The sequence below is a fragment of the Strix uralensis genome, chromosome 15, assembly GCF_047716275.1.
Source record: "Strix uralensis isolate ZFMK-TIS-50842 chromosome 15, bStrUra1, whole genome shotgun sequence".
Classification (NCBI taxonomy): domain Eukaryota; kingdom Metazoa; phylum Chordata; class Aves; order Strigiformes; family Strigidae; genus Strix; species Strix uralensis.
In genome coordinates, this window is record NC_133986.1 from 18,491,559 (window position 1) to 18,739,738 (window position 248,180).

A 248,180-nucleotide genomic window follows, 5' to 3' on the forward strand; every position below is an offset into this window, starting at 1 on the left:
CTCCAAAAGCCTTACCATGGCAGTCAAGGTTCAAGGAGTAGCAGGATGAAGCCACTCCTTCCAAAACAGGTATTCCCCACATCTGTGTTCAGAAACGTCCTTCTCCACAAGAGACTGGACAGCTGCTCTCTGGTGATACCCAGTCTCCCAGGACCTTCAGCAAACACATCCAGGAACCTGGATATGGGCTAGGATAATATTTCCTGCCAGACTTGTCAGGATATGACGGGTTTTTTTCCAAGTTACCAGTGCGTGCATGCAACCTGAAGTCCAAAGCACAACTCCGTAGCCCTTGAGCTGGTTGTTGAGCCTGCAACCCACCATATTTATCTGGCTGCAGGACTGATGCTTCAGTACTGGACCTGTGAAAGCCTTTACAGATCTTGTGGAAATCCTGAATGTGAACAGCTGCTTCTCCTCATCCTGGCAGTAGGAAAATTCAAAGGGCCAGTGTGCATTATGGCTTTCTCCAGCAACTTCTACCTGCAGTGTTTTTCTTTGTCCCTCTCTCCCTCTACTTCATCATTTATAAAATGGGAACAGGAACATCTCCCTCCCTCTAAGGAGACCAGATTAATTAGGGCTCTCTTCCCATGTCTTAAGTCTTAGTCACCCCCCTGTGAAAGGATTCCTACAGGTGTCACTACAGCTTGAGCCTCAAGGAAGGGCCATGTGCGGCTTTAGAGGTGTGTCTGTATCATTATTTACCCTAGGGAGGTCTGAAAGTGGTCCTTGCCTGAGGTCTGACTGCAATAAACAGTGTGGGTATGTGTGCTCTGCATAACAGGCACCACAAAGGGCTGCCAAGGCCCAACTTATTCAGAGTGTATTATCTTAGCACAGCACTGCACCACTGTACCTCTATCCTCTGGGCCCTAGTACGTTCACGAGGGACCGGAGATCTTCTGCACTGCACTGGGCTCAGTTGTCCTCTTGGTGCTCAGCACCAGCTGAGCACATATCTATGCATTGCTTTGCTCTCTTCTCCCTGTGTTTATTCCTAAGCCAACCAAAACTCTCTTTGTGCTGGAGAGCGAGTCACCTATGACATGGGACCCTTATTTTTGAACCAGAGGTGAAATGAAGATATGAGTCTGCCAGATCATCTGTAGAACATGCTGGTGGCAGATGGTATATAAACATTTGTTTTCTTATTACTCAAGAAGGGAAAACAGTTGGGAAAGCAAAAGTTTCTTCATTTTTTGCAAAAATTCAAGTTAATGAATGGAAAAAATCAACAAACTTCTGAAATTCTTTTTGATAAACAGGATTTTGTCTTTAAAAAAAAAAAAAGAGTGACTTGGCAGAGTTGAAGGCTGCTATTTTTCATTAGGACAAGATGATGGTATGGCAGGAATGCAGGACAGAGGGGTGCAGATGTGTGAAAGCATTTAGGAAAAGACACCCAGGGATTAGAGAAGTGCCTGTTCCCAAAAAGGGTTGATCTAAGGTAAAGGAAACCTTTGGGACAGGAAGATAGTAAACCCTCCCCCGCCCCTTTTATAGTGGATATAAACAGTTTTACGGTATTTCCACCAAAGAGAAGAAGAAGAAAAAAAAAAAAATAAAAAGGTTTCTGCAACACACACATGTTCCCCATTAATTAGGAGGACTGCTGTTAACAACACGTTGCGCCAGAGCTGCCAAGAACTGTCAGACGAAGGACAGGGAAGCCCACAGCGGAGGCTCTGCTGCCTCTCGGGGGGGCTGGCTGCCCAGCCAGCAGCCCAGTCCCAGCTCTCGGGCTGGGTCAGCCCCCCATCGTGTTGGGGTGGCAGCAGGTACAGCGGGCAGCTGGGCTGAGGGCAAGGCAAAATGCCTGGGCAGCCCCTGTCTGATTTCCCCCCCCCACACCCCCCTCCAGCTACAGACATTTTCCACAGAAATCCTGGCTATGTTCACTTTTGGTTGAGACTTTGGGACTATTTTTGGCTTTTTTAAAACATGCTTAGGGGAGGTGCCTTCTACTTTTATTCACATAAAGGATCTTTATTTTTATGTATTAAGGGACATGAAAAGATGGAGGGTAGGCAGGGCGAGGGGAGAGCTGCCTTATGCTTTGATTGAACTATACAACAACAACACAAATCTACGTTCAAGCTGCCTTTCCTCCTTAGCAGGCTCCAAATACACATTTTGCTGCTGCAGAGACCACCCCTAGTGTCCTGGTTTTCTCCAGCCATCACTGGGACAGAGCGCTCAGGGCTGGCTCTTAAGCATCTCTCACCTTCACATCTCCTTGCAGCCACTTCAAGGGCTGGAAGCAGCTTTGTCCTTCTCCTACCAGATCCCCTCTTCTCGCCTCCCTCCTGAACTACACCCCGAGTGCCGGTTTGGATTCACCGCTGGATGTGACCAAGGTTGCACACTGTTATGTGAACACAGGACTGACTCACATTGGGATGAAAGCGGGATCCTGAATTATTTTTTCCTCTTTAAACGAATGTAGGAAATAATGTTGCAACAATGCAGCAAAGTTCATTGCAGGACTTTAGAGGAGGAAATGATCTTATTTTACAATAAAAATTATTTCCCTCACACTTGCGTAGTCACAGGCAGGGAGACATGACCAAGCGGCCAGTCCATCAGCAGGCACCAAGACACTAATCTCCAAGTGGCCAGCCCAGGATCCCTTGTGAGGGCACCAAGGATGAGAGACACTAGCTATAGTGATGTACTCATGTCTCCTGGACTCTTCAGAGCTTGGTGACAATTTTGGATCTGCCTTTTTGTACTCTTTAGGAGTGACAGGGATTAGCCTCTCCATCCTGTCCCACCTCAGTGAGTCATTCGAATTTAATCACCGTCTTTTGTCTCCGGATCTGGGCATCCTGAGAGGTTGCATGTAGATGTGCTGAAATCTTGATCACCTGCTAATTGAGGGGCTTTCTTGCAGTCCTTTTGCTGCTGCCTCCATGTCAGACACCATCTTCCTCCTCGCCTCAGACCAGGGAGCACCTAGCACCTACAAGTCTCCATAGCAGAAGCAGTCAGAGAGAGGAATGCAAAAGACTTTCCTTTCCAATAACTGCCCTGCAGATGCCCATGAGCTAGTGGCATTTCTGTACAAACTCCAGTCCTCTCAGTGCTGGGATGCAGGACTCCATGGTTGCTTGCCTACATTTCACAAACTGGACCAAGAAAAACATCTAAAGCACAACACTCGTCTGGGGTGAAGAGTTTGGGATACTGGGACGCTTTGCTGTTCTCACCCTTCCTTTCAAATCCCTAAAATGCTGCTGTTGAGAACTGCAACCCTGAGGTTTTGTGAGGCTTTCTATCTACAGTGGTGCACATGGTTCTATGCCAAAAAAGCACTGCTCTGTTAACTACATGCATTCAACATCATCTCTACAAATATCATGTGAGGAAATGTTTGTAGCTGTTGTCCAAAGCATCGCTGACTTGTTCTTGGAAGGAAAGTCCTTTCAGACATGCAGCAAAACACCCTGTTCCGGATTTTTAAGAACAGGTAGTGATATGAGCGGGTTCCCTCTTACACATCCAAGCTGAGGACATCTGAAGAGCTTTATTTTCAGGTTATGCTAAGAGTAACTTTCTGCTAACAGCTTTCCTCCTAGGCATCTTGAATTAAGAATGGAAAAAGCCACCAGAAACATATGAATATGAAGGACTAGAGCAGAGTGGACATTTTTTCCAGAGTGTAAGTCAACAGGAGCCATTTGACAGTGTGAATATAGGAGCGATGGATCTCCGTGCATATTGGGAGAGCTCCTCAGATCACCTGCTCTGATCCGTGTGAGATAAGGGGAACATTCAGACTGAACTGCAAAAGGGCACCACAGTGCTGTTTTGCAGAAAATGTACTAAGGTTTTTGGTTAAAATACTTCAGTTTGGGATAGTTTATCTTTTGGAAAATAGAAATAATTTCTGTAGAAAGCTGACAATTTTCCCTTATATACACCTAATCCTTTTATTAAAAAACAATATTTTTTTTTTTTCAGGGAGAAAAAAGCAGCCTATGTGAAAACTTTCAAATATGTCTTTAAATACCCCTTCTAATGACATTTGAAAATCTAATTTACCATTTGGGACACGTTGCAAGAATCGACAATAGTAACAGTTTGACGTCTGTCTTGTTTCAATCCCGTGGGGGGAGGGAGGTTTGGCAGAAAGTACTATTGTCATGTGGGAGTCTCAGAAATGAGTTGTCTCCTGGCTAATATTCTTCCACTGCAATGGTAAGTCAAATAGGCTAGTAGCCACGGCAACAGCCCAGAATCCTATCGCTATGGTTATTTCACATCACTTCGGGGCTACCCCAGTTCATACCGCTATCGCTCAAGACATTATTTCATAGTGATTTCATTAAACGAGTGCAATTTGATATATGAATAACACCCACATTCGTTTTAACAGAGATCATGTTAACTGCACTTCTGCCTGAAAATGTAGAGAAGTCAAGCTAAAACAATGTCACAGTTTTAAAATAAATACACAGAGATGGGCTATAGTCCATAGGTGCTGAACAGCCATGTGACTGCTCTCCTTTATCTCACAAAGTATGTATCCTCCTAAGGAAGGTATTGGGAAGAAGGCGAGGGCTACGGAATCTTTAACCCCACACCTCTCATGTACCTGGCAAGGAGGGCTGCTCTGGGTGAGGGGCATGACGTGTGAACAGTCAGTGAGAATATTGCCTGACAAAATGAGGAGTAGCAGGAGGGATCTGTGGCTCTTCCACCACCAGCTTTTAACAGGGTCCTAATGATGTACATAATTTGAAGAAGTTACAAAATGCTACCAACCCTGAACAAACCCTTAGCTTAGGAACCCTTCCTGGTGAGACAATGCAAATAAAGGACAGAGGTAACCATGGCCGTAGCTGATGGAGTAACCTGACCATGCACAGAAAAGAGACCAGGAGCGAAAGGATAAAAAGAGGCCAAGTTTCCAAGACACCATATTGCAATGGCTCTGCATTGATTTGCTGGAGGCCTAGCACAGACTCCTGTATTGAAGCAAGACAGCAAATCCAAAAGGCTTCCACATGGCACTTCTTGGTGATGTTTCCAACCAGAGTTTGCTTTCCTGCCTGACGGCACTGATGCCCAAGAAAGTCACAACACTCCTGAGCTGGCCAGAGCTGCACAGCTGATTAAACAACAGGTGATTCCTGGTTTGTCTCCTGTGTCCATGTGTATTGCCATTCGTTGCTCTTTAAAATGTAGACCAGGTTTCCCAAAGCAAACTTTTGGAGAACCAGGTGTCCCCCTCCAGAGTCAAATTACATAATTTAACTGTAACATCTGAGCCTTCTCTGACCAAGAAAGCAAAAAAACCAACCAACCAACCAACCAAACAGCCCAACAACAAACAACAGCAAGTTCAAAACAGGAGGAACCAGACCCATTTTTCAGAGAATTGAATAATGATGTATTCTGCAAATTCAAACCCTTTAAAGTGTTTTTGGTTTCAGAAATATTACAAAAATCCCAGTGTTCCTGGTGCTTTCCAGAGTTATCTGAATTCCTTCAAAAGCCCACTCAAGGTTAAAGAAGAAAAACAATATTATTCTAATTGAACAAAGCATTGCTTTTTTTTTTTTTTTTATTTTTACAAGATTGGAAATACAGTTGTAAAAGAACAGCTAGAAAACCAGAAAGACTCAAGTTTAGAGTCTATTTTGTATTAATTTCTTGCTCTTTTGTCACCTGGGATTTTTTCTGAGGTGTTCTTCCTCCAGAGAGGTACTTCAAAGCAGCTCTCAAAAAACCCCGTTGTTTCTTTACTACTGTAGGGAACCCCACTTTATTCTGCAGCCTTACTTTAACAGCTTGAGAATATGCAGGGTGGTGATTTTTCTACCTAAGCTCATAATTTCTTTTAGGAAGTCACAGAAATTGCAGCTAGAAGCTCACATTATAAATATACTAATTGTATGCCTTAAGATCATTTCTGTGTACAAACAATTTCAGTTCAGTTTCAGCTACTGCAATTTCCCCGATAACAACTTCCCATGTTTACATCCATCTGAAACGTTAAAGCTCACTGGGGAACAGTGTCAGTTCCTGATTATTTAACTCTTTGATCGACCTGAACAACCTACTCATGATATTTTCAAAAGGCTGACTTCTCAGCAGCTAGAATGCTGGGGTTTCCAGTACTACTTGTCCTTCTTTCCACAGCTTCCTAATCTCCCTGTCTGCCTCTTAGTGAAGATGTTAATTCAGAGCAGAGCTGGCAGTGGTCCCCCTGCCACCCCAGGGGGTTCCTCCTAGCAGTATGCAGGCAGTCATTAGTCTCTGACTATAGTCTGTCAGGCAGTCTAAGTCACTGGTCCCTCGTTCAAGCTAAACAGGGATGTCACATCATGCCAAGTCATGCCATAAAACAACAGTGGAAATAACTTACGTTTTAAATCCCTGAGGGCAGCTACCGCATCAGGCTGGCTGATTAGAACACACACTGGGGTCTCTTGCCTGCACAGGAGTGAAACGGTTTAACACCAAACCGAAGAACAAAAGAGGTGCTTGAACTAGGTTCAGCCTAAGCCATTTTAGGCACATAACTGATCTGCCTAACTGAGGACCTCATTTAAGTAGGAGAATAATATACCACCTCAGCTGCCAGGAGGTGAGACAGCTACAGCTAAGGATCATCTGGATCCTGGGGTGGGGATGAACAACTTTCTAAGAGCACTTGTCTCTTTTCAGTGACTACAGGGATCCTTGGGCATTTTGTGGCATGCAGGGCAAATTCGGGCTGAATATGTACTAGAGTACTCTAAACATTTTAATAGAGTGGAAAAATAACTTGCCCTTAGCACAAGGACATGCCCATAACCTTCAACATGCTACTGACATGAGCAGCGTCCCATGGAAATACATACCCACTGTAAAAGGAATACATGACAGTAAGAGGCAAAATGGAAAAGAAATGAAACTTGGAACAAAAAAATTCCAATAAAATAGTATTTTTCCCCTCAAATTGAATTTTCCAAAAGTCTATAGGGTTTCAAAAGCAAACCGGGTACTCTTGAAAAGAGATTTTCTGGTAGCAAACCGTTTCTGTAAATATGTGTACATAGCTCTCCCAGGGATCAGGATGATTCAGTACTGTTGGAAATATTTAGTAGTTATCTGTAGTGAGATGGCAATATTTGGGTTATTTAGACTTCTTACGAGCATGGATCATTACAAATAGCTCATTATGGAGCATATAAAATGAGGTGGTAACTGGGTAACTTGACAACAAATTATTTTCACTATACACAAGTGCAAGACAGTCTATATTGGAAAATGATAAATTAAACCATTCATGTGCCCTGAATTGACTGTAATCTCTCAAGGGGGGGAAAAATAGGTTAAATAACGGGCAACTAAACAAAGACATATGTTCAATGTGCATCACAGATCACAAAGGCAACAAGACGTTGGAAATCCTGCAACAATATCTTTTCTCAAGCTAGAGCTGTCAGCTGAAACTGAGAAACACAGACACTTCTTTTTCCCTGATAAATCCTCTGAAAGATCCACCTCTCCTTCCACTCCACTTAGGCACCAAGTTGGGAGCACTACGGGACTCTGGAGGAAGCGTTGCTTTGATTTCCATGCTGCCACACGTGGCACTGGCAGCTCAGCCCCGTTCCTGCATGCCCCATGCCATGGCTCCAGCCACCCATCCGAGGCTGCTCGGGTACTCACAGGTGAGAAAGCAAGTGTCTGATCACCTCTGCTGAAACCACCCAGATCACTTGTGCCTGCTACAGGCCTTTGTAAGGAAAGGGCGCAGAGCTGACCCTTGGGGAAGGTGGTTTTTTGCCACTGATGGAGGCAGTACGGTACGGTGACGCTAGAGGCAGATGCCGTCCAGATTGCTGGGGGAGCAACGGGAGAGATGGCTCCTCCAAAACCAGCCCAAGCTAACGGAAAACCTCAAAATTTTCTATCTCCACACCTTCTTGCTGGGTGTACCTCCAGGTTGCCCATCCAGGTGGAGGGCAAGCTCCGGAGGGGAGCGGCGTGGGCAGAGGCGGCTGCCCAAGGGGCAGGCAGGGCAGCGGGGAGACGGGGTGAGCCGGCCCCGAGATGCATGCGTGGCTCTGGCCCGGCACTTCGTCTGTGCAGGAGGGGGGCCGGCGGCGGCGGGCGAGCCAAGTCAGAGCATAGCCAAGCGAGAATGTTCTGGCAGCCCTTCCTGGCGGCCCGAGCAAAGTTATTTATCACTTTGTGCATTTTCCTTCTCATCTGTGTACACCCGGCTCCAATGGCTCAGCTTGCGTTTTGCCTTACAGAGCCAAGCCAGTCCCTTGGCTGTGCTCGATCTTGGCTGTCCATTCACGCCTTCTGTCTCCTCCAGCTCTGCCTGGAGCAGCGCAGGATCCCAAATTAGGGGTAGGTGTCTATAGCCAAGGAAGAGATCGAAGCATCAGCAATTTACACCAATGGCAAAGAGCACATCTCCCCCCCGGACGGGTGAACGCCGTGCTGCTGTTTACTGTGGCCGAGGATTCATGCGCGGTTGTTTCTGCTGCTCCCAGGCAGCCTCTGCTGGGGAGCTCCAGTGCCTGCCGGTGGCTACGAGACTTTTTCTTTCATTTATTTTAGGGATTGCGCCTTCGCACTGATTTTTTCCAAATCGGTGGATGTAACAACAGTGAATTTACAGCAAATGTTTCCAGTTCTATGGACTCTTTTCCATACTGCTGGTGTATTTTGCCAAAATGTCTAACACGGGTGTCTAAACTGGGCTTGAAAATAATACCAGCTGGATTCAGATATTTATAAGGCTCATATTTGCTCTTGGTTAGGGCACACCACACTCTTCCAAACACTGAACATTGCAAAAGCTGATTAGTGTTAACTCTACTAAGTCTTGCATCATCAAGGGTCCAGGCCCTATTCTGTCCTAGGTTTCAGGACTTTGCCTAAAGAGAGCATCCCTGAATTCAGCTGTCATTCCTCTCCTCCTCCCCGACTTGCCCATGCGGTTTTGTCTGGGGCTGATAGGTTCATCAGCAAAGCCCTCTGAGTAAACAGCAAGACTGTGTTTGACCTTGCCAAGCTTTGAGCAATGTGCTTAAAGATTTATGTTTTTCTGCTGGATGTCACACTCTAGAAGTTGGTAGATAATTCCCAGCTATGCAAGGCCAGATCTTGACTACTTTCTAGCCAGCTTGGTCCCAACAGGGTAAAACCTCCCATTGTTTTGATCAGACATTTTTTCTGATGGAAAGCAGAAAAGCAAGGGGAGCTGAAGGGGGCACCTGGTCTGCAGCAGATTCCCAGAAGCACGCATGACAAAAAAGTGCCTTGAACAGCAGCTTTCCATCACGAGCCCCTAAATTGCACATCCTGAGAACTTTCCAAAATTGGGCTGCAATTTCTCAGACTTGGTCTCTGCCTGAAGGTAAAAGAGGAAGTTGAGTAAAATCCCTTCAGACCTTCTGAAATGAGGAGAGAATGAAAAACTGCATTTTCTTATTGTAATAAAAATTCTAACCATTTTTTTCTCTGTAAAAGGCCACATCAAACTGCTTGAAATTTGAAGCTTCATGTGGGTATAGCTCTTGTTACAGTCCAGATCCAAAGCAAGCTGAGGTCAACAACTGTGTCTCCTTTGATTTTGCCTAGCTCTGAAGAAGACCCTACAGGTAGGCAAACAAATCGTAGAGAAAAATCGTTCAGAACAGTTGTGCCTATTTTCTACTTGGGAGTTGCCTGGGAACAGGCTCAGATTGTTTGCAATGTGTCTAGGGTTTGGATGTATTCACCAAAGACCAGCTTTGCTCCATCCTCCTCAATTTTTATTTTAGAACCTTGCTCCATGAATAATCTCCTCGAAGAAAATATCCACCAGCAGACGAAAGGACATCTTTAGGTAAAGAATTTGTAACTAAATCATTTCTACACCTTTTTTTTTTATAGCTGGGTCACAAGCGGATGATTTGTCAGTATTATGCATCCTTCATGCATACCCCGGTGTATCTGCGGTCCCGAAAGCTGCTAACATTTCAGTGCCCTGCAAGGTACAGTGCTCCTACATGGGGAGTTGAGGTGCAGCACTGCTGACTTCCCGTCCAGCAAAGCCTTTGGTGGACAGAGGACTGACCTCCACATCTCCTTGCAGCTTCAACTTTTGAGCCATCCTTTCTTTGGCATTGGACCTCCAAGGTCTGTCTTTGTTAAATTCTACTTCAAGTGGTTTAATTCTGTTTTGTTGCTGGAGGAGGATTTAGAAAAACAAACAAAACATCTTACCAATGTGAATATTCACAATTAATGACAAAACTCTAAAACAGGAAGGTCATTTCTTGGGGAGGGAGACTGGTATTATTTTGAATGAAGGAAAGAGTGCAAAGATCTTGCAATATTTGCTGTAAATTGGTTGTTATGGTGAACATTCCTGTCAACAAGTTCATTAGCTCAGAGATCCACGAGTGAACAGAGACCAAAAAATATGTTTAAAAATTCAAGAACAGATTAATGGACAATATTTTGCAATCTTTGTCTAGCTCTGCTTCTCACTGAGAATTAGTAACTTTACTCCAGGCCAGATTCAAATAGTCTTACTCATGCAGAGCAGCACCATGTTTTATGAGTAACCCCAGTGATATTTAGGGCTGGTTTTTGGAATGAGATTGGAATCAGAGAAAGACAGTGGGAGGCATCGGCTGAATCACCTTGATTAATAAGTGTAAGATTGTTGGTTTTATATGTGTCTATATAAATAAACATAACAGGAATAAGGAAGCATGTCTGGATTGACAGGCATGTGAGGGAATTTATAAACATCTTTTTGCAACATACAGCAGACTCCTCTTTTAACAGAAGAGGACAACACCCAAAAGTTACTTAACATCAGGAAAAGGGGAATTCGCACCTTCAGAAACAATAGAAGATCAGGCCATTTTGTGGGTTTTACTCTCAACAGTTCTGGCTGCCGCCTGTGATATTACATAAGGCCTACGCTGCTCTTGATAGAAGTGATGGATGAAGTTTTCAGAGCTGCCCAAACGCCTTGAAAGCATATGGTCCATTTTCCAAAATAATAGGGTCCTTGTGATTCTAAATCCCATTGAATTTCAGCACTTCTGGGAACAGTCTCATTAGCTTCTAAATCAGTATGCATTTTCCAGTTTGTTATGTTCCCCATTTCATTTTATCTCAGGACTCCAGCCATCACCATACATCAATAACAAGATCATCAAAATGCGGTATTAAAAATCAAAAGCACAGTTGTGCCAAACTGCTCTGTCAAAATGCCTCCAAGACCCATCGTGGACTCTTGACGTTACCAGTGAGTGAGGAAGGAACCAGTGCAAAGCTCGCTGATGTAAAGAAAAGTCCAGTCATTTCTATGGACTTCAGTGGGGCTTGGATCAGGCCCTGGAAGAATAAGGATGACATAAAAATAACATGACGTCTGCCAGATTCACCAATATGCTCTGATGTTTTGCCCAGCCCAATGATGCAAAGCAGATGGAGCATACTGACAATCCTGGCCCACTTCAATCACTTATTCCATCTCTCAGATTAGTTTTCATCAGGCGTTTTATTCATGGCATAAATACATTTATCTCATTAGTGCTTCTGCTGCAGTACTTCAGAAGAAAGATCACCACTTTTTAGCTTTATCAGAGAAAAAGTTTCTATATTTTATCACTTGGTGACTACCAATTTTCAACGAGGTTTCTGAGATGATTATTAGCAAGTCTCTGAGTTTTGTTGTACTTATGCGGGGCTCCTAATTAGTTGGGCTTAGCTCTCTTTGTCTGCTGTACTAATTTGGCCCAAGCGGGTTGCACAATTGAGCAGTTTCACAGTTGCACCCTCAAATAAGACATCTGGGACAATTATTCTCCTAAATACAAAGCTTATCTTTAAGTTTAAGTACATGCTATCACAGATAAATACCTATACACTTTGCTGAATCAGTGCCAGAAGATGCATTTAAAGGAAACTAGCCTACCGTGAAAGTTACTCCACTCCATCTCTACCCTCTCCTGCCTATTACTACACAAAAAGCGGCTAAAATCCATGGGGATTTTACACATGAGGAATCTGTGCACTCAGTGTACCAGAAAACAGAAAAGGCATTGCTCTGACTAACATTATATGCCAGTAACAAGCAAGAAAGACCTAATACAGGCTGGTCTTTCCATATGCATGGTTATAATAAATATAGGCATTAATACACATTAAAAGTTGCTGAATGACTGAGAAGTTAAGTAGATTGGATGATGTCCCTCAAAATGAAATAATCTATATTTGGCTGGTAATTCATTTCTTCCGAGATGTTTTTTGCTTGACTCTGCACATATTCCTCATTGCAGAAATAACTTGCATGATTGCAGCCTGGCTCAAACCTCAAGCCAGCTAACCCGGGAGTGAGCATTAGTGCTGAAAGGCAAGATTCGGAGTTTCCATATCCACAGCAGACACGTCTCTATGAAAATGTCCCAAACTCCCTGGATAACAGCTGCACTGCTCAGAGCTTGCTCCCCGGCACAAGGACTTGACGGCATTCACACCCCACAAGGGTTGAATTGGCCCTGATGTGGGAACCATCCTGCACACGTTTGCACTCACACTTCACAGGTGTTTCCGGAGCACGTTTTGCTCATCAGAGCTCAGCACGTCTTGGGGTGTCTTCTCCCTGGAGGGACAGTCCGCTGCCAGCTATAACACAGACCATCCACAGGTTCTGGCCTGCAGCGGCATGTGTATGGCTCTGCTTGAGCTCACAAAGGGACAAGGGACAACATACAAATGCACAAGACCAGGCACAACACTCACGCCCAAGCCTGGGTTACCTTTAAAATGAGTATTTACTTTACAACGATCATTCACGTTTTAGACGTGAAAACTGGACTGCATGCAGAAGGATGGGTAAGGCACTGAGACAGACACACCACACACACTTTGGCCAAGTGGCTTACAGTGATACTCTACTCCTGGCTGCAGCAAAGGTCCTGCTGACTTGCAAAGGCAAAAATTTAACCCTTTGTACCCAAATTCTCCCTCTGAAGAAAAAGGATTACAATTCTTGTCATCTCTCACTTGTTGTCTCTCTGGACTGTACACAGATTCAAGGCAGGAACTGTTTTAGCCATGGCTGAAGAGTTACGCATCGTAACTCTTCTTCCTTCAGACTGAACTGCAATTTTGCCATGTCTGATTTTGTCCTATTTCTCCTAACATTATAGCACTTGGCCATACTTCCTCTCCCCTCCATTCTGTTTATTTGTAGAAAGGAAGAAATGCCACAGGATAATGGTTTCGTGCTGCTACATAAAGGCTAAGGCGAGTCAAGTTATTGCTGGAAAACAAATAGTGAGAAAAAGCTGAGATGTTTATTTTCTTGTCAGGGCACAGTGATGCTGAGATCATGTCCCATCACAGTGCATTTTAACTCTGCTGCACCAGTAACACACCTAGACCAAATCAACCACTGGCAGTCCAGTTCCACAGTCTTTTGGGCAGATTTGAAAGTCCTCGTCTTGGGTACTTCATACAAGACGCAACGTAGGTGAATAAATGGTTGAAATACAACGGACCTGCCCTAAATAGACCAACAGAAAACAGATGATTGGCAAGGGACCAGGACGCAGTACCTCTGTGTAAGCTAACAGTGTGGTTGTTACCTCTAGGAACTCACCAATTCTGAGGGCATTCAGCCAGGAGAGTGATTTACCATCTGATCTCTTACAGAAATCTCTCATTTGGCTTCCACCGTGCCTGGTCCCACTCCTGGGCACTGTGGAGAAACAGGAAAAGCTTCAGGAAAATACCTCTATGACACCGCTATGCTGTGGTCTCTGATCAATTTGAAAGCAAGTTCTCAGCCCCAGATGCCTCACTGACTCCTGCTTCACACCCTGACCCAGCCATATTTATCTACCTTGTTTGTTTTTGGAGTCAGAATGTATTTTACATGTTTTGAGCGACCTTGGGTGAAGCAGCCTACTCCAAGGTTCCCCCATCCAGACAGGACTATAAAACAACTGTCCTCATTTTCCATGAAGACTCTGCCCAGCAGCAAGAAAAGCGCAATCAAGAGATTATTCAAAAGCTCTCAGAAACAGCCACTGGAGTAGATTTAACAGGCAACAACGTCAAGACTGTAAAACATGTTTGATGGAGCATTTTACACTGCTTTAAATTTGGAATTCTTTGGAGAGTGTCTGAGGGTTTTTCAAGAAACAAACACAACTCTCATCTCCCATGCACATACACGTACACACAAAAAGCTCCTTCATGGCATGGGGAGCTGGCATCCTGAGGCTCTGACCTCAGCTCACTCCTCAACTTTATCAATCACGTTATATAATCAGTGCAGACTGAACAGCATTTGGAAAGTGGGCTGGGCTCGGTTGTTTCTTTCTTTTTTCTTTTTTTCCCTCTCCCCCCCCATCTAGGGTATTCAAGGAAGAAAGTCTGTAGCTGGGATATGGCTTGGAAAGGATCTAATGAGAGCTCTTAGCTCTCTAAGATGAGGTGCTGTGGCTGTATCTTAATAGGAGGTTTGGAGATTTCCTTCCCCTGGGGTAGATTCTCAGAATATTTTGAGGTTGTGTCTTTAGAAATGTATAATGAAAAGGTAGTTTTGCTGTTTCACAGATTCTTTGCATCCTTGCCTCCCAGTAATCAAGTCAGAGCTAAAACCACCGGGCAGGATAAAACCCCAAAAGGACAGTCCAAGTTACAATAGCATGAACTGGCAAGATGCTCAGCGTCAGCACATCAGGGTAGTGCCCTGGCAGGCACAGCCACCCAAATCCTGCACCTGGGAGGAGCGAGCCCCACCACCGCCTTCACTTTCCAGCTCTGCAGCGTTACCAAACCCAAACCTCCACGCCGCTTGCTGGAAAAGACAGCAGACAAATGTCCGTTCTCTATCCCCGTGATATTTTCACAGGAAAACTGAAATAAATTGACTGAAGACAAGAGACGTTTTGACTAATTTTCACAGCTCACCCTCACTTCAGCCTTCCCCTGCACATCCATTCACAGCCACTCCGAAGCTTTCCCAAGCCTCATCACTCAACTTTCTCGGCGCTCTACACTCAAGGCTTGGTACAACATTTCCCACACACTCTCCCTGCACTCCAAAAACACACTTTGCTTGAAGTCCACGCTCGAGCCTTGTCAATGGCAAGGAGACTAATCGCATCTCAGCATTCAATGCTTTCTTTAGTAGCAGCTTTCCCGAATCAGGGATCCCCTTCACAAAGTGCTCACAGTTCTAATCTGGTGGCAGCTGCCTCAAATTATGTACTACTGTATTTAAACAGACTGCAGGTTGATTTCTCTGCTTAGCTCAATTCACCACACATTAACATGTAAATTAACAACCAATACTTAAAACATGCCCTCTCTGTAAAGGCACCACTATTACTGCCAGTGTGGGCAGCAGGAGTGATGCTTGCTGTGGAGCAATGCAGACCTCTAGCAATCCTGCTCAGATCTTGTAGTTTATTATACAGTTAGAGATATGTAACTACTGCAGACAAAACAAAATCAGAGCCAAAACTTCACAAAAACCCAAGTCTTTATTATGAGTCAAAGAAGTTCGACTAATTCCATTGATTTTAAACACATTCTTTGTTACTTCCTCTCAGCTGGAAGCAGATACGTAGAGGGAAAAACCCTTCTGATATACTCACAGCCTGACCTAAGTTGTTCTTACAAGATTTCCAATTTCTGTTCTGCATCAAAGACATGTATTATCCATGAGCCATCAGCAGGGACAGAACCCAAAACTTTGAACAATAAAAACCACAGGGTTTTTTTTTTTTGCTATTGGAGTTAAAGGGCTAAAAAATGGGGTAAATCCTTACAGCTTCCTCTAGGTGCTAGAAATTAAAACCTTAACCACTATAGATACTGATGACTGAAGGGGAATGTGATGTATTTAACTAATAGATTAGGTCACTATATTACAACAGTCATCCTTATTAACAAATGGGTTTTTCAGTCAGGTCACTGGGAGTGGTCCAAGATCATGTACCTGTATAAAATCGGACCCTTAAACCACACATGGTCCCTGTAAGGTCACACTTCTGTCTCCATTTTACAGGTGAAGAAAGGCAAGTACACATCTGTAATTACCATTTCAGATACTTGTCTGGACCGAAGTGAAATTTTTACCCTTTCAGAGGAGTTTATTGTCACAAAAATCCAACAATGTGGCCTTTTTGTTTGGTGTTTCTGATTTCTTTCCATCTTTGCACACTCTGTTGCTTCCCAGAAGCACCACCTTCACCCCCAGCACAACACCCATCTTGACAGCAGCTCTGTCTGCACTGGGCCACTGACTTCCCCGCTGCCAGCAGGGAGGTGATGAGCGATTACCCAGCTGAGAACCTGCTCAGAGCGGGAGAGTCCTGAGCCAATTTCTCAGGTTTGTCGTTTCCCTCTCCTGGGTGGCCACTGGTGGGATCTCTTTGCTTCAGCCATATGGACCAGATAGTCCTTCATTCCTCCTGATTTTTACAGTGTCAATCAAGATGACAAACGTTTATCTTCCCTGCTTTTGTACAGCAGCAGATTAAATGAAACTTTAATGTCAGCTGGAGCCCCTTGGCGCTATTAATAAAAACAACGTTAATAACAAGGGAGGTTTGCAAATTAGCAACCCTTGCTACAAACAGAGATACACCCAATTTAGCACAAATCATCGCAGGCTCTTGCCTGCTTAGTGGCTATTTTAATCACTGGTGACTAATGCCTGTGAGGGCTATTCCAGGGTTTGACGTGCCTCAAACACAAGAAAAAAGGGAAATTTTGTGGGGAGAGAGGGGAGAGGAAAAGGGTGAGAGAAGGAATTGGCTGAAGTCAAAGGTTCATCACCAAAAAGCGTTCAGCTCGTACCACCCATTTCGCTGCCATTGCTACTGCATTTGCTGGGGTCACTGGCTAATTCATCCTCTGAATAACAGCATCGTTTCTCTTCTTTTGGTGCAAATCTAAGAAAAACAGTCATGCTCTGGAACACAAACAAAGGCTACCTGTCCTTTCCTTGGTTATGGAAATGGGGGTCAGCCTTTTTATTTTCAAAGGGGGCAGAGCTGGAATGCTGCTTGGCACACTACCAGAAAGGAAATCTCTGCTTAAATATTTGACGGGAAGAGAAAAAGAGAGAGGAGAGAAAACAATGCAAATGGGGGCGGGAAGAGGGAACTTTTGTTTCACATGGAGGAAAAGGGCTGCATGGCAAATGAAGTTGTGGCTCACCTCTGCGATGGGCAGTGCTGCACTTCGCCTTCACGGAGTGAGCACCTTTGGGTCAGACCAGTCCACTTCTGAACAAAGGGCCACTGAGCACTGCATACCTCAGATAACGCATGTGCATTTACCTAAGCCACACTGATGATCTTTCCTGCAGTATGTTAAGGCTTACAAGCACTTGCACCCACCTGACAACACCCAGATCACATCAAGCAGCACTTTGAAAAAAACTTTCTGAAAAAGTTTTGGAAAAAAATTTGAATTTTAAACAAAAAATTGCAGGGGATGAAAAAGCATTCTTTTGGAGCTAAAGGGCAAGACAATGCTTGATAACACAAGCGACTGAAGTAGGATTTGGCCTACAGCATCCAAACATCATCATTATTTATCCAAAGGCCATCAGAGTCATAGAATCATAGAACAGTTTAGGTGAGAAGGGACCTTAAAGATCACCCAGTTCCACCCCCCCTGCCATGGGCAGGGACACCTTCCACTAGCCCAGGTTGCCCAAAGCCCCATCCAACCTGGCCTTGAACCCTTCCAGGGAGGGGGCAGCCACAGCTTCTCTGGGCAACCTGTGCCAGGGCCTCACCACCCTCACAGTAAATAATTTCTTCCTAATATTGAATCTAAATCTACCCTCTTTCAAGTTTAAACCTGTTACCCCTCATAACACTCCCTGATAAAGAATCCCTCCCCATGTTTCCCATAGGCCCACTATAAGGTCTCCCCAGAGCCTTCTCTGCTCCAGATGAACACCCCAACTCTCTCAGCCTGTCCTCACAGGGGAGGTACTCCACCCCACTGATCATCTTTGTGGCCTCCTCTGGACCTGCTCAAGCAGGTCTGTGTCCTTCTGATGTTGTGGGCCCCAGAGCTGGACACACCACTGAAGTGGGGGGTCTTATGAGAGTGGAGCAGAGGGGCAGAATCCCCTCCCTCGACCTGCTGGCCACACTTCTCTTGATGCAGCCCAGGACACGGCTGTCTTTCTGGGCTGCGAGTGCACATTGCTGGCTCACAGTCAGTTTTCCATCCACCAATACCCCCGAGTCCTTCTCCTCAGGGCTACTCTCAATCCACTCATCCCCCAGCCTGTATTTGTGTTTGGGATTGCCCTGACACATGTGCAGGACCTTGCACTTGGCCTTGTTGAACTCCATGAGGTTTGCATGGGCCCACGTCTCAAGCCTGTCAAGGTCCCCCTGGATGGCACATCCCCTCCAGCGTGTTGACCGCACCACACAGCTTAGCATCATCAAGAACACCAAGAATGGGAGACCAGGACTTTTGCTTTCTCTGGTATACTTCATCTGGCCAAACAGCAGCATAAAAGCCCTTTACTCAGGTCATGCCTGGGTCAAAAGCCACCCCTGAGTACCCAACACCATTTCCTTCAGCACCTAATTTCATGACAGCTGAGGAACCCCACAAACTCTCCAGGGCTAAGGTGGTAGACATGCAGTAAAGTAAAAAGCCTAGCAGTCAAATATTACAAATGGTAGGACAAGAGTTCAAATAATGCAGCATACCATTCCTGTCCTTTGAGGGCTAATGTGCAGCATAGCTTTTAAAGGGAAGATGTGGGGAGACTGGTTCAAGTCCTCCAGTTGGCTTCTCCTCTCTATTACAGCATTGCAAACACGCATATACCTTGTGGCCCTGTAAAATCTTTACAATCACTCAAGTCACTGTAGGTTTAGTTTTACAATGTTGGAGGCTCCAAACAGGACTGATCATAAACAGCTGCTTCTGGTTTTTACTAAGAAGGAAATCTTTTTGGTTTATTGCTCTTGTGGCTACTGAGTACTAGCACTGGAAAGCTAGTCATCTAAGTTGCCTTGGATCTATTTCTCAAAGTTCTTTTTTTTTTTTTTTTTTCCAGTACATGTTTGTTTACCAATGTGGCTCCAGATTGTTGGCTAAGATTTGTAGACCCCTGGTGTAGCTACAGGAAATATTTCTAAAGTGTTCCTTTTCTGAGAAGTCTGCAGCTTAAATAACCATCTCTTTCCATGAAGCTTCTGCATCAGCTAGTTGCACTAGAAGTGCTTTCTCTCTCCTTTCCCTCCTCTCCACCTCTCTGTCCTCCTAAGACATATTTTGGAGACAGTGAAGGTATCGCTTCTGTAGATGCTGGTAGCTAGGAAGCCATCGTGTGTCAGACCCAAAGCATAAGTCCAATTTTCACTCATGCAATTCTTGAGCTGTTTCACTTGGCTCTTCCAGTTGTTACTCGCTGTACATTTGTCTTCAAACAGCAGAGATGACAGGCTGTCTGCATGTACTTGTACTTCACAGATCAGACAAGAACCTCCTAAGTGACAAGAGGAGGAACTGGAAGTTCTGTGGGTGGCCACGGTTGGGAAAGTTCACACTTTCACTGGTAACCTCTCCAGGGAAATGTACCCTACAGCTTGTTCTGGCCTGCAATTGCCAGGTACTCCTGAGTACAGGGTCTTCTGTGGTCACTCCATCCTTGGCCAGATTTTTCAAGAGAACTCAGTGCAGAGATGAAGCATTTGTGGCTTCATAAAAGGACCCTTTGGAAACCTGGCCTGTATTTGGGTGCAAACAGGGACTTTCTTGGAAATCTGGTCCTAACAATCATGAAGAACGCTGGAAAAATTACTTTTGCTTCTTTTGACATGAAGCATGACTTTTGCAGGTGCTGCGAGCTCTGATTTAGCTGTTTCATCGATGCCTGTGCTCTGCAAGGTGATGACAAAAACAAATTTCCCATTTTTTGTCATCCAGAGATGACAGGGGTCCCACGTACAGAACTGTATCAAAACCAGGAGGTTCCAGCCCTAACTCAGCTGAACTTTCAGAGCTGCTTGGAAACCTAATTCACATTAAACTTTATGGGAACTGGACATCCAAATTCCCTAGGTGGCTTTGCAAAACACAGCTGTAACTAATTGCTATGCAGAAAGGTTTGGGGAAAAGATTTTGATCTAGAAAAGGAGAGAGAGATTCCAATGCCAAAAAATCTTTTGCAATAGATCTTCACATGGTATCCACAGAGCTGATTCTGGGCTATCTCTTCAAAGAAGTAAATGGAGCCATTTTACAATAGCTAATCCTGTCTCTGTAACTCTTCATGCACCTGCAGAGCTTATAAACTAAGTGGGAGAAAAAATTTCTTTTACAGAGTTTCTAGTAATCCCTGCCACTGCAAACTATGGGGCTGAAAGGTTAAATAAATCAAAACGACTGATGAACAATTGACGGCCAACTCATTCCCATTGAAGAAATTGTCACATTCCATCAGTGAGGCTGGTAAAATCTGTGACCATCTCAACCCTTATCAAGCCTTAATTTCTTCTTCCTGTTTTGGCAATACTTTAACGTTAAAGGTCACAGAGTGAAACGCTCAGAGTCAGGAAGCGGAGGAGTTCTGATTTGATAACAACATTATTTAGCCCCACGAAGCCCCACTTGGTATTTTCTCCTCCTTTGTTCCTTTTCAAGACCAGGATCCATCTTCCACTGAAGACAATGGGAGTGTTTCCACTGAATTTAATGAGACTTGGATCAGGCCCTAAACGTCAGTATTACTCTATTAATATTTATGCTGTTGGAAGTATGTCAGAAAATATACAGGATGTGCGGAGTGGCTGAGCGAGCTATGAGAATCATAAATTTTCCTGACTTAGTCATTTCTTCACAAATCCTTAACATTTCTAATCTAACCATGGCAATAATAAAATAGCAGGATTCTAACCTTCTCCTCTTACTGTACAAACCCTTCTCCACTGTAATCTGTCTGAGTTGGCTCCAGAGCTGAAAAATCATCTGCATTGTAACTCCCTATCTAGCTCATGCCTAGTCTCTCCTTTTCTCTCTCACGCATGTATATAAGAAAATAAAACTGTTATTTTAGAAGTTGCACATTAAGTGGTCAAAATTAAAAGGCTCTCAAAACCAACAAGCTGCATGATTTACAGTGTTTAAAGATCGTTAGCTTAGCAGCCTTCACAACCTTCAAAGGTGGGGAGCTGAGGAACTAAACCTGTTACTGCAAGGCTCCCACAAACATGACAAGTGGCAACTGCTCTGAGAAGGTTTCTCCAGGCTGTTTTCCTTGGGGTTTCCTCTTGACATGAGGAAAGGGCCAAATACTGTGGCAACAAGGGGAGCCTGCTGGCTTGCCATGGGAATGTCTGTCACTGAAGGGTGTGTGGCAACCGCAGCGGTCAGACCTCTTCGCACAGCTGCTCCAACCTCCCCGTCGCTGGAGAAGTGATGGGCAAAACAGTCCCAAAGGCCTGGAATTTCTGTTTCCCTTGAATAAGTCCCCAGACGGTCAGATTCCTCTCTGCCTCACCGCCCCTTCCCAGCGGGCAGTGCTTGCCTGAGTGGGTGGAGGAATGCGGGCAAGCTCACAGCATAATAGTCAACTGACCACCAGAGCTGTAGAGTAAGGTCACTGGGGAAAAACAGTCATTGAAGAATGCGGCTGAGCTATGCCCAAGCTATGCGGGAGGAGGCTTTGTCTCCTTTGGCATGCTGAGCCTGGCCAGGGCCACAGACAGGGTGGCAAGGGGCTGGGAGGCACTGAGAAAAGGACAGGAGCCACTCTAAAGAGATGACCTGGAAGGGGTGGCTGGCAGATATGTTTGCAGGACATCATGTCCTAAACCGGCTTAGCTACCTGCAGGTTGGTCTAGACTGAACTGTAGTGTGAGAGAACATGGAAATAACATACAAATGAGCTAGGTAGAACATCAGAAAATTAATACAAGGTAATTCTGAGGTACTGTTGCAGATACGTTGCTTCCAGTATCCAGATTAACCCACTGCAGACTTGGAAATATACTCCGAGTTAAGGGGCTGAATCACATCATGGTTGAGGTGGAAAGGGACTTCTTGAGATCCTCTACTCCATTCTCATGAGACCCTACCTGCAGTACTGTGTTCAGGTCTGAGGCCCCCAGCATAATAAGGACATGGACCTGCTCGAGCAGGTCTAGAGGAGGACTCAAGGATGATCAGTGGGCTGGAGCACCTCCCTGATGAGGACAGGCTGAGAGAGTTGGGGTTGCTCAGCCTAGAGAAGAGAAGGCTCCAGGGAGACCTTATAGCAGCCTTCCAGTAATTAAAGGGGGCCTATAGGAGGGATGGGGAGGGATTCTTTATCAGGGAGTGTAGGGATAGAATGAGGGGTAATGGTTTTAAACTGAAAGAGGGTAGATTTAGTTTAGATATAAGGAAGAAATTCTTCACTGTGAAGGTGGCGAGACACTGGAACAGGTTGCCCAGAGAAGCTGTGGCTGAGCCCTCCCTGGAAAGGTCCAAGGCCAGGTTGGACGGGGCTTTGAGCAACCTGGTCTAGTGGAAGGTGTCCCTGCCCATGGCAGGGGGGGTGGAACTAGATGATCTTTAAGGTCCCTTCCAATCCAAACCATTCTATGAGGTCATCTTGTCCATCCTGCCCTGCTCATACAGAGTCACCTAGAACATGTTGCCCAGGACAATATAATGAACTTCAAGAAAAAGCTGTTCAATGTGCCCAACTGTCTCAAAAAAAATTCCAGGAGATTTTCAATGTCCATGAGACACTTGTGCAGTATCTAGCAGTCACCTCAGGGAAACAGGGATGCTGGCACATGTTTGGAGAGCATGGAAGAAGTTAAGATTAAAAAAAGCTCTCCATAACCTCCTCTCAAGGGTACCAGAAATAGAACATGATATAGAACATTTCTATACCCCAGCTTAACATTTCAAACACCTTTATCGTCTCTTGAGATCCCCCATTTTTTTCCTCTCTAAATCTTTATCTCTCCAAAGTCCAAAACACAATCTTAAGAACACACCAGGAGAAGAACATGAGCTAGGCTGGGAAGGGTGGCAACGTGCGGAAAGCAACCAGCAAACGTGCCTTTTCACATTACTCAATTCATACTTTAGTGATTAAAACTCCCCCTTCAAATCAGCACCCTTACTCTCAAACTATCAGACCTCATGATCAGGATAGCCAGTTTCCTTCCCTCCCCAGCATTCAGCAGCTCAAAGGGTAGATTTCTCCTTATGTGAGCTGAAACATATACACCAAGCTGTTTTTCCCCAGACTCAGTGTTATTTTTTGTTTAACTTGCCCTAGGAGTACCTTAGCTTATTAAGTGAGGCAAGGTTTGAAGTAGTATCTTTTATTGGACCAACTGATAATGCTGACCTTGCTACAAACCTCTCCTTGCTTACAATCATAGACAATCCCAGCTACAGAGACACTTCTAGGACAACTTGTCTAATTGAAGCAGTCCCACACTTTGCTGTGAAGTATCACACAGACCAACTTTTCCTACTGGAACCACAAAAGAGCTCTATCTATGGAGCCCTGGATTTAGGGAAACAGAAAAACAACCAAATGGAGAAAACCACTCTCTCTCTCTCTGATCCAGTATCCTACCTCTAGCAGTGATCTAGATCAAATGCTTCAAAAATGCCATAAAATCCACATCTGGGTGGATTTTTTTTTTTGTAACTGCGCAGTGATCTGTTCCTAGGGGCAGTTTCCTCTGCTCCCGCAGTCCAGCTTCTCAGCTTGAGCCTATCAATCCAAAACCCCAAATCTGAAGGATCCATTCCTTGAGGGACATTTTTATTGGTGCAGACATGACAGGCTAAACCATTTCTCATATTGCTAAACAGCAGTCTATGCAAAAACAAAATGTAAGCATTGAGGCTGGGATTTTCATCAGAGCATAAAAGGTTTCAGCGACCGAAACTCTTGAGACGCTGGGCACTTCAAATCAATACAGTCTCTTTGAAATTCCCCCCAAACCAGCTTTTGCAACATTACTTTTTAATTTCTGAAAGTATAGTAGAGCAATCGGTTCCACAACGCCTTTGGACGGGTGTTTTATCACTCTGGTGATGGGTGAAAGGGCAGGAAGCAGAGGGACAGGATGGAATTTGGAGCCTGACCCAAGTCTCGCCAGGACACAGGGGAGGGACGCTTTCCGAAAAAAGAGAAGCTATGCCATGGGGGGAAGTGGGCTTCCTTGCCTCCATATCCTGTGGATCCAAACTTCCCCCTAAGCGTGACATTTCTTATGAAAATATGCATGCAGACTTCTTCACACTGCTTCCCGCTCCACTCCAGCAGAAAGGACAGCTCTTGACAGCCTGAGTTTTTAGCAAAAATAGGTCTACCCCTGCCACTCAGAGGGTGTTAGTGCAGTGGAAACAAGGGAAGATCACGCCTAATATTATGGTTTGACTGGAAATTTCCTGTGGAAATCTTCAACAGGAAGAAAATAAAGTGTTTGATGAGACAAGATGTGTCACAGAAAGCATCACCTCTCCTGACTGCTTGAAGCCAAACATTAAAATAATGTCAAAAAATCCCACAACAGTTCATATCATCTGGGCATGAAGTTTTTCCTGCTTTCTTCTACAGAGTCATCATTTCCTTTAAGAGAAAGATCCCAGACCAGTCCTCCTCACTGCGTATCTCTTAAAAGATAATGATGCTTCACAAAAGCAGTCTTTGGTCTTTTTTCTCTCTTTTTTTCATGGAAAACTGTAGTTTTATGAATCTCACTTTGGAGCATCTTACAAGAGCTTGACTCAGAAAGCTCTAAAAGCTCTTCAGAAATCTTGGCTAAAACTAAATCAAATTTTGAGAAGTGCTTATGTGACTGGGGTTAGTATTTCAGCTTCTACAACAAGTTACTACTTATGAAAAATACCATTCTCCTTGAAGTGTTCAATTTAACCAAAACTGTTGTTTTCAGCACGAACAGTTTGGAATTGTCCACTGTAGCACTGAAGACCAGACTATTAAAGGTTATTTATTTCTTAGTTGTTTTGGAGCCCTCCCTCTCTAACCATTCACTAAATATTCAATGAATATCCCTGAAGTCCTTATCAGGCCTGAAATGGTAACAGAACTTTAAATTTGAGGAATTTTTGCTGAGTTTTAAAACTTGTGTTGAGACTAACTCAACGTTTACAGTCACTCTGGGCCACCAGTAGGTCTTCCAGGCACTTTTTTTTTTTTAGAAAACATAACATGCTAGGAATTTAAACAAAGGTGATGTATCAGCAAATGACCCTCAGACAGTGTGATCTCATCACCCAGCCACTCAACATTTGGGAACAGGGATGAAGTTTGTTGCCCTTTAGCAACAGACCAACAAAGCAGACAATAGTTAAAATACCCATACCATTTGAAACACAAACATATCTCCTCAAACCTGGCACCTCCCTTCCTTTCCCACCCCACAGAAGATAGAAATGGACAATTTGGCATCTAATAAAAGTTCTGTGAAGCAAGAGGAGGGATGTAGGCAATCATTTTTGGTTTAGACATGGATGCAAATACTCAGCACCTAATTTTTCAAACACTAACTGCAGGACAGTAACACCAGCATCATAATAATAGCTCAGTAACAATCTGGGCAAGCCTTTGGGGAGTTCTTACAAGGGCAGCTGGAACCACATGTCCCCTGGGGCTCCTGCTCAGGAGAAAGTAAGTTCAAAGCCCTCAAGCCTGTATGCAAACCTGGCATGTGAGCTGGTGACCCAGTTTCACTCCTCAGCCTGCATTTGAAGTTTTAAGCACTTCAGACCACAGATTGTCTATTATTGTGTGTGAGATGGAAAGCACCCAAGACAAAGGGATCCTGATCTCTGTTTGGGCATCTAAGATCTATTGTAATACAAGTAAAAAAAAAAAGTTTTCCTGCTATTTCTGAGACTCTGTTTCCATTTGGAGCTTGGACCTGGATAAGCAGGGGTCCAGGGAAATAACACAAATAAGAAAAAAACCTGTAGAACTAATGAAACTTGGTATCCAACATACTTGCTGGGCCCAGGAAACTCTTCCCATGGCTGAGGTTTTTCCTAAGATCTTCTCCCTGTGTGATTTTTCATGTCTGAGTAAGTGTTGAGTTTCACACCCATTAGTGGGACATGTCTCCTCACCAGCTCTAAATTGCATTGCACTTGTAGAAACTGGATTATCCTTGAGATCTCTACCCCATTCCCAAACTAGGTTGACACCAGCTAAAGAGTCCTAAGGAAGGAGACTGAGGGACAAGCAGGAGCACAAGTTCATACAGAGAATACATTCACATAAAGCTTACTTCCTTAGGAAATTAGCTAGAAAAACTTGCAGAATACTTTCTCAGCTCTTGGATGCTGGAATTACATCTGGCCTGGTTTGCCTACATCCATCAGCCAAAGCAGCAGGGTTATGAACATACCCACTAATGCACACTGCAAGAAGTTGTGCCTGGTTATCTCCTTCCGAGAGGGGATCAGGCCACAGAAATCTGAGGGAGATGGAGAAAACAAAGACTGGCCTTACTAAGCGAGACTGAAAGTTCATCTAACTCAATATCTTGTCTCTAGCAGTGGCCACAATAGACACCTAAGGAGGAATAAAGTTCAGCAGACATAGTTGATACTTTCCTCCAGCGTCCTCTTCCCTTTCAACAATTTCTGCTCAGCAACTTTTGAGGAGAACGCAATGACTATGCACTTAGCAATCTCTACAGATTTCTCTTCAACAAAATTCTTCCCTTGAACATATGTAAACTTGTAATTCAGAAAAGTTTGCTTGGATACAAAGTTTTGCTGTGTTTGCTGAAGACACTGGCCAGTTCCAAAATGTAGCTTTTCAGCTTGATCACTTCTGAAGCCTTGGCAAGGAGGCAACAGCTACAATGTCACATCCCAGATAGCTCCTGCTCTCCTGCAGCACACCAGAGGAGAAAAACTCACAGGCAGCACAGTGCAGACCCTCAAGCTGGACTGGGCTAGGAAGAATTAAACCTACAAAGTCTTTCAGACAGTAGAGAATTTATGAAGATAAGAAAAGGTCTTGTTCTTTTGCATTTAAACTCTCTCCCTGCATTAGATAAACAAAACCAGGTAAAGGATTCTTATCCCAGTGTAGGCTGCACCTACAAAGGGTTTTCCTGGCACAGTCAAGCTGGTCAAGACTGCAACTCCCTGCTGTACTTGAATTCATGTAACCAAGTGAGTAAACCTTTGGAGTGGAGACCTGGCTGTGATTCAGCCAAAAAGCAGACATGAGCTCTGAGCAGGCAACTGAGCACCTACATTTGCTTTCTGCTTGTTTTCCACAAGCCGCTCCCCAGACAGGACTCTGACCCAATTCCCACTGAAGTCCACAAAGGCAGCCGACCAGCTTTAGGAGCTGGATGGCACCCAGTGCCTGGCCAAGTGAAATGCTATCCGCTGTCCCACAGCTCCAGGTCTCCTGCCCCTGCAGCTCAAAGCCACCAGGACTTCTGCATTCCCTCCCAGCTTAGCAGGATGACCAGCACCAGCCCTGGTGCAAACACAGCTGCTCAAATCCGATGTCACCATTCACACAGAGCATGATTGCCACTGTCCCCTGGCTCCTTGACCTCTCCCTCCCAGCCAGTCGCAAGAGCACGTCGTCGCACCCTGTGCCCACAACTTCTTTCCTAAGAAAGCCCTGAGGGGCTGCTTTGGCACAGCTCACACTGCTGGTGAACAGCTCCCTTTGGCTTCCATGTTTACATCCTTGTGGTTGTTAATTTGAGAGAAGCCTTTTATTTTGGACACCACCACCCCAACTCCCTCTGCAGGGAGGGGGGAAATGTGACCTTTAAGATTGTTTATACCAATCAACAAGAAGCTCTCACGCTGCCGGATTCCAAGAAACATGAGACTGTCTTGGAGCTTGGAAGAGGGAGGGGAGCATGGGTGAGAAGCAGGAGCAATCAAGGTCAGGAGTTCACAGACAGGATAAAGCAGAAGGCAAGGCGAGCAGGCAGGGTGGCAGGGCATGCCCTCTCCATTCAGAGAGGCAAGGCAAGCGCTGGCAGCTCCGTCAACGATGTGCAGCAGACCAGCGTCACGGGGCATGGAGCCGACATCCCAAGGCAACAGGAGGAACGAGCTGGTTGTGGTGACCTTGCAGAATGAGGGTGGCCGTTTCTTCCTCGCAGATCCCTTGTGGGTCTTCTCCCAGCCTTGCAGCATTTCACCAAGGACCAAGGGAGACCCAGGACAAGGAGAAATTATTATAGTCCAGTTTCGCACTCTGGTGCCCGCTGTGATGAATAAAGTGGTTTGACAGGACAAGGAGGAAGATAAAAATATTTTCCCACTGTTGAACACAAAAGTAAATAAATAAGTAAACAGACAAGCATTCAAATCCAGGAATTTCCTTTCATTGCCAGCATCAGCCTTCAAGGGAGTAGCACCACAAATTTTTTCCTACCATTGTACTGAGCCAAATGAGCAAAGGTTGTGGCTTCAGGGATCCAAACTTCAAGTGTCCTAATAGGCAGAGAAAACACCGGCAGCTCAGGACTGGCATGAAACCTACGCGTGCCCTGTGCACAAAATGCCAGTGCTGACAGCTGGGAGGACTCGATTCAACTTCAAAGGCAGCAACACCGCCATCTCAGTAGGTTCAAGACTGAGGCATTAAGGGGAGGAAGAAAAAGGGTGAAGGATCAATAAAAACCACGGGAGGACAAATGTGGTGGGATAGACAGAGATGCTGTGATACAGCACACCACTTTTGGGCAGCCAGCCCAGTTCAAGGCAGGGGTTTTCAGGACAGAGGTATGTTTCTTCCTTTGAGTCCTCTCCCTAAACAACACATCACAGTGGATGTCAAATTCAGCCCCGAGGTATCTGGCACGGAGTCATGAGTTTGACAATTTCAGTCACTTTTTTGTGGTCAAAGCTCTCTATGAATCTATATAGTTACAATTATAAGACTGTGTCTTGTTCTCATTTACACTTATCTTCTCCATTTGGTTACACAATATAACCAGAGGTGGTATTTGGCCTATGCGTCGCTTTTATTTTTTATGTTGTCTGACCAGATATATTATTTATGACCCATTAGATACATTTGTTTCTTAACTAATAAACCTCAGAAAATATTTTTAATGAAAGACTGTATTTTTTAAACAATCATGTCACCGCTCCTCTATTAGCACTCGAGGATTAAATAAGACTGTGAGTAGTTGTTAACTAACAATCGGTTACTGAAACACATGGACTGAGGTTTTTGTCTTCCCATTATTGAGGCTAAAGAAACAAGGTTTCTACAACCACATTGATATTGCCCAGCTGAGTTCTCATTTCAAGGCACATTTAAAACCACCACATGGATTTCTCACCCATACCTTCAGCAGCATTGGACATGCTGTGAAGGAGAAAAGCAGATGGATGTCACAGCTGGCTGTGCAGACATCAAAAGTAATTCTCTTTTTAAAGACAATTAGTTAGTTGTTCTTGTTTTTTTCTTTTTTTTTTTTTTTCTTTATGGTGTTTTGTGTTTTTTTTTTTAAGCAGTGCTACCACTCCAGTTTTTCTGCTGGGTAATGCAGGGCTTTGACAGCATCTGGGATGTGCATGCTAGGACAATTACCCTGTGCTAGCCCTGCACAGCTGCACTGCTACTGGAGTGACAATTGTACTCACTTTCCTTGCTTGACCAAACAGAAGTCTGCTTATGAATATGAGCCTGGAGTAACATTTGTAGGCTAAGGTCAGTCATGTAATCTCTGATATTTATGTTCATTCATCTGCCAACATGCTGTCTACAATCTGAAACATGCCTCTGTTTTATTCCTACATTGTCTCATCGATGAAAGAAATTTCCAGGAGAGAGAGCACTGGCCTACAGAGCCAGCAGCTACTTGTTCTTCCCTGGGTCCTGTTTTCAATATAAGTGCTTGGTTTAGGTTATTGTTTGTCCTTTTTCCTCTTCATTCATTCTAGCATTCCATCTTGCCATGCAATTGGAGCTATTCAACTGAAAGATAAAAAGGATTCATGAAAATGCTTGAAGACCAAGCTGGGTTGCTCATCGAGGCAGACTCTGTGTCCTGTTTTATATGACTTAGGGAATAGTAGTTCCTCTGAGAAATTATTCTCCATTCAGATCCTCAGGAAATGTGTCCTGATTGGATACAAATGAGAAAAATGAAATGCAGATGATTCTTTTTTGGCTACATCTCCAAGGAGGCCCATGCAGCATGGATATCTTTGGTCAGCTACCTTCTGGTTTCTTCCAACTCAGGCATTGTTCCTACCTGCTCACATATGCAAGCATCACCCACGTTTCCTCTGAGTACTGCACCGCCAAGATGGACAGTGAAGGAAACCAGGCATCTCTGTCTTTCTGGTTTTCGAGGTCTAATTCTGTCAAAACCTTTGAGAGTCACAGTAACCCAGTTCCAGGAGTCAGCTCATCCTTACAAATGGAAATGCAGATTCAGCCTGCCTACATATTGCCAAACTCCATGTACACAGAGTTTCCCATTTGCTGGCACCAGCTCTTCGGAAGTGCCTGTGAAGCAAGAAATACCAGGCACAGAGATTTAGCTGGAAATCAGTGGCAATCTTATGAACTGCAACTTCTGCTTCCCTTGCTATTTTGACTTCTCTCATAGTGTTGGAAAGTCAAAAGGAAACAACATAAAAGGAAAGAACACTCAGAAAACCACAGACATCGACACAGCAAAAATCAGGTTCCTCCTTGTTCCCCAAGATACTAAGATATCAAACCCAAAAGCATACTTTCGGTATTTCAAGACAAACATTTAATGGAAAAGTTTTACTCCATTCTATAATGCTTGTCCATCACATCATAAGACACCATGTACCCCCATCAGAGGAAAGATTGTGACAGAAATGTCAAAACACTATCTTCTCTTTCACTTGTTACCCCATCCCAGTGGCCCCTCCAATTTGGTAATCGGGAGGAAACACCAGAAAAACTTTGTCGTTGAATGAACCTTTCTGTTGTAAGAACAAGGATGCCCTACTCATGCTCCCCCTCTATCCAAAAAATGCCAGACAATCTTAAATAGACCTCCTGAAATAAACCAACCTAGACAGAATATAAGTAAATCTTAAAAAAAAAAAAAAAAATTTAAGAATCAGTATAATAATAAAACTATCTACAATACAGAGCTTGAAATCCCCAAAAGCAGGACCAGACAAGGGACTCCACGGACTCCAACGTGGAGTCCACCCCACTGTTGAGATTGAAAGCATTTCACACCGCGTAAAGATAGATTATAGCATAAAACTAACGTAAAGGTAGATAGATCAGCAGTCTGGTCCATGGCCAAAATCTGATTCCACCCCTGGAAACCCAAAACTGCAAAGGACTAAAGTAAGAAATCTAATGATATATCAAAGCTACCTGATACCTCCCAAGCTTTCTAGCTGAACAATCTTTACAGCCAGGGAACAGTCTCAGAGCTGTACTTTCTTTGTGACCATACTCTCAAATGTCCAGTTTAGGTAAAAGAGTTTACAATTCACAGGCTATGATAGATATGCTAGCCGCAACCACAGCTGTAAAGACACAGTCAGGATTATTTTGAGCATCCATCACCCACCCGACTTCAGCCTTGTGTCTCGTGTCACCTAAGCAGGGGGTGCAAATCTCATTATAACCACCAGAGTGAGTCATGTGTTACAACTTCTGTGCATGTCCATTACATTCAAGAATAACCTCCCAGCTCCTCCAGAGAGGATGGCAGAGATGGATGGACAACTCTCTTTGATCTGTGGAATTCTTCCTCTACCTCCAGTTTGTCTCCAATTGCCTCCAAGGTCATGCTGTCAGGACACGGGCAGCATCCCCCCCTTGCATATGAATCTCATCTCCTCTCCTCGAAAACCACAGTCTACACGTGTTTGCTGTTACTTCCAGATGTGTCCACAACTTGAAAGCAGTTATTTCAGAGGAAAAAAACCTTTAGAGCTAGCGGAGCTGAGTCCCCCTTCCCCTCCCTTTCCTTCAGCATCTGTCCAGGTCATCTATGCAGGCAGCACCAAACATTTCTAGGGGACTCAATAACATTATCACGGGAGTGTCTGCACGTGGACAGATTAGAGAGACAATGCAACTCCTCTTCTCCCCATTATACTTAAAATCTCTCTTCCAGCACACTACCTCATAATTCACTCCTAGAGGTCTCTGGCTAAAGCCCTGCTAACAGATATCTAACAAGAAACCATTTTGGTGTCCTTCTCCATGCTGGAATGAAACAGATGCCTGCAGAACAATGGAAGTGATGGCACTGGCTAGAACTTGATTGCCTTGATAGAGGCAACAGCACGTACGACACTAATATATCTTAATGCTACTGTCCTCACTCATGCAACCCTGGCAAAAAGCTCTGTCCTGCAGACATCTCCAGCCCTGGGTCTTTAGTAGCCAGACTGGGGGTCTCTTTTGGTGGCCGGTCATGGGGATTGTGGTGGGCAGGCACACAATGTCACTTCTGTGTGGTACAGCAGGCTTTTAATTTCCCTTGAAGAGGACAGGAGGAGGGAGAAGGGAGACAGCCTGACTCACACCAACACCTGGAACATTTGCTCCATAGCCAGAGTGCCACTGACACAAGAAGGGTTCACCCCTGCTTTTGGGAGTTCTCAGAGCAGCTCTCTTCCCCATCAGCTGGTGACAGACCACCCCCTCCACGCCCTGTGCTGTGGGAAGTTAATTTAGAAGCCAGCTTTGCCATCTGTGGACTACCCCATGCTGGGAAAACCCTCAGCTGGGAAGATCTGTTGTCTTTCCAGAGCAGCGCAAAGAAATTGGAGCGTGGGAGAGAACATGGACCTAAGAATCCTTCTCAGTCCTTCACAAATTCCTCCATGCATCCTCCAAACTACACCTCTTCCACCCAAAGTGCCTAAATATCTCCCTATAGTGATGTCTGCTGTTGACATCAGAGCAGACTCACAGCAGCACTCCTGCTGCTGCCCTCAGCCGAGTCATGACTCATGGACAAAGGGGATTTTGACCATTGTTATTTTATTATTTTCATTATTTCATTCATCATCTTAATTTCCCTCTCTCACTCCTGACCAAAAGAGAAAGACATGCACACACATACACACATACAAAAGAAAAGAAAAAAAAAAAAAAGAAGAAAAAAACCACCAACATGGTCCACATCTGGAAACTGATTTCCCAACCCCAGAACAAAGAGCTCTGAAATTGTGGCTCCAAGTCTCCTGTTTGTGTTCTCCCATTATGTAAAAAGTGCTATAATAAAATCTAATGGAGAAGCCCAAGAGTCAGCAAGAATTATTTGGAATTTAGTAGTGAACGAGATCCATTCAGAGGTTCTTGTAGAACTGTGCATTGGACTTACAAAGCTATTAAGCTTGAAAAAGCTGCAGGAGCATGACAGCTTTTGGTTCCAGAAAACTTCTCCCTATAGATCAGGCTTGGCTTAAATCACTTCTTTAATTCCAGCTAAACTACTGTGCCATTTCTATTACTTTCCATGTTCAGAAATATCACTCTTACCAAAGTTTAGCGCTGTACAGGGATGAAGAAAAATTACAGAGACACAAAGAGAATGCTAAGAGGAGAAAAGGGAAGAAAAACAATTCTAGAAATCATCATTTTTCAGCAAGAGAAACAGGGACAAACCATTCCTGAGAGAGTTTAGGACATCAGTCATTTTTAACAGAAGGAAGTTTCTTAGAGTGGGTTAAAAAAAAAATAAAATCTATTACTGACACTTAACAGAAAAGGATTTTGCAAGTCAACAGAAATGTTCGTGTGGAAAAAAAATTTCAAAAACATTCCGTTTTTAATTTGAAAAACTGTAACCCCATAGCATTTCAATGGAAAGAAAATACATGCATTGTTGAGAAATGGCACAGTGCACCCCACTGGGACAGAAAGAAAAGCATTATTAGTTGAGAATTGTTGAGGAGAGGATAATTGAGGGCTTCAATAGAAGATGCTTCTCTGACCTGCTTGATCACATACAGATATACCCAAGAGCCATGAGTACCTCAGCTTCCATTTCCACCTCAGGTCTCCTGAATGGCAGCCCAACACACTGGCACTACATCAAAAGCCAGGACTCACATACAACATGGATTTATCCTTTAGCTCCAAGCCAAAGTGATGGAGGAAGAGACACCACAACTGGATGCACATGAAGGCGGCCACATTGTTCAACAGTCTCCTGGTCATAAACCCTTTCCTCCCTTCTCTCTTTTCTTTGATGTTACTTCGTTGTGCTTATGTTCAGCGTTGAATCATTGGACTTAATCTTTCATCTGGACCCTCGGGATGCATTACAAGGATGGAAAGAGAAAGGCACTACTTAATAACACTTTCCAAGTACAAGGGAGAGGAGATTCCTGGAAAATCAGGTTAAGACTGTCCAAAAAACTTCTTCGAAGAAACGTGGCAAACTGTATATAGCTAATAACTATTTATGGTGGAGATGGAAGTTAGACTACCCTTGAAGGCAAGCAGCTGCTGTCCAGACAGAGGTCTTAATCATCATTCCAGTTAGTCATTGAAAACTAAACACATCATAAGTAGGTGGGGAAAAAAAACTATTCCAAATAAATAGCCTCATTATTCTGCAGGAACTGTTCTAGATCATATGTTTACCTACATTCATTAAAAAGAACCATGGATCCAGAACTTAAATTCTGAAACCAGTCTTCTTTCTCCATAAGTGGAATTGCTCAAACAAGAACAGAATTAGTCAAAACATTTCTTTATTTTTTTTAAATGAACAGTGGTTTTTCTTCAAAAGAAAATTAATTTATGAGCATTTTCTTCTCCCCTCCCTCAAATTTTTCTAATTTTTCAAGTAAAAAACAGAAAACAAACTGTTTTCAGCTTTGTTTTTCTTCATTCTTCCTGTTGCCTCCCTTTTCATGGCAAAAGCTGATGAGAAGGTGAGGGAGAAAATAATACTTAAACAAAATATTTGCATTTACGTCTTTTAAAACTGGAAGTTCTAAGAGCCATTTTCTGCTGCTTTTCTGAGATGGTTTCCAAATTCTGCCTTGCTTGCATTTTACTGTCAAATCAGAAAACTGAACTTTTTTTTTTTTTGAGTGGTGCTCAAAAGCACTTGCAGGAAACACTATTAGGAGACTCACTGTATTGCTCCTGCCTCCCTTAACACACACTATCCATGCAAGAAACATTCTTGCTATCTGCAGATATGCCCAGCTCTCAAACACAGCCCAGATGTGGTCCAGCAGCTCAGGTCACTGGATACCACATGCTATCTGTTTTTCTCTGAAGCATTTTAATGCCGGATCTCAGAGGAGCCATCAGTCTCTAACACATGACCGCAACCTCCTGTTACCAGACCTATCTCTGCTGTAGTTACCCTGCCCAGAGCAACGCAACTTCAGCAGAGCGTACGCTCAGCCTCAGGCCTCCACAGTCTGCAGCCTCCTTCTCTCTAAAGTCATAATTTCTCTCATTTATGAGCAACAGAAACACACACTCAGCCATCTGGTTTCCTGCCCAACGACCTGAGTTACCGAGCTGAAGACAAGGTCTTGCACCCCTCCATCACTTCCCTGCACTACTTGTGTCCCTCCCAGGCTGCCAGCTCATCTCAGCATATGGCAGTGCTCTCAATTTTACCCTAATTGTTGCAGCAGTCAATCCATTTCTCAAGCTCCAGGTCTTGCAATCAGGTAAAATGTACGATTTAATTAATAATGTACAATTTAATTAATAAAAACATTTTCTAGCCTTCGTGCTCGTGCAGGAAAACTCGGAGATGACATCTGAATGTAGTTACAGGCTCACAAACCAGGCTGCAGCAGCAAAGAAGTAGGTACATATTTCAACCTCGTCATTTTTCATCCAGCATCACAGTTTGTCAAGACTTGACTCATGGTTTTTGAATGCTGCGGAGGCTGGCAATACTGATCGTGATCTTTGAGAGTTTTCAACAATTTACTGAAAGGCAAGTGGGGACTCGAGCTTGTGACGCTGATGCCTTTCAGCGCTGTGAGCAAGTCAAGTCTGTTGTGCATCTCAGCAGAGTACTGTCCCGTGCAGACAGCACGCACAAGTCCCATCTCACCCACTCTTGCCCAAGCCAGCCCTCTCCCTCAAGGACATGTGCAGGGTAGAGCAATCCTCCACGGGTGCAAAGGCAAGACCCAGTCCTGCTGCTCACAGGAGTCCATGAGTATTTTTGCCTTTGGCACATTCATGGAGACAGGGTCTTGCCCAAAGCACATACCAAGGGAATGAATCTTCTAGAAATATGAATTCTCTTTGCCTCATACCAAAACATTCATAGTAAGACCAGGCAGCACTCCACAGCAAAACATTGGCAAGAGGAAACGCTAATAAAAAAAACACCAAGAAAAACCTCCCAGAAGAAACAAACATAAGAAGAATATGCTGCCCATTCAGTCAAAAAATGCTAACAAACTAATGCTGCCTCATGATGAAATTGAAATATTTACAGGAAGAGAGCACAGAATTTTGGCTGGCAAATACAAAAAGTATCTATCACAACTGTTTTCTGTGCAGAACAAAAGGGAGAGGAAACCAAGGAGGAAAAGTGGGGGAGTGAGGGGAGGGTGAAAGAAAGAGGACAGAAAAGAAGGGAGAGGAATACAGATTAAGAAATTGATGCCAAACAAAAAAAAAAAAGGAAGAAATGAGGAAAGGCAGAGAGCAGAGTTCACACTAGGAAGTCCTGCTGCTCCCTATTTACCTGCCTGTAGCCAGATTCATTGGCAACTCCCTGACATGATAGAGACTCATTCACTTCCCCCACAAAAGCAGCAGATTACTAGTGGAGCTTGCCAACAGCATGCACAAAATGTTAGGCTGCCCAATGGGACAACTGGGGCCAAGCGAATGGAAAGAATATGTCAGTTATTAATTAATTTGTTCTATATTCATGTAATTATAGATAATTACATGAGTTGATTCCACAGCCTGAGCCTTCCTCAGCCAGTAATCCCTGTGATTCATGACCGACAGTTGCACAACGCGGCTGTCAATGACTTCATCATGTTGCATGGAAAATCCTCTCTAGATACGTGCGTGCGCAGTGACTCACTTTGACACCTTGGGTTGACATTTGCAACCTGGGCCAAGTCCGCCAGTAAGACAAAGGCACTTCTAAGGAGGTTTCCAAGCCATAAGGTTGGGTATTGAACAGTGGAGCACACAGGAGAAGGTAGCCCTCAAATATTCAATTCACATATGCAACAGCCAAATGCATTGACACAAGAAAATATTCAAGGGCAACAGCTCTTCTCTGGCAACAGCCAATGACAGTACTAAACAGCACAAGGCATGTAGTTCATTTTGATGCCATGAGCAAGGAAAACAAAAGAAATACTCTGAACAGCACTTGAAGTCCTCCAGTAGGAATCCCAGGAAGCTCTCAAAAACCAAGACAGGCCTTTCCATTTAGAGAGAAGAAAATATTTCCAAATTGAGAGTCAGCAGAGACAGCAAAGTGCTGCAGAACAGCCTAAATCAGAAGAGGAAACATTACATAAAATAGCGCTCAGACATCACTTGGGAAGAATAAGCAAAATACACTGTAAATCCAGGCACATGGGATATGAGAACCTCCAACCAGGGCCAGACACCAGAGCAGCTCTTTGAAGCCATCTCCGCTCTGGAGACACAGGAAAAACGGGAGCTGTAAACAGAAAATTAAACAGATGCTTTCTCCTCTCCCTTGGAGGAACTGGGACTGAGAAGGTCTTGATCAGTTTTCCCAGTTCATTCTGCACAATCCTTTGTTAACTCTTCAAGAAAAATCAAAAAGAGGATCTTGGAAGCAGGGTGTAGCGTAAGGCCAGCCATGCATCCTGCACGAAGACAGCATGATGTACAAGGACACCCAGAGGGAGCACTAACAGAAATGTTTCAGGGAGACGTTTTCACTGAATAATGGTTTTAAGGAGTGGATGAAGACTATCATCACACTCCTGCTGATTTTGGTGACTTGGTTCTTTCTGGAAGAAGATAAGTGAGAGTGGGTAAAAATCAAGTCTTTTTATTTTGCTGAAGAAAACCTGATTTTTCTATTTGAAATGAGATTCTATCTTGATATACACTTCTTTGTGTATGTTAAGTCTTTACTCCAGCGCTTGAATGCTTCATTCAACATGGAAAAAAAAAAAATCCTTGCAGCTTTTAGTTCAGCAATGAAGCCAAAAAAAAAAAAAAAGGTTTCTGGATTCCTCTCATCTTCCCTGCCATTTCAGTCATCCACCCAACCCAACTCCCAGTCATTTCTAAAGAGGATGCACCTGCTTCCCAGGCATCCTGGAACTGAGGCACCCACAGGAGTCTCAACCACAAGACAAAAAAACTTCTGGCAACTGTGTAAGGGGCTGCAGGTAGCACCAAGACCTCTAAGAAACCCAGAGTTAACGCTAAGAAGATAGGCACAAGCCAGGTCTGTTGCAGCTGCAAGGGTTTCCAGCTGTTCTGGTTGGATCGCCACAGATGCTCTCCAGCAACACAGGGAGGACAACCTGATGGAGGACACACATCTCCTAAGTGAGGATATCCAAGGACTCTGCTGCTCCTTCATAGGCCTGCTACTCATATCAGCTGGATTTGCAGTTGTCCTCATCTCCTCATGGTATAGCTGTGGGGAAATGTCTTTTTCCATCCAACTTTGAACCCTTCCAAGCTGGCCTTGACTCCATGGGGAGAGAAATCATAGCTGCTGATCACAGCACCTATTTGTTCACATTTTGCCAAGCCAATGGTGAGCCAAGGGTAATAGTAGTCACTTCAAGGAGCCTTAAATGGCATTTTAAGGCTCTCACCTTCATAAGGGCACAAGAGAAGGCATGACAGAGCCAGATCTCCCCACTGTCCCCCAGGGAACACTCTACTCACCACAGCAATGCCCATTTCTTCCTGCATCCCTCTGGCCCTGCTGCAATAAGTGACAGCCATTCACATGCCAGGCAAGCCATGCTGCTGCTCCCCTGACTGAAACTACTTGTTACCCTAGATCAATACAAAAAAAAAAAGCTCTCCTTTGGGTATCATGCAGTGCATTCCAGTTCCTCCCCAGTCAGTGTTTGTGCAGTGTTTTAAATATGTGAAGCGTTATATAAATGCTAACTATTATTATAATGTTCCCCTCCTTCCAGTCAACTCCCCCCGCAGACCCACAGACACATTCCCCACCTCCCGTTTTAGCACGTTCATGGCATCAGAAATTACCCTGTTTTCATTTACCCTGCCCTTTGCCATATGATCCCGGCCCTCAGAAGCTTTAAATAGTCTGCATTATTACGAAGGCTTGTTAGAACTTGTCCCTAATCACTCCAGGAATAATCCTTGATGGCTTGTTTCAGACTGAGTGTGAATGTCTGTGCAACAACAGGGCTCTGGCTTGCTTAGGTCCCTCCTAGAATGGGAGTTAAAACGTCATGCCCAGTACAAACGAATGGCACATCCCATACAGGGCCCTGTACGGCACTGAACCCATTGTTGTGACTGCATATGCTAAAGTCCTTTTTAGGGAAGACCTGAAATGAAAACGTACCTTTCAAAAAAGAACAAGCTGACCATATTATGTGTTTATAGATGCTGAGCAGCAGAAATCAACCTGCCCTTTAAATGCAGGGACACTAAAAATGGTGCAGCCAATGCTTCCCAGAACGGGGCTTGTTACAGCTGGTCCCAGAGTTTTGTCTGGTGCACAAGAATTCCAGCGTTAGATACTGAAATATAAGCTCTCTCTCTGCCATGGTTACAACCCCTGTTGTCTACCTTATGATGGTCATACAAATTGAGAAGAGATGGAAATCTGGTGCTCGATAAATCTGTTTCTCAAAGGCTGGCAATTGCGATTTCAATGTCATCCACAGGAGAAAATCCAAGGCAGAGATAAATCTGCTTTTCTGGTTTGGGTTCCAGCTGCAAACTTAGAGGAAAACAAATCCTACAGTAGCATGACAATGCTGAGACTCATGCCATGTAGGCTGCAACAGTCTCTATCTCGACTATGGAGTATTGGGCAGGGCAAATGGATTACCAGACCTTTGTTTACCTGGGGTCACATTAGTCCACCAAGATAAAGCTGCTGGTGCTTGGAGATTTTGCATTCATATTATGCATTGACAATATTATCTCACCCATTACGTTCTCATGACACCATATATACCAAAATGATAAGCGAGAGGCAGCTGAGAAACACCTGCTAAAATAATATCATGACAAAATGTCTTTGCACCATAGCTCAGCATCCAGTCTGCCTAACAACATGACCTTCATGTTTTTGGATGATCTTGGAACATTTTGCTTGGCATCTCACCATCTCTAGAGCACTAGAAGAGGTATCTGAAGGAACTAAGAACAAGAGTGGAGGCTTTGGTGCTTGTCTTTCATCTCCCAAACTCTTCACAGGTATCAAATAAAAGAAAGGCTATATAGGTTTTTTTTTAATCAGGACATGCTGACCATCACATCAGCAGGATGGTTTGGAGATTTTAGCTGAGATTAAGACCCTGTAGCTTAGTGCTTGGTCAAAAAAAAAACCCCAAAGGCAGGTCATTTGCAGCACTTCTATTTATTATGTGGGCTACCAAGGTGAAATCAGTGCTTGACAAAAAGGGAACAAGGGAAGCTGCCTAAATGCCTGGGTGAAAAAAGGGCAGGAAATGGAAAGAGGTGCTACGTGAAACCACATGAAATGGAACTAAGATACATGTTAAGCCTTGAGACACTGCACCAGGGGTACCCATGAAGTCGGACTACTGAGGGGACCACAAGCTGCTAAAGACATTTGGAAAAGCTTCCAACCATGCTGGAGAAGGTCCATATTCTTGATGTGGAATTAGCTCACTCACAGGAGTGCCCACCTTCTAATACAGACACAGCAGGCAAAACTATGAAATAATATTAATAAAACTCTTTAAAGGCAAAATCCTTACATTGTTGAAGTCCATGGAGGATTTTGCAAAGGAAGTTTCATTGTTCTGCAGTGCAAACAGTCACACAGAGACAGGCAAAGGTGAATTCATCTTGCCTAAGAACACCCAGAAAATCAGTGACAGAGCTGAGTATGGAGGAGCGTTGATATTCTGATCATGAAGCAAAATGTGGCTGTTCAGTCCCCTGGCATCCTAGGCCACAAATCTGAGGTCACAGGAGTAGGAATACTCAGACTTCTTAGCAAGCCAGGAATTTGTGCTGTATCACAAACTCAGGCTCAAACCAAGTTACTGCAGGAGATGGACTTGGCTTCCTGATGGGCAGAACCACCTGAAGGGCAGCACTGTCTGCCCTCCTTAAGTAAAGGTGTTGGCAAGCAGGGAAGGAACTCAAGCACACTCAGTGCTAAAGCATAAGACAGGTTTCTCTGAGGTGCAAAGTCAAATTTTGCACAAGGATAAACCTAGAGCAGACACCCATGGAGACATAAGCTCCTCGCAATGCTGCAACAAGCGGGCAGTTACAGAAACTATAGCAGTGACACAGTCAAGAAAACGATGTTCTTCAACGTATGCAAGGAGAACCCAGCCTGAAGAGGACACAAAAAAGAGCTACCCCTAAAATAAATACATACATACATAAATCTGTGAAAGCAGGTTCTACTTTGAAGTTGGACCTTGAGATGAAAAATACAGTAACAAGCAGTCATTCCTAGAGAAGCTCCCCTCAGAGAGGAGCCTGAGGACACTGTGAGCACAGCCTTATTCTAATGGATGTTCGAGTAAACACACAGGGGGGTCCTCACACTATTTCACCATGTGGACCTTGCTGAGATGTCCAAATTAGAAACTGAGACTCCCTGCAAACTCCACAGAGAGGCAGACATTTTTTGAACATGATTCAGAGCCCAGAGGGTAGGAACCTAGCTCCTGTTCTACTTATGTGGTCCAAACCACCCCCAGAAGTGCCTTCCCCTCTTCTTAGTCCACACTCAGGGTTTAGGCAGCCTGACTTAGGCTCCTACGCTAAATGGTGAATATTACACAATGACAGCAAATTCCTGAAATCTCCTCTATGTGGCAAGCACGGTATGAGCCCAGAGGGAAATGGGGAACCTGATGCTGCCTTGTAGGCTGGAATGGCAGGACTGTAGCAAATGCTACTTTTCTTTATTATTTTTATTTATTTTAGAACTTTGATGAAGTCTGGCACATGTAAAGGTGGAAGGAGGAGAATAGACTTTGTCCAACACTAGACATGCATATAAACCAGAGTCCTATTCTCAATGGGAGAGAGAGTAAAAGCTCAGCTAGACCAGATGATAAAATCAGATCTTCTATAGAGGTGCTACAGAGAGAGCATACAATAACTGTAAACAAGAAACAGAAGATTGTACTGAACTCAGAAAGACTAAAAGGTGTTGACTAAAGCCATACAAACAGTTGGGGCGGTCATGACTGAATTTAAAAAAAGAGCAGTTTCAGCTCTGGATGTATTGAGCATCAGTTGCCACTGCCACAGAGCACATCAATTATTTAGCCATATTTAACCATTGTTCTCTTGACCGGTTATCAGCCAGGAAAGCCACATTCTCTTCAAGCATGAAAAAAAAAAAAATATATATACAGGAACAGAGGAGGTAAAACTGCCGAACAGGATTTTGTACGTTGGACATTGTAACACCTTATCAGGCCCCAGACGCATGAGATCAGAAATGCCAGCTGGAACCCATGGGGCTTATCTGGGCACTCAGAAGTGTAGGAAGAACGAGGGCCAGAGGAGTTTTATTCTATATGAATCCCTGAATGCTGCCACTGTAGATAAGGAGCAAAGTCCCAGCTTCCACTAAGTCAATGACAAATCTCAGTTTGACTTCATTTGGGCTGGGATTTCCTGCCCAGCATCCAAGGGTAAAACCCACACTAAGCACAGGAAAAGGGCAGCAGAAACTACTGAAGCCGTGCACAGATCCTGGCTGCACTTGTTTTGAGGTCAGCGTGAACCTACCTGCGTTAGATGGGAAAGGTGGTTAATTTTATTTTTTTTGCTCAGCTAGTACCCAGCCTGGTTTTCTAACGTTTAGGGTTGGGCTTTTTTGGGGATTAGGAATCAGTTTTGGTATATGAGGACATTTCCCTATGCACAGAGTGACGAAGTTTTACAACTTGCCTGCTGTTGGAGGAGGCTCTCAGATGACCCAGGGCTCTCCAGCTCCCAGGGCAGGAACCCCATGTGATGCAAGTGGGGGCAGTGTCAAATCCCAGAGATGTGCCAAGAAGAAAGAGCTGTTGGACTGCAAACAAATAAGAAAATAAAAAAAGCATGCAGCAATCTGCCAAAGCAATAGCCTGGCATCTTACACAAGGCACCGGTTTGCTGGAAAGAAGACCGAGGCTCACAGCGAACTGTGCCAGACTCAGTCTCCTTCAGGTGGGGGCTTGCAGCATCACCGATGGGCTGGGGCAGCATCCACACACAAGAACCACCTCCCTGTTGTTTGAGGGCATCCAAAAGGCTGCAGGCTACACTTTCCAGTGGTAAGAGGTAGATCTCAAAAAACAACAGGAGAAACAAAATAGTATTTTCTAACAGGTATTAGCAGAGTGAAAAACCCACCTCTCATTCAGTGCTAATACACTATCTGCTTGGGGGGCCCTACCTACTGCCACATGAGACAACATATAACAAACTTCAACCTGCTGTTGGCTTTGGGGCTGCTTTTGAAAATGATCCAAATTTCAAGGAGAGGCAAACACTCTTCCAGTTTCTTCTGCCTGCTTCTCATGGATTAGCAGACCTTGACTTTCCTGTAGTGGCTGTGACAGCAGAAGGAGCAGAGGAAGGAGGGACCCCACAAGGGTGCTGCCTGCATTGCCCATGAGCTGTGCCAGCAGAAGCCACACCAAGGCCAGCAGGGACCTGGGGAACCTTTCCCACCTCTTCCCAGCCACCACAGTGACCTTCCAGCCCACTCCAGTCACCTCAACCCAACCCCTCCCAGGAGGGGACATGGCAGCTGCCTAGAGGGATGCGAGGCACCCTGGTGCCACAGGAGGGATGGGCAAGGGCTGGTTTTCACCCTTCGTTGGTGCTCCCTCTCCCTCGCACTGGGTGTGTGGGCTTTTTACGATGCCAATTAAGTGCATGCTGGGGCCAGGGCGGAGGTGCAGCGCGCCGAGCCCCCGTCTCGCTGCCTCCACACTGTCACCTTCCATTAAGCAGCTGGCGGCTGGGAGAAGGGGAGGGAAAAGCCAGCGGCGTGTTTGGTTTGCTGTTTTTGTGGGCACTTTACAACTTCAAAGGCTTCCCTCTGGTTCACAGGGGGCAAGGGGCAGAGGTCAGTAGGCACGGTTTGACCTCCCTTTCACCTCCTCCCCGAAAGGGAGAGACACACACACACAGAGGAAGAAGAAAAGGAAGATGAGATCCTGGCAAACACTTTTATTCTCTAATCTTTCTTTGCCTTAGTGCTGCAGAGGCTTTGTCCAGCAGACAAAGTGCCCTTCGGAGTCTGACACTTCCATGCTGGACTCTTCCTCCTCCTCCTCCTCCTCCTCCTGTCTGAGGAGGAAATAAAGCAAAGCAGCAGCACCACAAAACAGAAAAACAAACAAACAAACAAAAAAATGCTGCTCCTGGGGGCTAGGTTTTCTCATTTTTGATTTTGGGTTGGGTTTGGTTTTTTTTTTTCCCCCCAGCTAGATATCTATCCATCTATATATAAGCCCCATGATTGCACATGAGGGAGGGTGAAAACAGGCATGATTGTTCAAGATCCAGCCCGGGATGTGAAAAATGCATTTTCTTGTCTTTAAAGACAGCATTGTTGTATTTATTTATTTATTTTTAATGGCGAGGTTGCTAGCCCTGGGGCACTGAGGAATAAGTTCGAGTTTCAGAAAGCTCTCCACAGCTGGTGATTATATCCCTTGCAGTGCATAAAAAGACATTGAGAAAGCAGCAGAGAAAGTAAACAGTATCACTTCTGGGGATGGAGGGGGAGAGGAGGAGGGGGGCAGAGGAGGAGGAGGAGAAGAGAGGCAGATGAAATTTAAACTGGCGATCAGCCCAGCCACCAACTTAAAACAATACAGTGAGAGGAAGCCAAAAAGGAAAGAAAAACAGAGAGGGGTGTGTATGGAGACACACTGTGTGTGTGTGCGCGTGTGTGTGCGTGAGAGCGCGCGAAGCGAAGCAAGAGCAAGGAAAGAAAGGGATGGGGTTGTAAGCCGAGGTTTTGGAAGTCATCCCTGGGGGTCCATCATGGAGCAGAACAGCTTGCAGGGGGAGGTTTAGGGGGCACAGTCATCACCCCTGGTGTAAATACATCTAATGAGCATTTTTAATCAAGCTGGCAAAGCATAGCTGTTCACCTCTCAAGAATGAAAGAAGGAAAACCACAGGGTCTAGAAACAGCAGTCCTAGCTTTGTCACCTCCTGGCATCCTGAAAGCCAGAAGGGACAAGAAAGTGGCAGATAGATTCGGACCAAGATCTAGTGACTGATGCTCTCCTGGTTGGCACAACGCAGACTCAGGCTGTGCTTGTCTTTCAGCTGGCTCTGGGAATCATGCTCCTACTCCGCTTGCAACAGTTTCTTGTTAAGCTACTGCCTTTCTCAAGCATTTTGGTTTGACAGTATGGGAGAAAACACAGAGACACAACTGGGTGGTGCTCTGGAGCTCCAAATGTTTTGTGTGTTTACAGCACAGGACACAAACTAGATGCAGTTTGGTCCAAGCCTGTACAAGCCCTCCTCACACAGACTGGTCCTGGATGCTGGCTGAGGCTCAATCCTCACCTTCCAGAATAGGTCTGGCTGTGTTAGATCTTCTCTGGTCACGTTGACCATGATCTCACTGGAATGAAGTTAGTCATCTTAGCGCGGGGGAAGGGAGAGGCAAACTTTTTTGGAACATCCATCCGCCTGGGAAAGGCTAACAAGCCCTCCTTTATAGATGTCTATATGTGGACCTCAGCAGAAAGACAGTTGGAAAGTCTCTGAAAAGACAGTGTACCTTAAAAGCACCAGGCCAGCCTGTTCTTCGGGCTGCCTGTCCAGCTTTCTGCTACCTTTCACACCAAGAAGAATCAGGCATCCTGCAGGTTGATGTGTCCTCTAAAGCGCTCCAGCAATTGCCTTCTCCAAGAAACAACACAAATCTTACAGTTGCAAGCCCCCGTGGAACCATGGCCCTCACCTCACATGGGAGCGCAGCAATGCAGCTACACGTCTGGCTGAGCTTCAGCACCCTTGGTGGTACTTGATGGGACAAGTTGGTCAAGTGCCATGAACTCCTGAGTGCTTGCTACTTACTGTGTTGCTCCTTTGAATTAAAGGTCTCCCCAGACAAGCTCTTCTGCTAACCTCACTGGCCTCTTCTGCATCAAGACTAGCTGGCACAGCCCTTCTCTGACTGACAGTTAACCCTTCGCTGTCTGTCACCAGTTTGGGGAGAGAAGGTGCATCATAACAGGGGCTCATTTGTGTTATACTTTGCAATTTCTACATATGGCCCAGACCTGAACCAGACATCACTGATAAATACAGCAAACAGCACTGTACTCTACAAAGGATTCCTCAGTTCCCCCCACCTCAAATCTTTGTGAAGATCTGGTATGGAATCAATTGATGTGGCAGCTTCTCCAAGGGCTTTTTGCCCCCTGTCTCCTTGACACAAGGTGCATTTAAAGTCTGCTACCAGAAGAAGTTTCAACTGCTACAAATGATGCTTCAAGGTACAGGGTGATGATAAATTAGATCCTCAGCATCCCATTGGGAATGGCCAACAGTTTAACGTTTCTTATAGACCAAAGTGACTGATGGTAGTGAAATGAGATATCATCTGGTTTCCACCACAGACATTCTATAAGTTATGCACTGGTTACTCAGAAGTGGTTTTGTGCCTGAATGATGCAAGTTGCAACAGGAGAAAAACTAGTTAGATACTAGGAAAAAAGATTCACATTTAAGGTTAGTCAAGCACTGGAACAGGTTGTTCAGAGAGACTGTGGAATCTCCACCTCAGAGAGGATCAAAATTGGACTGGGCAAAGCCCTGAGCAACGTGAACTCATTTGGTCCTGCTTTGTAAGGGCTTGAACCAGATGATCTCTCAAGGTCCTTTCCAACCCATATTAGCCTGTGATCAGGAAGGCCACGTCAGAACCTGCCCAAGATGCATACAGTACCTCACGTCCAAGTACAAACACCAGCATGGAGGCACCCCTGTTGTGGGGTTTCCAATACAAATATTGCCGTGGTTACCTTTTGACTAAAACAAACTCGGTGCTACTTGTCTACTTCCCAAGGGTAACTACACAGTCGAGCTGAAATAAGAGATCCGAGTGCATTACACCTCCAGGTGTTGAGTATGTGAGCCCACAACCACTGTATGTACCTGACTGCATCCAGATCCTACAAAGGGGGAGTCCAGATGGCTGAAACCAGCAGACCAACACCTGCACACTTCAGGTGACCCTGCCACCCAAAATGGGCAGAGCCTGGTTTGCAGATGAGGGACAGGAACAGTTCACTGGCCTCATCCCCATTCAAACCTTGACCAAAAGCAATCTCACTCTCCATTCCTACAGTAAGAGCAAATTGTTTTGGCTTCAACCAAGTGGGCCCATGTTCACCTTCCTTGCTGGAAGTGCACTGAGGTCTCTTGGGGGAGGGGGGGTGGGGGGGGGGGAAAGAAAAGGTTTTATAGGAAAAGTAGTGTCTTCACCTACCTGGGCACGTGGCTAACAAATATAAAGATCACCATCTAGTGGCTTACAGGGAAGATACCATCTGTCTTATGTCTGCAAGCTTGATGACCAATAAAGTTGTTGTTACAACATATTACAAGTGTTTCTTGCATTCAGCTCTGAAGCGAGTTAGGCACCTACACAACCACAGACATGGACAAGTTTCTGACCCCCAGAAAACTGATGTTCATCCCTCCCCACAGACAAACGCTGATGCCTTCCCCATCACCCCTGCATAGGACTTGGGAACATGGTAGGGGATCTGTGACTTACTTTAAGGCCCAGAATTTAGGTGTCTAGTGTAAACTAGGCAAACACCTAAGGTAGTTAATATAAGGAGTCAGATACAACCAGAGGTTGATGCATCCCATCCTTTTGTATTAGGGGGGAAGGCAGATCGGATGAATCCTGTTTATGAGATCCCACAGCCTGGAAAACAAATGACTCAGCAAGCATGAAAACCTCTGGAGAGCTTGATCTGTGAGCAGCCCAAGGGATAGTCTATGGCAACACTTTTCCATTTGCCTCACTAGAAATCAGTCAGGTTGAAATATTTCTGAGATACTCCCCAATGGAGAGACAGATCTGCAATTTCTGACAAAATCTTTGTTTCACTGGAATAGGCCTGATAAGCTCTACTTCTTGTTCTTTGAGAAAAGATGGGGAGAGCCATCATTATGGGTACTTCTCTAAAGCCCTACTTGACCCAGGGAATGTATTACACTAACATGGCTATGATGCTCTCCTAGTACACGAGCTAGCCCAAATGTTTCTTCAGGTCTTTGTGCTGGAACACATAGGCCATCCATAAAATATCACATGCAACCATTTACTTCAGAGACATGTAAAGAGATGAAGTAATACCAATGAATGGGTCAGCCATTCTAGTGGCACTGAATGCCACCAGGAAAGGCCAGATTTACAGGTAACAGAGGACACAGTTTAGTTCTAGACTGCATACCCCCAGGTACTCCACAAAAGCAGCCCTCCATGTTTTTACAATGGCTTAGTACCAGCACCAAATCATATATCTAAAGTGCCATTTTGGTACACCTTCATGTCATGTTCCCAATTTTTCAGGCTGTCAAAACACATGCTGCTTTGCTCAGGGGAGAAGAGAAAGTCTCTACATAATCTCAAACACAAACTACACACTCGTACACACTGCTGTACACAACCTCTTTTATACATCACGTTTCTAACAGCCTCCTTTAAAGCTTTAAGCATACTGGAAGCCTTAATGCAAGTAGATAGCATCCATCCGCTGGTTGAGTTGGCATCAGTCAAGCTGGCAGCATGCCCAGGTGGCCAAGAAGGTCATTCTGACTTACATCAGAAATAGTGTGGCCAGGAGGGACAGGGAAGCAATCGTCCCCCTGTACTCGGCACTGGTGAGGCCACACCTCAAATACTGGGTTCAGTTCTGGGACCCTCACTACAAGAAAGACATTGAGGTGCTGGAGCGTGACCAAAGAAGGGCAACAAAACTGGTGAAGGGTCTAGAGAACAAGTCTTAGAAGGAGCAGCTGAGGGAACTGGGGTCATTTAGTCTGGAGAAAAGGAGGCTGAGGGGACACCTTATTGCTCCCTACAACTATGTGAAAGTAGTAAGGTGGGTGTCAGTCTCTTCTCCTAAGTAATAGGTGATAGGACAAGAGGAAATGGCCTCTAGTTGCTCCAGGGGAGGTTTAGATTAGATATTAGGAGAAACCTGTTCACCTAAAGGGTTGTCAAGCTCTAGACCAGGCTGCCCAGGGAAGTCGTTGAGTCACCATCCCTGGACGTATTTAAAAGATGTGTAGATGTGGCAGTTAGAGACACAGTTTAGTGGTGGACTTGGCAGTGTTAGGTTTACGGTTGGACTCTATGATCTTAAGGGTCTTTTCCAATCTACGTGATTCTATGATTCTATTCTATGACTTCTTTGCATCACCCAAGATGAAAATTCAGCCACCCATTACACAAATCTGTGGTTAGCTGGAGATAAAGAAACCAGAGTTTCAAAATCTGTGTTCCTCTGAATATACAAGATAAGGAGACCTGAGATCACTAAGACACAAGAGAAACCACTTACAGAAGCCACCAAATTTGTATGGCATTCATCATACCTATCTCTATCTGACAAAAATATATCTATCTATGCTAGTCAACTACCCTCCTGTTACAAGCTCCAGAGAAATTAAGTCTTACAGAAGGAAGTTATCTTGGACAGTTCATGTAAGTTGGGACAAACTAACCTCTGGGGGTGCTCATCCCCTTCTCCTTAGAGGATAGGGAGCCTAGATAAGCAACTTCAAAGTTGAGGTTAGAGAGAAACTCCATGCTTTGAGAGGGATATGGTATCTCTTTGTGATCCTGGGATCTGAACAGCAATCAGCATGAACAAGAAGTTCATCAGCACTCCTAGTGGCTACAGTGGCCTCCAGGGGACTTTGCATCCTGCCCAGACGATGGACAATTTTCCATAGTCTCAGCAATAGCTTTTGTGGGGCTTAAAGGCAGGTCCCCTGCAGACCAGAAGTAAGATTCAACTCAGTAGGCCAAGAAACCACTGCATGCCTTTAGCTAAATTTGGCTGCTGAAGGGCAGCTCTAGTGGGGTGAGGCAAAGAAGTGCTATTTTCCCTCAGGAAAGCTAGCTTTATTTTCTAAAGGTTAATGAGAAATAGAAGAAAATTAGGCTAGCCAAAAGAATGAAAATAAATGTTTTTTTTCTTCTTCTTTCCCCCTCGTTTTTCAGAAAAATGCATGGCTTTGGTTTTTCTGCAGGCAGTTGCTTCATATCAGTGTACCATGTGGTGACTCAGACATTTTGTTATAATAATCCAAGCCAAAGGGGAGATATATTTTATGAGATCCATGTCTCCCCCTTGTCTCTCCATACTGTATGTTTTCCTGAGTGAGGAGAAATACAGTCAAAACTTTGAAGACAGTTCATAGTGTCTGTTGGCAGGTTGTAGACTGCCTTTGCTTTCAGCTAGCAAAGCTAAGAGCAACGCAGGTTTGCAGTGAGCTCACATGTAGCATCAAGGGCAGAATTTGTTTCTAAGTCCCTTAAAGCAGTGGGGGCAGATATACCAGAAAACATTTAGAACTCTTAACACAAACCTAAAGAGGACTATGAAGAAAGGGGTTTTGGTGAGAGCTGAGCTAATGCATAGAGCCTCACAACTGGGATTCAGTTGCCTTTGCTCAGCTGACAAGCAATAAAGCAGCTGCAGTAACTCCAATGCACTCAAAATGGATGTCCAGAAGAGCCAAGCCCACCTGTAAATCAGATTGCTCCTCCTATATTTCCCCCCTCTTAAGAAAACCTGAACTGTGTCTCAGTTGCACACCCAGATATGAACACCAAAAAACCAGTTATATATCCTGAAAACACTCCATGAATGGCTGCAAAAACTGTCAGCGATTTGAGTGGAATGGCCAAGAGTTTGCCCCAGATCCAACCCTCTGGTGTAAATCCGCAGTGAGTAACTACTGTGCAAAACTAATCTAAGGCAGGGGAAAAAAAATCTGACCTCCGGCTGACAAGTTTGTTTCCTAGACACAGGTCTGCCTTTTGAACTCTGAGACCTTTGACCATTGTGAAGCCACCAGACCCCAGGGGTACATGAAATAAAAATAAATAGAAGACTTGAGGTGCCTTTGGTGGAGCCAGTGGTTTCAGAGAGAGGTTACAGAGGAAGCGTTTTGACAGTGCTTAAGTGCTGCACAAAGCAAAAAGGGTTAAACTCCCATCCCTCACACACAGGTAGAACGCAAAAGCTTTTAAAGTTTAAAACAATCATTGGATCAGAGATGTTGGATGACTCCGAGTAACAAAGACATATTCTTTTGAGTCAAGTTATGAGAAGTATTTCCCAAGGGAATGCTATACAAACTGTCTGATCTACTGGATGTTTGTGGCACTCACCACATGCTTTATGTTCCTTCCCAGAGATGATGTTTCTCTGGCACCAGGAACATCGTCATTCTCTGCTGCTCAGCCTACTCTGACAGGCCAGATGTATGCAAATAAAATGAAAGTTCAATAAAAATCTATCTCCCAGACTTAGATGCCCGAGTTCTTTGAGGGGAGAGAGAAGAATGAATTCCCATTGCATTTCAGGAGGGCTGGGCATCCCAGCACATATTCGCACGGGCCAAAGATTTTGGATAAAGAGTAAAGAAAAAGTTTTGAATTATTCCAGAACTCCTTCCACTACCTCACTTCCAGACAGATATGAAGTGACAACACCCTGAAACAAAGCAACACAACCAAGGAGAACATTATCAGATTATTCAGAACAATTCCCATTGTTAGTGGCCCAGAATTCGTGACTTAGAACAACCTAGAATTGGGATCTTGGCAAGTCCTCAAAGACACTTAACTCTTTGAGTGGTGTCCTCTGCACCACCACAACAGAAGGGCTTTATTAAGCAGGAACATAAAAAGAAAGCATCTCTTATCACAACTGGAGACAGGCTAAAAAGAGTGAGTAGATGACTTTTACTAGACATAGCACATTCTCCAAACAACATCACTATAACCCGAGAGAGGAAAAGCCAGTGATTCCAGGCCTGCCAAATTATTTGGGATTGAATAGGATCCCATATCGTGACAATGAGTGATAGTATAAAGCTCAAAGACAGAAAGAAATACTGTATGTTTTAAGTAACTGGCAAGAGCAGATTCCACATTTCAGTGTTTTGGCAGGAGAATACAGGCTTGTTCTGGGACTACGTATTCAAACCCCTCATTGATTTAAAGATACAAAGTATTGCTAATGCAACCTAAATATGAGGAGGATTGTTAGGAAATCTATCAATAATGCTATTTTTTGCTGTCTTTTGCATAAGTACACATACACACTTTTTTTTTTTTCCCCAGCTGCTGACTTTCCGTTAAAGCTCAATTAATAGGAAAAAAAACCACTAAAGGACTTTATTTTTTTTTATTTTAAAAGGGCCAAACATTAACATGACCTGCTGTGAAGCACTAAGGTGAAAGGTAGCAGAATTGCAGACTTGGCGTTACTCAAAGCCAAAGGTGAAGAGCAAGGAAGAGAACTCAGCAAAAGCAGCCTGTGGTGACCCAGGAGAATGCCCAAAATAATCTAGTTTTGGCAACACCCTTTCTGTGCACAAGATGGGGATCAGAAGCGTGCTTCTGTGACTTGCGTGCTACTGACCTGTTGAGGAGCAACAGGTTTTGAATTCCAGCCAGGACACCTGGACTTCAGCACGATGATACACTTTACAAACAAACACTGACACAAATAGGATACGTTACCTCACCTCTTTGAAGACTAGTGGCATAAAAATCTAAGTTCCCTGGAGACTTCAGGTCAGTGGACGTATTCATGACCTACTTGTGAAACAACAGTCACAGTTGCTAGCTGAACAAACTTGTAGAGTGGCATTTTCTGTAGCACCTATTCAGTTCTGTGGTCGAGGGGCACTTCATATGTGTGCTTAAAGCCAGTAGGTCCTACCAATTTGGGGCTCAATGCACATGCTTGAACACCCTCCTCCCTTGAGGCTAAACCAGAAATCCATAAGAGCTTTAGGTACAGTAGGAAAGTTTCACACCAGACATCCTCCCCATCAGCGATCAACTCATACAGTTGGGTACTTGGTGCACACTCCCTCTTCACCTTCAAAATGGCTTCCAGCAGAAGAGAAGCTGGACTGTGAAACACCAAGCACTCACACCAACATCTATCCTGATGAATCAATGCAGCTGTATAATAATGCAACAAGACAATCACAAAGATGCAATACTATGATCTGAGCTCAGGAAAACCCCAAAAAGATGGATTGTCCCAAGAAATGCCTCCCTCTTCTCAGAATTCTTTACAACATGTTAATGAGCGGTTTGACTACCACTCAAGTATGCAGAAGACACGTACACAATAGACATGGGTGCACAAGTCAGAGGAACAAGTACTTGATCCAAGCCATGGCAGCCACAAGCAACCAGTCCACTGTGACAGATGTCTTTGTCACACTCCCCTGCTAACAGTTCATGAGAAATTAAGATCTTAATGGAGAGCAGCCAGAGTCACTCTATCTAGGACTGACTCTGGGTCATGTATTTTATTAAAGCAGTTCTTCGAGGAATCAGTAAACAGCACAGAAAAGAATAGAAACCTCTTAAGTAAGATTAGTGCAAGAAATCAAAATGCAAACACAGCACAAATGCACAGCAGACTTCTGCTCCTCCATTGACGCATGCTGCACTCACATGAGTTAGATCTTTCTTCACCCAAAATTAGTTGATACGTGAATACACAACAACAACAACAGGGACCACAAGACCAAACAGTGACTGGCTAATGGCTCCTCACCTTATGCGTCATGTTGCAGTAAAGACCTTCCTCAATAAAACCCAGAAGATGACACAACTGCCACTTTGCAGTGATACATGGGAGACACCTCACCCCCCGTTTCTCACAGGAGGCCAGTGTGGACTTCTAATCCTAGACCCCCTCCCAGAGGGAAAGCCCCATTGTGGCGAGCAGAGCAGGAACAAACTGCTCTCTGTAAGAAGTGCCTTCACCTTCGCACAACCTGATGAGAGACTGTCTGACTTCAAACAGCTGTGGCCTGTCTGGGGCACCGACAGCCATTTCAGATGTGGGATACTGAGCCACACAGCAAACACATACAAACAGGGGATTGAGCACAACTTTTCTGTGCAGCTACAGTAGAGCTGAGGCCCCCACATATTTATAAAATGGCTGCTAGCAAGAGGGACTTCTGAGCCTGCCTTGCTGCCCAAGGCTAGGGAATGATTGCAGCATGCAGTGTTCAGCTGGGCCCCCCAACAGATTTTATTTACGCATTTCTGCTTTCATCTCCCCCGGTACACAGTAGCTTGAACATTGTCTCCATACAACTTGCATATTTATAAACATCCCTTCATCTTAAGACCACAGACAGATTGCTCTTAGCTCATATAATAAGACAGAATTTAATGACCCAACTACCATATAACCCTGCCCCTGCCTTTTTTTAAGGAACAACAAAAAAACTGATTTTTGATGTCAACAAACAATCCCAGAACCTGATTTCTTGACTGCTTAGGAAGACCTTGCATATCCTTTTGTCTTGGGCAAACATTCCTCATAGCTAACCAGCACATGCTTTTTCCTTGTGTGTTAATGTAAGCCCAGAAACCCTTCCCCAGTCCTCTGCCCTCACCTGACACACCAATTCCCAACAGCTGCAGTGCCCCGTACTTGGAGAAATCCTCCACATCTAAGTGGCTGGGCCCCTTAATCCAGCTGAGCATGCTAACCTCTCTGAGAAGTTCACCCTTTTAAAATTGATAAACTGAGCTGCAAGGATAGTTTTATTTAGTCTTCCATTTAATTTAAAAACTAATCAACTCACGGTCGCTAGCCCTTCTATAGCTTTCCAGTTTCTGTACCAAAAAGAAGCAATACCAAAACTGACTGAAGGAGAAAGATCTGTTTGAAAAAATAATTCATCAGCCATTCTTGCTAAAAATTTCTTGAGGCTTTTCAATCTATATCTGAGAAATCAAAGCCACAACAACATATCAAATGAGTCTGGGCCCTATGGAAGAGCATCAGTGCTAGAAACTCATAGCCAGAATTGTTCTGACCAACACACATCCAGTTCTCATCCATGCTACCCTTACCAGTTTCTTCACAGAAATATAGCGATATTTCTACATACATGGACAAGGTTATATTCCATCTCTGCCTTTCCTGAGCAACCGATTACATTCAACAATATTTATGTTTCACTGTCCTTTCATTTACCCCAAGATGTTCACTTTCACACCTAGTATGATTAATATAAATTATATTTTGTTACCGAGACTCACAACATTTTACATAGATATAATTTGGCTGTCTCTTATTGATCCAACTCCATACCCCAAACAGATTAGGCACTATCTTACCACTAACATATGACCCATGCAAACAAGCATCAGTGCTTTCTTTCTCTCATCTACCCATCCATTTACCCACTGATATTTATCCATTACCACATGCTTATGTACCTGATTTTTCTTTCCTGAAGCTACAGATATTCTCCTCCATCTTCAACATCCTAGTTTCTCTGTGTCCTTGCTCCTTCTTCAGCTCCATTCCTCAGCTACCACTGTGGGTCACACCTTTCTTCTTGTGGGGCTGGTTGCTCTTCCCCTTTGCTTTACCGACATGTCTTTTGTTCCTATTTCTTTCACCTCCTCAGCAAAACCAACCTTTATTTTTAGGTCTCATCCACTAGCAATCCCCTTCCTCCATTTTACCCTCATAGTCACACAAGTACATGTCCTTTGCCCTAGGTGAGCACCTGCCCTTTGTAGTCTTCTGCTTGTTAGAACTCCATCACACCTGTAGCCTCCTCACCTCTCCAGCTTATCAGCTGAAGACAAGTGGCCTTAGCTGCAGCTTCAGCCTTCAAACCTTCTCTCCCATGCACTCTAGCTGTTCCAGGCCTACATGGCCTCTGCCAGAAACTCTAAGTAGGATAATATCCATCCACAGCCATACCTTTCCCCAGTCTCACTTCTGTGCTCCACCAGCCTTTGAACCTCTCCAATAACCATAACTATAATCGTTATTTTCCTCTTTTGAAAAGAAAGGCACAGCCACACCATCCTCTTCCCTACCTAGTCCCTTAGCCACAAGCCTTCAGTGAGCCCTAGCTAGTTGGTGGTAAAAGTCTTTTGCCTGGGTCAGTTTAATTAAGTTCATCTAGAAGCAGAGGTAGTCCCTCAGCAGTAAGGCTGCTGTGACTCTCCAAAGACCCATCAGACACACCTGTGACAAGCCTGTCTATGCCCCTAAACTAGGATTGTCTCCTTTGTCTCAGGAGCAAGTCCCACACAGCCCCCTTCTCAAACACTACACCACTTGCTCACCTGCTTGTTGGCCCTCACGGGTTGGAGCTTTTCCTACCTCCTAGTGCCACAGAAGGGACAAGTAAAGCTGAGGTTTACTGGAAAGATATATAGGAAATTTCAGTCCTTTCTCACAAGGAAGTATCTCTGTTTCATGGGGCAGTCCACAGGCCCTTCTGACTGGGGGAACCAGAGGTGGCAGTACCCTCTATGATAGGAACGCCTTCTCTCTGAGCAAACGGGCATAAGTCTGGTGCACACCATGTCTCTACATGGGCTTCAGAGATGACCCTGTGAATGAATGAGGACAAGTGACAGCAGCTCTACCTCCACTAACAGCTGCTGTGTGTGGACCAGAGAATACAGCACAATCATCCAGCACAACTACCCCTTCAGACCCCATCCATCATCCAGCAGTTCAGATTTAGATGGATCCTCTTTGCAGGGATGAAGGAAAGTGACTGTTTCCAGCTCCATGGTCTTCTTGACTCATATTCAGAATTCAATACTATCATCACAGTCAGTTCTTCTTCCTAGTATCTCCAGTCGGAAAAGGAGAAAGCAGATATCCCAGATCCAGATTCCTGGCATGGCCCACCACTGTCAGCAGTCCCCTTCCAAGCAGAGACTTCATTGAGGGAGGACAGGTGCTTAGACAGCACCAGTGAAGAGGTAACCACTGTGTCCATTGCTGCACAAAGACCCGGGAAAGAATCAGAGAGCAAGAATGATATGATGAAGTACAAAGGTACATGTGTCAATCCACAGTTAGTTCAGTTAATCCCAGAACCAGAAATGCTGAAAATGTCAGAGATCAGCCTCTCAGTGCATCACAAAAAATAAATAATTTTTTTAAAGGATGGCAGATCAGAATGAATGTAAGAGTTAACAAAAGCAATGCAGTTTTTAGGAGGAAGTTCACTACAATGTTACCATCAGTTGGGTGCACACAAAAGGTCAGATTCTCCACTGATACTGCTCCATTGACTCCAATAAAACCACTGATTTGCACTACTGATGAGATTATACCTGACCCTAAATCTACCTACCTCTTTTTATGATCTCAGATTTACTGGCAAAGTTCTGCTGAAGACAATAGGGCTGTGCAGCTATGCATTTACACAAGGATCCAGTCCAAGTCTTTCCCTCTTTATCTGGAAAGTGTAGAAAATCTGCCACTGCTGATGGTGAAGGAGCAGAGGAAATTTCCTCTTTTCTGGTATGGCTGGGCTGTGCCTGTACTCTTCTCTTCTCTACATCTGGGTAATTGCATTTCAAGTGAAGGCTTTCTAGTCAGCAAAGGGAGGCCCTGCAAAATGAGTTAGAGGAAACCACAAGTTTGGCATCAGAGCCAGCATCCTCCTCTGAATCCTCACACCAAGTCTGGCTGTCTGAAAATCTCTGCTTCAAAAGGAGCACAAGATTTCTTCGCGTGCATGTGACAGCAGCTGCAAATATTTCCCTTTGGTCCATCACGTGCACACAAATCCATGCTCCATTGACCCCCAGACATGTGAAAATATAACCCATGTTAATAGATACAACAAACACCTAGACACTGAGGAAAGTGTGCAAGTCCATCATACCTCCTTGTGAAGACATGCCCATTTACACACGGAGCTTTCACCTCAGATACAACCGAACGATGAGCACACACACAGCATCTGTGGACACCAGGCTGGACCCAGCCCCTGTGACCTCTGTCGCAGCATAACTCGTGATGCCCAAGTGGAGCTTTCATCCTCCTGAGTGGCAGAGGGGTCCACAAATGAGGCTGCTGCTACTGTCATAGGAAAGGTTTTCAGCTTCTAGCTCTAACAATAGAGGCTTGTCCTTTCGGATCCAGAGGCTCCAGGTCCAGTTCCCACAGATGATCCACCCAGAGTGGTTGTCAGAGCAACCCTGGCCTTAGAGGTAGGGACTTACTGGAAATGACTTTGTAATTACTTGAGCTCACTCAGGGGAATGGTCCGAAGTTGTGCATATGCAACCCTCTCCAGAGTGGTGTCGAATGATCCAAAATCCCACTCAGCCACCTATCTGCACGGGCTTTTACGCAGACCAGAGCCACAACCAAATGCTGTGTGATGAAGCAAGAAATCTTTCCTTGGCACCTTCTGCATCCTTCCCCTTCCCTGCATTTACTTCTAAGTGAATGCCATGGTGGTGGAACCTGCCAGCCCCATGACACTGATGTTTTGTGTTTATCCACACCAAGGGGAGCTGCTGCATGTGATCCTCTTCTACCAACATCCAACCTGTCCAAGTGGTAACCTCTCAGTCTAGCCAGCCACTCAACTACCATAAAAATAGCGGAAGAAGTTTTGTGAGACAAACCGAGCCAACTTAGGAAACCAATGGGTAATCTCTCAAGGGAAAAGAAACAAGCAACAACAAAACCAAAAAGACTGAGGTTAAAAATCACTTCAAAAACATGAAACTGCTAGTGCTAAGCATGCTGTGAATCTGTTTACCATGTATTTTAATCATGTAACTGATCAGTCCACTGTAACATACACCACATGTTAAGATAGATGCGGCAGATATAAAACCAGTCTGATTTCACACAGTAAAAATGTGTACATGCAAACAGAAATATATTAAATGCATTTCATACAAAGAGTTTCTTCTTATCATTTTAAATATGTATCTCAATTATTTTGCCCACTTGAATATTCTGGGACTGTCCCAAATCCCATACGGGTCAAGAGCTCACTGACTCCAGTGGGTGTTGGATCAGATCCTACGAGATCAAAATTCCTGTAAGGACTAGTGTTTCAGTGTGGTTGGGTTTGCATTCCGTACAGAATACACTGTAGTTACACCATCCTTACAGTGTAGCTACAGCATAACGTTAGAACTGAACTGCTACAAACATGGACTGAGAACAAATTTAGCAGTCTGGATGATGAGCAAGTCCAAAATATGATATATCTGTTGTCCACCTCTGCCGAGGCTCTTGTGAAGCATCACCAGCAAATATTCAGCTAGCGTGTTTTGGCCCCTTCTTACCCATACGAGTCATTAATCATTCATCTTAATTATCTCGGTGGTATTTTGTGCTCCTCCCCCACCCACGCCGCCTGTCTGTTTGTGGTATCCATCTGTTGTTCCTAATCATATACTTGGACTGCAAGATCTCGGGAGAAAGGGCCATTTACTCATGACGTGTGCACAACACTTCATGCACTCCAACCTCAGCCACCAGTTGAGACCTCACATTATGTCTCACCACAAATCATAGTAACTAATGATAATCGTCAGATACGCTGCTCATGCACAGGCACATATACACACACATATCACGTCTACCTGCGTGATAGTAGGAATGCACATAGGAGTCTACTGGAGACAGGTATGCCTGCAACGAAGGCAGGTGCCACCGAGATCAGGGGACGGAGGAAAGAGAGCGGCAAGATGAAAAGTTTCAAATGTGAAATTTTAGCTGAAACTATCTTCTGCCTGCTCACCCCCTCTAGCTGCAGTCCCCAGCCTTGCAGCACCAAACAGAGCAGAAGCCACTCGGCACACTTTGGTTACAACACAGTTGCCCAGTGCACGAAAATACCTTTCTGAATTGCACTATTGCATCGTGCGCAATGTAGGGGAACATCTAAGGTGTTCTGGGGTCTGGTGACAAACACACTAACACTTTCATGGACTTCCATGGGAGCAGGGTTAAGGAAATGAGCGCTTTTGCAAAGCTCACCACGTGCACTGTGGCATAGGAGGGAACAACAATGTCAGTGAGACTGAACAAGTCTTGCCTGGCTTTAACCTACTTGTCATTTCAAAACTTCCTTTTGGTTTGTTGGATATAGTAAGAAATGGCTTGAAATGTTACTGAAATGTATTTTTATGGGATCTGTACCTGAAATGGAACATTTAACTGGAGTGAATGATTAGACAAAAATGTCCAGAACTAGTTGTACTCCACTGATACTATTTTCTTTCATTTTTTGCTCACTGAGATGCACTTCTCCTGCTTTCCCATATTCACAGACAGATAGGTATCAAGGCAGGCAAAGACAAAGTGATCTTCTTTCTTACTCATACTGCAGATCAAACTAAAGCCCATCCATATATCCTCTGCCAAGTCCCAAGACTTAAGTCCAGTCCAATATTTCATGCAAAGACAGGAAAAGTCTAGGAGGCACAGAGTGTCAACAAAACTTAAGCCCTTGTGTAAGCCTGTGTGTGCTGAAGAGGAAACATCCCCACAGCTAGGGCCAGGTGTGCCAGCTCCCTTCAATATCCTGTGCTCCACACCAGTCTTATCTGGGATATGCATGCTCAGAGCTGGGGGGAGAGGCTGTGATTCTGCATTTCAGCCAGGGCTGAGTACCCAGCAAGCGCCCGCAGCCCGGTCTGATGGGTCTTCTCCCAGAAAAGGATGTTGAGGCACTCTCCATCACTTGCGGCACCATCTCGCATGATGGAAAAGATGACTGAAGGATCTGTTGGCAGGGACAAGGAATTGATTCTGTTCCATGAAGAGACTCCCTGATTGTTTTCTGAACAAACAGAGGACTTAACTCTGAAGAGCTGTCATTCTCCCTCCAACACTGAAGTCACTTCAACAGAGATGGACCCAGGGATTAAAAAAAAAAAAGCTCCAGGACAAGGCATATACAATGAGTCTGTCTGGTACATTGCTAATGACTATCATCTGGGTGCAACAACGGTAGGATGAGAAACTATTTCTTAATGTACACAGAGCAAAGGAAACCCCTTAAGCAAACATACCAGCAGAACAATTAGATGGTTAATCACAACGTTGGCCATGAGAGGTTTTCTCCATTTTTCCACTTCAAAGGAGCATTGATTAATAAACAGTGTTGCCTCTTCTGAAGGGATGAGTCAGCCCCCTGCCCACGCTGGGGTTATCCTCACACCGCTGCTGCTGCTGTTCAGAGCATGTGAGTGTTCCCCGGGGAGGAGAAATGCTTCATTTCGCTTGCGGTGCTCCACACCAGATCACACAGCATTGCTCTCCATGGCCTCCCTCCTAGCACTCCCAGGAAGGTGACGTGCATGTGGATGGGGAGGGATCTCCAGGGCGGGTTCTCCTACACAGCAAGTATTTTCCAACTCCAGGTGAGGACAATGGAATAAAAGCCACTGGATGGATCAGAGGAGCTATGGTACAGTTCCAAGATTTTGCTACCTGTATCCGGCTTTGATCTAGGACAGTAGTAGGTTGAAAGGTATCAGCATTCACTATAATGTCCATGAGATAAACTGATCACCTCCTGCTTTTTATTCAGGTCAGTTAAAGGTGTTGTACGGGTGCTGGGTAACAGAGTGGACTAGCAAATAGAGTCACTTCCTTGGTTGCGATTAGCCTTGAAGGAGGTTACCTAGACCCATCAGGAAGTGAGCTCAAGCAGGTGCACATGAAGGGCACTTTACACAAGTCTCACCTAACACTTCAGAGGGAAAGGTCCAATCATAGACATGCTGTGATCACGGGAGACAGACGGGTCCCACTCTTCTTTCCAGCATGAGGAACAAGTGCAGTCCACGGTCTGTATCAATCTCTGCCTTCCTCTCAAGGAAAAGTGGATCCATCCAGGGGGAGGATGACACCAGAAGCCCAGGCAGCAGCAGCAGACAAACACATGGTGTTGCTGTTGCCTGTCTCGGGAGACACCAAGGAGCTGAGAAATGGAAGGGGAAGCCTGCCTGTCCTGAGAGGACCAAGTCTGTGAGTGTGTCTGAGAATTTAGCAGCAGGCAGGCATCCCACAAAGTAATCCCCCTTTTCCCCTCACACTCCCTTTCCTTCATGGTCTTACACCAGCAGTAGTTACAGAATCTCCTGCCTGGGTCTGGTGATGACACCAACATGAGCTACGCCACTGGTGCATGCCTATTCCCTGCCTTTGTAAAACTACTTCTACATGGCACTCACCATCCACTGTGCCAAAGGCACGGCCACCGAGACGGCACACCCTTCTCAGCCCTGCTCCTGCAGTGTCTGTGCTCAGGGGGTCCCACCTGGTCTGAGGTGCTCTACAGGGTGCTGCCAACAAACCAGGTCCTCACCCAGTCTCTCCACCATGGAACTATCACAATCAGTGGAGAAACACCAAGCCATGCCAGCTGCAAAATTAGCCTGATATTTTAACATACTATGGTCCTGTTACTACCCACAATAACTGAGATAGACATTAGATTCTCCCTGCCTCTGCTACGAGGGCATCGCTACCTGAAGTGCCCTTCCCTAGCAGCTCCCTGGCTCTCCAGAGGACACTGCACTGCAATGACACTTGTTCCCTTCAGCTGCTCTCATTCTCTTAGCAGGGCTTTTCTTTCTCTGCTGGAGCTCTGGGTGGGAAGGAGCAGTCACAGAAGAGCTGGCTTTGCTCAGCAGGGCCTCCGCTTATTTCCTGAGCACTTTTTGACGTGTTCCGTTTGTGACCAAGATTGGGCTGGGATCCCAGCTGATATTTTAACTTCAGCCTCAATAGATTTCAAACTTCAGCCACTGTAAATAATTCCCTGACATGCACTCCGCCTGCATTTTGGCAGTTTTGCTTGTGTACAGTATATTTCATTTTTATTTTTTTAAAATGTTTCTTAGCTTTCTCTGTGTCAGCTGTCAAGAAGATGGCATCTTGGTGAAACTGCCTGATCCTTGGTGAAGTCTGGAGACACCAGATTGGTTTGACAACTCTGTGCTTAGTAATAATAATCACATTCTCTACTTAACAAGAGACAGATGAAGCGGTGTGCCATGTTCTAGGAGATGTTTACAGGACAGAGAACATTGGAACAACCCCATGGCTTCAAACCAGGGAGCAATCTACATGAGGAACCTGATTTCAGCAGTCACCAGGATCAGAAACTAAGCAGTCTGTAAACAAAAAGGATGCTAAAATTCTCTGTTGTGGTAGTCAATAAGAAATTTTACCCACTCAGACTGTTTATTCCTAAGTCTTCTCAGAGTTGTCTTATGCCTTAAGACATCAGAATTCCTCACTCGGTGTAGCAAAGCACTTACTAAGCATTTATTAAGCTTATGCTTTATTTTACATATGCAGCCAGCTCTAATGGGATCATTAGTGTGTTAAAAGTTTATCAATTCTTTGCTTAGAAATCATCCAGACTAGATTTTGCTTAACAGAAGTGAGAGAGCTCTTGCAATTTCTCTGTGTGTCTTGTGCTTCTGTCGTGTCTGCTAGACAAGAAGGAATCCTCTCATACGATGTACACGTAGGTACAGACCACTTGGTCTCAGATTTTAGCCTCTCCTGTGATGCAGGTGACAACCATCATTGGGGAAGCACAGCACTGAAGAGGTTAACAGAGATTGGCCTTCCCCTTTTGACCGCCTTTCCTAGCCATCGCAAGGAGGGTTAAATTCTCTGGAAACAAGGACTCTACAGCAAAAAGCCATCAAAACTGCTGCACACGCCTCTTGTTGGGTGTCATCCATCCCTCTGCCTTAACCTTTCATCAGGGTTCCTTTCACAGCGTTTAAGAGTTGCACAGACATCTGAGGCCTCCTTCCAGGCTCCCCCTTCTCCTGGAGCTTGATCTGAGGGCAAAGAGTGGAAATTCAAAACAAACAGTAAACAAAAACAAGCTCTTCTAAGTGTAAGCCACACATTTATTTTGAAGCTCCTTGGCTAATTTTACTCCCTGTCTCCTGCTCACTCTGGAATTTCTTTTTTCTTCTTTTTTTTCTTCCCTGCCTCGGTAACAAGAAAAACAAAGGATCAGGGGGGAAAAAAAAGAAAAAAAGAAAAAGAAAAAAATTAATTACTCCACCAACGATCCTTTGTCCTGTGTCAGGGACATGCCCAGCTCTGCAACTGTAGAGTCAATGGACGAGGCAGGGTGGTCTTGTCTCCTCCTACTAGATGCCCATAGGTGTCTGATGGGAAACCACTTCAAACACTGCTTCTTGCTCCAGATCCAGTAGGTAGGTCTGTTACTGGATGGCCCAAAACGAAGCCCCAAACATCTGTAGAGTTTGGCTTCAAGTCAAGGTCTGATCTGAGCTATCCTAGAAATTCCAGTTTTGTCTGGCCCAGAAGTTGTTGGCCATCTGCAGAATGGAAATGGGAGTGGAAACCTGTCATCACAAGATGGGAGGAGTTGGGAGTGAATTCTAGACGGGCTGCTTTAAGCTCTTCAGGATGGCTTTCCAGCTGGCAGAAATCTGGCTTAGCTGCAAGACAGTCAGTGGAACCACATGGATTCACACCACCAAGAATCTAGCCTTCTTCAAAAAAATCCATGGCACTCCAGGGTTTAATGGACATCTGACAGAAAACTTGGCATTTATTAAAATGCAATAGCTCTGTGCCTTCAGCTTATGGTGGGAGGACATTCCCAGTACCCATGAGAGAACTCCAAGAAGTCCTCCAGCAAGCTCAGATTCCTGACACCTGTAGTGCTCAGTTTCCCAGCACATAATCTGGAAACTCAACCCCTATTCTGGCTCAAGGAGACAGGAAAAAGATGATCTCCTTCAGAGAATTTGAAAAACCCAATTTTTGGGACATTTCTTTGTACATCATAAGGACCCAAAGAAATACACAACCTCCAGTCTTCTACCAGTTGCATTACTTGATAGTCTACCAGACAGTCTTTCCCCATGGTATTAAACCATTCCCTTAAGGGGAATGTGGAGAGGAAAGGAAGGCTTGGGAGGGAGCTATTTTTAAGCCAGGACAGTGCTCCATCACACCATGTTGCTTCCAGTTTCAATCAGAGGTCAAAATGTTTTTTCACACCTCCTGAAGCTTGTGCTGTCCCATATGAGGCTGTCACAACCTTCATGCCTCCTAGACCACATTTGTCCATAATGGACATGATTATTTGAATGAAGATTCTCAGACACTGAAGAAAATCTCTGAGGTTTGATTTAAAAAAAAAAAAAGAAAAAAAGAAAAAAAGAAGCAACCAACTATACAAGGTGACTCTCCATATATGTTATAGTTGTTTGCATAGGTTAAGACATCATTAATGTACAGAGTCAGGAAGAAAAGATGCCTGGCATTGAGTTGTCATTGAAGTGAAAAAGCACAGACAGAGCCAGCAGTGCTGAAAATGAAGGGGAATGGAGTGTGCAACGATTTTTTCTGGGGGTAAAGGGTGAACCAGCAACATATCCTTGCCACTGTCATAGGTCCAGCATGTCCTTTACTACATATTTCTGTGTCAATAGCTTCTTTCAAAGTTTGGTCACCAACAAAGGGGTCCACCTATTCGGTCTGCCTTAGCATTATATGGCTCATGGATTCTGGAGGAAAGTCCTAACCAAGATCGTTAAAGTAATTAAGCCTTGCAGAAGTTATCATGAGCAGTTTTTCATTAACACTGATTTGCCAGCAGGGAAACTGAGGCAGCAGGAGGTAATACACAACACAGTGGTAGATGAGAAGAGAATGCCTTGCCCCAGACTTCCAGCCGTTTGGCTCTGCCTACCAGACAGTGTTGGCTCCTAGGTAAATAATGGAGCTGTCACACCCAAATGTTATTTTTAAACTCGGGTACTGGGTTTGGCACAAACTCCAGCAAAGCACAGCACGACCAAGGGAGTCCTGAGGAACAAGTGCCCTGCACAGATGGAGCTGCTTTGGGGAAACCTTGTTGTTCTGCTACATTTATGCAATCGGTTGAATGGGAGCCCAGACTCCAACCTATCAGCTGCTCAAGAGCACAGGGAGAGTCTGAACGAGGAGGATGAGGCAGGGCCAGGCCGGCGGAGCTGGCCCCATCGGCCACCACCAGCCACCCCATCGGTGCCCTGGACCCAGCCGCGCCGGGCAAAGCCATAGGAGGGCAGCAAACCCCGCGCAGTCATGGGACTCATTCCCAAAATAATCCTCTTCCACACGCTGTCCTGGGCAGCTGGAGAGCCCCACACGTACACAGCACCCTTGGGAAGGGCAGCAGGGACTCTGCATGCTCAGCGGAGGGAAGATGGCCCTGCAAAGTCTCTTTGAACTGGACGTGGGTGGCCAGTTCAGCTCAGAGACTCAGCCGGGGGGGGGGACATGGTGTGTGTGAGCCCATCGGTAGGGCTAGCAGGGCTCTGGGGAAAGCAGGTGAGTTGTGCAATACACAGCTGGGTTCAGGTTTGGACAGAAAAGCCCACACTTCCATGTAGGACTGCCAGAGCACTTTTATGGTTCAATGGATCTGGGGATCCCTTTGAGGGATTTGAAGCATACAGGGACCGAGGTGCTCGAGGCTTTCGTAACTACATCGATACAGTAACAACGCTAGGACAGCCACACCAGCTCAGAGCAAAGGTCCATCTACCTCCATATCCAGCTTCTGTCATGACCAACAACAGAAATGGAGGAAAGAGCACACATGGACTTACTCCACCCCAGGATGCTCTCCTGCCTCCAGAGGTACACGGCTCCAACCAGCTTTGTGGTACCCCATGTCCATACGCTTCCCTCCCACAGCTCCAGCTTTGGCACAAAGCAAGCCTGTGTTTAAGAAAGGGGCCAGAACTTGCATTTAATCTGTTCATGTCGACAGAGCTCAGTTGCAGAAGCAGGTGAAACTACTAGAATGAACACGAACCCATTGTCAATTATAACTAACCAGCCCCCGAGTAACCATGAATCTCAGGGCTCAAACTGTGTTTCAAGATCCATGCTAACTGTATCCTCTCTCTCCTCTCAGAGGTCTCCGGCCAAGCATCTCTAGAAACTTGCATTCATGTGATGGAGGGCAGGAAGATATCTGTGTTGTAGTGGTGACAAAAGCACCAGTGCAGGCAAGCATTTAGAGACCCAGTGCTAAAGGACCACTGCGCAGAGAAGCCCAAACAAAACACTTTCCTACACCAAGTCACCCAGCAAAACTGAGAGCTGGATTTGCTCTCTGGACAGGCAAGGGAGAACAGACTAGGAAGGCACACAGGTGACTTACCCAGTATCCCACAGGCATCCAGTGGTGGAGCTGGGATTAGCTCACAGCTTTCCCGACTTCTCCCTGCCCAAGCTCCAGCCACACTGTCCCTTTCCTGCTCGATTTTGCTTCTCTCCACACAGCTGTCTTTACTGAACAGGCTTCCTACAGTGCCTTTTAGGCAGCTGTCAGTTTTGGATGAGTGTCTTCACTCCATCAAATGGGCTGTCCCCCTCTGCGCTGTCCCTGTGTGTGCTGTTAACCCTGATTTCCACTGAAGCAAACGAGGAAAAAGCAAGACAGACAGTTAGCTCCATGGCAGCTGGACGGGAGCTTGCCTCTCCTTCTTTACAGGATACAGTTTTCCCTCCCTTTTACCCTGTCCACTAACAACTTTCTTCAGAGATCCTTTTGTCTTCAGCTCCCTCCCAGGAAAAAAAAATATTAAAAAAAGATACTTTAAAAAAATATTTTTAAAATATTAAAAAATTAAAATAAAAAATAAAATAAAATAAATCCTCCTTTTCCCTCTACCCTCCTAAAAAGAGCTATAGTTCCTTTCCTCCCAGCTCCTAATCCCTATGACATGATTCAGACAGAAGATTAACCCTAGGGAGTGGTAGACAGGTGACAAATGGGCCCACCCTTGTGTCTACTTTTCTTCTTAGTGTGTGTGTGTGGAAATTGGTCCCACCTATTCCCTCAAGCTGCTCGATCTTAAAACACACGTTTCCCCTCCCTCAGCCCCTGAGCATGCTCTCCAGTTGCTGCTTGCCTCCACTAATAGCATCCCAGACTAAACAACTCTATCCCCCTTTCTGTGGCTCACCTGCCTGCTCTGGCTCCTGCCAGCCTCAGGTCAGGGAAGAGACACAGTTGCTACAGCAGTTCCTAAGCTGTACTGGGCTCCCAGGGAGGGGAGGAGAAAAAAATCCTGGAAAAAGGAGAGGTTTTGGGAGCGAGTTAAGAAATGAGCCTGCAGGTGCAGGCAGATGCAGACCTAGCAGAAGCCAGCCTTGTCAAAAGATCTCTCCATGCTGACGCTTAGCAGAGGGGTGCCTGCCATCCCCAGATTTATCTCAACCCCTCTGCAACTGTGACCTACCCAACCACATCTCCCATCTCCCTTTACCTTACAAGAGCACAGCATCCTTCCCCCAGGATCCCAAACAGTGATGTTTAAAAAGCCTCCTGTCTGGCACAGCTGCGCAGATGCTCAGGACGAATGTAGGAACAGAGGGGAGACTGCCTGACCCCGACGTGAATGTGCCTCACTCCACAGTCGGTGCTGCACTACGCCAGACTAAAGGACTTTCATGGTTGCTTCTGGCCATAAGGATCTAAGCACCGAGGGTAGTGATGGCAGTCCATGCAAAACGCTTGCAAAGCATTTGCCTGAAGATACCCGACTTGCAATTGTCCGAAACTTCACAAGCAGAAAACTGCCCTGAAAAATACTAAAATAACAATCCCTGAGCTCTGAGGTTCAAATAGCAAAAGGCAGGGCCAGATAAAATTTTCCTCAGCGTTGCTCCCTGTAGTGGACACCGAGGCTAGCTACCTGGCGGATGGGGGGAAAACAGCCTCCAAAACTCGACTGTGACAAAACCTGGGGTTGGATCCAAGAGGAGGACTCTACAGAGTCCTCTGCAGGGAAGAAAGGTTTATCAAGGTCTTTTCTGTCTATCCCAAAGCTGGGTTTGATTAAAGAAGGAATTACCACCAGTTCCCTTCCCTTGCCCCAGTAACACATAACACACCATCCCCATTTCCTTCACTGCCAGTTTGCTCTAATAAAAAGCAGAATTATGCCTGAAAAGCATGTTGCACGAAGATGGACCCGCCAAGCAGCCAAAGAGATGCATTCGCCAGCAGTCAGTCAGACACATGCATACACAAATCCCGCGCTTGCCTGTAAACAAGACAGATTGCTTTCTCAGCTGCTGTATATGAATTTCAAGCTGCTGTGGAAGAAGGCTCTCTCCTCCTGGGTTTTAGTGCTGCACACAAGGTGATCTGGAAGGGCAGACATGCAGAGCTACCTGTCTTTGCAAATCCAAAGTCCTGTTCTGTGAAAGCTCTCCAGATGCCAGTGGTTTTCATTTCAGAATCTATCATTTGAGTTATCTTTGCCTGAACGACCACACAGGTCAGCACCAAGCGGAGGTAACCTCACTGGCATCCATGTGACATCTGACAGAGTCACTCCGGTATTAGACCAACACCCCAAAGGGTGCAGCAAGATCTTGCCATCATTCAAAGGAGGCTTAGTTAAATTAAGCACTTAAAATGTCATGCTTCTCAGACACCAGCTATTTAACATATTTATTATACAAAAAATAACAAAGGGTCTGAAAGGAAAGTGAGGCATGGTTTCCTCCAGGGTTCTCCTGAGTAATTACCATCAGAAAAGCTTTGACAGAGTCAGAGAGATAGAGTAAAAGTCTTGACAATAGCCATTTCCACCATCCTACAAGTTTACAGCCCAGGGTATAACCTCTGAAAACCATTCAGCAGTGTCTGCCAGGGAGGAGAAGAGAGGAATGAATCCCACTGAATCCAGACCCAGTGACACTGTAGTGCGTGGCGGTGAATCGGTGAGGCAGAGAACAGCCTCTAAATAATTCGTAGCACTATGGGACATGAACACAGAGCAAGACAGCCAAGTGGCACAAGCCCTCCCTGGTGAGAAACACCCGTGCAGGCAGTAGCAAGCAGCAGGAGAGCTTGGCAGGACAACGGGTGCTCCCGCCCCAGCCAGGCAGAGGGAGAGGTGAGGGCTACGAGCTGTGCATGCTCCCAAGGGCCACTGTCAGTCCAGAGCAGTTTGCTCTCTCCAGTTGCTGATGGGGCTAGGGATTCTTCAGCGATGCAGGAAAGATGCTCCAGGAGCAAATGCCAGCTGCACGGCACAGGGACAGACTCACAGGAGCCACGTCCTCTCGCTCAGGGCAGCCTGCAGCTCCTTGTCCCTCGAGTGCCATCAGCAGAGAAGTAGCTGCCCATCACATGGAGGCAGGGCAGCACTAGACACCACCAAAACCAGCATAAAGCAAAGATGCATCAGGCAGTTAGCTCTGATCCACCCTCCTGTCCTGGACCTCAGCCCCATGGTGGGTACAGCCCAGTCATGGCCAGCTGGACGCTAAGGGAGGAAGGTTAGGGCAGCCCAACTGCAGAGACTGTGGGGAGCCCGGGCAGCCTGAGAAACCCAGCACAGCTCTCCCTTCCCTCCCATGCTTTCCGGCTTCTCTTCCCCCACTCCGCCCCCCTCCGCACCAGCAAGCATATCTCAGCGGTCAGGAACTGATCAAAGCCCTCTTCCAGCAAGCTGTCTCTTCTCCTGTGGGACAAGCCCCGAGGCATGCTGCAAAGGGCGTTTTTCCCCTCCAGCCCCCCTTTTCTGCAATCAGGCGGAAACGCGAGGTCTTCCCTCTCTTTCATCTCCCAGTTTGATTTTCCCTTGCTCTGGTTCTTAGAGCTTGAAGTCTGTGAATGGTTCATTAAAAGAGAGGGAAAACAAACCATACCAACGCTTGAATAGCTCCATGGCGAGATTCCCTTGTGGAAAGCATGACTGAACATAACAGGAAGGGGTCTCTTCTGAGAGGTTTTTTTAACCCAGCTATGAAACATAGGTGAGGGTTATACCCCAGGTTTTATTATATTGCCCATAACAAGGGGTGTTCTAAGGAGTGATCTCAGCATTTTATAGGTGCCTGGTCGGCGTCACCAGCTCTATGGATCCAAATATCATAAGACGCGTTCAGAACATTGAGAGACCAGCTTTAAATAATCACAAGCCCTTTATTATTTAAAACCCCCAAAGACAGACCTTCCTTTCTTTGCCATGTGTTTTTCTGAGGTTTTAAGATTTATGCCGTCAAACTCTGCATGTATAAGGGTGGGGTTTGGTTGGGTTTTTTCCAAGCTCAAACTTACAGATCTCATATAAATCCCGTGACTCCAGGAGCTTAGTCTTTGGAGAAGACAAAACACCAAATACAGGAAGATTGTCCCAGAATTGACAACCCTGGTTGCTAACTTCCTTCCTGATAAATTATTTTGCATCTTTCTGATGGCAGATCACAGGTTGCTCTAATCATATGGCCACAGCTATCTAGAAGGGACAAGCATCTGGGACAAGGTTTTGAAGAGGAACACTCATGTACATATAACAGAATAACAAAGTCGACATGTTCACCCAAAACTGTATCTCTCTTTTCACTATTTCAAGGCACATCATGCATGATAACATTGTGTACACCACATCCATCCTTTTAGTAGTTGGGTGTACCAGATTTCCTCCCAACATTGCAATTACACCACCGATAACAGGAGAAATCAGGCTGGACTCTGCTCTCACTCCTGGTTCTGTCCTACCAGACAGCTCCACAAATTGTCCAGCCTTACACTGGTGCAACGAGCAGAAAATCCTTTCTGCCCTGGGAAGCACTGCTAAACTCTCCAGGCCACAGACAGAATGCCAGAGTGTCTTAAACAGGATTAAGCATTGCTTGAACTTTGCAGTCCATCTTCAGAAGTTTAGTGGCAGCATTGTAACAGGACCTGTAGAGCACAAAGCAGTGGGCAATGCTCTTCCTCCATAGGTCAAGGATCCTCCCCAAAAAAAGAAACCATCAGGGCACAAAGCCACTGCAGTGATGCCTAAACTTAGCATCAGCCGCAGAAACGGAAAGAAGCTGTGGCTGGGCTGTTTTTTACTCCCTTTTGATCCTTGCCTGACTCCCCAGGAGTCACCAGCAACCAGGAGTAATTTATAATAAGCTTTAGGCTGCTCTGATTTATTCTGGGAGCTGAAGCCAGGTGCAAGGAAGTTAAATAGCCAACATTTCTTGGCTTTCATTGGGGGAGCAACACACTAAACGTTACAAATCCCCAGTGTGGCATACTTTGGACTTTACCTACAATGGGCAAAGAGAGCACATTAAGACAGCATGTAAAAAGGGATCAGGCTTTTTGCAAGTAGGATGCACCAATCAATTCTGGCAAGTCCTTTTTCTAGCTGCAAATACTGACCCTGGAACAGCACTCAAATCATGCTGGGGCACTAGCAACAGAAAAAATAAAAAGCACTGAAAAAAATAAGGCTAAAAAAGAGTAACTTTGATGACTTTCAAAAAGAAGAGAATGAGGGTTTTTTCCCCTGTGTATTTTCAATTTCCTGAAATGACATGCAAAGAAATGGACAACCCAGAGTTTGTTTCAGAAAGCAGAACTGCAGAAGTTATTCATTATCAGTAGGACTGATTGGAAATTCAGCCGCCAGCTTGGCTTTTTCTTCCACTTACAAATTGTTCATAAACTGATCCTAATTTTTCCCAAGTGAATCTACAACTTTCAGAAGTATACCCCTACGGGTTAGGAAGTCCACAAACGTAATGGGTCAGCAGTACCTAACTCCCTTTGACTTCTCTGAATAACTCAGCCTTCACCAGCCCATTGAACAAAACCAGCTGCTCTTTTGGAGTCACTCACATGCTTTCCACTTGGATTTTCACTTTTTGCTATTCAGGGCATGTGACTGCTCATCTGTGCTACATGGTTTGATTCTACAGCTCGACTGGATGACCAAAGTCTTTTAAAATAAGAGAACAAGCAAGGCTGAATGATGAAGAAGTCACTTACAGTTCACATTTTTTTGGACAAAACAAGCTTTTGTGCTAAAGTTTGCGAAGCCTTTTAGATTCATAAACATTTTCCCCACTGCCCAAAGGTCATCCGCATACTCATAAATAACCAATAATATAACTCTTTGGAGACCAGTGAAGCCAAGTCAAACTGAGAGTTTGCCAACATGTCCACAATACTGTTTATTCCATTAGTGCACCAGACCCTGCACCGAAGCACTTGACTCTGCCCCTTCAAAATGAAATGAAAGAAATTAAATCAAACAGAAATCAAAATCCATCTGAATGAGTCAGAACACCACGTGATGGCTGTCCCCTTGCAGACCACTCTGCAGCGTGTATTTCCACCAGTCTGTATATGAGATGTCAAACCATTCAGTCTATAAACCCACTTTATTATAAATACTAGCATCCTGTCCCAGTGGATTTGAGGATTTTTTTTATAAAAAAAAAGTTTTAATTCAAGCCTAGCTCCATCAAAACAGCAATGTTACAATATTTCAGGAGCAAGTGGTTTTGATTCCAAGCATGCCAAAAGGCAGAGGGAGGGAGATAGTAAAGGGGAACAGCTAAATCTTTTTGCTTTCTCTCCTCAGCACCATTGCGAAATCTTTCTCCAAAACATAAGATTCAAGTCAAGTTGCCATGTTTTAAACAAACCACAGTGTGTTATTGTACTACACTTCTGAAATGCGGAATGTAGGTCAAGAACTTTTGGACCTCTCAGATTTTAAGGTATACAAACTCTGGCAGCATTGCTATCTGCACTTTTTATTTTCTTTTCCTTTTCTTTTCCCCTCTTTTCCTCCCTTTGTTCTCTCCTCTCCTCCTCCCTCTCCTGCTCTTTTCTCTCACTCTGGTCCTTTTCCCCTTCCCTTTCCTCTTCCCTTTCCTTCCCTTCCCCTTTGCCTATCATTTTCCCTTTTCCCTTCCCTTCCTTCTTCCCTTTTTCTCTCCCTATCCTATTCTCACTGGAAAGCAGCTGCAAGCTGCAGCTTCAAATAAAATGCTCTGAAAAGCTCCATTATGTTTACTGACACATTTTCCATTCTCAGGTTTTCATCCAGTAGGACACAAAACAAGTATTCAAAAAATGCATATGTGTGTGCAGAGAAGCATGCATAAATATATGCATGCACATATAGTATGTGAAAACACATGAAAAGCGTGTTTGTGCACATGTGCTTATGCTTGCATATATATTTTTTTTTCTTTTGCAGCCTTAGGGCAATTTGTAGGCTGGATGCTGCAGGCTGGCTCTGTGCATTACTAACCGTGTCAGTATGAATAATGGGGGCAAGCGATTCTGCCAGAGGGTCATGGAACAGCAAGTGCGTAAAAAGGCAAGATTGTCCAAGTACACACAATATCGGCCGGGGTTTGAAATGTGCTGCCAGAGACCAAGATCAAGTCGTAGACTTTAAGGCCAGGAGAAGCACGATGCCCATTTCTGCTGACCCCTTTCAAGGGCGTGAATTACAGATTGCCACCCAGGAATCCCAGCAACTTTTTGCCAGCAACTGAAAGTACAAAAGCACTTAAGCAGGTGTTTAAAGTCAAACTGTACCTCGGACCTTGTAACATACTGCTCTTGGTCTCATTGAGCTGGAAGATCAGGGCCAGATCTGCTGATGAAGCCCCTTTGATTTTAACTGTTTGCTGGATTATCATTTAGATGAAGATCCAGGCATAATGCGGATACCCAACACAGGGCTGACTGCTGGAATGGAATGACTGCGTCCAAGTAAACAGATGATAGGCTCTTCCTCAGACTTTTAAGGTTATTTTTCCTGGAAACCATTTTCTTATGTATCTTTAATCCAGCTAGTGAAAGATGAACACACTTCACTCAATATTTCAAACCACTTGAACAGCATATGTTTGAGAGTTCAGCATAAACCTTCTTGGGCCCAAAGTCTGCACATGAAAGGCTGGAAAAAGCAGTAGAGAAAAACACTAAGGAAAGGTTAGCACAAGAAATAGAGCAGAGAGAAAAATCCAGATGAAAAAATACATTAACTCTATACAGTATTATACCCACAGAGGATGTTATATGCCAGGAGCTAGAAGCCCTGTAAGTGCCAAAATCCAGGTTATTCACACAGCAGTAGCTGGTTCCCCTGAACATGGTCGTTGTGACACAGCCAGTTTTTTCCACAGGACATCCCAGATCATTCTTCCCTGGTTCCCATCCAAGCCTGAATTTTTCTGCCTGTCTCCCACAGCCCGTCCTTGTTCTGCCTCTTTCTGTGCTGCTGCCTCCACAACTGAGTTTCTTGTCCTCTTGGACTTGGTCTTTCTTGAATTTTGAACCTCTGCTTACCACCCTGACATTCCTTGCCCCATCAACAGCCTCAGTTGCTTTCCCTTCTCATGTGTGCTCTCTCAGTTTCACTTTGTCTTCCCATCCTTCCAGTTCTCCTGGTATCGGCCTCCTCTTCCCTGCTGGCTCTCGGTAGCATTTCAAGTCCCAGACCTCCTGCCAGACCTCACTTCCCCCTTTGTCTTCCTGTGTCAGGCTTCTTGTGTCTAGCTGCTCCCTTTGTTGCCTTCTCCACCACGTTCAGCTCCCAGAACTCCCTCTGCATTTGAAGTCTGGTTGCATACCTCCTCCATGTCTCCTAGGCACCAGCAGAACTGAAGCCACCAAGACTGCAGGAGAGACAGAAGCTTTTTGACCTCCTCCCTAGCATCATGATACCATGAGAGTCGTTAGGAAGGTTCATGCATGAAATACACCCTCTTGTTTTTGGGATAAGTGCCACAACAATGCACTATTCCAGTGGACTCATCAAAGCATTTACCAGACTCTCACCACCATGAGCAAACTGATACATCTTCTTGTTTTTCTTTTCTCCAAAACATATAACACAGCTGAAAACAATCAGCTTTTCACAGAAACAACAGCAGGCTCTTCCTCAACCTCAGAGGGTTGAACTCATCTGTCTAAAAATGAGGAGTCTAGTTTAAACATTTTTTCTAAACTATCTCTGTCATTAACCTCCAGGGTGCAATTCATTTCACTTCTATTAGGTACCTACTTTCAGATGGGCTGACTGAACATCTCCATCTTTCTCCAGAGAGGATGGAAGAAGCTCAGCTCAGACAAATTACCTGGAATGAACGTCTAACAAACAGCCAGCATTAAAAATGAGGTGAGCTTCAGCAACCTGTGGTTCCTCAGCAACATCTCAGCCTCTCATTCAGAAGGAGAAAATCAGGAGAGTATCTCAGTGAAATGACAAAAAAAAATAAAAATCTTGCTTTCTGAGTTTTTTCAAACATGGAAGAAAAAAAAATTATTTTTTCTCCTCATCTCATTCTTGGAAATGGTTGAACCATTTCAGATGACACCATGCCAGGAAAAATCCAGCGTAAGTCACATGCGTGGCACTAAAAATGCCAGTAAGAACAGTTAGAGATTGGACTAGTGATAAGCAACTGAATAGAGGTCTTATGATAGGAAGTGTTGAACAACTTCCTAAGAGGTACTAGTCCCATCTACACCTCAAGTAGGATATAAGAAGGCAACTGTCCCTTGCCTTGATTTGCAATTGTTCTTCAATGCACAGTATGTCACCTCCATTCCTCTTTAGAGAGGGGAGTGTGGCGTGAAGACGGTTGTATCTTTCTTTAAACGAGTGTCCCTCTTGAAGGGGGGGAAAGAAAAGGGGGAGGGAGAGCCGCTAACAAACTTGGAATTCAGTTACAAGGAAAAATGTGCCTGAAAAGCGACTCCAAAGCCAAGAGCTTCACAGGATTCAACAGTTCTTCCAACGTTATAGGATATACAGATACGTATCACTCACAGTAACATTCTGCAGGCTCCAGACTCCGCTGCATTATCGGGCAGGCTTTCCAACAATTAATGACGGAGCTGTCAAGTGTTTAAAACAGATCACAGTGACTCCTTCAACGCAGTCTGCAGAGGTGCACAGCTGTGTACTTCAGCATGGCGAAAAGAGCGAGCTTTGTTTCTTGTGTGAAACTAAAAGACAGTAAGATCAAGGAAACAACATTCCCCCTACTCTCTTCTGAGCTAAGTCAGTACAATAAGTAATGAAACGCAGCACTGCAGGCTCACCCCTGCCTTCAGCTTCACTGGGAGAGGAGTTCCAGCCTTCAGCTCAGGTGCTTTGGTGGTGACGGGTTTACCAGATATTCCACATTCCTTTGCAGCACTTCGGCCCATCAGCCACACAGGCACTAGTCAGGTGAAGCCATGGGAAACCTACTACAAGAGTAAATGCAAAAAAACAGAAAGAGCAAGAAACACCCCGCTTTGGTGCTATTCTGCACATGGAGGTGGCACCAGGGATACCCCAGCAAAACACCCAGCCATGGTGGTCCCATCCATGTCTTCAGTGGGTATCCCTCTCTTGTTACCAGTAGGAAATGGAAGAGAATAACTTACATACAACCTGGGAAGCCTGCAACATGCTGCACACTTCTGGATGCCACCAGACAGCTTTATGCATGCCTCGCCAAGCCAAGACCGCCCTCATCTTCAAGAGCAGTTGCCTACGAGCTGCTCTGGCAGCTAAGACTCAGCTTCCAGCCTTCTGACCCCAACAGCATCAACCATAATTGGTGTCATTTGGTAGGAAGCCCTCCTCTACAGAAGGGACAGCCAACACCATTACAGAGGCCAGGAAATCCTTAGGTGCTGGTTGATGGCAGGTGTGAGACACTTCTGCTTTGCAATAGCAGAGCAAGGGCAACAGGTGTGTGGCTGAGGGTCCTGAGAGCTGTCGGGTGAAAGCAGTAGGTGCCAGGAAGGGGGGGGGACCCACCAACAAGACAAGCTCGCAACTAGTGAAAAAGCGTTGGCTATAGCCAAAGAAATCCCTTTTCACGGAATAAACCTGTTCTGTTAGCAGCCTTCACCTAGCAATCTCAGCACTACCCTCTGTGGCCACTCTAAAGCGTTCACCTTGGAAGATGTGGCCTTTGACAATCAAAATACCAGACACTTCAGGTTTTATTGCAAGCCCTCCTGCCTTGGAAAGAGCTGATGAAGGTCCCACTGTTCTTCTGGGCCTGTGAGCTCCAAGACCTCATGCCTGTGGCTTGGTGGTACATAGGTCTGCCTATAGCAGCCACGTTTCTCTGCCTTGCCCCCCCTCCCTCCAATCCCACAGCCCCTGGAGGAGCCCTCTGACTCACGGCAGACACTTTTTTTTTTTCCTCCTCTCTCTCTCTCTTTTCCTGTGCATAGTTTGCTTGCTGACATCCAGAAAGGGATTTTTACCTCTCAGAAAAGAGACAAGGCAGCTCGCAAGGGCTGTCAGCTGCAAGCACAGGATGACTTGCCATCCCCATCTTGTCAACCAGTGACACAGCCTGCGATGTTTTTTTGGGCGTGTGGAGATAGAGTGGAAATCAGGCACCGGGATGCCACAGCAATTCTTCAGACAGTGGGGTGAGCTCTCATAAGCTGTACCTGTAAAGCACGTACAAGCGCACCTGGTGGGATTTGGGAGCTGACCAACATCACACAGGCACAGAAGGAGGGTGCCTCCAGATCACAGCCTCACGGCACCTTCCAGGGCAGCGCTATCCCATCCCCTTTCTGGCTTTAGGAGAGATGTGAAAGGGCTAGATCGCCACTACCTTGCTCAAACATACTGTTTGCTGACCTAAAGGTAAGCCCAGATCTCCCTTCGCCATGCTGTAGGAGTTGCCTGGAAGGCGCAAGAGCCACATGCTATGTCTATGTCCATGTCCTACTATTTGACATCTTCAAGCCTTCCAGTCCCAGCTCTGCTCTGGTTTTCACCTCCTCCTACATTTCTCTGCAAGGAATTGCCATTACCCAAGAACAGGGCACTGTGGGAAAAGCCAACACACTAATTTTAAAAGGGAAGACCAATCTCTTTAAGTCACTTTGGGTTTTTTTTTTTGGTAATCACTCCAAACTCCACTCTGCGTCAGGGCCTCCCTACTTCACATTGCTGAAGTCAGGGGACCCTCTTCACCTCCCAGAAGCTGTGCAGCAGACTCCTCACACCCACGTTGGGAAAACTTGCCCAGCTGAGTGGACAAAAACTCAGCAAGGGCAGAACTGTCACAGAGGGTGGGCACTCACTGAGTTTTGCTGTCAAGCTCCATCATGAGTGTCACAGGGGCAAGTCACTGCTCTGAAGATCACTCCTTGGTTCTGTTCCATCAAAAGCATATGATGAGCTGGAGGCAGAAGGAGGTCCCCCCTCCTCACAGTCCCTGACATACCCTACTAGAGGAGCACAGACTGCAAATGAGAGGCTGTCGGGAGAGGAGTGACTCCCCAGCCCCACAGTGTGGACATCTGTACTGCAGGGAGGCTATCCCTCCTCAACAACAACCACCCAAAAAAAAAAAAAAAATGGTCACTTTTCTTCTTCCCCCCTCTCCCCCCTCCTTCCAGAAAGTCTTGGTTTCATCCCACTGTGGAACGAAAACAAATGCTTTAAACCACAACATTTTTCACAAACCGGAATTTCTTGCAGTCTGGCCAGCTTTGGTGGATCAATACCAGGCATTTCTTTCCTCCTCTGCTCTGGCCTTTCCCTTCCAGCCTCCTCCCCCCCACCCCACTCACCGAGGGGAGTAAGGGAGCCGGAGGTGTCGAACGGAGGAGTCGGGAACACTCCAGCTTGGTTTTAAAAGGGACAGAAAAAACACTGGCGTCAGCCGGAGCACCAGGGCAGGCGCTGAGACCTTGTTTTGGATTTCGCAGAGACCATCCCTGGGGAGAGCTGTCTTTTTTTTTTTTCCCTCTTTTTTTTTTTAATGCATGGTTTTGTTTGTAAGTTAAAAGTCTCAGGATTTGCAGTCTTTGAAGCATGGTCAGCCTGCCAGATGGAATTAGTCAGTGCCTTTCAGTCGGAAATCCCAGGCAGATGAAGCGGGATGGAAGGACAGTGTTTTTCTCATTTACCAGGAAACCCTTTGCGTCGACCCCCACAAATTCAGCCAGAGAGCTCCCCAGGACCCCAAAAGCAGGCAGGACTGAAACCAGGAAAGCAAGCAAAGGGCCAAAGCTTTCACGTGCATAAATCGGTGTGGCACCACTGAAGTCAGTGACCCCCAAGCAGATTTATACTGCTTAAGATCCAGCCCAGATGTTTTTGCTGGTACTTGCCTGAAGCTATAAGATGTCAGCGGAGTTTCCTCTGCTTAAAAGCAGTGCTGAATTTGGCTCTCCTCACCTCTGACTCATACCATCTTTCCGTCTCTTTCCACCATGGCCTGTCTCAAATCTTCCTTTTCGTGGACTCCTCAAGGTGAGCACTCCCTCTCCCAGGTGAACAGACTCCTTCTTCCATATTCCTGAGTGAGTCTTTGCCTTCCTTCACACATGTCCTCATCTCACGTCCAAGCCCAGGAACCCAAGTGCCATCTTTGAAGTTTTACCAATCTATTTTCTCCTCTCTTCTTTGTCTTTCTCTCTTTCCTGAGCCCACCCTTTACTGTTCCCCATGTCTCTGCTAAAAGCTTCAAGTTGTTCCTCAGGCAGTCCCCTGACAAAATTACACTTGGAGAACATCCACTTATTTCCACATCATCCAAACCACCACCCAAGGGGAGAGTTAGTACCGCTTGTTCCAAACATGCAATGTATGGATGACAGCCCATCATAAAATCACAGAGTGACATCAGTAGATGTGGGAAGAGCTCACAAGTGTTAGATTGGAGCTGACAGTCTCCTTGCAAGAGACCAGTTCTAATCACTCAACAGCTGAGACTTCATTTCTCACGAGGGATGGAAGGAGCAGAGAGGCTTGCTGTGAAGTTGGTGCACAGTAGTGCTATCAAAGCAACCATGCAGACCCATGCTCAGAAACTGTCCGTTTTACCTTCAGATTCTCCAAACCTCTCAGCAGAAAAATGGTTACAGCAACACGGAGGTCCAGGCAGCACACCACTGAAGTGACCACAGTGCTCAAATACTTGAGGAAGGGACTAAACAAGGAGTGATGGAACTCCGAGCAAGGTCTTTTTTAACAAGGCAACAGGTGATACCTCAAGAACAGCAAGCATGAGGCAACAAGCATCTGCAATTTAGTACTGGCGTTATATTAGTAACTGAACAATCAAAATCAAGGCCAGTTTTTGAAGCCATCTTCAAAAGCCTTGTGGTCTACAAAGGCAAAGGTAGATGGAGATGCAGAGAGGGGACATAATCATACTGCAGGTGGGTCCTAGCACCAGGAACCCAGGCTCCACTCTATTGCCCTGGAGAAGCAGCATACCCAAGGGGCTAATGGCACCAGTTTGGTAGAGCATTCAAGCAATGGGTGGGAGCCTCAAGACCTGGCCTGACAAACCTGTGGAAATTACTGCTTCGGGATTTTGGCTGAATCCATATAGCATAAAATGAGTCCAAAAGGATTAGCACTCCGGATTAATAGAAGCACAAGGAGAGATACATGAAGCCCAGTCATCACCTGTGAAAACTGCAGGCAGACCAGTTTGCAACCAGATTGAGAAGTGCATATGCTCAAGAAAGACTTAGCAGGGTGTACAAGTTGCATTAGACTGCAGAGTGCTTTGACGGCCAGGCGAAGCTAAAGAGGGATCTTCCTTTCTAACATGATATACTGACTGGTCAGCTGGGTGTCTCCTTCCTAGAGACCAACACTACTCTTCACAGAGGAGGCACACCACTGACCTGTCCTGCTACAAACACTTCCACTCCTGAGCAGATGGGCTCAGTGGGGACATAGACACATAACAGCCCAGAAATCCTGAGGCAGATGTTCTCTTTCCTCACCTCCTGATGGCGGTCCCTGTAGAAAAGACTCCTCTTGCTACTATGTGAACCAGGATACTGCTCATCTCAAATAAGAAGAGCTCAAAACGGTCACAGGGACCTTCTCTACAAAGAATAAGTTTTGCCTACCTTGTGTGAACTTCAGTATCAGCCAATGACAAACAAACATCTCCACCATCATGCTAGCAGAAGCCAGACTGTGAGATAAATGCTGGCTATCTGCAGGGATGAACATCTTCCTTCCTGATCCTATCACCCCCCACACCAGCTCCCCAGAACCCCCCGGCACATCCAGAGAGTAACAGTGTCCTGTGGTGACTAAATGCAGAACCAACCAGATGAACACCCATACCACAAAGTCACCTGCACCCCTGGGAAGGTAAAAACCAATGACAAAGAGCTAGAACCAGCTCACAGCCATTGCCAGCACCGTTCTTGCTACTGGTGAACACCACAAAAACCACTAGCAATCAAGACCAGTCAAAGCAATTCAAACTTATTTCCACTGCTCAGAATACATGACAACTCAAAGCTCTGTCTACCTTATACCACCAGATCTATCCATAAGCCCAAGATGCAGTTTCTTCACTTCCTTGCTCCTCACAGTGCCTTCTCTAGCCTCCTGCTGTGCCATTGCTTGGGCCTGACTAGTTCTGGATCTCCAAAAACTGAGTCCAAGCACAGGAAATTTCAATCTTTAAAGAAGCAAAAGCCTCTAGAAGAGGCATTAGTGTGCAGCTGACAGCTGGGTTATTATTTGCTAGTACAGGAGGAATCTCTGAGGCTTGCTCAACTGAGCAAGCAATGCATGCTTAGGTCAGATAGAGCAGAAGCTGGACTCCTGCCTTTTGACTACATCCTTACTGCTCAGAAAGATATGCCACCGTAGAGCACAGCATTTGGCTTTCGCCCACCTCACACCTTCCCTCCACCCTGCAGCCTCCCAAACAGCCTGGCCCGACCCACACAAGGAGTCCACGTGCACATATGGAGGAGATCCATGGCAGGGCAGGGGCTGCCCTCACCAGACAGCGGAGGGGCCCACACAGGTTTCATTGCCTCAAACAGAAGGGGAATGAGGAGAGCAGCGGTGATTTAATTTACTGGAGATCTGGCCCCATTATGTACTACTCTGTGCATATTTAAGGGATGCTATGAAGCTGCCAACATGGCCCAGGGCTGGGCAGAATATGAGTAACCCTGGTTTAGAGGAAGAGGCAACAAAAGAACCTAAGAGAGGTCTGAAACCAGGAAAACAGGCTTGTTTATGAAGCCAAAAAGAGAGTGCAGCATATTCCAAGGCCAAGGGAATTTTTCTCGCAACGTTACTTTGCCTTAGCTACCTGGCCACTCTCACATAAACAATGGAGACACACCAAGAAAGCAAGGAGACTTCACAGAGGTTACAAAAATATCACTTGTGTAATTAGACTGAATCAAAACTCATGACTTTCTGGTTGGAAGGAATGCATGTGTTTCCCCTCTCGTTTCTTTTTCTCCTCTTTTTTTTTTTTTTTTTTCCTCATAAAAATCTAGATAAACAAAAGCCCTAGGATATTGGATGGTTCCTTGCATATTGTTTTAAAAGCAGAAACAACAACAACAGCAACCACCGTGGTGAGGAGGAGTGTCTGCAACTGGCGCTGTGCAGCCCCTGTTTTTCTCCGTTTGCAGGAGCTGTTCTCGCCCTTGCTCTGCCCCGCACAATATTCGTCTGCGCCTCTCGTCCCAGGACACGATGAGGCACCGTCCTGTTGTTAAGCACCTCCCCGCTCTTCCCACAACCGCGGCACTGCTTTGTCGGTGGGTCACATAACTAACTGCGGCAAATTGGATTTACATTCCTACCTCTCTCCTCGGCTTCATGGGCGATTCACTTACTGCCTCCTTGTAGATGGATAACTGGAAACAGGAGAGGGGAAAACAGCGCTCGAGACTCCCTTGCCTACCATGATTAGTTCATGAACTCTGCAAGGCAAGGACTGCGTGCTGCCGTGCACAAGGAATCCACAGGCCTGTGAGACACTGCTTGCAATATCACCCCCACACACCCACATTCACGATAGCCACTAACATTCACACACTTTGTAAAATCCTTTGGATAAAAAGCATGAGTGCTGCCAGCTTTCAGCTTTCAAAAATGTTGTGTGTGGCCCTAGAACAGAATGATATAGGCTTCAAAATAATAAGACTTAACCAACCCAAAAGTATTTGGAGTATTTTTCATCTGTTTTCTCATTTGGACCCTCGAGGCTTCATATTTTCAAGTGAAGTTGTTTTCTTCCAGGATCAAGAGAGCTGGAAATGCTAGTTTAAAAAAATAAAAATAAATAGAAAGCTGAGAATCTCATTCAGCCTCTTGATTCCAGGAGCTCAAATAAAGACCACAAGTCTCAAATAAAATCCACAAACATCACAAGCTTCATGATGATATTCACCAAGAGATGCCAATGTTCAGAAGCATGAAACGATAATTCCCACCTCACTGGATCTGGTTTTATTTTCTTTTCCTCACCTCAGATTCTGTGGCTATTTTTCTCTTTCTATAGGGACTCTATTTCTGGGCAAACAAAACGATTTCTTACAATACAGCAGAGGGTGTCATCCTATCTATCTGTCAATTGCTTTTAAAATTCTTCAGTCCTGGAGATTTCATGAAAACCAGTAGTTCAAGAGAAGAAAAAACCCCAAATAATGGTCTTCATGAGAAAAGCTGCATCAGGAGTCCTACATTTATCCCTTCTGTTAGTTTACTACTGCTCAGTCAGCTCTTGTGTGCCTCTAGGTTGCTCTCTCCTAAGCCAGCGGATGATGGATATCAGGACAGGGGACTGTAGGGCAGACTCCTAGGAAATCAAGAGACCCTGAGAGGGAGGAACCACAGGCTTAGTACCACCTTTGGGGACTCAAAACAAGACAGTGGGTTTATCGGGAAGTGTCAGGACTCTCAGCCCTGCACAGGAGATCTTTTTACTTTTTGCGCTTTTTTTTTTTTTTTTGCCAAACCATCATAGATAAGGAGAAAAAAACCCAAACCGACCCACATTTAGAACAAAGACCTTCCTTTGTTTCTGTCATCAGAGCAATAAAAATTCTTCTCTCTTAGAAGAGAAAAGGGCTTAGAAAAACAGTGATTCCTACCTCCTTTATACATTTGCCCTAAACACACTCTAAAATCATGCTATGTTACTTCAGGGCACATTTGGCTGTGTATGGAGGCTCACAGGTAAAGGACCCCCACTGAGAGGGACATAGAGACACACATTTCAGTTGGGTGACTGTATATAGACATATCATCGCTGCCTTCTAGAGGTGAAACCAAGAAAAGATAGCAGGGTGACACACTGTCTCCAACTATTCAAATACAAGCAGCTTTAACTGCTCTTAAAAGGTGTTGATCCAATGAAAACATGAAATAGAAGTCAATGGATCTGAGTGGAAAATATTATAGCAGTCAAATAGGCTGCTCCAATAACACTACATCTACCCACAGGTATGTTTGAAGGGGATGGGGAGAGAAGGGAAAAAGAGAGAAGGTTCTGTGCTGAATATCTGAGAAGTTTGGGCTTGTTTGGGGATGAGGGTTTTTTCTGTAGAAATCCCACCCACTACTGATGGGTGATGGAAATATCCATCATGAACTGCTACAAGCAGCCACAGGGCCTTTCCATAAATCACTGCAAACACAAATTAGGGTCATTAACATATAACAGGGTCATGGCCCAACCATTTCTGAATGTCAGTGGCAGAGCTGTGATGAGTAAAGTCAGGCAGCACCACACCTCGCTGCAGGTTATCTATGCCCACCAACGTCCAGCCTCCCGCCAAGGGGCAACACTCTGGGTAAATCAGTCATGTGCAAAAGCTTGTGTTGCTCCACAAACAAATCAGAACAAGTTTTAGGTCCAAAAAACTTGGTTTACAGGCTCTCTCACTCTAAGGAGCAACAAAGTCAGTTTTGCAACGTGTAGAAGTACCCCTCTTCCTAATACCCTCTCACACGCACTTGCACAGAGACATCCACATCGAGCTAGACAACCCCCAACATATGGCATATGTTCGTGTGAAAATGGCCAGAGAACAGCCCTGCAACAACCTCGTGGTTCCACTGGCCAGCAGAGATGGCTGAGACACTTCACAAGAAGAAAAGCTCTGCTTGTGCAGCAAGAAAGCATAGCTGCTGTGGCAATGGCATTTTAGCAGGTCAGATCCCAGTCTGAAAAACAAGGCTCCATCTTGCCTTGACCCACCCTTGCCTGGAGGGTTAGCAGTTCAGGAGAGACCTTGTACTACAAGGCTGCAATATACATGCAGCACATCTGCTCTGTTATCTCAACATGTGGACAGCTCCCACTAGTACAATCCATCCCTTATTTTTTCATGCACCAAAATACACCGAATTCCTTCCTTTCCCCTTAGAAATCCAGCGCTGGCCTAGCTCGCCACCTCCCTGTTGGACAGCTCAGTCACACCGAGTTCATCCCGCCCATGATGGTGAGAGACGAAACCAGATCCTGGGGCTCCACGGCTGAAAGCTGGTCCTCTTCCAGGTCCCTGAGAAATCCTTTGCGGTCTCAGGGACGTCACTGCTGAGGTGGGCTCTACCTCAGATTGAGGAGGGCTGCCTCTGGTTGTTATTAGCTGTACTGAGGATTCGAAGGACAAGGAGGCATCAAGCCAGCATCTACTCCAAAATGCAGTGATCCTACATTTGCAGAACATGCATCTGGCCTTCATTAATTCTTAAATGGTCCAACGTGGGTAGAGGAATCAGAGTTGGGGGGGGAAAGGGAGCTAATGTGCTATGCACTGAACAGGGCAGTCACAGGGGACGTTCAAGCAACAGGCTGTTTTGTTTTGAAGATGTTTCTGATCAGGGAGCATCTTTATCCACGTCATAGCATCAGTGGGACCGTGCATGGTCCTAGCCACATGTGTGGGACAGATAGCCTCCAGCGAGGACTTGGCCTCGAAATTTCTCATGGTGGTCATCACAAACCTTAGATTGATAGCCTGGGGGACAGGCCAAGGAAGGACACTGGAAATTCAGCCATGAAATGTAGATGAGATGGTCTTTCACCCCGCCAAAAGGAGGCAGAAGAGTTAAGTATGCTGGTACCCTTCAAGAGCAGATCTTGGAGCATGGGTAGGCTGGAGAAATAAGGTGTCAACATTCACCCTTTCTCTCCACGTGGCTGGAGGCATCATCATCTTTTCCCCATGGCCCTGAGAGTAAAGGGGTGGTTGAGCAAACACTACAAAGGTCTGTGTTTCCTCCAGGAGGGAAGAGCATCCCCTGTCTTTAGAACACAGAGGTGGCAGATTGACAGAGAACTTCAGTCTGGCTCACGAGGATCAGAGTCCATCTGTGAGCATGGCTATGAGTGTACATTGAAGGGTGATTCAGCATGTATGAGTATCTAGATAGGTGGGTCGCTGTGCACGCAGCTGAGCGTGCTTGTGTGGGCAGCAAAGCACATGGCAGAACAACAGGGCACAGGCAGCCCGTGGATAAGCAAGTGTGTCAGAAGTGGAAGGACACAGCATGACAGAGGACTTGTTCAGAGGAACAAGTCAAGAACTGTGCCAACTTCTGTCTTCCATTAAACCTGGGACATCCCATCGCATTGCTGTGGCACAACAGCATACAGTTAATGGAGGGGGAAGGGGCCAAGAGCCCGTATCTCCAGGGTGGCATCAGATGGAGACACTTGCATGGATCTGGTGCTCAGAAATGGGGCAGACCTTGGGCTGACCTGACCTCTAAATGAGCAGAATGAGAGCTGCGGGAAATGACGCTGTAAACAGAAAGGCATGTGATAAATAAGAGATGGGGATGAAAAAGATCTATTTAAAGTGGCAGTTGCATTTCAGCTCCATTTCCCCTCTTCTGCTCAGCTGGAAATGAAGGCCCCCACCCTTCTCTTCTTGCCTGCTAAGACAGCATACACTTACCACTTAAAATGGTTTCCTAGCCCAGGCAAAGCTTGCTGTACACCCCTGTTAACAACACTGCTGAGGATGTCCAGGAAACTAGGGAGAACATGTCTATATGCTCCAACAATCTGAAGGAGAAGACTGGGTATGAGACTTCCAGCTAGCTCCTGTCTTAGGTGAGCCAAAGCTGTTATATGCAGGATGACAATGCCCAGTGATCTCCTCTCCACCTCCTCAAGTGGAGGTTGGGCTAGATGCTGCACAATCATGCAATGTAAGATGGTGCCTCTTCCTAAGCATTTGGGGTGGTTAGAGGCAACAAAACACATCAGGGAGAAGTGACCAACTCCAAGTGATGTTGCAGTGGAATTAAGGGGACAAGAGGGAACAAGTCCTCTTCTAGTTCCATCCCGGGTTTGGTGTCTAGGAACTGAACCTTGCTCAGCATCAGTCCAACCTCAACTTCTGCAAATTCCAATCTGTGCCCTTTAGGGGCCTTACTCTGCCCTGGTCGTCTCAGAACAGAGATCAGACTTCAGCTTCTGCAGCCTAATGAAACTCTAATTTTAAACCATTTTAACCAGAGCAAATCTACATTTAGATATTAGACACCCACAGTTCTGTGTTCCCACTCCCAGGTCACAAACACACACTTTTCCCATTCTGATGCACTAACAACCAGTAAAAAATTCTGGGGGAATCTTTTGGTCAGCATAAACATTTTTGTTGCATTCTCAGAACTGGATGTTCCTTGCCTAGAATGAGATTTTAGCCCTGCAATTTCTGATCACTCCTGTTGGCAACTGCCTTTCCCTTTACTCAGCTCTCCCCTGATCTCTTCCATTAGGGAAGCAGCAGAAGGCTGTGCCCCACATTTCCCAGGGCAAAATACAGAACTGTCCCAGGACAGTTCCTGTATGGAAGGGATCAGCCCCATTTATCTGAAGGAAAAAAAAAAAAAAAAAAAAAGGAAAAACCAAACCCAACCAACTCAGTCCTGTTACAGAAACCCAGTTAAGTAGACAAGCTAAACAAAATACAATTAGGTTTCCTTTGGCCAGCTTGGAACATATGGTATTCGTCAGCCAGTCGTGTTCCTCTCTCGATTCTGGCAGGAGATAGCTAACTTGTTCCAAGCACTAAGAAAGCTCCTGGAAAGTCAGCATGCTGAGCAAACTTTTGGAGGGGGGCTAGCTGGGGATATAATAGCTCACACAGACACAGATTTGACAGCATTTCTTCCACATTGTTCAGCGCGGCTCTAGGTTACAATGCCTCTGGCTTTAGTACATTCCTGGTTCACATCGTTCCCTGTGGTATTGCATCTGTAAGTCCTCATTTGCTAAGCACACACACACAGTTCTGGGATTGAGGGCTCCTACCAAGTAGGCAAAGGTGTGGAAGGAAGAGAGGTTGCTGTGGATTTGGGCTCATAAAGAAATCCTAAAAAGGCAAATTGCGTCAACGAGCAGCGCACCAAGCCCTTTATTATGTTACTTTTCTGAGGCAAGCTTAAAATGGCTGCTGCCATCCCAGAACAGACCAGCGGGCAGTTCCCCAGCAAGAAAATGGCAATAAGTACTGCGGTGTCATGGAGATCGGTTGCTGCAGAAAGGAATAGCCTCTGAATTTGGTCATCAACCAGAAAACTGTGTGAGGAGTCTGGCTCTGTGCTAGGAATATTCTGCTCTGTTGCAGTTTACAAAGAAGTTAGCAAAGAGCTGATTCACAAAGAAATAAGCCCATGTTTTAATAGAGGGAACTGGAAACCGTGCTGCGGTAGAGTAATATCTGTGAAACAACTGTCCCAGCAAAACCAGTTATGTCTATGGGAAAAGGAAGCTGATAGAGGACTACTGATTTATTCCGGTAACAACAGATACTTCAGACTGGAGTGAGCAGAGTGCTTCCCACTGCACACTCTAGGCCTGCGTGAGAGTTTCAGCTGCTTTTTGAGTCCACATAGTTCAGCCTCATCATTGCCAGGCTGGTCTGACATCTCTTGCATTGGTTTGCTTGGTCTGCTATAGGCCTTTTTTCAGCAACGAAGCCAAATTATTCCCTCCAGTCGAGTTACAAGACAGCACTGCCCCCAAGTTTCTGCACTGTCTTTTATCTTCCCAAATCCACTTGGCCTTACTGCCTATCTCTTCCTCCCCTATCCCTGTTAATGGACAGCCTGACTGGCTCAGGCCAATGCAGCCTCAGCCTAGTTTTCCTTGGACAGTGAAAAAGTGAGAAATGTGATTGTAAAGAAGAGCAAGAGGATTTCTTCTCACCATTCCTGTGCTCTTTGGTCCACCTGTTTGCTGCCAGAGTCAGGCTTCCTCCCTCTTTTACCTGCTAGGCATAGTCACTCTTGTTCCTTCATTGCAGAAGACCAGGGTATTTCAACCTCTGTAACACATGGCTCTTCAATTGACATTCTTGCTACATCAATAACACTTCAGAAACCTTGACCTCTTTTACCCCTCCTTGTAATCCTATACCCTTTGTAACAGAAGGTATTCCCTCGCTGCCATTCCCAGCTTTTTGGCATCCAAGACCTGGCTCCATAGGCTCTTGTACGTCCTCACTGCATCCACCATAGACCCGCTTGTCAGGTTTACCAGCATTGGGAAAGCATTTCCCACTCTTCCAGGTTGCTATTATGAATCAGCAAAACTTGCCATGATCACCAGCAATGTGCTGGAGCACATCAAGGACTGAAGTGCTCGCAAAAAGCCTTTGCATCTGTTTCTGCTCCCAGGCTGCTTAGCCCCATCATATTCAAAAGCTCAGCTGCAACGCACAGCTCTGATATGGCATTTCTTTGGGATTACACATATGCAGTCAGCTCATCTCTTCCGCACGCTGGCCTATCAGATGTGTTGCTCTTGCTCTACTTTAAGATTAATGGGAGTGATTCTCCACCGAGGTTAATGGGTGTAGCACAATGCTCACAACCATTTTTGGCACGAGCTGCACTGATGCAGCCAGACAAGTCGCCTGTCCTGTCCTTCACAGGGAGGGACCAGCTGAGTTTTACTTTCAGGAACTGAAGAATCAACTGCGGCTTCGTCCTTCGAGAACACCATCCATCACCCACCCAGGAGCTCTGCGGAGGGAGGCAACGGCGCATCATCATCCCCTCCCTGTGACATGAGCCGAGTGTGGCTGGCTTTTGTTCTTACCCACATCACACAGACTTTAGCAGAGCCTGGTCACCGAAGGCCATTCATCTCTTTTGCTCTCAGGTCCTGCTCAGCAGTACCCTACTGGGCTTTCCTCATCCATCATTCCTGGCAATTTCATCTCCGTCTCTTGCTGGGCACTTCCTCCCCATGCCTTTGAATTGTAGGGGTTTTTTTCCTCCCTCAAAGGAGCTTATAACATTTACTACATGATATTGGAATCTCTGGACTGAACTGAGTCATAGTTCAGCAAAATTAGACTGGTTTCATCTTCCTCACAGTAGGAAATTGTCCATACTGCAGCTGTCTTTCTGTTCTCCTGTTTAAACCGTCTCATCTTCCTGCGACTCTGTCCTCAGTGGCAGAGTATCTGAGGCACATGGCTTCCAAAACAGGAGATAAAATGGCTTTTGCCAAAGGTTGTTTGCAAAGCCGCTCAAAGCAAGAGGGGACTTCACAAAGTTTCCAATCATTAAGCAGAGTTACAGCATTTGGCTCCTTCCTGAAGTCTCCCAGTATCTCTCATTAACACCGGTTTACTACTGCTCTTCTGGGAGTCAAGACTGAAATTTCACTGGCTTCCAGGATGGAGGATGGCGCTTTCTAATGCAAACCCAGTGCAATGTCCCTGCATGCCCTACTCCAGCCTACGTGACTTCACCAGAGACCACAGAACCCCCTCTGTGTCCTGCTTTTAGCACCATAGGACGCCGTGCATTATTTAGGTTATTTCACATGTCAGAAAGCATCATGCAATATTTTAAGGGTCTTCAAAACCATGCAGCAGATAAATAATGAATCCACACATACACTGAGATCTCAAAGGGCACTGTTATGTTGCCTAAGCCTGTGCCAACAGTTTTCAACCTGCCCTGCATCCAGGATTCCTCCCCTTCCCTGTTAGTTCATTGAAGTCACACAATTTTACACAAAAGAGCGCAGTGCCAAATATTCAGGGCTGCCCAGCACGGGTTGCTCATTGCCATGATCCAGAAGGGCACACTATACAAGCTGCTCTTTCATGCAGGGATCCACATTTCTGTGCAGCAAGTGAGGTGAGCTTTCAAAGATGGGCATGTGCAAACATATGCCACGTTTGTTTGTTTTCCTGTACTGGCATTACTCAGTAGTATCTGCCTCGGGAAAAGCGCTTATATTTTGTGAAAACACCTAAGCACAAACATTACTTTTATGTACGTGAACAGAAGAATTTGAGAGCCTGAATTAGCCACTTGTAAATGAGTGTGCCCACCTCGCTTTAAAAACTGGCGCAGCATGCAAGTAAACGTAAGCATAATAAAAAATAATAGGAAACAGACAGGCAATAGAATTAAGAGCAGCAGCCAGCTGGGATCTTCTAACCAGTGACATCAAGGGATTGCTGAGGTAATACACTGATGGGTTTTAAATTAACTGTAACCACTCAGGAAAAAGATCTAGGCGTCACTGCGGACAGCTCAATGAAAACATCTGCTCCACGCATAGAGGCCATCAAAAAAAAAAAAAACCAAAAAAACAAAAAAATGTTAGGTTGAATAGGATCAAGAACAATACCAAAAATGTTATAAATGCCACCACATAAATCAATGACACGTTCACACTTTGAGAAGTGAGCTGAAGTCTGTTCACCCCATTTCAGAGCAGGGATAGCAGGAACAGAGGCCAGAGAAGGATGCCAAAAAAATCGTTAGAGGCACAGAAAGGTTTCCAAGGTTGTCAGGAGGAGATATTAAGGTCCAAATGGTTCAAAATAGCTTGTTCTAGAAGTGTATAAAATGATGAGTGAGACAGTGAAGGTTTTCCCATTTGCCCTTTCTTATGCTAAAGAAATAGTGGCCACCTAAACCACTCCAAAAATATTATTACAACAGGAAAAAGAAAGCTCACCAATGTTTTACAGATTGCTCAGTTAACACATGGAACTTGCTGCCACAAGGTGCCAGGCTGAGAGTTAAGCTGGTATCCAGAGAGGGATCTGCCATCTCTCACCACGCTGCCATCACACGAGAATGAATACAGATGATACATAGGTGCCTGCTGGCTCAGGTGCCTGGGCAGGCACGGAACTCCTGGGGCTAGGAAGAGACAGAGAGTAACCAAAGGCAATGAAGAAAGCCAGGGAGGAACCTGATACTGGCAGGACTGCTGGGAGAGGCTGAAGGAGAAGCTGAAGGAGAAAAAGGCACCTGGAAGAGGAAAATGAGGATAAAAAACTTCTAACACTCTGGAAAAAGGTAAGGGAGGTGTTTTGTGGGGTTTCCTCCTTCACTCTCCATGTGAGAGAGGGGACATTAAGATGCTGCTAGGCTGTGTCAGAGCATATACCCCAGTCCTCTGGATGAAAGGAGAGGTGGCAAATGTCAGCCACAGGTGAGTTTACAACTGCAGCAGGCTGGGCTGTGGACAGACCAGCCAAGCCATGACAGAGGTGCCCCATGTGGGACTGCTGTGCCACACTCCAAATGCCAGCATCCAAACAGTCCATCCCCTGACACCGTAACCCCTTCACGTCCTGGTTCACCGTTCAGACCTCCAAAATAAATAGGCAACATCTGAATATCCTGCAGATGGGGCAATTTCAGGCAGTGTTGCATATTTTCAGTCTATGGTTTGATTTAGGCTGACATAGAGAGACCAGCTTCAGCACCTGGCCAGCAAGAAGGGCTAGTCAGCAGCAGCGGTACACATTTTGAGAAGCATGTGGAAAAAACATTTTTTTTCGTTACCCACACTGCCTCTAGCTCCACCATCCAAGATCCTCAGTCTTTGAGTGTATCTGATAGGTACAGAGCAGGGTTTCCCTCCACCACGCAGGGACCCTTGACAGCACAGAGCATCTTCGGGTGCCTGCAACTAAGCAGATACCTCTGTTAGGGCAAAGCTTGCACATCACTGTGCACAATCCCAGCAGTGACCTAACTACAAGGGCCAACCAGCCTCTTCAGAGAATGGGTTCTGTATTTGCTGTAAGGGTCAGCCCGAGCTGCACATGTCTCTGACTTCCTTTTCAAGAATGAGTGTATGGGCAAGGACGGCACCCTTACAGCCACTGAAATAGAGCAATTTTTCCTTTGTGTTCAGGGATTTCTCCCAAGTTCTCCCCAGCTGGAGTAACAAGAGCGGTTGGGGCAATACTGTGAACACATGGGAAGCATTAAAACATGACACCACACCACACTTAGCCCCAACCACCCTGCCCACATGTACTACGGAGCACAGGGCCGCCTGCTCCTCTGTCCATCGCTGTGCCCATGAGATGTCCACAGCAGGGCTTTCCTCCGCTTATGCAGGCCTGGCAGTGGGCTTTTTTGTTCGGCTGTGCATGCCTGGTGGTGTGGATATCCACCCAGGCACACCACCACGGGCCTGAACTGGAAACGTGTCAGCAGGAAAGCCATCACACAGATGGATGGCAGTGGATTTACAAGCACATGCACATCGAGCAGCAGACCTGGTCCCTGAATGAGACCATCGTCCCCAAAAGCCTGGCTCTTGTCAATCTTTCCCCTTGGAAACAGCAGGTGGGTAAGAGCTTGCCCTATGGTCCCAGGACAGTGGGACCTTTTTTTCCTCCTTCCCCTCCCATGCATTCACCTCTACCTACCCTTCTCCCAGGAAGGGCACAGCATCACGACCAGAAGAAAAACAACAATGCAAAATCCCCAAACAACCCAACAGCTACTCATACAACCTTTGACATCAAGCTGCCCACTCCCGGCTTCCCCTCCCAACCTGGGAAGCGGGAGCCTCAGCACAGCGACCCACAGCACGTATCACCCATTGCCCAAGTTGCTCTTCTCCACACCTCCTACTCCTAATCCCACCTGCCCTCCCTCTCCACCAGCGGTCTGCCAGTGGGGATTCCCACCAAAACTACCGTGCGCACAACATAATAAAGCAACAGAGTCCAGTGTTAAGCAAGGCTTTTATGTGCAGCCAGCATTTCAAAAGGCACAGTACATGCTGTATGCTCAGTGCCGTCAGACTCCAAGGCTGAATTCTCCAGTGTTTTAGGAAAAAGGTAGGGCGGGAGGAGAGTGTGAGAGGGGGGAACAGACCAAGCTTTGTGGAATTCTTTTTAAGAGTGTATGCATGACTGTATAAAAGGACATTTTTTTTTCCTGACCTCAAAAAGACAATATTATTTCACACAGACCTATTTCCAAGAGCAGCCGAGCTATTTCTACATGAACCAGTGCCTGGTTGAGGCAGAGACTGTGAAGGGGAAACCCTCTCTCCAAGTACGACATGGAAATTCCTTGACCTCAGCTGCAAAGCTGATCAACACGCGTGCAACGGGCCAATGAAAAAGAAATTAAAATACCAGAGTGGCCAACGCAGATGAGGGCAGGTGTGTAAGGGAGAAGGCACAGCCTGCTTTTTCCAGGCAAAGGGCCTGACAAAAAAAAAAAAAAAGGAGACGTGCCGGGCTGGGAAGAAGAGGAAAGCAGGGCAAAAGCAAAGGTATTGAGACATTGGTTAGAAAAGCAAAGACTTAAAATGCCAGGCAAACAGGTTCTGATTCATACCCTATGGCCTGAAGGTAGAAAGGCAGGGTGAACAGGCACAGAAGGCAGAAATAAATATTTATTTTAGGCCATGCTATCATTTGGTGTGCTTCATGGAAAAGGTTGGGTGTTCACTATGAGCCCAGACAGAGGCAAATAGGTTCATCATCAGTCTAGACCTGGTAACACCAAGTAGTGACTACACCACAGACCTGTACCCTACTCTAAAGCTGTGTTTGCTTCCTCAGGAGGCCACTGGAGAAAACAGCTCCAGAGTCAAACTACTTCTCCTGACCGGCATTGAGGACATGCCAATGTACTGTCTCCAGCAAGAATCCCACAAACAAGCCACCACTGGATAAAAAGCTGCACAGCAACAACTGACCGGTGTTAACTTTCCAAGCCAAGGGAGACAGCGCCCCGTAGTTTCCTTCTTGGAGGACTGGATATCTAGAATTAAAGCATCTGAACCCTAAAAAACTTGTAATCGGGGATGAACCCTTCAGGTTAGGTGAAGCACATAATTTCTCCCCGTGGCAGAAAACTGGTGCATACCACAGCCCCTCTGTGGCTCTATAACGGGATTAAATATGCTACACAGTCAGGTCACTCGGTGTGGACGTGAACTCATGGCACTTCTGCAACATGCCAGATGCATAGTCTGCTCTCTCCCTGGGATAGATGTCAGTCAGAAGGGATCTCCCACTGCCAGAATCATTTGTCTTTTTCATGGCCCACTCCCAAGTTAACAGCAGGAAAGAGGACTGCAAGGTCTCGGCCACAGACCTTCCCAAACTCCAAGCAGTCTGCATGAAGCAGAACAGCAAATATAAAAAGATCTAGTGGCATCCAGTTTTGGTGTACACACAGGGACAGGGATGCCAACCTTCGTCAGGGATGTGAGCCTCTTCTAAGATCAGCCATGGCTGCAAGCCACAGCTACAAGCCTTATTACAACTGTGCCCATGTTTAGGAAGAGAAGTAACAGCAGTCCATCCTTTTCAGAGTCCCAAGAAACTCCACTTAACAAAAAATATTCAGTCCTGACAGGAAGAGTGATGTGGACTGCAAGGAACAAGTCTTCTGGTGTTGAGATACTCTGCATTAAGAATAAAAGCAACCAGGTCCAATGCAAACTAGACCTGTGCTCTGAGACCTAAAATTGTGTAAAAACCTGGCCCATCTTCAATGAGTGCTCAAAAAACCCACCAGGCTGCTCTGCTCCTCATTAGCTGTAGCTTCAGTACCTTCTGGGTTTCTCCAGTGAAAGACAAGCCCTTGAAAAACAAGAGTGACATCCAAGGAACTTGGTTTTTACTGAATCTCCAACATGGGTTTCTTCAAATGCAACACCTGTTCAGGATATATGGCCTTTCCGATTAGGCATCTAGATGCATTGTGGATACTGATCCAGTCTCTCCTCTTCTCCCCTGGTCACCTGCCCCTCTTCTGCTATCGTCAAACTTTCCAAGGTCCCCCAGTGCTCCTAGTCTAGGACAGAAATGTATTTATTAGGGCAAAATGAACAGAGTGTGTATGAATTAGAAAATGAGTCCAGTCTGTTCAACTAGGGTTGGGCAAGCTTGTTTTGCCTAATTTAGAGGCCATTCAAACATTGTGGGTTTGAACATTACTGCATTAGTGTTTCACTTAGGAAAAACTGGGAAAAAAAAAAAAAAAGAGGTGAAGAGAAGGGGAAAAAAAATCCAATGGAAACATAAATAGCATATAACGTATATGGGGCACCCACTTGTGCCAGCATAGACCTTCTAAGTCCTAACACATTGCACAGGCTTCCCTTCAGCTAGAAGTTCTTTTAAAATACTTTTTGAAAAATAAAATTAAAAAAATCCTGAATCACCATACAGAGGTAGAACAGGTCAAAAGAGATGGATACACATGCCAAGGACAGCTGGTCCTAACACCTGACCTGTCTTCACTCAGACTTTGAAATCAAGCTCATGTAGATCAAGAACAGAGAGCTGATTTGCAAAGCTCCAAGCCCCTCAGACCACCTTGGGTGAATCGCAGCAGCCCTCTGCATCAACAGAACGTGCTGCAAACTCCCCACGGATCCTGCAGTTGGTTCATTAACTTTCTCCATCCCTCAGCTGCACTTGGCTGCGTGTAGCACTCCCAACAGCCCAGCTTCCTGGAGATAATTAGCATCATTCATTTCACATCCCTCTTTTTCTTCTGTTGTGTCTTGGTTGCATAATTTGTGTTTGGGTGACAAGTAGCAATCTGGGGGCTCCTTCCTCAAGTTAAGTGACAATGTATCAGTGTCCATCAGCTAAAGAATAAGGCCTTCAGGTTCAAAAGCTAACCCTATCTGAGGAGGCAGCTGGTCTCTTCCCAAAACGCACCTCCAAAACAGCAGTGGGGAAAGATGTGAGGACGGCTGAGGGGAGACCTCATGACTCTCTACAGCTCCCTGAAAGGACATTGTAAAGAGGTTGGTGCTGGTCTCTTCTCACAGGGAATTAGTGACAAAACAAGAGGGAATGGCTTTAAACTGCAACAGGGGAGTTTCAGACTGGACATTAGGAAAAAATTTTTCACAGAAAGAGTGGTCAGAGAGTGGAATAGGCTGCCCAGGGAGGGGGTGGAGTCACCATCCCTGGATGTGTTTAAGGGTCGTTTAGATGAGACATTGGGGGATGTGGGGTAGGGGAGAACTTTGTAGAGTAGGGCTATGACATCCTTAAAACAAGGAGTAAAAACAAGAAGAGGACACACGGTGAAAGAGAAAAGTGGATGCCAGGGGAGAAACTTAAGGCACTGCAGGAACAAGGCCCTTCTCACCAATCTGATCACATTAAACCACCTCCTCTGTCACACATCTAAAAGCCAAGAAACCACAAGAAACCAGGTGGAACTCAAACTGAGAATAGCCTACCTCCAGAGGCATTTTCTTTCTCCTCATCCTAAAGGTTGCTTTATGTAAAAACAAAGACAAGAAACAAAGCGATGGGGGCTGGTAATAGACACTGCTTACCTGCCTGTGAGCAAGATCCAAGGGCAGAGAGCATGGCCTGCCCAAGCAGCTCTTGCACCAACAGCAACCTGCAGCCCTCACCAAGCCAGCCCAAGAGAGACCTCACTCCGGGGACTAACTCCACCTAAAATACCACTCCTTTTGTCTCCCCCTTCTCCCCCAAGCCCTTTAAAGCCCCACGACCTAGATGGGTTCATCCTCTGCTCCCATTTACACCTGGGCTACACCCCTTCTCACCAGCAGCTCCCATATACTGCACCCATAAGAAGAGACAGGTTGTTTTCACCAAGGAACTGCAGATGAGATACCACCATCATGTAACACCATCCTTTCACGCTGGCTCTGGGTCCTTTGTGCCCAGGGGATGCCTTCAAGGCTGAAGCGTGGTCACACAGCGCAGCCCTGCCCTCGCCTACAGCACAGAGGAAGGTGCTGCGAGCCCTGTATGGCAATGACCCCATGCAGGAGGAATCCCTTTTCTTCTCCATACCATCTCTGACTTCCCCCCCCACCTAATGTATAGGTTTTTTTCCGGCCCCATGTATACTTTCCAGCTCGTTTCCTCTTGCGGTTCTCATTTCCCGCTCCTAGGAGGTGAGCTCATGTGTTTCTCAATTACCAGCCAAAGAAAGGGAGAGGGAGAAAGCAATCTTATGGAAACAGATGAAGTCATTCCTGTATAAGGCCATATTACGGCTCGTGCTCACGGAGCCATGATGCAGACATCGCTGCCCCCCAACCCTAGCAGGGCAGCCTGGCTTCCCAGTCCCCGGCTCAAGTCGTTCTCCTCCTTGTGCCGGCAGAAGATGCTACGCCGACACACAGGGAGAGCAGAGCGTGTTTGTCTGGCTGGCTTCTCCCTCTCGTCCCCCCTCCGCCCCTGCTTTTGATCCTCCCGCCCTTTCGTCCACCCCCAGCGATCCCCACGGATCTTTGACTCATTCACAGCATGCCACTGAGTCAATAGCGAGCCCACAGACCATGTGCAAGGCTCCCAGCGCTGCGCGCTCTGCCTACGGCTATGCGGACGCCAGAGAAGTTACACAAGGGAAATCTAAAGGCAATTAAAAGCATAATACAAGTGGTTGTTTAGAAAAGGTGGTGGGGAGGAGAGAATAAAATTAAAATAAATAAAGGAATGTTTTAATGAGTGCAGCAGTGAAAGCGGGATTAGAGGTGCCTGAATGGCATCTCTATATTTCCCGTATGGAAGGGAGGGCCGCCCAGCGCAACCAGAGCTGACAAAAAAAAATTAGCTGGGCCTCAGGCTCGGAGAAACATTTGGCTAGAAAGGAAAGAAGGTAATTGCTGCAAATGGAGACTAATTCAGGAAGCAGCCAGCCCTACACGGGGCCGGTTCGTGTGCCGTTAGAGCGCTATGGACGCTTCATGAGTGCTGGGTTGAGGGGCGGAAAAAAGCACAGGGAAATCTTAGGGAGAAAAAAAACAAAACACAATAGACAACAAATCTCTCCTTCCCATGGTTTACACATGCTTAGCATTTCTCTTCCGTCATTCCTCATTCCCTAAGGACACTTAGGACCTGTCCTACTCAGCCTTGTCTTCACCAGTCTATCTGATGGCCATGGAGGGAGCTAACTCAGTGGCTCCCAAAACACGGACCATACCCCTCCCTTCCCCCTGCCCCAGGAGAGGAGCAGGCTGGAAGGTGAGGCGCAGGGCACGGAGGATGTGTTTACTCTCATAACACCCCTGTGAGGTGGGGAAGTCATAGCCTCATCTGACAGATGAGGAACAGAGGCAAAGCGAGATTAAAGGATTAGCCCAAGGTCACGCAGAAAAAGTTTGTAGAAGAAGTGGAAATTAAACCCAGGTCTCTCGGTCCAAAATCAGTGCCTTAAGCGCAAGACCAGACTTTCCTAGAGCTGGACAACCTTTTATATTTGATAGTTTGTTTTATTTTCAAACAGAAAAACAGTTTATTTTCTAAATACACATTTTCATAGAAGGGGAGATGGAGGAGCTAATTTCCTGGAGGGAGGAGCTGCTTAAGATCTTATTTATTTCTTTTTAACTTAATTTCTTTTAGGTTTTAGCATTTCTGATGGGGAAAAAAAATGCTGCAGAAATTTCAAAGCACAGGAACACGTTTCTTTTCATTTATAATTCATCATGGGAAATACTTTCCACTTTCCAACCAGTTCTGCCCTGCCTCTCTTTGCCTCACAAGGTTTTTAATACCTTTTCATTATTATTTTTTCATAGCCTCTACTAGCTTAGAAAGCCCGCATCTTCTAAACAGAGGCCTTTGCTGGACAACACTACAGTCACTAAAACCCTGTTGATCAAAAAGGTACTCTACAGACAAATACAAGCAACAGGTCCATGCCTTGACATACGTAAGCTGCAGGGCCAAATCCAAGTTAGACCTCAGCTGCTGCTGACTCTGCCTATCCAGTCCCTGTCTGGACCGTGCCTCCCTCTGTTGCTGTCTCTGAAACTCCTTATTTTCTTCCTTTTATTGTGCCACCAAGCCCAGTCCTTCCCAAAACACATCTCCCCCTTGGCTCTGAAAGCCCCTTGGCAAAGGAAGGCAGTCCCACTGCCCTTCACACATGGGCCAGCTGAGGTCCACAGAGGAACAACTACTTGTCCACAATCAACTAGGAGACCAGCAGCAGAGCCGGGGAAAGAAGATGGGTTTCATTAATACAGAGCCTCTTTCCATTTAGACATGTGAAATTCAGCCTCACAGAGGCCCCTAGGAATTTACCATCACTATCCAAAATGGGAGGTTTTTCACCCCAAGACAGTAAGCAGCAAGAAAGCCATATGAAGTGAATGTGATCTGAAGCTGGCATATTTAAAGGTGACTTAAGGATCCAGACACTCAATTCCCATGAAAACAAATGGGAATCAGTAGGCAGAAAAGGGCTGGGTTATATTCATGCCAACCAAACGGTTAAAATTAGCTACAATTGGTAAAGCATTTTGAAGAAAATGTGGAACACTTATATAAAAGCTGAGTGTTGCTCAGAAACAAAGATCTCTTTTCCTGTAATTGTGTTTAATGATCTTTGAAGAACAAGAGGACAATCCACAAGGATGACTACCACCATCACACATGTTCCTGTGACAATGAGGGAATTAGGCTGAAACAAAGACTAATATGCTATCCTTACAAGGCAGTTTTCACTCAGTTTGCTCCCCCCTTTACTTAAAGACTTATTTGAACAAGCAGGCAAACTTCATCTATTAATGAAGTTGAAGTATTTCACCAGCAGAAAAGAAAGCACACTATAAACTTATGGACGGTACCAGTCCAGCTTATTACATGTCCTGGAGATATCTAAACACTCACCTACTGCACACAAAAGGGTTTCGGTCCCCTCTCCAGCTCCCAGCACAGCTGGGCTGTGTCTAGACCACAGTACATACCCACTAATCTCTGGGCTGGGGAAGGCTAAGCTAAGAGCAGAGCTTTGGCAGCATTGCAAGGGCAGGTCTTGGATCTCTCGGCTGATCTTCATACACTGAAGACTGTGCTATGAGCTCCAACAAAACCCTTTTCAGACTCAGTCCCAAGGGAGGGCAGTTTGTCCCCTCTGGGACAAGCTTCTTGAGGTTGGCTGACTTCTACAACAGCCCAGAGCATCCTGCACTGCCAAGTGAAGAGCTTCCTTACAAATTCTGACTCACCTGAGCCAGTGCAGATAGCAAGAGCAGCGTAGGCCAGCACGTGCTAGCCAGGACACGTCCAAGGCCACCTGAAGACTTTCCCATCTGGGCTGGGACTGCACCCTCTCTCTCTTATCACTGTTTCCCTCATTATCAGCTTAATTAACAGCAGGTGAGAAACTAAATTTACCAGAAGCCCATGTGCTCACACACAGGTAGCATAAAGGGCAGGGTCCTTCCTCAGCTCAGCTGATTTGTTGTGGTCTGTCTCCCATGTTGCTTCTTGAGGCTATGCCCACAGGGAAGAGGTGCAGAGAGACCTGAACACACTCACAGGGCTGCCTGGGGGAGGTCTGGGAGCAGCTGGTCCAGGGAGACAGGCTAATGCACTAGCCTTCGTCTTATTTTGCAGGTCAGGTCTGGATCTAGGACAGAAATACCTGGAGGAAAACTTCTCTAGCCTGGAACTAGCACTATAAAGGCTGAATGTGGTTTTCACTTCTTTGTCCCAAGTTCTGGGTAAGATGAAGTGAATTCCTGGAAACTGAAGGGTTTGGACACTAGAGTTGTAGACTTGGAAAAATACTACTTCTGGCTACGATGATTTATTTATAGTTGCAATTAAGAACAAAAAGGCTCTTCAGAGAGGGAGCATGAAGTGGAAACAAGGCCAGGCCTAGAAACCTAAGACTATGGGGATTCCCAGAGCAAAATTAATCAGGGGACTGAGTTGGTTTTTATTTATTTTTTTTCCTAAAGGTTTATCTCTTTATTTGGCTTATCTGGCCCAGAGCTTTGCAACAACTACATTTCTGGCCTCTCCCTATGGGCTAAAAACTGGAATTGAGATTGGGGATGGGTCTCAAACTCACAAGAAGGGCTTTGAGACCTCAGTCAGAAAGGCCACTCTACACTTTACCACTTCTCCACTTGGCCACAGCAAAGGTAGTGATGGCTTTGGAATGTGGCAGTGGAGGGAAAAAGCAGAACTGGAAATTACCAACTGCATGGAAGAGTAAGAAAGTACAAGAAGGCAAGAAAGAAGCCAAAAGTCCTTGCAACTACAAAAAGAAATAGTGCATGGTAGGATTCTCCCTGTGCAAGACTTTGATCTACAGCCTGCCTGGGTATATATTATTCCAGCTCCTAAAAGAGTAGGTGTGGCGAAAACCCCAGACAACCTGTTGCTCTGGAGCTTTGTAGATGTCTCTTCATCTCCTTTAGATCATTTTTGGCTGTGCCAATATCCCCTGTTGAATAAAAGATCTGGCTCCAGCTACCATGACCTGGATAACAAAGAAGGTGGGGAACTGCAGACCAGTTCAGATAGCAAGACAAGTCAAAGGAGGTGATTTTTGCTACTGCAGTGGTTAACAACCCCTTCTGACCAAGGGCTCAGGCCAAGACCTCCAGGCTAGATAGGACCTCCGATCACTTCAGAAATCAGAAAAGTGCCCAGGCAGACCAAAACTAGGGACAATCTTTTCCCTGGGGAAAGTTTCAGAAAAGCCAGGACTGCTTTACTCCAAGAGACACTGAGGTCACCTCTGTTTGTCCATCCCCCAGTTTGGACTCTCAGACCTCAACTTTCCTCTCTGGACTGGAGTAAGAGCCCTAAACAGCCTCCCAGGTCATCATCATGTGTAAGTGCCTTCAGCTGAAAGGCTGCTACATGTTCTCCCTTCAACCTGCATTTCCCTTGTTTAGTTACTGTGTTCCAGCCTGGAAAAAGAGGCTGCTACTCCCCATCTATATACACTTTGCTCCAAGAGAGGTTTTTCAGTCTGTTATTGTTGCCCAGCTTCCACACTGTGACAAGGAGCTGCACTGCACCACCTCTATGCTACTTTTCATGCATCTTTTTTCCCATGCTGCATCCATGAGACACTGAAACATGAATGGATTTCTAGCAGCAGTTATTGCTAAACAGATACAAGCAGCACAGCTAAAACCAACGGCAGAGATGTAGTACCTCAACCTAAAATGGGGAAGGAGCACCACCTGATGAACTTTAACTCACAGGATTTGGAGAACTTGCTGAAACAGTTAGCAATCACCTATGCATCTCTTGTCAAGCATGGCCGAGGTACACAACAGAGAGAACAAAGCAGACTTCATGCCCTAAATAAAGTAAGCTTGTGGATTGCAGAAGGAGAAAAAGTCGCAGAAAAAAGAGTCTGAAATATAAATAATTAATAAATACCACGAACTATTCATAAGCACAGAAGATAACAAAGCAAAGTCTTAGGCTAATATGGATTTAATCAGAAATAAATTGCATCAAACGAAGCTAATTTCCCTCTATGACAGGCCGCGTGGATAGCAGAGAGGCTGTTGACATTACATGCCTTGACTTGTAAAGCTTCAGATGCATACAGCATTCTCCTAAGACATCAAATAAGTGGTCTCAAATAAACTTTTCACATAGCAGGTGCAGAAGTGACTGGAAATATGATACTTGGACGCTAACTATCAGTGGGTCACTGTCAAAACAGAGGGATTAACCCAGCAGAGTTGTACTGTGTTTTTCTTCAAAGTCTTCTCTAACAACCTGGGCCATGAAACAGATCACACACTTTTAAAATACGCAGCTACTATGTGACTGGGAAGGACTTCCTGAAGACAGGTTTGAATTCTGTTCTTGGCAGTGGGGAAAAAATCTGAAAAAGATTTTGATCCTGTTCAGTAGAGATAAGGATGGGGAAAAACTGTCTACAATTCCTTGGAGGGAGTTAAGGTGGACCGCAAGCTGAACATGAGTCAGCTACATCTCACTGTTACAAACAAAGGACAAACATTGTTCCTGGGTTGTACAAACATGAGTCCAGCCTGTAAACCATGTGGAGTAACCCTCCTGCTCTGGTCAGCATGGCAAGGCCTTAGCCAGAGCAACCCATCTAGTCTTGGGACAGCGAACTTCAGAAAAGATGTGCACCAACTGGAAACAGTCTGGAGGAAAGCAACAGGAATAACCAAAGGTTTGAGAAAACCTCATGTGCAAGGAGAGCTTGGAAAAAACTGGGGTTGTCCATCATAAAAGAAACTCATCAGGAGACAGGACACAACAAGAGTCTTCAGACTACTGAAAGTCTCACCTGCCTTTCTAAGCCTGGGCACTGGACAACCTCCACCTTAGAAACATGCAGCAGGTAATTAATACACGCTTTAGGACAGTACGTCACGTGATTGAGGGTGGTCCAGTGGAGACCATAGTGTAAGTAAGAACTTGTGGCCACTGCTCACAAAGAGCAGGAGCTACTGATACCCTTTGCATCCAACAGCCCACCAAAAGACATTGCAATGAAAGCAGTCTCTGCATCCTGTGAGAGCAGCCGGGCCAGAGTGCGTGTGAGACCTTGATTGGAAACAGGCTGCTCTTCACATTTCAGCTCTGCTTCTGGCGATGTTTGAGAACTTCCTCATTCCTAGATGGTCTCCTCATCCCAGATGAGGGAACTGGTGTCTGGGGAAGACCTTTAGTATTCACTACAAAAATGTTTCCACCCTCTCATTGGTTTCTCTTCACTTCACCAAAGCATGTGGACAATCTTATTTTTCAGAAGCACCCACCAGCTCTCCCTTCACTGGCTCTGGCACTGCTACTTGAATGCCTGGCTCAACTCCTATCGCTGTCAATGGAAAAGGCTTCCATCGATGGAAAGCACTCCACTGGTTTCAGTGGGATCTGAACAGAACCCCAAAGAAACGATAACAAAATGTGAGGAAGCCACAGCTTCCACAGGTGACTCATCAGATTTCAGAGTAGGAGGAAAACTCTGAAATACAAGCAGAAGAGCGTTACGCTGGACCTGAATCATGCAGAAGGCACAGCAAGACCGAGCTGCATTGCTCTGTGGGTTTGGGAGTGGTCTCCCCTCCCCAGACACACCAAAATGCAAAGGCAGCATGGCTGCTCTCCTAGGGGATGGATGAAATGCCGGTCCCAGTGGAGCGGCAGGTTCCTGTCCCCAGTCACAGCGGATGGAGCAGGCCACACTCCCAGTTGGAGGGAGAGAAGCGTCTCCAAACACCAAGGGAGGGGTGTCTCTGGTGCTTACAAAGCCTGGAGGAAGGTCCAGACGATGAGAACAACAAGCAGCAACCAAAACCCCATGGAATATGAAAGGGAGAAATAAGCAAAAGCAGATGGAGTTGTGCCACAGAGGGCTCTTCCCTCACATTCCCAGCATACTAAGAATGGTCAGCTCCCCTGCCTAGATCGTCTCTGTCCTCACTGAACTGGGTAACTCTGCTCTCAGTTGTCTGGCAGCCCTCGTCCATGGGGAACACTAAACCTCACAGCCCCAACACACACATTGCACACACACTGCAGACAAACTTTTAACCACCTCCCTTGCTCCAAAGCAAAGCCAACCACACTGGAGTCCCAGGACAACGAAAGCACAACACAGGTACAGAATCACAGAATTGTCTAGGTTGGAAAAGCCCTTGAAGATCATCCAGTCCAACCACAAACCTAACACTGACAGTTCCCAACTACACCATATCCCTAAGCGCTGGGTCAACCCGACTCTTCAGCCGCTCCAGGGATGGGGACTCCATCAAAACAGTGGAGGTACAAAATGGGTCAAAAGACGTCCAAAATTTCATATAGTACTTTGTTATCATCTCCATTGTTTTTCCAGGCAGATTCAAACCTGGTCACACATATTCTGGTCTAGTCATCAATTTAAATATCACTTAATGCAGAATTTTACATTGATTCCATTACATCAGGGCAAAGACCTATCTGAACAGGGTCAGCTTGACCTGACCCACTTCCCAATTCACTCACAAAGTATTATGCAGGGGTTTAACTAAGTTCTTTAACAATAACTTCCACTTAACAAATGCAAGTCTTCTGTAGGTCAATCCTAACCAGTCCTTGGTCTGGACTGGAAAGATCTCTGTATGTTGGGTACCCTGGTGTAGATGTTTGACAGCATCCCGAGCATGCACAGACCACATCTATACTCTCAGTGAGATACTGGTGTTACTTCATCACGTCAAGAAGTTACATTGCTTTAAAAGCAGCAGCCCAAACAGAGTGGTATAACTTTTTTCAACAAACTCCCAGACCTTTCCCTGAAAGCAGAGGCCAGTGGTTACTTCTGAACCAAGTCAACCATGCAACAGTGGCACAGGATGATTTAATTTGTTTTCTGGAAAATGCTGCATTCAAGCCAGGCTGATAAAAGTGATCCAGTAGCCAAGGCGCTTTTGCTGTTTGTTAAAAATGCCAAATTGTCTTTCCAGTTAATTTACTAGCATAAAATCCAGTACATTTTAATTGTTGACTAATTAGCAGAGATCTTACTGAGTCTGTGCCTTAGGCCTGCTCTGAAGCAGGAAACTAACAGAAGTGTCTGGGAAAGACCAATGAAGCCTTTGCAGGTTCAGAGTTGCCGCCCTCAAGGAAAGACCTCACCAGCATGAGAAGCTTGGCTGTATCTCACTGGCAGGCTATAGGAGTCCATGAAGAAGCATGGGTGATAAATGAGTGATAAATGTAACTCCACACAAGTCCTTGGCTAGCTGAAAGTGAGGCAGCTCTGCTGTACACTGCACAACCAAGGGTCTACTTCAAAGAGATCATTCCCAGTTGAACATTTGGTATGTACCCACAGCATTTGCAAAGTCCCACTGTTGCAATTCAGTATCAGTAAAAAGAATGGCTTCTGAGGGCTAAAGATGCAGGCTCAACACAAAACACTAAACACTCCTGCTTGTCTATTAATCGTCTTACAGGCATATCATGGAAATAGAGGCAAAATCATTTTTAGCAGATTTTAGGCAAGAGTAGCTATGCTTCTTCCAATGATGACTTAACACATGCATTTTGCCAAACGTCTGGCTAGGACCACTTGGTGGTGTTCCACCATATTTGGTGCTGATCTCCACTAACCATCAATACAGGTCAATGTTTTTATGTAGCTGTTTGTATCCTATGCAAGTAGCTGCACTAGATTTGACCAAAATTTTCAAGGTAGGCACACAGAGAATGTTTAAGTACAATTTATGGTTATCATGAGGGTAAAGGGAATTGACACTCCCTTCTGATATTACTCTCTGCTATGCAACGTGGCAAAGACAAGCCCAGCTGCATCAAGTCTAGCACATGCACGTGTCTGGGAGACTGAGCTGAGAAATGGGCAGCCCAGGAGAATCACCTACCAACTTCTGGCCACCGGGGATTCACATGCTCAGCTCACAGGAGCAATTATTCTTCACAGAGATTCCCCGAGCTGACTCCAAACAAGCTGGGACACCCAGCCAGCGTGATGGAGGCCCGTACAGAGAGTCTAGAGTATTCTGAAGAGCAGGAGAGCCACATCAGCGTGGCCTATGGCCAAGCCCAGCCTGCCTCCCGAGCTGCTTGGCTCAGCTGTGGTATCCCACTGACACAACTACATCCCTCCAAGCGCTGGGGCTACCTTGGGCATCTCCGCAGGGTGCTGCATCACACAGGGTAGAGGCGCTCAGAGGGATCACAGTCTAAACAGAGGGCAGGAAAGGGAAGAGAGACGTGGAGTCACTTGCCTGAGGTTACACAGCTGGTCAGCCACAGAGCCGGGTACTGCGCCCAACTTGAGCCTGCTGTACACTTGACCACACTGTCAGTCTGCCAGCAGAGAGTTCAATATACAGTTTAAGCTGCCTGCACACATGGTTGCTGGCACATTGCTCAGGATGAGGAAGACAATAACACACCATCTAAGGATAACATAATACCGTATATCAGATAATGCCGAGAGGGGCCCAAGCCAAGTATGCTTTTTTTTCCCCTCTTCAATGGAATTTTCTTGTGTATGCATGTTTTATTCTGAAGAAGACATTTATTTGCCTAGGAGAGGAGATTATTCTGCAGACTATTTTCTTTAAAGAAATAAAAAAAAAAAAGAACAATCTTCCAGATCACTAGAAACATTTACAGGATTGTTTTAAAAGGAGAGACCAAATACAAGAAAGGCACACAATGAGAAGTGAAATAACAGAAATCATGGGAAGAAATTAATCCTTCAGGCTGGCAGATTAACCCTGTATTTTCTCAGCCATGCTCAATTCATGTATATTTTAATAACCTGGTTCTCTTCTGCATCCAGGGCCACCTGGCCCTGCCAGGGAAGTTACTTTCACACTTCCCCACTGATAAGGTGAAACGTGAACAGAAACATGGATGAGTGTCACCAATAAGATAAATAATAAGAAACACGGAAGAGCCTCACCTGTAAGATAAACAGCCCTGAACAGTTTTATGTTTCCAGTCAAGATCATACCTTGTATTCTTTCAGCTCCACTGCCTGTCCCCATAGTCAAACCACAGACTGACCAGGGAGAGACATGTTCATGCAAAAAAAAGACCTTCTCTCTTCTGTGTATAAGAACAGCAACTCCCACATCACTTTACCAGGGTCATTTGGGCAGCCATGCTCACCGTTTCCCAGCCTGAAGAGTTCTACTGTATGTTTCAGCCCTTTTTGACTGCTAAAGGTTCTTCCAGTAGACACACCTTCTGCAGAGTAAGTGGAAACCTGCAGACAATATCTTTATTTTTCTTAACAACTCCTACCCCTAGACTGTAGGTTTTTCAAACATAGGTCAAAACCTGCTTATCTAGTTCCTCTCCCTCACATACTTCCAGCACTCAAGCAGTTTAATCCTGTTCATCGTGCTTGTCAACTATCTCTGAACCTTGTGTAACTTTGCAGTTAACTACTATTTTCAGTCTCATCACATTCTCCCCCTATATCTCAAAAATTGGTACACCTTATTATCAGGGGCTATCTCAAGTCACAAAGGACCTCTGGAAATCATCTAGTCCCACCTCCTGCTTCAAGCAGGGCCAACTCAGAGAAGGTTGCTCTGGACCTTGTCTGTTCAAGTTCTGAATATCCCCAAGGGTATCGATCCTACAACACCCATGGGCCCCTATTCATGTGTTCCACGATCCTCAAAGTGATAATATCTAACAGGAACTGCCCTTTTTAGAACTTGTGTCCATTGCCAGCCCTATCACTGTCCATCTCTGAATCAAACAGCCTGGTCCTCCATCCTCCCATTGGGTACTTCTAAGACAAAAGTTGGACTTTGCCTTGGAAATGAGAGCAGTTCCTTCCACATCAATATTTTTCATTACTTTCAGCAAAGGTAAGATAAACACTAGAAGCATGATGCAAAAGAATTCCTAACCAAAATTTAGTGAAGTAACTGGGAGTCTTCCTATCATGCTCAATAAGCTTTGAAATAAATCCAGGAAGTGGACAGATACCACAGTGAGAGGAGGTTTAGAGATGCATTTTCTTAGTGGCTTAAGGCAAACTGTTTTTAAAATTTGTCCCTGCATGCATGGATTGTGTAGCAGATCTCTTTTTAATTCCTACTTGCAAAAGCAACAACAAAAAATATCTCAGAGGAATATCATCTTAGTACTCAAAAGAATGCTTGGTGTAAATTGGGGAGGATATGGTATAATTTTTCACAAGTAATAAATGTTTTAAGTCATGCTTGAAGTGCAAAATTCAATTCAACTTTAATTAGAGAGGCGTCACTAAAGATGTTATTATGATTTTATAGGCCACAGAGGAGATCAGATCAAATTCTCAAGTTACGCTGAACGGGGCAGAAAAGGCAAAGAACAGATCCCATGCAGGACGATTCAGTTCATCAACAATGCTAATTTTGTGTGTTAACATTCTAATCTACTTGACCCAGAGAGGACCACTCTTTAAGGATCCCTGGTACAGGCTGCAATACTACTGCCCAGGAATGCTCCAAGAGCACTCTTGCCTGGCTTACACTATGCTATGGAGTAGATCTTTGGGAGGAGCTGGGGCATGTTGTGCAAACTCCACTAGGCTATTAGAACAAGTATGATCAGATACCTTTCCAGCTGCAGCAGCAGCAGCTTTGCAATAGCCTGAGGCTGTTGGTACATGTGCCTTTTTTTTTTTTCTCTCCCCAAAATAAAAAAGACACACCTGCATTAGCATCAGTACGCAAATACGCATACATCATCTTCCACAGGCATCACGACAAGGCGGCTCTCTGTGATGACGCAGCAGATCAGCCGGCAGAATATAACGAAGCAAGTGTAAAACGATCAAGATGGTCCTCCAATGCGCAGAGCCAGAGCTCCAGCAACTGCAGCCAAGGAAAGATACAGTAATTATACCACAATGCACTGTCTGGATTGTTTTACTGAGATTAGGAAATAATATTTCTGCTTAAAAATAAAAAGCTGGGACCGCAGGGACACAGCCGTAGGTATGACATCACTAGTGACCCCTAGAACATGTGCGTTAGATGGAGACAAGGTTCCACCATTATTCATTTCTTCTGCCACTTAAGGCAATAATTCATCTCTTAACTTTGGCTGAAGACACGCAATTTTATGGGAACCACAAATCAAGGCACCGCATGTTTTAAAGTCTGACGGGGGCTACTTTTTTTAATCAGATTTCTTCTTTGATTAAATAGTTTTGTTTTGAAAAGGCAAGTGAAGAGAACGATCATATTTGCAGCAAACATGATAGGTAGTCACAGCGAGTCCTACGACAATGTTTGACAGTTGTGCACTTTTCTGCATGTGTTGCAAGAATAACTGGAGAACAGAAAAAAAAAAAGAAATCAGAGAAACGTACAGTAAGCCATAGAAATCAGAAGAAAAATGATGTTACAGGTCAGAGGAAATATTTGGACAGCCAGAGAAATGTCATCACACAGTAATGGCATCAGTCTACAAGTGTCTGCAGCACTGTTATAGCAGTAGGTGTAACAGTGACCCAGTTAGGCCAGATGACAATAGGAAACCATACCTTGGACAGGCCCCATTAAAAATAGAGAGGTTCACCTTGCACAGGCCTGGAGTTCTTGAGAAGTCAAGCAGTGAAGTAGCCTCTTCCCAGCTCCTGGGCTGCAAGAGACACTGAACAACAAGCAATAGTGTGGCTGAAAGAAAACTAAGATATATGGAAGGGAAAGCTGGAGCAAATTAAAAAAAATCCCTTCTGGAAAAACAGAATTTTAGACAAGGCTTTCCTGAGGATCGGCCCATTCATGCAAATCAAGAGGAAGTCAGGGCTTTAAACCACTCAGCTTTCAATAGCGAGGCTTAAGCCTCTGAGGTTCAGACTATGACTGGCACCTGGAGCAGAGAAAAGCACCCTGGCAAAGCAGTTAGCAGTCAGCCAGCCCAGCACAAACTGTGTGGCAGATGGACAATGCTCAGACACTGCTGACATGATAGAAATCCAAAATATGCCACAAAGGCTAAGCTCAGAGACCACTGAAACAACATCTGGAGCAGGCAGGAGGTGGGAAAGATCAGACACCTGCAGAAGAGCATGTGGTTTTGGAAAGTGCCTTGCCTGCATGGAGTTTGGACAAGGAGGACAAGAGGTCCACCGAAAGCTAAGCTGCAGCAGGAGCCGAATGCCTGCCAGCCTGAACCACAAGCCAGGATATCAGCCCCTGTTCTCTGTTGTTGCTGTGCAAAGATACCCAAGCCAAGGAGGTACCAAGAACCATGGTGGTATTCGGATACAGCAGCCAACAGGCAAAAGAAGGAGATGAAAAGCTCTGTTGAAGCTCCCCAAAGGAAGACATGAACTGTATAGGGGAAAGGGTGAGCTTGAGTGGGTTGGAAAGAAGCTCTTTGCTATTAATGCCTCACAAGACACTACCTTAAGAGGTGGAATTGTCCACAGGTAAAATCAGGGAATGACAGATCAAAATCCCTCCCTTCATGAAAAGTAAGAGCAGGCTCCTGGTAGCAGCAGTAGTACTAGCCTATCTGTAGGCTGGTTTATAGAGTCTAGACAGAAAGGCATGGGAGGGGATACGAGTAATTTACATTGCCTGTAGGTCCAACCTGCAGAATTATGTCCACTATCTTTGGCTTTGAAGAAACCATCTGCAAGAAGGCAGCACTGCAGAGCATTACTATAGCAGGAAGGACAAAAGCCATTGGATGCTTTCTTTTAGTTATTCTTCCTTTCTCATCACATGTCTTTGCAGTTACTGTTTGCTCAGAGGCAGAATTCCTAGCAAGTGCTGGCAGCGACGTAGATCAAGAGGGTTATTCCCACAAAGACTTACTTTGAAAGAAGTTAGTCCCTACACTGGAGTTGACTTGTCCCATTCCACACACAGAAGTAGTCATGCATATTCAGCACATTTCCTTGGCAAACTAGTCTGCAAATTTTGCCACCAAAACAGGTACTAAGGCACCAGATGTTATTATGCACCAGAGTCAAGAGGAGAACTCGGTGCTTTGATCCATCTCACCCATCTAGATCCCATTGCAACATACCACGCTTCTTGATCCCTTCCTCCCTCCACCACACAACCCGCTTTCCACTCGGTTGCACGCTGTGCCCCTACATCCCCTCTCTGCTTGCTTAGACGAGGAACCAATTAGTTAAAGCAATGCACTGAAACAATTAGGCAACTTGTTCACCTAACCCAAGAGACCTGACTAGTAGAAGAGAACTAACTGAAAACTTTGGAGACAGACAGACATGTAAGAAAGATCACAGTGTTTCTTACCCAACCTTTCTCCTGGGATCAGAGAGTACAGTTGTGAAACATATCAGAATTCTGTTTTCTTCTTCCCTTTCCTAAGTTTGTGTCTGAGGGCTTAATTTTTACTGGGATGGTGTTGCAAACAAGCCAGCCAGGGGCTTCAGGAAATGTCTCTATCCCTGATCCTTCACAAGCGAGCCCAAACATTCTCCAGTTGGTCTTTGGAAATTATCTGGAGCAAAGGGGCTCTAACTCTGATGTGGACGTGGTTAAAAGCTGTAAGAAGCTCCCTAGGCTGGAATGGCACCTACAGGCTTAACGTATTTACATTAATCAAGATTCAATCAAAGGCTTATTGGCACTCTCAGTCTGTGTGCCTGCATTACAAATAGCAATAGAGATTTCTGGGAAGGTTTAGTCAAGGCCTTAGCATAACTTGCAGCTACAGTACAAAAATACATAAACCATATAAGGTTACATACTTCATTAAATGTTAGCAATATGCTTAAAACTAAAACTATGGCATGCATTTTATATACAATTTTGATTGTCTATAATCCGTGTCAACACAGCTGTGCTACAGACCTCCTAAGTCAAGTCCATCTGCTTCACTGAACTGTGTCTAGTTTTCAAATAATGGCAATTTCTTTTAACGTTTTATGATTCCTGACTGTGAAAACTGCCTCTTGCGTGAGCCAGTGTCAAAATCTGACTAATGTTGCAAACTGTGTGGTGCAATGTGATTTTGTTGGCAGTTGGAGAAACATAAAAATGTTAAGACACTTCGCAAAAGTTTCAAAAAGGAGTCACTGAATAAATCTTTTAATCTCAAGTAGCACGTACTTCATTACATCAGCATTTTTCAAGGAATGTTCCTATTGTCAATGAAAATTAGCTCCAAGAATTTGAAAGCATGAGGACTTAACAAGGGAACGAAAATCCCAGAATTATGGCTTTTGTGTCAAGCATTCTGTAAAAAAACAGACTTCTGAAAAGCTGGCTCTTCCGCTTTACAAACGCAAGCCTTTACTACCCCAATAAGACCAAAGCAAATAATCTTTACAGGAAGATTTTTGATAGTTCTCAGTTAGAAAAATGTCATCACGCCCATCCATTTTGCTATGCACCATATCCACGGAAACTTCAATGGAAACGAGAAGACAAAACAACTTCCCATCATCGGTGACAGGACTAGGTTTGGGACCTTAACTCCCAGAGTAGACTCTCTACACGCTCTACAACAATAAGTGTTTATAATGATGCTCTGGTTTTTATATTTTCCTCAACAATAGCTGCTGTCCAAGTTATTAAGGAGATCTAACTCTACAAAAACTTTGAGGAGCTGGTGGTAAGTTGTTTCTGAGAAGAAGGAACCAAGTATCAAATTCTTAAATCAAAATAATTTTTCATAACTTAGGGACTGACAAGCACACTGGCCAATTTTTTCCTCCCCTGTCTTAATTCAAACATTATCATTCACTTTCAGAATAGTGTAGCAAGTCTCAAATCAAACCTGGTTTTCCCAAGGATAGAGAAAAGCTGTAACATAACATTGCATAGAAGCAGGTTGCAACTTGCTTTATAGAAAAGTCAGCATTTCTCCATAACAACGAGATCTTTAAATAACTCGGTCACATAAGACAAGAGGCCATGTAGCTGCCACCTCTTAAAAGTACCCTTTATATTACAAACTAAACAAATCCAACCTATCTGCAGACTCAGCAATGGCTGTGGACGTCTGTCCTGCCTGATATATGGGCACTAGCCAGTGGTGTAGGTGTGCTCTCAGTCTGTTGCACAAGTTACTGTATGCTTTTTGGATTTCACTCTGTTCCTTACAGGAAGCCTAGACATTTATACCTTCAGTAGACATCTCAGTTATTATTTCAAGTAAAATGAATAATATCTAGCCAGCTCACTGCTCAAGTGAGAGAACCAAGAAAAGTGATGCAAGTGAGTCAGCGGCTAGGGCTATTGCTCATAAGTGGATATTAAGTTTACGCCTGAGACCAATGTAATGCATGTGTGGAGGTCTGTCTTTCTGTGCCATGTGCATAGTGGGCTGATCATTACTAAAAAGGCCTTTCTCCTTGCCAAGGACTAGCCTTCAGGGTGACATAAGTCTTCCTCTTGGCGTGAAGGCCAAGACAATGCTACAAGAGCTTCACAGCTTGGGAGGAGGTACCATCACCACAGAGCATCTCTGGGGAGAGGGTGTTTCAGTGGCCTCTCCGCTCTCTCCATATTTCTTTGTCTTAAGGAGCTTTCCTCCATTGCTTCAGCCTTTCATAAAAAACAGTTTCCCCCATCATGGCCCTCCACTTTTCTCCTTGGAAAAAGAGGGGGCAGAGCACACAGAGCAGAGGCCCTCTTCTCTCCTCCACCCACCTGGCTCACGGCAGGGAGGCATCCCAGCCTTCAAGCTGTGCCATGACCAACCTAGTGCTCAGAGCAGGAGAGCAGAGGTAGCTACTCACACCTGCTTCCTGGCACAGCTATCAGGTGTGCCGACACGGTCCTTCACTGCATCTGCTTCGTCACACCCTAATTGTTTCCCTAAATGCACACAGAGACAAGCTAGACCATTATAAAGGGACAATTCAGGGAAGAAATGATTTAAATGTCCGCTTCTCTTCTGCTCTTCGACTTTCTCCACCCTCTTCCCCCGGGAATAAATCCATCCACGTTTTCCCCCCACACTGACACTTTGGATACCCAAGGCAAACATCTCCAAGTCAGCTGGGGAGATCCCTGCGTGACTGCTGCCACGTGCGCGGAAAACATCAAGCGCCCAAATCCATCACAAGCCGTAAAGCCACCTCACCAAAAGGCTTTTGCAGTTCTCAGAAAGACGATGTACTTGGAGTAACTGGAAAGACCTTGACCGGGATGCAATGGCCCAGTGGTACTGCTCAAGCGGGGATCAGAGAGAGGCAGGGGCAGCGCTCCAAGAGTACTGCGCTGAGAGCCAAGATACACACTGAGACTTGGGACCTGTTTTAATTATTGTTTCATTTCTTTCACTGCTCAGGAACATGTAACAAGCTGAAATGTGCGTTGTGCCTGTAAACATTTACTTTCTTTTGGTCTTGTGCAATTCTATGTCTCATTCTCTTGGATGGTGCCTGGAATGCAAGAATAGCCATAACACATCGACCGAGCGACTGTCGACTCAACCGTCCATCTCCGACAGTGACCAGCACAAGCTGCTTCAAAGGAAGTTGCTAGAAACCCCACATCGGGCAATTGTGGATTAGGTTGCCTCTGAGGGAAGTTTCTCCTTTCTGCCATGCGATTCGTGTTTGACTCATGCCCTAAAAATCAGGAAAGTCTGCCTGTCCACCCGATAATTATTTTTTTCCCATGACAATTCAAGCACTCAGGGTGCTTTCCACCCATGCATTTGTCAGTTCTTTTTGGTGGTGTGCTACACAGGGTTGAGCAGGTTAATCACCCCATACCTTGCACAGTCAGACACGGGGAGCCATAAGCCTGATGGCACACAGACACAGAAATCTGAGTCAGTCTCAGCGCGCTCTTTGCAGATCCCAGACGCACTCTTTGTACCCATAGCCTGCGAGCACAAGGCGTTCGGGGATCCTGCCCCTCTCGCTCGCAAGAACGGTTGTTTTTGAACGGCACAAGAGAAGGGGCATGCACGCCATCAACAACTTGTGATCTTCTCCAGGCCTTCGGCAGAGAAATTATCTCGCAATTTGGCAAACCTCACCAGATGCACAAGAGGCCGGCTGGGGCCACAGCGAAGAGTCGTCTAGTCCGGGAGCGCGCCGGTCTCCCCCACCCCTCCGGCAAGGCTGTCTGCCTCGCGCTGAAAAGGAAGGGAACCTTTGCCCCTTCTTCTCAGTCCAAAGGAGCATCTGCAGGACTGAAACCAATCAAAGCCAGCTGTGAAAAATGAAGGGGGGGGAAGGCAGGGAAACGCTGATTATTATGACTAGGAAAAACGCTATTAAAAAAAATAAAGAAAAGGGAAAAACTGATCCCATATGGGAGGCAAATGAAATACAAATTCAAAACAGGCCATTACGCAGCGTCTGTTGTAAGGCTGCCGCACTGGGGGCTGCGTTCACGTGTCAAGATGCAGTGCTCCTGGGACCTCTGGAGACGCCCCTCTGCTCTGCGGCAGGGTTAGTGTTACCTTGGAGCATCCTGGGCTGCGACCGGCACTGGGGCCGTTGATTACACAGCCTCTGCAGACCAACCAAGAAGTTATTCGACTCCCCCGCAGACGCACACACAGAATAACCTCGGGTTCTGCCAGACCTAATCATTCCACTGGCCCTTTTCTGCCTCAGCCACTTATTCCAGGCAATTTCACTGCTGGCCCCTCGCTCCTTCCGAGATGAGTTATTGCCTTCCTCCGCTCCCGCAGGGTCACCCACACGGCTGCCCTTTTATCGTTCCCCTTCTCCAGCAGATCATCTCCATCACCCGTTCCATCTGCCTACCCAACATGTGCCCTTCAAGCTGCTCCTGAGCTACAGCCAAGCGTCTGCATCCAGGCTCTCCAGGGCAAAACATCTTCAGCAGCAAGGAAGCCTTCAGGGTGCGGGCAGCAAGCACAGTCCAAGCTCCGTCCCCTTGTACACACCCAGGAGGAAGGGAAATGCCCACCCAGAATCACAGAATCGTCTAGGTTGGAAAAGACCTTGAAGATCATCCAGTCCAACCATTAAACCAGTCTACCCTACACCAGCCACACTGTGAGGCTCACTCAGGATGTTAGTGGACCAACAGGGCTGAAAACCAGCTCTCTTTTCGTTCTCAGGTGTTTCTTCTACTGCTCTCGAAGCACAAGGAGAGTCACTGCAATGGGGGCTCATTTCTTTGATGGTGGTGGTGATGATCACTCATCCACAGAAGGAAAAACTGGAGGACAGCAACATGACTTCCCATGTCTGTGGGCTGTGCTCCCCAGAGACAAAAGACTCTCCAGATCTCGAGGGACAGATGGTTAAAGGGTGGGTGGCTCAGTTTGCCCTGCTCTTGTGATTCTGTCAAACACTCGCAATATTTGGTACCTTTTTTTAAAAAAATTTTTATTTTAAAGAGGCCCCTGATCGTATGTGAGTCTCAATGTCTATTTAAAAGACAAAGAAGTAATTTCTTGCGTACTATAATGGAGCTAAAACATACAAAAATCTGAGCTTCAGAGTTCAAACCACAGAAAGGAAAAAGAATCCCTTTAAGAAAATCCATAGGAAACCCTCCCATTATAAGCCAATCTCACATTTTTGGAGTCCAGCTCAGCTGTAGTAAAATCCCTCTATCCGCCAATGGGAGGGCAGGAGGCACTTCAGCCATTCAGAGGCACTGCTCTGCAGACATCCTCAAGCCTGGCTTCTTCACCCACCCTGTGCCTGGGCAACTTGGACCTGCTTTTTGAGAACCATCTCTCTGGTGTCTGGATTTGGGGGAGAAGCAGGAAGAGAGGGGGCCCTGAAGACACTCCACTTCTCAGTACTAGAGTGTTCCACAACATATCCAGGGCCACAGCCAAATGCATTAGACCGCAGCACTCCCAGATCCTACTCAAGAGTCTTCATAATTCCTCTTCTCAAGCCAAGAAAAACAGAGCAGGCAGAAAACAAATAACAGTGGGCAAGCAGGAGTATTTGTCCCTTACTACAATGGCCTTAAGCAATCAGAGAGGTAGGGCTGATGAACCTTTAATTACTTGTGCAATAACGACCTCTGCTTCCAGCATTCCTTGGCAGGCAGGAAGTGGCTGGAGCAGTCAGAGACCTGTTATGCTCTCCTCTCCACAGGCCTGAAATTGATACGAAGGCCCCTCGCCCAGCTGGTCACAAGTTTCAAGACACACTTCACATAGAGGTTGTTTATAGCTATTAAAAGCAGTGAAAAGAAAATACAATCAAAATAAACAGCTCTTTTACTGAGGAGTTGTTACTGAATGACATGGCTCTACAGCTAAGGTAGGTGTTCAAAGGTCCTATACTACTTTTTCCAGATAGTTAAAAGAGTGATTAAGAAAAGAGCAAATTATGAAACCAGCCTTCAACCCCAGTATATCAATGTTTTATGTAGTATATCATACTCAACCATAGAGGGAATGGAGGGGGCACTTCTCACTAAGGACCCCTAGATGTTAGCCGGAAAGAGAAGTGGGGGCAGAGGACAGAGATCACCTCTAGATAATTTCTACGACACAAAATGAAGGCAGAAAGAGAGGTTAAGGAATTGACCCAAGCTCAGCTGAATACAGTTTGGAAGTTAAGTTCACTCTCCTGATTCCCAGGCCACAGAAAAGACCCTTCTTTTTGGGGAGTGGGCAATCAAGACATTCATCGTTGACAGCTGAAGAATGCAGAAGGTGCTCTACCTTCCTGCAGGGTCTAACACACCTAACAGTTGGACGTTCTGTAGCCAAGACAGCTGCCAAACTTGCCATCTTTCCCAAGCTCCATCTCGGCTGGGATTCTGCAACACAACAGAGGCTGATCCAGAGGTCAGAAAAAGAAACCCTGCAAAAGACAGTTCGCAGGCTATTTCGCTTCATAAGGAAATAAGTCTCTTCCTATCCCCACCTCCAGCTGCTGGAGTCAGCTTGTGTCTTGACGCATGTGGCACTGACAACTTCCCAAAACTCTTGTTCTTTTAATATTACCATTAGCTCTTTGATATCTTGGTTATCCACAGAAACAGCCAAAGCGTGTCTGCATCCAGCAAAGTTCTTGGCCCTGATATTTTGTGGCAAAGAATTGCACAACGCTAATCTAACCCAATGTCGAGTGAAAATATTTCTGTGTCAGTTTCTATCTTGCCCTCTTTTTTGTTTCACTGACAGTCCCCACTCACATATATCATTAAGGGAGGTAATTCTGCATAGCCCACCTCTAATCATGTTGCCTCTCACTCCTTCCTCCCCTAGAATTAATATTTACAGGGTTTTCAATCTCTTTTCAGAAGAAGTCTTATTTTGTTTCCTTAACTACAATCACAGCTGGCTCCTGAACTCCCCCTCCTCTTGAAGTCAAAGTGGCTAAAACAACATGGTGTGTACCAGTATTTACGGGATCCTTTACAACACAGAAAGACATCCCAGGATTGCTGAGCAGCTTTTCTGTCAGTTAAAACAGGAAACGTGGAGATAAAAGGAGTCAACTCCCTCTGCCAACTGAAATGTCTCTGTTCTGCTATGCATTAGGGCAGTATAGAAGAACCGACTTGGCCTAGAAAATAGCCACTTCAAACACAAGACCGAGGCTATAGGCAGACCCATCAGTTCCTGTTCTCTCTCACCAGTCAAAAAGGATAAGAAAACTGCAAATGGCAGAACACCACATAGCTCCAAAGTCTGCTCCAGCTGAATTACCCACTGCTTTCATCAACCATTCCCCTGACCTGCCTCACGCTGCAGTGAGCTGCCTGCCACGTGCCACCGCTCACACTGCCCAGAGCCTAGAAAAATGCACATGAAATAAGTATCCCCAGGGATGTGCCCATATGTTAATCTAAAGACATTCACCCCCCTTGCACAGCACCCTTAATTTTCTCCTCATTGCCTCTTTCTAGTTGTTTCAGTATTGTAAGATGTGGGGAAGATCCGGCTGGACAAAGCTGCCTCAACCACTCTGATGCCAGCAAGCAAAAGTAATGCAGATCTCCACTTCCCCTCCTTCTGCTGGATCTCGTCAGGTCCCAATCACTATTAAGCCCAGCTGGGGAAACCAAAGCATTCAGAAGTTGACTGAGTCATCTAAAGCAACAAAGATCAGCAGCAGCAGGCTGCCACACAGCTCTGGAAAAGTCCTCTTTAAAACACTAAATCCCTGGAATGAAGGGCTGCATTGACTCATCCATGAGAGTATCTCAATGGCACGGACAAATTCACCCCAAACTTCAGGGCCAGTTCACTGAGAAGGGTTAACAGTGGTGGGAGAGAGCAGCACCACCTCCATTTGAAAGCAACCTGCCAGGAGAGATGCCAGGGGCAGAGCCAGGGGCACTGCGGTGTTAGACAGCTACTCAGAGCTTCAATGTCAAGTCTCAGGGCTTCTCAGGCCTCCTCACGCTCACCCTGTAGAGATTTGTCTGATCAGCCCTTAACAGCAGGACCCATCTTTGAAGTCCATGGCCCAGCCATGTCTGCATAAGCAGTAGCAACATCAGGCCCAACATGCATTGGGCAGAGAAGCAAAAGAAACAGCCCACAAACTCTTTCAGCTCTGTTTCAAAAGGCTTGGAAGTTCCTCCCCTTCTCTTCCCCTCGCCCCTTCCAGAAAAGCTTTGCATGCAGAGTAGCGTCTCTTGGGTCCCTCATTCTCTTGAGCAAAGTAAACAGACCTCCCGTGCAGCGACAAATGAACAACAAACGGAGGGGGAAGGAAAAAAAAAAAAAAAAAAAAAGAAAAATCTCACTGCCAACTTGGGAGATTTTTTTTTTTTGGCTTGTTTAATTTTTAAAAAAAAATCAAAATGTGCAAACTACGCCCCAAGGGTGACCCTGCAAAAAGCTTTCTGGCAGCTCCAACGTCCTCCGTTCCCCCCTCACACCACCAGACACCCCATCTTTCCCCATGCTCTTCCCCGGATGCATGCGCACACATACGGAGCCCTAAGAATCCTGGCACCCAGACGGCTTTTTCTTTTTCAAGCATGCCAAAACAAGCTAAGCTCCTAAATCCCTTTTAGAATCTGGCCTTGTGTGGAAATGTGTTTGCCTCCATCCTATGTTTATTTTCTTTTGTTTTCAGGTTTGTTAGCCCAAGGGCAAATGTTGTTCCTAGCACCAGTTTTGGGGTTGGGGTTGGGTTTTTTTTTTTGGTATTTATCTTTCAATCAAGTGTTCCTCCTTGCAAGGATAAACAGGATGTTTAGAGACTCTGGGTATGATGACCAGTCTTTGACAGCTGTTGTGACACACCACACACTGGGTTTGCCATGTGTGCAAGCACTGGCACAGCTTGATCTGCAGCAGGCTCTCCATTTGAGGAGGTGGATGGCATGACCTAAGAGGCCTTCACCAGCTCTATCTTTTCAGCACAGGCTCACAAAAAATGTGCCACAAGATCCACAACAACTCCCTGGCCTCTCCCTCCACTTATGAGGATATCACCTGCCCGGCCTGCAGCTGCTCCCTTTCTAGTCGGCTCATTTCACTTGCTCAGCTACACTAAAGTATGCTCTGCCTCTGAGAAATTTTTCTCTTCCAGGTACATACAGACAGACAACAGTAAAAATACTTCTAAACCACACTGATTCAACTGAGGGAGTTTCCCAAGCCTTTTTTTAGGAAAGGAAGTTTTCCAAGCCTTGAATCACTGACATTGGTCTGACTCTTAAACCAAGAGCTTTGGAAAATTAATTGTAGATAGCACTAAGGGCCAGATCCCAAGCAAGACCTACCTATCTAGAATAACATGTGGCCTCAAGATGCTCTCTAAAGTCCCCGTCACTACAGAAGAAAATGCAGTGCCTAATATTGCACTGCACAAATTCTCCAAAATTTTAATCTCTTTTCATTTGCAGCATTCACTAACAACTGAAGGCAGGAAAGGTTAAGAGACTGAGAATTAGTCCTGGTTTGTAATTAAAAACAATTAGTTTTGTACCAGGCCCCACTTAACTGTGTTCTCAGGCCACAGAGTAAGTGACTGTGATATATCTCCTGAATTCTGCAAGCTGGGTGTGTCCACAACAGCAACACACACACTTTGATAAGCCTTACTATAGACAAAGAGCTAAATTCAATCTAAACAGCCATAAATCACTCTAAAATAAATGGCTCAGCCACGATGTCATCTTAGCTAGTCTAAAGCCTTTTGCATTTAAAGAAAATAATATTTATAAAAATTACCTCTCTTCTCTACAAACACAATTCCTAAACAGCAACGCTGAGTTTTTCCCATTACAACCACTTTAAGAAATTCACAGGACAGATGACAACGTGTTGCTGACTTTCATGCTTTTTGGGCCCAGCTTATTCAAGGAAACTTACTTCGTCCTGCAACACTTGTCAAGTTCAAGCCCTGAAATCCATTCCAGGTAACATTCAACCGCAAGCTTCTGGCCTACGCACACTAACTACGGCATGAAATTTTATGGTCTGTGTTATTCAGGAGGTCAAAAGGGATTATCACAATGTTCCTTTTTAGCCATGGTACCTATGAGCCTTGGCATATAAGCCACTCTGGAAAGCCATTCTCAGACAACTGTTTTAAATTGGACTCTGAGCAGTCCTTGAACTCTACTTCAGGAGAAAGCAGCATTGTCAAGATAACGGTTTTACAGCTTTCAGTCCTCCTAGCAAAAATAGTGCTTGCTTTGTGCACCTTGCCCCGTTTCACACACTAAGCAGACATCCTCTATCCAACCCCTACCGCTCTCTGCAAGCCATTCCACAAACACGCCAGGGCTGAAGAAGCAATAGTCTGTCCTACAACCTGAAAATTCAAATAAGTAAAATAATTTTCCTGAGGAAAAAAAAAAAAACCAACAACTTTGATGTACTTGGGATAACCTGGATGGAGCAGGAATTCCCCAGCCATGAAGACCTTTTCCACAGCAAGATGGCCTTGGATAAAGCAAGCAAAATTTTCCTACCGTTTCATTCATTCAGAAGTGCTAACAACAGTGGGTCAACAGTGGATCAAATCGTTGAATACCTCTTTCTGTCACCAGATGTGTAATTTGGGGGTCCCAGTATGGGAGCAGGTATCAGAAACTCTGGATTATCCATTCTCAGGCATGTTCAGGCATCAAAGTGAACAACCTGCTCTCCCTGTGACTTGGCTTTCCTTTGCACAGAGCAGGAATAGTTGCTAAATGGATTAGCATATACTCCATATTTTTCTGGAATCCACCACAAGGTTGTACTTAACTTATTTCCTATCATTTATTTCATTTAGCTTTTTCTCTTTTAACCACCAGTAGCCTGACAAACAGGGAATGATGCACAGGACCATAAAACCAGCCACCAGTGTGCAGGCCACACGTAATCTTTGACATAGCTTGGCTAACACACAGAAGATGAAGCTACCACGGCTTTGTGTCTAACCACTTACCAGCTGAGCTGCACTATATGCCTTCCTACTCCAAGGGAACTGTGAAGACAAACATTTGCACCCTCTGAGGTCACGTAGCAAGGCTCAGGTGACAAGTGGTTACAAGACACTGTAATTTTGTCACCTGTAGACACCCACACTTATGTGATCCACTTCAAGCAACAAGGAACCCATCCCTAGCACCCAACCAACCAAGCACGACCTACAACACAAAACTCAATTCAAAGCTGTAATGTTAGGAGAGCCATTTACACAGTCACTTCACTGCCTCTGCAATTCATTCTGGTTTGTTGTTAAAAATAATAAATACAAGCAAACAGAAAAGCAATTGCATGTTCCCTCTGAAGTGTACTGGTATTGCTGGGACAAGGCTCATCGTAGCCGGATGCGTTTCTCCACCGGAGTGGCCAACGCAGTCAATCGCGCATCCGCTGACTGTTCCAGCACATTCTCTTTGGGGGGGTTGCACACGTTCAAAGGGGAAAGAAACTGTGTTCAACGTCTCCCTTGGACGTCAGAGAAGCCAGCAGCTGCAGAGGTGTGCACGCCAAGTGCGCAACGTGGCTTCTCCTGCACCTCAGCAAACATCAGCCTCTTCAACCAAGTCATTACTTTGGTCCTTGGAGAAGTTATTCATACGTATATCCAAATCCTTGGCCACAGGTATGGCTGCTAACACAGCCAAGGACAGCTCGACACCTCTGATAGCAGGGCTAGATGTGACCTCATAGGATCTGCTGATCCCTTGCATCACCCAAAATAAACATCAGGATGTGCTAGAAGGATACAGTTCAGTGAACAAAACTACATAATTCTGAGTCCTTCTCCTTGTTTCACCACACATTTGCAGTACTTCCCTCTGGCACATGATACAACCTCTACCTTCATATTCAAGTATCATCTCCATTATCTTCCAGCCTACCTGTTTGGGGGATTTGTGAAGCAGTGAAGCACCACATCGTATTAAACACTGGCACTTCCTCAGAAACGCTGGGCAACAAGGGACTGGGAAAGGCTCAAGATTCTTTTAACCCCAATTCCATGGCAATCAGGAGCATTAAAGCAAATTAATGGTGGGTCAGCGGCTTTGAATTATTTTTTTTTTTAATCTTACCTTAATTTGACAGGAATACTCTCAAATCTTAGAGGTAGCTGGTAACATTGCTCTCTTAAACAGCTTGAGTATCTGCCAGAATTTGGTTGCAGCAACTTCATATAGATACATGTATACTCGTCTCTCTATTTCCTCCCTTTTGTGGCACTCCAGACAGAAACCTGTCTCGAACATGAGCTGGAAATTAATCATCCACGAAGAAATCAGAGCAGCAAAGCATGGTAGACCTACCCAGGAGCTTTTGATACTCACTCAGCCTAGAGCATATTTGGAACTGCAAATAAACTCCTCTCAGCTTGGGTCCTCAATGCCAGTACAGAAGCTGGTGACTGCAGCCTCTCCTGAGGACCATAACAGGGAAGGCAGAGAGGTTGATGGGTAATATATCTCTTGCTGTTACACCTAACACATGAATACAGCCTCTTTTATTCAGAACTATCACATACCTGACTGTCTGCTTGCTCAAGGCCGACCAACCAGTTCGGAAGATAAGATCTTTTCAATTTATCTTCACCACGGTGAAGAAGATGGAGTGAACCTACATTGGAGGTGACCACAAAGGAAAGTGAAGAAAATCCGTAATACTATATTGTAGGAAGAAAGCCCCAGCCCCAATAGGGATCAGCTCCATACTGAGCTGGGAGTTTGAGAAACAGCCTCTTTAAAAAAATATATTTAAAAAAAGACAGGGTGGGGAGGGAGGCTGTGTACAGCAGAGGAGAGACCCTTGCATCTAGACAAATTCAGTTGTCCTACTTCAAAGCTGCAGGCCAGCTCCTGATTTAACCTGGAGTTTCACATGTCACTACAAAACTCTGGAAGTGTTGGCTTTGCAGATATGCCAAACATACAAACTGTTTTCAGTGAAGTCAGTATTTTTCCACATCTACTATTGTAACTCTGCTGGCAGGCTGGGAGTAGCAAATCCTCCCTTATCTCCCTCCTCTCTGAGAGCATCTCTCTGTTTAAGCACCAGCTAACTTAGATCATCATGCACAATCCCCCTTGGAAACTGGACAAAGAGGGGGGTGGGAGAGTCACCGGGATTGTAAGCAACAAACCACAGGAGGAGATGGACTGTCGTGTAGAAGGGAAGTAGCAGGGGGAAAGAGGTGACTAATGAACAGAAGGGGGTGCGTAAAATCCTACTTGGATTGCCTCTCTGGGGAACAGCTGTTTCCTTGTAAACATCTTGCTAGCTGTCCAAACAAGAAGTTCAGACACAGAACAATAAAGGAGAGCACCCGGGTAGAAGCGTTCAAGGCATGGGCTCATTCACTACCCTGCCAATTGCTCCAAGAGGCAGAATTCAAAAGCTGGGGAAACATCAGCCATACGTTTAACCCTGCATGTGCTGGTGTTACAGCCAATGGCCTGCAAATATACATCCTTGTCTATCTGTGGTGAAGCCCTTCTTAGCCCTCCTTTTCCCCCCCACTTCTGACACAACAGCAGAGCACATTACTTGACAAAGGAAAAGAGGAAATATCCTCATCAGAGCATGGAGAAACAGCCATAGAGCCAAGAAATTAAAAACCTGAACGTGGCAGCCCTGAAGGCCTAGAAAAGCTCTACCACTGCCCTGGCATCAGCAACTTGGAGGCAGACAGACTTGCACCAGAAAAAGTAGAAAGAGTCTTTTTATTAGTCCTGAGCACAAAACAGCCTACACTGGCAGGAGCATTGCTATGCCAATACAACTGTGTCCACACAGGACTCCTGCCAGCACTGCAAGGTAGCTGCGGACAGGGGAAGGAATACTAGCACAACCGTGCCAGTAAACATTCCTGGGGCAGGCTGGCCACAGAAGGCAACTACCTGCACTGCACAACAGCAGGCAGAGACTGTGCAGCACCTCTGTCTGTTCCTTGATGCTTCTGGGGATCAAATGCACACCTGTCCGGTCACAAGCCTATCCTAGAAACCCCGTCTCCAAAATGCCACACAACCACAAAAGGAGTGGAGTTAAGATCAGGCACACATCTCCGGGAAAGGAGGGGTCACTCTGCAAGGAAGGCAGCGCACAGGATAGAGGACACAATCACTGACAATAAGGGAACCCCGTGTCCTGAGCCTATAGTCCAGTTATCTACACCTTCATGCCCACCTCTGACTGACTTATCTTGACTTCTATACATTCTATTCAATGCAAACTATGCCTACCCTGGGAAATGAAATGACTCCTACTCAAAACAACCCACAGAAGCAGGAAGAAGGTAAGCACAGTGACACCCTCAGAGTCAGAAACAACAACAAGCAATTCCACATTTTAGAAACGGTCCACAAGTTCACAGAAAAGACCTGATGTAGTCAGATTTATTTTACCTTTTTATTTCTTTAGGGCCATTTTGTTGTAGTCGTGCACAAACAGCCAGGAAAAAAGACATGCTAGCAAGGGCTGCTCAAGAATAAGCATTCAGTCATTACAAGAAGGGAAGACTGCAAGTTCTGCTGATCAAAATCCCTCTGAGCCTAAAGAAAGGCAGCTGGCTTGTTGCATCAAAGTCCAAACCAATCAGGGACTCCATCTCGTCTGGGGTCACCTTTCTGCCTCTGCTTCTCCCTCTCCATATATTTATTCTTGAAGTCCTCAAAAGAGCGAGTTTCTGTGTCTTGTTCTTTCTCTGGAAATAGGTTGGGAAACTGAAAGGTTTGTCCTTGGCCCTAAAGAGAAAACAAACGGTCAGAGAAACATTCCAGCCTTTCTGCAGTAGCTATGATGCATATACTTACAATGAAAGACCACCCTGAAGTTTCAGCTAGTGTAAAATGGTACCTCTTAACCTCCCAAGATCTCTTTCCACCCCTCTCCCCAAGATACACATATATCCCCCACTCCCCCCAACCCACCCCAAAAAAGCTAATTTTCAGCCTTTCCTCTTTTGTGTGCTAATTAAGACACTGACTTTTTTTTTTTTTTTTTTACAGCTGAATGGTCAGGAGATGGACACCTCTTCAAAGACTTTGAACCAGCTCTGAGATGTTGTATGAGTCATACAGTAAAAGCAAGATGAGGAAAATAAGTGATTCTGTTAAAGTAACACCACCGGGGAAATACATGGTGGAGCAGGCATTCCTTACGTTAAACTCAGGATATGAGCAGTGGTTATAGTTGTTTAGATCTCAGCTCAGGATAAGAGAGCAGTTCTAGCAGCTGTTATTGCAGGGTGTAATGTGGGAATACAGAATAACAGATATCAGAGGTCTCTTATCAACAGGAATAAAGACTATAGTGTAAAACAATTACAGTGGGAACAATCTGTCTAATACATCACTAATGAGATTAAAGTGATTACATCTGCATCAGTCATTCTGCCTAACAGACAAGTCATTTTAGTGAAACATCATCATCAGATCTATGTCTCCCACTTGGAAAGTAAACATTTGCTTGGTCTCTGGTTTTTATCTAACAGCAGGAAACCATTATTCTGTGGAAATGTTCTATCCCATTAACATTACCTACTTACTTTTTAGTGGTGTTTGCACTAAGCACGACTTCATTAAACTCAACAACATCAGCCCTTCCATTCTGTATGGGACTTTGCATAATAAAACTCGTAACTGATAGCTTGTAACTTTAAAATTACTCTCCAAAATACTTACAAACGTTACCATACATTAACTTCATTGGCAGAATACCACATACAGAAATCTCAACAAAAGCATTTAATCACTTCAGATGAAAACAGTTTGTTTTTTTCAGATTAGCTATTCTTTACATTTGTGCAATAAATATAATCAAACAAGAGGCCCGGTTATGAAATGGTTCCACAAAGGACATGAAAGGAGCCTTCCACAACACAGCTACCTATACATTTTGGGATCAGAAATGTGACATAATTAAATCCAAAAAAACCATCACCACGTCCCTGACCCAGCTGAATGTGTGCTATGTTTCATTTAGCCATATACACTAAACCGGGTAATTTACAGGTGTGAAAGAATTTAAACCTCAAGCATACACTTTGGAAAGAAAAAACATGACTTATCCCAGTTGAGCTTATCCAGACTAGAATCTAGGAAATATCAACTCATACCCAGCAATGCTCTGGTTGTTTTTGTACTACATACTTCTTGGGGGTTTCCTAAAAGCCTGACCATACTACAAAAACAACAAGGGAGCTGCTGTGTACATTGCTCTTTCCTTGATTCTAGGCTGGATAAGATGAACTGGAACAAATCAAGGTTTTCCTTTCCACAGTGTATACTCTGGGGTTTCAACTCTTTTGTACCTTTAAATTACCAACAGGTATGCTTATAATAGCTGTGCTATGACAAAGAAAGAGTCATTCCATTTCGAGGCACAGAAACTGGCCTTATCAATGTCCTTGAGCAATCCCAAAGCTGTAGCCTACTGAAACTCTTCCTGTAGTAGGATCAGCAGCAAGCACCCTTGAGGCCAAGCGCTGCCCAAGATTTTAGCACACTGAAGCATTTGGAAAAGAATTTGTTTATATTACAAAAAATTACTGTGATTCAACTGCACTGCGGGTGGGTCACTCAGCCCCATGGTACCTATAGAACAGACAGGGCCAATTCTAAGGACTCGTCTGCCCTGGAGAGGAAGCCATTTTAGTTAAACAAGTCAGAAAACAATTCAGGCTAACATGGTAGGCATACCACCTACACTGAAAATTTGAGAAGTATTTATATTGGTAACAGTGTAGTAAGGGACTGTTCTTGTTATGCAGCACTTCCATTCTGGTATGCTTCCAGGACCAATGCACTTCCCTTATTGGAGAATGAAGGAAAGCTGTCCCTAAAGCATACTAACAACATCCATGGTAATTCACTAAGCATTGCAAAACAGTTATTATTTTAAAAGGAGGGAAAAAAAACAAAAAAGAAAGATATGCACAGAGGCTGTAGCAAAACCAGACAAACCTTTCAGCTGTTTATCAAAGTGCTCGCAGTTCCCATTTCAAGGCTGGTGAAAGTCAAATATTGAGCTGAAAATGTCAATCTGTATCTGGAGTCTTCTAATAAATCAAAATCAGCACAGACAAGTTGGCTCTTTCCACCTCTTGCTTTGTGAAGAAATTCTGATTTTGGCTGGCAGCCAGACACGATTCGAAACAGCCAAGACATTACACCCTGAGAACTGGAGGTTGATAAATCTTAAGTAACAATACTATGCAGTAATACTGCACTGTAAGACTCTGGTGTGATGAAAGCTGTATGAAAAATAGCTGTTGTGCATGCTCAGTAGCTAGTTTTCAGAAGAAGCCTGTATCTTGGGTATTTCAAAATTTCAAAAATACAAAAAGGCATCAACTTACATAAAGGACTGTGAGTCTGTCCAGGCATATTTACATTCAGTGCATCTTCCACACGATGCCAGAGGCTACTGAGGTTCAAGCTCATATGCCACCTTCTCAAAAAAATGCCTACCAAAGGAATGAAGGGACAATCACTCCTTTACGCAGTGCTGCTTTTCCTTACACTTTTTCTTTGTAAAAGTTTTCCCTTCTACACAGCAACCATTTGACAAGCATATGACAAATACACCCTCAGAATGAAATCCTCACTGAAATAAAGCAAAAGACTAAATTTCTACCAAGTTCATAAGGGCTTTATCTGGTTTGCAAACTGCTAGAACATGAAATGCTGGCATATTCAACCAGAAAGCAAAGTTTTGGCTTATTCATAAACCTTGTATTTGTTCATTGTTTTACCTTCTGCAAGCCATTTAACCAAGGTCATCCTTCTAATTACTGAATTATTGAAATTCACATAAGTCGAAATAAGCTCTAAAAAAAGCTATGGTCCTCCTTTAGAACTTCTGCCACCATAATTACCTTAGTTAAAAGGGGGAGAAAATAAGAACATCTTTTTACCTGACGTAGCTGAGCTAAAAAAAATTCCCATAAAAAAGAGGGACAGTGGCAAAAACCCCATTTTGCTCACATAATTTAGCCTGTCTTGGAACCGAGTGCTGCACTGCCAGCAAAATAATTTCTTCACCAATGTGAGGCGATACCCTGATACTCTGGAATTTGTCAGGATAAGCTCTACCACCACATGTTCTTACATTTAAGTGAGCCCTTAAAATGTCCAAAAAAAAGAAAAACCAAATAAGGCAAGTCAGAGAGAGGTGGTATTGAAACACCTAAAAAATAAAGGCAATGTGATGATTTTACACATTGCTATTCTCAATTTAGGGTCTTCCCAGAAACCTCCCTTTTTCCTACAAACTCTAAGGTTATGTACAAGTGAGATGTGTGGGCCAGTGTTTAGGTAACAAAAATGGGACCCATTAAACTTCTGCTCCTGCAGAACTCTAATCTTCACTTCAGCATTACCCTAATGTAAAACTGATCTATATAAAAGGCCTGATGAGGGTTCAGCTGTTAAATGCTAACATCCTTCAAGATAAAAGGTGATCTAAGCATCAAACATTATTTTCCTCTTAGATTTCAAGACTTTAGAAAGAGTGAAAACACACCTTGTTCTCCAAGTCTGTAGAAGGAGTTACCACACAGAGTGGTACAAATTGCCTCCATTCATTTTAATGAGAGGTTAAGTGACCATAATTAGGTCTATGAAGTCAAGTGTTAGCCCTTCCACCGCTGAGCCTCTTGTCAGAAAATTGCTGGAAGGATTATCTGTCACAAACTCACTTATAGTTCTCTGACCTTTGCGTCCCTTGAAAAGTTTAGGAATGGAAGGTCAGCACAGATATTATTGTGTAGGAATGACGCAGCAAACACTGATCACGTAAACAACTGTGAGATCTTCTGATTATTTAGATAATTGAAGCACTTACTACTGTCCCTCAGAATCAGGAGAAAAGTGATGTTTATAGTATCGTTAACTAAAAAAATGTTGGACTCCAAGCAGCACGGGATTCGGTCCAGCAGTAGCAGCAAATGCAACTAAGTTTAAATAATCCACTGCATTTGAACAATTCTCCTACTATTGCAGTGGTAACATCTGATGTTAAAACCCATGTCAAAACAGCACAGAAAACAACTTCAAAAATCTATACAGGAATGACACAGACTACAGAGCATCCAACCTTCCTCTGAATTCGCTACATGTCAAAAGAAAGCCATTGTCACATCTGATGTGCAAATGGGTTAATTACTATCAATGTACTGGACACTCTAAACAGGGTTTGAGGAGAAAGCATTTGCAAAAACGTTCCCACCGGCGTCATCATTCATGCAGCTAAATAGGTGTTAGTCCTAATGTTGACAAGGTCAGACTCCTTTTTACAGCCATCTACATTAGATTTCTCAAAACAGGTTTAATTAAAAATAGGTCTAGATTCCAGAGGCTTGTCTACAGTTGTGCTCCCACGGGTGCTAACACCTGTTGAGCTAAACCACTGAGAACAGTGAAGGAGGAGGAGGGGATGTTGTTGTTTTTTTTTAATTTCCCTGATGTTGATGCAACTGTAAAGTTTCCCACTGGCTTTCTTTTCTTTTTTTCATTTTAAATAACATTAGGATAATTATAACTGCATTGGAGTAAGAAGAAAGGTTGCTGTATTACATTCACTTTATCTACTCTGCAAAGCTGTATCGCCTTGTTTTTAATTAAAAAAATAAGTGTAAAAAAGTAGCATTTGATACCCAGGGCTGTAAGTCTCTAACTTAAACCTTTCTCACCACATTCCAAAAGGGGAAAAAAGACAGGCAGGCTCTGGAATGGCAAGATATTGTTGATCCACAACCTTCTATGATTTGAGGTATTTTTTTAGTGTGAAAATATTATGCTTGGACAGATCATGTATTTGTCCAGTTACAGCCTGAGAATAAAGTAAACAGCTCTGAATCTCCAAGAAATAGTATTTGGAAAAGAAAGGACAACAATTCTTACATGTGGAACAGCTGGGGCACTAATCTGACACCTAAGGGTATGTTGACTATGACTTCATACACCTTCCACCTCTGAGACACTTGCAGTAAGTTAATGGATAGGTACGCTGCGCTGGGACACATAAGGTGATGTTTTTTGAAGCAGGGAAGCCTAACTGATCATGAGAATATACTCAATTTCATTCAGGTGAACTACACCACAGCTGCTAGCAAGTCACGCTGGGAAGAGCAATACTTCCACCTAGTGGGCAATGGAAAGATCAACCCAAGACCTTCCAAAAACACATCCTTCTTTTTCCAGTCATAAGCAGTTTTAACTTGAAACTGGATTAATGAGAGAAAACACAGCTGGTAAAAATGGTGGGAAAGCCCAGCTACTCTGACTCACGGCAGATGCAAACTAATTCTCATGAAAATAAGGATTTTACAGTGGTTACCAAAGACTTTCCTAAATTAGGCAGATATTAACAATGGACTGCATGGGGCCTGTTACGGCCTGAAGCACAGCATGAATGAGAATGAAGGCAAAACCTTCAGTTTCAGAAATGACACTGGGTTTCTGGCCTCACCCACTGTTTAAGGCTGGTGTGAACACAGAACTGGGAGCTCATTGTCTGAGACATCAGAGCTAGTGATGAAAAGCAAAGAACAAAAGGAAAAAGAGAAGGGGAGAAAAAAAAAAAAAAAAGGACAGACAAACCTAAATGTTAAAGGAATTAACAGACACCAACAACAACAGAAAAAAGGAGAGCAAAGAGACCAGGAATGAGGTGAGGTGAAAATACACAGACCAAGCTTCACTGACAAGAGTTTAGTAAATGGTCAGGATTCCCTCACTTGAGACCAAAAGGTGGTCCCCTCATCCCTTCCACGGGACAGATGGAAAACATGGCATTCTTTAAAAACTTGTGATGATACTATAGTATAGAGTGATGCAATAGGGGACACTTGCTGTCTCCTGTACCAAGAGCAGTCCTCAGCCACAGCACCCCAGGGCTGGGTGCACTGCCCAGCTGACAAAATGACCAGAGTTGCTGCTGTGCGACTGCCTCCAGCACCAAGCTCGTTTGGGTAATTCTTCACTCCACCACGGAGCTACCCTTAAGGTAATGGCAACTACTCTAGGTTCAGAGGTTTTATGTGAAATATATGCACAAACGCACTGCCTTATATGAGTGGCTTGCTCCACAGAGCAGCAGCATTGTGCTTCCCACTCCTTCCCCCCTAGTATCTATGCGTTGCAAACTACCTCCTTCTCAACTCAGCAGACAAGAGACACAAGACTGTGTTAAACACAGTGAAATAGTATTTGAGAACTGACCACAGTTCACTAAAGATCCATGTCTTTGTATCCATGTCTCCAACCTTGGAAAACAAGTTTCTAAAAGCAAAGAAGTCTCTAGCAAGAGGCTGTGACATCTGAAAGTGCCTGCCATTAACTACTAAGGAACAACACTCAAAGAAAGCAACTTGTAAGATACATCATCACTCCTCTTAATGATCGTCCATACCTGATCTCTTGCAGAAAAAAACCTAGCACAGACAACCCAGGAGAGAGAATTTGCCCACCAAAGCAGAGACTCTTCCTCGAAAAAGGAATGTGCTTTTTAGCCATCGTAATGCAAAATCCTCAAGGAGATGAGGCTGCCATTAACTTCAGCAGAGTAAATCAAGGTTAACCTCATCTAAATACAACTCTATTACTTTCTATTAACATGGTACTTTATACTGTTCTTTTAAAGGTAAGGGCTGTGTAGAAGAACACACTCTACTCAGTTTTCTTTCCAATCCCCTTGCCAGAAGGGTCTTGGAGGAAAAACTTCTAAGCACATTTAAACTTTGAAAATTTAAAAAAAAAAAAGAATAATCATCAGATTTCCCGTTGCCTGTGCCTCTTTCGTTTGACCCCAAGTCTATATGAAGTTTCATGCAGTCTTTAAGATCACAGTGTTCCCCCCACACTGAATCCTTGTCCCAGGATGGAGTAACACTGAGGTGGTGTTGCCAACTGCAATTTTGAGCTTATGGTTTTACAACCATAAATAGCACTCCTTTAATGTAATTTTGGTATGTGAGGGGGTTTTCTGTCACTGGTTGCATTTCTTTTTTAGATAGAGACAGGTAAGCCCAAGAGAAGTCTAAACTGTAATATGTTCCTGCTATGAAAGAAACTTGTAAGGGCATGAAGCTCCTTTTCCACTGGGCAACCAACACACGTTTCAGAACCCAATTTAGCCACAAAGCAGGCTTGTTAGACATGACTAAAAGCTCTCCAAGGAATATGCCTTAGTCTTCTATGAAATCCAAAAAGCTTTAATAAGAAGTTCCCTACCCTTACAATATATTCTTTCATTTACTGGACATTTCAGCAATCAACCACACAAATCGTGAACCTTCCAGCACACAGAGTACAGGGTCAGCATGAAACTCACTGGCGAAGCAGCACCGTATGACATCAGACCATAACTTACACACAGACCTCAAACAAATACGGGACTTGAAAACTAACCATCTGTGTGAATTTGATTTTCTGACTAAGTCATTTAAATCTCTTTAAACATTTTGGAACATATTTTTAAAAAAGTCATTATTGGAGGATTGGCAGAAATATTCAGCCAAACAGACAATTCACTGAACACTACTTCTAGCTTGGCTGGTTAACAGTCCCTTCCTCTTTCCCCACAAGCATCCATGTTAACTCACCAGCTGTACATAGGCAACCTTGTAATCTGGCTTCTTCTCTCTCTGATTCCTGTGATTCCTCTTGTTGTTTGCACCTGCAAAAATGGAGAGTCCCACCTTTTATTTCCCAGGACTTCCAAGTTCCCCAAAGCAAAGTCAAGCTGAAGGAGGGACTTTACTGGTTCTGATTTATTGTTAAGAGGAATACTCTTTCTTTAGTACCAGCACAGCATCACAATTACTAAAATGTACTGAAATTGGTAGACACTACTGTCCTCATTTACAAGTAGGGAACTGAGGCATCATCAGACTCAGGTTGCCGACAGTCACTGTGCCATCACGTCACACACAAAAAAAGTTTGCAAAGAAGGAGATAAGTCTCCTGAACCAGGGGGGGTCAGGAGCAATAAACTGTCCTCCCAACATCAACAGCTTCAGGAACACAAGGAGGAAATGACCCCTAACCAGCTTCAAACTTGTCAATTTTTACTATGCAGCTAATGAGCTGGATCTACTGTTTATACACCAGGAAATTAGACTCCACATCCAAAAAAACCAAAGCACCTCAACCTTCTTAGCTGAAGGGGTGACTGCTGGTCACAACTGAGTGGGAAGTTCAATTTATTCCCCGCATGTTAGGCAGACATTAAAGCTCTCAAATTACTAGACACTCTAACCCCCCTTCCTCTTGTATCACTGAATACAGACATACTACCATCACTTCCACTAGCAGTGGGGGATGAAATGGTTATAAGGACAAGCATGAATATCTTTCAGTGCTGTTTGGAACTGCATGTGTTTGGTAGTTAAGACTTTATCTAATTCTGTTTTTCACATAAGCATATTACAGATTATCTTTCCATTTTCTTCTTCTTCTTTCATATGTTCTGAGTTTTACAACCTTATTTTGAACCTTTTTCTTTCATTCTCCATTTTTCACTATTACAGCTCTTTTTTCCTATCCCTTTTTAAAAATCATCACTACTCCTACCATTATAAACACATCAATCAACTCCTTTGCTAGAGTCACTGCATGAAAAACTCTGGCATCAAAGATGTCCTAACCAACAAGTCACTCTCCATTTGATTGACGCACTGCCTGGTGATCAAAAAGGTAAATAACACAAAAATGATATTCCTGACTTTGCACTGCATCCAAACTGCAGAGAAGCTCTGGGGAAGGAAGCATTCATATGTAAAGGCGACATTATATAAATTTAGCTTATTTCAGTTAGAGATGGATCCCTCTGCTCCAAGTCCAAGTTCAGCATAACTGAAACTAGGGATGTTTTTTCTTTTTCTCTTGGGTTGGTTTTATGTTGAGTTTTTGGTGGGGCTTTTTTTGTAGGGGTGGCACAGAGGAGAAACACCATGAGTGGAAGCATACTAAGTCTGTAGCAGAAATGTGATAACGACCGGTGATAAAAAATTGGAAGCTTGTCAAGATGTTTTACTGACATTATCTACCGGTCTAGCAGAATACTTTTCTTTGCTCTACAAACTTTGCCTTTTGTTAGACCATAACACCTCCTCTGTGTGTGTGACAGGTAATCTCAACTCACACATTTTTTTTAAAAAAGGCTATGGCTGAAATTAAGTTTAATTATTAATTTTATTAAAACACATGAAGCACTTCCTTCTGAAGTGACACACCCACTGGTCTTCAAGGAGCAATAGTACCAACTACAAAAGCATACAGCACAAGCTAGATAACTGTCAAGATGATACAGCTTTTTAAATTCACATTTTGCTTTTTAAAACTAAATTTATGTCATAATCTAATCAAAGCATTCAAATATGAAATGGTGCAGGGGGACAAATAAACAAGTATGCTGACAGACACCACCAGCTAAGCACCTGGAACCAAAGATTGTTGAAATCTAATGGACCTTTTGATAGGAAAAGTCTATTATGGCTGCGCCGGGATCTTGTATTCGTCCCTTTGGATTATTCAAATGCACTTACCATGCTGTATCCTGGTCCTTACAGCAGCTACTGGCACATTGTATATTTTTTCAAGGTAATTCTTGATATCCACTTTTGTCATTCTAGGCAATGCAAAAATATTTTGGGGAAAGAAAGAAGTATAAATTTTTAAATAAATTAAAAAAAAAAAAAAAGAACCAGAGTATTTACAGACTGGCTGATACTCTGGAATAAATACATCTTCTCCTTTTAACCAAGGTAGCTTTACTGCACAAAAGTATAAACTCAACATAGATCACACGCTGCTACAGAAATTCATCATCCATAAACTGTAACAATGACAAATATTTTATCCTCTGTAGCCTCAACAGTGAAAACCCCACATATATTCTCTATTCAGCAAGAGTGTGTAGGCTTTCTCACTGCCTGAGCTGAAAACCCTTTCTAATCTTCTGAAGAGCAGTTTCTAATCTTTTCAGGGCCTGCCACTTGTGGGCTTTAGTGTGTGCAACCAGACCGGTCAGGTTGAAAGGGACAAACACCTGGACATCACCTTGTTTCCTCTGGATCATTTTCATAAGCACTTCCTTCTTCCTAAGCCCGTCCTTGGGAAGGCTGAGCCTCACTAACACTCGGGAAGAGGAGCCAAGCAAAGCTCGTACTTAAATTAGTGCTCTCGCAGCCCTCTAAAAGGTCTCCCTGAGGCAGAAGCCCCTTCCCCCAGCCCAAAGGGCGCTATCTGGCACTTCGCCTTCCCACCCCCTCAGCTAACAGGACAAGCTGCAGCCCAGGAGGCGACAGGCGGCAGCGGGCTGGGACCTGTGGCAGGGGGGAGGGCGTGCGCTCAGGGTGCAGCGGGGGCCCCTCTGCACCCCCGGGCCCCTGCCGCGGGCAGGCCCACACCGCGACGGCTCCCGCAGCGGGGGGGGCTATGCCAGGCCGTGCCCCGTCCCCCGCCGTCCCCGCACTCACTCCATGGAGACGCGGAACTGGACGGTGTCCTCGGGCTGCGGCACGCCGGGCCGCACCGCCAGCATGAAGAAGTTGGGCCGGAAGATCCGCAGCTGGGGGCCGCCCAGCTGGAACAGCGGGTACCTGCGGGGACACGACGCCGCTCACTCACTGACCGCACCCCCACACCGCCGCCCCACCGCGCCCGCCCGGCTCCCCCCGCCGCGGCCCGGCCCGCTCACACGGCCTTCCTGGCGCCCGTCGCCATGGCCCAGGCCCGGCCCGGAAGCGGCGCGACACCAGAGCGGCCCCGGTGGGGCGGCGATGGCCGCTCTCGCCCCCTGCTGGAGCGGAGGAGCGCGGCGGGGCGGCGCTGGGCGGGGGGGGGTCGGGTCTGAGCCCCGCAGCCCGGCGGCCCCGCTCCTCCTCACGGCTGCCCCGACAGCCACAGCCCGCCCCGGGGCTCACTGAGGGCGGGGGGACGCAGCCTGAGGGGGGGACGCAAGGCCGTGCTAGGCTGGGGGAAGCACCTGCAAAATGGCGCCTCCGTGGGGCTTTGCAGCGGCGGCTGCATTTCACACGGTCTTTTCCTCGGGGTTACAGGAGGGAGGTGACTCTTCTCCTCTACTCTGCTCTGGTGAGACCCCAGCAGCGGTGCTGTGTCCAGCTCGGGGGTCCCCAGCACAAGACAGGCCTGGGCCTGTTAGAGCGGGTGCAGAGGAGGCCACGGAAATGGTGGGAGAGCTGGGACACCTCCCCTGTGAGGACAGGCTGAGAGAGCTGGGGGTGTTCAGCTGGAGAAGAGAAGGCTCCGGGGAGACCCCATTGCAGCCTTTCCATATATAAAGGGCACTTATAAGAAAGACAGAGAGAGACTTTTTACCAGGGCCTGTTGTGACAGGACAAGGGGCAACGGTTTTAAACTGAAAGAGAGGAGGTTTAGATTGGGCATAAGGAAGACGAGGTGTGGTGGGACACTGGCACAGGTTGCCCAGAGAAGCTGTGGCTGCCCCCTCCCTGGAAGGGTTCAAGGCCAGGTTGGATGGGGCTTTGAGCAACCTGGGCTAGTGGAAGGTGTCCCTGCCCATGGCAGAGGGGGTGGACTAGATGATGTTTGAAGGTCCCTTCCCACCTAAACCACTCTCATGTGATGCCACAGCATGCACTAAGAGCCAGAGTGTGAACATAGGCACCAGAAACAGCCAGAAGTTTGGTAACATGCAGGAGAACCACCATTTCTGGTAGATTTCCCTCCAAGATAGCATTTCAAGGGTTGGCAATGACAAGAGGCCCCACAGAATAGCTCGCATCCCAAATGCACTAACTGCCATTTGTGTTTTGACATCTACACTGAATAACCAAATAATTCACATGTCAGTATTGGGCTTTAACATTATATGTAGGGTAACTGCCTCAATAAACATTTTAATTTAATATTTGAATGAATCATGCTCTATATTGCACTGTGACTTGTCTGCATTTAAGAAATGCTGTGTGCTTAAAGCTACCATTTCTATGGATTTGTTGCTTTATTCCTGATTCTTTGATTTCCTTCATCACTCAAGCTTTTAAGTCAATTGCAACTACATTTGGCACCCAGATTATGAGCTCCCCCAGAACATTCAGCTTTTGTTGATTGCCTGTATGGTGGCTGCAAAACAGGCCCCCAGTCCTGGGTCTCTGTTGATGATATTGAGCCTCATTCCCAGTTGTAGAGCTGGATCAAGTTATATTAAATAAGGATTTGGACCAACTCCCAAATCCTTGCAAAGTGGGATGCTGTTAAATAAAGTATGGAACACCATTCCAGAGGGCTGTCATTGGAGTAGGTACTGGTCGTGCTTTATTTACAAAATCCAGAGATTTGTACACAGCAATCTACAGGACAGCATAGGGCTGGTATCAGGAGGATAAAGGACATGCTCAGCAGGAATTGAAGATGCCAGCAAGGAGTCATCTCAGTTCCACAGGGAACCTGCTTCCTTTTGACTGAGGAAGCCACCAGACCCCTCCAGGAAGAAAAAGAAGAAAAGCAGCAGCAATAACCAACCCAGGCTGATGTTGCAATTTCTGTTATCATTGAGGCGTGGGAACACAAGTGATTGGTGAAGGAAGAAAGAGGAGGCCAGCAGGGTTTCAGCATGCCACTAACGGCCATCCTGCCTGGTTCTTTACTTCCAGCGCCCGCCAACCTTGCCCTTGGCTCCTGCCTTCTTGCTGCTACAATAGGAAAAGAAAGAAAAACATGTCAGCACGATGGAAGCAGTGGGGCTCTGTGACCACTGTGCATTCTGACTCTTAGATTAGGTTCGAGCTGCTTTCACTTCTCACATGTTGGGCACACCTGCCATAGAGCACATCCTAAGAAAAATATTGTCAATATTGTGGAAAGAGATTCCTCCGCAGGCTCTTAGTGAAAGGCCAGGATGTGCATGCCTGAAAGAGGTGGACCCTCCCAGATTCCTGCATTATCAGGACAGAAGTCCAGGTGGTCTCAAAAGTAAATGACAGGCCTATCCAGGCACAGACTTGATGATCTGGATTTTAGGATTTAGAGCTGTTTCTGGAGAAAATTCCCTCAGAAAATTCCCCAGATGCTCTAATCATCTAGTCGCTGAGGAAAAAAGCTGAGCAATAATTTGAATACAACTAAGAATTGCTTTGCTCTAGCAAAGGCAGAGTGGCTTCTTCCTTATATCATGAGAGCGAGAGCCTCCAAAACAGTCCAAACAATTTTTTAGGCCTCCCCTCATAGCAGTATCCCCATCTTGCTCGTGGTGTGTGTGTGGGAGCAGTCCAGCTAAATTCTGCACGCAAAGCACGTGAGGCAAACTCTCCAAATAGTATCTTCTTGCACACAGAAGGGCAATCCTACATGCAAGCCACTTACCTTCTGACTGAGAAGCAGGCATGCCTGGAGTCAGAGAGGGGCCACGTGTGAAGTTAGTTGAGTTAGATTCTGCACTGGCTCCCATAGGCAGCACCTTGGCTTTTGGGGCTCAGCACACCACCAGACCTTTCCGTCTCACACACACAATGATGAGGCTGCTTCTTGAACCAAAGCACATGCAAACTGGGAGCAGGTCTTTGACATGGCAGAGCATGGGGTTGGGGGCCAAGCACAAGGTTGTGGCGCCTTGCTATCAACAGAGGGGCCTTCTTCAGAACCACTGGTTCCTCCAGGGAGCAGAAAAAAATGTGGATGACACATCTGGGGTGATTCTTGCGGTGCTGCCCCATGGATTGGTTCAAGAGCACTAGCCATATTTACAGAAGGATGTAGCACAGTGACACAGACGTACACATAATGGATACTTTACCTTTTGACCAAGTTAGATTTGGTCTATTAGAAAAAATGACATTTTACATGGGAGACAGCGGAGCGTTTTCTGCTTATCTTAAATTCATCTCAGTGTCCTTTTTGCCAGCCTTTCTGCAGGTTCAAAACCCAGTATAAAAACTGCATAGCTCCTCAAATGAAGGCAGAGTCCTTTTATCTCCACAAGTGCCTGTGATGTTTGATGTTATGCCTAACCTTTAGAGTGTGCTTAAGGAGACTTAATAAATCTGAAGCAAAAGGATCACTTGATCCTTGTATAACACATTAACAGGCATTGCTTTGGAATGATACGGTCTAGTGCGGATAGGAATTTAAGTACACAGAAATCTCATGAGCTGTGAGCTTCTCAGTGCAACCTTTTCAAATGATGTCCTGAGAGAGTATCATGTCTTTTGGGGGAACAAGCATGCAGTAACGGTACAGCCTGTTGTGGGTGGTGTGGTGGTGCCTCTCAGAAGAGCAGCAACACCCAGACAAACCATGGCATCCTTCTGCAGCTGCACATTCTGCTGAGGTTTATCAGCCTACAGCCCTGTACAGAAAATACCATGGGAAGGTCAACCCTTATGTTTGGCATCTACAGAGAACTGAGCCCCCAGTGTTACATTCATCTGATAGGGCAGGGTGGCTTGGGGAAGGGGTAAGGCAGTGTCTGGTCACTCCCATCATCCAAGAGTGTCACCAAAGACCACCGCTTCATTCCTGGCGTGGCTTTGCTGAGAAGATACAGAAGCACAGTGAAGACTAGATCCCATCACTGGAGAGCTTGCCTCCCTTGCTTCCCTGCCGTTCCTTCTCTGTGTCTGTTAGTTTTCTACATGTCCTAGCCCCCAGGCTTCGTTTAGCCCTGGTCTCTCGTAAGTTCACTGGGAACACCTAGAATAGTTAAATATATAAGACTCAAAATATCTAATGAAATAGAGGTCTTGTGGGGAAGGAAAGTGGGAGAGAGATGAAGAGTGAAAAGAACTCACAACAGTAATCCCATGATGTTAGTCTTGTTACACACCATTCCTTACAATCTTAGCAACCACTTGGTTACCCTTCGTAAACAAGGGTTGTATTCCCTCAAGTATTCAAAGCACCTCAGTCAGGTGTTTGAAAACCCCAGCAATAAACAGATGGAAATTTTGCAGACATGGTGTGAATATGACTTTTTTTTCTTGTTAGCTGTTACATTCACTTCAGTTTCCCCTTCATTTTCTCAATGTGAGGCAGGATGGGAGTTGCCCTTCCATCTCTAGCCTCATTTCATTGCAACAAGAAAATGTCGGTGTTGAGGCTGAAGTGACTACTTTGAACACTGAAAAAATATCCCCAAGCCAGGAGCTAGGAAGGGGATATAGGTACTTACTGCTTCTGAGCCTGATCAATCCGGTTCCTGAAGGTGACAATCTGCAAACAACATACATGACCAGGGTTTTTAGAGATACAGAAACCTTGTCCCCTCACAGAGAGGGGAGTTTTACCTGCTGAAGTGCTGGAAACAGGTGCCTGTGGCAGGGATTAATACTTCCCTTGAAATAAAATCTCACCCTTGCTTGAAGGAGAGAAATGTTGGTCCTTGGCAATAAATCTGCAAGCCAATTTCACATGTCAAGGGACAGAAGAGCTAGAGTTTTATAACCCTTATTAAAAGATTCCTGTGTATACAAATTAATCTCCTATGAACTCACATGTCAAACTGCAGGCAAGTGAACTGGAATAAGTGTCACCCTGGCCACCTGGAAAGCTCTTGGATGACTCCATCACCTGTATGTGTCAACCTCACCTTCTCACTCTTTCCTTACTCCTACACATTAGGAAGTATGCAAGCTCAAAGAGTTTCAGTGGTCTTTGGATGGGGACCTCAAGAGTGGAAGATGGGTGTCACATTCTGCTGGACTACCTTTGCTGGCTGGCAGAGCAGGAGGTGAGGAGCTTACAGCAGTCACACGCCTAATAAGATGACTTTAAAAGGCACTGAAGAAGAAGATATGCAAGGAGAGCTTCAACAACCACAGAGGAAAAGGTTGGAGTGGGGGCTCTGAAGACCTTCCCAAGCTCTGTTGATGACTGCAAGCCACTAGAGAGTCTGTTCTACAAGACGGAGCGTCTCTTTGTTTAGCCATGGGTAAACTGCATATTTCAACCTGATACATGGGAAAGCAAACACCTACCTTGCACAGGATGAGCACCTTATGGCCTGACTTAGCACCTCAGTCCTGGACCATAGCCCTGGATTTGCTACTGAAATCTGGGGACTCTTCCAGCTCAGGTACCGGAAAAGCCCTCAAGAACTAGGGTGTGATAGAGAGTCCTCTTTTACCCCATCACCTTCTCATTTGTAACCACGTCAGGGTTCTACCTATTTTTCCTGGAGTGGAAAAATGCACTTGCCAAGACATATGCATTGCTTCTGCTTTTGGTGTAATTCGGAGTCCTCCACTGGGTCTGCAGGTCCAAGAACTGATGACCCAACATTTGAATATTTAAAGTGGCACTTGAAATTCCCCACGTGCAAAACAAGAAAAACAAAATTCATACATCCAGGTTGGCCGAACAACTGGTATTTCCTGGCTCTTGTCTTTCCGTGGCAAACAGAAACAAAATGAGACTGAAACATTAGCAGGAACAGGACACACAAGGAAGGAAAGATCAGCAGATCACCTGCTTTTGTACTTACTCATGGAAGTTTTAATATCTGTTGCAGTGGTTTAAATTATTTTTTGCAACCGAGTATTTTTCCCAAGTGTGGAGGAGAACCAGCTGTCTTCAGTTTGACCCAAGGACTTAAGACTTACCTTCAGTGATAACTTTGTGATAGTGACTATAACACTTACTCTCCAATGAAGCACCAAAGAGCAACAGACACTAGAGCTAAAGAACAGCTCCACTCCTGTGTGTCTCAGTTCCTTCCTTTGTCTCTCCCTTGCATCCTTGCTTGTGTCTCCTTCATTCCCTTTGCTGGTTTTGCTTACCTTTCTCCTCACTTTTTTTCCTGCTAGCATCTTCCCTTTGTTCTTCAAGTTTTCTATCCCATCTCAGCTGTGCATTTTCCTTCTGCTTTGCTCATTCTTTGTACTTTCTCTCCTTGCTTTTCATCAGCAGGCACCCATCTCTTTGTTTATGCAGAGGTTTCATTACCATAGCATGTACGTCTCCCCTGGCACTGCCTTAATTCCTGTTTTTCCACACCCAGTTGACCTGTTATCCTTAAGCTAGCCCTCTCCAGTATTTTGGATCTGGATAAGCACGTGCCACAAGGTGGACAGTCTTTCCAAACCCCATACCATTCTTTTGTGTGAAATCCAAGCTATTACACATGCATCCCATAGCTTCTGTGTGTATCCCAGATGCATCAGGGTGACTTGCCCATGCACACAATACCAGAAGTTTGGATAGGGAATTATTTTAGAGATGGTCTAAGTGGGTTGCCTGCTCAGTTCTTTATCTACATCCCTGTTGGACCCTGACTAATCTTCCTAAATTACTGCTTCATCTCTTTTCAAAGAATGGAAGGGGAGAGAAAAAGGAAGTGAAGGGAGAGACACCCAGTTTTCTCTTTTCTTTCTGCACTTGGAGCCAAGTGCCAGTTTCTGTCTGGCACCTAGTCTCTGACCATGCGGCAGGCTCATGCATTTGGTAGCCTTTGCTGCTGCTGTTACACAGGCAAGTTCATTGTACTTACAACTTGGAAAGCTCCTGCAGCCTGCAACGCATTGTTAAAATCTAAGAGAGATTGAGATAGTTACATTGGTGTTGCTCATTCCCTGTCAGCATGTGTCTGTGTGATTGAGAATTAAAAGGAGAGTGAGACAGGCAGAGATCCAGTAGGATTTCTCAGCCACTGAAACTTGACATGGGTGAGTGCTGCCCTGTCCTGTGACTGTCTGTGAAGGAAACGTGTCCACTTTCTGTTACCATATGACACTTCAGTCAGATGTTCCTGTCTGGAGACAGTTTTCAGTGACTCCAGATTGCTCAGTCCACAAGGAATCTGTCTGGGATGGGAATAAAACTTACAACATTCAAGTGTGAAATCAAAGATGGATTTAAAAATATTAGTTTGCAATGCAGATGAGTGAATTGAGAGTTACTGAATTTTTGGGCCACAGTTACCTATAGATAAACAAGAATGAACAAGGTGTGTTTGAGCAGAGGGTGGGGAGACCATTTGCCATTGGGATTGTCTTTCCATGGGGCACTGAAAACCTTCTATTCAATTTCAGCCTAAAATGTGAAATCCAGTCCAAGTATGTACATCAGGGGAGTGCAGTTCCAGGTGTCCTGTCTTGCTCCTTAAATATTGCAAAGGGGCATTGGAGACCCAAATGATGCTACCACATTGCTTTTGCCAGAGGAGTCCGAGATTTTTACATTTTGGACCCAGGGCCATTAGTGAAACGGCTTCTCAACTCACCTCGTATTTTTTCCTCTTGATCTGCTCTGTAAAGTCATACTTTTCAGTCTCCAGCTGGTATAACCAGTCCCACAGTTCCTTAGCCTTGTCCCTGTGTGTTTATGGGCAAAGAAAGATGGGAGAAACACATGACATCATATATTTTCTATGGTTTTCGCATCACTAGTAATGAGGCTTTTTAACGTTTTATTTAATGCAGTTCACACATCTGCCTGCAAGCCCTTTCCATTCTCTGAAAGCTACTCACCATTGACAAGGTCACATTTTTCTCACCTTCTCACCCGAGAACCTTTTAGACTTGCACTCTTGCACGTGCTACACACTAACATATTTCCTATAGATTTAATTTTCTGCCTCTTAATGAAAGAAAAGAGTCCAGGGGAATCAGACAAGAAGGAAGGAGTACTCTGAAGGCCACCCAGATGAGCAGAGCAGCTGCCATTGTGCAATCTCACCTCTTTCAGGGCAGAGGTGAGCCAGCCTCATCTTTCGGTCGTGTAAACTCCAATATGTGGAGTCCAGACTATCATCTGATGACTGCTCTGCACCAAAGCACTCAGCTCCCAAGCCTCCAGCCTCTGTGGAGATCTGTACTCATACCTTAGCAGCTCAAACTCACCCCTGGGAATGCTACAGATACCAGTATGTAGGTTTGTTCAACTAATCTCAGAGCTGGGTTTAAAGTTTGTACCTAGTCCTGTAAATAACTAATCCTAATTAGTAGGAGAGGCTAACCAAACTATGCCAGGGGCATGGCTAGATGGCTACCAAACCATTTCAACAATTCCACACATCCCCATTTCCCCTCCATTCTCCAGAAAGGCACAAGTTAACATTGTCCTGTACTGAATTTCAAGGAAGGCCGTCTCCTTTACCTCATTTTTTTCACTAGAGAAGACCCCAGGACAGTAAGACCAAATTTCAGTGGATTACATTCAGTGAGCTAGGATAAGCATGTTACCTCAGCTTGTCTTCATTCAGGTGGTCGATGTTCAAGGGCTTGCGCCTCTCTGCCAGGACCTTCTTCTTCGTCTCTCTAGCTGTTTGCTTCTTTCCTCTCTTCTGATCAGCCTGTTTTCAGAACATCAGTTAACATCAGACTGTAGAAATTCAGGCTGAATGAAACAATTTCAGTGACAGAGCATGTAAGACAAGCTGCTAGGGATCCAGAAGAAGTAAAGTTGAGCTGTTTTCTCAACTTGTAGTGAAGACTGTTCCCAGTCAACCCCATGGTTTAACGTTTCCGTATTTTGTCCACCAATCCATGCTTTTTACCTTAGCCAGATAGCTGCTGTATGTGGCACCCATGGAGGACAGAGCCTTCTTCTTCTTGAGATCATCCTCAGCTTTTCTCTTGGCATCTTCTTCCTCTCTCCGTGCCTTTTCCTCCTGTGGAGCCACCACACAGAAGCAAGTTACTCTAGGGGAGACTCACATCTTCCCCAGAAGCCAGTGTCACTGCAGGGAATGTGATCAGATAAGCATGTTGATGAGAGCTGGCAACTCCTGTTTCCTGCCCTTGCTTTAAGTGGGTGGTCATTTCTTCTTCAGATCGAGACAGGCAGAACCTGTAGGGTTTTTTCTATCTCTAGAGATCTCCTCCAATTTGATGCTGAGACAAGGAGAGAGATGTAAAGACACTTACCGCAAGCCTTGCCTGACGCTCCTTCTCCTTCTCAGCCCGGATTCTCTGTTGCTCTGCTCTTTCAGCTCTGCGCTTCTCCTGCAAGAAGCAGTGGCAAAAGCATTGAGTCATCATTGTGGCTTTATCTACCTCCAGTATTACGCACCACCACCAAGAGCTTTGGTTTGTAGCAAGTGAGCCACCTACTCCCTTGGCAGAACAAGCAGAAGGGTCTCGTGTGGAATTCCCAGATGTAAAACAAGAGGCTGAAAGAGGGGACAGATGTGAAGAGAAGCCATTTGGTGGTGACTTGAGCAGTCACTTCCATACATGGCAATACAGCTTTCTGCCAGACAGTGGGCTAATGGATTCCGCTTCTCATCTACAGAGGATCTCTCGATCTAGTACAGGGAAATGGCAGTACAAGGACTCACAATCCTCTCCTTGAGGGCAACCAGCTCTTCCTCTTCCTTTCTCCTGGCTTCAAAGTGGCTGTCAATCAAAGCCTGCAGTTCAATCAGGTCTTTGTTCTGCCTTTTCTTTTGGATGTCCTAGAAGAGCCAGAAATTGCATTAAGTAAGCCCTTGTTGCTCTAGAAGCATACCCTGGACATTCCCAGCAGCCTGCCTATACAGAGAAACAAAAGTAGGAAGTGTCTGCAGATACCCATGGAATTCTATGGGATTAGCTTAAATGGCTGTTGATGCAGGTCAGAGACAGGCAGAGACTGGCCCAGGCAACAGTCAGGAGCCCAGAAGGGAACAAAATCCACATCTCCCATTTCCCTACATCGTATTTTATCCCTGGCTTTGCTTAGCTACCTATCTTTGCATAAACTTAGCTGCCTCCTCTCTGCTTTGGGAGATGAATCTTACCTAGAAAATGTTGCTGCATTTTTGGGCAAAGCAGATATTTCTGTGTAGATTTTCAACACCAGAGGTTCTTATTTTTTTGTCAACTTTCTAGGAAGGTATTTGGATCTCTGTTCATTATTAAAATTCTGTTGTCATTTTAGGTGCTGTTTCTCAGCAACAGATGTATATAGGCCTGCTTTATTTCAACCTGCAACTTTCAAACCAATTACAACAATGGGACAGGGAATCTGAGATCTCCTAAAACACTTACTTTCTCCTTTCTTCATGTATTGGCTTCAAAGATTCAAGGAGAAAAAAAGAAATACATGACTTTAGCTTAGTCACATTAGCAATAAATGCATCCAGAGAGTTTCAGGGAGCAGAGTAGCCTTTCACTGAAAACAGGCAGCAAAGCATCCATACTTTTGTCGTTGAGTTTATCCTCAGCAATATCCAATACAGGAGGAGTTATGTGGGTTTACACACATGCGTATGCCTCAGGTACAGGCAGACAAACACAGCCAGGCTCAGGAATACTTACATCAAAGTCTACTTTCTCACCCTCCGGTATTTTAGGAGCAGTTAGTCTGCAAAGAGTCAAAAACAAAACAAACAAAACAAAACAAAAAAAGGATTTTCATCTTAAAGAACAGGCAGCTTTTTAAACAGCATGTCCTGACCTGACCTGCCCTCAGGAACGATGATGACAAGGAGGAATGTTGATGGAGATACAGAGGGGTAAAACAGCAAGTCAATGGAAAACTACTCCAGAATAGCACTAAGGACCATTGTCCTCCCTGGAAGGTCATGCAGGGCAGGGAGTTACCCCTAAAAACCCTTTTCATTCCCAAAGCCTGTGGTCATTCCCTACCACATGGAAAGACAAGACTGTTGGTGGAGTGTTGCACAATCTGTTCTGGGAAGCTGGTGGAGTGGGAAAGTGCTAGGATCCAGAGCCAGAAGGTCCATAGGAAACCTTAGTTGAGCTCAAGTCAGCCCAGCCCAACATTTACCACCCTTCCTACTGTCAGCGGTCCTGGATGGATGGGTAGTTTCCCAGTCATGACCTCTCACAGAGGATTTACTGTTGAGCCACCTACATCTTGGGATACTGTGAGACTGCTGTATCTTGGACAGTTCATGAGTCCTCTGACTCTATCAGGAACTGGTCTTAAGACCCTGGCCAGTAACTACTGCTAAGGCATCCTCTGGTAGAAGCAGACATCCTGGAAAGGCATGCAGGAAGAGCTGGATGTTACACGAGGGAAGGTTGAATAAAGGCTTCTGGTGGCCATTTGCCTAATAGACAATCTAACAGCTTCTGCCAGAGCAGAAAAATGATGCCAGGGTTTTGAAACTCCCTGCCCTTCATACTTACTTTATTCTGGGCTTCTCCTCTGTATTTGGAAACATGGAGCAAAACAAGAAGGGAAGAAGAGGGAGAACAGTTAGAACAACAGAGATCATGCCAGCTGCTAAAGTAATAGGAGGGAAGGGAAATTAATCTTAGGGGAAACATCCCAGAGAAACTGGTTAAATCTCAAGCGCTTCAAAAAGAAATACACACACTCACACACCCCTTTTGTTAGGAGTGAATCTGTTTTTACCCTTGAAACAGAACGTGGCAGAAAAGAATCAAGAGACTGTATAAAAGTCCCCAACATAACATCTGGAAAGCAACAGTTTCATGTAAATGCAAAATTATTTTTCTCAAACCATCCTGACTAAAGCTCCTGACAGCTGGGCTGGAGGGTAGAAGAAAATGTTGCCTTTTTCAATCAGCACTTCTTTCACTAAAGTTAACCTGAATTCACAGTCATGTCAATGATAACTAGGCTTTGCCAGGTTTGCTCCAATGCCTCACATGGAGGCCAGGAGGGAAAAAGCCTCATGACATACATTATCTCCAGGTTCATTGACTCCTAGGATAGCTTAGGGCACATGTCCCTGAGATACCTTGGTGCCATGGGGGAGATACTTATTCTTCTGCACTGTGTGGTGCTCCTCAAACCCAGCTTGGAAAGGCCATTCTCTCTTAGCAAGCATCCTCTCCTGCTGAGGTACATGCAGAATTCCCATGGCCATTAATGGGAATGACCTTTGCATCTCCAGGAGAGGTATAATGCCCTGATAGGCCATGCCATCACAGAGGCTGTCAGCTTGGGCCCTGTGGCAGTCAGAAGTGTTCCCCTGCAACAAGTGACCTTTTCCTGGCTCTCAGAAATATGCTGTCTTACGAGTTACTTCCTTAACATTTGTCCTTGTGATCAATTCCCCTCCCTGCTATGCTTTTAAAACTTCAGTTATTAACTCCAGTGTAATGCCAGTAAGTTCAGCACGGTTATTCTCACAAACAGAAGTAAATTAAACCCAGTCTCACAGGAACCCAGGTTGACTTTCATAACCACACACTACATTTGAACTTTCAGAGATGCTTCTGGATTCTGCAGTACAAGACTCTCCCTGTGTTGGTTCACTGGGAGGAACTGAGGTAAAAAGCTCACAGCCTATTGAATCTGGTTTAAAAACCCAGCTTTGTAAAATAAAAGTAAAACCAGCCTCCCTTGGGAGTGGGTGCATGAGCCCTGCTATCCATATCATGATACAGAAAGCTATTATATTATATTTTTTCAAATGATTATTTGCATCCAGCTGTTTTGGGACTGACGGGGGAAATTGGGAACAGCAAATGGAAGAGAATAGGATAAAATAAAATGAAACAGTATAAGAGGAAAAAATAGCAAAAACTGCTACTGGAAAATATTTAGTGAAGACATCAGTTGCAAGGATGCTGGATAATAAAAAAATTGAGAAAGTGTCTGGAAATGGGTTATTGAGATAATTAAGAGAAAATACATCATAGATGTGTAAAATACATCAGAAACCAACCTCTCCTTTCTCTCACACTTTCTCATACCAATTTCAGTAATGAAATTTTGGGGGGTAGGCTTTTCTCATTTACTGCAAGAATACTGCTTACCAAAACATATCTGAGTTAAGGCCTCTAGATGCTAGAGTAATGCTAACAAAATATACAGCATGTAATTAGAAAAGTGTTTTAGAGCACATGTATAAAGGAAGCCACGAATTGCTGCTAAAGAAAAATACCATTAGCCAACAGCGTTCTTCTATATTTCTCCAGTTATTTTTTTTTATTGTTTTGCTTTTCAAATAGCCAGTGAGCTTCTTAACACATTAGTTAAACTGGGTTTTTTAGCTAAAGAGAGGAAAAGTCACGATTAACCAGTCCATCAGGGATGTTATTCACCCAGGATTCCCTTCCCTCATGACATACCCAGATAATTTTCGGAAACATTCCTGTTTAGCTTAAAGCTGCCGGTTAGTAACACTTCAGAGAGAGGGGAAAAAAAAGGAGACAGGAAACGACTGGTTTTGTTTGTTGATGGTGGTTGCCAGGATGGACACCTGTTTGTCAATAACTGTGTGTATTTGGTTTCAGCTGCCACCAAATCAGCACTTTAAACTTAATTAAACCAACAAACAATTGTAAAAATAAAAATGAAGGTTAGTTGTTCTTGAAATAAGAAATCATAGTTAGAATATTTAAAGGTACCTCCAGAAAACCAGAAAAGGGGATAACAAAGTAATAGGAGCTTTTATTAATAAACAAACAGTAATAAATCTGTCCTTTGCAGTGCATGACCCAGCACTGGTCCATACCTTATGCACCAAAACCAGCCCAGGAATGTGATTTATTTTGAAATGTCCCTTCTTTCAAGACACCAAGTCAAGGAACTGGGCCAAAATTTGTTGACAAGCAGGAATTGTCATAGCAAATTCCTGTTCCTGTGGTGGATTTTGACTGAGTTTCTGGTCATTCTGCCCATGAACCATGGGGCTGTGACAAAATCCCCATATATAACCCTGCCAAAAGAAGGCAAGAGCCACTGGAAATCCAAGTTCACTGCCCTGGTGATTAGAAAGTCTCTGAGTTTCTGGTTTCCAAAAGGGTTAACGTGGGAAGAGTACACACCACCATAAATACAACCTTGCTTTCTCCTGCTCAACCTATGAGATATTCACACACTGCTCCCCCTCTCTGTGAATCCATCTGAACTGCCTTTACTTCATTCAGAAATTCCTAAAAACCCACCCTTAATCCCACTCCTCAGAGGCAACATATCTAACTCACGGTGTGTCCTTGGGAAAAAAAAATCAATATGCTATTAAAAGGAAAGAAAGAGAAAAAGGAGGAGAGACACAGGGTCAGAAAGGTCCTCAGGGCATTTCCCTAAATGAGAAAGAAGCCTGAAAAGGGAGCAAGAAAATTAAAACAAACAAACAAACAAACAAAAAAATCTACAAAAGCAAAACAAAACAAGGAAACAGAAAATGCAGAGTGGTTTCAAGTGGTGTTGGGCTTTGTCTTTCGAAACAGCTGGCCAGGTGTTCTAGGGCTTGAGGCAGTCAGAACACAACTTCAAAGGCCTGTAAAAGTCCATGAGAGTCTTTCTATACATTTACACTTGTTCTGAATTTGGCCCAAGGAGCCTGAGTTCTCTTGCCCTCATACAAGAGCAAAGCTGACCCTGCATACATTTAGATTTGGACCTTTCACAGGAGTCTTGTCCCCACCCATGTTCTCCAGCACCCACTCCACCAAGTATTATGAACACACTATCTTAAGCCTGTGTCCTGCCCCACCAGTCTGAATAAATTTATTCACATGCTTGATGTTTAGCACAACTGTAAGTGCATAGCTGCAGCAGAAGTTTAAATATCTGTAGATTCGATCCTGGAGACCATGACCTTCTAAGGTTGTGTGAGGAAGGCACATCTATGCAGGGCTCAGCTCCATTTTCAAGCATGCCACTGTGATTTAAGAGATACTTTTCTGATTTGGGGGGGGATAGAGAAGGTTTGCTGATGAGAGCTATGACAACAGGTTCTAGCTAAAAGGCAAGTCCAGAGCAAGCTTCTGGAGCTCGACTTTCACCATCTACTATAGTAATGAGGATGTACAGGATTCTCAGTGCAACAGTGCCCCCCCAAGGGTGATTGGATATGCACAGTGAGCGATTCTTTGCGGCAGAGATGTTTTGGCCCAGTTCCTGAGTTTAAAATCAAGCAAGGAACAAAAACAAATACAGAAAAAAGAGTGAGATGTTAGAAAGATGACTTTGTTGCCCTAAGACAACACCAAGCTACCATCATAGTATCCGCCTTCTTCATCAGCTGTAGGTTGAAGGATAAAAGCAAAAGAGAAGAAGCACAGTAGTTAATCTACAATCTCCTAAGAACAACTGTCCCCAGTCCCTCCCTGCTATGCTGGGAACCTCAGACTCTCTGGAGATCAAACAAGGAGAAAAACCACCTTTTTAGTGATTAGCTTTGGCAAACATATGGCCCTTTTCTCCATGTTCATCCAAAGCCGTCCAGAGAGACCATTTCCCTCCCATGCTCTCTTTGCTCTTGAACAAGGGCAGTGTTTTTAACACTGTTTCCCCAGCACTGAAAAAGAAAAAGGGTGAGAATCTGTAGGTGCATCACATACCTTCTTCATGGGTTTCTTCTGCTGGTGTCATGGTGCAAGCAGTGGTGGAAAGACAGGAAAAAGAAAAAAGAAACAGAACAGATGTTTAAACCTCTTGGAAGCCTGAGAAAGAGACCAGGGAATGCATGAAGGGGGAAAAAAAACAAAGGAGAAAAAAAAAATAAAGGAATTAGTGAATTAAGGCAGGGAGAAAAGGTATCTGGAAAGGCTGTCAGGAGTTAAAGATGCTGTAAGTTTAAAGTAGTAGTAAGCGTGGAGATTAAAGGAGAAAAGGGCTGCAAGTGATCATTGTGGTTAATATTTGTTTCTCTTGTTTTGTTCTCTTCTACCAACCCAGGACTCCTGTTCTCACACACACACACACTCTTGCGTTGCAACTAGGTGGAGTAAATCAGAAGTCATGTCACATACCTGGCTCATGAACTTCAGGTGTGAAGTGTCATGGAACAAGATGCGATGGAAAATAAGAGAATGAGAACGAGAAACCTGTTATTTCACACACCAAATGAGCTTTGAGCCAAAGGGGAGGAGGGGCAGAGAGGAAAAGGGGAGAAGGGAACGAAGTTAAGAAGTAAACCTGAGGTAAAGTAAATTAATTACATTTGAAATAGCATATAAACAGAAGTCGCAGGACAGGAGAAGAATTCGGTCAGGTGAAACAGACATTTAAAATAATAGTGCAGTGCTTAAAAAAAAACTTCTGAGCATTGTATGACATAAAGCACAACCAGACAGCACAGTGTACCAAGGTTTACCTTGATTTGAAATATGCACATGAACATAGTCTGCACTCTCACAGTGCTATTGGATCCATCCTTTTCTACAGCAGTATTTCAGTTGTTGGAAATAAACACAGCGTGCTTCGGAAACCTACTGAAATACCTGCTGTAACTCAGCATCAATGTTCAGCTAACTTCCAAAGGAGCTTGGGGGTTTTTTTTCTAGATCTATGACTCAGGCCATTTTCTTCCTTGAAGACAACTTTGATGTCTGTATAAATCTACTGCTGTTCTTCACACCCATTTGCAATGTAGAATTACAAATGGATTACTTCATAGGAAGAAAAGGTTCATTAAAAGTCTGTGCAGGTCTACATTTCATTCTTCTGTTTTTTTGGCAAAGCAAGAATCTATCAGCAATGCGGATTTGCAGGGCAGATTTTGCTTTTCAGCCATACACACACCACCAAATATTTTGTAAAGCAGGCATAAAAATAATGCAAAATCTCACAGTATTTATATTCCCTGTGTACAGTCAATGGGTCAAATTCTGCCCAAAGATTTGAAACAAAGTTTTCCCTGTAGAAAGAAACATTCATTCTCATATCGCAGTGCAGAATTTAACCCATTCCCACAAGGACACTTTTTGCTGCTCTACTCTTTCACAATAGTATTTGTGTTCCCCTAGTATTTAGTAAAATTTTCATGCAACGGGTAAGTTTCCTCCTTAGCGCTGATTACACTTCACTGAGGAAAAAAAAAAATTAAAGTAAAAAAACAACCACCCCAAAGGCATGCAAGTTCCAAGCTATCATTAACAGATAAGTTATCTCCTGTCACCTTGTATTCACTTCCCACACACACCATCCCAGCAGACAGACACTGGGGAGTTTAGAAGTTAAATCACATACCTGGAGGGGGGGCTTCATTTAGTAGGAAGTGTCAGGGGAAAAACATAGGAAAGGAAGATAAAAGAATTAGAAATAAGTTATTCAGGAGGGGATCACCTCAAACTTTGGTAAGACTGGGTTGAAGGAGTATTGTTTGCAGACTAGGTTATAGGGACAGAGTGTTAATAATGAGTGGAAGAGGAGAGTAATTATGGTGGGGTGTGAAGTAGACAGGGAGGGATGCTATAGAAATGAAAGATAAAGGGAATTTGAACGCTGATGAATTGCCACGGTTTAAATCATGCAAATATATAAACAGTGGGCAATTGTAGTAACACTGCTGATCCTTAAATTTGAAGGAAAACATACGCAAGAAGAGAGTTTTACAAGTGTGCAGTGTAACCTATGTTTCAGCTATGCACATGCCCTTTTAGCTATCAGAGCAGCTGCTGCGTGGAAGTACTGCTCTGGATGTATCTCTGTGTTTGCATCTGAAGCTCCACCATCTAAGAACCTCCTCTGGCAGGTTTGGGGCTTCGCTGTGCAGAACAGAAAATGTCTGAGTCTACACAAGGCTTGTCTCTCCTGCAAAGGAGTAGAAGCCACTTGAGCCTGCGTGCCGGGATCCTGCTGCAGGCAATGCCTGCGAGTGGAAGCAGCCTGTGTTTCTGCAGCTCGGGTACCTGCTCTCTGCCCTGGCTGTGGTGTAGTCATAGCCCTAAAAGTTTTCAGGGGCACCAAAATGTTTCTTCTAAGCTTCTTAGAAGGTGATTCTTCAGTTACAAACAATAATTATACTTTCCTACAGGGAAAATAAATTTTGGGGAATCTTAAGAATGGGTTGATTCTTCATGACCCTGGTTTTCTTCAACATCTTGAAATTTCTATGTACAGGAACGCTTCAGATTAATACATAGGAGTTTAGATGTTGCACACATGGACTTGGTTAGGTGGAAAGTGTCAGCAAAGAAAAATAAAGGAATTACAGCAAGAATCAAACAACAGCAACAACTCTGAACTTGTGCAAGCCAAAGCTCTGACTTAGAAGATGTGTTAGACAAAGACAGCATTAATAACAGAGAAACTAAATAATCAGTGATATGAAAAGCTGGGACAGCCTCCCTCTGACTTAAAAGTTTTCTTTTAAGCTTGTTATATTTACATCTTTTTTATAAACTTTCCTTTTTGTTACACTTTATGTTACAGAAGGAAAAGAAAATGTGGGGAGGCTGTAGGTATGGCTTTCTTGTTAATCAGATGACATTAATACCTGGTGTTTTGCACAAATTCCAAGATTCAAGACCAACACTCAAGTAGTGAGTAGCAGTTCAATAAATACCAGGGAAAAGAGGTACAGAGGCAGGCAAAGCAGCTAGGATGATAGCAATGACCTTTAACTTGTGTTAACCAAGGTCAGACAAACCTCAGGAGCAGATAACAGACCAGAATGAATATGGTTAAAAGGAGAAGAGAAGGACATGAAACAAGAAGCAGCGAGAACAGGAGGGAAATGAGAAGCAGCACACAGATGAATGTTGAAGCGTTAAGTCATGCAAAAATCAATCAGACAGCTTTCACCTCGCTTACTTCAACCCTGGCAAAAGTACTGATCTCGTCTAAACTAAGAGGCTGGTCTCCCTCTGTGGACAGCAGAGTGACATAGCTGGGATGGGCAGCTGCTGAGATGTGACTGCTTTAATAAAGCTACTCCAAATGGCACAGAATAATTTTCACAGACAGTTTAGAAGACGCTGCAAGTTCAGTTTCTGCTTTTCCAGATAATAAACATTATAACATTCCCATACACAGTGTGAGGATGGCTCTGGGTCCAGTCAGTGGCTAATACACTGAGATATTTGTTTACAAAAACGTTATTACATTTTTCATGCAACAGTTAGCTCTTATCCTCATTATTACGCATCACAGAGCAGAGGAAATTGTTACTGGTGGAAGGTGTAAGGAAGCTGCAAGTTACAGTTTATCATTAATATTTGATTTATATCTGTTTTCTTCCACCATCTTTGAATTCCTGAGTATAATATTAGAGTTACTGGTATAATTTTGCAACAGAAATCATAGTTTCAATTAAAATATTACAAAACTCATGTAGATTTAGCTAAGATTTTGGTTAAAAAAATATAAAAAGTTTCACAACCATAGAAGATTGCATAGATATTAACATCTCTAGAATGAAACTTTTTCATTTTTTGCCTTGTGACAATCTCTCATTCCAGATTTGTTCTTGCATTACACTATATATACCCCACATTATCCATAAAGTCAGTGCTTCAGTAGCATCTAAAATAGAATTTTCATTTCAAAATTTGGAGATCTTCCACAGAGGAAAGAGGGGGGAAAAAAAATGTTGGAACAAAATGTTTTGTTGCAACTAAATTAAAAAAAAATAATTTCAATAGCTGCCAAACAAGACATTCCTCCTTTTTGTTGTTGTTGTTTGTTTGAAAAGTTTCCATTTTGTCCCAATTCAGAACATGACCCCATTGTGAAATTGCCAAGTGCAACTGAATTTCCAGCACACAATAACCCTTCACATTGACGCAGAGGAATTCAGAAGTCACATACCTGGTTCATGGACTTCTTTAAGAGGGAAGTAGCAGGGAAGGAGATGCAAAGAAAGATAAGAGAATTAGAGCAAGAAACAGAGGATGATTAAAAAACCCTTACACTTTTTTTAGCCAGGGTTGAGGGGTTAAAGGGATAAAAACCATTAATAAGATTAAAAGAGAAATAGAGGGTACATATGGATGTCAATTAGAAAATTACGGAGAGGAAGGACAGGGGATGTTGGGAGATAAAAGATGCCGATGACTAACATATATTCATAATGTTATAAATCAAGTACCTTTGGTTGACAAAAATATGTACTTGTATTTGAATCAAGTTCATTACCCATAGGCTTGAATATGCAAAAAGCATATAGACAACCTGTTCTTATTCATGTGCATAGAAATCCCAGCCTCTGCGGAAATCAATGGGCTGGAAGGAGCTGGCATTGATTTCCTCAGTGCCCAGGATTTCACCACGGGTGTGCAGGACCACACACCAACGTGGGAAGGTAAGTACGAGCACATCACTGCTCTCCAACCTGCAGGATAAATTATTTGAGGAAGGCCTAGCTGGGCATGCAGAGAGGGGGACGCAGAAGGGCGACTGAAAGGTAAAGGGGTTGGGCTGGCAAGCTGTAATAAGCATTGCTAATCACACAGATTGCTTACCAGATCTGGACTTTAATTCACATTATAAAATCAAGCAAAAATGCAACCCTGCTACCCCCATTTTTGCATAATGCATATTAACCCAGAAAAATACCAATGGTTATGGAAAAAGCATGCAACTACATCTTTTCTCTGAATTAGCATTTTCTGCAAATACGCTGCAACCAAAATGATGCTCCTCGGTCCAATCCTTAGCCCGACAGAAAACTAGGTGTGACGTGGTGCCCCTTGTTGCTCATGACTCCAGATGTGAGTCTCTCCACAGCAGCAGACATTGCTGCAAAATTGAGTTTTGTCTCTGCGCAGTGCCGGGGGGACAGGAGGAAGAGGTACGTGGGACTGAGGGGCATAGCATTGCCACAGGGCACGGCTGTTCCACCTCCAGCCCTGGTGCTGGAATTATTTTGGGAACACTATCCCCATACCAACTGGTATCCAGACATCAGAGTGCTGGGGAATATATAAGCAATGCCCAGCCCATGCTTCAGGCATTGTTTTCAAAACAGCAGTTAGTACTTGTTACTCATCACGCCTCTTATCCTACGAGAGCGAGAGCGAAGCAACCATCAGCAAGTGCGCAGAGAGATATTTTTGCATCCTCTCCTCTTCAACCACCTCCAGAATTCCTGCACGCGTTACTGCTCCAGACAGAAACAGAGGAATTCACAAGTCATGGCACATACCTTCCTCATGAGCTTTAGCGGGTGGGAAGAGTCACAGAGCAAAATGCAAAGGAAGACAAGAGCATTAGAACCATCAGAACAACTTTTCACTCGTACAAAATGGAGGGGGAGGGAAAGCCTGAGAATATATTGCAAGTAAATAAAATTAATATGGATCTGAAAAGCACTACTAGAAGTAAGGCTGCAAATGGTCTGAGATATTAAAAACATAAAGCTGATTTAAGAGGCCGTATCAGATGACATTTGTCTTATATGCACATTCCTGCAGTCCTGCATGCAGCCCGGAGCAGCATGCCATTTCACAACCCTGATGCTCGCCCAAGGGGATTTACAACCTCAGGCCAGCAGGTTTTTGGTGGCACGTGTCTGCACATGCTACTGTGAGACGGTGGTCTAGAAACTCCGTCGCGTGAAGGAGAAAACCATCTTTAAACATTTGCAAAGCTAAAGCATCAGAATTATCACCGGTTCCTCTGTACAACAGGGTTTAAGGTGAAAAGGGGCATGTGGAAAGGCTATTGTAAGAACACCAGCCAGGTGAAGGAGGGCAAATCCTCTCCGCAGCGCTCACAGGCACATCTGCACATCGTCCAGAGGCCTGACCCACCCTGAATGGTCCAAAATAAGCCTCCCAGGGAGACCCAACCAGTCTCAGAGTGAAGGCTTTTCAACCTTCATCCTTTTAAGAGGTTTACATTTCCCAGCAGTTTTCTTACTTCTTTTTCATGCAACAATTACCACATAGCATTGCCAGTGCATTCAATGTCACAACAGAACATGAAGGAAGAGAGTACAAAAACCAAAATGGTGGCAAGCTTTATTCTATATGAATATGCCTGTTTTTAACTCCTGCTTCTTTTTACCATCTTATGGCTAAACCAGAGCTTACTCAGAAAGACGGGAATTCAGGCATCATGTCACATACCTTCCTCCTGAGCTTCTTTAGGTGGGAAGAGCCACAGGACAGGATACAAAGGAACATTAGGAGAAACACATTATTACATGGGCTGATACTACACAGGCTAAAAACTCTGTTAAGCCAGAGGGAGAAGTTCTATACCAGTAAAGAATGCACTAATGGCCAGGTGGGGAAGGAATTTGAGGCATGTGTCATTGGGAAACAACTTCACCATGTGAAGGGAAGAGGCAAAAACATATCAGAGGGAAAATCTCACAGCAAGCTCAAATAATACATGCTGAAATTTCTCTCTAATTCCAGTTTTAGAGAAACAGCCTCCTGCCATTGCCCCGATGGACTTTATGGCGAGCTCTGCACATGGCAGGAGGGACAGAGACTGGGTTACTACTGAGCCAACACCTGTCGGAACTTGCACCGAGACCATTCCCATGTGTTAGCTGGCGGCAGAGCCGCTCATGGAGGAGAGGTGGAAAGCAAAGACAACAGAAGTGATAAGGCAAAGTAACTGTGTCCTGCTCCTCTCGCACTACCCTTGAATCCCCCACCACCACCAAGGAGATGGCGGGGAGCAATTCAGAAGGCGATGGCACATACCTGCTTCATGAGCTTTGTCAGGTGGGGAGCAAGAGCAATGTGATGGAAAACGAGAGCAGTTAGACTAAAGAGTGTGTGAATGCAACAGGGGGGTCTAAAAAAGCACAGGGGGTATGAAATAGAGAAACAGAGAAGGAGATGAAATGGAGACAGGCGACCAAAGCACGCACAGGTACAAGAAATGTAAAACCTTCAGGACCTGGATGCTGTAAAAACCCTGCAAACCACTCAGAGCAGGTCTCCCATGTCATTATAAATGGGTTTGCCCTTGTTTTAAATAAAACACAAAGCTTTGCAAACGAGGAACCAACACACCCTTTGGCTCCTCATACCTGGAGCACCACATCCCAAACCTCTCCAGTGCAAAGGGTGGGTTTCTGTTCCAGCCCCTCTTTTGCCCTGCCTGTCCCACCTTGCAAATGCCGCGTGCAATGTGGGCAGCCAGCTGGGGTTACTTGCCAGTGTCTACATCGATATAATTAATAAGATCTGCATTCTGCGGTATTATTATTTATATTATATATAATGTGATATATTACAGTCTATAAATGTGTAATATATACCATATACTATATATAATATTACATATTATAGAATATGTACTATGTAACATATGGCTACACACATACCTTACCACAGATGGATTTTGATTTCAAAATCCATCCGATCATTATCTGCCAAGCTACGTAGGAGAAACCAGTTGACATCTGATAGAAACCTTTCTGGCCAGACCCCATTTATTCCACGGAGGGCATTTCAAACACCTGGGGCTAAAAATCAGCCTCGGAGCCTGCTGTGGCTTGGATGAAGGGATGGTATCTGCATTACCCATGCTGCTCTCTCCCCGAAACCAGAACAGAGGTGTCCACACAGATACTCAAGGATATGGGGCACTCTCAGTGAAACTTGTGCAAGAGACAAGAAAAGTCCTCTGCCTGCAGATCGTTTGTCCCAGCACCTTTCTTTTGCCTCTTGCTTTCTTCTACCACCTTGCAAAATTGAGGCACACATCATCACTGAGCCCTGCTGCGGGAAAGAGGGGGGCTGAGAAGTTGTTTCACGTACCTTCTTCTTGAACCTCTTCTGTGGGTGGGAAACGTCACGCAGCAGAGGGAATGGGAAGAGAAAATTAAAACAAGAAATATCTTATTGAAACATTCTTGAGGTTTGCCAAGCTCCCAGGCCATTATGGGTAAGAATACACAATGATGGAATTACAGGGTGAGAGAGAATTAAAAATAACATTTTTATGGGCATATTATGGGGTTATAAATGTTACTGAAATATGGGAATATGACCGCAAATGAAAACCACATTAAAAAAGGCATCCAATATTTTACTCTTTATTAGAGCTGGCTATAATTTCCTAAAATTGACTTTTGGTGAATTTTTAACCAAAAATAAAATTCCTGCATTTCTTTTGTTACAAATCTGTTTCTAAAATAGCAAAAATTTTCCACCAACATTTACCAATTTTTGAAATGTCAAAGAAATTCCTTGCTGAATTTCAACAGATGGATCTAAACTCTGCAGGGTGTCCCCCTCCCTTTGAGAAATTTAAGCTTTTGGAGAGAAAGGAGGGGACTTGACACTGTTGTGACAAAAAAAAAGTCAAGCAATTCAGTAAAAAAGGTAGACCAAAACAAATGTTTGTTTCCATCTACATATATACATATATATAAAAAATATATATAAGTGTGTATATTATATACATTGTTTCTTATATATGCATGTCATTTATTTTATATATATATAAATGTTTTGGTTTGGTTTTTTAAACAAAAAACCAGGCTTGATTTCCTGCCAGCTCAATAAGTGACATCAATGTCCATCATTGCATTGATGTCTGTGGCTTGGGACTGGGTCCCAGCCACTGGGTATGAACCATTTGCTCTGGATTTCTTCACACACATTCTTTCTCCATGCTGAGAGAGAAAGAAAGCAGAAGCCATGTCACATACCTTCTTCCTGAGCTTCAGGTGGCAAGTGTCATGGAACAAGAAGCAACAGCAAGCAGGAAAATGAAAACAGAAAACTGTTAGAAACTGGTATTGGGGTGAGCTAAGGCCTGGAGAAAAACGTGGTTAGAAAGCAATGGAGAAAAGTTATATGGAAAGGAAATGGATGACTTTGGAAGAGAACTCAAAGGTCAAGCAAAAGTGGGGAGCAAGGAAAAGATACACCTCAAAGGAGACAGTCATGCAGATTAAAAAAAATAGGAAGTCACCTGCCTATTAATTTCATATTAATCATTACGTTCTTGAAACCCAAAAGTAGACAGTTAGGGAAGGAAGGAGAAGGGCAAGAAGTGCTTCTCCTTTAAGGAAGGCTTGTCTGTAGGAGCAACACCCTTTGCTTACTCTTTGGACATTTGGCAAGGCATGAAGGATGGAGCATGAACAGCACCTTCACCTCCCAAACTCTGCCCCTCTGGGCAGGACTACAGACACAAAGCTCTACAACACATTTGGCATCTCTATTTTCTTTTTTTTTTTTTTTTTGAGCCCTTGATCCACTCAGAACTGGGGGAATTAGAGACATAAGGATAATGTACTTTAGGGCAGGAACTACTGTGAGCATGGCCAGAGTTGCACCTCTGTTCCCACCGCTGCTGACAGGAATTAGGCAGTTGCAGCAGTTTGGGGGAATCCGTAGGGGAAAAAAGAAAAAAAAAAAGCAGCTGTGTATAAAATCCCCAAGATGGAAATTTCTCCACAGAGGCAAGTCTCTGTCTCAGAGATGGTCTCATGCCCTCCACATGCAAATATTCCACCTCCCAGTAAAGGGAAATGGACACTAAGAGCAGATCCTGGGAGGAAGCCTCAGAGTTTGGCCCTTGTCTCTGTCCCAGACACATTGGGGAAATGAAGGATGACAACTGGCAGCTACACTTGACTGAACTGAAGCCAGTGTGTCAAAAGTGCCCAGCAAAGACAGCGATACATCTCCAAAATTTTCCTCTCCCTGCTGCCTACAAAAGCTGAAACAACTCTGGTGAGAAGAGTTTTTCATGCTCCATCTTTCCAGATCAGCGGTCTTTTTCTTGCAGCTTGTCAGATCACCTTTTGCCAGCTAAAGGCGCGTTAAAAAACTTGATCTTTGCCAGTCAGTTCTCTGCCTCACCTTTTCATCCTGGGCAGCACCCTGTTGGGTGCTCCTCAGGAGCTGGGCAACCTGCTTTTCTTTTCAATTTCAAAATTTAAACTCAAGCCATGGACATTGCCAAAATGAGGATGGCAGGATTTCACCGACGATACGCTGTGTGGGCTCTGCACCAGTCCCTGCTCTAAAACATTCAGAGTTTACAGCCAGGTTAACTCCCAGCTTTACATCCATACCCTACAGCTCATACAAATACTGCGTTTCACCATGACATGAAGGCTCTGCGCATCACGGCCCAACTGGACAGGTTTTATGTTTTCTGACTGATTTACCGATCAAGTGTTTTAGATCATGATTAGCAGCAAGCACCAAAGAGAAGGGTGAGTTACAGACAAGGAAAAAGCAGGACCAAGAATCAAAGAAAGATAAATTACGTTCCAAATTTTTTTGTTACCTTCTTCTTCGTACTCCTCTGCATTGAAATAAGGAAGGGAAAAAAAAAGCAGACAAATCAACCATTGGCCTTGATGCATTGGTAGGACATTACCCATGGCAGAGCCCTTTGCACTCACGGGGATACCGAGCAAGATGGTCTCTGAGAGGCCGCTTCTAAAGCGGCAAGTAAAATAGCAAATAAAATGACTTTGAGAAAAAGGAGGAGGTATAAAAAGGGGAGGAAGGTGATATTGAATTTTTTGGGGGCAATGGGAACTCAGGTGTACACACATGTTAGAAGGAAGAAGGTGGCAGAGAGGGTCTCCGAGTATAAGAAAAAACAGCAAAGAAAAAAACATGCATATTTCTTGTATATATTGTGGGGATTTATGTTTTCAAGCAGAAAATATTATGTATACAAAAGCCTCAAAATAACTTGCCAGCAGATGGCAGTGCCCCTACAAAAACTAAGCTGCGTTCCCTGCAACCAGGGCATCAGCGTGGGGCTGAAACCCCAAGGGCTGCCCGCAGCACAAAGACAGCCGGAGTGCTACAAGTGGTGTAAAATCACCAGAAGCTGGTGATAGTCAGACAGGCAGACACACAAAAAAAGGAACCTCAGATTTGTCTAACTGTACCGGCACTTTTTGTTAAAATCTCAACAATGGGCAGAAAGGAGAAGACGGACACGGCCAGCGAATGCTTCAGGCTTGCATGGAAGCAATTAGAGACAGATTTAAGGCTTACCCTCTCCTTGATCCCTGTGAGAGAGGAAAAAAAGTTATTGAAACTAGATAAATATTTCTCCCACTCCATATTATCGCCAAGCTTTAAACCATATACTGAAGCAACCCAATGCAGCTATTTGAAGTCTGTTATTTCTTCTTTCCCCCATTCTCCTTCTGCTCTTCCAGGATCCATCTGATTTTAAGAGTAGTAAAGTGACTGGGTTTGGGTTTTATTTTAGACAGTGTTCCTGGTTCTGAAGGTGTGTATGGATCCATATCAAGGAATAATCATAATCCTACCACCACAGGGCTATAACATGATACCCACACATGAACGCTGTGCAGGGGCTGGTGAAGCCAGACCTCAGCCGCAGTGTGCCAGGCAAGCCAGCCAGATGTGCTACACTAACCCAGATGTGCTACGGGCTCCCTGAACCCTAGGGATGTCTAATAAAAATTTGGCATAAACCAGATGCTGCTCAATCTTTATCCCGTGGCTGTAGCAACATCAGTCTCCTGGTCTGTTCCCATTCCTTGCCCCCACTTGCCAGTTTCTCCTGCTCTACCATCACCTTGCATGAAACCCAAACCCCAGAGCAGCCCTGAGGCCAGTCCCTAAATGAGGGACGTGTTAGTTAGTGATTGCCTGAAAAAGGTGCCAAGTCCCATCTTTGGAAAAAAATTTTTAAGAGCAGGCTGGACAAAATGACACAGGTTGAGCTGAGCCTGCCTTGTAGCAGAGAAGGGGGCTGAGTGCCCACTGCAGGTCTATCCATGCTGCTTCTGATCCCACGATTGCCTTAAATCTCCCCTCTGTACTTCCTGATGCATAAATGTCAAATGACCCTGTTGGGTTTGGTTATATTACTCTAGATTTGTTAAACCAGGGCAGAAAGTAGCTCCTCCACTACACTGTGTGTTTTATTCCCCCTGCTCCAGGTGTAGTGCCGCGAGCACCGCAGACAGGCTGACCTGGGGGGAGGTGTTTGGAGGACCTCCTGTGTTGGACAGAGAGGGTGTGAGGTGAACTTTGATGGACCCTTTGACACTCAAAGTCCCTTCCCCACTGCCTCGGGGTCTTTGGGCTGTGCACAGAGCGGCACCCAGTCCCTTGTCCCCACGGGGATGCCCTTGCTCTGCTGCATGGAGCCAAGCTGAACAGATGAACACGCAGGCAGCTTTCTCTCTACTTACACTTCCTCGGTATCAGACATGTTGGCAACGAGTTTCTAGACAAAAGATAAAGAGAAGGGGAAAAAAAGAAAAAAAAAAAAAAGGTGTTATTAGTGAGTGTACTTCCTAAAAATGCAAAGGCAGGAGCAGATGGGTTGACATTTGAGGACAAAAAAAGCCAGGCACCTGCTTTCCCACACAGCAGCCAATCCCCCACAGCAGCCAATCCCCCACCAACACTGCCCTTTTGGGAGCAGCACAGCCTTTTGGCAGCCAGGTCAGAGAAGAAGGAGGGGGAAAGAGGAAAAGATCATCTGGAAAGACATGTCCCATCAACTCAGCTGCTTTCCACAGGCAGGCTCAGGGGGGAAACCTGGACCCGGCTTTGTTACAAAACCTCCAGAGCTCAGGGAGACGGACGCAGGCCAGGGTGTCCTCTTGCACCCATCTGACATTTTCATCGCTCCAGCAAGATCAGAGAAACTTTTCCTTTTTTTACACTACCACGAGTGGGAAGGTGCCAAAGCATTAGTCAGAGCTAAAAAAAATAACTGAAACTACCAATATTCCCAGAGATAACTACTTGTCAGCACTGGAAAGTGTGTCTGGTTTATACAGCTGATGAATGAATGAACAATTATCTGTTGATTAGTTTAAGATGAAAACTGGCCAAATGCCTGGTTAAGCAATTCACATCAGTATAACCAGTTGTATTTATTGCAGCCAGTCCTCGCGCTACAGGGCAGAAACGAGCCCATCCGCGGCACTGTCATGGCTTGCGCTTCTGCGCAGCCCAAGTCAGGACTGCGTGCAGACCACTGCCCCCCAGAGAGCTGCAGCCGGGGAGGTGCCACGGCTGGACACGGCCACTCTGCTGATCTTTGCTGGACTGCAAATGTGTGTATCGGAGCCTCAGCTGGAGTCAGAGGGAGCGGCGCTGCTGTTCGCGGAGCATCGCGAGGATATCGCACGCTGCGCCAGGTTCGGTGATGGCAGCGGTGCAACACTATGGCTCTCCTAAAAGCATCAGATGCCCTGAGGAGGCGGGGAAGGGCCCCCCCCAAGCCTCCTCCAAATCCATGGTGAGTCTTAAATTAGAAAGCCAGGCTCCTCCTCACTGGGAAACCCAAACCATGACTTTCCTGACTTCATTACTCAGCTGATATATGAGAGACGTCTTGAAGGAGCAGGTGGGCTGACAGCTTCAAAAGGAACAACTGCAGCTCAGCAGCTTTCTATTTCAGAGGAAGGCAGTAATCCCATAGGCTCCAACCCTGCCCTATAAGGGATTCTCTCCATTCCCCAGCAGTGACCCCAGGCACCACACGTTAACACCAACAGGATTTAAAACCCTCATGTTCTAAGCAGCGATAAACAGACAGCAGTTTTTCTTCTAGTTCCTCATTTGTCCTCTTTCTGAAATTCAGCATTGTCCTGGAAGTAGTGCCAGCAATGGCTGTGTTATGACCTGATCTGAGTAGTTGGATGGGAGGATGATCTACTGCTAGGACACATGAGATTTAGTTCCAGTGATCTCTTGGTCCCAGGCTGCTTTTGACTTGGTAGCTGTGATTGCCCACTCCTCAAGAGCAGCAGCCATCCCAAGCAGTACTCTGGGGACTCTAAGCCCATCAGGCAGGAGAAGTCTGGGAGAAATGTCATGTTTGGGAGGAATTTCAGCTCTCCAAAAGGATTTTCTGCTGCATCAATTTCTGCTGCTGCTTCTGTTACTTACTTGGATGCTACAACACCTCTGGTCTCTCTCCTCTGGTCTTTTTTAATCTAGATCATCAAATCTTCAGGATAAAGACTTCCACTTGCTATCTGCACAGTGGCTAGCAGGTTTTCAATCTCATTTCAGCCTCCAAAAATGATTCAAGCTATTGGTAATAATGCTTGACAGTATGTTGGGTTATGCAGCAGAACAGCAGAGCTTCTCCTGGCAAAAGCCCATAGAGGGAACCTGCCAGATGCCCAGGTGTTGGCTTCTTCCAAAATGCACGATCTGTAAAGACTCAGGGCAATGGCCAATCCTCCCATGGATTCTGCCTTTAATTTATAAACCCAGATTTCTTCCCAAGGTGGAGGTAAAAAAAAAGACTTTTAAAGGGCTTTGGGTTAAACTCTTCTTCCCTCTCACTCCGGTGAGGAGTAATACTGCTCAATGCTGGAGAAGAAATCAGCTTGAGAGCCCTGCATATGCATACAGAGAGCAAACATCTGTTCAGTGTAGGGTAGGCACGTAACGCAGCGCATGCTGTTCTTTCCAAGGCAATTGAAGTCAACGGGAGTCTTTGCAATCAGGCTTTCCATTAACAGTTATTGGAATGAGCTCATCTAGTCTCCAATTTAGCTCTGAGGACATCTTGCCGAGGGTTGTCACATTGGCTGTTCCCCTACACCCTTCCATATTTGTTAATCCAAGCGCTGCAAATGCGAATGGGATTTTGCATGGCATCTGTCCGCATGCTATAAAAGCCTAGCGAGAACGCCAGCTTCCCTGACACCGTAAGACCCCAACCCTGAGGGGGTTTCTGGGCCCCGGATAAAATGAATTAATAACAAGTGCATTGGCAGACTCTGTGCAGAGATGAGCCAGACACAGAAACCCCACAGGCTAGGGCAGGGGGGACAGAAAAGTGCAGGGGGAGATATAGATTTCAGCCTTGCAAGGGCCAAGTGTTCAGCCAAGTTTGTCCGCTCTGTCGGGAGGAGCTGGCATTTAAGGCTGTCGCTGACTGCCACTGCCCTGGCTGGAAAGCCGAAAAGGTCTAGCCTCAAGAAGAACAAGGTGTCTTGTGCACTTCGTGGCATTCAAAAGCCATCTGGTCCCTCAAAGCCAGGGGCAAAACACAGACCATCACAGCAACAGCCACCCGAGATGAGAAAGGCTCTTTGATGCCCAGCGCTGTCCACATAGCTAACTCTGTCATCAAAGCACCCAGCAAAACCAAACCATATTTACCTCCAAAAGGCAATAAAGCAAGCAATCTGCTAAGAGCAGTATTTTTTGCAGTTAGGATTAAGTTCGCTGAAGGCAATGGAAAGTCTCCAGCTGGCTCAGGATTACCCTTTGGTGGAAATTACTTTACACACAGCAAATGCAGCCTAAGATTAAGGCTGTTAGCACCTTAAGGCAATAACTAGGTTTTGTTTGTACAGTGGCAGAAAAATGGGGTCTGGTCTTGACTGAGGTTTAAGGATGTAATAAAATCAATTAGTTAATACTGCCCACCATTTGGAAGGAAATGAAAACACATGGGAAAGTTTCACCAGACCAAAAACTTCCTGCCTGCTCCCACCCCTTAAAGGTGAAAGCAAAGGTTATTTTCTGCATTTTGTTCCAGCTAAGCGGGTCACGGCTGGAAGGACAAATACCCTGACCCTCCTCAGCCCCAGGTGGGCAGGAATGCCACGTCCCTTTTGGCCCCAAATGCTCCTGCCCTTGGCTGAAAGAGCAGAGCCAGCACATCCCAAGAAGCCTCTTAGCAGCTGAGAATGCACCCGGGAGGGGGAATGGGGTGCCTTGCGCCTCCAGGCCATCCCTGGAAATAACCTGCCCATCAGTCATCCCCTCCCAAGCCAGGCCATACAAGGGAGGCAAGGTAGCAAGAGCCGTACGGAAAGGGAGCAGGACAAACGTGGCCAGGCACGGGCAGTGGGACCTGGCAGGGACAGCTATCAGGCGAGGACTAGGGGTGTGATCCACCAAGCACCACATGGCCCCGCGTTCCTAACAGAAGCTGCTGCAAACCCACTGCATCTATTTTTATATAGGTACATATATATATATAAAAATATATGTATTGTATGTATCTATTAAATACATAAATATAGATATACTTTCCTATATAAAAAGTATACACGTATACTTTTTTTAATACATATTTCTTCTGTCCCTCTGCCTCCTCCCTTTGTTTCTGAATTGCTCAGTACTTTTAAAGCGTTTCTCTCCCAGAAGAGAGAAGGGCTGGAGAAAGAAGCACCCACCGCAGCGCTGCTGCTGAAACAAGGTAGCAGGACCCAAGCACTGCTGCAGACTCCACCGACATATAGTAAAATCCTGATTCCCTGCCCCAGAATGTGCCCTTTATCCTTGGCTTCAGGGTGATATGATCTGTCTGATCCCTGCTTGGAGTTTGCTAGGAACAACAAGGCTGAGACAGAGAACTAAAAGACAGTGACCATGCTTAGCTTAAATCCCCTGGCTTTTCCCTGGTCTCGCACCCATGAGGGATGGCTGCCTGCCCCAGCAATCACCTGTGGCCTCTCTGGAGCTCCCCCACACCAGCGCCACGGCTCCCACCCAAATCGCTGGCATCAGATCCACCTATGCTGGTGACACTCCTGCCTTTCCAGGATTCCCCCCACCCCATCAGCAAGGAGCTCTGCCCCAGGGTAGCTGCAGGCTGGTGGGGGAGATGCCCCACACTGAGGGGTCACCCACACTGGTCAGGCCAGCCAAACACAGGGGTCTGAAGCCATACATATAGGGAGCATGCCATCACTGCTCTGAACTTATCCCCCTCCTCCTGTCCACCCATGCACACAGGGAGTTTCTCTCCCAATTTTCTTCTTTTCCATAGGAGGGGGCAGTTTTCCATAACCACATTCGTGTTTCTCAGGTCTCTGTCTAGCCCCACACCCCACCTCGCCTGCCAGCAGCTCCCTAATGGTCCTGCCCTTCATCCCTCCCACCTCAGCCATCCCTTTCTCTGGGTGACAGGAGAGGGAAGGTCGGCACTTCCCTCCCGCTGCTGGAGGGAGTTTTTCACTTCATTCACAGCCCCACGCCTTGGTTTTGGCAGGGTCTTTTCTCCCACCACTGATCCTTGAGAGTTCAGAGCAACCAAATCTCTGCCGGTGACATGAACCTCCTGTGATGCCCAACCAAAGCCAGGAAGGAAAAGTGCCTTTTCCTTAGGATTCTGGGCTGGCTCCCAGATCCTGTGGACCCCAACCCTCCCCTGATGCTTCTCCATTCAAACTAAGGCTCAACCCCTCTGTGTTTTTACCCCCCAGCAGCATCCCTCGCCGGGGCTCCTGCTTACCTCGGAGGAGCGGAGAGAAGCGCCGAGCTCCCTGCCGAAGGGGACGGGCAGGCTGGGATCTGCGAGCGTCCCAAGGTGATGCAGCTCTCAACTTATAGTGACATTTGATCGTCTGGAGGAGCCGATTGGCCCTAGACTCCCTGCGCTGGGCAGGGAAGGGAGCGGGGACGGGGCGGGGTGGGGGGATGGAAGGGGAAGCAAGGGAAGGGGGAAAAAAAAGGTCATACCATGTATAGGAGCAGCTGGAAGAATTGCACAGATGATGCTAAGATGGGAGGGACATGTTTGGAAAAAAAAACCCTCTGGGGATTGTTTCTATATTTACAGCCCCACCAGGCAGGCAAGCTTAAAGAGGGGTATCTGAGGCAAAGGCACCTCAGAAACAGAGTGTGGGGTCCCTGCAGCAATGTGGTGCATGATCACTGCTTAAAACCTGGTTGATTGCTCGTGCAATCTCAACACTAGCAGCAGCCTCCGCTCTCCTGGCTGGGCAGGGGCTCTGCCCTGCTGCCCCTCTACGTGTAAATGGCTTTGGTTGAGCTGCAGGGTTGGAGCCTGCGGAAGGCTTGGGGACCCTCTACCCTCCCACGGTCTTTGAAACGAGCAGTCCCAGGGCATGTGAGAAGTCAGAAGCACGTAGCACATGTGTCAGGTGTGTGTTTGTGCATGGCTGGTGTGCAGCATGCACCCACCTCTCACTAAGACTACCAGGGCTCTGCCACACGTCAGGGCTTGAGGAGACCTGGGGCAAAACACAAGGGAGCAGGAACACAGCAAGAGAGCTTGTCTGACCTCAAGCCGCACTCAAAGACGTTCTTAGCACGATACAGAAACATTATTTAAGTAAGGACATCTTAGGGCAAACCCCAGATGGCTGGACCCCACCTGGAATCCTCTAGCCACCCAGAAGGGTTTTGCTGCCCAAGCACCCTCCCCAGTTGCATGGCTGTGCCGGCAGAGGATTGCAGTGCCTTGCACAACCCTCTGGCTCATGGTTTCCACTTCACTAAACCTCACAGGCTTCAGCTCCCCACGCCCTCCCTCTCACCCCTCTCCCCTTGGCAGGGCTCCCTGGCGATGCAGAGCGTATCCTCCACTGTGCCTGGCAGCTCCAGCACCCCCTTTCGCCCAGCCTGTAGGAGCAGAGAAAAACTTTAGGAGCTGCAGGGCAGGCGATATTTTTGGCCTGGGTCACAGATTGATTCCTGCCCACTCTTTCCCTGCCACTTGCAGGAAAGGGTCCCCAACTGAGGATGTAGACGACCTTTTAAAGCCGTGGAGTGGGAGCACAGCGCTGCAGCCTCCCATTCACCAGGTAACATGCACGAGCAAAAATCCCCTCTCCAGCTTGTATTCTCCAGCTGTCCAGCAGCTTATCCCCTCACCTCCCTCCTGCAACCCAGCTTGAGCCAATGCTTTTGTTACTTGTCGGGTGGGAAGGGGACAGTGCATCCATCCTCAGCACCCTGGCTTCAGCCAGGAGTTTGTGGGGGGAGCTGGGGTGGGCACCCTGCACTGCCGAGGCGAGTGGCACCTGCATGGGGACGCACGGCTGGACCTGGTATCATGGCTTCCACGTCCCCTCCCCAGCTCTGCTGAAAGCACTAACGCAGCAAACCAGCTTTCACGCTGTGTTTTCGGCACCATCAAGCATTTTTGCCATCTTCCACTGGCTCGTTTTCCTCAGGCGCTCCACCAGCCAGGCACGTCTCCAAGTAATACTGTATTTGCCCAAACTGGCAGCAGGGTGGGGATGTATGGGAAGGGAGTCCCCCAGCTGTTTCTCCTTTTATGCTCACGGTGGACCCAGTTTGCCAATGGTATTCACCAGCCTCCTTTGCCTGCCTGCCAGTTACAGACTGCCCCTGCTGCTGGCGGAGCATTGCGACTCAGTTCTCCCACACCAAGGATTGGATCAATCAGTTAAAAAGAAAGTGTGTGCGTACAAGCGCGTGCAAAACCTGGGCTTACACCAGGGTCGTTCTCAGCAGATGTGAGGCTGAATGCTACCAGGGTCCTGTCTGGCCCATTTGCTGTCAGGCGGTTGGCAGGAGCAACGTGAGCATCTTGCAGGGTTGTGCAGCCTCTGCCAGAGCGGTGCTGCTTGTGCACCAGCAGCAGGGAAGCGCTCCACATCACTCAAATTTCCCTCTAAGCATCCTGACAAATGTGACATTGATGCAGGCTGCGGGAGGGACAGGTAACTAGACATTTCTACCTGCTGCAGCTCTATTTTCAAATAGATGAGCTGCCTCCAGGATCCCCTTAGCTCCTGTACACAGGCACCTGCGCTCAGCTCAGTTTCTGATCTGGACATATTAGGCAACTGCTCCAGACAATGTCCATCTTCACATTATGCATCATGTCCATGCTCCGTCTTCCCCATCACCAGCCCCAGTGAGCATGGCCCACAGGGCATCTGTGCACCCTACGGGCTGTGCTTATGTCCGTGCCATGCATCTCATTTCCAGTCCCAGCACAATCCAGTTCCCTCTTCCCACAGGACTGAGGGGATCTGCTCCATCCCTCTGGAAGGAGGGTTTATCTGATGCACACCCTGTCTGCTCCACTGTCATCTGGTTCACAACTGAGGCTCATTCCCCACAGCCCATTTTATGTTTGCCCTTTCTTCTCTTTGTTGGCAGTGCTTTGGAACTTAACTATAATCCTCTCCAATATTTGTTTCATGCCTTAGCTGCACACCCTGTGCTTTTCACACATACCCTACATCTAGTCCTTATTTCACCTCTTGATGCCATCGCACAGCAGTTTCATTCACAGCCTGTGATGTTTTCATCATCAGCTTTGCCTCTTTACTGTAGATTGTTCTGCTTTAGGATATGTTTTTTGCTGTCTTGACATCATCTCTTCTCCCTGCATCAGCAGCAAGGTGTACTTGGACTTGCCTTTGAGCTGCTGCAGTACAGCCACGCCAGCCTAGAGAGCGAGCAAACCACCACCAACTACCTCGTGCTCCCTACTGGTCGCATGGACCAGATGAGGGAGAGATGATCCTGGCTGCGGCCACATTTCTACCAAAAGCTATCAGATTGTGTTAGGCAGGGTGCCGCGAGCAGCTGTCTTTGGAGAAGCCCCTCTCACCAGCTGCTGGGTTAGGAGACAGCACCAAGGCCAAAGAGAGCACACGTACAGGTCACAGACATGAACCCGTGTCTCAAACTGCATAAAGCCCAGCTGCCTGCTGACCTCAGGCCAGAGCCTGGCATGCTTTTACAGCGATGGCATCTCCACCTGGGAGAGGATACAGCAGAGCAGTGTTCCTCCCTGAATAGGAACTAGAGGCTGGGGAAGAGATCTAGAGAGGTTCCCACTAGGTAACCTACCCCAATATCGCATTTCTTTTGGGTAGGTAGGAGCACCCAGACTGGTTATTTGAGATGGGCCACAGGAATATACAGCATAGCAGGGCCACTCGCAGCAGAGCTGTAATCAGCCCTTCTCATCTTTTCTGGCTGTTGGCTGACCTATTGAAGCAGCCAGCGCACTCAGGGGAGAGATGCTTTGAAACAGAGTGCACACTCATTAGCCCTGATAATTTTACAAATTGCATAAAGGTGGGTACTTTGGCCAAATGCTTGTCTTCTTTTTTTATACCCTCACCTCCCGTGCTCATTGCACACCAGTCAGGGGGCAGAATTTCCATGGATCACTGCCTCCTACAGCTGGATGATGCTCAGCCAGCAGGCTGAAAAAGTGCTGGAAAGTGCATCTGAAAACCTCTACAGCCCTTGAAGTCTGAACCTGCAGCTTCACGTTTGTTGAAGACTACAGAGTTTGTAAATAAAATCAGCTACACTCTTCCCATAAAACAGGTGCTCTTTCGCAACGCAGGAGAGATCTAACTCCTGAAATGAAACAGTACCTATTCCTTATTCACCAACTACTGACCAACACTGAGCAAATTGATCTAATACTGAAACCAATTCTGCTTTGGCCTACAAGTTGGGCCAGAAAACCTCCAGAGGTCCTTCCTCACCCAAACTTGGCAATGACTGCACTTACACTTTCATGCTAGAGCTACAGAGGAACTTTCACTGACACCTTCTGTCATCCAAAAATGGTTAAGTTATCCAAAATGAATTTATTTGCAAGGAAAATACGTGTTACTTAAGTCATTCCATCACTCACAGCCTGAATGTTTCTTTTATCCACCACCCCACCCCCCCTTTGCCCCAAAGTCATATTTGAATGCTTTCTTTGGATTTTTTTGTATGATACAGCTATTCTGGTTTTGGCATGTTTGTCCACTTACACAGACATCAGCACTGAAACACTTGAAGTTATCCAGGAGAAGGTGTTGATTAAGCTGACTGGGGGAGGGTGGGGATGTATTTTCCTGTTTTGTCACACTCAGATATAAACCTTTTAGCATGATTCAGAGCAGGTGGGAAATGGGAATCGCAAAAGCCATTTGGGAAAGAAAAGTAAATTCTTATCCAGTTCCACCCCCCACTTTCTTCTCTTTATCCCACCCCAGAGAAAGGGGTTCTGCAGTGGGGTTTAATCAGCAGTTCAAGGTTAGAGTAGATGCCCTGTGTTCACTGAAACACTCTTCCCAACTTAATTGAAGTAGCTGCCAATAAAAAGGCAGATCAGATAATGACTAAGTAAGTACTCTCAGAGAAAGGACAGACTATATATATAATTATTTTCTGTTCCTGGGTAAAATCCAATGACCTGTTTTATGCAGCCTGTCAAGCAGAGATCAGAATAGCCTTAAACTTTAAAATCAGCTCCTCTATTTAAGTATCAGCAGACCACTGCCATTTTACTGGCGATGACGGGAACCTGAAGAATCTGAAACACAACTCAAACAGGCCAAGCAAAGACCACGCATCCTCCCTGGCTCCTCTAATACCACCACTTGGCATTTGGGCTTGGGATCTCAGTCCTCAGTTGTCTCTTCCTCCTGCAGCTACAAGAGACCTGGTGCAGTGCTTGCCACGCACCTCTTGCGGCAGCCGCTCAGATACAGGGGAGAGCAAGTAATCGCCAGGTTCTGGGTTCACCTACCTGAATCCTGGAGGGTGGCTGGGGAACTTTGGGGTGCCAACACCTTCTCCTGATGGTGGTTTCATGACATCTCAAAGGTTCAGGGGCATAAAAAGGAGAATAAAGGGTAACAAACAAGCTTTCTCTTATTAACGACCAGATTACCTAGGTACGCCTCCATCCACCTTCCTGATAGTGTTGTTCTCGCATATGGAGGACTGTGGAGGGCTCTAGTGTGTCATCCCTTTTGTGAAACTTGGTCAGCAGGAAAATCTGCCCCCGTCTTATCCCCTCTTAGCCTGTAAGAGCAGAAACTCTACATCTTTGCATAAGAAATAGGGAGGGATCTGAACGCCTCCTACTTCAGCATCAGATGCAGACATAAGCCAGCCTTGTGCGTCATTCATACAGTTCATGCTGCAAATACACTCATTAGGCTGGTGTGGTTTCAGTGGTGACAGTGGCAGAGCAGGGTACAACATGTCCTTGGGCATTTTTAAATTCTGTTGAAATTTTCTTATTCATAATGGATTTTTTCCTAAGTTTCCAGTTGGGTTGGCTCCGATGGTTATTGTCTGTTTATTTTCCCAGCAACATTTTCAGTGTTGGAGACACACAAAGTCACTAGCACTCCTAAATGACAATGGCAGTTTTGAGACGTTGAAGTCATCAGTCAGAGAGGAATTAACTGCATTAGGGTATTTGCATGAAGGATTGAGCACCTACCCCACAATCCTGCTTTAAGGAGCAGAATGTCCTGCAGATCTTAGGCGTGATCTCATCAGTCATCAGGGAGGCAGAGAGGGAGAAAGCAAATAGAGAGCTCACCTCTGACACCAACCTGAAAATACCAGCATCTGCATCCCTTCCATGAGACTGGCCACAGCTCTGATGGATGTGGGAAATGCTTTGCTACCTTGATCCACGACAGAGTGACTCAAAGTCAGATTAGAGATACATTAGAGACAGGGTCAGTGAGCAACAAGGCTTAGCAGGGTGGTACTGGAGAAGCAGCAAGAATTTGCCTTCACAGTTGACTTTCTGGCATAGCTCACCAGCATTTCAAAAGCCAGATGGAACAGACCAAGCTTAACCCGGGTGTAAAGCTGCTTTTTAGACCTCCAGAGAAACTGCTCTCACATGCCCCCATTTCCCTGTGAGCACGTTTAACCTACCAGCTGCCTTGACACCCACACTAAAAGGCTCCTGAAAGGCTGTGAAAAAGCAAAGCCCAAACTGGGATGACAGCTGGAAAGGGGGATGAAATGCCCTGGGGCCAAGGGGCAGTAAATAACTGCATGGCATTTGGGCCACTCACACGTTCAGCCAGGGCAAACGCAGATATTGGTGCCATCCTTACCAGCTCACTTGAGCAGTCTCAGCCCTGATCTTCAAGTCAAACTGCACACAAACCCCCAACCAAAATTCACCAACCCAATCAACTCCAAACCCCCTTTGCTCCCAGTGCAGCATTTTCTGCGCTTGCACCCTCTGCATACAGCATGTCCCTTGCCAGGAACAAGCAGAGACAGAGCCTGAATTTGCGCTCTTCCTCTCCAGGGACGGTAACAACCAAAGCACAGCTCCAAATTTGCATTTTGCAACCCTGACTTTTGCTAAACAGTAAATCTGACCAGCAAACTTGAAAAGCCTCCAGCTGGTTTCATTGCCTGGAGCTACTCTGCTAGAATATCTGTCCTGGCAAGATCACCATCATCTGCCCTTCAACTCTCCTGTACTTTAGATGCTGAACTTTGCAGGGGCAAAGTTGAGAGCATGCAATGGTGTTACTTGATAGCCCTTCTTCACGCTAATTTTAGGTGATTGGAACTTTTCATGCTTTCAAAAGGAAGTCTATCTATTTTTGAGAAACCTCTTGTACTTACTGGCTACTGTAAATACTCTTTTCCATCTGATGTTTTGATCTTACCAACAGGGCTCTAAAAATCCTAAGAAAACAGCACCCGAAATGATCTTGAAGGAACAATGACCTGTTAATTTTGTAAACCGAACCAAGTAACACAATGCACCCAATATGTGAGTGATTGCAGATGGAAACAAATTACACATCAGTAAGTACTGAATTTCATCTTTCTTCAGTTCATATTGATTCCTGATTTTTGTGGTTGCTCCATCACTCAGCTGTTTGCTTTGGGAGGTGTGCTTGCTCCATCTGCTTTAGACATTTAAGGTGCAATCCTTGTGGAATTCAGGAGATCCTCTCCTTGGACATCCTAGATCTAGGCTAGATGTCTCTCTGAAGATAAGGGATCAGGCTGGACCATTCCAGGGTCTCATCCTCAGGCTATTTACACCTAAAAGGACGAGACAGTCAGGCAGTGAGGTTGAAGGCTGAGCAGCAGGATGGGAGCCAGGACCAGTGCCCGGGAGCTGCTGTTTTGGGCTGTGCCCAGAGGAGATAAGCAAGGCAGGAGATGAGCAGAGGTGCTCACAGCAACAACCCACAGCCTCTCCACAAACTTGGGGAAGGACTACCTACCCAACCAAGCACCTCTCATTCAGTAATCACACCTGCAATTTGCTGCTTTCGTGCTTTAAAGTGCTTGCTCATATAAAACCCTATGATATTTTCCCCTTACTTTGCTTCAGCCTCCCCCTCTGTTCTTCCCATCACCCTCAAAAGCCCCAAGCCCATGACATTTTTTTCCTAGTTATTTGAAGGATGAAGAGTACATGTCTTTAGCATTGCTAAACCACTATTACTTAGAGTTATCATAAAGAGATTAAGCACCTTTCTGAAATTTGTGGATCTAAATCAAATTGTTCCACTGCAGCCAAAACCCTCAGGGGACCCAGTGCAAAAATCAGAGAAATTGCCTGTGGTCTCTCTCATTATCAGGATCTTTGGAAGCAAATGCAAGATCCAGTTGCACTTCTTGTCAGTGTCAGATGCATTCTTTACCTGCTTTAAAATATATATATACACTATATATATATATCATGCAGCACTAGAGAAAGTGTGTTCATTAGGGAAAGTGTGTTGAGCTGGCAAGAGTTACCAATACACCAACCTCAGAGCCTTGTTCAGCAGCATATCAGCTGCCACCTCCTTATTTATAGCCACCCTGCTCTTTGAGCTTGTTTATTTTCCTTCCCTAAGGTGGTGGTGGCGGGAGGGGAAGCTCTGACATTCAGGCCCAGATGTCTCTGAGTCTGACCTTTCCTTCAAAGAGCAGAAACTGCAGACACATTTCAAGGAACAAAGTCATTTGGAAACTCTGGACTCTTGTGTCCACCACCTTGCTGGAGGCCCAGTGCAGAGCTGCAAGCAAGGGTTGAGCAGAGATCTTTTAATTAGCCAGCACATATACATAAGGATGGTCATAAAAATGAACCTATTATTATTTTATACCTGGAAAGAGAACCAGATGAAGTCTAGCCCCCGGTCTTGAGAGGTGCTATATAAAGATGTAACATTCAAAACAGACTTGAGTTTTCCATCAGCTAAGTTTTCCCCAAGTTTAAATAAGGCTGGTTTATGGCCTGCAGGAAACAGGCATTGCAATGGTCCTGGACCAGGTTTTTCAATCCCATCTCACATATGCTCGTGTAGAATCATCTGTTAAACCTCGATGGAAAAAAAAAAAGCAGTCCTGAAGCCTGCTACAGAAAGACAAGCAGCACGCTTTAGTATTACTGTAGCCCCCACAGATTTATTTATTAGTAGATGCTGTATAAAAGAATGTTCTCCTTCTGCATAATCTAAACAGACAGGACGGGGAAAGAAGAAATTGGAGAGAAGCAACACCTTGAGGTGCGCCTCAAGGTCAGAGCACCACAGGGGTTCCAGCCCCTCTCTTTGGGCACCACTGACCTGCCAAGGGGATGGTAATTTGGGATAGCATGGCAGCATGGGGAACACAGGCAGCCAAACCTGGGATACAGGGACCAGGAAAGCATCGCTCTTCTCCTCTTTGAGGGCAAGCTTAATCCTGCAAGAAAGACTCACTCAATGCCTCAGTTTGTCCTTGTTGCGCTCAAAATGCAACAGTCCCAAGAAAAGATAGAGCTAAGGTCTTACGACAAAAACCTCAGAGATGCTAATGCTGCAAAAAATACAATGTTGTGAAAAATTAACGTGAGAAAGGTATGGAGCAGTCAGCTACTGAGTAAGACCAAACCAGTAACTGCTATAGAGAGGCACAGCCTACTCTCCTTTACTCACAGGAGCAGGATGAGTCCCCAGGAGCGCTGGCCACATCCCTAGGAGAGCAGAGGTCCCAGCGACATGCAGACACGTGCAGGAGAGCAGGTAGCAGGCTGGCTTTGCAAAAGTTGCAGCATAACTTCACCACCACACAGTGGTTTCTCCACAGCAAATTCACCTGCAGGAGCTTTTCATTTTAGTGAGAGATGAGCAGAAGCACTTCACAGATGCCACATTTTCTTCTGAAGTGAGAAACAAAAATCACCCCCAATGACCTGTGCTTGCTGCTGAGGGGAGAAGTGAGTCTTCATCCCCTCTTAGCATTGCCCAAGAAGCACATCCAGAGCACCTGGGCTGCAGCATCCCCTTTTTGGGGGGCTCTTTCACCATTCTGGTAACCCTACTGCCACTCCCACCACCATGTGCACACCATGTTACTTTGGGAGGAGAAACAGCACCTCATAAAGTTAATTTAATTGTGGAAAAATTTCCCCTGGCAGTTATAGGTACCTCATAAAGAGCTACATAGATCTGCTCCAAGCCAGGTCTTTCCCTGGTTCCTCACCACCACTACAGCTCCCTTGTCTCACCAGAAAGTTTCCACATAACCTGCTCACTTCTGCACTGCAACCAGAACCTGAATTACTGCAGTTTTTTCTGTTGAAACCACATCAAGGTCCACACAGGCTTTAAGTGGGGAAAATATGCCCTGCAAATTAACCCTTCTTAGAGAAGGAATTACACACAAGCAGCCTTTAGGGCCTTTTCTGCACTGCCTAAGCTGGCAGGACACAGGAATAGCAACAGAAGTTTCCGGTCATCCTTTCCACCATCCAGCTACAGAACAGAGTTGAAACAAATTGGTGCAACCAGTTTGCACTCAGGCAAGGGCACAGTAGTGCTGCTTTCACCTCAAGCCAGGACATCCCTATACACCCCATTGCTACTGCTCTGGCCTCGCTTGAAAATCCCAGCATGGCAGAGGAAGGGCTGAAAGGAGGAGGATGTGGCCAGATGGCACCCATGCTCCCCAGGGCTCTCTGAGGAACACAGACTCCTTGAATTCCCACCTCCAGGAGGAGCTGAAGCAAGGGCACCAATACGCAGAAAGATGACAGCAAGTAGTAATATCTGAGAACCTTCCTCTTCCTAAAACTTTAGGAAAGCATACATAAGCATAGCACAAACTATTTGCTGTCTCTACACCATAGAAATGTTATTACTTGGAAGGTCACCTCCATAAAAAGATTTCTCATTAGATGGCTCCAGATAGGGTAGTCAGCTCATTAAAGTGCTGGGTTCCTGTACAGACAGCTATATTGACCTCATCTAAACTGTACAAGCAGGCTATAGAGGATTTTTTTTTTTTTTTTTTTCATAGCTGACATCACCAGTGATTTTGGTTGAAGCCTGTGACATTGTTCAGGTCTATTAGTTGGGGAGCTAAGCTCTGTGCTAGGAGCTGGTCACTCCATGGGAGGTCTTCTGCATGCTGCTCCATCTCACCCAAATACCACTCATTCCCATTTTACAGTCAATTACCCCCAATAACAGTGAAGAATGCAGCAGGATGACACTGATCTCCTAAATAGGGCAGGCACCCAAAAAGCCCTTTTCCTGTATACATCAAGCTCCTTTTCTTCTTGTCACTTAGTCTGATGTTTCCTCTCCTCCACTTTTTGCTCAGAGAGTTGCAAGGTCTTAGAAACAGCTTTGCTGCAGGAACTCCTATATCAACAAAATCCTCAGAGTTGCCACTGTTACAACATCTTCCTCAAATTTTATTAAATGCTTACAAAAAAAAAAAATCCAGGACGCAGTAAATTTAAGCAGAAAGCACACTGATGCAGGAGGAGAAAGAAGCTGCCCTCTCCTCCAGAAGGGTAGAAAAAAGTTGCAAAATTATGTTGACATGGGAAGAGGGTAGGAATAAGACTTTAAAGAGGGGATAGGAGACATGCTAACACCATGAAGTATGAAGACATGGGAGAGTTCAGAAACAACCCTGGGAGGTGATTAACAGACCTCAGGCCCAAGGCCAGAGTGCCACTCTTTAGGGGCTCGGTTTGCCCATGTTCACAGCAAGCCCTGACCTCCCCAGACAACTCACTAGGATGCCCCTTCACCAAGGCGGCTTCCAGCATAAGAGCAGCAGCCATTTCCCAGATAGCCTGTCCTCCTCCAGGAGCGTAGCAGGCATGTTATCAACGTGCCCACCACCTCTGACATTCAGAAGAAGTGTTTCAACCATTGGCACTGGAGCCCACAGGTTAGAGAACAAGCAAATCCCTTTCCCAGAGAAGGGAGATGCCACCAGTGGTCAGCACTCCTCACCTGGGAAACGAGACCTCCAATCCATGTTAGACAGGGAGAGGAAGGCAGCAGCTATTTGAAACAAAGCTGCTATTGCCACTGTCGAGACAGAAAAGTGGCAGGAACATTTTGGCATGGGTATGTAACTGTGATTAAAGGATGATCTGGGAACTAAAGGAAAAAACAGGACTAAGTTGAATGTGGTTTGATGTACACAGAGACCAGTAGATGGAAGTCCCTCAAAGCAGATGTTGTAGAGGGACAGAGGCTGCATTGTAAACAGGGGGAAGACTTTACCCACAGCTGGCACCAACAGGGTGACGAGTGGTTCCTGCAGTCTCCTCATGCTCAGGATCTGCCCATTGCCCTCCTTTCAAACACTGATTCTTTTACTGGGTTTCTGTTGAGCTCCCTCTCTCCCACCACCCAGCCACCAAGAGCACAAAAGTAGAAATTCTTCATCATGTAGCAAAAGCCCTGCCAGCTCAGCAGGGCAGAAGATCCCTCTCTTCCAACACTTGAGGGGAAAAAAAAAAAAAAAAAAAAGAGGGAGAGAGGGAGCAGAGCCACAGCCTCCCATCTCCATAGCAGAGCCAGATTAAAAAAAAAAAAAGCCAAAGAGTCACATAGAAGGTTAAAACAGGGATGGGTTTTGCCAGCTGATCTAGTTCCTGTCATCCAACCGGAGGCAGCGTGGGGTATTGCTCACACCCCGAGAGGAGTCAGGCTGTACCAAAGCAGACTGACATTGGGCAGTAGAAGAGAAACATCCTTCAGTTATCTTCTGTGCAGCAGAGGAAATAGTGGCATTGAGGGTTGCATCAAGCCAGGACCAAGCTCAGCTGCAAGACAAGAAAAACAACAAGTTTATGCACACCGTTTGGCCTGCCACAAGCGATACCCGGGGCTGTACAGAGGCTGCATTTCATCTAGCAATTACAGGTGGTTTTCCCCCTCCCCCATTTCACAAAGCCCTGTGAATCAGCCCATAAAGCTTCAGCACTGCAGGACAGTCAACCACGCTGCACGCCCGTGGCAGAGGAGCTGCCGAGGGCTGCCCACCCGGCAGAGGTCATGGCTGCCCAGGCAGAGGGAAGGATGTGCTCCTGCCCAGCCCTCTCCTCCCGAGAAGGAGGAGATTAGCAGGTTTCCTTCCAAGTCTGAGAAAGCCACTAAAGGGGAGAGCGTGTTCCTACACCCCCGGCAGCCACAGCTCTCCATTTGGGACCATCTGCGGCGGTATCGGGTTCCTGCAATTCTCGATCTGCTCCACGCACGACAGCTGGTGCGGCCGAGGGACTCCAGCACACAAATGACTTTTCCATTGCATGATAAATGACTCCTCCATGCTGACACTGGCCCCACCATTCCCAGTTTGGGGTTGATTGCAGATGGAGCAGAGTTCAGGAGAACAGTTGGGGTCCAAGAGTGGGGTGACCTCCCCTCCACCCATGGGCACTCAATCAGCAGCAAGGAAACTTAACCCTTTGAAAGCCTCTTGACTCAGCTTCTAGCTCATTTTCCTTCCAGCTTATCACAAACCCACAGAAGTTTCTCAGGCAGTATTTTCCCTGTTGTTCCTGGGTTTTCAGCCCTGGCCTTTCCGCTGGCAATAAAGCAAGTCCATCTGTCCCTTTCCTTTTGCTTCATTACACAGCAAGGGGGAAGACACTCACAAATCTTGCTTGTTGCAGAATTTCTCCTGAGCACACAAAGCTCTGAAGCAGACTCATCAAACAAAGCCAAGCATGACAGGGAAGGCAAATAAATTAAGAGCTAATTTCCCTTTGCTGCCTCTTAGCATCTATCTGCCTCACTAGTCAAACACACAGACTCCAGCACAGTCACATGCCATGGAAGTTACCACCCACAAGGTCTCCAAGACCCACAGCACAGCAAGTTTCAAGTCAGATGGGATGCTGAGATAGTAGGAAGAGTGATTTTAAGAGCATAGACTATTGTATAAGACCACAAATCTTGATGTTAGAGGGCACAAATCAGCCTCTAACTTTGGGAACAGAGGGAAGGTTTTCCCAGTGCATGCAGATTGTATCTAAACTTCCCACTTCAAGAACCCCCAGGCCCTCCTCAATAGCATCTGGCATTTTGCAGCAAGTGCCAGGCAAGATTCTGCTCTGACCCATACAGAAAACTGCATTTTTCTGGGGTGCAGCAGTCTGTAGTACAAGGAAAACACTTGAAGAGCTGATCAGTAGTTGGGAAAGTCACTGTCCTACCTCTTTAGTATTCCCAACACACGGCTGAAGCAGGTCAACCTTATAATTATGGTTTACCAGAGCTGCTAGACCATAGCTCATCTTGTAATAAAGACTGTCCATGTGACCACATTAAACAGGAGCAGATGAAATCATTCCACAATCAATCCTAACATCAGATGCATATAGTAGCTCACCTTGCAGCAGATAAGAATCACACAAGCAGTTACCGATTCCTGTGCAAACAGAACCAGAGTAGCGTTGCACAAAAGCAAGTACGCACTTCTCCAACGGAGGTATTTTGGCTTTCTGACCCAGAAGAATCTAGAATATCCATGAGGTTGGGGAGGAGAGAAGGTATATGATGAAGGAATGGGTTATCAGCCTTTTTTCAGGCCAGCACAGACTTATTTTTAAGAGTAGCTCTTGGAACAGAGCAAGTCCTAATCCCAACCTTGTGCCTAAGGCATGAAGCTGATAAGCCACTGGGAATGCCCAACAGTTGTCACCCCCAGCTGGCACAAATCCCCTCCAAGCCCCCTCGCCGAAACAGCAGGAGGTTTCTCATGCCTGTAGCTGAAATAATAGAATCATAGAATAGTTTGGGTTGGAAGGGACCTTTAAAGGTCATCTAGTCCAACCCACCCTGCAAAAAAGCAGGGACATCAACTACATTAGGTTGCTTAGAGCCCTGTCCAGCCTAACCTCAAATGTTTCCAGGGATGGGGCATCTACTGCCTCTCTGGGCAACCTGTGTTTCACCACCCTTACCATAAAAAATCCCTTCCTCTGAATCTACCCTCTTTTAGTTTAAAACCATTACTCCTTGTCATCCTATCACAACAAGCCCTACTAAAAAGTCTGCCCACCTTTCTTATAAGCCCCCCCTTATATACTGAAAGGCCACTGTAAGGTCTCTCTGGAGCCTTCTCCTCTCCAGGCTGAACAAGCCCAACTCTCTCAGCCTTTCCTCACAGGAGAGGGGTTCCATCCCTCTCATTTTTGTGGCCTCCTCTGGACTTGCTCCAACAGGTCCATGTCTTTCCTGTACTGAGGAAATCAGCTGGTAGCAGTGCACCACTTGCTAGACACGGCCCAGACTCTGCCCACCACAGCCTCTGCTCTGGAAGACAGCTTGCCCACTGCAGCGAGGGCTTGACCTTGAAGGCTTTGTGCCCCACATGCCACTTCTTCTGTGCTTTGATTTTTTTTAAAAAAAAAGTGCAGCAGCAAAAGAAGAGTCATCCTTCTTCACCCCACCAACAACCAGTTTTGGCAGATACACCGCCTGCTTGTTTGGTACAGATCAGCTTCCCAACCCAGTGCTGACAGCAGCACTGCAAGCCCAAAGGCAACACTGGGCACTCAAGCATAAATAGCTGTTCTGGCTTTTTGAGAGTTTTATTCGGGATAGTTTTCCCGCACAGTAAGTATCATGCTACACACCCACACTAACCAGTACAGGCTGGGAGCCACCAGGAACTGAGCAGAGCACATGCAATAGCCCCTCTGGGCAACCTGGACATCACCCACCTGCTCTTCCTCGATTCAGGATGCTCAGTTGCATCCAGCATTGAGGATTAAGGGGCTCAATGATTTATGCCTCAATTCATAGCAAAACTCAGCAACTCTGTGCTGAGTGAGAGCCAGGATAGAGTCAGATTTCTTTCTGGGAGCTGCCAAAGAGTCATTGCAGGTCAGAAGCTGAGTGTTTGGTGTTTGCCAGCCTTGCTCAGGAAGAGAAAGAAGAGAACTGAGACTAGTTTTATCTTTCTATCCCCAACACGGATCCTTAGCTCCACTGTGCAGGAAATCTGAGCGGTGCTCACCAGAAAGAAAAGGAGATGGTGATGAGTTAGCAGCAGAGAGCCAGAAAAGCAGATATGCATCCCCCCCAAGGAGTAGCACAGTGTTGGCTAAAGGCGGTCCAGCTGCAATTGCCAATGGGGATAAGACCTGACCCAGACCACAACCCATTTCTGTTTCACTGAAGAATGAGTGATACAGGCAGGGCAGGGGCAATGCTCCCCAAGGAAAGAGAAAACAAGGTTTTATCTTAAATTGAGTGCAGAAGGAGAAGGTTGCCGCTGTGCTTGATGCAGCAAGGAAAGACCAGTCAAAGTTAGTGTTGTGACAAAGCACTTTCTCACCACATAAACGCAGCTTTTTTAAAGTCCTGCATTTCACAGGGATGTCTTTCTGCCAGCTGAAATCAATCAAGGCCACTGTTGACTTTGACTCAAATGACACATGTAATTTATGGCTGTTCTGCTGTACATAACATTGTATCAGAGTATTAATAACTGGAATTTGGAAAGCCATGAAACACTCCTGATTTGTGCCTCTGGAGAATGTTTCAAAGCTTCAAAATTTCAGACCCGCTCTGTTTCTCTTGACATTTTCTTCCAAATCTCGTTAGGACTTGCCAAGACACGAATGTCTGGGGTCCCAAAGAGCTCTCACTGGATTTTGCACTAACGTCAGGAGCAGAAGGGCTCCAGGTTTGGCAATACAGCTTCCCCCCAGTACACCTCTTGCCCTGCCATGCCACCTTCAAGACTGGCTGAGGGTACCTTGGGAGACCAAGGAAACCAAGACTGATGCTCTTCTCACACAGTACTGCCTCCATACTCTTAGCTTTTGGAGAGAGGAAGAGGAGGCCTTATGTATGAATGTTTCTGAGTCTACCCCAGGGCTAAACCCACAACAACTCTAAGCTTTGTGTTTTCTTCCAGGAGATGACAATGCTGATAACAGTATCATCCTCCATCCAGCCTGCTCCCATCCACCACCACCTTTCTCCCCCTCCCACCCTACCAAAGCCCGGGAAGGACAACCTGAGGCTCCAGCGGCTGCTGAAGAAGGCAGCCAAGAAGAACGCCATCCTAGCTTCAGAGCAAGCCAAGTCCTTTCGGTCCAGCCTCTCACCCGTGAATGAGGCCAGCTCTGACCTAGAGCACAATGAGACCGCTCCCCCAGCAGAGACCCCCGAAACCACAGCACCCCCCTCTGCTAGCCTCCCAACCCGCCTCTCCATCAAGCCCATCACCCACCGCGTCCCCTCCCCTTTCCGAAAGGGCAAGCCTTTCACACTGAAGGTCACCGAGCAGAGGCGCATTGCTGAACACCTCGTGCTCACGACCTCCTCAGCCACACCCCTGCTACACAAGCCAGGAGCTCCTGAGACTCCACAGAAGCCTGAAGGCACAGACACCAACCTTCCCTCTCCACACAACCCTTCAATATCAGTTTTCCCCCAGCCTCCTCCTTCCAGCGCACCCAGTAAAGAAAGGGCACCAGAGGTTTCCTTTGTCACCAAGGTACATACTTATTTCCACAGTGTCAAGCCACCCAGGGCTAAGATGCCCACATCAAATCAGACCCAAGGAACCATAAGCCATGAAGACAAAAGGCCTTCATCACCAGCACCTGAATCAAGCCGCTCCGAACCATCTCCAGGGCAGATACCCACGCCGCTCAATGACAGCGAGGCCACAGCTCCTGCACTGGAGCCTCCTGTCCTTTCTGTTGCAGAGGCAGAGCCTCCTAATGAAGCTCCCAGGTCTGCTCCTACTGAAGAGCCCGTCAAGGTCCCTTCACCCAAACCCAGCACCCCCAATGCCCACACTGATAAGCCTGTGACCCATGGAAGTGACACTGAAATATCTGGATCAGAGAGTGCTCCTGAATTACCCAAGCAAGATGGTGACATCCTAAAACCATCAACACCCAGCACTCCCTCAAGGCAAGCATACCCAGTGACAGCAACCCCCAAACAAGCTAACAGTACTGGCGCCACCTCTACGGACACCAAGGCAGAACATGTCATTGAACCTCAGTTGACCCCCAGTTTACCAAACACCAGCCCTCCTCTCAAAGCTGAGCCAGCACTATCATCAGGAGAAGAAAGACCTCCTGGAGCCAATGCCAGTGGCTGGCATCGCCTCAAGAAGCACTTGATGGTGCAACCAGAAGCACCCAACTTTCCAGAGCCCGAGCCAGAAAAGTTGGTACAGGAGGAAGGGAGCAAGGAGAAGGACAGCTCTCAAGCAATCATCAGTCAAGACCACAGGCTGTTTAAATCAAGGGCCACAAGGTTGTGGGATGCTATTTTATACCAGATGACAGTCACCAAGGAGAGGAAGCAGCAAGCAGAAGAGAAGAAGCTGCGGAAGGAAGAAAGCATCTTTCCACCCCGCCGCTTACCCATCTTTCTATGTAAGCCACGCTTTGACGCACGGAAACTGAAGGAACTGGCTGCCAAACCCATGACAAAGATCACCACTGCGTTTGAGGTGAGCCGGTTTAGACCCAAAGTGGCTGAGGAGCACACCAAGAGCTTTAACAGAATGGCATCAGGATGGTCAGTCAACTGAAGCCAGGCTGCGCCACCAGGCCCACATCTCTGGAGGTTCCTACAGGGCACCAAGCAAGAGAGCACCTATGACTAGGTTTACTGCCCAGAGCCAAGTGTAAGGAAAAAATAAAATTAAATAAAACCCCTGCAAGCCAGCAGCCTCATGCTGTGGGTTTAAGGGTTACTCTCCATATATAAGCTTAAACATACCACATCCACTGGTCAGGAGCCAGGAAAACAAACATACACTTGCTTTTAAAAGAGCCAACAAGCACTGTATGCAGTGACATGGGGAAGAGAGGGAAGGCACACAGCGAAGAGGACAAATTGCCTGTAGAAAAAGCCCAGTTTAGAGGAAGGTGATGGATCTGAATTTATTTTATTGTGTTTATTAAAGTCCAAGATAAATACTAGAAACAGAAGCAGTTGTAGAGGAGACAATATGAAAGAATCTGGGTTGCTCCACATCTCCCCTAGGAAGTCTTAGAAACTGAACTCAAAGAGAGTACACATCATCTCTTTAGCTTCTGCACTAACAGTGCACCCCACACCCATTTGCTGGGAACAAGGTGGAAACTCGTCCTTTCACCCGAGGCACAGACAAGAAACAGCATAATATATCCATCCTGCTCTCACATAGTGGTTCCCTGCCTGAAAAATGGGTATCATCATTTGACATCCTCCTAGGTCAGTCTACTAAATCACAGTTAACAGAAGACTAACTCTGCTGCAGTAATCAAGTTCTGTTATGTATTTTACCAGGCTTTCTTAAGTACAGCTGGGGGCTGGTGTTTTCATGATAATCAACAAGAGCCTGCTTCAGCATGTGGGTATCCAATTCTGTGTATTTAATCAGGTGCTGGTTTGGCAGCAGGGGGGTGGGGTCTGCTAACTGCAGTAGTCTCATTTTCAGGGTGAACATCATGATAGATGCATACCTACTGGTGCCTGATGTCCTGAAAAAAAAGGGTATTTAAAACAAAATCCCCAACTCTGTCCATCCAGAGACAACTGCGCTTTCCAGCATTACAGTCACCCTTTACATCTCCATCGATACCAGGCTTATAAGCATAAAAGCTGGAGATCAGCTATTTCTGTTTCAGAAGGGACTTTGTCATATGCTGGGATGTTCCTACACAGCTAATATAGGATTGCTATGTTTAGTCCAAATAGGAAACTTGATACACAGCTCTTTACATTCTCTTCATGTGCAGAGGATATGGAGCTGATCAAAATTTCCACAAGCCAAACTGCAAACAGACTTAGAAACAAACTGAAGAGCCCCTTCTGCTCTTTTGAAATCTTCCAATTTTGTGATGATGCTATAACAAGAGCTCAGTTATCAAACCTTCACTGAAGTTTTCACTTTGCTTGTCTTACCCTCTCTGTTTTGTAACCCCTTCCCTTTTCTAAGGAAAAAAAAAAAAGAGAAGGAAGAATAACACAAGTATCTAAAGTTTGGATTTCTCCAACCCCCCAGTTTTGCACAAAAAAACTGAAAAGAGGTAGGTTGGAAGTGCACCAGTAATCACAAATGGATCCCAGGTAAGCCTCTGCAGGATAATTCAACATGCTGCAAGAGAAGACTGTAAAGAAAGATCCACGCAACAACACAAAATCAGAAATCAGAGTGCAGTGTAATACATGTCGAACGCCTAATGCAGATAAAGATGACCTTACCAGACAGCCATAAAATGGCACCTTGCTGTAGCACAGCTAGATGGATGCCTATGCACAACAGTCTGCATTCACAAAATGCACAGCATTAGCATGAAGCAGAACAGCCAATACTGATTACACTTGGGAGACTAACTGAATCTGGCCAGAGAAGATGGTTCCAGAAGCAACTGTGCTTTAATCCACTTTGTCCTGCAGTGAGAACAACCACCCAGAACAAACCATCAACTTTTGCATCTGCTGGGCTTCCCACCAGGCTGCGTCCACAACCCAGCCCCACTGCACAGGGATGGAGGATGGGAAATTGCCAGCAGGGAAAGCGATTCCCGCAGTGGGAAGCGGAGGAAGAGAGGTCTGGCTGCACAGCTTAGCCCTTTTGCCCCAAGAGTGAAGGGCAGAGGCACAACGCAGGCGTGGCGAGTCCTGCAGAGACAGACCCTGGTACCAGAGTATCACAGAGGAGATAAGAGATGCCTGGAGGCAACAGATTTCCACCAGCGGCTCTGTGCTGGGAGCCACGGCAGCATGTCCCAGCCTGAGCTGCTGTGCTGAGCAAGGGAAGGGGAACACTGTTGGGAACAGGGTTTGGTTGTTTTTCAATGTCAAACAGCCTCAGGCAGTTGCCAAGAGCCCAAATTGCCACTTAAAGTAAACCTCTCCCTCCACAGCCTGCTCAGAGGTCCTGCAGCTCAGGAAGGGAGGGGAGGAGGAAAAACTATACCTGTGCTCAAGCAACTAGAAAGCTGATAAAATGGTGTTGAGCGAGTGACACAGGGGGTGAGACAGAAGGGTTTGGGAGCAAAAAGGCAACCATGAAGGGATCTGGCAGTAGGGAAAAAGGATGAATATAGTTCAGGGCATGGAGAGGAGCTGGGGAGCAGGGACCTCACAGCAGGCAAAACAGCCAGCTAAAACCCAAGAAGCAAAACAAGCCAAGATCCTTTGGCTATCACAGTCATTTTGCTATTTACAGTCAAAAAAAAAATTTCCTTGTGAATGAGCCCATAGGGCAATGGTGTTGTGCCGTGGCTGTTTGGAGTACTGGGTAGATCCTAGAGGACATCCCGTGACAGTCACTGGCCTTTCAAGAAAAGATGCTGGAAAAAGACCAGAGCCCAGGGCACTTTCCTTTGAGCTGCTTGCAGAAGCTCAGGTAGGGCAAAAAAAAACCCCCCCTACTGACAACCTAGCAAAACCTGTTTGCTATAAAGAACTGAAGTTCAGTAGGATCCCACCTGGTGCATCAAAACAGACTTCAGGAAAAAGAGGACTGATAAAGAAGAGACCTTAAAGTAGGTTTCCAAAAGCCACAGGAAGAGAAGCAATTTGAGGATACAAGTCCTGTGGGCTCCTCCTCCTTTACATCTAAAAACATAGCTTTGGGCAGGCTTGGGTTTGTACTGCTGCTCATCCCAAAGTGGTATTCAAGAGAGCTTCTCTTCTAAATGGGCACCACAAAAGCCAAAAAAAAAAACCCAAACAAAACAATATGCTGCACTCAGAAGCCAGTTCCTTGAGAGATTAAAAAAAAAAAAGCACAGCCCCCAGAAGAATTCAGAAACAAAAGGTGTTTTGTAGCAGACAGAGCTATTTATAAGCTTGGCTATGAAATAAAGCTTCTTTTTTATAGTAGGAAAAAAGAGAATGAGCTTGTTTTCACTCCTGACAACTTCCTCTCCTCTCACTGTGCCAGATGCTGCCCGGTTGGATCCAACCAGTTATCACCTCCCTCTACGCCATTCCTCCTTATTGCCTCAACCCTCTACTATCACCCACTCAAGATAACACCAGGATATCTATTAACATAAACACAATATGAGCATGAGATCCAAAGACCTTTTCAAGAGGGCACAGAGACAACAACCCAGCTCTGCCTTCCCTCTTGCTGCACATCAGAGGACGGTCCTTTCTGCTCTGTTGGTCTACCCAGCACAGCAGATGTGTGTGTCCTCCCCACTACAACCCTATTATGGACTGGTTCCAAGAGGCTGCTGAAATCATTAAAAAGTTTTTCCCCTGATTAATTCAGTAAATCTGGGAATTAGACCCCAGAAGCATCTCAATTTCAGGAGTAACATCAGCCCCATGCTGAGCCAGAATGACCTCCAGCTATCTACTTCTCATTGCAACATAATAAGATAAAACAGCAGAGACTGTTCCTTTGAACTAGCAAAGGCAAACACATCTTGACCCAAACAGTAGTAGCTAAGGGACTTACTCTGCAGATTAAGCTAACACAGGTATCCAGCTTTCTAGCAGCATCAGAAAGTGAGAGTCCAAAGCAAACCCCTGCTGCGTACCCACTCCCTTCCAGCTCAGAAAGTCAGGTGTTCACCCAGAAGCAAGGCTCCAGCTGCTACCATACAGAACCTTCCAACCCACCCAAAGTGTAGCTGGCAGAAATAACCCCAACGTCCTGCCAGAACAGTGCCAGAAGTTTGTTACACAACGCAAGGTCATACCCCACCTACCTGGTTAATGAGTTCTCCAGGCATGCTATTGCTCCGCAGCATCATCTATCAACACCTTCTTGTACTGGCCATGGCCTGTCGCAACAAATTTATACTTCTTGCCAGAAGGAGTGGACTGAACAGGAGAGAAAGAAAGAGCCAAAGTCAGCATTTTTCTCCCTCAAAATAGGCAGCTAAGATCAAATAACTGAAGCCAGAGGAACATGTGATACAGTTGTCTGTAATCCCAGAGGGGCTGGAGACAGCCTACTCTGTACTCCCTTCTTGCCCTTTCCACGTAAACTCTCTGCACAGACCAACCACCACTTTCTATAGGCGTAAGGTAACACAGCAAGCGCAGGATGTGTAATAGGAAAGGGAAGATCTAACTCCAGGCACCAGGAGGGAAGGCCCATCTGAGAGCCCAGACCCCCCACGCCAGGGTTGGTTTCACCAATGGCAAGAGCCAGTTTCATTTACCACATACTGGCAGCAGTACCAACCCAGGAACAGTCCAGGTATTTTGATCTTCCTCTCCCAGCCTGGACAGTTCAAGCAGCAGCTGCTTGCAGCATTTTAATAGCCATGCCCACAAATGTACTGGTAGGCACAAAACCCTGGATCCATCTGCAAGTATTGATACTGTCTTAGGTTCACTTCCACTTAATTTAGCATGTTTTCTTTACTCTCGAGATTAAAAAGCATAACAAGAGCACAGTAACTCACATTTGCCATTCAATCTGAGCCTAGAAGGCTGGGGCTCCCAACTCATGGGCTGAGAGCAACATGCTATTCAAGAGACCCCTCAGTATTACTGGTTATAAAACAATTTTTTCCCCCATTTTTACTAGGACTGAAGCAATAGCAGCTCACTGTTAGGAAGAGCTCTTAGGTATGCAATTGTGTTGACAGATACAGGCAACCCTTGTCCTACAGAACACCACTGTCTCCTCAATACTGCCAACCCAGCCAAGAGCTCTTTTCTTTTTCAGAGCAGAGCAAGTGCTTTCATACTCACACAGATACTAACTCACCTTGATATTGGTCTCAGGTTTGGGACTGCCCTTCTGTTCCCAAAGGCTTCTTTTACTCACAATGTCTCCAGCCACGATATCCTGAGAAGATGATGTTCTCATTACCCTTCACTGCTAATGCTGCTGAACATGCTTTTGTTCACATCCCTTTCAAACCCACACCTCTGACCTCCTTTTTTATTTATAATATCACATCATCTGACCTATGACAGCTGCAGCTAAAACCCATGACTGTGAAAACTTCTTCCTATTCCCAGTATATCCTGTTTTCCTCTTTCTCACTCTCTTCAACAAGAGCCTGGATCAGAGATCTAAGATGTTTATTTTCTTTAGTTCATTAACTATTTAAGACATGTTAACATCAAGGCTTTTATTATATGGAAGGAATTTTGTTCACATAAACACAGATTTGCAACCAATGCATTACAGAATCAGCCTCACTCACATTGACCAAAAAGTGAAATTATTAAGAGAGCAATACATGATACTCTTTGCATTTTCCAAGTTTACAAGACTTATGATCTTGGTACTACGTGCAAATTCATGCTCAAAAACTGGAGCTCTGTCTTAGCCCCTGCAGAAGACATACACATTCTCCCCACCAGCTGATTTTATTCCAGTTTCAAAACAGAGCCTCAACCAGCATCACAGAGGCTTTCCGAGGTGTACCACCAAGGAACAATTTGGGACCCTAGCACAAAGTGAAGCTCTGAGGTACAAGGCCTTGCATCCTGATGAAGGAGATTGGATCTCTAATACAGATGCCTTGAGAGCTGGTGGGCACCACCAACGAGCCGTACCAAGAGGCTAACACAAGCGTAATACATGTTGTGCCCAGAGACCAGCCCCTCTCCCCTTCTGCAAGCAAGGCAACTCCTGCAAGTGTCATACCTTACAGGGCTGAGACTTCACAGCAGACTGAGCTGCAACCTCTCCAGTCTCCCAGAGGCTTTTCGTGCTGGCTACCATCATGCTCGTGGTGGGAAGGTCAAGAGAGGGCTGTCGAACGGGTTTTGGAGCCTTTGTGGATGTCTGGAAAATAAGTAGTGAAAGATCACCATCAGAGAGTGTGTGCTTTTTTCCCCCCCTGTAATTGGAGGTCCTCAGGGATGAGGGGTTGTAAAAGGAGACTTTGTAGGGTCTTGCTAGTTCCTGCCAGATACTCTCACCCATTAAACCTCACCCATGAGGATACAAGGATGGGACAGCTCGCTAAAGAAACCTACTTTATGCTGCTGAGTGAGATACAGACAGGAGAAAGGGCTGCTCCCATCCAAGGGGAGACGATTCAGTTGTCACCTCCCAGATGGTAAGACTAAGAGACACGGTGGTAGAGCAGCACCCAACAAAGAAGGCTCCTTGGAGGGTGGGGACAGAGACCAGCAGCCCACCTCAATAGCCTGCGTGTACTGCTCCAGCCTGTCATCAATCTTCGACACAGGGAGAGGAGGCTGAGTCTTCTTTATGCTGTTACTGGAGAGCAGAGGAGAGAAGAGGATTAAGATGACCCCCCAGTGCCTCAAGCAGAAGGGAGGACTTTGAGAGCCACAGGCAGTCTGTCACTCCTGCCCTTCCCCATAGCAGGGCTTGCCAGCATCCTCCATTTGCAGGAAGGGACCTGCTTTACCCCAAGGTCAACCCTAGAAATACCTTTTCTTTATTGAGCGGTTCAGCGACTCAGTTCTGTCCGTGATCTAAAGTGGGAGACAGGAGAATACAAAGATAGTATTTTTATCCATAGACCTCAGATGGATGTAGGTCATCTCAGCTGACCATAATTCAACCATTTCTCTTTCCTGATCCCTCAACACAGATTTTGGTTAGAAATGCCTCACTCAGTCCCACGTTCCCACCCTGGTCAGAGACAGTGAGCATCCCCTTCCCTTCTCCTTCCCAAGGCAGGTGAGCAGAACCCCAACCAAAAGCACCAGTGCACAGTAGCAGCCCAACCAGTTTCAGGTGCAAACCAACAATGTGCAGCTTGACTGACACCTGAAACAGCAACCAAGACATTTTCTCTACTCCCTCTGCTCAAGGACTAAGTATCTCTCTCAGACACTTAGTTTCCTAGCCAGGCACAACAGAGAAAGTGGCAAATGTGGAAAGACAAGGGGGAAAACTAGAGGCACTGCCAGCCGTGTCTGCAGAAGAGGAGCCAAGCATGAGAGCAGCACAGAAATGAGTTACATTGACTTATCCACACCAGAGAAGCACACAGACAGGGCAATCAGCACATGGAGCCACCTGCAAGGCAGCCCTTTGGGTCAAGCCGTCGGGAAAGAAAGTTTTGCACAAGAGGCTCCTGCACAATAACTCTTTGGGCAAGACAGGAAGACAAGCAAACACTCCACAACCACTAAATAAAGGAAAGCTCAAATGTTGCTAAACCTTACAGCTCTTTTGTGCCCCAGAAAACAAGAACACAGAGAGAAAAACCACTTTCAAGTCAAAGGGGAGGCTCTTTCTTAACACCAGCTCCTACAGAGCCAAGGAGCAGCAATCAAGTAACAAGATCCTTCCCTCCCTGCGTAACTGCTGTCTGTGCCACAGGAAACATCATCTACCAAGTTAGCAGATAAAAAGCAGCACTAAATGCTCATTTTAAGGCTCTTTCAGGATGCCAAATTTTAGCTAAGCAGAAGACAAGACAGTGTCACAGAGATGACACATTTAACAGCTGCGTCCAAGAGCACAAGGCCCATTAGAAGAGCACAACCACCAAACAGTGCAACCGTGGCTAATAGAGATGTAAAAGGGAGAGTCACTCTGCAGGGTCCCGACATAGCAGCGTGACAGATATGCCATCAACCAACTTTTTCTGCTGGGCAGGCTGTCCGCCTTCTGCCAGCTCGCTCCTTTGCTTGGTGCTGCAGGAATTGATGCTCACCTCTGAGCTGTGACTTCAGAGATTGGGTTGCCCATCCTTCCAGGACATTGACAGGCAGGCTGCCACCTCATGGGGCATAACAGCGCCTGAAGAGGGAATCTGGTAGATTCCTGCCTGTGTCTAAGCTTCTCAACCACCAGTAGGTAAGATATCAATAGGAAAAACCCTTGCCAACCCTGCCAGAGAGATGCTGTGCAGGTACAAACCACCCACAGGTGCTTCCAAAAGGTCATGAATGAGCATCAAGTTAAACACAGAGGGGCCTAGAAAAGGCTGTAGGTGACAGTAGATCTCAGCATGACAGTCTAGGTGGGAACAAACTTTCCTTAAGCTCTTTGGAGACCACTTCCCCCTGCCCAGTAGGGCTATTCCTTGCAGCAAAATTCATGCATTTCTCTGGTCCAAAGGACTTTCTGAAGACCAGAAACAACCACAGTTGTTCACTCAGCCAGCCTCAAAAACTCAGAGCTCACAAGCAGCCTGAGAGAAAACAGGGCTGGTACAAGGCTTCCCCCCTGCCACCACATCTATTTAATCTCCCAGGCCACACTCTGAACCCCAAACACCCCATCACACTGCAACCCAACACCCACCTGCCCAGATGTGTACCTGGCCTCCACCAGCCACAGCTGGCAGGGGAGCTCACCACCCGCTGCAGATGCTCCTGTCTTTCCACTACAAGAAGTGTTTCTGCTGAGCGATCCTGTGCCAAAACACCTTCTTGGTGGTCAATGTGTTTAATTCTTCGTGCTCACACAAAGCCCTGCTAGCTGGGGTGTAAAGATCCTCCTTCCTTTGGAAAGATCCCAAGCTCGTATTTTTCCTGAACAGCTTTACATTCAGCTTTGTGTATTGGTGAGCTGACATCACCATTATAAAACACAGAGACTAGACTTCTAAACCTTTCCCTGGACTAATCCTAGCAGCAGCAGCTAAGCTCAGGTCAGGAAGCTGTATGTGTTTTGGGGTTGTAATGACAAAAGTTTCAGCACATAAAAGGCACTGGAAGCATTTCCCACATTTCCCCACCAGTCCCACTCCAGGGATATGCTTTGGCCACCCCTACCTCACTTTTCAAACCTAACATTAGCACATGGCCTGCATCCAAACCTACCCTTTCTCCCCTCTTTTTTATTTCACTTTTAAAAGGCTTCTCCATAAAGAGCAAGAATCTGATGATTGTAGATGATGAAACCTTCCTCTTACAATCTATTTACTGGTGCAAGAGGAAGTGTTCAGACAATCCTCCCCATCCAGGAAATATTGCCCAAGCAGCTAATAGCACAGATCTAAATGCAAAAAAGCAAAGACAATACCAACAGCAGATTAACAGGCTATCAACAAGCTTAGGGCTTACAAAGACAAAAAGCCATTCAGTACAGAAATCACTTATCTGTACCTATTGTATGTAAAAGCACATGCACAGAACTGAGGATTTGTAGTAAATGTAACAGAAGTCATGAGATGCAATTGAGGTGGTGTTAAAAATGGAAGTTTCTCAAGAGCATCAATGCATACAGAGATGTGATTGGGAAGGACACAATGCTTCAGAGATCAGGAATCCCAGTTTGTTTAAAAAACTTAAGTCATACTTTCTGATTTTATTCAAGAAAGATAGGGAAATTCCAGTGCTTCAAGTTTTGGGGTTTTTTTGGGGGAAGGGAAATTTTATTTTCTCATTAAGTTCATGTGTAGTCTTTGACCAAATTCACAAGCTGAAAGCACAGACATCTTTATCAGTATTACAATATTCCCTGGAGTCCTCAGTGAACTTTAGACTTCTACGGTGGTTGGCAAAGTATACACAGAGACAGTTACAGCTTCCAACAGCCCAAGCAGGCAAAAGAGGAGGAGAGGAGGTTGACAGCCAAGGAAGATGAGGGAAACAGACCAAGTGATTTGCCCCAGCCTGTAGCAGGAGTGGGATAACAGGATTCACACTCTACACTGCTGCAAGCCCTGGATCACCTTTCCTCACCATTAGTTAGGTGCTCTACTGTGACAGTTGCCATGCCTCCAGAGGGGCCCCAGCAACACAAACCTTCGTGGAGCACACTGCAGTGTGGTCAGAGCACAGCTCCTCCTCTTCCAGACTGACAGGGCTTGGGGCCTTCTGGCGCTTTTCTGGTGTTTCTTCTTCTTCTTCATTTCTCCTTCTCTTCTTTTCCTGAGTGCAGAAAATGAACAAGCCAGGAAGCAAGCTGGTCAAACTGCTTACTATGCAACAAAAGTGATTTTTCCCGTCTCCCAGGCTTCCTGCTTTACACTAAACAAACACATGAGCTCAGAAACTTTGCTTCACATCATCTAATTTTGAGATATCCAGGAAGAAGCTCATATGTCATGGAGGGGGGGTGGCTGTAGAAATCAGAGAAATTTTGCAGGTTCAACGTTCCAAAATGATATGGAAAGAGGTCCTTGCATCAGTTAAAGATTTTTTACCACTTTTGAGATAGGAAAACGTGAATTTCTCATTTAGAGGGCAAAAGGAGAGAGAGCAGCTGCCTTTAGAATAAAGGGCTAGACACACACACTCAGTTCAAATGCAAAAAGCATTCCAGCCTCAGCAAGTCAAAAATCCATTTACAACAAAAGATATGTGAAGCTCAGCCACCATAACGGCTTTGCACACCACTCAAGTTCCAGCTTTGTGTCTCTCATTAACCAGGAATTACACCTCATCAGAAGAGCAATGAAAGAAAACCTCAGCTGGGAACAATGCAAGATTTAAATACACATCAAGCCAAAGTGCTCCAAAGGTGCAATAAAGGCTGCGGAGAGAAAAACAAGCAGTAAAATTTTGATTCAAGTTTTCCTGAAGAGCTACTCACTGCCCACAAAACCACAGAAGTAGTAGCATTGTCCTCCTCTGTATTACAGGAACATGGCTAAACCATCACAATCTCTGTGAGCAAACACACCACCCTCGCAAGAGGGCAGAGACTGCCTGCAGTGACTCCAAGAAGGCACATCGGCAATAGTGGCACCAGCCCCAGGTTATGCCATAAAAGCGTGTCTACTGGGCTCAACACCCAGAAGCGTAAGCAGCAACAGTGAGCAGCCCCCAGCCCCAGCTCTCCCACCAGCCTGTGGAGAAAAGATCAGCTCCTCCTGATCCCACCTCCTGCTCAGCTCTCTCCTCTTCTTCCTGCTCTTGGACCCGTTCTTCCTCCTGGCACAGCCTCTCTTCCTCCCTGATAACAACATTCTCCTCCCGGATCTCCTCTGGGCTTTCCTGATCCAGCTGTATCTGCTCCAGTTTGACTTCAGCTTCCCTCACACCACTGTCCTCTTCTTCATACGACTGTCGTGGAGACCTAGAGGTGGAAGAGAGAGGGGTCAAAGAAGGAAGACACATTGTTATGAGCGTACAGACACCATCAGGTTCCTCAGACCTCCAGAAATCCAATGTTATCACTCCCCCCAAGCCTACAACTTGCTGGGTGTTTTACACCAGGGCTCACAGCCACTTTATGGTCCCATCCAGTTTCAGGCACCCAGCAGACACATCACTCCCACATTGTGACTGTCCAAGATGCAGCTCCACTAAGAGCTGTGGCAGACCCAAAGGTATCTGCACCTTTCCAGCCTCACCGCAGGCAAGACCCACGGGAAAACAGAGATCAGACCTGCACTCAGACCCCAGGCAGAGAGGACACTACCACCATGATGTGGTGCTGGCTCAATTCTCTGCTTGGCTACAGCCCAAATCCCAGGTGAACTAGCATGGTCTGTGGCCCTGGTGCACAGACACAGATCTGACGCTGCCCCCATGGTTCCCAGCATCAGTTCAATGTGGAGGACCAAACACAGCCTTTCAATGCCTAAACTTATCTTCCATGTTAACAAAGCCTCTCGCTGGAGAAGGATCCAACCATCAACATGTGAACATGCTTCCCAAGATTCCCTTTTGCCCTAACTGAAGCTAAACTGCAGGGCAAGGCTGCACAGCCACTCACATGGGGTTATTTTGTTTGCAAGGCGCAGTGCTCCACAAGCAATGCTGTATCTACACCTGACCCTGAGCCTCAGTTTTACCCACTGGAATAAATTACACCTCATGTCACTCACGTCATAGCCCAGCAAAACAAAGGAGTCCCATAGTGGCCAGGGTCACTCCTTGGCTTAGGTTTAAAAAAACCACAACGGGGTTTGGACAAGAAAATTCCTCCAGGTCTCTGAGGCTGCAGACAGGAGATTCAGGAATATGTTTAAGCAACCAGCTTTGCAAAAGCAGAACAGCCTATGCCTTTGGGCACAGTCAGTGGGAACACGTAACCCCAGGGCTCTCGCTGGCTCACAGCTGTGCACCAAGATGTCATTGCCATCTCACTTTGCCCAGCCAGAGAATAGCTTTCTCCTCCCACCCATTTCTTAGAAAATCACCTGGCTTGCGACAGCAAGGCTCGAGAGCTGGCTAGCAGGCATCTGCCAAAGTGCAAGGCTGACTCACCACTTCTGCCTCACCAGCCAGCACCAAAACATGAAAAAAAGTTCAAGCAAGACTTTTCCACCCACCTCTCTGCTGCTGGGAAAGCAGCTCACAGGACAGCTGCCGTCCAGCCCTCCTCATGACCACATGGGGAAAAAGCTGACGCATACACCAGCTCATTTGGCTTGCTACTAACCATCCTCCCACAACAGTGCAGCCACCAACAGCAAACAGGCTCTGAAGGCCCAGGTAACTAGTTTCTCCTAACCAGGAAGCCAGCAATGCCTCCAGCTAAAGTGCAAGCTCATATTAAAAATTAAGGCCAGCAGATATGATGCAGTCTACAGGATGCCTTCTGCACCACAGCAGTTTTGTATGGGACGCAGTTAGACTGACACAGCTCCCACCCTCTTGCACACAGCTGATAGCGTGGATCTCCCCCCACAAAGTGGGGGAACCAGAACCAAAAATAAAATGTGCCTTAGCACCAAGGCCCTCAGGGGATGCACAAGATGTCTTAGCTCCACGCAACAGAGAGCAACTGTCTCCATCCCCTCACTTGCAGCCACCACCTAAACATCTTTCACATGAAAAAACAGGGTTTGATCCCTATTCAGGTAAGCAGGAGAGAGGGGAGTTGGGAAACCCCAGCCACAGCACTGCTTACCCCACCCAGACACCCAGCATACCTGTGCTCACACCACACTCCAAGCCTATCCTTTAGAGGAGCAAGGGCAGACCTGCTGAAGGGTCTTGATAGAGCACAGCCACCCCCTAGAGCAAGCCCAGCTTTTGCAGAAAGGCCACTCCCAGCAAACCAACAGGGTCTAAGCCCCTTCAGCTGCCTCCCCCAACCACCCCACCAAAAACCTGCTCAGCCACAGCCGCTGCCTTTAAAGCACCACCCCTCTCTAACGGGCTTCACCTGCCACAGATGCCACCTTCCCTGCTCAGCACCCTCCTGCCCCGCTACAGAATAAACACAAGCATCACATAAAAACCCAAGGAGCAATTTCTGGAGAGGATAACACAACCCTTCCAGCAAATTCTCTTTTGAAGGCCAAGGAGGGAATAGCAGCAGCCTTTCTAGACAAGCTCTTTGCAGGGGGGGTGGAAAAAGGCAGCATGCCAAAAAGCAGATGAGGCCAATTTCTAATTGCTCCCACAGATGTGATAATCAACACTGCGGTGAGGTGCTCGAGCAATGCTTGTGGGGTCAGGGCTGCAACGGTACAGCTTGCAGAGTGGTTTAGCCTCAGTGTTTGGAAAAAAGTAAGAAAGAGGCGAGCTCTATTTATTTGTTCAGCAGTAAATATTAATCTCAGGCATTTTTTTCAGTCTCAGGGGTAAAGAAGAGGCTGTGTCATCACAGGGGCAAAATTCCCTATAAAATCAAGCTGCCCAGAGAGCTGAGTCACAGACTTCACATGCAGGTAGATGGTGTCCAAGGGAAGTGGTTAAGGCAGGAGTTTGGTTCGGCTCAGCAAGGGGAGAGTGATGGGAGATGGGGACTAACCAGCTGGCACACAAGCACCTCTCAGGGCTTTACTGTCTGTTTTCCCCCACTGAAAGAGGACTCAAGCACAAGGTGGGCTGGGGCCATAACACCCACTATGCTGACATGAGCCAGGAAGCAGCAATAACTTAGAACAGCTTTTTAGGCTGGCCTGGATTATGTTAGAGGCCGTTTCAGCCCCTGCAGCAGCTCAGGTGGCTTAAATCCGCTGTTGTCACTCCTCCAAACCCAGGCGTCCTGGCAGGCTGCCATCGCTTGGAGCGCAAAGCTCAATCCAAACATCCCCAAAGCCCAGGGCAGCCCCTGAGCCTGTTTCACCCCGCTAGCCCAAATGGCAAGCGGCGAGTGTCCACCCTAGCAGTACGGGATGATCTGGCCTCATTCTTATGCGTGCGAGGCTTGACTTGGGCTTGGTCACCCCTCCTCGGGGACGGTCCTTTTGCTGGGCACGTTGGTTCCCCTCCCCTCCATTCGGCTGTGTCCTACCCACCTCTGCTTGCGCTGCTCGAGCTTCTGGGACCAGTCACTGAAGCCTTCATCCTCCTCCAGCTCTGAAGTCCCAGATGGCTTAAAGTCATAGCTGAAACACAGCAAGAAGGAAAATAAGGAGAAAGATGCAAAAAAACCCAAACCTGGCCTGAAAGAGCCCCAGCCTGATATTGTCCTTCTCTCCCTCCAGTTACTGCATCTTCTTTCCTCTGGCTGCTCCCAAATCCCACTAGAAGCCTTATCCTCCATTACACCAAAGACACCGTGTGCTTAGGAGCACCCTTGTATAAAGATGGTCTCTCAGGGCACCACTACAAGATGGAGAGGAAGAAGGAGCACCCTGCTGCCAGCCTGGTCTCTGGGGCTGTACACAGGCAAGCAAAAGACAAAGCACATCAAAACCAAAAAGTCCATGGTTTTCTTCTGCACCGGAGCTGGCCCTAGCTTGTTTGGACCAGAGGTGTTTCAAACTCAGTTGCTGCTTGTCCTGCGCTAGTACGCAGCCCCATAAGAAAGACATCAGCAGGAGCCAGCCTGAACAGATGAGGAAGACTCAAAGATTAGGACACGGGCTCACATTCTGGGTTGGATCCTCACGTTCCCCTACAGCTCTGAGCCAGCCAGGTGCACTTGCATGACCCTGGCTCCCCGCCTGTGAATGCTCTACTGCTATACAGAGCCACAGCCCTCCCGGGGCACACAGCTGCTGGCACCAGATGTGGGCTGGCCATGCACAGGGATTGTTGGGTTTTCCCTATTTCTTTCCTTGCATTCACAAGCAGACTCGCCTCCCAGCCAGGGGTCCTGGGTGGGCAGGCATGTTACAAGCGTTGGCCTGAGGACGTGGCTTCACAGATGGTTTTGGGACACAAGTCGGTCACGTTGCTCGGGAACGGGAATTAGGATACAGGACTCACAGATTAGTTTAAAACTCAGAGGTTCAAAATATGTAATAAACATGGGAGATTCTTTTCTTTGCCTTTCTGGGCTTTTAAGAGGTGTCAGATGATGCTTAGCCTCTTCTGTGACCGTGGTGGCTTGAAATATAGGGCATTTCTCTGAGATTCATGAGTCTCATATTGAACTGGCTGCAGGAGCTGAGGGTTTACAAAAAGACACAGGCCCTCACCAGGGAGGGTAGAGTGGGTGAGCACCAAAACCAGCTGCTCAGCCACAAGTTTGAGCACAGCCCAGCTCCTGCTGCGCTTCAGCATCCCCTTAGACTGCCCAGCAATGATGCCACGTAGGTCTAGGACGCTTCAGCCTGGTCTGGGTTATTTTCTGCTGAGTGTGTAGCAGCAGCTTGTGGATGTCCCAGGATAACACTCAGGAAATTCGATGTGGAGCCAGGATGGGACCATGCATCTGCTGAGTCCCTGGTCAGGGCTTCAAGCAAGTTGCAGCATTGATAATGCCCAAGGCAGAATCGCTCTGGTATTTGTGGCCCTGGCAGTATGCTCAGGCTATCAGAGAAGCTCCCAGGGGGCAAGAGAGACCAGCCAGATGCTGTTTGAAAACTGGTCTCCCTTGCTCCTTTGCAAACACAGCCCCAGGGGAAGCACCAAGCCAGCACAACCCCATCAGCACCACTTAAGCAGACGCCCATCCCTCCAGCACGTCTTTCCTGCAAACCCGCCATTTTTCAGGTTATTTCTCTTTTTTTTAGTGGAGGGAAGGGGAGGAGAGGAGCTTTGCTCTGGCCCTTTGGTGCAAGGAAATGCCGAGGGTGGGTTTACACAAACAGGAGTGACATGGAGGGGATGAGTCCCAGCGCGGGAAGAGCGGGGGGAAGGAGGAGGTAGTGTTTACACAAGGGAGAGCGAAGCTTTTCCGAAGATTAATAGCCAGGCTTGACCCCGGCTGTGTGAGCAAGCCCAGGTGGCTGTCAGCAGCTGCAGAAGAAAGCAGGGGATGGCTAGAGAAGAAGAAACATCCTTCTGGTGAAGGCTGGCCCAGCAAGCTCAAGCATCATGGAGCAGGGAGCAAAACTTCTCATTTAGGAGTTCTTGTCGCTGCCCCCTTCGCAGATGCTTAAGCACTCAGTTAAATTTGGGCACCAACAGTCCTGTGGGGTCAGCAGCATGTCTGTGCCTACGCCCACAGGACTGGAGCCTGCAGGCTGGGTTACTGGGGCTGCTGCATGCTGCTCTGTGCCCGAGGCAGCTCACAGCATCTCCCGGCAAAGCAGAGACCAGAGATCTTGTCTGCCGTTTGAAAGACCTTTACGAATTATTTTCCAGCCCCTGTGTGAATGGGGGTTTGGAAAAGCTAACAATTATTATTACTTTCCAGATCTTCTGTTTGCTTTGAGGGCAGACTGCAGTGGTTTTGTCTGCAGAATATCACCGGTTGTATTTCCACAAAAGATTTTGAAGCGTCTTTGCAATGCTTTTAGACGCACAAAAAAAAAAAAAAAAGTCCTGAATAATTTTGAAAGTAAAAAAAAATTTATCTTTTAATGGAAAAAAATAGATTTTTATAAATAGCTTTTGCTATTTTTCCAGTAAAATGAAGCTGCTGCTTCTCTCTGACTGTAATCCCAAATCAAAAACCCTGCCACTGCTTTTTCATGGTGTTTAATATATTTAGAAAAAAGTTGAACACATATATAGTGGGAAGACTAGGGTCTTTAAGACCGAGTTTGGCAACTCTGGGTGCAGACTGGTTTTTGTGCCAGCCCCAATGCTGCATAGCACCTGGGCTGCTGAACTGTGGACACGGGGAGGTTGCAGTGGGATGCTGCGGATGTGACTGGTCATCTTTCTCCAGGGGTCTCCTATCTGAGAGCAGACAGCTCAGCATCTCCATAAATGCCTCCTGAGCTATTTCCATTTAGGGCCTGCACCCTTAAAGCATCAAGTTGACTTTAACCATTGGAGCTGTGAACTGCACCAGCTCAGGGGCTGCTCCCTGCTCCCCACCGCCAGGGCAGCATCCTCCGAGGGAGGAGCGAGGATCCCAGCCAGGAGAGGTGACCATTTGCTCGGCCGCCAGCACCGTCATCTGCCCAGGGTTGTGTGTCACATCCTCAGGCACATGTCTGTCTTTGCACATATGAGGAACTTCCATTAGTTTTGGCATAGGATGATTCACAGGCTGAAATTTAACCAGGCACAGAAATCCCTGGTGATAGGGACCTGCTGCCTGAGCTCAGCCTTACCCAAGCTGTCCTAGTTTAAACTCTCAGGGTAGTAAAACACCCAGCCTCCAGCCAAAAAAAAAAAAATCAAACCAGGTATTCTGGCTTTTTCTACCCAAACTCAAAACATGCTATTCGTTAGTTTGGGCTAAATCCTCCAACCCAAACCTATTAGGGAACTTCCCCATCACCCCAAACCACCCCGAATGACAGACACCCGCTCCATGGATGCAGTTTTGCTGCAAGGAGAGAGCCTGTCACTGAAGGATTTATCTGTGGGTATTTCTTACTGGTTTTCCTGTGCTGGACCCGTGCTCTCTGAGCAGGAGACGGTGCTGTTCAAGCCCTCTTCTGCCTGGGATCTCAGCTGCTTCTCCCGCTCCCGCCGTCGCCGCTCTCTGGCTGCCTCCTCCTCGTCTTCCACGCTCCACTGTGCTGTCAGCCTGCCAAGCCAGAGGGAAAACCCATCCTTAACACCGTCAGGCAGTGCCTGTGAAACCTGGCAATAATGCCCCAAGGTGCCTGGGCTCCCCCCGCAAGTGGAGGGCTCCTGCAGAGGAGCAACCCCACCATGAGCATCGGTCCTTGAAGTGGCATCCCTGCCTCCATCAGCAGGGCTCCGCAGCAGGACTGACCAACGTGCAAGGATAAGGTGGGACACGTGGACCCCATGGGAGAGGGGTACAGGAGAGCCTTCCTCAACCCTGAGGAGGATGTGGTGCGTACCCCCTCCTCCCAGACCAGCCACCTTCCTGCAGGCTGGAAGCCCACCGGGAAGCACCATTCCCTGCAAAGATGCTTTGCTCCCCAGGAAGGGTTTGTTAAGGGTCTTGCAGAGCTGCAAGAAATCCCACACCCCCATCTCAAGCTCTAGCCCAGGGAGGGCAAGATCTGCACCTGGGGGTGAGTTTCCTTAAGCCGTTAAGCTGCTACTACCAGGAGCAGAGGGAACAGCAGCAGAGGGCAGTGGCTATGTCCCGCTATGCCCTGCCCAGCTTCCTACCTCCCCTGCCGAGAAGAAAAACCTGCCCTGGCTTCTCCCAGACATCTCATCTGCTGGATAATAATGCCTCTGTCAGCAGAACAGCTTCTTGCATCCCCGAGGAAGTGATAAGGTGGCTGCCACATTCCTCCTCCACCGATAACATTGGTCCCCACGTGGGATCAGCTCCTGCTCCATGGCTGGTGGCACCAGCCAGGGTGAAGGCAGAAAGGGACACACCACCACAGCATGGCCACCACTCACCCAAAGGGCCTGCGATGGCAGCTGGAGCAGCGCAGGTCTGACTCGTGGTACCCAGGGCTGATGCTGGGGCAGGTGCTCCCTCACCCCACTCACCCCTGGCTCGGCCAGGTCCAAAACAGATCACGAAGCCTGTTTCCCCCCAGCGTTTGCAAGCCTATTTCCAGAAATGCGCTGTGCAAGGCACGCACACGGGAGTTGGGAAGGTGATCTCCCACCAGCAGCAGGACCCAGCCCAACCTGTGCCTCCCCCCACTTCAGGGACACCCCAGGACTGCAGTTCCTATAGGATGAACCTGCTCAGTAGGAGATACGGTATGACATCAGTTCAGGCTAGGGCAAAGAGCTTGTGGAAAGGAAAAAAAAAAAATCCAACAAAAATGCCTTACTTGGGACTTGTTTCAGCCCAGTTTGAGTGAAGGAGGGGCAAGTTTCAGCTGACCCCAGAAGTGCCGCTCTGCCAGCCTGCCTGGCTTTGTTCACAGCCTGGACTATGAACCAGACGAGAGGGCCTCACTTCACCAAGGGCCTCGCTGAGATGCTGTTTTCATCTGAGGTTCAGGACAGATCCCCCCCTCTCCCAGAAAAGGAAGGGGGAAAAAAAAAAACAACATTGGGATTGAGACATTTTGTTCAAGAGAAAAATTGGCTTTTCTAATTACACTGTGCACCTTGTCAACCTTTTCCAGGGAGACCCACTCGGAGCCTATTTCACACTGCAGCACTGGCAGGACTGCCAAGCTTAGCCCCAGTAGCATCCCTTTGCGGAGTGGTCCCACCGCCACCCTGGGGGGGAAGCTGGGGGGTGACCCTGCATCCCTGCCCTCCCAAACTCCCACCTTGCCCAAGGCGGCAGAGCTGGGATGCAGAGACAGGCAAAGACAGGTCACCCATCCCTGCTGAGCCCAGGAGGAGCAGAGAACAGAGCAGATCCCAGGACTAGGCCAAGAGACTGCTCTGCCGCCGTGGAATGACTTTACGCCTGCCTTACTTTGGGTGGGGTTTTTTTGCAAGCAGCACATTCAGCCACCCTTTCCCCTTCTCCCCTGTCATTGCCCCTTGCCACCTTGCTCTCCAGGGAACAAAGCAGACCCGGACCAGAGCCTGGGCTCCCCTCCTCCCTTCCCTACTCGTCCCACACTCCTATTTATTGTTTTCCCACAGGTTCCCATAGAAACCCTTGTCTGTGGGCCTGGCAGGAAGCCACCGTGTTGTTGTGGTTTTTTTTTTTTTTAATATATAAATGAAGTCATTCATTAAACTCTGCCATGATCTCCCTCCCTCCTGCGACAGCTCCAGATAGTCTCCAATTAGGAAAGGCTCTTAACCCCCTCTCGCCCATACCGCCCCAGTTATGAGAAGCAAGGTCCGTATTTATGCCAGAACAAGTTAGATTTCAATTTAATTCCTTTGCCCCCTCCTCCAGCTCCCTGGGAGGCTGCTGCAGAGGCAGTGCTACACCAAGTCCCCAGCTTGGCCGGGGTGCCCGGGGAAGCCCGGAGGGGGGTCCCCCCTGAACCACGTGAGCTTTCCACAGTGCGAGAGCAGTGTTGGTTGGCAGCCCTCTCCCTTTCCCAGTTGGATGTGACTAACTCTCTCCCCATGACCTCACCGGCTCGCTATTCTGTCCCTGCATCCTCCGAATGGGCTGAGGACAGAGCCAGGGGCGACCGTTTTGGGGAGAAGGATTTTTCTGCAAAAGTAGGGAAATATCTTTCCGGGCTCCCTTTGCCACAGAGCAAACCGGCCACCATGCCGTGATGTGGCTCAGACACGCACCGTGGTGGGGCTGCAATGCTGGGAGCTCCGTGCCTGCTCCTCTCAGCAACAAGGGCTGCGGATAAAGCCCCTCCAAGCCCCACTCACCCTTGGTTCAGAAATATCAGCACCCTCCAGCAAATACCTAAAAGCAGTTTATTAGCGGATTCAGAGCTCTCTCTCACGCTCAGAAAGGCTGGCAGCGGAGCAAGGTTTAATAAGCGATGCTTTGGGGTTCAGTAGTCACACAGACAAGCAGAGGGAAAAGGACGATTACTTTTTGACTGACCTAGCAGCACAAATGTTTGTCTTCAGTGAAAAACAAACCAGAAAAAAACCCAAATAAATGTGAAACTAAACCCTGCCAAAGTCCTTGAGTGTGGGGCAGCTAAGAGGGTTTGTTGGACCACAGATGAAATGTGCCATTTCGATTTGGACGAGCCCAAGTGTGAGGAGAGGGTCAGCTGTTAAATTGCCTTTCAAAGCAAAAAAGTGGAAGGATTTCATTTCCAAATGGTTCTGTTTTCTAAGAAGGGGCCGCGGTCTCCTGTTTGCTCTAATTTCTCGCAATCACACTCGGTAACTCAACGTGCTCAGTCCACAGCAGTATTGCACAACCATCTTTCCCATTTCTAGAAATAATTACCCAGCGCTTCAGGATCGGGCTGATACCGTGTACCTCTGCCTTCACCACCAGCCAGCACTTTCGCAGGTCCGTCCCAGGCTGGGGAAGTTTTAGAAAGAACCAGGCTCACAGCTGCCGGTGGGACTGAGACCTCCCCACTTCATTTCACCCAACACAGGACAGGGAAACGAAAAGCAAGAAGACTTGAAGCTTGAAGACTTGCAAGATGAGCTACAGCATGCTACGCTCCTGCATCCAGTTAGTGGGATTTTGCTGTGAGGTGAAAGGAAATTCCCCCCCTCACGCAAACATTAGAGGGACTGGAGAAAGGAGGGAGGGAGGGTAGAGAGACCACTTTGCTGCCCCAGCGGCCAGGAGCTGTGGCAAGGCTTGCTCTGACAAGACCCCATCACAGGGCCAGGTCGTTTCTCTTATGCGGTCCCTACACCTCTGCCAACAGCTTTTGGAGGTCTTAGTTCGGGGCAAAACACTCTTTGTGGAAGGGGCTTATCCCTTCTTGCAGAGGTGAGGAGCTCCTGCAGGTCTAAGGACAGGCTGAAAGCACCTCCGTTCAGCTTTGGCCGTGGAGTCATGGCTTGCCAAGTGTCTGGGATGCTCAGACTTCTGCTCGGACTGGGGCCGGCTCCCCGTTTCAGATCCAGCTCTTGACTTCACCTCCCTCCGGACCCCCAGCCAAGGGAGGGGTTTTATTTCCATTTGCCCCACAAAACACCTCCTTCTCCTATAGAGCAACGATACAGGCACCCACACCCTGGCTGCGCTGTTCCACATGGCCACAAACACCCACTCCAGACAAGGCAGCATTGCTGAAAAGGTCACGTTTCCTTTGGGCAATTCCTCACCGGCACTTGAGGAGATTATAATATTCGGGTGAGGGAAATTTCTGGCACCATATGAGCTGTGTTTAAGGGAAACGCTGCAGACTCGAGGAGTCTTTTGCATGGCCGACGGCTCAAAGGAAGCTTTGCTGGCCCAAACCCAACCTTCAGCACTAAAGCTAATTCCAGAAAGGAAAATTAAATGCCTCCTGGAGGCTTTGGGCTTTGCAGACCTGTGCCAGAAAAACCCAGGAACCCTCTACCAGCACGTTGGACATTCCTGTCTCCTGAGCTCGACGGGGTATCGGGCCAGGACAGTGTTGACTTTGGTTGCTGCCTCTATCGGGTAGGCTGCCTCCACAGAGCCAGGGTTCACGAGGGAAGAGGTTTTGGGAACAGGGTTTAGGAGGAGCCATGTGCAACCCCTGGCATGACAGCTGCTGCTTCCCAGGGGATATATTGCCCCATCAGCTGCAAAAGCAACAGCATCTACCACTGCTGAAGACATCACCCACAAGAGATGCAGCTGCATGAACTAGAGAAGAACTGGGAAGGGTAGCCCTGCATCCCCCGGCAGCCATCCCGCTGGCCTCTCTGTTGAGGTTAGGGGAAGGGAGATGCCAGAAACCTATGCAAGCGACCTTCCTCTTCCCACGTAATCCATTGCAGCCTCTGTTGCCCTGTCATGGCACCAAATACAGTATCAGTGCAGAGTATGGCCTGGGACTGTCAACCAGTTCATCCCGCTGCCGACCAGAGCTGCCAGGCTTTAGTTCATATTGCATTTGTCACCCATTTATAAAGGGCCCAGACATGACTGGCAGGGGTACGGAGATGTGCAGCTCACCCTGTCACATGAAATGGAAGAGGACACCCTCAAAAGGCTACAATGGAGCACCTCCCTCACCCACTTGACCTTCTACCAACAAATTAATCACTTATTAATCTCTTACGAATGGCATATAATGGATCTGTGTGACTGAGTGAAGTATACTGAAATACCCAGATAATGCCTCTGCTCATGTCATTCAGGACAACCGGTGTCAGACCACTGCAGACGTCATGGCTGAGGACCTTTGTGTGCAATGCACGGTTATGCTGCCATGGCTCAGTTTCTCTCCATTCCTGCAAATCACACACGTCCTGGCTCAAAGCAGCGTCCCAGGGGAGGCCTCACACCGCAGACACAAGCGTTAGGCATCAGAGTTCAACATCTCAGCCCTTTTCAAAGATCCCTCTAAGACCCAGGTTTACCTCCACCTATGAAGACACTTTCAGAAACCAGAAAGCCCAGGGAATTGTCCAAGGTCACCACAAAGCCAAGAAGACATCGGGAGTGGAGTGGAGGTCCACCTGGCATCCTGACCCCCTGATTAACACTCTGCCAAGAGGCTGCTGCTGAACACCAGTGACCACGGCTGTGCTCCCTGACACCAGGGGACACCGGCTGGCAAAGTAGCTATCGTACAGCCATCACCAAGTCAGACAACAAGAAACAGTTAAGCTTCTTGATGGACAGGTTTCCATGTCTTAGGAGTGATGTTGCTTGATAGCAAAGATTACAGCTGGGTAATTACCCCATTGGATAAGGAAGGGGGTGTGGATAGCAGCACAATACAGGGAGACTGGGAAAAGAAATAAAATAAAAAATGATTATGTCACAGCCTGGAGTTTATTTCAGCCTAGTCTCAGGGGAGATGGTTATCCCAGCTCTGAAAGATCAGCTTGTCAGTCAAAGACAGCCAGAGATGCTGCACAAGCCTCTCCCTCCCATACATTCATGTAATTCCTCAGCTGCATTGCTCCGTTCAGAGTCCAGGCTACAGAGTTTGAACAAGAAGGGGGGTGAGGAAAAAAATGCATATATACGCTTCACCCTCAGCCTTTTTCTCATACCAAGTTTCCCCACCCCACCCGTAGCTGTGCAGTCTCAGCCACGTCTCCCTGGTTCTCCTATAAATCATGACTCGCCTCCAAGATACGAGCAGCAGGATAGAGAGGCTTCACACCCAGGGGCAGCCACAGAGACTGTCCCTGCCGACCCGCTGGAGCCAAGGGGTGTGGAAAGGCACCACGCACGGGGCGATAAGGACACACCAAGGCATCTGAACAGAATATGATATGGCCCAAACTTTCATCAAGCAGAAATGGAAGAAAAATCACATGCAGCATAGTGGAGACTTATCTCCCCTAAAAATAAAAGCAACTCTTCTTTTTTTAAATAAATCTTGGGTTTTCTCCACAAAAGTACATCCTATTTCTGCTCCAAGAAGGATATGAAGATGTGCAGCCATGCATCCACACATGTCAGGTATAAAACTCTGCCTGGTTTACCCTTCATTAAATTCCCTGCAAAGATTGACCTGTCACTGTGGTGTGATGGGCAGGGGAAGCCCTGAGCTCGTAATTTATCACTTCCACAAGCAAAATGAGAGGCATTTGAGAAAGCTTGTGGTGAACGGCAGGAGCAGACCTCGGAGGAGGGGTACAGGCAGGGCTCATCCTTCGTCATAAGCCTCATCTGTCCCCTCGCAGCATGACAGCTCCAGAAAGGCACAAGGGATGGTCCGTGCTTCCAGACGCCGGGGGTGATGCACAGCCCAGTCGTAGAGGCACAAAGCAGCGGATGGAAACCACCACTTCTTTTTATTATTATTGGTTTTAATCATGGCAGACAGAATCCCAACGAATCCCTTACAAGATGATGGATTGCACCCCCAGGACCGTGGGTCCTTAGCACACAGATAGGCTGGTGTGGTAATGTATTAACATCACCGGTCAGGAATTTGGCGGGGTGGAGGAAAGGGCTGGAGTTCGAGCCCTCCCAGCGCTCCACGGTATTCAGTAGGTGTGAGAAATCGGTGCTGTGTACAACCTTGAACCGTGGACCTTTCTCACGGTCTCTCCATCTCAGCCCTACGGTTCAAGAAATCAGTTTTTTCTAAAGAGCAGGAAGTCTGGGCTCTGTTTTTGCAAGGCAGAAGCACGCCAGAGAGAAAATAGACTTGTCAGAGAGGTTCGGACTGCCTTACCCAGATTTTGTGTTTTATTTTTCCCCTCTCTCAGAGGGCAGCAAGCCTCCCTGCCTTGTCTACAGTCAGCCAGCATCCTTCTTGATACACTCATGCTGGAAAACAAGTCTGAGCCTAGAGAGGCGAGCAACAGCCTTACCCCTGCTTCAAGCTGGGATTAAGAGTGAGATTTGTACCAGGCGTGCTGCTTTTTATAGACCGCTGGCTTGGCCACGGGGACACGGTCCCCCCAACCCCTGCAGTCCCCAGCAGCAGGGGGGAGTTTGCTACCCGAGCACGGGCAGGAGGCAGCAGGGAGGCCGTGGGAATGTGCTGCTCCACTCCCTGGGAGAGCTGAGGCTCTCCTCGTTTATGGCCATCACTGATGAGTTGTGCTGCAACAGGAATCGGGAGTCAGCAGCAAGCCCACGGTCCCTGCTGCGCTAAAGCAGTGTGTCTTCATGAGAAAAACCAGTCTTTGCCCCAAAATACTGATTGCAACCCCTGTGCTTAAGGCCATGGCCACACCCCGGCCTCTTGGCATGGGACAGAGGCACTTGACAGCCCCAGTTGCCCTCTGCTGCTCTGCCCACCACAGAACTGAGGGATGGTGCTGCTGGTGGTCGGTGCCCACCTCAGTGTTCTCCATTGGAAGAGTTAAGTCTTACAAATGGTGGGAGGAGGTAAAAAAAATGTCTGGAAGCTGAAAACTTGTTCTTACACACCATCCCAGCTTCAAAGCCTCAGACCTCAGCATCCCCATCTAGTGCCCTGTCCAGCTGAACCACACACATACAAATGGTGGTCCCTCCCCACCACACCAGAGGATGCAGATAACCTGTGGCTGCAGCCCCAAGGAGCTCAGAGGCTCACTACAGCTTCCCAAAATTTCCATGGGCTCAAGCTCAGGCCCTAAATATCCAGTTGCTTGAGAGCAGGTAGAAGTCTGAGACAAGCAGAGCTAAAAGCAAACAACATCAGCTGGCTTCTGGGAAAAGTCAATGGTAGGTGGACTGCTTCTGAAGAAACAAGCCCCAGGGTGGGGAAAATCTGGAAATGGATCCACAGGGTACTCAGAGGGGACGAATGAGCCGCTGCAGCTGGAGAGAGAAGGATGAGCTGCCCTCCTTGGAGTGAAAGCAGAGGGCGGGCATCCCATGAGGCACCCAGGGAGGGGGTACCTGCCATGCACTGGCTTGGCCCTTACCCCAACCCTGCCCCATAACTCAGCTGGGCTGCAAAGCCCCAGGTCCCTCCTGGCTTGCAAAATACAGTGATGTTGCTCTGCAAGCAGCTGGCACCATCAAAGTCACACTGGGGTGTGGAAAGTCCCCAGGCATGCCCCACCAGCATCCAGGTGATCAGTCTGGCCCAAAGGGCTCTCCCAGCCGCTCCTCCCCGCCAGCAGCGTCTGGTCACCTCTCCCTTGCCATCCATCCTCCACTCGTGGGGTTTGCAAACGTGCCCATCAGCTCTGCCCTGGCCCCAGCGATGGGATGCAGAGGGATAAAAAAGAGGTCACTAATAAAAACATCAAAATAGGGAGGGCTTGGGAACAGGAGCACTGTGGTGGGTAAGTCCTGCAGGGACCATAGGCTCCTTGTGAAAGGTTGAGGCAGCGTTGCAAAGTATGAATTGCACCGATGAAGGCCCTGCGTCCCGCACTGTCCTCATGCCAGCACCCCTCCCTCCTCTCCCCACGTAGCAGCTCCGTTACTGGCTCATTTCTGCATGTTCATTTCCCCCATCTCCCCCTAAAGAGCTGCCCCACTTCTTCACAGCAAGCTTTCCTCACTCCCTGTACCTATCCACAAACCAGGGAGGTGGAGTAAAGAGATGCTGCAACAGCCCCTGGAGGCAGTAGCTACCTCCCAGGCAAGAAACCATGCCCAGACCATGTCCTGGCATCACCCACCCCATAAAAAAATGTCCCCTTTCAAAGCATCATCCAGCCCTCCCAAGCGCTTCAAACTCCTTGTTCCCAGCTCAGCGCTTGGGAGGTCAAGACAGAAATACTGGAGTAGCATCTTCCCTGCTGAGACACATCCTGGCAAGCTCCAGGAAACATCACATGCAGGTGGAAAGGAAGGCACCCTGCAGAGGTGGGCAAAGCCCCCGGATCCCCATCAAACTAAATATTACACTCATGACATACACCAAAATTCAAGGAGTTTGGGGAATTTTAAAGCTACCCCTAATGCTGTGGGACTCCAAGCATCGCCAGCAGCACATTGCAGGGAGAAAGAAGGGGCCACGCAGACACCTTGTGAGCACCAGGAGCACAAGTGCTGGCATCGGCTGGAGGTGGAAAGCATCTCATCCTGTGTGGTGGGCCAAAACACAGGGGTGTGCAAGCATGATTTCAGATCTCACGGTTTGGCTTCCCATGTTAATGACTCCACGGAAGATAAAGAGGCAAAAGGTCCCATCCTACAGAGGAAATAATTAGGTTTATCGCCCAATCTGATTTTCTGACTCATTTTCTTCCTCTGAGCTTTTTCATCCTCAAGATTCAGTCCCCTTTCCCCACAGTATTATTGCACTTCAGACTCTATGGCGTTGCAAGGACATGTAATTATAGACACTCGTTTATTTGTTGCCTGTGCAGCAGCCATGCTTTGGAGCCCCTGTTCTGGGCCAGGTCCCCCGTTGTGCTAGGAAGCATACAAGCAGCGTGCAAGAAAACTGTCCTTTCCTTCCCAAGAACGGATCACAGCTGACTTCTTAATGACACCCAAGATTCACCCACATGCTGGAAAAAAACCAAACCAGCTGAGACGAGAGCGGTAGTGCCTCTAACGCACATCCATCAGTACGCACACTTCACCCCTCGGCTGCACACCCCAGGCAGGCACCAAGAGCCCAGCTACGGGGATGTGGCTGCAGCGAGCCACCACCACACTTCGTGGGAGCAGCGTCGACCACGAGGCCTGATAATCCAGTTTCGAGGAGTGGCACAGCTGATTTACAGAGAGGCTGATTTGTAGGTTAATTAAACAGCCATATTCTTTTGTGAAACACTCAGAGGCTCGATAAATAGAGGGAGTGTAAAATTCCAGCAGGAGCAGATAACGAACTGAATGAATCGACATGACAGGCGCTGGATTGCTATCTTATTTATAGGAATTCATTAGAAGGGTAGGGAAAAATAGACCGTGATAACAAGATAAAGCGGCTCATGTTTGGAGAGGACTTTAAAAAAATACAAAGTCTTGCAGGCGTGTGAGCTTTGTAGCATCGCTGTTAATGTGCTACAAAGGGAGAAATCTTTCTCCAGGGATATCCTGATAGAGAGACTGCCTCACGAGGGGAGTGCCTGGGCACGAGGGGCAAAGGAAGGGAGGTAGATAACCCTGCAATTGTCCATTCTTCCCCACATCTTTCCCAGGTAATTACTCAGCCTCCCATGCTCAGTGGTCCCAAGGCATAACCCTGGGCTCTTTTCAGCCTCCAACCTTTCAGAGATAAATGGCACGCTCCTGCCTGCATCTTCTGCAAAGCTAATGAGGAACAAGGACACTAATTTTTCCAGCCCACTTCCAGGCTGGGAGGAGGTGAAGGATGTTTCCCAGAGTGCTGACTCAGCGCTTCAGCCTACCATGCCTCCGACGGGGCCCACTGCTCTCAAGCACCACCAACCCACCCCAAAGCATGGTGGGCTCTAGACCTGCCAGCAGTCGGTGGAAAAGCCATTTCATGGAAATTTGGCTCCTGGGATTGATGTTCAGGTGATGGCAGCCAGGCAGTCCTGCTCCACACACGGGAATGGGCCACTCTGTTTGAAATGCTGTCATTTTGTCTCAAGCACAAGGCTGGATGCTTAAGTATTGGGACTCAGCTCTTCAGCCCAAAATCCACAAGACTAACACTGGTTTCAGCTCAGGATCCCTTAACCCAGCCATACGACAGCCTGGCAAGCAGCTCCCCGGGCTGGGCAATGCTCAGAGAAGGTAATTCCCTGGTTATCCCTGCTGATGCTCTGAAGCAGGAGCGGCCAGGTAAATCTTGGCATCATACCAAAATCCCCAGTGCTTGCAAATATGGCTCCAAGCAGCCGTTTTCCCTCTTGTGCTCCAGGTCACCACTTCATTTGGGCACGCCAGAAGAGCCTAGGACCTACGCAGTGTAACCACTCTGCTTGCGGTCACCTTGGCACTGATACAAGCAGAGCATGACAATCTTGACAGCAATATATCTTCAAGCCAGGAGCCTCACGCCATTCACCGACTGAAGGAGCTTGTGCCCGCACCCGAGGTGGCGGGGCTTGCAGAGCCAGCCCCATGGCCAGGCTTAGCAGGGGAACTGCTTTGAGAGAAAACACAACTGCAAAACAAGCTGTGTTCTGTATGGAGCAGATCCTGCCTATTTTCTTGTTGACTCCTGTGAGCATTAGTGGGGTTATCTGGGTGTAAATCATGCATGAAATCTCTCACACATCTTCACACCCCACCTCCCTGCTCATCTGTAAGCAGCACTGGAAAATACAGCCACAAAGCCAAACCTCAGCCAGATTAAGCGTAATAACCCCACTCAGGACAAACGTCATCCCAGAGCTCCTCTGGTAAAAGCCCCTATGAGTCTCTGGGGCACCAGAAGTCCCTTATCCACAGCAGGAGGAACTTGGCTACACCATTAAGGACAGGAAAACACCCCTGGCTTGGGTTGTGCCGAGGACAGCTCTTCGGACACCCCTTTTCTGTGTATGAGGCACATGTGCTTCCCCCTGCTCCCCCCCATCTGCCACCCTGCAAAATAAGTTGCCGCCTAGCTATGAGCAGGTGATTCCCACCCCAGTTCATTTGCCTGGCCCTCCTCAGTACCAGCTGGTCCCAGATCCGAGCCCATCCCTGCCTGCTGCACACCCACACGGTGGCTTCTAGACCTCACGAGCGCCCGACCAAGCCCTGTTCTGAAACAGGGACGTGTAACCGAGATCCCAGTCCCTCTGGGAAAGAGTACAACAGGCCAAAGAGGAGATGAACAGAGAGGAGTCAGCTCCTCCTGCCTGCTTTCCATCCCATGGGCCCATGCAAACAGTGGGGGCTTTTCTGCCGACTCCCCTGGGTCCAGAACGGGCCCTGGGAGAAGGCGGGAGGGACTCAATGGCTGTAGGACCCAGTTTCCCTTCCAAAGCAAGAAACTCATTTTAGAGGAGAGGTTTAGAGGCTGCATTACTAGTCAGGGAAATCCCAAATTGACTGGAAAATGCCTGTCGAAATAACCCCCACCTTGACACCTTCCACCTCCCAGCTGGAGACCAGCAGGCACCGTCGAGCACAAGGGAGCCAAGAGGTGCCCAAGACACGGGGTTCCACCTCCCACCCATCCAGCTGCTCAACTAAATATAAAGAGGTGAGGAGTGCCTCTCTTCTGCTCGCTCAGAGCCATCAGCATGGCACAACACCATCAGCCAGAGGAGGATCCCAGAGACCCACAGAGGATAGCAGCATTTCCAGCCCCCCGGGAAGAGCGGAGTGACCGCATGGAAGGGAATCCCAGCGCCAGCAGACAATGTAGCCGTCCTCCCCGGCTCAGCCCCGGCTGACAAATGGGAATAAACCCAACTGAACCGTCCACCTCCCTGCCCTGGCAATCATACTCAGAGAAAGGTTCAAAGCACTTATTGCGATTAATTAAATCAAAAGAGCAATGTCAGTTTGCAGCTGTGGGAGGATCTGGCCCTTTACAGATCTCTGAATTGAAAATGCACATCACAGCATGCACAACGTACATTTCCTACAGGGAAAAAAAAAAAAAAAAAAAAAAAGAAAAATCCTTTTTCTAGGCAGAAGCCTTCAGCGCTCAGGGGACACAAAAAGCCACATACTGAGACATCTCTTGCAGAGCCGGGGGCGGGGGGAATCAGCCGGCTCAGGTGAGTGTCACAGTACAGTTGTGCTCAGTTATTTCAGTTGTGTGCTCCTGGAAAAGCCATCAGCAAGTTCAAATCTGCTTTTCTCATATTGCTTTTGGAGAGGAGGTGGGGGGGGGGGGGTATCTATTTTCCTTCCTTCCAACGCATCGCGTCGGCTGGAGAACCGGGGCGAGGAAGGCATTCGGCTGCTTTAAAGGGGCACGAAGCGGGTCGGCCCCGCACACCTTTCCCTTCCTCCCCCCGCGGGCAGGTGGGCTCTCACCTGATGAGGTTCTGCAGGCCCTGCTTGCTGGAGTTCCTCCTCAGGATCGCGCTGGTCATGGTGGCCACGGCTGAGCTGCGGGCAGGGTCCCGCTGCCGCCCCCTCCCCTCGCGGCGCCGCAGGCAGCTGCCCGCCCGCCTGCCCGCCCGGCGCTGCGCGCTCCCGCGGCCCCCTCTCCGCCTTCAGGAAGTTCTGCAGCTGGTTTCCTTTTGTTTCTGCTAGCCCCCCCTCTGCTCCACACCCCCGGCTTGTCTCCTCCACCTCTACCTCCTCCTCCTTCCCCCCCCCGCCCCGTGGAAGTGTCACGGGAGAGTCTCTCGGAGCGCAGCACAAAGCCCGGCGCTCCCCACTCCCGGCGAGGGGGGCTTCTCCCTCGCCCTCCTCCTCTTTAACTCTCTTCTCTCCCTCCTTCATCATCTCCAGCCCCCTCCTCCTTCCCTTATTCAGACCCTCCCCCCCTCCTTTTTTTTTTTTTTTTTTTTTTTTTCCACCTTTACCACTGCTCTCCTGATTACACAAAGCAACTTGGGAGCAGAAATCCAGGTTGGCGACTTGCGCTCGGAGGGCTGTAAATCACTGCTGGTCCATTCACAGCAGAAGTCCTCCACGAAAGGCTCACCTCCAAACGGTCCCTGAGCGCCCGGAGGTGCACCAAGAGCCAGATTAATGCGAGAGGGGCTTTGTGCTGGGAAACCAGAGAAAAACGTTCTCCCGGAACGGAGATAGCGACTGGATTTTGGGGGAAGCCACTGGGCTGCAGCCCTGGGCAGACAAGCAGCACACAGCCTGCTTCTGCTCTCAAACTTCCCCCTCACTTGCTCAAGCGACCGACTCCCCTGTGCCTCAGTTTCCCCAGCCACCAAATTGGGCAAGTGCAAAAAACTCTGGCTTGCCTCCATGAAACACTAATATTTCGGGAGATTAAAGAAGTGCGTGAGCGTTTGATAAACAACTAACAACATTGCCACCTGCTAAAATGCCTGTCTGCCATACATTCAGATGATTGCTTTTCATGCTACCTTGTCGTTGGAGCAGTCTTGGGGAAAAAAAAAAAACAGTTTTTTTTTTCCCTAACCTGCATCTCCTGGTCCACGCGTGCATTTCTGGGGGAAGAGATCGTCTGCTATACCGAACCAACAGGTGCCTGGACTTGTACCCAGCAAGTTCCAGCCCTACCTTATACTTGCACGTCATGGTGCTCATGGCATGACCTGCCTATATGCCCTGTGGTAAATGGGAATATTCCTCTGGTTGTCTCCGAGATAGGAGCAGTTGTGATGGGACCACCCTGCTTAGACCCTCACACCTTCCTTCTGCTCTCAGTCCCTCTCATCTCATTTACACATTTCCTTTCAGTCACTTCTACAGAAGTGTCTTTGCCACCTAGTAAGCTGAAATGGGAAAGTTGCCCATGAAATACACCCAGAAATCTCAATAAAAAGGACATGCATCAAAGCCAGATCAGAAGGAAGTGCCTGTCCTCCTTCCCACTGTCTCTTTATTTCAAAACAGCTTATTTTTTTTCTGCAGGTATTTACTAATCATCCCCTGAGCGATCAGGAACAACAAAACGCACTAAGCACAGACACCGATGCTGGCCTCACTCTGTGGGCTGCTCAGATGCTGTCACACCGCATTTTTTCTTTCTAAATTTGGTGTGAAGATGCAAGAGATCCACCACAAAAGGTCTCTGTTGCTGAAAAAGAACCTGTCCCAGCTCTGCAAGTACTTACAGGAGTAATTAGGTTTAAGCATGTGGACGTTCCCATTGACTTCACCACAATCGCCCCGAGTTGAAATGAAGTATGAACCTACAGGGTTTTCCTTTTGGAGAGAATCGGCCCAAACCTGCCAGTGACTCCCATGGTCCGAGCCAGCCACGGGTGCAAGCTGGAGGAGCCCTGGCAGGCAGAGACAGAGTTAGCAGCCATGGGCCAGCAAAAACTGGAGGCTGAATGAAATCACAGCAGCACTCTTATTTCAGGCAGAGATGCCGGGCGATCCGAAGGGAGCTGAGGAGGGGCAAGGAGGAATGCAGCCGCTGTCACCAGGAGAAGGCAGGAGCTTGCTGGGTGTGGGGAGGGGAAGAGGTGATGGCACGCCACTACCTACCAGAGCCAAGCTCCTCCCTGTAAATGGGCAGAGAGAGAAGCTATTGATTCCCCCAGCAAGAAAGCCTTGCTTCCACACCCGGGTTTGTCTTCTGGAGGATGCCAGCATGAGCTCCTCATCTTGCAAGCACTTGGCAGACTTCCACCCCAAGCCCAGGACTGACTGCTTCTTGGAGATGTGGACCTTCAATGAACAGGGCTGACAAAACGAAATGCTTGGATGATGAAATCCAGGACCAGAGAGAGATCATGACATTACCCCTTACTGGTCTAAGGTGCTAAAATCATTTGACAGCACCAGAAGAGCAGCAGTGAGGAAAGGGGTCCCTACATAGCAACAGGCAGCAGGCTGAGCTCTGCAGTGCTCCTGGGGAGAGAAATTCCCAGTACTGAACTCCACCTGGAAAATCCTCCTCCCTTCACAAGGTGGCTGTGCTACTTGACCTCTGGGGAAGGTTTCCTGCCCTTCTGCCTGGTTTTCATCTTTGAGAAAGACATCAGTTGCAAGAAAACTCATCCTTCCTCCACCATCAGCAGGGTCCTGCAGGACCACAGGGAGAAGAGGGCAGAGCACGACCCTCTTTCTAAACTCATAGCTTGCAAGAAGGGAGGGAACTGTGCACTTGGGCGGAGTCACTATCCCGGTCTTGGTGGGGCAGGGAGCATTTAAACCCACTATTCAAAAGCACAAAGGCTGGGCCTAAGGGACCAGGGAGAAAGAGCGGTGTGAAAGAAATCCCACACCATCGCCCTGCAGAACAGAGGCGCCTGCTGTCCCCTCTCCCTCCTCGCTCGCTGCCGAGCCCAGGTGCATCAGTCTGAGTCATACCATGTATCCAAGAACAGTAAGGTCAGCATCAGTCCCACAGCTGCTCGTATCCTTTCACAGAAACAAACCTCCTGGTCCCACCAGGAAGCGGGTAGGAGTACAGCGGACACAGGAAGAAAAACAACGAATTAATTCATCTGTTATTTTTTGGCACAGTTTAAGCTAGGAGAACCACCATAAATCTCAGCAGCAAAGCTGCAGCCCCGGACAGGAGTAGGGATGCCTGGAGCACCCAGCAACACGCTTCAGGGCACCGGAGAGCTTCCCAGAGCTCTCCCCAGCAGCAGGGGAAGCAGAGAAGGTGAGAGGCCAGGAGGGAGCGAGTCCCTCTCCATTGCTGCAGGAAAGAGGGCGGGAGTCCCAGAGAGATAGGGCTGCACCAGTTCCCGTTAATTACACAATCACTCTGCTATGTAGGACTAGTTGCAAAATCAGTTGGAGGCTAACACATGGTCTAGGAAAAAAAGAAACAAAAAGACTCTAGTCCTGCTAGCAAATACATGCAGCCCAAGCAATTTTCTCCAGTACTGCTGGGATGCAAAGCACTGTCAGCATAAGCCCCAATGTACAGCTCCTTCGAGGGCCAGTCCTTTCTAGGTGCCATCAAGCTGCCACAATGGTTTCCAGAGGTCCATGCCTGCATCCCACCCAGAGAAGATGTCCTCACAGGAACAGCCTCACCTCTTCAGCAAGGACTGAGTAGCCCTGTCTCAGCCAGAGACCCTGCACTTCTACCAGCAGCCCCCCTAGGACGATGGAGCAGATGGGGTCTTTCTGTTTTGCCTTTTAAGTGATGCATCCTTCCCTCTCCCATCCCAAACCTCTCTCCCTATCCTGCCACCTCCTCAACTTCTCTTCACCATGCACATGCAACCCCTGCTTTGAAACCAGCCTGCCAGACACCAGCACTTCTTGCCCAGCCCCCTGGGAGCCCCAGTTCAGTGAAAGGGATAAATCAGCTGTGTAGATGGTATGGTTTACACATTAGCCTGATGGGTAGAGTTTGCCCATCTCACCTTCGTCCCTAATTCCCAGTTAACTCAGTCTAGTTTATTATGCCAGCACTCATTTTTGGGCAGGCAAATACAGAGGCCAAAACAGGCAGCCAGGGATAATCCCAAGGAAACAGGGTGTCTAGCAGCCAAAAGCAGCACGTTGTCTCCTTCACACCAGAACAGCTCTTTAGAAGCTCCAGAAGTGCTGTCAGGAGGGCAGGGCATCTCATCTGCACCATTAGCTCAGGGTGCGGGGGAAGGAGTCCAGTCCCAATGACGCTCCCCAGCAAGCCTTCCTCTGCCCTGGCCACGAATCAGGAGGGGACGTTCCCAAGCCAACGCGTGACCCCATGGATATTCAGGGAGGGGTGCTGTGGGTGGGAGCTATCTTGGCTCAGAGCTTTTGCCTGGCCCACGTGCTCAGAGGAGCGCCGTGAAGAACGTGTATAATTGTGAGCTAGGTCCAAAGAGTCACCACTGTGTCATACTAAGTCTGAGGTACTTGGCTTCAGATCAGTGATGACTTTCATTTCTGCCTCTTTGGATGTCACGGGAAGAGAGGGAGAGGAAGCCAGGGCTAGAAGGAGCATCCCTCTTCCTCTACCTCTCCACTCCCCCTCACCCTCACACAGAATGACCTTCCCTGCAGGGCACTTCACGGGTACATCCACAAACCTAAAATCCGAAGAGTTTGCTTCATCTGCCAGTGAGAGGGGAAGATGCAAGCCTACAAGCCCTGTAAGAGAAGTTGCTTTTGTTCCAAGGGTGATACAATGAGGACAAAGGATGAGGGGACCGAGAGAGAAGGAACCAAAAGGAACATCTGAAAGCTGGATTTAAAATAGGGGGAGGAGGGAAGCAAAGAGAGGTGATGTAAGCATTAACCAGGCAACCCAGCATGATCAAAGGAGATCAGAGCCCCTGTTGTGCTAGGTGCTGTGCAAACAGGGGGAGATCCCACGTGAGCTGCTGTAGTGAGCTGTAAAACCCATCCGGGTTTTACAGACCAGGGCCAAGGCCAAGTGACTCGGCCAAGCGCTGGAGGAGTACAGCAGGTTCAGCACATCGAGCCAGCATGGTTCCTGCAGCCTACACCAATCTATATGTTAGGTTAAATCAACAAAGCCATTGGGAAAGAGACAGGAAGACAAAACAATGGCTGCAGATAAGACACTCCCAGCCCACGCAGGAGGGTCATTACAGGACAAGAGGAGAACTATTGGAGACGGGCTCCATCTCCTTGGGATGCCTCTCCACCAAAGGGCCCAGAAGCAGGACAAAGGACTCCAGCCAGGATGAATAAGCTGTAGGCAATTGCTGCCAAGAGGTTGTCCCTCCACCAGCAGACACTATAGGAAATGTCTAAAAAGGGCCTTCTTACAGCATCACATTGCCTTGTCACTAGTCTTTGCTCACCAAGGTTTGGAAAGCTGTTGAATGAATTTGAACTTTGAATGTCCACTTAAAATAAGTGGAGTGGCCTCTGCTTTGGCTAGGTGGAGTAGATGGACACTGGGCAGCTGAAGACACCTTCAGACATCTCCTATGTTTGGCATAAGAGGGGCGCAACCTGTAGTAGAGGCACCACCATCTTTCACCAAGCGGCATCTGTGTGATGTGTTTAAGCATCACCCAAAGACAAGCAACATATTTTGTTGATAGGCTTGTAGGATAGTACCACTGTGCGAGTACAGCCCAGGCCATGCTGCTCAGCTGACCAGCACAGCACAGCTTTCAAGAAGTGAAATACAACTTCTGCCCAATATAAACTTATTGGCTCACCTGCAGAAGCTCTGATGTAGTACCACATTGTGTAACACAAGCAGTTTTAGCAGCCATTAATCCCTGCCTCACACTTCTGGGCTGGTTACTCCAGCTGGGATCAGGGTAGACTAATGGATAAGAAGGAACCCCCAAGCATCACCTGACAGTTCCTGCTTCCAAGCTATACCCTCACTTCAAGCTGCACCTTGTCCTGGGGAAAGGCATCTAGTCTCAGCTTGCCATTATCCACCCATGCCTCCCTCACCGAGCTGGGCGAAAGATGGGAGCTGTTATGAAAGGGCAGACAAAAGTATCATCTATCCAAAAAGCCTGAAGACCAACATGTGCCTCCGTCAAGGGGGTGGATAGTCATTAATGCTCCAAAGTGAGGCCCAACGAAATGTTAAGATGAGCCTTTCCGCACAAGGGGCAGCTAAGGCTGTATGCGGGAAGATGGCAACTGGAGTGCAGAAGCAGCAGAAGAGACAGATGCCACCCCAAGGAAGGAGAAGCTCCACCAAAGCAGGGGTGCAGAGCCTGTATATCACATTAGTCTGTCCCTTCAAGACATCTCAGCTCAGACACTCTGCTGTCAGCTCCTGTTACATGAAGCTAAGTGACAACTGCAAGGAGGCACTTATTTTAAGAGGAAATAATTATTGCCATCAACTTTATTGGGGGAGAACTTTGCCCCTCCCAAACGGCTGGCAGTTGTGATTATTTGGGCTCTGTCAATAGTTCAGGATTTGTCAATGCTAATGGCTCCAGAGCAAGCTTTCACTGGAAAGGAAACTGCTTTTGCAGCAGAAAAGCACATGCATGCACAAGCACAGAAGAAGAGATCATATTTTCCAAACTGTCTGGCAAGGGCTTGATAAAAGGCATTGCACATACTGTCTCTTCAGCTGCAGCAAGCAACAGATACCTAGAGCTGGGAGAGAAGCTTCTTGGTAGTGCAGAATGAATCCCTAGCAAAGGATCTATTTTCAAAATGAGCATGTAAGCAAAAGAACCGAAGACCTCCAGCTGATGCGAACTGGCACAGCTTTATAGCAGACAGTGGGATGGTGCTGATATACACGAGCAAAAGCATTTGGGCCTACACATCTGTGCAATAGCAAGAGAAATCCAAATAAACTGAGCTCCAAATAAACCCAGTCTTGCACGTTTCAGACCAGCTGTTTCCAGGTGGCTCCAAGTTTTTAGACCACTGGGTGCAAGTCATCAATCAAGCTACTAATAGAAGTCCACTGACTGCCATTTCCATTCATGAATAGATTCAGCTGCGTTTGCTCACATATTTTCTTCTTTACCCATGTATTCCCAGGACAGTTATCTCACACACCACGCTGGTATGACCCGCCACTGCTCCTTTCAGATAGAGTGCACCCAAGTAGCTCCTGGGTTTAACACTCACCCCGTATGACTCAAGATGGAGCTAGCAATCAACATCAGCTCCGCTGCCAGCCCCAGCAGCCCATCCCAGGAGTGACTTGTTTAAAGCAGCAAATAACAGACGATATTTCATCCCGCCTTGCTGCAAATCCTCCTGCAGAGGATGAGGGCTGCCAGCCTCCCTGCTCAGGCATTGCAGCGGAGCCCCCAGAAAGTCGCTACAGACCTGCCCGTGAGAAAGACAACTCCGAGTGCCGAAACCTGGGATTAAGACACTCCAGTGGCTGCCTCACACATCTGGTGTGTGTTAGGATGGATACACTGGCAAGGAAAACACACACAGGCTCCAAACAGGGCTGGTTAACCCATTCACGACTGAGCCTCTGTGGAGCACCCTGACAGGCTGAGTACTGCAAGATGCCTGGCCAAGCCTCAGGAGAGCTCGGCTCAAATCTCATCAGTGATCTGTGCCTCCTACGTGATATTGGGAAATCAGGGAGCAATTCAGGTGCCTAAACATAGGTGTCAAGTGCCACTGAGGATGCCTTGGGTTACCTAAAACACCTGCCAAGGCCTGGCAGATGTCACACAGGTCCAATAGGAAGCCACCTCTTCTCAGTACCCAATCCGCAGTGGGTGTCCTACAGTTAGGGCATCTCTTTCCCTTCCTAAACATCTCAACCTCGGCTGTCTGGCCTTGCAGTAGAGATACCCTGTCCTGTTCGCCCTGAGGCAGTAGACCAATGGGATAGCCACAGAGCACCCACCACAGTGACACCCTGACTTGGTTGGGCACTGTAGGTGCTGCTCTAGTGCCGATCATCCTCAGTCATGCCCTGCAGGACAGCTGCCTCCCCAGCATGCGCAGCACTTCCTAGGACATATTTTTGCCCCATATACCAGATGACCATGATCCAGAGCGCAACCTGGGTAGATGCCCCATTGTCCCTATCATACAATTACCCCCCTGTATCTTCCTTTCATTGATATACAATCTCAAGGTTTCTCCTTATGAAGGGCTTGAGAACAGAACCACCCCATGAGAACCCATTCCCCATGCATTTGGCTTCAAAGGATGCCAAAGCACCTCCTCAGTGAGCCCAAAGACTCAGCCTGATGAGGAGCTTGTTAGACTCATATTAAGGGAACAGAAACTGCAGCTACAGGAGGTCAAAGCTGCTGCGCAAGCTAGGTGTTGCCTTGGGCAGAGCAGAGCCCTCCCTCACCTGCAAGTGGGCACCATCCTTCCCAGACAGGTCCATGTAGCCAGATGGTACCAGGAGGGCTGCACGTGAAGGATGAAGTGAGAGCAGTAAATCCTTGTGGTGTTTCCTCAGAGCCCCTGAGGGCCACAGCAGGTTTGCACTGTCAGTCAGAGCCAGATTACAGTCCCGGGAGCCTGGCAGCTACCAGTCCCCCCTGGAGCCTGGGCAACAGCTTTCTTCAGGCCAGGACTCCCACCCCCCACAAAGAAAAGGCTGTTCCTGATGAAAACATGGTACCAACGAGGCCTTGGAGTACCTCCCAGCCAGGCGATCTGCCCAGGTGCAAGTCGGTGTCCCAACAGCGGCAGCAGCCAGGCTGGATGAGTGCCTAGCTGGGAGCAAGCCCAGCTCCATGGAGAGCACCGAGATAGCAAGGAGCCTGCTCAGCTGCTTCATGGGTCACAGGGGTGATGGATGTGAAGGGGGGATGCAGGCAGAGCATCGGCCAGGGCTGGGTTAGCAGGGTCAGTGGGATCCCCAGAACACGGCAGATTAATCACTTTGCTGCAGCTGAACCACCCATGATACCTTCTGCCCTTCCAGTTACTGTGAGGAAAAGGGCTTTCAGATTGTGGGAGAGGCCTGAAACCCTCTGATGCAGCACACCATACAAAACCCACATGTCCAGGGTGGATGCCCAGACAAGGGAGGTGGAAGAAAATCCCTTTTGTCCCACCATCCCAAACCAGCCCTGTGCTGAACTCAGCTGTGCCCACGGAGCAGCACTCGCCCTGTCTCAGCCACAGCAAACCTGGGAAAGCCCACACAGCTTCATCCGTGCAGGCAGCAGAGCTGCAAACAGACCCTGACCTGTCCCAGGGCCAGGACCCCACCCTGTCCCAAAGTGCCATCGTGTCCCCTGCCAGCAGCTCTCCCGAGGGGACATTTCCAACCTGGGGGATGGCTGCCTGCTCCATGCAAGTGGTACAGCCCTGCTATGCCCCAAAACTCTGCCTGGACATCTCTGCTTTCCTCATTGCTGCAGATTTATCAGTGCTGTTGGATGAAGCATGCCAAGCAGAGCTCGCCCCCTCGTGGGGTGCAGACAGGGGATGCCTGAGCCCCCCACAGCCAGAGGGGTTCAGTGCCCCAAGGGTGCCTCTGCACACTCTCCTCCAGAGGAGCAGGAGCCCCAGCACCACCTCAACCAGCAGAAGTGCTTCTTCACCCCACCCCAGCAATGCTGGTCTGGCAAAACCTCCTCCTAGCAGCCCCCAGGATGGTCCCTGCCTTCCCCATGGCCAGGTCTCTCCAAAATCCAGGAACAAGGGATTCCCACAAGCTCCAGAGCCAGACCTCACCCCAAGACTTTTAAAACAGCCAGCCCTCCAGCCAGCAGAGTCTTCTGTGGTTTAAAAAAGTAAAATTCAAATAAAGGCTGCTGGGCAATCCCCTACTTTAACACACACACCTCCAAACCCATAGCTTTACATTGCAAAATAAGTTCAGAGGCAAAGCAGGCTTTTTTTTTTTTTTTTTTTTTTGCAAGGAGAAAGAGGCACTGAAGGCACCTGATACCTCCCTATAAATAGAGACAGTTCTTTATCCCTAATGCCACTTGCCAGAGCACCTATATCCAATTTGGAAACACTAAAGTATTGCCCAGCTTCATTAAATTATCCATCTGGCCCTCCCCTGTTCATTTCCCTACTATTTTTCCACTTTAATGAGCCCAGCTGGATCAAACTGTGAGCATTTACTCCTGAGCAGGGATCAGCCATCCCTCCATCCCTCCCCTAAGGAATCCAGTGTCCTGAGGGGTCCAAAGACTCTCCACATATCAGTTTTCCCAGAAAACCTCCTTCAAACCACGGGTATACTTAGCAACAGCAGTCATCCTAGCAAGGACCCTTGAGACTACCCTAGGGATCTGGAGAATTCAAGACAGCTGGGGACACACATGGCAAAGAAAAGCCCAGGGCTTGCTAGTGCAGCAGGTGGTGACCATACATGGGCTGCCAAGGGCTCCCTGCAGCTTACGGGGTGGGAAGCCCCAGAAGGAAGGTGACAGAGGAATTTGGGAGAAGGCAATCTCTCATCTCAGACCCCACAGGCAAGAAAAACCTGCCTTATGAGCTATGCTGCCCCTCAAGTGCAAATACCCTGTGGGACAGAGCCCAGGCTGTAGGGATGTGCACAGCCATGGGTGGAGCAGATGAAGTCAGGGGCTGCCTGGAGCTTCCACAGCTTTATGGAGAGTGCTCTGAGTAACAGACCCAGAATCACAGAATCATTCAGGTTGAAAAAGACCCTTGGGATCATCGAGTCCAACCCTCAGCCCTACTCTACAAAGTTCTCCCCTACACCACATCCCCCAATGTCTCATCTAAACGACCCTTAAACACACCCAGGGTGGCTCCACCCCCTCCCTGGGCAGCCTATTCCACTCTCTGACCACTCTTTCTGTGAAAAATTTTTTCCTCAATTCCAGTCTGAACCTCCCCTGTTGCGGTTTAAAGACGTTCCCTCTGTTCTATCACTAATTCCCTGTGAGAAGAGACCAGCACCAACCTCTCTACAATGTCCTTTCAGGTAGTTGTAGAGAGTGATGAGGTCTCCCCTCAGCCTTCTCCTCCTCACACTAAACAGTCCCAGCTCCTTCAATCGCTCCTCACAGGATTTGTTCTCCAGGCCCTTCACCAGCCTTGTTGCCCTCCTCTGCACTCCCAATACATCCTGGGTTATCTAGTCCTGGTGAAAGGCAGGCCTCCCCCATGCCTCAGGCTCCCCACCTCCCACCCTCAAGGCAGGAGGGTTGGCTCCTTCATCCTGCACCACGTTGTCCCATCAGGGTAGGAAAACCCAAGCAGCCACCTCCCCAAAGCCCCACCCCAGCTTCTTGCTTCTTTTGGGAAGGCTTCACATCGGACTCACACCACAGTGGTTTCCTATATAGCGATTGCAGTTCATGGAAGAGAGCATAACACCAGTTTGGTTTAGGTGGTGTTACACTGACATCAGCAAGACTGCCAGCACGTCCCCATTTGTATGGGGGAACAGAGTAAGCTATGTCCAAATTAGGATTTCTAGGACTTTCCTAATGCAAGATCCTCTTCTATAGACACTGGGCACAGTTAAATAGATCAGGGCCATTGTTTAAGCAAGCCCAGCACCTTTTTTCTCCCCATATCTCCTCTTTGTTACACCAGAGAACCTTGGGATTGACTTTCCTGGCAACTCCACCACAAGAGCTCACACCTCCAGCATGCTTTAAGCTGGTTTAGGAGCACTGTCCTGCCTCCATCCATGCACAGGTCAGCTTGAAAAGAGCTTTGTCTTCAAGGAGAGGAGATCGGAGAGCTGAGCTAACCACAGGGCGAGAAAAGGTAGCCCCAAACAGTAAGTAAACACTTCCTTCCTCCATTTTGGGAGTGGAAATCACCAGAGCCTAGCAAGCACTTAAATAGCACAAGTAAAAGCAGGAGAAGTTTAGAGCTGCACATGAAACTAATACCCAAATTGAGAAAGTCATTCTCCATATTTTAAAAACAAAAAGGAAGTTATTTTTGCTCGCTACTTTTGGCATCAGGTTTCATATCATTAAAATTCTAAAATGCAGCTAGAGAGGAAGGGATGTGCCACCCTGCTATCAGTATTCACATACACACTTTTTAAACACGTTTCTAAGGGCTGTAAGAGTTGGAGTGCTACAGAACAGACCCCTCCAGACAGCCTCATATTTAGCTGAGACGCCAGCAGGAAACAGAAAGGAGAACAAGCTGCCTCACAGCAGCCCCCGCCGCTGGCCCTGGCTGCACCCACATACCTGCGCCTGCAAGAGGGGAGTGGGAAGGCGCCATTGCCTTGGGCCACCCCCAGCATCTGCTCCTGGCTCCTGCAGGATAAGCTGAGCCTGTGACAGAGGCACAGCCAGTCTGAAGCAGGGCTGGAAATCGCATAGATCACTCTGAGAAACCCCATGCTCCCCCAGCACCCAAGGCTCCCCCTTTGTTTCAGCAGAAAGCCATGTAGAGCCTTCCAGCACCTTTTGAAGCTTCCAGTCAAGACTTCAGCCAAGGCTAATTGCTGTCAGATGTCAGCCAAAACACTTACTGCAACCATTAGTGACAGGAGATGACACACCTTTCTCCTCTTATTGTCACTCAAGGGGTTTTTTTTCCTATCAACATTAACTGCACTGTCTTTCAGAAGCCTTGGGGAGAAATGCTAATGCGAGCTTTGAAGCTGGAGGTGAAAAATCAGGCAACCCCGCAAGCTCCCTGGATGCTCAGCCTGAATCCAGTCCAAACACTGCTGGGTGATAGACCTCGGAGAGCTTATCTCTGCCTGCCTCCACCACAGATAGATGTGGTCTCTGCTACTGATCTGTCTTCTTTTAACCCCTGTGGAAAGCTGTCTGTGTCGGAGCGAACAGACCCCACATTTTACAATCTCTGCTGATAAAGAAACAAAGCAGAGTGGAAGCACAGGGAGATGTGTAACCATAGAGCAACCAGCCTGAAACATTGCCAGGTTAATTCAGTTAGAGATGTAGGGGACAGAGCAAGAAATCAGATGTACCCAGTGATTGCTGCAAGGAGAAGAGGCAGCTGATCTCCACCCACTGGTCTTAAAGATGGGGCTGATTTCAGCTGCGGAGCAGGTCCAGGTCGCCAGACCCCTGGCTGAGCTTGCCTGCTGCTGGAGCTGTGGTTCCCCACTTGAACCACCCCCTCCCAAGGGCTTTGAAGTTCGAAAGAGATGAGGCCTTTAGGAAATCTAAGTCTCTCGCTAGCTGGAGGAGCTTGTCCAAAGCCTGCTGGATCATCTGTCCCATTTCAGCCTCATGGGTCATCACCGTTTTGGCCGCGCATCCTCCTTTCCCACCATCACCTCCCCCGTTTCCCAGCCTCCCAGTTTCCCGGGACTGTAAGGCAGCCATGGTGTTGGGGTATTGGGTCTCCAGGCCTCACCTCTCGCTCTCCCCAGGAGATTCATCTCCTACTTGGTTCACACCTTCTGCACCCTTCTGGCACCCCTCCGAGTCTGACATCTTCTCCCCTGGCCGATGCAGCAGCCCCACGGACAGCTCCGGTACAAGGGTGCTGCCGCCGTTTCACTTTTCCTGTGCTCGGCAGAAGTGAGCTGTGCCGGAAACTTCATGGGCTGAGGGTTTGGGGGGATGGGAGAGGGGCAGAGGGAAGGCAAATTTGGTGGTTTTTTTTCTTTTCTAAAACCATTGGGACTATTTTAAGGTTTTGCCTCTGCTAGCAGCTCAAAATCAGGAAGTGCTGGACTAACCCGAAAGAAGAGCGGGGGTCACAGACATCCCCACCATGGCAGGGAGAGGAGTGACCTGCCACTTCCCCAGCTGCCCGTGCTGCTTTGGGGACAGCCAGCATCTCTGAACCTCAGCACCCTATAGTGCACTGGTACCAGGGTGCTGCCACAGGAGCTGCCCAGGTTGTCCTGACTTCACAGCTCTCAAAACCCACTGAAGCTGTAGGGTCTGCTTCTGCCCTGCAGCCATCACCCCTCACCTCCCTTCCCGGCTCTGCTCCTTTCCCACAGATTTCTGCTGCTGCCACCATGAGTGGAGGTTCTGCAACACCTCCTGGGGCTTGGACTCATCTCTTTGTCTCTTCATCACTGGTGAAGGACATGGGGTGGTACAGCCTGGCAGGAGGATGCCAGCTGAGGGTGGTGACATGGCCTCACCCTTTCCTCCTGACAATGAGGGGCACGAGCATTCCCAGCTTTGGAGGAGGACCAACAGCAGAGAGGTGCCCCATCCCTTCAGCAAGACCCCCACCAAAGCCTCCCCATCCCCACCAGGACCCCCATGGCAGGGGCAGACTCTGCTGGCATCATGGCATGGGTTGGGGTCCGGCCTCCCAGGCAGGCAACACCTGTCTCTCCCGCCAAAGCTTTATTTACACTGCTGCTGTCAAGACACAGCTCTTCGCAAAACCAGAGAGGAACAGCACCCAGTTGGTGCCCTTGAGCCCGGGGGGATGGCGGGGACAGGAGGGAGCGGAGGACAGGTGTGGAGAGGCAGATGCTTAGGACTCGCCAGCCTCGAACATCTTCTTCCTGCCCTCCATGCCAGACTTCTCCTCAATGTTCTTCCTCCAGTCACCAACATCGCGGAGGTCCTTCTCCTGGGGAAGGGATGGGAGTGTGGGTGTGAGCAGTGCCCCTGCAGTGAGAACCCACCCAGGCAGGGCCCTTCACCTGTCCAACCATGGAAAACCCCTTGGCTAGAGGAACCCAATTCCACCCATGCTGTACATCTTTTGGGGCTGCACCCTCCTTTTTCAAGATCATGGGTGCCAGAAGAGGAAATATTGAGCAGGAAGAACATTACGGAGATAGCCTTATGCTCAACCCTTTCTATCACACAGGGAGGCATGAGCCCCAAAAAACAGGGGACAACTGCTATATGGGCACAGGGGAGAGGGAAGGAGTACCTTCTCGGTGTCCTCCTTCTTGACTTGCTTCAGGTTGGCTCGGAGGTCCATGCAGACCTTGTGCTTGGAGCCCAGCAGGGCCCGCAGCATGGCATCGGCGGACATGCGCACCCTGCGCAGGGGTGGCCTCTTGAACTTGCCCCGCAGGTCAAAGAGCTTCTGGCTCAAGTCTTCCAGCTGCAAGGGGATGAAATGAGGTGAGGGCAGAGAGAGAGAGCAGGGCATGGGTTTCGTGAGATGGACCCAAGTGGTGTGGGGAGGCACAAAGGATGGACTGGAGACTCCCCTGAAGGATGACTCCAAGGAAACTCACCTCCTTGGTAGTCTTCTGTAGCTTCACCTCTGTGTCATATCTCTCCTCATCCACTGACTCTATCTTGGCATGAAGCTTTTTGCACAGCTCCTGGGTGGAAAAGCAGAGAGGGGTGTTGACGGCTAGGACCCACACGCACGGTCACTCCCTCCTCACTGCTCTGGCTCTGAAAGACCTCAGTCCAGAAGACCAAATGGGGTCAAGACCAGATGGCGAAGGGTGGCTTGCAGGCCAGCTCCTGGTCTCCATGCTACTGGTTTCACACAAATGCTGCCTCAACACATTGTTAGAAATGCAGCTGTCCTGCCAGCCAGACCCCTTTTTTATTTCAGAGAGACCCCAGCTGCCTCTCAAGCCAGCTTCACATCCAGCCAGCTCCAGGGCACCCACAGGTGAGAAGGCCAATCTAGACCCACCAGGCTGATTGATGGAGCCAAATCCTTTCTGCTCTGGCACAGTGAAAGGGTTAAAGAAGTCTCTACCTGAAGTTCCTGCATGGATCCTGGGAGCGACAGAGGAGGGCAATGCTCTGCCAGGTAATTTTGCTTCTCCACTTCTTTAGCAGCTGCTTCTTTTTCTATTTCAGTGGCAGCAAGCTGGAGCATAGCACTCTGGAAGGCAGCAGGATGATGGTCAGCACAGGGTGGAGGCAAGGGAAGAGGGCAGGGAGGGTGGGAACGGGAGGGAGAGCCCTATTGGAGAGGCAGCCTGGAGAGCTCCCCATCAATACCAGCATCTCCAAGCAAGGTATACTGGTGGGGACACAGTAAGGAGTGGGGTTGGGGGCCTCCACATTGTGGATCATGGCCTCTTTGAGGAGGGAGAATGATGAGAGCTGGCTGGCTTGGGATGGGAGATGGGATGGTCAGGACACACCTCACCCAGCCCCAGCAGTGCCACGTACCTTCAGGTGCTGCCGACGGGCAGTGGCTGCCCTCCTTTTTTTCTGCAAGTGGGAGGAACGAGAGAAAAGCAGGTTATTGGGTGCCCATTCCTCTCTCCATTCCCCTTCCCCATGCAACCCCACAGTCCACCGAGGAGCTGCAGCCCTGCCAGGGAGCTGGCTCCAGCCAGAATGGATGGTTTGACACAGAGTTTGTCCCCAAACCAGTGACACTCAAAGAAGAGGCTCCCTGCTGAGCCCAGCTTTGCCAAACCTCAGGTAGCTAAAACCTATGAAGTGCATCAGGAAAAGGTAATAAGGGTAACGAACTTGAAGATATGCATATAAAATATAACTTCAAGCTTGGCTTCTTGGGACTTTTGGCCTTTTCACTCAGACATGGGTTTTGCTTTGCACTCAAGCTAACATCACCAATGTCCCTGGGCACTCGGGAGCTGTGGGATGTCTTTCTGAGTGGCACACCTGGTGAGGACGGCCAGGCAGGTGAAAACAGGAAGGTTGTGTGATTTCTTGGAGCCAAAAAGACCCAGCACAGGTGATGCTGAAGGGGGTTTATCACAGCTGGTGGACAGACATGACTGCAGGGTCTTCAGATCTGGAGGCTGCTCTGGCCAGGAGGCTGTGGCTGTAAGACACAAACCAGGTCCCTCTTCCCTGGGATGTCAGGTGAGAAATAATTTGGGGACTCTGGAAGACCAAGCCTGCCCTTCTGTACCCATGACATGCTGGAACAGCAGCAACAGGTCTCATATTTATAAAAGAAACCACAACTTTGATGTGCCACTGCATTGCAGCTGTTTCCTCTGTATTTTGCCCAGAAGTCTGAGCAAGGCTGAGTGCGGCTAGCACAGGGGAAACACACCCTGACATCTGATGTGCGGTGCTGGGGGAGTAGAAAGCAGCATTCGGGTGCGAGTCTGTGCTGCATAGAGAAGGAAGTGGACAAGGATCTGCAGAACAAAATCTGACATGCTTTGCATATGTAAATGGTGCTAAGGCCCTCCTGACAGGGCTGGAGGGCTCTGCAGAGAAAAGGCATCCAGCTCAGAGATGCAGTGCACCATTAACCAGCAGGATTTTGCTCGTATGAATCCAGGCATGGTCCGTGACAGAGCAGATCCCTTGAGCACTGTTAGCCCAGGGTTTATTCTCCATCTGAAAACTGGTATCTTAGCAAAGAGTGCTGTGGGATTTCTATGAGTCTCTGAAATCCTCTTTTCTCTCAGTGAGGACAAGCTTGACCTTCTCGTGTATCGGACATATGGAGAGACTTGCTAAGAGGAGATGGGGAGTGACAAAGCCAACCCTCCCACACCTTCCCCTGCGTTTGCCCAGTCACCACCAGACTTCAAGCCGAGCCCCGCTCCGGCTCTGCCAGAAGCCAGGGAGAACTTGCTAAGGATGCAACCTCCACCCTGCTCATTCTCCCCTGGATGGCCTTTGAGAAGCATTTTGGCAGTGCTCAGTGGGCAGAAAATGAGGGGCTATGTGTGGGGAAGGATGAGAGGATGCTAGGCCAGGGGCTGGGTGGTGGATGGGTGATGGAGGAGAGGTGGCTCTGGACCACCGCCTTCCCAGCACCATCTCGTGGCCGGCTGGGGAAGCAGGAAAGGAGGGAAAAAAGCATCTAACTCCAAGCCAGGAGGCAGAAAAGACCTTCAAAAGGAATTTTTCTTCTCCTTCCCATCTTTACCAGGAGGAGTCAGCAAGAAAGCCTTGCCATGAACCATTCTTCCCCCCCCCGCCGCGCCACCCAGTAGCTGCTTTTCCTAAAGAGGAACTGTGAAGCCAGGATTGATGCCATGAGCATCGCTAAAGGAAAAATCCCGGGAAGACACACTTACCTCATCACTGTTCAAGAAGAGCAGATGGACAAGGAAGGGAAGGAAGAGAAAGGGGAAAGGGGAGAAAAAGGCAGTTAGCATCCTAATTGGAAACAAGCAGAGGAATCTTAACAGGCACAAAAAGTTGGCAGTTGAACAAAAGTTTTTAAATGCCAACAACATATTAGAGAGAGAAAAATGGGAACTTACTCAGACATCTTGCTTTAGATGGTTGTGAGCCTGCAATGAAAACCAAGAAAAAAAGTTCACAATTATTCACGCTGCTGGTGACTTTCTTGGGTTTAAAAACAAAGCAAGATTCCTCTACCAAAAAAAAAAAAAAAAAAAAAGAGGAACAGGTTTGCTCTTATTTCCCAACTTCTCCAAATTTTCATCATATAGGGAACTAGGCTGCAGTTTGTGGATGAGAACCAAACACATGCCTACTCACAGCCACACAAACCTCAGCATCAGGGGACTTCTGGACCAGACCAAGTGGTGCTGGGCCAGAAAAACAGAGATTTGTGACAGTAGTTCCAGCAGGTATATCTCTTTTTTGACTCCCAGGAAACCATTTTATGCAATGAAGTAAGAGGTAAAAGCTATTTTCAGTTTACTGCTTCACTTTGCCATGCAGTCTTGCCCCACTTCATGAACAAGAAATACCCCAAAGCCTGTGAAGGGTTGGCAGTGACCCCAGGTGACAGGGAAGGTCTTTGGAGGATGCTGCTCCCAGTATATGCACCCAGGGGAGCCTGTTGCAACAGTCTCAGCACAGATTAGGTAGGATGGGGTTGAAAGTTGTTGTTGAGTTGGTAAAGGCACAAAGAGTTTCCCCAGACAATTCCTTGCATTTCCTTTAAGTGGAAATTTAACAGGTACAACGCAGCATCTTAGAGAAGAGATGGAAAAACACCTTTGTTTTGCTGTAAATTATTTCCCTGTAAATAGAATTTTACGTTTCTAGCAGGGCAGTATCTCTTGTTAATATCTCCTAATGGAAGGATGCAGGAGTGTTGGCCAAGCCCAAACTAAGCTAGTCCTTTGCAGAGCAGGCAAGCCTCTGAAACACAGCCACCTGCAGACCTGGGAGGCTCTGCTGGGAGGTGAAGTGTTAATGGGGGCTCATGCCCGAGGGAGAAGGCACAGCTTGCAGGGCCAAGGAAACTTTATCCTGGAAAATGTGCAGGCCCATCACATTACTTTAGGGAGGAGGAGGGGAAAAGTGCTTCTAAAAATGGTCAGGGAGCTGCAGAAGGAGCTGCAGCTGTCTCCTCGGACGGCAGCCTTTCCCTGGTGCCAGCCCCCGTGACTCAGGGAGGTCGGGGCGATGCGAAGCAAAAGCCAGCGCAGGTGGCCAGGCTACAGCTGAGGGACGGGGCGGCCGAGGAACGCCGGCTATTTTTACTTACATCCCTGCTCCGCGCGTGCACGCACCCACTTTGGCGGCAGCAATGCCGAGGAAGCAAGGGGACGACGCCAGGCTGCGGCTCGCTGCCTGCAACGTGGGTAAATCACCTGTTCTGGGGGGGGACACAGTAAATTTGGATGTCAGTCCCTGTCCGAGGGTGTTTTTGGGGAGGAAGGCGCTGCAAGGACCGGGTTGGGAGCTGGAGGAAGGGGTGTAAGTAGGAAGCATTGCCGAGTTACCGCAGGCAAGGAAGGATCCCCCGTCCTATGGCCCTGGGGAGGTCAGCATTAGGGAGCCTGCGGCTCCGCTTGCCCTCGCCACTCAAGTCGGAGAGCAGAACCAACCAAGGGAGGGGAAAGCATGAAACCAAAGAGAAAGAAGGTCACTGGAAAGGACAGAGGGAGACTTCATGACACACAGACCCTCTCCAACAGGCAAAAGGATGGAGAAAGTTTTATTAGCAGCCCCATTTCTCCCAGCAGGTCACCTCCACCTGGTATTTATCTCCCTAAAACTCAGGTGAGTGAATCTAATCCCCGTTACCCCATAAGAGCAAGCTGTGTCATTAAGAGACATGCAAAATGGCTCACCCAAGTCTGGAGGAGAAAATCAGAGTCCCGCTGGCTGGACAGGACGACTGGCGAGCTGCAGGCAGCTGGCTGAGTAAGGAGGTATAAAAGGGCTTCTCGGGTGGCTCAGCAGAAAATCCACCTTCTCTTTAAGGGCATGGAGGCCTTCTCAGACCAATGATGTGCAAGAGTCCCTTGTGCACCTCCCTTGGCTGGGGCAGGCCAGGCAGGCAGCCCCGGAGGAGAGGACAGCCACCGGGGATGGAGGGGTGGGGAGGGGGAGGACATCTTCTACCCATGGGGCGGGCAAGCGGAGCCACCCTGGAGGAGCCCCGGAGGTGCTTTTCCTTGGGTTTGCTGAGGAGGGAGCCTTCCTCTCCTTCTTCCTCCCACCAACCAGCCACACTAGATAGGGCTTCAAGGTTATGGGGAGCCCGGGCTCCCTGCACACAGCCATCCGTCTGCAAGGCCTCTAATAAAATGTCCTCTTGGAGACACAGAGCGGCTTATCCACAGATAAGGGCACGGCTCTGTTTGCCTCTGAGGGCTTGGGAGCAGCTCTGCCCTTCAGGAATGAAGAGAAGGAGCCTGCACCCCACAACCTACCGCTGATAGCATGTGCAAGAGCAATCCCTGAGCGAGCCATCCATCATTAGCATGCTCTTTTAACCTCACTTACCTTACGGGAAACATTTGCAGCTCCTCCCCATGTGAGATATTTCAACACAGCTAAGGTTTTTTAAAAAACAAACCTGTGGAGCCACTGTAGGCAGCCCTAAGGCTCACTGCAACCCCGGGGACTGGGGAGAGGCAGCAGAGCATGGGGGAGCAGCCCCATGCTACCAGCAAGAGAGATAATCTCTGCCGTGGGACCCAGCCCCATATCTCTGTGGGTCTGAAGGAGAAGCAGGTGGAAATGTAGCTGGAAATATTCACCAGCCCCGGTCACAGCACATGTAGTGTTCGTGTGTAGGGGGTCCCATGGAGACAGGAACCCAAACAGCTCCCGCCCTCCTCCCCCAACGCAGGCACTCCCTCCCCTTTCAGCTGGGGCTTTTTAGGCTGATTCAGACATGGCCCTGACAATATTTTCCAGGTTCTCTCAGATGTTATATAGATAGCAGCAAATCTGCTGCTGCAGGCTTCCTGTTTCACCACGTTTAGCATCGTGCAAGTAATGCTGCAGGTACTAGTGAAGGAAGAGTAAAGTCCTTGAGACGGGGCTGGGGTCTTGCAGGGGTTTGGCCCCATAGCAGGTGGAGGAGGGAGAAGCCCCTAGTGTGGGCAAGGCTGGGTCTGCTCAGGATTTGTCCCTCTGAAATGTCAAGAGGTAGATGGTTTGGGTAGTGAACATCTCGGTGTCAGTGTATGCTGCCCTGTGGATCTGAACTCCCCCCTTGCAAATCCACCGTGAGACTCAGTGAAGGTGCAGTTCAGCAGAGGCTTTGGCCGGCTTTGCCCTCACCTGGGCTCCCATGCAACAGCCATGGGTCAGCACCCAGTGAAGGAGTAATGCTTGGGAATAGCTGTAATGAGGATCAGCCCAATCCAACCCTCCTCCCCACCCACCTCCTGCACATCCACGTCTCCCAGGGTGAGCTCTAATGGAGACAGGGGTCTTCAGCTCCAGGCAGACCTAGAAAACACAGAGGTTAAACTCCAGCAGCTTCTGCCCTCAGGAGCATCCCTCATTGCGGCCACTAAGAGGCATCATTACACCCAGCACCCATCTCCCATCTGGACTTCAGCAAAAAACAGACAGTTTGGCAGGAGGAATGTCTGCTTGTCCCAGCTAAAGCTAGTTTCTCAGAAAACAAAATAACAGAGACCAAAGCAAGCACATTTGCATACAGACTGCGACCACCCTCAACAGCCAGCAGGGGAAATCACCCATTCAGGGACAGCTTAGCTGCTTCACTTCTCCTTTCAGTGCCAACTCCATAAGCCATGTTTGACTCTAGAGTGAAAGTGACTCTATTATTCTTTCCAAAGTCTTTACAGCCATTTTCTTTAGCTCCCTACGCAGATACACTCATCCCAGCCACTACTGGCCCACCGGTCCTCCAGAGAGCAGCTCAGCTCTTGGTGGAGGGATCAAAACTGGGGGAGTTCTCCATTCAAAAATTCCCCACACCCAAAGAGTTTCCTTCAGCCCTGTGAAATTAAGGTTTTCTGAACCTCCTGGAGTCCAGGCATGCAGCACAGCAAAAGAGATTCACTCTGAGTTCAAGGCTTTGATTGTCAACTTGTGATAGGGAAGTGTTGGCCTGAAAGAGTTGAATGAAGAAGTTCAAAGAAAGAAGTCCCATGAGCAAAATTCTGGCTAACAGATGTGTTTGTAGGATACGGAAGGAGTGGATGGTGAGGTGTGGTAATAGGGTGAGCAGAAGGTCAAGCTTGAAGTCTGCATAAGGCTTTCCGTGGAGCTGCCTTGCACAGAAGTTGAGCTGTAGGTCAACTCTTCCAGAAAAAGAAAGAGGGCCCAGACCCAGAATGTCATAGAAGAAACCCGGTGAGGACCAGGGAGAACAGAAAAACAAAACCATCCCAAAGTTAGGAGCTATAGTTAACATTAAGAAAGACAGAGGTTTCCAAAGGAAGTAGTGTAAGTGTTTCAAGTGATGAATGAACAAGTTCCTTGCAAAAAAACCCAAGGAAGACATAAGGAAGCTCCAGGCAAGTCCTTCAGAGAGGTGCTCAGCTCTGTGAAAATGGAGCATGAGTGAGGGTATTGCACAGGGGCTGGGAGTGGAGGCACCATTCACACTTGGGTACCTTTCCTGTGGAGCAGATGATCTTGTTCCCTTCCCTTGTTCCCCTCCACTTGTGCTAGAGGAATGCGCCATGGGTATGGTCCACCATTCCCAGAGCACTTTCACCATCCTGCGAGGCCACACAGAGGGAAGGCCTGACACATACAGGAGGTCCTGCCCTATGCTTTCGAGAGACGTAGGTGTGGCACTGCTGGGCCAGGCTCCTCCAGGGAATCATCATGTGTTGGGAAGGACTAGACTGATGGATCCATGCAAGCTGACCCTCATGGCCATCTCCTACACCCTTACACCTTGCCTCCTCTTCAACATCCTACAAGCATCAAGTGGACAGGCACTACGGAGTGACAGGACACCAGATGACACTATGACTTTTTTCCGAGGATGATACTGTTAGCAAAAAAATAAACCTTCTGCTCAGCAGCAGTTGTGCTCATGGTAAAAGCTCAGGCAGGACCACTGAGCAAACCAGTGTCTGACTGCCCTTTGCCTTCCCAAAATCACATCCGACCAAAGCAAAGCACATGGCTCCCATCCTGCCCAGGACATTCCCTCTCCCTCCAGTGTACCCCTAAAAGAGCTCCCCACGCTCTACTTCTGCTGACACCAGCCTCTAGGAACTGCTGCAAAGGAAGGCCATCACCTTCGCACCTTGTGCCAGTGCTGCCCTACATACCCCACTGCTACAGTCACCTCCTTCACCCATGAGTTGGAGTTAAGGCTTTTGGCTTTTCCTCTTCAGGGCTGCTGCCAAACAACACAGCCATCCTGTCCATTTAGCTCCATGCCATCTTCCTTGACAGGGAGTGCTTCAGGCACATATGTTGATGCCCCTAGGCTGCAGGGACATCTCCAAACCCACCAGCAGCTCCTGATGACACTCCTGGATGTTCAGCGGGTGCCACACCCTCATGAACTCGTAGGTTTGAACATCAGATACTGAATGACACAAGTAGGATATAGAGAGTAACCACTCCTGCAGTGGATGAGAGCACACTTCCCATTCTCCAGTGAGGCTTCAATGCACTTGAAGCAGGGTTGCCCCATTCTGTGACAATCTCCATGGAGCAGAATCTGGATGTCAACCTTGAGGCATGTCCAGCTGTACCTGAACACTCTCCGTGGGCAGGTGCAGGAAATGACACTCCGGCTGCGGTCACTGGGCAGGCTGCTCATGTCGATGACGCTGTCAACGCTCTTCATGCATAGCACCCGCCAGCTGTAGGCAGTGTTGAGGTTCCCCAGGTAGATGCAGTCAGTTATCTGACTGATGATGGGTCCTGTGAAGGGGGAACATGCAGGCTCCCCTGGTTTCAGACCAGTGGGGTCCTTGGGATGTGGGTTTTTCTTCCAGCTCCCCCTGAGGGTTTTCTTGGAGCTGGCATGGAGCAGCAGGCTGGAATCGGGCTCAGAGCTCAAGTGAGAAGAGGGAGAAGCAGCTGGAGAGCTTGGCCTTGGAAGGGGAGTCTGCTGGACAAGGCAGGGGAGCAGCAGGCATGGAACTGGATCTGTGGAAACAAGAAAAGGAAGCCTGCACCAGGGACCCCATGATGTGGGCTGAGCCTCCGCTCCAGCCTCTTCCATCTGCAAAAAGAAAAAAAGGAAAGGACTGGTGAGACCACTGAAACACGGCTCTCCAGCTGCATGAGCAAGGAGACACAAGCTGCAGCTGACTTTGCCCACAGCAGCACTTGGAGACACTAGAGGCCCTGAGGACCTTGCACATAACCAGCCTGAATACCCAGCCACCCTGCTGCCCTGGGACAGGCACAAACACACCACAAAGGCTCACCTGGACCTGCAGACTGCTCTGTCAGTCCTGGAGTGCTGGCTTGCTGGTCCCCTCTTGCTGATGGCACTAAGCAGAGTGACCAGTGCATCCTGCCAGGTTGCGGGGTTACAGACACCACATCCCCACCCTTCTCTTCATGTGCTGCACTTCTATCCATCACCAGGTTTGGACGAGAGCCTGTAGGAACAGAACAACTCCCTAAGGACACACACAAGTACTCACATGCAGGTACTTTTGATATAAACACTGTTCTTGAAGAGACACAAGGCATTTTAATGATCCTTTCCACTCCAGAGGGACTGTCTTTGGTGTGGGCTGCTGGAGGGGTTTGCAACTCATTGCAAGCTGGAGCCAGGAGGAAGGACGGTGTTTCAAACTGAAAACACAAAGGGGTGAAGAGCAGCTGCAGGGAGAGGACAAAGAGCAGAAAACCCTCTGGATGAAGCCCTTTTTGACCATGGTAGAGCCTGGGGCCTTCAGTCTCCAGCGATGGAGAGGCTGTGTTCATAGCCAGGGTTAAGATTGCTTGGTTCCCAGCTCAGCCCCAGGCACACACCTCACTCTTCACAGGAGCTTTTCCCACTTCCACGCAGGACACTTGGACCAGAAGGTGCTTCAGACTCTACCACATTGTGGCCCTTTCTCCATGGCCCCAGGCTGAGTTGACAGGCCCTCTGGAAAGCCAAGATGTGTCCAGGAGGTGATCCCTTTGGCATTCCCACTGAGCCTGCCCCTGGATACTATTACCACAGTGACCTGACACCTGATCACAATCCTCCATGTATCTGCGTGTCCTCAAAGCCTGCTAAAGTCCAGGACATGACCCAGAACATGTCTGGAGAACAGGCTGACACCTCTGTATACTCAGATGAGTATGGCTGCAACATGCCTCTGCTCTCAAAAGGTCTTTCAGGCTCTCTGCATCAAAACAAAGCAGCAGTGAGAACGTGTTATTAAAAAAAAAAAAAAACAAACCAAAAAAAAGTGGCTCTAGAGCTCAAGCAAAAGAGTGATAAGTCACAAAGCTCTTCTCTCCCCAAGGTAAGCAACTGCCCTACAAACCAGTGGCTATGCATAGGGAATGGTTCTCCAGAAATTATCCATTTCAATGTCACTGGCTTTTCGCAAGTGTTGTGTGACCCCAGACACCATATCTGATATAAAAGCTGGCAGCTGCAAAGACCCTCAGCAGCCTCACCTACCTGCAGAACACAGAGAGCGCCATGGGAGAAGATAGCTGCAAGGAGACAGGCCTCTGGAGGTGCTTCTCAGTCAGGCCTGGGAAGGGAGGGGATGAGCTTAGACTAGGAGTGGTCTGAGCCAGGAAAACTCAACACCCAACCCCACCGAGTATCTTTCAAGATCATCCCCAATGCTGCTTTATTCAGGGGGTATCCGAGACGTGAATTTTCCCCTATGGAGCCTGACCTGAGTTTAACACATGCTCAAAAGTCAGGGGTGGTGTGGGATGAGTGTAACCAAAGCAGAGAGACCTTCAGAGGAGGCCTTTGCAGATGTGAACATATCCTTTGTTACATCCAGAGTAAAGTTCCCCACCAGCTTTTTATAACTCCAAGGCCAAGTGTTTTAACTGGGCTGTCTTAAATGACACCATTCATGCCAAAATCCAGGCTCCTATGTCTGAACTGCTCAGACTTTCACGTAAGTTAAGAGGAAAATGCTCTCCATCCAAGGCAAACCCAGATGCCAGCTGGGCAGAAATCTTCACCTGAGCCAGCCACCTCCTTCACTGGCTCTTCCAAGGGTGCAATTTTTCTCCTTCTAAGTGAACGATGACTGATTCACGGCTTGAAGGGTCCATTTCCCACAGAGGACTAGTTGCCCCTAGATAACTGGCTCAGACAGGGTCATCTGCAATGTCCATGTTTATGAGCAAGGTGATGAAACGCTTGTTTGCAAACCTACCATCTTCCCAGGCATTGCTCACAGGACTTAAAATAAGATATAGGTTCGGGTTTTTTGCAGGTCAAGGTCTCATTTCAGCTCAGTTGAACTCCTATTCTTAATTGACTTGGTGCTTGTTTCTGCTCAAATTGAACTGCAGTAAGTACCCATAGGGGTTTCATCACCTCTGCGTGAAGTTAGCAAGGCTG

The 248,180-nt window shown here is 46.8% G+C and overlaps 5 protein-coding genes and 2 long non-coding RNA genes across 10 annotated transcripts; 1 reads left to right on the forward strand and 6 right to left on the reverse strand.

Annotated features, from left to right (window-relative positions):
* Positions 1–72,489: 72,489 nt before the first annotated feature.
* Positions 72,490–77,772, reverse strand: LOC141950057 (uncharacterized). The gene is made up of 3 exons (XR_012630917.1): positions 77,153–77,772; positions 76,878–77,056; positions 72,490–74,999 (listed from the first exon to the last, which is right to left on the reverse strand). It is a non-coding gene; the product is annotated as an uncharacterized LOC141950057 (long non-coding RNA).
* A 48,437-nt stretch (positions 77,773–126,209) lies between these two features.
* On the reverse strand, positions 126,210–139,487 carry MRPL23 (mitochondrial ribosomal protein L23). Of its 3 annotated transcripts, none has more exons than XR_012630915.1 (6): positions 139,388–139,487; positions 139,167–139,289; positions 138,234–138,316; positions 136,290–136,363; positions 128,089–128,427; positions 126,210–126,301 (listed from the first exon to the last, which is right to left on the reverse strand). XR_012630915.1 is itself a non-coding variant. In XM_074884437.1 (5 exons), the coding sequence occupies exons 1-5, from the start codon at positions 139,411–139,413 to the stop codon at positions 128,263–128,265; spliced, it is 471 nt and encodes a 156-aa protein (XP_074740538.1). In that variant the 5' UTR covers positions 139,414–139,487; the 3' UTR covers positions 128,079–128,262. The 3 variants fall into 3 exon arrangements, 1 of the variants encoding a protein (XP_074740538.1); XR_012630916.1 differs by lacking the exon at positions 126,210–126,301 and adding an exon at positions 130,648–130,864 and having other exon boundaries at positions 128,297–128,427; XM_074884437.1 differs by lacking the exon at positions 126,210–126,301 and having other exon boundaries at positions 128,079–128,427.
* Positions 139,488–140,965: 1,478 nt separating this feature from the next.
* On the reverse strand, positions 140,966–165,574 carry TNNT3 (troponin T3, fast skeletal type). The gene is made up of 13 exons (XM_074884486.1): positions 165,571–165,574; positions 165,478–165,495; positions 162,987–163,004; positions 154,881–154,898; positions 150,744–150,762; positions 149,907–149,952; positions 148,946–149,062; positions 148,533–148,610; positions 148,163–148,276; positions 147,849–147,958; positions 146,888–146,978; positions 146,156–146,196; positions 140,966–141,365 (listed from the first exon to the last, which is right to left on the reverse strand). The coding sequence occupies exons 1-13, from the start codon at positions 165,572–165,574 to the stop codon at positions 141,317–141,319; spliced, it is 723 nt and encodes a 240-aa protein (XP_074740587.1). The 3' UTR covers positions 140,966–141,316.
* A 631-nt stretch (positions 165,575–166,205) lies between these two features.
* Positions 166,206–172,576, reverse strand: LOC141950189 (uncharacterized). Its single transcript, XR_012630935.1, has 3 exons — positions 172,411–172,576; positions 167,381–167,415; positions 166,206–166,219 (listed from the first exon to the last, which is right to left on the reverse strand). It is a non-coding gene; the product is annotated as an uncharacterized LOC141950189 (long non-coding RNA).
* Positions 172,577–173,600: 1,024 nt separating this feature from the next.
* PRR33 (proline rich 33) lies at positions 173,601–190,628 on the forward strand. Its single transcript, XM_074884744.1, has 3 exons — positions 173,601–173,725; positions 179,360–179,495; positions 188,856–190,628. Exons 2-3 carry the CDS (start codon positions 179,475–179,477, stop codon positions 190,494–190,496), a joined length of 1,662 nt encoding a protein of 553 aa, XP_074740845.1. The 5' UTR covers positions 173,601–173,725; positions 179,360–179,474; the 3' UTR covers positions 190,497–190,628.
* Positions 183,352–235,165, reverse strand: LSP1 (lymphocyte specific protein 1). 2 transcript variants are annotated; one of them, XM_074884745.1, is made up of 11 exons: positions 234,987–235,165; positions 208,392–208,544; positions 204,964–205,053; positions 201,647–201,842; positions 200,567–200,692; positions 197,289–197,332; positions 197,030–197,111; positions 196,530–196,670; positions 195,639–195,719; positions 194,626–194,740; positions 183,352–184,746 (listed from the first exon to the last, which is right to left on the reverse strand). In XM_074884745.1, exons 1-10 carry the CDS (start codon positions 235,064–235,066, stop codon positions 194,651–194,653), a joined length of 1,083 nt encoding a protein of 360 aa, XP_074740846.1. In that variant the 5' UTR covers positions 235,067–235,165; the 3' UTR covers positions 183,352–184,746; positions 194,626–194,650. The 2 variants fall into 2 exon arrangements, with proteins under 2 accessions (XP_074740846.1, XP_074740848.1); XM_074884747.1 differs by lacking the exon at positions 234,987–235,165 and adding an exon at positions 221,715–221,897.
* A 762-nt stretch (positions 235,166–235,927) lies between these two features.
* TNNI2 (troponin I2, fast skeletal type) lies at positions 235,928–237,741 on the reverse strand. The gene is made up of 5 exons (XM_074884972.1): positions 237,701–237,741; positions 237,279–237,407; positions 236,797–236,886; positions 236,484–236,660; positions 235,928–236,174 (listed from the first exon to the last, which is right to left on the reverse strand). The coding sequence occupies exons 2-5, from the start codon at positions 237,399–237,401 to the stop codon at positions 236,076–236,078; spliced, it is 489 nt and encodes a 162-aa protein (XP_074741073.1). The 5' UTR covers positions 237,402–237,407; positions 237,701–237,741; the 3' UTR covers positions 235,928–236,075.
* Positions 237,742–248,180: the final 10,439 nt, after the last annotated feature.

Excerpts from the sequence above, each read along its gene's own strand:
- MRPL23 (XM_074884437.1), bottom strand. The coding sequence starts at position 139,413 with ATGGCGACGGGCGCCAGGAAGGCCGT. Across the intron at positions 136,364-138,233 it reads AAGGACCAGGATACAGCATG|GTGCAAACAACAAGAGGAAT; the intron begins GTAAGTGCATTT and ends CCATTTTTGCAG. Across the intron at positions 128,428-136,289 it reads AGGTTGCCTATGTACAGCTG|GGCCAAGGACAAACCTTTCA; the intron begins GTGAGTTAACAT and ends TTTTCTCTTTAG.
- TNNT3 (XM_074884486.1), bottom strand. Across the intron at positions 149,063-149,906 it reads GTGAGAAAGTAGACTTTGAT|GACATCCAAAAGAAAAGGCA; the intron begins GTAAGTATTCCT and ends TGGCTCTTCTAG. Across the intron at positions 146,197-146,887 it reads TCAAGAGGAAAAAATACGAG|ATTTTAACAATGCGTTGCAG; the intron begins GTGAGTTGAGAA and ends AATCTCTCTTAG.
- PRR33 (XM_074884744.1), top strand. The coding sequence starts at position 179,475 with ATGGAAACAAATTACACATCA. Across the intron at positions 179,496-188,855 it reads TGGAAACAAATTACACATCA|GAGATGACAATGCTGATAAC; the intron begins GTAAGTACTGAA and ends GTTTTCTTCCAG.
- LSP1 (XM_074884745.1), bottom strand. The coding sequence starts at position 235,066 with ATGTCAGACTCGGAGGGGTGCCAGAAGGGTGCAGAAGGTGTGAACCAA. Across the intron at positions 201,843-204,963 it reads CTCGAGCAGCGCAAGCAGAG|GTCTCCACGACAGTCGTATG; the intron begins GTGGGTAGGACA and ends TTCCACCTCTAG. Across the intron at positions 197,112-197,288 it reads AACCGCTCAATAAAGAAAAG|TAACAGCATAAAGAAGACTC; the intron begins GTATTTCTAGGG and ends TCTGCTCTCCAG.
- TNNI2 (XM_074884972.1), bottom strand. The coding sequence starts at position 237,401 with ATGCTCCAGCTTGCTGCCACTGAAATAGAAAAAGAAGCAGCTGCTAAA. Across the intron at positions 236,661-236,796 it reads TACAGAAGACTACCAAGGAG|CTGGAAGACTTGAGCCAGAA; the intron begins GTGAGTTTCCTT and ends ATCCCCTTGCAG. Across the intron at positions 236,175-236,483 it reads AGAAGGAGGACACCGAGAAG|GAGAAGGACCTCCGCGATGT; the intron begins GTACTCCTTCCC and ends TCCCTTCCCCAG.